At 42.5% G+C, this 249,912-nt stretch overlaps 5 protein-coding genes and 1 long non-coding RNA gene across 16 annotated transcripts in view; 2 read left to right on the top strand and 4 right to left on the bottom strand.

Moving 5' to 3' along the window:
* Positions 1-6,529: 6,529 nt before the first annotated feature.
* CFAP61 (cilia and flagella associated protein 61) lies at positions 6,530-134,506 on the bottom strand. Of its 6 annotated transcripts, none has more exons than XM_081872598.1 (27): positions 134,383-134,506; positions 131,927-132,092; positions 131,690-131,840; positions 121,388-121,464; positions 120,178-120,245; positions 118,320-118,446; positions 114,851-114,983; positions 105,682-105,832; positions 102,122-102,177; positions 99,307-99,399; positions 94,693-94,892; positions 89,220-89,259; positions 84,559-84,698; positions 82,090-82,216; positions 81,703-81,780; positions 80,471-80,677; positions 77,741-77,875; positions 63,075-63,202; positions 53,446-53,544; positions 47,981-48,149; positions 41,192-41,366; positions 30,648-30,940; positions 26,783-27,110; positions 25,992-26,083; positions 25,252-25,457; positions 14,229-14,319; positions 6,530-7,100 (listed from the first exon to the last, which is right to left on the bottom strand). In XM_081872598.1, the coding sequence occupies exons 2-27, from the start codon at positions 132,082-132,084 to the stop codon at positions 6,900-6,902; spliced, it is 3,723 nt and encodes a 1,240-aa protein (XP_081728724.1). In that variant the 5' UTR covers positions 132,085-132,092; positions 134,383-134,506; the 3' UTR covers positions 6,530-6,899. The 6 variants fall into 6 exon arrangements, with proteins under 6 accessions (XP_081728724.1, XP_081728725.1, XP_081728726.1 ...); XM_081872599.1 differs by lacking the exon at positions 134,383-134,506 and adding an exon at positions 133,594-133,695; XM_081872600.1 differs by lacking the exon at positions 134,383-134,506 and adding an exon at positions 132,622-132,642.
* Positions 134,507-134,525: 19 nt separating this feature from the next.
* CRNKL1 (crooked neck pre-mRNA splicing factor 1) lies at positions 134,526-149,370 on the top strand. Its single transcript, XM_081872725.1, has 14 exons — positions 134,526-134,630; positions 137,356-137,508; positions 138,362-138,453; positions 138,567-138,725; positions 139,140-139,306; positions 140,206-140,384; positions 141,648-141,818; positions 141,941-142,132; positions 143,016-143,075; positions 143,814-143,894; positions 145,096-145,335; positions 145,549-145,650; positions 148,218-148,466; positions 149,131-149,370. The coding sequence occupies exons 1-14, from the start codon at positions 134,583-134,585 to the stop codon at positions 149,293-149,295; spliced, it is 2,058 nt and encodes a 685-aa protein (XP_081728851.1). The 5' UTR covers positions 134,526-134,582; the 3' UTR covers positions 149,296-149,370.
* A 3,140-nt stretch (positions 149,371-152,510) lies between these two features.
* On the bottom strand, positions 152,511-160,913 carry NAA20 (N-alpha-acetyltransferase 20, NatB catalytic subunit). The gene is made up of 6 exons (XM_081873775.1): positions 160,778-160,913; positions 159,960-159,984; positions 158,075-158,165; positions 156,008-156,143; positions 153,446-153,591; positions 152,511-152,991 (listed from the first exon to the last, which is right to left on the bottom strand). The coding sequence occupies exons 1-6, from the start codon at positions 160,828-160,830 to the stop codon at positions 152,906-152,908; spliced, it is 537 nt and encodes a 178-aa protein (XP_081729901.1). The 5' UTR covers positions 160,831-160,913; the 3' UTR covers positions 152,511-152,905.
* Positions 160,914-167,773: 6,860 nt separating this feature from the next.
* On the bottom strand, positions 167,774-225,415 carry RIN2 (Ras and Rab interactor 2). 6 transcript variants are annotated; one of them, XM_081872663.1, is made up of 11 exons: positions 225,329-225,415; positions 215,435-215,529; positions 203,483-203,675; positions 202,374-202,485; positions 201,075-201,147; positions 200,004-200,095; positions 193,672-194,802; positions 176,843-177,148; positions 174,723-174,854; positions 171,325-171,488; positions 167,774-168,512 (listed from the first exon to the last, which is right to left on the bottom strand). In XM_081872663.1, exons 1-11 carry the CDS (start codon positions 225,383-225,385, stop codon positions 168,192-168,194), a joined length of 2,676 nt encoding a protein of 891 aa, XP_081728789.1. In that variant the 5' UTR covers positions 225,386-225,415; the 3' UTR covers positions 167,774-168,191. The 6 variants fall into 6 exon arrangements, with proteins under 6 accessions (XP_081728789.1, XP_081728791.1, XP_081728790.1 ...); XM_081872665.1 differs by lacking the exons at positions 215,435-215,529; positions 225,329-225,415 and adding an exon at positions 209,836-209,870; XM_081872664.1 differs by lacking the exons at positions 215,435-215,529; positions 225,329-225,415 and adding an exon at positions 209,480-209,565.
* On the top strand, positions 218,459-219,746 carry LOC309347914 (putative CENPB DNA-binding domain-containing protein 1). Its single transcript, XM_081872902.1, has 2 exons — positions 218,459-219,301; positions 219,377-219,746. Exons 1-2 carry the CDS (start codon positions 218,819-218,821, stop codon positions 219,668-219,670), a joined length of 777 nt encoding a protein of 258 aa, XP_081729028.1. The 5' UTR covers positions 218,459-218,818; the 3' UTR covers positions 219,671-219,746.
* Positions 225,416-245,625: 20,210 nt separating the features above from the next.
* The window catches only part of LOC309347947, a 13,461-nt gene continuing 9,174 nt past the window's right edge, over positions 245,626-249,912 (bottom strand). The window contains exons 1-2 of the long non-coding RNA XR_014159064.1: positions 248,936-249,912; positions 245,626-248,674 (exon numbers count right to left, since the gene is read on the bottom strand). The exon at positions 248,936-249,912 is cut by the window's right edge and continues 9,174 nt beyond it. This is a non-coding gene — a long non-coding RNA (uncharacterized lncRNA). The remainder of the gene's footprint in view (positions 248,675-248,935) is intronic.

Raw genomic sequence — 249,912 nt, 5'->3', positions numbered from 1 at the left:
CAATTTTGCCTTTCAACTTCCCTTTAATTTTTTTATTTTTGGTCAATTCCCCTTTTGTTTCCTCTTTTAAAGTTAAAACGTAACTATACTGGACCTTATTCATGATTGTCTACCTGCATATCAGTTTAATTGGATAACCTTGTGGCCACTGTTTGCAGTTGGTTCAACAGCACTTAGCAACTCACACCAGAACCCAGGTGGCATTTAGGATTAAGACCAGGGTTGGCCAATTGTTCTGTGGCAGTTGTTTAGCTTCTTGAGAAATGCTCACCCTAAGTACTTAGTAATAATTTCCTGCCACCTACAGCAATTTTGTGGCAGGGTCTGCATTTTTTTAAATGCCCTATGTCTGACCTTATGTCAGGGGTCAGCAACCTTTTTCAGCCGTGGGCCGGTCCACTGTCCCTCAGACCTTGTGGTGGGCTGGACTATATTTTGGAAAAAAAAATATGAACGGATTCCTATGCCCCACAAATAACCCAGAGATGCATTTTAAATAAAAGGACACCTTCTACTCATGTAAAAACATGCTGAATTCCGGACCATCCGTGGGCCGGATTGAGAAGGCGATTGGGCTGCATCCGGCCCATGGGCCTTAGGTTGCCTACCCCTGCTTTATACCCTGTTTCCCCCTCAGCTCCTCTCTGCCCTTCCTATAGTTTATATCTGTTGGTTAGCTCCATTCTGCTGGGTCTTCCTTATGCCCAGCACTATATTCTCCTTTAAAATAAAGCACTCCTATTTCACCCTAATGGCTGTGAGGTTTCTAGCATTATACCATTCATTTCCAAAACCGGGTATGCCATAGGGAAGCTCCCTGTCTGCAGCACCATGTACAATGTCAAGGGGAGAGGATGAAAGTGCACCAGGCTGGTGTTCCATCCAGAAGGATGGCCGCCTTCCGTCCCCACTCGGGGTTTCTCCAGCTTGGCGCTCCAGCTGTTGGACTACAATTCCCATCATCCCTGACCACTGGTCCTGCTAGATAGGGATGATGGGAGTTGAAGTCCAACAATAGCTGGACGTTTGAGAACATGGGTTGCTGCAGGAGAGTTTCCTGTTGGATTGGGCCACCTGCTTTTGGCTGTCATCCCGACCCCCAAACTCTTCCCGCGCAAGAGATCTTGGAAGAAACCTCAGGAAATCGTGGCCTGGATGACCTTCCGAGGAAGCCTGCTTAGGGTGGGGCTGTTCCGGGGCGACGGCAGGGGGAAGCCCCGTCTCCCCGCGCGGCTCCTGCCCTGCTCCGGGGCCCTTTGTCCCTTCCCTGCCCTTGCGCCGCGCGGGGGGCGCCTCCTCGCCTGCCGCCCCGTTGAATGAGCGAGGCCGTTGCTCCGCGGCTATTAGCATACAGCTGCCGGCCGCTTTCGCCCAGCGCGATCAGCGCCGCGCTCAGCCCCAACAACAAGCCGGCGCTTCTCGCACACGACTGAGCCGCCCTCTCCTCGCCGGGGCCTCCGCTTCGGAGCCCGCCTGGTCCCGGGAAGATTTTTTGTATTTGTTATTTTAAAACAGCAGCAGGAAGGAAAGCGAAAAGGGTGTCAAAAGCCTGCAGCCTGGGCCAAAAAAACAAAAAACAGAAAACCCCAGCAGCGCCCCCCCCCCCGCCGCCCATCTCGGTCGCGTTGCCGGAGCCGGCAAGCTGGAGCGGAGCCCCGCGCGGGGGGCAAGGAGAGCTTCGCTTCCGCCTCGCAGAGGCAGCTGCCCGGCGGGGAGAGAGGTTGCTGCAAGCCAAGCTAGAGATTGCAGGGAGTTTGCTGCACGCTGGCGCGGGCGCTCCTTGGGATTCCTTGCGCTGCTGGTAGGGGAAAGAAGGCCGCCCGGAGGCAGCAGGGAAGCAAGGAGAGACAGATGTTTGCGGAGGCGCTGATTATCACAACCTGATCCTCCACTGGGTGTAGGCACCACACTGGTGCGGTAGGAGAAGGTGGCAAGAAGATGGAGAAGACTTGTTCACAACTTGTATTTTGGGAATGATTCATGTTCTTATGTAGCTGCATTGTTTTATACTTTCTGGATGTCCCACGATCATATTATAAAGTAGAACTGTTCTGTGTTATAAATCAAGCACTTTCTTTTTGTTTCCAATATATTTCTTACCAATAAACAATTTGGTGTGGCAAGAGCAAGAGTTTATTCTGAAAGTGTGGCCCAGAGAAAAGTTTTAGAATCACTGCCCTAACGTAACCCACAAGTCCCAGCCCTACTCCCACCAAATATAGCCAAATCTGCCCTCCCTGGTTACATTGGCAAAAGCTGTCACTTAAGGGGCAGTTGCAAGAGATTCTCTCTGCCCCTGTAATTCCAGTTCATGGGGCAGGATCACAGCAGAGCACAAGCTTTGTATGCAGAGTTTCTGTATTGCCCAGGCATCTCTTCTACCTTAGCCTGAGACTCTAGACTCTGCTAAGCAGATGGCTGCTTGTGTGATGTGATGTGATACATAAGTAGCAGTCAAATACAACATTCCTTGTTTTGCTAGAGTGGACATGCAAGGGGATGTTTGGTCTGGCCAGTTGGAACTTCCTGTTTCCTCCTGGACTGGGACATACTTCCTCTTGCATGTGACTAGAGGTGGGCATGACCTTACCTGTGCAGGTAACAAAAGCACAAAGCACACAGCCCTCCTCCCTTCTTCTTTTCGTCATGTGAGCTGCAGTGATTGCTAGTCTGCAGTTACTGGGATTATCCCCCCATGTGGGGTAGATCCATATGTACATATTTGTAACTAAGTCTGCCTTCTGGGATCCAGCTGTGAACAGAATGTGAGTAAACTACTTTTATACTCTTTAAACAAGATTGTGGCGTGCTTATTCTTTTAAGAGGGATATAAGGGAACTTACCAGGGTGGCGTTGTGGTCTAAACCACAGAGCCTTGGGCTTGTCAATCAGAAGGTCAGTGGTTCAAATCCCCGCGATAGGGTGAGCTCCTGTTGCTTGGTCCCTGCTCCTGCCCACCTAGCAGTTTGAAAGCACGTCAAAGTGCAAGTAGATAAATAGGTACCACTCCAGCGGGAAGGTAAATGGTGTTTCCGTGCACTGCGCTGGTTTCGCCAGAAGCAGCTCAGTCATGCTGGCCACATGTACGCTGGCTCCCTTGGCCAATAAAGCGAGATGAGCGCCACAACCCCAGAGTTGTCTGCAACTGGACCTAATGGTCAGGGGTCCCTTTACCTTTACTATATAGAGGCTTAAACAAGCCTGCAACCAGCTACCCGTTGTGCGTTTAAAAGGGGAATGTAAAACTCTGCTAAGTTATAGAACTTGCTAGCACAAGTTAGGAAGGATATTAATAAACAACATATCCTCTCCTGCCTCCCTGAACATTCCCACACTGCTGTGGCCAGAACTGTTTTGGCCTCGCTGGTATAGGAAGCTGAGCTTCCTAGAAAAAGTAGATCTGGCCACTGTGCACACCTTGGTCATTTCCCAGCTAGATTTTTGTAGCACACTCTATACGGAGCTTCCCTTCTGAAGAGTATTTGGAAACTTCAGCTGGTGCAAAATGTGACAGCCAGGTTGCTTCATTATCAGAATTTGTATCCTGCTAAATGGTAAAATCCTTTAAGCAGTTTACGTAAAATGTCTGTTAAAATTGTGGGATGTATTATTACTAGAACATTCAAGTACAACATTTTCCTGTTGCCTAGAATGGACACACAGGGGAATGTGGCTCTCTGGAGCTTCTTCCCCCTGTGTGTGACCCCAGCTGACCAGATAAAAGGGCTGGCCACACAACCATCTCTTGGACTCTTACTCTTTTACTCTTTTACTCTTACTCTTACTCTTGGATTCTCGCTCTCCTGGCTCTTAGCCAGTGCATGGCTCAACATAGCTTCACACAGGATGGAGCCCACAAGCAGAATGTCTGAGGTGTAGCTCAGGCTTCTTTTCACTGTAACCACAAGATAAAGCCTGCCTTCAGATTACTACTGCTGTGAACTGAATGTGAGTAAAACTTTGTTCTTACTTTTAAAGAAAACTGTGTTGTGTTGTTATTATTTTAAGAGGGAAATAAAGGGGAAACTTAACAGGAAGAAGCCAGACTGGATTGCTTACTTAAAGGATTCTAATGAATCATCAACTTGCTTCCAATAAGTTGCAAAGGGAATGTGCTCTGCTCAGTAGTGTGAGGAAGGATAATATCAAAACAATATATCCTCTCCTACCTTCCTTAACATTCCCACAAAAATTAACAGTAAAAACTGGAAGTTAAAAAAAAGTTTAACTAAAGATTCGGAAAGGGACGCGGGTGGCGCTGTGGGTAAAACCTCAGTGCCTAGGACTTGCCGATCGTATGGTTCGCGGTTTGAATCCCCGCGGTGGGGTGAGCTCCCGTCATTCGGTCACAGCTCCTGCCCACCTAGCAGTTCGAAAGCACTCTTAAGTGCAAGTAGATAAATAGGTACCACTTTATAGCAGGAAGGTAAACGGCGTTTCCGTGTGCTGCGCTGGTGCTGGCTCGCCAGCTGCAGCTTCGTCACGCTGGCCATGTGACCCGGAAGTGTCTTCGGACGGCGCCGGCTCACGGCCTCTAGAGCGAGATGAGCACGCAACCCTAGAGTCGGACACGTACGGGCAGGGGTACCTTTACCTTTACCTAAAGATTCGAAAGTCTAAATAAAACCAGCAGCTAAGAATATCCATTAAAAAATGAAGATACATATCAACATACATATAAGTTTGACATATCTGGGTAGGCTTGCTTAAACAAAGACATTTTTAAGCAGGCATTTGAAACAGTATGACAAAGGCAAATGCCTAATGTCAATGGGCAGGGAGTTCCAGAGTGTAGATGCTGCCACAGTGAAAGATCCGTTCCTTACAGTTGCACAATGAACATTATATAGCATTTGTAAATGTGCTAGTTCTGCAGATTGGTTTATGTTTTCCTATTTGTTTACAATCTGAGTTGCTGGTGCTTACCTATACAGCTCCAAACTGCTTAGGGTCAGGACTTTAAGATGGCAGTGAAAAGCATTTTAATTCTGCTTGGATTTTAATGTGTGTGGTTTTTTAAAATGAGATTGAATTGGCTGTTCTTGGTTTCTTAATGCTGTGTTTTAATTTTGTTATGCTTAAACTGGTTTTGCAGTATTTACTTTTCTTGTAAACTACATTGGGCCAAAAATCAGTATTTATAACTTTGCATTGTCATTAATCCAGGCCATGAAGGTACCTTTGTGGAAAACACAGAACAGCCTAGAGTAATGTGGCTTGAGCCCAACTTGAATGCATTTGGAGCCATGCTAACAGCACTAGGCCACCATTCGTTATGTAACCTACATACATTCAACAACCATCCATATAGGTTTGTAGTGTTAGTGATCCCGTGCAGACAGAATCATGGACACAATTTTATTGAATACAGATTTAGATGCAAATTCAGAAGAATTAATTTATGTAAGTTTTTTAAAAAGCTTGATTTTAAGTGCATGACACATTTGAGTGGTGCAACTGGGTGTTCACCCAAGGAAGGCTGGACCGCTGTCCTAGCCTGTTCTTAGGGAGAACCAGGCAACTTGACTAATGAGGTCCAAATGTAACCTCCTTTATTGGTAATTTTTGCTCTGAATATTGCCTTCAAAAAAGCTTTTTGTGTAACTCAAAGCCATACTGCTGGTGGTATTCTCTCCTTCACTTTGGTTAGTCTTCTGGCACAGTAAAAAGTACCATGCATGAGAACCAAGAGGAATGAGGTGGCAAAAGCCTAGAAAAGACTACAGTCCTATAGCCTTTTACTTAGGAATAAGCCCACCTGAACCCAATGCAGCCTCTGTCTGGGTAGACATGCATAGGATTGCACTGTTGGTATCCTGATTTTGTAGGCCCTCCTTGGCAGAACAGAGCTCAGTGAAAATAGCTGAAAGATCTTTGCAAGTGGTACTGACACACTTTGCCTTAAAGCCCCAACCTGTTCTCCTCCTTTGACAATTCCTATTAAGCATAATCCTTCCTATCTTTGGCCACACCTCTTTAATGAAACAGATACAAAATAATAATATATTACAAAAGATACCTTTTAAAAAGCCTTTACTCCATCATGATGTCCCTTTATCACATCATATGCCAGTGCTGACCTGACTACCTGCTCCTTCTCACCACTAGGCACAGATGGAAATTCTCCAGATTTCATTCAACAACTTGCTTTATTTACTTTACTTTCCCACCTTGGGTGATTTTTCTTTCTTATTGGCTGGACAAGTAACAAACAATTCTAGCAGGCCAAGCTGCAATTGGTCAACGGGTTGCTGAGATGCCTTTGGAAAGGAAGTTAACCCCGCAGCTGCTGGGTCACTAGCCAGCACATTAGAGAATTGACCTCCCTCCCACTACAATGTACCTTCTGTCCAGGAAAACAGAAAGATACAAAGTTCGCATTTGGAATGAACAATTAAAAAGCTAAAATGCAATATGCAAATCTTACCAGCCATCTGTCAGGTTCTGCTTGGGAAGGAGACTCCAGCATAGAGGAGCCCAAACGACTACAGGGTTTAAAGGCAGCAAAACTCTCGAGCTGAGTCAGTGCTATGAAATGGAGTTACTTTAATAATAATGAAGAGAAACTGTTGTTGGTGTTCAAGGTTTTCACATCAGATAAAGAGGACTTTTACAAATATCTATTTAATGGTTACTTGACTTGTAATATGTAAGAATTGCGCTCTATAATCATGTAACTGCATGACTTTTTATTTGATTTTTAATTCAGTCTTGCAAAACAACAAAATCAGGATTATGCTCCACCTGGTGGGCTTTTTAAATAAGACAGATTTCATTTTGCGCATAGGACAGTCATGAAGAGTTTGAACAAAATGACATGCAACCCACCCATCCCCCAAATTTTTGTTAAGGCCCTCATATAATTTAAAGTAACAAAGGCCATACTTATCTAGCCACACCTAAACTATCCCTGGCCAGGCAAACATTGGCAGGTGATAATTGTTATAGTCTAGATAATTGAGAATGCTTTTCTCCAGCAGTTCCTTGTGGACACTTTGCTTATAGAACCGTTTGAGATATGTCTTTGGTCTCTCCATTAATGCAAGTTCACCGTCCACAACTTGGCGAACAAGTTCTTGAAGTGAAGGAACACCTTCTTCCTGTAAGCAATAAATGACAAAAGAAAAAGTGTGAAGCTAATCATGAACTTGATTAAAGTGCCTGCAGTGGTATCACCTTCTTCTGCCATATTAGTAAAACTAATGCACAAAGGATTTCAGAAGAAGCCCCAAATAAATAAATTGTGCACATGCAATGGGCAGAAAGCTGCACCAGAAAGAGGATTCAAATCTAAGGCAAAGTCAAACTGGGATTTATTGCTTTGTGTCTTTAGCCAGAGGCTATCTGTTAAGCCTCCCTTTCACCTTCTCTTATCCCCAAGGCCCTGAGAGCTAATACAGAGAGGCAGCTGCTCACAGCATTCCCTGGAAAGCTAGCAGACAGGCTGGCTGGCTGATTCCCAAAGTGCTCTACTAGTACATGCCCTATCCACTTCCATGACAGAGAGTGTAGGCAGAAGGAAGTGGACTGTTTAAGGAGGTCTGGAAGACCATAACCAACATTCTGAAAGAACAATTTTATTCTAAAGGTGTTGTGATATGCAAAACTTAAATCAGTCCATAAAGTGAATGGGAAACCAATATCCACAAACACCTTTCTCCTTTCTCCCTGCCACTCTAACAAAATACAGATTTTGAATTCTTTTGGGACTGGGAACTATTGATGTTACTTCGTAAAGCACCAAAAAAACCAAAACCAAAATCCTACTACCGAACCACCCTCACCCCATCTGCACATTAGTTTCCTCTTCCAACCTGTATCCCACATTAACAGCATCCACACATGGCAGGGATAGTGCACAAATGGCTTAAGATATGCTTGGAATTCTTTCTTCAAAATGGGTCCCTTGAACACTGTTCACCTAATCACAGCTCAGGAAAAAAAATGTCTATCTGTGTGGTCAGGTACATTTGATTCACATCATCAGCACACTGACTCCCATGTGAGTGATAAACCACTTTGTGGGGTAGTTTGATTCAAAGGGGCTTCAGCAACTTCACAGACACAAAGTGTCATCTTATGTTCGGCGGCTGGCTGGTTCTGCTTCATTTGCCATTCAAATCTCTTAACATCCCATTGCCTGTCCTAAAATTGGGGCACAAAACTGCAAACAGCCCATCTGGGATCATTCTGGTCAGCCTTAGGATCATGCTAAAGATGTAAACCTTCTGAATAGAGAGGTTAAAAGCAACAAAAAAGGCTTTTATGGGTATGTTCGTAGCAAAAGGAAGAACAAGGAAACAGTGGGGTCACTCAGAGGAGAAGATGGTGAAATGCAAACAGGGGACACAGAAAGGGCTGAACTCCTCAATGCCTTCTTTGCCTCAGTCTTTTCCGATAAAGAAAACAATGCCCGACCTGAAGAATTTGGAGCAAATGATTCAGCAGCGGAAACACAGCCCAGAATAACTAAGGAGATAGTACAAGAATACTTGGCTAGTTTAGATGTATTCAAGTCTCCAGGGCCAGATGAACTGCATCCAAGAGTATTAAAAGAACTGGCAGATGTGATCTCAGAACCACTGGCAGTAATCTTTGAGAATTCCTGGAGAACAGGCGAAGTCCCGGCAGACTGGAGGAGGGCAAATGTTGTCCCTATTTTCAAAAAGGGGAAAAGAGAGGACCCAAATAATTACCGCCCAGTCAGTCTGACATCAATACCAGAGAAGATTCTGGAGCAGATCATTAAGCAAACAGTCTGTGAGCACCTAGAAAGGAATGCTGTGATCACCAATAGTCAGCATGGATTTCTGAAAAATAAGTCATGTCAGACTAACCTGATCTCGTTTTTTGACAGAATTACAAGCCTGGTAGATGAAGGGAACGCAGTGGATGTAGCCTACCTTGATTTCAGCAAGGCATTTGACAAGGTGGCCCATGATATTCTTGTAAAGAAGCTGGTAAAATGCGGTCTTGACTATGCTACCACTCAGTGGATTTGTAACTGGCTGACTGACCGAACCCAAAGGGTGCTCATCAATGGTTCCTCTTCATCCTGGAGAAGAGTGACTAGTGGGGTGCCACAGGGTTCTGTCTTGGGCCCGGTCTTATTCAACATCTTTATCAACGACTTGGATGATGGACTCAAGGGCATCCTGATCAAATTTGCAGATGACACCAAACTGGGAGGGGTGGCTAACACCCCAGAGGACCGGATCACACTTCAAAACGACCTTGACAGATTAGAGAACTGGGCCAAAACAAACAAGATGAATTTTAACAGGGAGAAATGTAAAGTATTGCACTTGGGCAAAAAGAATGAGAGGCACAAATACAAGATGGGTGACACCTGGCTTGAGAGCAGTACATGTGAAAAGGATCTAGGAGTCTTGGTTGACCACAAACTTGACATGAGCCAACAGTGTGACGCGGCAGCTAAAAATGCCAATGCAATTCTGGGCTGCATCAATAGGAGTATAGCATCTAGATCAAGGGAAGTAATAGTGCCACTGTATTCTGCTCTGGTCAGACCTCACCTGGAGTACTGTGTCCAGTGTGGTGTAGTGGTTAAGAGCGGTAGTCTTGTAATCTGGGGAACCAGGTTTGTGTCTCCGCTCCTCCACATGCAGCTGCTGGGTGACCTTGGGCCAGTCACACTTCCTTGAAGTCTCTCAGCCCCACTCACCTCACAGAGTGTTTGTTGTGGGGGAGGAAGGGAAAGGAGAATGTTAGCCGCTTTGAGACTCCTTAAAGGGAGTGAAAGGCGGGATATCAAATCCAAACTCTTCTCTTCTTCTTCTTCAGTTCTGGGCACCACAGTTCAAGAAGTCCACTGACAAACTGGAACGTGTCCAGAGGAGGGCAACCAAAATGGTCAAAGGCCTGGAAACGATGCCTTATGAGGAACGGCTAAGGGAGCTGGGCATGTTTAGCCTGGAGAAGAGGAGGTTAAGGGGTGATATGATAGCCATGTTCAAATATATAGAAGGATGTCACATAGAGGAGGGAGAAAGGTTGTTTTCTGCTGCTCCAGAGAAGCGGACACGGAGCAATGGTTCCAAACTACAAGAAAGAAGATTCCACCTAAACATTAGGAAGAACTTCCTGACAGTAAGAGCTGTTCGACAGTGGAATTTGCTGCCAAGGCGTGTGGTGGAGTCTCCTTCTTTGGAGGTCTTTAAGCAGAGGCTTGACAACCATATGTCAGGAGTGCTCTGATGGTGTTTCCTGCTTGGCAGGGGGTTGGACTCGATGGCCCTTGTGGTCTCTTCCAACTCTATGATTCTATGATTCTATTCTATGAATAGTGGAGGGATGGATGGGGGGGGGCAGAGGAAGCTTGTCTGCAATGGCTCACACAGCAGATTCTGTGCATGACTGAGCCAATGCTGGGTCTGGGTCCCAAGCTCCAGTATTATGGGAGAACCAGCACCATCGTTCAGTTTGGATACGGTCCTTTACACCTGATTTTGTGAGGTGCTGAATTGTTTCTCACAGCAAGTTACTGAATCTAACCATAAAGCTCTTATCACAGATGCTCATTACTTAACATGGGGAAGCATGCAAACTAGCAAAGTCAGGAATGCTAAATGTTAGGTGGCATTAAATCTTGCACAGAACATAAAGACAAATGGCAAAGGGATTTTAAGAAGATGACAAGGAGAGCAAGTGAGACCACTGAATACCAAGAACAGAAAGGAAATAAAAGACTATTGATATATGGAACAAATACTTAATGACTCCCTTAGTAAAGCAGATGTTGAGCAGGACTGTGTTGAAAGGAGTCTAGAAAGAAATTAGGGTGAGGAAAGTAAAAAAATTACATCTGAGTTCGATGAGCAAAAGTTTAAAGCTACGCACTTCACTCTTACATTTGCAGAACAAATGTTACAAGAAGAAAACGCAAGGCTGTAAAATGGAATATGGCAGGGGTGGACTTGGGTCATATGGTGTCCTGAGTGAGAGCAAACAGCTTTTTTTAGGGAAAAAGAAAGTCCTGTTTTTGGGGAGTTCAAGGCTAAACTGTTGGCCATTTTTAGGGAGAAAGGGGGGCAGCCACTCACCAACAGATCGCTGGGGAAAACAAACAGCCTCACTGAATAAACTCCGTCTTCCGTTCTGCAGTTCGTGCAAGAATGGAGGGTGGGACTGGATTCTATTTTACCAACGCTAAGGAAAGGGACACAGCAATTGATCGTGATCTACCAAAACCTCCAGGGGATCTACAAGTAGATCACGACTGACCTGTTGGACATCCTTGAACTAGGCTATTACCTATGAAATGATATCCTAATTAAATTGGATAAAATGTACTGTCGCTAAGCAGGTGAACTGGCTAAAGGATCGGCTACAAACATAAAAGGTTTTGCAAAAAAGCAAACTTCCAAACTGGACAAAAGAAGCTCAGGATTAGCCATGAATAGACACATGCATAGCAGCCAACTCTTAGGGGCCAAGGTCCCTTTGCTCCCCCAATAAAATATTTGAGGGGGGTGCCCCTCCCAAGTTGGTGAGCATTTCCATTCGAATGGTATGAGCGTGCCATGTCATGTGATCTGATTATGCAGGGCGGGGCTTCCCCCCAATATTCATTTCAATTGGTAGCCCTGAATACATGTATCCCTGCAAGGTGGATGGGGCAGTTTTGATCATGCTGAGCAATGGGGAGGGGTTGCCTGAATGCCTTGGGTTTTCTATCACTGCTTGGGCCCCATGTGATTCAGTGAAAAGCTGGGTATTTCTAGTTAAAATAGGCATATTGCAAATGCTGCACCTCTGCAAGGTTTTTTTTTTGGGGGGGGGATATAATTCAGATGCAATGAGGAGGGAAATGTTTATTTATTTAACAAAATTCATATACTACTCGATTCCTATTCTGCTTGCTTGCAGTAAAACCTGTAAGCGGTTTCCAAGAAATATTGACATTATCAATAAAAAAAGTTAGAACATTTAAATATCATTAAATTAACAGCAAATAAGGTCTAAACATGTCAGCATCTACATATATTTATGTGAGTATGAATGTGGACATTTGTGCAGAATAAACTCATGGCTCTATAAGGATTTGAAGGATAAGGTATAGAGAAATAAATAGAAGAACCATACCATCATTGGTTTAAACAGAATGGACTTCAAGTAGCATTATTTGGAGGATCAAACAAAATTAATATAAAATGAGTATGGTCACTGAAATTCATGTTGTCCTCCAGATAATGTAGCTTCTACTTATTGGGCCTTATGTACTATTTATGCTTAATAAGGGAGTTGCAAGATCACAGATGGTTAGAGTGAATTCAGAATGGTGTTTTTCAAACCAGGACTGAGAATCAATCAAACATGCAGAAGAAGCACATTGTACAAGCCCTTCCTAGATTACAGCACTTCAGACTGCAGGTGAGGAATCAAATAGTTTAGTATTCATCTACCTAAAAATCTTCCTGCACATTCACAGCTAGCATTTCAGGGAGGTTTTGACCTGGGTAACTCTCCAACATGCTAGCTTTGCAGTTAAGGGTATCACAAGTAAAAGCAAATAAAGTCGTGTTAAATATAGAGGGCACACTTGCTACGCATACAAACTTTAATAAGGCCGTTGACTTCTCACATGATAGCCTCATAAGAAGCCTTGAAAAATGTTGAAACAAGCTGCATAAAAATGTGTTCACAAAAGTCCTATCTATATCCAGCAACTTCTCATGATGTGCACACATGAATTCTGTTATGAGCAAATTCTGTCTGATTCAGCTCAATGATGAGGGCAGGCCATCATACATATCAAAACTGAGATGACTGGAAACATTTCCTATTCCCCCATCATGCACTCTGCTATGCTCCTCTTCATACCTGGAAAAGCCTCATCTTCCCATCTATCACGTGTAACCAAGCCATTCATTGCTCCCTTAAAACCCAGATCCGCTTCAGCTTTCCTGTACTACTGCAGTCTCACCACTTCTGCAGAATTTGTTAACTCTCTCACGCCTCCTTTATATTCTGCTTTCCTTAGGTATGCTGACTACTTGGTGTTTTCAGCCACAACGGAGGATTGCATATGTGAATTAGCTACTATAGATCAAACACCACAAAAATAGCTTCATATAATCTTGCATCACCTGGGACAAAGGTTTTTCAATGGAACCAGTTCACACATCTAACTTGTGTACAGTTATGGTTGCCCCAAAGGATACTGAAATGGACCAGGACACGGGGCAGAAAAGGACCACCAAAAAGGTTATGGGGTTGGCGCACAATTGCATTCTGGGCTTTCTAATTTAGAAGAAATGCAGTGAAGGAGAGACATGACAGAAGCCTATAAAACCATGCATGGTATGAATAAAGTAGATTGAAAGAAGTGAACTTAGGGTCCAACAATGAAGCTGATTGACAGTGGATTCAGAAAAAAACAACAATTCTTCACAGAATGCACAATTTCACTGTCCCAAGATATCATGGCCACCATGCACACTCCCTTGTTCCTGCAATTGAGGGGGCACACCGCCAGAGAACTTTGTGGGGGCCCAGCCCCTTCACTGAATTTTTTTGGAGATCCTGGCCTCCCACCCCCCTACTTGGCACCCCTTGATGGCCAAATTTATTTCAGATAGCAGCCATGTGCATGATCTGGATTGAAAATGCAGTGTGGAGAAAGTTTGTGCAAATGCCATTTCTCCAATGAAAACAGTCACTCTGAAACAGTTATCTTTTAGTAGCAAAAACATGAAGGCACATTCTGGGCCTATGTGGTAAAGTAATGAGGGAAATAGGCATTTGGGTCTGGTAGTGGTACTTTCATTGGGAAAATGATATGCGGGAAAGAGTTTAAAACTTAATTCCTCTGCTCTCCATTCCCCTCCTGTTGCTTTCATGCCCTCAATGCTGGGTTCCTAGAAGAAGTATGTGGGTGGCCACTCTGGAAAGAGATATCTGACTGGATGGATCTTGGATCTGATCCAGCAGGGCTCTTCTTCTGCTTTTATGTTGTTAATCCTAGATAAATTCAGGCAGATATTAAATAGCAGAGAATGTAATAGAGTCATGGGTCCAAGCAGAAATACCAGCAATAACAGTTGTTCTAAAAGCAGGTGCAGTATTCTTCTCAGAGTCCAAAATTAATGTGGTGGGTCATTAGATTTTCACAAGTAATAAAGAGGAAAATAAAGCAAATGGGAAGATGAAAGCCAAATCTTAAAATGATCACATGATAAAATGCATTTGGTAGCCATTTTCTTTACCTGGACAGATACTAGAATCTGGCGCAGTTCCTTCTTCAGATCGATAAAGCGATCATGATAGATGGTCAAAGCCCAAGGTTCCTTCAAGTAGCTAGTTAAAAAAGAAGAAATTTATGTTAGCGAGTAAGCCTTTCATTAGCCTCTAATAAAGTATTTACCTGCTTTTTTGCTTTTATAAATTACAGTTCTGGACCCATCAGGATAGTTTGTTCATAAAATGCCTCCCATAACAACATGGTCAATCAATTCTTTTAATGGATGTTCCTGATGTACAGCCAGCTTCAGTAATTACATTTAAAGTGGCTTAATTCAGAGCTGTGGCAAGAGCCAGTGAAGAATCCTGATTTTATCAGAATTTAAAAGCTTGAAGACCTGTGAGGAACTGTGTCTCTATTATCTGTCCTCATTTGAGAAAAGCAGATGGCAGGATTAACTGAACTCCTGCATAAACAAATTACATTTGTGTAGACAATGACACAAAGTGTTGTTCATCATTAAGGTTTCTGGATTAATAAAGGCCAGAAAAACAGGACACAACAGTGTTGCAATATGTTCCTTGCACTAGTGCACTGAAGCTAAATTGAATTTATCATACAAGGAAATCCTCAGTGTTTATATTCCCTGCAATAAACAACATAAGAGCTATGAAAACCTATTTTCTGGGCAAATAAATATTTATGTAAGCCACCCAGGTCTTAAGGGGCAGGGGATAAATATGATTTTTTTTTTTTAGTATAAGCATATAAAATATAAGCATATCTATTTTAGTAACTACTAGGTGCTGTAATATAAAGTAATGACAACTAAGTTAGTAACAAGTAAATGTTATTTCCAAAGGTCAATTTACACAGCCTCTACACTTGCATACAAGGGACACGGGTGGCGCTGTGGGTTAAACCACAGAGCCTAGGACTTGCTGATCGGAAGGTTGGCGGTTCGAATCCCCGCGACGGGGTGAGCTCCCGTTGCTCGGTCCCTGCTCCTGCCCACCTAGCAGTTCAAAAGCACATCAAGTGCAAGTAGATAAATAGGTACCGCTCTGGCGAGAAGGTAAACGGCATTTCTGTGCGCTGCTCTGGTTCGCCAGAAGCGGCTTAGTCCTGCTGGCCACATGACCCAGAAGCTATACGCCGGCTCCCTCAGCCAATCAAGCGAGATGAGCACTGCAACCCCAGAGTCGGCCACGATAATGCCACACATTATCAGGATTTCAAAGTTGCCGCTTCGTCAATGACTTTCAGGGTGTCCTGGTTTTCAGTTTTTGAAAGTAACCCTAATTTATAGAACTTGGACAAACAATTCAGATAATTTGTTAGCAAGAAGCATAGCTGGAGTGGCCAGGAAAAAGAGCAGAGCTGTTGTGTGGATCAGATCACATAGTTCAAGAAGGTGTAGCTTAAGGGCACATATTACATATGCTGGGATGTGGGAGTGAGGCTTTGTCTTGCAGGCTTCTGCCCCATCTTTCTGTGTAGACAATTCTGTATACAGTTGTGGATTAGCTTCAGCTGGAGACCAGGCCGAGGGTTTGATCCATTATTTCCTACTCAGAGCTGACCAGCCGCAACCCCAGAGTCATCCGCGACTGGACCTAATGGTCAGGGTCCCTCTACCCTTTTAATTTAGGTTCATTAATCTCAATGAGTTTACCCAAAGTAAATGCAACCCCTGGTTTCCAGTTTGTAGGCTAGGAGAGACTCGATATGTTGGTGTAGTGTAATGCTGGAGCCAGTGTGGCACAGTGATTAGACTGTGGGACCAGGGGACCAGGGTTCAATTCCGTCCTGGGCCATGGAACTCACTAGGTGACCTGGGGCCACTCACTGCCTCTCAGCCTAGTCTACCTCACAGGGTTGTTGTATAAATTAAATGAGGAAAGAGAGGAAACGTTTATGCCACCTTGAGCTCATTGCAGGAAAATATAAATGCAATAAAGAAATAGTAACAGAAATAAATTGTGATAGAGTTTCAAACTGGTGAAAAATAGAAACCTATGAGGCCTCTCTGAATTCAACAGTGGTTCCAGGAGAATATGGGATTTTAATCATGGATAAAAGACATACAATTTTCAGACTATTTTGTTGAGCTAGTATTCCTCTTCCTATTATATTCAGAAGCCATGAAACAGATTTACTCCTGGACCCATCCACATTTACTAGATGCCAAAGGACAGTAACTACCTGAAGATCTCTGATTTGATTTGAGGTTTTGTAACAAAAGTATTATTAATAGTGATAACTTATTTGACTTTGTTTTTTATAACAATTGCCTTGGCTTTAATGCTCCTTTTCATTTGCTTTCTACATTGCCAAAATATTTCATTTCCCCCTAACGCAGTGCTTTTTTTCAGGGGTACTCAGTACCAGTGTGTTATGTACTGACATTCTCACCCTGGGCCAGCAGGGGGATACTGTAGATAGTTATGCAAATAAGGGATCGAAAGTGCCGTTCAGTGATTGGATAGTTTTAGAAAATTGTTACAGTTATATTGTACTGGAGCTCTATATAAGCAGGCTGACTGAACCCTTCAGTTCAGTTCTGTCCTGGCCTGTGAATAAACAAGAGCTGTTTGAAGAATCCGTGTGTCGTCTGATATGTTCACCCACAACTTAACACAGTGCCTCTTTTTTGTTGTTAAACAGTGTGGCACTTACTGTAACAACTTCATGGTGAGTACCTATTTTTCTAGAAAAAAAGTACTGCCCCTACACAACTTTGCAAAAATGACCAGATTGTATTTGGCCAAAATTTTGCTTTATACTCTGGTCATCTCTCAGCTCGACTACTGCAACCTTCTTCTCCCTGTGAATTCCCTGTCAGTCCTCTCATTCTATCCAAAATGCTTCCTTGTTTTTTCTGCACACCAAAGGAAGTATTTACTAAAACATAATTTAGTAACTGGGATCATGCTTGCTAGTTTGTGTACAGCACTCCCTTTTCCTTATGCTTCAGACTTGTGCACTCCCTTTCCCCCTCCCTTCCATAGTTTGAGATAACTGTAGGGTGGTATGATATAATAAATGGGCAAACTATGGTTATTACAAATTATACCTTGCCTTCAAACCAGCAAGTAAAATTGAGCTTTGACGTAGTTTTTAGCTTTTGGTTTGTAGGCAAAGTAGGGCAGCTGACCAACACAGCTTGTCTGATTCAGATGCCACAGCAAGAAACACTAATCCCAAATTATGGAACAGAAAGGGAAGAAGGCGTGTGAGCACATGTAGAAAGAGGGAGAGGGCGGAGGGTGTCAGCCTTCAGGAATTCTCCCAATTACTGAACGATGGTTTAGCAAGCGCATGCTTTGAGGATAGAAAAATTGTTATGAATAAAAAAGATCGATTAATTCTGGTACAATGAGCGTTTCTCATTTTCCATGTCGTTAGTACTAATTACAGAGTTAACAGCTATTAATATTCATGAGTTAATGTTCATGAATATTCAAGAAGGGGGAGATTGCTTCTTTTAAAGCCGGTTCACATATGACCAGTGCCAATGAAAAAAAGGCCAGGGATCACATTCTCCCTGGCACCCAACATTTACTCTGAACCAAGGTGTAAATCTGTAAGCCTTCAAGAGTTCACAAGTCTAAGAATGCTGCTGCCTGAGGAAAAGGGAAGGGACCAAATATTTTATTTCTTGTTTAGAATGTGTGTAAACTGTTTCCTACTGAAGGAAGAGGTCAGGGGTCAGCAAACTTTTTCAGCAGGGGGCCAGTCCACTGTCCCTCAGACCTTGTGGGGGGGCCGGACTATATGGGGGGGGGGAATGAACGAATTCCTATGCCCCACAAATAACCCAGAGATACATTTTAAATAAAAGCACACATTCTACTCATTCTACTCATGTAAAAACACGCTGATTCCCGGACTGTTCGCAGGCCAGATTTAGAAGGCTATTGGGCCGGATCCAGCCCCCGGGCCTTAGTTTATCTACCCATGGGCTAGCCTATCTAGTGCCCTTTGGGGTGGGACAGTTAACTGGAGAAGGCAGCTAAATCCCTTTTCTAAGGCTGTTGAGATTATGACAACCTTTTTGCACAAAGTGAAGTGCTGCTGGCTGAGGAGCTGCCATCCAACTGCTGCAAAAGAAAGTAAATGCTGAAGAAGAAGACGTAGAAGAAGAAGAAGAGGAGGAGGAGGAGGAGGAGGAGGAGGAGAGTTGATTTTGGGACATTTGAAGGACCTAAATTAGATTTTTAAAGCCTGGTCATTTTGTTTGACCAGCTCAATATTAATTACGGCCTAAAAAAACCCCCAACAACCTCTTGCATATTTGCTTGAGACTGTGTGGGTCTGCATGTCTGATATGCAGAAGCAATTAAGTAAAAACAAATGATAAGAATCAGGAAAATCGCAGCAAAATCAGGCAACAGAAAGATCTAAAATAAATTTCTACAGCCTGCTAAAATAAAAATGTCTTCAGTTTCTAACAAAAATGGCTTAAGGAGGGGGCCTGACATATATTCCAAATCTGAAGCACACTACAGAAGGAGTCCTGTCATTCATGCTTGGGATGGCACTGAGAGAGGAACTATCTGAATCCTGAATCCAGTAAACCCTCTAGCTAAATATAACCTGTGTTTCTCACCCTCAGTCTCCTATCTACAATACAGGGATAATAACTCTGATCTCAATGCATGTAAAAGCATTTTATGCAGATTAAAGGGCTAAATAAACACTAAATATTATTTAACAGTTTGCAATTGACATTCAAAAAGGACAGGAATATGGAATATACATTAACAACTGCTCAAAGGTTTACCTAATCAAGTTTAATTATAAATTTTTAGTACAAGGAAGCTTTTCAAATTCTAATCCCTGGATTTCTTGGTAGTCTAGCTGCTCATTAGGAGCACAGTTATTCATTAAAAACCTAGTGATGTAATACAGAAAATAAATATCGAATGCTTCCAAATATTCATTGGCCATTTATATTTATCTTTTATACACGTATGAATAGTATGATTCAAGGTTAGGATTTAATTCTAGCAGAATAGGAAAGCTGTTAGGGCTTTCATGTATTACTTTGCCTTTATTCTGTCTTTTCAAAAAATGCACACCTATTTACCTCTAATTAGGGTGCAAAGTGTACTGAGTGGCATTAGGCATATTCAGCCATGCTCACAGCCTCTCTTTTTGACAGAAAGGAAAATTGATGGCAACCTTAAGGAAGCCTTCAGGGTGAACTGAAGCGTTAAGGTGGAATCCTTTTCAATACAAACATGTCCCGATAATGCTTTGGAACTACCAGATTCCACAGAACTGCACATCATGTTCTGGCTTTGAGTAAACAACAAGCCTGATGTTTTGAACGTCTGTTTTACATCTAATCTTCATATTCAGCATCCATCCCAGGTTTAATATAATCCCTTAATTGCAATGAGGATTCTCTCTGTAGACTTTTTTAATGCATATATTTTATCAGTACTGTAAAAATAAAAGGAAAGCCACACACTGTGTGTCCCCCAGCCTGCTTGCTTTAGGGATATCTTTGTAATATTTTTTCCCTATAACACTATAATTGTATAATTTAAGAGTCTATTACTCACAACTAACTAAGAGGCATTGTAAAAAGTTACTATTGTGTTTGGGTTGAAATTTATTATTAACAACTAGAATATAATTGGAAAAATATTGGAAGATTTATTCAACTAGGTTTCAGCAAATGGCTGAGGAAAATGTGGCAGACTGCCTTGATTAATAAGTGAACATGTTTTAGGCATCTGTGAGACTGGAAAATACGCTCAACAGATGGTTTTTCTGTCACTTGATCTCCTTTTTTGTTGGAACAGGGTTAAATCTGAAGAATATTTACAGCCAGAAGTGTTAGTGATGATTTAATAACGTCTTGGATATATTTTGATTGGAAATATATTACAGGTATATTATGGGAGAGGTAGATTACATTTTCTATTAACGTTTGTGTTAAATTTTACTTGACTCAATTTGTTAATCTCTTCTTGTTTTTATCCTTTCTGTATGTATTTTCACTTGGTAAAATTCATTAAAAATGGAGGTAGGGGAAGAAAATTCTATCACGAAATTTCTTAACAACATTAGTAACATCCTCTTCATAGTCCAATGCAAGTATTATTATATGTACTTTGATTCTACCCATAACGATCAAATACCATACAAGTGTATGAGTAGATAGCATTTGGAAATATGAGAGTATTGCCAAACTCCTCTAGGTCTCACTTATATAGGATATGGGCCACAGGAAAAGCTGTTACACATGTAATATTTCCATGTATGACTCATTCATGTGTTAATCTTAACATGTCAGTAATCAATAGTCCAGGTGGGTGCAACACTAGCAAGCTCATGTTACATGCAATGGGCAATGGGAAAAGTGCATTAAAATACAACCAATTAGCCACGCAGAGCAAGCTTCCATTGGCTGAGAGATTACCAAGTGGTCTGCATCTGATTCAAATCATGCCTTTGGTACCTGCAACTAGACAAAGGGGATTGTGTTTGTGTGTGTCCCGAGAGACAACTGGGAAGTGGGTACTGGAACTTGTACCTGTGCTGCATTGATAACAAATAGGACAGGGATTCATTTGTGAGTATGATTTCATTCTAAATCTCACTATACTTCAAGGAACGATAATCATCTGCATTGATATTCAAAAGTGCATTACCATGCCTACTTTCCAAATTGCTGAAGCAATTTTACAAAACTGAAATCAATTTACATTTCCAGTGCAGTGGTAACTATCAAATGTAAAGGAAAAGCTCCATAAAAGTGTAGCTAACATCATGAACTCAACTGAGGTACAACAGTCTAACTTGTATATGCAATACAGGATAAGTCACACTGTTAAAAATCATAGGATGCATGTCTGTTGGGCCTAGTTGTCACTGTTAATTCAGAAATTTAATTAATTTTGAAACAATATTGCTATCATGAAATCTAGCTCTACAGGGTTGAATCCTTCAACCTGATGAGTGCAAGGCAGTGAGAAAATTCATGGTTAGATATGGCCTCTAATTTAAAAGATAATTTGCATGTCATAGACTGGCAAATTAACTCCCAGGTGACAGCTGTTTTACTGAGTGCATAGGGCAATGGATTTTGGGTAAAGGAAAAATATAATCCTGCTTCAAAAGGATAAAAATAAGCACTCTTCTGCCTTACAAAAAAAGAGACAAATTTACGGTATGCATTTGAAACTGAACAGTACTACTGACAAATTTTATTTCTTTATTAAAACAATTTATATACTACTTAACTACAATAGTCTCTAAGCAGCTTCTAAAGACACAATATAAAAAGAAAAATCAGCTAAAACTATAAAATAAAATTTCAATTAAAATGCTTCCTGGAATTTAAAAAAAAACCCTTTTCAGAAGGAGCCGCAAGTTCAGAAGGGGTGGTATACAGAAGGGGTATACAGAAGTTCAGAAGGGGTGGTATACAGTACTAACTTTATTGTGTGTTCTTTTTAAATAATTTTTATTCATTTTTCAAACACATAATAAAAACAAACAAAACACAAGACAAAAACATACAAAACATTTAAACATGTATAATTTCATAATCTTATTTTCATACACCTTCTTTCCTCCGACTTCCCCATACCTCCCTTTCGCTGCATCCTTATTTTGAAATTCTTTAGCAACCCTTTAGTCAGTTTGTCTATTAGTTCCCTTTCATTACGTTTCCATAAGCTTGTTAGTTACAGCTGTAATTCTCTACTTCTTACCCCTTGACATCTTAACATTCCTCAATTTTACAACAATTTTTAAGATATATTTTGAATTTCTTCCAGTCCTCTTCCACTGTCTCTTTCCCCTGGTCGCGGATTCTGCCGGTCATCTCTGCCAGTCCCATAAAGTCCATGACCTTTGTCTGCCATTCTTCCAGAGTAGGTAGTTCTTGCATCTTCCAATACTTTGCCAGAAGAATTCTTGCTGCTGTAGTAGCGTACATAAAAAAGATCCTATCCTTCTTTGGCACCAATTGGCCAACCATGCCCAGGAGAAAAGCCTCAGGTTTCTTAGAAAAGGTCCACTTAAGGACTTTCTTAATTTCATTATAGATCATTTCCCAAAAGGCTTTAACCCTCGGGCAGGTCCACCAAAGGTGATAAAAAGTACCTTCAGTCTCCTTGCATTTCCAACATTTGTTATTGGGCAAATGATAAATTTTTGCAAGCTTGACTGGGGTCATGTACCACCTATAGATCATTTTCATTATGTTTTCTTTTAAGGCATTACACGCCGTAAATTTAACACCGGTGGTCCATAACTGTTCCCAGTCAGCGAACATAATGTCATGACCGATGTCTTGTGCCCATTTAATCATAGCTGATTTCACCATTTCATCCTGTGTATTCCATTTCAACAGCAAGTTATACATTCTTGACAATTTTTTTGTATTGGGTTCTAACAATTCTGTTTCTAATTTTGACCTCTCCTTCTGAAATCCTATTTTCCTGTCCTGCTTAAATGTCTCATTTATCTGATGGTAATGCAACCAATCTCGAACTTTGGACTTTAATTTCTCATAACTCTGAAGTTTAACCTTTTCACCATCTTGTTCTAGAATTTCACAATATTTTGGCCATTTAGAGTCCATATTAAGTTTTTTCACCGCCTTAGCTTCCATTGGTGACAACCACCTGGGAGTTTTACTTTCCAACAAATCTTTGTATCGAGTCCAAACATTGTATAATGCTTTCCTGACAATATGGTTTTTAAAACTTTTATACACCTTTGCCTTGTCATACCATAAATATGCATGCCAACCAAAATTATTGTCATACCCTTCCAAATCCAAAATGTCTGTGTCTTCAAGAAGTAACCAGTGTTTCAACCAGCAAAAAGCTGCTGATTCATAATAAAGTCTTAAGTCCGGCAGGGCAAAACCCCCTCTATCTTTTGCGTCAGTTAAAATCTTAAATTTTATTCTGGGCTTTTTGCCCTGCCAGACAAATTTAGATATGTCTTTCTGCCACTTCTTGAAACAGTCCATCTTGTCCAAAATCTGTAACGTCTGAAATAAGAATAACATTCTAGGCAATACATTCATCTTAATAACAGCAATTCGGCCTAACAAGGAAAGTCTCAATCTAGACCATATTTCCAGATCTTTCTTTACTTCTGTCCAACACTTTTCATAATTGTCCTTAAATAAATTAACATTCTTAGATGTTAAGTTCACCCCCAGATATTTCACTTTTTTCGTTACAGTACTAACTTTATTGTATCTTTTCCCTAAACTTGTTATCTCCTCCAACCATGGGGAAAGCTACAATAAAAATTAAACAAAACAAGCCAAAACTAAATAAATAAGCCAATATAATATTTTTGTATTTCCTGCCCAAGAAAACTATACAATTAGATAATCCACAACCCTATTTCCAAAAAAGCAAGAAAGATGCCGTGACCTCCCTGTTGAATAGATACCTATGTAAATTGGATATTTTGATAAATTTTCTTGCGCTATTGTGGCATTAATGATACTACCAGGATTATGTAAAAATTTCAAGAGGCTTATGTTCCTTGCTACAACCATCTCTGCTGTCTTGCAGGTAACAGGCAAGCCAGCAAAGAATACTTGCATAAACAGGTACCACTGTGGCAGGAAGGTAAACAGTGTTTCTGGGTGCTCCAGCACTCGTCACGGTCCTCCATGCACCAATAGCTGTTTAGTCCTGCTGGCCACATGACCCAGAAAGCTGTCTGTGGACAAACGCCGGCTCCCTTGGCCTGAGGCAAGATGAACACCACACCCCATAGACCCCTTGGACTGGACATAACTGTCCAGGGGTCCTTTACCTTTACTTGCATGAGTATTAGTTGCAGGGCATTTTTTTTCATCTGCAACTTGCGAGAACTCAGTTCCAGCACCTCTCAGGTGGGCACCATTGCCATTATAAGAGCATGAGGTTCTGGCACCTCTTTTTCTAGAAAAAGTAGCATGAGGTAGTAGTCAACTAGGTTTTACTCAGAGTAGGCTTCCTGATATTAATGGATGTAAATTAGATGTATTCATTGATTTTAAGAAGTGTACTCTGAGTAAAACTTAATTTTTACTCAGAGTAACACCACCCATGGTCTCAAAGCATACTGATCTTGGGAATTTCCATCACCAGCACTGAATGCAGATCGGTTAAGATATTAATAGTGTTTGCTCTATACTACAAATCATCAAAGAAATGGACTAGATTCTTACTATGGGGAGGCCTGGGTTCAGTTCCTCACTCAGCCATGAAGCTCACTGAGTGGCTTTGGGACAGCCTCCAATTCTCAGCGTAACATACTTCACAGGCTTGTTGTGAGGATTAGTGGAAAGCAGGGGCAGGGAAGAGGACAATGCCTTTATCACCAGCAGCTTCATCATTTTATGTGTATGCCACATTTCCATGGTAAACTGTTAAGTTGTGAGTGAACATATCAGACGACACAGCGATTCTTCAAACAGCTCTTCTTTATTCACAGGCCAGAACAGAACTGAACTGAAGGGTTCAGCCAGCCTGTTTATATAGAGCTCCACTAGAACGCAACAGTAACCACTTTCTGTAACTATCCAATCACTGAACGTCACTTTCAATTCCTTATTTGCATATGTGGACCTGAGTGAAAACTATCTACAGTATCCCCCTGCTGGCCCAGGGTGAGAACTTCAGTACATAACATAAACCATGCTGAAGTCAGCTCAAGTTTCATTGGAATAGCACTGTAAATATTTTTTAAAAACCCCACACACCCCAATGCAAACCAGATTGCTAAAACTGCTGCGACACTTGCATCCATTGGCTCACATTGAAACATTAAATTCCTAGAAGGAAAAGTGAGGTGTAACTGTTAAATAAATGAATGATAAGTCAATTAGTCCGGCAGTACCAGGGGAGCTGGGATTTATCTGTGCAGTGCTCTCCATGGACCTTGTGTTCATCTAACCAGACAGGGGTTCTTATTTCTGCTCCTGCCTACAACCAGGAGGAGGAGCTTTGCCAAAAGTGCCCCAATAATAACTGAATTAAGACAGACTTTATGTACTAAAATTAACTCACCTGTAGAGATCTGTGATCAGTCCTTCCCTCCAGCGAGAACAAAGATTATTAAGAAGACGCTCGTGCTGTGCAAATAAACAGATGTAGTTGGAGACAGGAACAGGATCCTTTGAAAAGCAGGTAATTGTTTCTATCATACTGTACTGGTTGACATGTATTCTGAAGTAGTTTCCCTTTATTGCATCTCCTGTTGTGATTGCCATCCCCTGTGATAAATTAAGAAAACAGTTGTGACAGCAGACAGAGGAAAACAAAGTTGGACAGCATATTGCTAAAGAGGGATTAGCAAACTCTGAGGTGTTTTATCATCAATACTCTTGGATATCTAGGAAGTCATTATTCTCTGTTGTGGGTTATACACAATAACACCGTCTGTCTTGCTATTCGATGCAAAATTAGCTGTAGTTAAATGTTAAGGGTGGTATTCAGCTAAGTTATACTCAGAGCAGACCCATATCTGGCAATCTCAGTGAATCTACTCTGAGTAGGACTGTCACTGAATATCACCCTTAGTGTCCTGTGTTTTTACACCAGGACACCCACAACACTGGAGGGCACTGAGGAAGGTTGTCACCTTATCCTAAACACACAGAGAACTTCAGGTGGTAAAGTTTTCACTATCATTGCATCGCTATGTTCGGCTTACAATACAGCCACAGATTTCCTAGAAAACTGAAAGCTGCAGCAGTACCAGATCACATAGGCCTGCTTTACATGACTCACATATTTTTAGAACTTACGTAATTAGGTTGTGATTCTTGTACATCCAAGCGAGAAGGAATTCCAGGTTTAAAAATATGCACATAATTATATTTTCCAGGTAGAACACCACCTGTCAGAAGCAATGAAAGGTGTTGTGAGGATCTCTATAATGGCTGCCAGCATATGTGACAGCTAATTTGTTAATCATAAAATATGATAATTCCACGTTTAAAACTCTTTGTTACAATTTTTTTTTTTTTGTTATTTCTAAAACAATGCCATGGTGATTGGAGCAAGAACAGGTAGTACCTTGCTGTTGTTTCATAGGTTCATCTGAACCATGTGTAAGCACCTAGAACCCCTGGAGTCTTACACAGCTCAGTGATAGTGGCGGCATGCAACTATATCTATATATGAATTTGCACTTGACATCTATGCCAGATGTTCATGAGAAAAATTTCTGCCTGGGGAAAAAAATCCTCCTAATATTAAAATATAGGAACAATAGTTTTCTAAAATTGATACTTTATACACCTTATACCAGGGGTTGTCCGCCTGGTTCCTACCGCCCACTAGTGGGTGTTTCAGGATTCTAGCTGGGCAGTCGGGGGTTCTACGGCACAAGCTGAATCCTCCTTCCATCGAGCACTGGGGGGGCGGCAAGGAAATTTTACCACCAAGAAAGATGCATTAGTGGGTGGTAGGTATAAAAAGTTTGACTACCCCTGCCTTATACAAATGTTAATTTCCTTCACTTCACATTTCATGCTGCACAAGATGAAAATATTGTAGAAATGCTAGACAATGAAAAGGAATGTTCTTGGCCCACCTTGAACTTTGCACCCCTTGTATATAGGGATGAGTCTATCCAAATCTTCTGGGGGTTCAAAAACTGGCTCCAGAGTTGGATCAAAAAGATTTAGCATGGTTGCAGCAAGCTGGAAGCCAACCTCTTTTGAGCTGAAATTGCTGTGTGTCCATTCATTGGCATAGTATATATTGGAGAACTTGGTTAAAGAACCTGCAGCTCTGATGGCGATATCATTAGTATGGAAGTTGGTATCAATCACAAGCCTCCCGTCGTAAACTAGACAGGCATCATTAATTGCCTTGAAGGTCTCATAATCCACTCTTTTTTCAGTAAAGTTAAAGAATGCCTAAAAATAAGGCAGTAATTAGTCATCCTATAAAACAGGCAGAGCCAACATGGTGCCCTTCAGATGCAGCTACACTAATCATCATGCTTGAAGGTGCCCACTTTCAGCTAAGGGGCAGTGCCTTTGAGTCTGCAATCTGCAGGGATCAGCTGTGCAATTCCCATGGGGAACTCTGTCACACAGCTGATGCAGTTGCATCTCTACCTGCCTCACACCTGATGTCGCATATGATGTCAGGTGTAGGACAGGTAGTTATGGTTTGGAGAAAATGGCTTGTGGGCCAAATTGGGACTCATGCCGGACCAAATGTGACCCTTGGGCTGGAGGTTCCCCATCCCTGCCATAAAGGCAATCCACTGGGGTTATTGTGCCCCATTGAGGGACATCAAGTTATCAAGTCCACACATATGTTAGAGAAGGTGCAACAACTTAGGCACATATTTTCATATGCATTGGGAGTGACTACTGCTTCATGCATTTTAGTTATGTGTCTTTGAGGAGATCTCAGAAATTATGGGGTGAGAAATATTGATGGATCCAGTTAGTGCTTATTAGCTTAAATAAAGCTCTGTTGTCCAAGGATCTGATTATTTGCTTGATAATAGCTGGTAGGCTTGAGGCTGCTAAAAAATGGAAGTCTCCTTGGACATTGTCATGGTATGAAAGGGTATGGAGCATAGCCCAGCAGAAAAAACAGACTTGTTCTGTTTAGGGCAATTGGAAATAACAAACACTGAAACTTTTGATACAACTTGGAATAGATTTATTCATTTATTTATCAGTAGAGGTTGATCTGGCCAAAATGCTCCATATTCTAAAGACATACATGGTCTGACATATGTCCGCCATGTTGATTCTCTTGATTAGAGATATCAAATTTCCAGTGATATTCTCCTTAATCTAATTCAATAAGATCAGTACAAGGGGCAGTCTCAAAGTAAATTGTGTCACTGCTATTATTATATGTATAATTTCCCTCCAAAAATCATAGGTGACTCAACATTCCCACCACATATGTAATAATTGCACAGTTCTGGTTAAGCACTTCCAGCATTTAAAATGATTTATGAGTAGATTTTATTGAACCTAGCTCAAATTAAGTACCAGCATAAAAGCTGTTTATATTGAGCTTTTCTCACTGATAAGCTGAGTTAGGACTCTCTCACAGAGCTCCAAATCTTGACCAATTTCTGCTCGGAAACACTAAACCCCAGATCTCTTTTCCACCTTCTTCTGACTACGGAGTCCCTTTCCCTAAATCCATTAACTATTTATAATTTTTGGTTGAAATACTTTTTGCCGTATTATCTGATGTAATTTTCCCCCAAGGAACCATACCTTACCACACAGGTTGAACCTACAAATTTAGACAGCAGATATTGGAACCATGGGAAAATCTGTTCTCTTGGTTTTTTGACTAATTACATGTCTTATTAACATCAGTCCATTATTTACTAGATACCCAAATTTATATATCACATGTTTTTCCTAGTTAACAAAATCCAACAGCTGATTGACTCAGATATGATGACTTAATATAGATAAAAGTACAAAATTTCCCATTTGTACTTGACCCATTTTTTCAATAATGAATGTGGAATTTAACTTTGTTTTAATAAATTTCCCCTCTCATTTTTAGACGTTCACCTTAATGTTTCAAATGGGGCATTAAGTTGTCCAACTGATATGAATCTTTACCCTATCTTGTGCAAGCCATATTTTTAATCAAATTCAGCTAGTATTATTGGTTACTCTTGTGAGACATTTATCCTGCTATATACATTTATCTAGAATTTTCTGCCAAACTTTTGGTTCCTATGTATTCATTGTATGATCACAGTCTTGCTAGCATTTATCTGAGGCATTCATGACAAATTCAGTTTTTCCTATTTACAAAAATCCACTTTTATTTTTTTGAACAATAGTTCCCTCTCTTTTTGATACTGTTACCTAATTTTATACATACATGTATAACCAGTTGGTTACTAATTTCCAACGTATAATGTTGAGCAAAGGGACCCCAACTGAAACAATTTCCACTTTCTGATTGTGTATTTTATATGCTGATACAGCTCCATACTTGTCAATTATTTGGAACCCATGATTTAAAGATTCCCTAGGGCTTTCTAAAGACAATGTGGCATCAGTTGTATATAGGAAGATCCTAATCTGACCCATTTTAAGCTTGATCCCTTGTATTTGTGAATCTTCCATTGTTGCAATGGTGAATGGTTCAATTGCCATAGCAAATTGGAATAGGGAAGGCAGATAGCCTTGTGCTGTAATTTTCTTAAATTAAATTGCTCTGTTTATTGTCTGAAATGCTTTGTAAATTAGGAAACCCATACTGTTCTTCCTGGGACTCTTTCCCCTTTGGGTATCTTTTTGGTGACATCTTAACTGAGAAAGATGTAATCTTACTGCTCCATAAATTTCTGACTTATGTACAAAACACAGTAATCCATTAATTTATCTATTTCTTCCTTTCATTATTAGCATAAACAAACATAAGCAAAACCAAAAACATAGCATATAGTTACAATTTCCTAAGCACTCCCCAAGTATTAATTTAATTCATCAGTTGACTCTAATCAACATTTAAACTAAATAATTAATCAAAACACCAATTATATTATTTTAATGGGGGGAAGAATACATTAATTTAACTCCTCAGTTAAGTCATTTCTCACCTGTCAAATGCACTTGACCATAATGTGTGCATTTTGATAATCATCTGAATGTATGTCCACTGAAAATAATGAAATGCAGATGGAGAACATCTGTATCCAGATGGGCACCCAAGTGATGATATCATTCACCTACCCAGAATTAATATTCAACAGGGTGTTGATTTTGAATGTGCATCTAGATCCACATTCTTTTTCTCAGCTGGTCAAACATAAATGCACAGGGCTAGGCTTGGAGGGCGTTGAAACCACAAACAGAATGCGAAAGTATTTTCTCCTTCCATGCACACCTTCACCTTCAGAGTGAGGGCGATGAAAAAGGCTTCATCTAGCATGACATAATCATATAGCTTCACGTGGTATCAGTATTTACTACATGATTCCTGATTAGCTTATGACTCTTTAAAGGGCAGGGGCTGCTGAAGGAACAGCAATTTGGAGAAACATTGACTGCTTTAGATGTGAAAAAATAGGCACAGGGAACAGTGGGGGGTTGGTTTTTTGGTGGATCTTCCCACCTCTCTACCAGCAACTTTTGCATCAAAACCTGAACTTCATGACAATTTGGCAAAGCAATACCTTTAATTATCATTCTGACATGGGCTCAGTTCTCAGAAAATAGCAACATTTTTAAATGAACATTAAAATAAAAACAAGTTATGAAAATTTATTTTAAAAGTTGATTTGTGTTTTAAAAATTCAGCCACCACAAGGAAATGCCCCTGCACAGCTCTTTTTCATTTCATTGTACGAGAGGATGTCCCTGTGGATTGTTGCATCCTTTTAATTCAATAGTTCAGTGTCTCTGCTTAATGGAAGGATGTTGCATAACAAAGACATATATACTTACAGAACACTGCAATCTGAATGGCTTTGTATTAGTAGTGAAAGATGCAAACTCAATTGGGTCCGGGTGGGTGCCATCATTCCACTGAGCCAGCAGACTGTCATGATACACAGTCACACCAGCTCTGGACAGGGCTCTCTGGACAGCATTTTCTATTGCGTTGTTATTAAGAGAAGTAACATTTGAGCATAATGGAGGATGCACAAGATGTATGAGGCTGCCATTAATTCCTAATGATAAGAGAGCTGCTATAGTAGTGTAAATGTCAATTGTATTCCCATAGACAATAACATTCCCTGGGAGGGCAGAAAAGAGAAAAAAATAATTTAAGACATATAATAAAAACCTTATTAGTGTAACTCAGATGATAATAATACTGAACTGATCTGTGAACCTCTTGTTGCTCTGATGCTATGAAGTAAACAATGTTACCTAGCAACAGTTGCTAGGATAATTTAGTGAAGACTCTACAGAATACATCCGACAAAGTAGCAAGCACTTAACACAGAATTGGACATTAATTATGCCCCCAGATTTTGAAACCCTTTAGTCTGAGAACCTTTTTTTTTGGGGGGGGGGACCTTTAGCAAGCTCCTTTACCCAGCCATTTCTCATCTTTTGTTTGGTTACAGTACTTTCAAATAAAAATTAAAAGTCCTGCAAAAAGGATATGGGGAATTGGGGGAGGGGAGAGAAGAAGAAGTAACATAGCTATTAGAACTCAGAGGATTCTCTCTCATCATTCTCTCTCATCAACCAGGAAAAAAAATGTGTGTTTCTTACATATCTACCATTTCCTCGTGTTTCTTTTCCTTGGTCAAATATAATGAAATCCACAATGGGCAGGGAACATTCACTTAAGGAGTTGGGGACTTGCTGTAGGAAAACACAAAGAAACTGAAGGCCTGTCTAATAAATATGTATAGGGCTCATTCCAAGCAAAGTTAAGCTTTCTAGCATTATACTGTATTTTGGGGTGTAGGTCCTAAATAAAGTGTGAATGGGTTAGATGCACAGGAGAAATGAACAGGGAACTTATTCAGGAGCCCTGGTTAGCTGCAGTTGTTAGTGGTAAACTTGGGTTTGCTGCCTCACAATTTGTAAAGTGGTCCTTAATCCCACTTAATTTAAAACAAAAAGTTAGGCATGTAATTCTCTTTTGCCCATTGAAAGAAAGGGATTGCCATGTTCATAAGTTTCCATTATGCGCACATGGTGTACAAACCAGGGCTAACTCCTGATTAAAGGAAGCTTAGTCAATGGCCTGGTTTACTTCTGTGGAGGCTGGTCCATAAGAGCAAATGGGGTACTGCCCCATCAACTTAAGTTTGTCTTCAACCAACCCACACCTGCCTGCCTCTTTACTTATAACTGACTCAGGGGGGTGGCCCTGGCTATCATCTTCCTCTTCCTTAGTATCTGTGTTGCCCTTGCAGAACTCGGCAGGGAGATCGGGACAAAACCAGAATTAGTTGGCTCAGGCTCTCATTGTCTTTGGCTCCATCTGCTCTTGGCCTCCTTGCGTTCGGTACAATATGAACTCCCTATGGTTGGTTTTCTTCTTTACAGAAAACTGATTCCTGATACATTTACAAATATTCAAAATTAGAGAATGGTCAAAACAGACATTCCTTTCAGTAGTATTAAGTTTTCTAATTATTTTGTTGTGACTGTCCTGACATGCATGAGAATTGTCTGGGACTATTTTATTCATTGTTGGCAGTATTTAGAGATGTTACAAAGCAATATTCATTTCAAATCCTACTATAAAATCAAAAGTAGTATTGAAGATATTCCGCTATGTTAACACTGCTGAATTAGGGTAAGTAACAAAGAAATAGTTTTGGAATTTGACCACAATCTAGTCCTTCATAAAAAGGCATGAGTGGTGTAGCTTTGGAGTTGCATTTTAAAAAATATTTACTTCATACATATAACTCTCCAAAACAGTGTAAATTTTAATGAACATTTTATATTCTTTGTAAACAGCTTAGAAATTCTATTTACATTAAGCTGTGTACAAATAAGATAAATAAATAAGACTGCAGTTTTCTCATTTTCAGAAGAATAAGAGCCAGCAAAGATTGTACTGGATTTCTCACCGTTCAGAACAAGGTGAAGAAAACAATTGTATATGTCTATGTTGTTTTATTCCAAAGAAGCTATAAGGTGCTAAGAAAGGAGGGTGAATTTCAACAGCTGATTTTCAGCAATGAAAATGGATGGCAAATTTCCAGGTAGAATGATCTGGGTCGGTATTTGCTTCTGCAGGCCCTAGGAGAGCTCATTGCCAGCGAAGACAGATGTTGTTCTGATAAGGTTCAAAACTTATTTGAACACTTACACCCCCAAAGGATTGGGGATTGCCAAAGCCCAACACAAGTGAAGTTTCAGGAATTTAAAGCGGCAGGGTTCTAGTTGTGAGCCACAGAGGCACTCAAGAGTTTGGTCTCTGCTTTCTCTGAGGGAGACTTCCACCTCCAAGAGGTATTTGGGGAGTCTCTCTTCAGACTCAGGGCCCAGTAAATTCTTAGACCTCAGCACAGAGATGCAAGACATCCTCCTAGCAGCTTACTTCTTTTATTGTGGTAGCCCAACGGTCACAGTGCTGCATCTGTGTGTGAGGTGGCCTTGAAGAGCACCTTCACCACTATTGCTTTGTAATGATGATGGAAAATTATTTTAAAATATAAAATAACTTCAAACTTAATTCCCAGCTGGCAGCAGGTGCTGCAGGTGTTTGCTAGGGCCACGACACCCAGAATGCCTTGCTCTGGGGAAGAGCACAGGATAGGGCAAGAGGTCAACAGAGTTCAGCAGAAGCCTTGCTGACTGGTTGATAGCCAGCAACATAGCAGCATGCAGAGGCAGACAGCAGGTTGGGTTGGCTGGCATCCAAGCAGCCATAGGAGGAGCAACAGCAGTTGGGTGGCCAGCCAGCCAACAAGACATTGCCATGGAAGCAATGGTGGCAAGTGACCCCATGGACAGCAGATTGGGTACATGATGCTCCATCCATCTCTATATGCCACCTGAGCCATGTGGCTCAGTGTGGCTCATGGTAGGGCTGCCCTTGCTTCACCTGTCAGCTGCAGTATGTGTACAGGTTCATGTAAGACGAGAGAGTTCCAAGTTGTTCAGTGCTCTGAAGACAAGAACCAGCACATTGAATTGAGCCGGAACCAAACTCAAACACCCAAGCCCCCATAAATCAGTCACACTGCTGCACTGTACACCAAGTGAAGCTTACATACCCTTTTGAAGGGAAAGCCCCACATAGTGCAGTTGCAGATGTCAAATCTGGATGTAACCAGGGCATGTGTAACTATGACAAGATCAACATTAACAATTTAATGTTCTGCAGTAGTGAATAACGTATTATGAGCATAAAGAGTCAGCATTGCACCATAACACAGAGAACTATATTGCCAACCTGCTACAAATCTAAGTAACTTGACATGTCAGAAAAAGGCGAGCTACTGTATCTTAAATAGATTCATGCATAAAGCATCATAGGGCAGGATTGAGCTAAACAGCCTTGTCAGCAGAAGTCCTGAACAAGGACTTCTGCTTGCACCACAGTGCTTCCCCCCTTCTTCTTCCTATGTGTGCCTCACATTGGCTCTGGGGGGGGGGGTCAGGAAAAACCCCAGAACTGTGCATGGGGAAAGTGGGGTGTGTGTCATTCCTTCTGGCACGCAGGAATGCTTGTGCAGATGGAATGACAGGAAAAGCACAACACTGAATTCCACCCACAGAGCTGGGACTCAAAGGTCATCAAATCCAATTAACAGAACCAAAGCAGGCACATCACCATGTCTGTCTCCAACAAAAGGACCACATAGTCCTGTGTGCAAAATAGCATAAGCAAAGTGTCTCTCAGTTATGAACAAATGTGCAAGCAAGTCAAACAGAGAAAATATTGGAATGTTGGGGGGGGGGAGCATAGAGGGAAGGAAGGGATTCTTCTCTGATTGCTCTTCCCCAAAGGAATTAACACCCACACCACCAAGTATCTTTCTCTATGTGTGGCTGTTCCTGATGCTCAAGAAAAAAGGAAATAAGAAACCAAAGTTCTGGAAAGGAGAAAATTCCTCGTTTTAATCCTCATGGACCAGAATTGAGATACTAGAGGGAGAAAAGCAAAAAGAAAGCCCCCTTCATCCAGTGAGGAAATTTTAGTGCTCCAATTGTTCTAGATAGAGTATTCTAGGGCTTTACACCTTGAACAGGTGGGAATTTGGTTAACATCCTTTTTGTCACTATCCTTTATTGGACCCAGAGTCTTCTTTAACTACAACAACACTCCTATTAGCACAAATCCTTTATTTTTGAAGGCAATTTAAATTTACGTTTACTTGCCACAAGACAAATAATGTTCTCTATGTGGCCTCAAGAAATCATGTTTTCAATATATTATAAACATCCTATGTATGCCTTTTAGATAGTAATTGCAGAATAAACTACAGTGGTACCTCGGGTTACATACGCTTCAGGTTACAGACGCTTCAGGTTACAGACTCCACTAACCCAGAAATATTACCTCGGGTTAAGAACTTTGCTTCAGGATGAGAACAGAAATTGTGCTGCGGTGGCGCGGTGGCAGCAGGAGGCCCCATTAGCTAAAGTGGTGCTTCATGTTAAGAACTGTTTCAGGTTAAGAATGGACGTCCGGAATGAATTAAGTACATAACCAGAGGTACCACTGTATATCAATCCAATAGAATCATAATATTTTCCAAATATGCTTTCACTACATGAAAACATATTTGAGAGAAAAACTTTATTATTCAGAGAAGTTACAGCAATCATAAATAAAGCCCATTACAATGGATTTATGGCTTACTATTAGATGCTCATGTCCCACTACTGAGAATCTCATTCATTTCCTATAACTGGGAATACAAAACTTTCATGATCTTAGTATGACCTGAATTCTTAGGCTTGCAAAAATCACATTAAAAAGAAAGCACATTAGCTGGAGCTACAGCTTCATGATGTATGTACAACAATTTGAAAGCTATAACATTCCTTCAAGCATGTTTGTAGAAGAGCTACAACCTGCATTTGGGTAAATAGAAAAATAAGTGATCCATTAAAGCAGTTTTGCTTCTTGCATCCGCCCACTTAGCATTATTGAAAATGAATGGAAACTTAAGAATGACCATTAGGATCAGAATTATAATAGCTATATCCTGCTTAATTCTAAGAGGGAAATCTAGTACAATAGGTAAAGGGAGGGTTCCTCCCAACCCTGGAAGTCACTGGTACAATGCAGAAAGACTTCCTGGATCACTAGCATAATGATTTGCATCCACACTGCCACAGACAATGAAGAGGCATGTGACAAGAATGGGGTCTCTTCTTAATGATATTCTCTCCCTGGCTGTAGTCCCTCCCGTCATGTCACACATCATCCTGGAAGTTCTTGGCCCTCTTAGGAGCAGCTTCTCATGGGGCCCAGCGGAACAGGGAAAGCTCCAGCACAGATGTGGTTCTCTGCAGTGGTGGCTCATGCCCATGGGGACTGGTGGGGCGCAAAGCAGGGAGGCCAATGGTAGGGGAAGCCAGAGTCATTTCTGTCAGTGTTTGTAAAAAGCAAAAAAAAGAAGGAAAGGGTTCTGACCTCCCTTTGTCTCCTCAGCCTGGTCCTCGGACCCTTGTCGGCACAAAAGAGTCCACGAGAATATCCTTGCAGAGTTTTATTCCTAAAAGTCTTTGTGCAAAACACGACTGAATAACTATACACACCAGCACTAACCAACCAACCAACCCAAACACCAGCCTCAGCAAGCTACTAACATTTCTCACTCTATATATACAACCTGCTGCAGGCCGCTGAGTCATGCTGACCCAGCTTTATTCGCATGAAAGAAACAGCGGCCATTTTAGCCATGACAATTTCTTGCTCTCCTCCTCTCTGTTCTACAAAAGGCAACACTGAGTCTGAGGAGGAGGAGGCTGACAGGCAGCACTTGTCATTAAGGTGGCAAGGAGGGCAGGGTGGGGGGGGGCTGAGGGCAAACTGATGTTGCTGCAGCAGTGCCCCATTTGCCCTGGACCAGCCTCCATATGTTCTTGGGATCAGAAACTTCCTGCTGCCCATTTTTGGATCTAAGTAAAAGGTAAACTATCCCCACCCCTAATGATTCAAAGCAGGTATTGACAGTAACAATCTATTCAATGCAGAAAGCATTATTTCCCCCTCCTTCTGACAGTGTTATATGGTCCTGACAGCCACCTCCAGTCACCAGTCCAGCTGCCGCATCCTGGATTAGTTGTAGATTCCGAGTCACCTTCAAAGGTAGCCTGACATAGAGCACATTGCAGTTATCAAAGCGGGAGATAACCAGAGCATGTACCACTCTGGTGAGACAGGGTGCAGGCAAGTAGGGTCTCAGCTGGCATACCAGATAGACAGCTACCCTGGACACAGAATTGACTTGCACCTCCATGTACAGCTGTGAGTCCAGGCTGCGCACCTGGCCTTTCAGGGCACAGATACCCCATTCAGGACAAGGGAGGCCCCCACACTCGCCCACCCTCTGTCCCCCAAGAACAGTACTTCTGTCTTGTCAGGATTCCACCTCTATCTGTTAGCCGCCATCCATCCTCCAGCCACTTCTAGCCACTCACACAGGACATTCGTTGCCTTCACTGGTTCTGATTTAAATGAAAAGTAGAGCTGGGTAGCATTTGCATACTGGTAAACACACAGCCCAAATCCCCTGATGTTCTCTCCTAGCGGCTTCAAATAGATGTTGAAGAGCATGGGGGAGAGGACAGAGCCCCGAGGCACCCCACAAGTGAGAGCCCAGGGGTCTGAACACTCATCCCCCAACACCACTTTCTGGACATGTCCCAGGAGGAATGAGCGGAACCACTGTATAACAGGGCCCCTGGATCCCAGCTCCTCTAGACGGTCCAGAAGGATACCATGGTCAATGGTATCAAAAGCTGTTGAAAGGAGGAGGAGGAGGAGGAGGAGGAGGAGGAGGAGTAGTTTGGATTTGATATCGCGCTTTGTCACTACCCTAAGGAGTCTCAAAGCGGCTAACATTCTCCTTTCCCTTCCTCCCCCACAACAAACACTCTGTGAGGTGAGTGGGGCTGAGAGACTTCAAAGAAGTGTGGCTAGCCCAAGGTCACCTAGCAGCTGCATGTGGAGGAGCGGAGACGTGAACCTGGTTCACCAGATTACAAGTCTACCACTCTTTCACCCGTGTTCCTAGCCTGCCAGAGATCACTGACCAGCATGGCCAAGGCAGTTTCAGTTTCATGATGGAGCCTGAATCCCGATTGGAAGGGATCCAAATGGTCCGCATCCTCTAGGCATGTCTGGAGTTGTTCAGGGACCACTTGCTCCATCACCTTGCCCAACAATGGAAAATTTGAGACTGGGCGATAGCTGGCCATAGTGGCCAGGTCCAAAGATGTTTTTTTAAAAAGCAGTTTGATAAGCGGGTCTGGGAAGACTCCCTTACAGATGGAAGCATTCAGCACCCCACAGAGCCCATCACCCAGCCCTGCCCAGCTCACTTTTATGAGACAGGTGGTTGTTTCCACTCATCCAAGCAGCCTGTTACATCCTCAGTAGTAACAGATTGGAATTGAGCCCATGCAACCTATCTAGACAGGACTCTAGCACTCTCCCACCCTGGCCCTGCTCCCACTGTGCAGTCCACCTCTTTCTGAATCTGAGCGACTATCTGCAAAAAAAATGCAAAATCATTGCAGGAGATCTTGGGGTCTTCACCAGACCCTTGGGGTCTTCACCAGACCCTGTTAGATTACAAACCACCTAAAAGAGTCTCCTGCTGCTGTTTTCTGCAGATGCAATAGAGGCGGTGAATAAAGTCCTCTCTGCTGTCACTATCACCACTTGTTAGGCTTGACGTTGAGCTCTAACCTGTGTTCAGTCCTATTCAGAATGATTTTTCTGCCAATGATACTCCAGCCATTTCAGCAATTGTTTCATCGCCCTCAGCTCTGGGGGAAATCATGGTGCCATCCGGGTTCTATGCAATCAGAGAGGGTGCTTAAGAGCCACAGTCAATAGCCCTGGTTAACGCTGCACCAGGGAATCAGCGGAAAGGCCATCAACATGGAATAAAACATCCCCCACCACTCTCTGGAAACCATTTGGATCCATTAAGTGTTGGGGATGGAACATCAGAATCAGTCCCACCTACGTGCAGAGGGGAAGGGTCATGGATCTAGAAAGTGATCCAGTAGAAAGTGATCCAACTATGGCACTTATTTTGTTTCATTTTTACTTAGTGCCAGATCATCCATATCCATAGAGGTGAACACCAGGTCTAAGGCATATCCACGACTATGAGTTGGGCCAAACTTATTCAGGGACAGCCCCATGGAGGCCATGCTTTCCACAAAGTTCTGAGCGGCCCCTTGTAAGGTCGTGTCAGCATGGATGTTAAAATCCCTCCAGACAACCAGGCCAGTTGTCTCCAGGAGAACATCTGCCGCAATCTGAAAAAGCTCAAGCAGGGTGTCCTTGGTTAAGCGGGATGGTCGGTACACCAATAGGAATTCTGTACTGCTCTTATTGCCCAGACTCCAGAACACGCACTCAGAAAACTGGGTCTCGTCAATAGGACGCCTGATGCAAGCTAATGACTTCCTAAAAATCCTAGAATGGTCATCTATAGTAGCCAGAGCCCCTATCTCTTGTAACTATACCCCTGCACACACACACACACACACACACACACACACACACACACACACACACACTGTGTGTGTGTTGGCTGAGAGCTCTTTGCTGCATAGTGTATTCAATAAATTTGTACATAGAAGTTTCTGATGAGACTATCACAAGCATCCCAATGGAAAGTGTTCTTATACTGGAGGAAGTCAGATATGCAGTGAAAACTATAGCATCTCCAGTCTCTTGGAGTATTCTCAGCAGAGTTTAATTTCTGCCAGTGGTCACCAGGCTTCAGCCCTGGCATATTTTCAATGTTTGGGCTCAGTCTTGAAACATAGTAAGTAGAAACAAAATTAAATGCTCCTAAGCAGAAAAGATATTAGCAGAAGGTGAGAGGGGAGCCTGGTCACCTGACCTCCAGTTCCTGAGTTACGGCTGCATACTGTGACAGGGGGGAGTCTGTGTGTTTCCAACTGCAGCCTCAACATTATCTTTCCTCTTCCTGTCCCAAGATGCAGCAGCAATGCAGGTGACCAAAGGTGGAGAGTATATTTTCTATCCACTCCTGAGGTACAGATAATATTTTCTTCACCACTGGGGCAGAGAGTCCCCATAGATCAAGTCTGAAGAGCCTTTCTATATTATATAGAAAGTTATTTCTGCTACGCCTCTGCAAGGAACAAGGACATCATTATTACAATGATGTGCTCTATGTGAAGATACCCTTGAAGATGACTCGGAAACTTCAACAGGTCAGATTACTGGCTGGGGTTATCTTTAGAACTTATATAACCCAAAACACCTGCATTGTTTGCCAGTTCAGTTCCAGGTCCAATTCAAGGTGCTCATGCTAGTGTTTATTTAAAGCCCTAAATGATTTAGACTCCAAATAATCTGAGAGATCACCCTCCTTCCCTACAGACCCTATTGGGTGTTAAGATCAGCAGGGGTTAAGATCAGCCTCTTGATAGTTCCACCACTCTCAGAGGTTTGGTGGAAAATGCACTATCTACAGCAGCCCCTGAGTTGTGAAATTCCCTCCCCACAGAGGAACACACGACAACTTAACTGTCGAGTTTTCAGTGAATGCTGAAGATGTACTTTTTTACCCTGGCCTTTGATACCCGAGATATGTGTTTTCAGGACCCACCCTATTCATGTGACTGTAATTAGCTGTAACTGTTTTTAATAATGAATTTAAAATGGTTGTAACCCACCCTGGGACCTGCTGGCGAAGGGCAGGTAATTTAATACCCCATTCTATTACAACAACTGAGAAGATCTGTTTGCTCACAATGTAGAAAACTGCATGACACCCCCCTGCATATGTATAATGATGGAATTCTATGTGGATTGGCATAGGAGTTGGCAGAAACAGGTTTAAATGTGAAAACAGTCTCCTAAAGCACATCTATGCATCTTAATGAAGGGGCAAATGTGTGCCTATATTAACATAATGTGCATGGTACCAGTGGCACACAGCGTTGGCATACTTGTACAGAACATGCAGAAAAATCAAAGTCCAATGAATCTGCTGTGCTTCAGATCTCATACTCTTTCCAGCATATTTTAATTTAAAAATGTTGTAAATAACTGCAAAACACATTTACCAATGAAATTATCTAATTTGTTAATTAATGATTAAGGCCAGACTCTGCTTATTTCATGAAATAATTATAGATATTTCCAAACAAATTATGGATTGTTTCAAGCAAAAAAGTATGATGGCCTCCCAAACTGACATGAAGTTGCAAATTAATGCCTAAAACAAATAATGGCAGATGAAGCATTTTGCAAGGATTAATAAGGCTATAATTATATGCTGAAAATGGAGATACACTCAGCCAAAAAATGCATCAACAGCCCCTATCCTCCTTACCTGAGGTATTAACAACTTTGTCTTTTAAATACTTCATTGCTATTAAGGCATCTTCATCGTCAGAAATAGCAAAAAGGTTGGAAGGCACTACTCCTGTATATCTTTGCCTATAGTTTGTTGAGACCTCCCTGTTGGTGAACAATTTTTTGATATCTGCACCAGTAGGACATGGGGCCTGTATTAACAGATGAATAAAAATTGCAGTATTATTATTTGATTACATCAGTTTCCTCATGGATTTATTTTAAAAATTGTAGTGTACTTTTCTATCACAATACATTAGCTAGGAAAAAGTAATGACTCCAGCAGCGGGTGCACACAACAAAGTCACCAAAAGTGTGGGGAAGCTACTTGTATTTCTAATTTGCTCTGAAACATTGAAAATACGGTCTGGATACCACCGCTGTGGGAGTAAGGGCCTCCATCTTCAGATATGTGCAGTACCACAAGGAAGCAGGTAGTCCTTAAGACATTCCATTTCCAGGTAAATTAGGGCTTTAACAGTCAAAAACAACACTTCAAATTGTGTGGGAAAATAAAGAACTGCAATGGCTACCACTTTAAGATATGGTAAGATAAAGCAAAATTTATGGGAACCAGACAGTAATCTAGCAGCAGCTGTATTCTGCACTAACTATGGAATGCCCTCCCATCAGATATCAAAGAAATAAACAACTATCTGACTTTTAGAACACATCTGAAGGCAGCCCTGCTTAGGGAGGTTTTTAATGTTTAATGTTTTATCATGTTTTTAATATTCTGTTGGAAGCCGCCCAGAGTAGCTGGGGAAACCCAGCCAGATGGGCAGGGTATAAATAATAAATTATTATAATAATAACTGAAGTTCCCAAACAGCTTTCATGGACACCCCATATAGTGCATTGCAGTAATATAACCTGGACAAATGGAGGTCAGTCAAGATCAGGTTTATTTTGGAAAAACTGCAGTTAGAGAGCCAGCTGAAGTTTAGTAAAAGGCACCTTGAACCATTTGCACCACTTGGAAACTCACCTGTAGAAGTTTACCTGACAGAGGGATCTAGGAGGAATCTATCTCCCCTGCTCCAAACCTGGTCTTTCAGAGGATGTACAACTTCACTACATCCAAATCTCCATCTTGTCTGGATTAAGCCCTCAGTTTATTAGTCCCATCTTTAGCAATTGTATAGCACAAGTGCTACTCTGTGTGTGGACAAGCTCCCATAATTGGAGATTCATCACCGTGACAACAAACCACTTTGAGGTTTTTTGGGGTTTTTTTTTAACAATTAAATGATATGTGTGTGTATTTGTTGTTGTTGTTTAGTCATTTAGTCGTGTACAACTCTTCGTGACCCCATGGACCAGAGCACGCCAGACACTCCTGTCTTCCACTGCCTCCTGCAGTTTGGTCAGACTCATGTTTGTAGCTTTGAGGACACTGTCCAACCATCTCGTCCTCTGTCGTCCCCTTCTCCTTGTGGCCTCAATCTTTCCCAACATCAGGGTCTTTTCCAGGGAGTCTTCTCTTCTCATGAGGTGGCCAAAGTATTGGAGCCTCAGCTTCATGATCTGTCCTTCCAGTGAGCACTCAGGGCTGATTTCCTTCAGAATGGATGCGTTTGATCTTCTTGCAGTCCATGGGACTCTCAAGAGTCTCCTCCAGCACCATAATTCAAAAGCATCCATTCTTCGGCGATCAGCCTTCTTTATGGTCCAGCTCTCACTTCCATACATCACTACTCGGAAAACCATGGCTTTAACTACACGAACCTTTGTTGGTAAGGTGATGTCTCTGCTTTTTAAGATGCTGTCTAGGTTTGCCATCGCCTTTCTCCCAAGGAGCAGGCGTCTTTTAATTTCGTGACTGCTGTCACCATCTGCAGTGATCATGGAGCCCAAGAAAGTAAAATCTCTCACTGCCTCCATTTCTTCCCCTTCTATTTGCCAGGAGGTGATGGGCCCAGTGGCCATGATCTTCGTTTGTTTGATGTTGAGCTTCAGACCATATTTTGCGCTCTCCTCTTCCACCCTCATTAAAAGGTTTTTTAATTCCTCCTCACTTTCTGCCATCAAGGTTGTGTCATCTGCATATCTGAGGTTGTTGATATTTCTTCCGGCGATCTTAATTCCGGCTTGGGATTCATCCAGTCCAGCCTTTTGCATGATGAATTCTGCATATAAGTTAAATAAGCAGGGAGACAATATACAGCCTTGCCGTACTCCTTTCCCAATTTTGAACCAATCAGTTGTTCCATATCCAGTTCTAACTGTAGCTTCTTGTCCCACATAGAGATTTCTCAGGAGACAGATGAGGTGATCAGGCACTCCCATTTATTTAAGAACTTGCCATAGTTTGCTGTGGTCGACACAGTCAAAGGCTTTTGCATAGTCAATGAAGCAGAAGTAGATGTCTTTCTGGAACTCTCTAGCTTTCTCAATAATCCAGCGCATGTTTGCAATTTGGTCTCTGGTTCCTCTGCCCCTTCGAAATCCAGCTTGCACTTCTGGGAGTTCTCGGTCCACATATTGCTTAAGCCTGCCTTGTAGAATTTTAAGCATAACCTTGCTAGTGTGTGAAATGAGTGCAATTGTGCGGTAGTTGGAGCATTCATTAGCACTGCCCTTCTTTGGAATTGGGATGCAGACTGATCTTCTCCAATCCTCTGGCCACTGCTGAGTTTACCAAACTTGCTGGCATATTGAGTATAGCACCTTAACAGCATCATCGTTTAAAATTTTAAATAGTTCAGCTGGAATACCATCACTTCCACTGGCCTTGTTATTAGCAGTGCTTTCTAAGGCCCATTTGACTTCACTCTCCAGGATGTCTGGCTCAAAGTCAGCAACCGCACTACCTGGGGTGTACGAGACATCCATATCTTTCTGGTATAATTCCTCTGTGTATTCTTGCCACCTCTTCTTGATGTCTTCTGCTTCTGTTAGGTCCTTACCACTTTTGTCCTTTATTATGGTAATCTATATACGAAATGTTCCTTTCATATCTCCAATTTTCTTGAACAGATCTCTGGATTTTTCCATTCTATTGTTTTTCTCTATTTCTTTGCATTGCTCGTTTAAGAAGACCTTCTTGTCTCTCCTTACTATTTTCTGGAAATCTGCATTCAATTTCCTGTATCTTTCACTATCTCCCTCGCATTTTGCTTGCCTTCTCCCCCCCCGGTATTTGTAAGGCCTTGTTGGACAGCCACTTTGCTTTCTTGCATTTCCTTTTTATTGGGATGGTTTTTGTTGCTGCCTCCTGTATAATGTTACGAGCCTCCTTCCATAGTTCTTCAGGCACTCTGTCCACCAAATCTAAATCGTTAAATCTGTTCCTCACTTCCACTGTGTATTCATAAGGGATTTGATTTAGATTGTATCTTAGCGGCCCAGTGGTTTTTCCTACTTTCTTCAGTTTAAGCTTGAATTTGCTATAAGAAGCTGATGATCTGAGCCACAGTCAGCTCCAGGTCTTGTTTTTGCTGACTGTATAGAGCTTCTCCATCTTTGGCTGCAGAGAATATAATCAATCTGATTTCGATGCTGCCCATCTGGTGATGTCCATGTGTAGAGTCATCTCTTGTGTTGTTGGAAAAGAGTGTTTGTGATGACCAACTTGTTCTATTGGCAGAACTATATTAGCCTTTGCCCTGCTTCGTTTTGAACTCCAAGGCCAAACTTGCCAGCTGTTCCTTTTATCTCTTGATTCCCTACTTTAGCATTCCAATCCCCTATAATGAGAAGAACATCCTTCTTTGGCGTCATTTGTAAGTCTTCATAGAATTGATCAATTTCAGTTTCTTCAGCACCAGTGGTTGTTGCATAAACTTGGATTACTGTGATGTTAAAAGGTCTGCCTTGGATTCATATCGAGATCATTCTATCATTTTTGAGATTGCATCCCAGTACAGCTTTCGCCACTCTTTTGTTGACTATGAGGGCCACTCCATTCCTTTTACGGGATTCTTGCCCACAGTAGTAGATATGATGGTCATCCGAACTGAATTCGCCCATTCCCGTCCATTTTAGTTCACTGATGCCCAGGATGTCAATATTTATTCTTGCCATCTCATTTTTGACCACATCCAACTTACCAACGTTAATGGTTCTTACATTCCAGGTTCCTGTGCAATATTTTTCTTTACAGCTTTGGACTTTCCTTTCGCTTCCAGGCATATCCGCAACTGAGCAACCTTTCGACATCAGCTCTGAATCTACTTGTGCTTGTCCTCCGCTCTTCCTCAGTAGAATGTTGGACGCCTTCCGACCTGAGGGGCTCATCTCCCAGCGTCATAACTTTTATATGCCTGTTGTCTTTGTCCATGGAGTTTTCTTGGCAGGGATACTGGAATGGCTTGCCGGTTCCTGCTCCAGGTGGATCACGTTTGGTCAAAACTCTCCACTATGACCTGTCCATCTTTGGTGGCCCTGCACGGCATAGCTCATAGCATCTCTGAGTTATTCAAGCCCCTTCACCACAGCAAAGCAGTGATCCATGAAGGGTGTGTATACACACACACACACACACACACACACACAATTTGTTTAATCATGTTATGTTGATCTTTCATTTGTATGACTACTGAAAGAAACTTTGCCACGGCCACTGTGATATCATTGGACTTGTCGTCCAGAAGATATTTGATATAGTAGGCTTCAGATTGACCCGGCCAATTTGCCAATAGTGGTTTAATCAGTAGTTCCCAAGCTTGATCATATTGTCCGCAATGCAATAAAATATGCCTCATGCAGTCAACGTCCTGAGAGCATACATAGATCCTATTTTGATAAGGGATACTTCTCAGTTTGCCGTTTAACACTTCTGATGGGAATATATTTAATCTGGCTTTGGTGAAAAGACACTGATATGTTGGTACAGACAAATTTCTAAGATATGCAGGTATCTGAAACTCGAACCCGTAGTGAATTCCTACTGCTAATGGGCCACAGATAACATGAGATTGAGATCGGAGATCACTATGTGATATGTCCCAGAGCCTTTGCCTCAGAGATTCAAGGCCAGTATCATTGCCCAGATGGTACAGGAGAGAAGGTGGCATACCAATCGAAGTGGCTTTTCTAACCATAATTTTCATCCATAAAGCTGGTAAACTCCTTGTTGTTTAGGTATGGAAGTAACCCCTTCCCTAGGCCAAAGACTGAGATCTTGAGCCAGTATCTCAGGGCAGCCCACCATGCTTTAGTTGATAGAGGACATTCACCTGTTTTTAAAAATAGTATTGCATTTGGAACACAATTTGGAACTTGTAGGAGGGACCGGAAAAACTTTGCCTGGAAGCCATCAAACCTGGAGAATGAGCCATTGAACCAGATGTTTGAGGCGTAGAGGAGTTGAGAGACAGATTTTGCATTAAATACCTTAATGGCTGATGAAACATAATGGCCTCCCCTTGTATAAAAGAATCGAAGTATAGCCAGTTTGCTTACCTCCGCCTTTTGATAGGCGGTCTGCCAATGATGTTTCCAGGACTTGAATGATGGGATAGAAGACCTAGGTACCGGAAGAATTTGGTCTGCTCTAGTTTGTGACCATCCAGTACTCATTTACTTGGGGAGAATCTCTTCTCCACCAGGACTTTTGATTTTTCATAATTGATGGATAACCCATTACCAGAACAGTAGTCTGAGAATTTCCTTAGTTGGTAGTGCAGGCCAGGTCTGGTTTGGGAGAGGATGGCCGTGTCATCTGCATACAACGAGAGGGGTCTTTCTCGTCCCTATTTTTGGAAGATGGCCATCAGGGTCCATTAAGCTTCCCGCTAAGTCATTCAGAAACAAACTGAACAAAGTAGGGGCCAAAATGCATCCCTGTCTCACTCCCCTATCCTAAATGGTATGTAAATTTTGTTAAGTAAAATAGTTCAGATCCCTGAGCCTCAACTAACTTTCACAGGGATTCTGAGGAACTGAGGCAAATATTGATGGCAACAGATGGAAGTTCTAAGTCTTATTGACAAATTAAAAACTGGCATTGCACTGAGTCTAGATGGCATCCACTCAAGAATTCTTAAAGAACTCAAAGATTGATAGACTTACCAAGCATACAGAAGAGCAAGTCTTGCTGAAGTAGAACCAGCATGACTTCTGCAGGGGCAATTTTGGTTTCCCTAATATTTTTTAATTCTTTGAGAATGTTAACAAACATTATAGAGGTGATCTAGTTGACACTATGTACAGTACTTAGATTTTCAAGAAGCTTTTGACAAAGTACTACACCAAAGACTTCTGAGAAGCATAGCAGTCATTGAATAAGAGGAGAGGTCCTGCTATGGATCAAAAATTGGTTAAGGAACAGGAACCAGAGAATAGGAATAAGTGGGTAATTCTCTCCATGGAGTAATGTAGAAAGTGGAGTCTCCCACTACTTTGTAGTGAATGGAGCATGTGAGGGTAATTAAAGTCACCCATTACTTAGAGCAAATATCCTTACTGATATCAAGAAGAGCTGTTTTATAGTTCTGATTCATTTCAGCAGGGCCTGTGAAAGAGAACAGGATTGTGCCCTTCGTGATCTCCACTAGCGGACTTATGTAGTCCGATCCAATGCATATTTGTTGAGATTTAAGTCTCACTGAGTTTAGTGAGGCTTACACTTAAGTGGAAGTGCATGGGATTGCATCCCCAACTTCTGAAATTTATTTTTTACTTGTTTTTAAGCAAAATTCTGTATTAAGTTTGGTGTATTAAAGAAGTGCAAATTTTCCATTGTTGCAAGGAAGTCACTTTCTCTGTTCTCTTTGATTTCTCTACATTTGTGGGTTTTCATTCATTCAGTTTCCATCTTCACCTGATACTGTTGGCCAGCACAGAGAATGAGATGGTCATAAGGCACTTTTCTCCCATTGGAAACCAGTACATGTTTTGCAGCTCTGTCTATGCCAGTCATTTTTCCAACCACAACATTAATCCATGAACTAAGTGACATCAGTGCGTAGTCATTCTCATTAAAACAATGGCTGTGAAAAAAGAACATGTGATTTTTTATTAGTTGACTGCAAGCATGAATTGTATACTTGGTGAGCTGGTTAAAGTCTCAGAGTGCATCAAGTGCTCTATCTTACAGAAGTTTACTGAAGTACACAATTAGAAATTATTCAGTATAAAGAACTTGAAACAAACAAGTAAAACAATAACCCATTCTATTACATTACGTTATAAAATACTGTAAATGTAACAATAGGATATTAAAATACATATGAAGTTTTAATCATACTTTGCTTCAACTATGATCAGTAGTAGGACAATTCAACAATAAAGTGTGGAGATGCTAATTTACATTGCAACTATGTTAAACTGTAAATTCCTTGAGGTAGGGACATTATGGGCTGGATTCAACTAGTCAGGCAGCGGAAACAAGTGCAATGAATTTCACTAGCACAATGGGGCTCCCTCCCCAACCCCTGTATCAGCTTGGGGAGTGATAGGAGAGCCCAGGCCAATATGCAGGGGTAGGAAAGAGGAGAAATGCTCACACTGATGAAACGACGAGTTTAATGGCTAGTTATTAAACTGGAGGGACAATCAGACAGTGAAAGAAGGGTAACCCCCCCCCACCTAGGAGGCCTATAGGAGAACCAGGAAGGGGCCGACACGGCTCAATTAATGACTGGATATTCACCCTGAATTTAATAATAATAATAATAATAATAATAATAATAATTTTTATTTATACCCTGCCCTCCCCAGCCAAGGCCGGGCTCAGAGCGGCTTACAAGCAATAATAAAAACAAGTTGAATGATTACAACTTAAAAACAAAATTAAAATACAACATTAAAATATTGAAACATTAAAATATTAAAATATTAAAATTTAAACATATCAGGGGCAAAGTGTGGGGGAGGGTGTGATGGAAAAGTTTGTTTACTGAGCATGTTGAGTCCCCGAGTGTTTCTCCCCCTGCCAGCAAACAGTTAACTGGCGCGAGTTCCAAGGGAGGCGGAGTGGAGGGAGAGATTCCTGGGTCTGTGAGGGGGATTCTGTCAGGAGGTGAGGAGAGCGAGAACTCCCAGGAGATGCTCTCAGAACCTGGTTAAAATAGACAAGACACAGTCCCACACGGTGTTTTGCGGGAAAATGGGTCCTCAGAGGGAATACTCTGACAGGAAAGGGCAATAGTGCTTCTGAGGCCAAGGAGGATTTGGGGGTCTGTAGGGAAACAGTCCAGTTAAAATCCTACGTTCCTGTGAGTGGAGAAGTCTGATCTATGGAAGATGTGTAAAAGAAAGTAAGCTTAAGCCTGAACAGCATACAGCCTATAACTTGAAACAGTGCTGTATATGTTTTAATAAAAAGCAACAGCACTGTTTGTTACATGTCTGTGGAAGAAGAAGAACCAAAACTCATTGTTTACAGGGGCCACTAGGGGGCGCATCGGAAGATGGCTGACAATAACATCTCTCCGACCCACATGAGGTAATTTGGAGGCTATGATGGGAGTAATTAGCCTCCCTACCCCCCCCCCCCAGGATGGTGGTGGGGGACTGCCTTGCCTGCTGTGCCCTATACCACCCCCAAATTTGTGGGGATGGGGGCACTAGGCACAAAGCCCTCCTGTGGGATTCTGGTGTTCCTGGACGCCATCCCTGATCCACACCACTAGCTGCAAGAACTTCAAAAGAAACAATTTGGATGAAGCGAATGCACATATTTCGAGGAAGGAGGGGGAGTAAAGACTGCTAACAGAAGAGATCTCTGATAAAATAAGACGAGTCGGAGGAACAAGAGAAATCACGAGAAGATACGCCAAGACTCGGAATGGCAAATGACTGGTGGGGGAGGGGAAAAAAACTTTCCTTTCTTTCCTCATGTGATTAAACAAGAATCCCCTCCCCTCACGAGTCAGAATTGTCGTTTTAAGGACTTAAGCTGTGGATTTAAGGCTGTGTGGAGATAAACTTTCGAACCAAAGCATGTTTTAAGAAGAGCGTGGAATGTATAAGGGCTTTGGAATGACGCAGTTAAAAATGCCGCCGCCATATTGGGAAGTTCTGTCGGAGGACTTAAGTCTGAGAGGAGAAATAGAGAAATAGAGCTGTTTTTATATTGTGGGTGAAACTCCTCAGTGGGACTTAAGAGCGACAGTTTTGCGAGATTAATGATGGAAAGAGCGATGTTATTTATGAAGGCGATGATATATGGAAACCATCTCGATTTGAGGATTGGAAGAACGGAAAAATTCACACAGGATTATTATTGGTGTTTATCGGCTTAAGGAGACTATCAGAAGAGATCATAAAGAAAAAAGAGAAAATATATGAACAAGATGTAATGTGGAAACAGCAAGATAAGACTGGATAGAATTATGAACTCTGTTTGGATTGATTTGGACTGATTTGGACATTAACGCAGTAGCAAGAAGATGATCAGAATCCCCCTTCGGATCTTGAAATATGGGTCCCCCCAACAAAATTTAAAATTCGGCTTTGTAATTCGGAATTTATGTGATGTGATTTAATTTGATTTGATTGGCCGGTTAATAAAAATTATTTAAAAAACCACTCATTGTTTACATCTGTTATAATAAAGTTTGTTTGCAACCTGTTTTCCAAAAAGAAAAATCCACTGTCGCTCGTGATTCATTCTCCATTGGGGATTTCACCTGAGGGAAAGGGAAACAGGCCTGGTGCAGCAGCTCCAGGGAGAGAGAGGGCCGTTGTGCCATTGCAGAGGGTGGGGGGTGCTGGTTGTGCCCACGCAACAGGCACCCTTCTCTAGAAGAGAGCCCAGAGAGGGAAGCTGTGCCAGGCAGGGCCTCTGGGGCGGCTACGCCTCCTTTGCCTCATGGCCGGCAAGGAGCTTTGCCGCTGGGCTGGCCGAGAAACAGAGAGGGCTGTGGTGTGCCCAGAAGTTCCTTGCATGGCAGCCCCACACCAGCACCACGCCACTGCCACCAATGGCATGGAAAGATCCCATTGGGTTCCAAGAGGCAGAAGCAGAACTGATGAAGTTCCAAGAGATGTGGTAATTCTCTTTGAACACTATGGGCTCAAAGATTCAATTTGCAGAGTGCTATGGAATGTTAGAAACCTAAAATACAACAAAGCCACCATTGTAACAGGTGTAATAAGAAACCTAAAATACAACAAAGCCACCATTGTAACAGGTGTAATAAGAAACCAAGAAGAAGAAGAAAATATTAAAGATTGGGGGGAAATTGTGGAATAATTGGAAAATTCATATATGCAAATAAGTTCATTAGCAGGGTAAATGTAAAACAAGCAGCTAAACATATTTTTAAGAGAAACTAAAGAATAACTTAGAGATGGAGTAATGTAGATAATGCAGTGTAAAAATTAAAGCTAAAAAGAAACCACAAAAGGGGAGGAGGAGGGAAGACAAATATATGTGTATTAGAAATATATGTGATTTGTGTTTTTGTAATTTGTATGTCTGTAAATCTTTGAAAAACCAAAAACTAATATATATATATATATATATATATATATAATCTCAATGAAATATTCTAGGATATCAGCCCAACCACACTGGGGCAGAAGAATGGGAACTTTGACCCTGGACCTCTTATCAATGCAGTGACTAAAGCATGTTTAACTAAATCTTTGGACCTTTAAAAAGAATGTACAATTTAGTCAGTCAATGGGGCAAGCTCACTGTGAAATGCTTTTTTAAAAAGCTTCTTCCCACCAATGTAGTGTCCCCTTTGAATGGCCATTATTGTGTCTATGTCCGACAAGTCAATTCAATCCTAGAGGTGGTGGAAGCACCACAAACATGGTGTTTTTCAAAACTGATACTACTTCTGAAACCAGGGAGATCCTATGAAAGCCAAATCATATAGGCTGATAGCTCTCGTGAATGGAGATGCAAAGTTATTCATAGAAATAATGGTCATGTGTCAGGGCAGGTGGCGGGAGCAACTGCTTCACTGGGGCAAGACCTACTGGGAAGGGTTGCTGTGCTCACTAGGCCTGAGCTGTTTTGTTTCTTTGGATAAAGAGTTAACTTCACTGACACCTTGTGAGTCATTGCTGACCTGTGAGAGATGCCAGAGGCCTCCACATGGTGTGGGAATCAGAAATAGGCCACCCAACTGAAAATCACAAATGGGAGGGTAACTGGACCACTCCCCCCCTAAAAAAATCTCTGCTCTCTTACAGGAGGTCTCACTCAAGGTCATTCTCTGCTGGTACTGGATGCAGTTAGACAGGCAAAAATTAACCCCTCTCTTTCCTCTTTATGTTTGAAGGTTGTGGAAAACCTGGTTAATTTATTCATGTTTGGTTGGAATGCCCCCATGTTAAAAACTTTTGAAACAGAGTATTTCCCATTATATCCTCAACCAAGGTCATGTAGCACCAGATGTTTTGGTAACTGTGGAGCATCTTTCACCCAGACAGCTAGGCTTAAATCTGGAGATGGGATTTCCATCATCTCCACCCCCCTTCACCAGGCTCTTCTGCCACTGGGAGTCACAAGCTGCAGTCTGCCCAGTTGCCTGGGTGAGGAGATCCTGCCCCAAGTTTGAAAGCTGATTCTAAGAACAGTAATTATTTCTTCTTCCACATTTATTTTTAAAGCTTATAGAGATGTTACTGAAATATTACAATCTACCATCAGTATCATGAATGTACACAAAGAAGGCAATACTTGAATTGCTGGTTTTTGTAGAACTCCCTCTAGAACAGGGGTCAGAAATCTGGATCACCAGCTGTCCCCTTACTCATTGCTGAAGACTACTTTATGGAGTCATTTACTCAGCAAGACTTGTCCTGAATTGATGTAAAAGCAGAAGGTATTATTCCTTTTGGTTATAAATTTCCAATCTTCCCACAAGTTCTGATATAATAGGCTATCAACAGTTCAAAATTAAGGTTACCAGCTGCAGCAGGTGAAATGGTGAGCTACACTTGATGTCTTAATGATCAAGTGTAAACAGTTACATGCATGTGTTCCTAAGCTAGAAAGATGCATCCATCTCCCCTCCAGTCTGTGAGTTTTAAATTTTAGGAACATTGGGGTTATAGGCTGAAACCTGAAGAATAGAAGTTCATTCAGACTTTTACACTAACAACATTGTAAAAGGCATCCCCAACATTTTAAAAAGGCAAATTGGGGAGTGATCAGGTAGGGATAGATGACAGGGATCACAGGAAAGTAGGAAAGCCAAACATGGCAACTGTCCCTGTCATTCATTACACAAACCAGCCACATAACAGATATATATTTCACAATTTGAAAAGAATGCTTACATTTCAGTCTGTCCAACATTACTGAAAATGATTTAAACAAACCTGTTAGATAAAAACCGGTTATGTAGACAATTTGACTCTTCTTTCCCAGGAAGTCCATGAGTTGAAATCAAGGTTAGGTTGTTAAATTTCAGATGTGGACTAAATGAGGGGGGAAAGGGGGGAACACCAAATCAGATTTGTGGAGGCACCACTGCTGAGACTTAGCTTATGTTTGTGTTTAGTACTTGTAAGCAATTGACTTCTCCACCAACTTACGAGTTCTTCTTGGTTGTTCAGCATTTCATATGCAATCATGCAAAAGCTAAAGGTATATGCTTTGCCAGTGTGGTCATTAGTAATCTAGTTGGCTTTCACAAACTATTTTGATGCTTAAAAACAACCACACATTGTTACCATAATTTCCATATATTTGCAGAACCAACTGCTCAGTGTATTCTTGGTCCTAATGTTGAAATGCAGTTTATGGATAGGGTGAGACCTTCACTGAAGAGTATTAAGACAACCCAATCTCTACCAGCTACTCTCTTCCCATATTTCGCAGGGCTGATTTGGATACAGTGCTAAACTATGGTTAAGTTATAGTTTATCATTAGGTGAAAAGGACTTGGAATATGTATTTTCCACTTCCCTCTACTTCTCTGGCATAACCATGGAGAAGATATTTGGAGCACCCCCTTTATCTAACTAGCCAGAGTTCCTTGTTACACTGATCCTAAAAGAAGTGCACTGGCTCCCAGTATGTTTCTGAGCACAATTCAAAGTGTTGGTGCTGAGCTTTAAAGTCCTAAATGGTTTCGGGTCTGTATACCTGAAGGAGTGTCTCCACCCCCATCGTTCAGCCCGGAGACTGAGATCCAGCTCCAAGGGCCTTCTGACAGTTCCCTCATTGCAAGAGGTGAGGTTACAGGGAACCAGGCAGAGGGCCTTTTCAGTAGTTGCACCCACTCTGTGAATGCTTTTACTATTTTCTGCTGGGAGCTGCCCAGAGTGGCTGGGGCAACCCAGTCAGACGGTCCACTTCCAAAATATTGGAAACACAAGGATTGAAATCAGGGGTGCCAACATGAATAAAATATTGTGGAGGTCCAGGTAAGCCCCACCCTGCATAATCAATCACATGATGAAGTGCACACACATGCTTTGAATGGGAATGCCCATCCACTTTGTGGGGGCCCAGCCCCCTCAAATATTTTATTGTGGGAGCTGAAGCCCCCACAGCCCCTATAAGTTGGCTCCTATGATTGAAATCATTCAATCACACACAATCTAAAAATGGGCAGAATTAACTGCCTCAAGAAGAGGCTGATTGGAAGAAGCAAGGTCAGGGTAGTGAAACATGTAGATCTAGGGGACAGCCTCCTCTTTTGGTGAACATTTTGAATCACAAAAACTCTTACAATACAAGATTGTGCATATTTGCTCAGAAATATGTGCATGCCAATAATTGGGGGGTTTTTTGCTTGTTGCACAGTAACAGTTCTTCACAGCACATAATTGGGAATTACTGCAATCTATTACATCTATGCAATAATTTTGATTAAGGACTCAATTCATTACAGACACAATAGTGATTCATATATCCTAGGTTTATATTCCTTGCTATCCATCTGAAAGCAAATAAAACAAAAACAAATTTCTGGTCACTGGAAAAAATAAGGGAAATTATGAAATATCTCTAAGAAGAATTGCTTCTACTTTTAAGGTAGGTTAAGAATGCTGAATGCTGAATGCCATGTGTTGTACAAGCACTGGGCACCCTTTGGTTAAAAAACAAAGCTTCAAGTTAAGAGCTCAACCCAATGAAGCATTAAACAAGTGCACCTGCATCATTGAAGCAAATAATTCCAGCAGAGATTCATGTTGCTGTGACTACAAAATGGGAAGAACAGCTCAAAGATACTTGTAAAGCAGTAGGGATTAGAGTATCTAGGGAAATAAGTAAAAGGTATTGGGTTTCATTGCCTGGTTTTAGAGGGCAGCTAGAAAAGAAGGACTCAACATCCTTGGCTTTAAAATAAAAAGGATCATGTTGCCAATTTATTGGAAATACAAGAAACTGTAAAAGATTGCTGTTTTCTATGTTTTTCATTAATGGCAAATCAGTCAGATCATCAGTACTTTTAATGATTCCAATGGATGGGGTAGTTACTTTTTTTTTAAATGAACCAAAACACACCTTTTCCCAGCAATATTCAAAAAATGTTTTTCAGTAAATATCAGACACACTGTGAGCATTACACTAACTTGTAAATCTTAACCATTAGAAGGCAAATATTCTAGCACATGGTTTGAAGGCAGATAATGCAATCATCTTGCTCAAACTGAGTAAATCTGGTCCTGGTCAGTGGCTGCAGAGCCATCCTATGTATGTTGATGTGAGGTCCGCAGAAGAAAAGCAGGATAGAAAAATAAATTAGTGGGGAATGTCAGATAATAATATGTAAATCTCAATGCTGTTTTTGTCCCCCGTTGCCATACCACAGTCTGGTGCAAAGTGGCCTATTTGGCATGGTATATGGAGCATTTTTACACATGTACAATTATTTGGGCCTGAATACAGGTATCATGTGCACTTTGAATCTGTGAACATCTAGGTCTTGTCTCATGTATGGAAGCCTCTGCACACTGCCATTCACACAAACACACAGAGCTGAATATTGTCTCCAACTCAAATGTCTGTGTGTGCTTTGATTCACATTTGATTCACATGCTGAGCAAATTGTCTCCTCATCTACTTCAGTGGTGGGGCTGCTCTATACCTGTTGAGGGATGGATATGAGGAACTGTTCCCTCTACTGAAATGAAGGGAAAGACATGGTGGAGATCTGTGCATAGAGAAAATAAAACCCAGGTTAGAAGTATTCAATTTATGCTAGCAAAAGAATATATTTAAAGATAATTCCCAAAAAATATGTTTGGATGTACTGTATAACTACATATGTTAAATTGATTGTTGCAAATTTAAGGCACTTTCTCTACTGGGTTTGTGGCACATTTGTCATGGACAACATCCACTGTAAATGTGATTTCACAACAAGGCAAGATAGAACATGCCCTATTTATCTCTGTCCCATGCAAAGAGACAATATCTGAATGAAGCTACTCCAGTAATACTGAGCACATGACAAACCATTGTATTGTTTTGCTTTGGAATAATTTACCCTCAGTACGAAGGGGAAAACAGTGGGGAAAGGGGGCACATATTCCAGCCAATTCATGTGGCAAAAGGCAGATAGCATAAAACAATAACAATTACTAAAACATTCATTACATGTTAGCCCGGTGATCAGCAAGTAAGCACTAACTATTTAATTAGTCAACTAATTAGCAGCAGGCGACATGAAAGACTCCTGACATTCTCAGACAAATGTAAGATAAAAAGCCTAATTAAACAGCAAGCATTATGCTACCTATTGCCAAACAAGACAGCTGTGCAGGATATTGTGTAATATTGGGCTACAAGATAACAGGACTTGTAGCTATTCTGTCACAAGTTAGGTTTTAGAAGCATGCAATTTCTAAGCTATTTTTAGACAGCTAAACAGCCCCAAAGGAAGGAAAAGGAAATAAGAATTTATTCTAAACAGAAAATCAGTGCTTTCACGAAATGTATCTATATATTAGCAAGGGAAGTGCTATCCACTGTGAATGGTACGTGCACATTTAAGTGACCATCTTTCCCTGCAATATAGATATTTATTTTGAGATATACAACTTTTCCCCTATCACCAGTTCCATGGTTATTGGGAAAGCTGGCAATTAAAATATTAATGTGGCATTCACAACTGACATTACAGTGCACCCTTGAAATTGTGATCCCTGGTTCTTCAGAAATGCAGAAGCTGTATCAGTAATGGAACATGGCTTGTGATGTATAAGGCCCCTCGTAGCCCCACTTCCATAACTGGAGAAGCATGAAAGGGCAATGAAAACAATGTCTATGAGATCCATTAAGGCAACACCTTGCTACTAAAACCTCTTTATGCCACTCTACTGAAAATAAAGAAGCACCAGTGAAAAATGCAGGAGGTATTTTCTATCTCAGTGGGACATACACATTTTAAAGGAATGCTCCTTAGCCTATTTCCATGCTCAGGTAATAAGCTGAGATGCTACTCTAGTTTGCAGTTTTCTGCTACAAAAACAGCAGTGACTAATGTTAGCACCTTAACAAAAGTAAAAAAAAAAGGGGGGGTTATATCTTTCCAGCATTTTTAAAAACATTTATGTTTTAAATCTTTTCAAAGCCCCAATCACAGTAACTAGTATGCCTGAAAATGAATTATATTTGTCTGCTCCTGTGCTAACTGCTTATGCGAAATAATTAGGCAGTAAGAATAATGAAGAGGAAATGGCTTCCTTTTTAAAGATTAGGTTTAAAATTGATTCTATTTTTAGCATGTGTCTCTCCTGCAAGAAAATCAAGAAAGGCTGAGTGGACTTAATATCCAGGTCCTAGGAGTGTACATAAATTCAGTTATGAATTATAAAACTGCAGCATTGTGTGGATTTATAAAAGTGACTGCTCAGGATAAAGATGTGGTTATAACAAGGCATATTTTATTAGTGCATCTTAAAATATCCAGAATATATCAGATTCCCACCCTGCAATGTGATTGTATCTGAAAACTTTGTTCCATTTCAGAGGCTCTCTTTCATGTGGCTAGTGGACACCCAAGAGACACCCAAGTGGACACCCTTATTGGTTACGACATCCAGGATGTGGAATTACACCTAGTGAGATACCACCTGCTTGTGGGGTAGGGGTAAAAATGATTTTAGTTAAGCAAACCAATTTAGAATCTTGATTTTAGTGTATATTCTGCTCCTGCTTTAACTGCTTAGTTTTGCTTGTGTTCTGAGGCCCCCAAGCCCTTCCCCTGAAAATAACTTCACACTGACACATAATTTTAGTTTAAGTTATTGGGCAAAATTTAGGCCACAACTTTATTGATTACAGCAAAGTGAGCGGTGTTGGCTTAGGCATTGGCAACAGACTATAACTGACTCCTGCCTCTATGTCTGGAAGTCTAAACACCAAACGAGGGAGCAACATCGATGAAGACCAACAAAGCTCACCCCGGGGTGCCTGTGGTCCTGGCATGGCCCTAGCCCCTCAAGCGGACTTCGGACGAGATCCAGGACCCCCAGATTCCTTTACCGGAATACCCTTATTCATGGAGGGGCAGGTGATGGCTGCACCTCCCCTCCCACACTCTTCAATAAGCCAATGCCTAACCGCCAAACCTTACGAAGTTGTGACGCTTGCTAAGGGGGTAGGCGGAAACCAAGTGGCCACATCCAATCTGCCAAATGGAAAAATTCCTACCCAGCCCCTGCTCCAAAGCAGGCGACCCAATCCAAAGCAAGGCCAAAGCAGCAGCACCTAAAATTAGGGAGGGAGGGCGGGTGTTCGGCAGCGCGATGCAAGTTCCCTCAGTTACGCCGCGCTGCCGCTTTTATAGGCCCAGGAATCGCGCCAACTGCCCCGATTGGCCCAAACAGACTGGCGCGATCCCGGGGCCCAACGGTTAAGGCTTGGGCCACGCCTGGCAACAACTCTCCCAGTGGGGGTGGCTTAGGAGCCCGTGCGCAACCAGAACCCTCATTAAGGAGGATCCCACTTGCTTGCTTTTATGATGTTTTGCTTTATATTATAATGTATTTTTCGTCACATCTTTCTATATTTTCTGTCATATAATTATCTTAACTTATTTTAACCTTATTTTCCATTAATACTATAATACTTATTTATGCTTAACTCCTTATAACATTTCTACTAAAGCCATATAATTTCATTCCAACATTTTTCTGACACTCATTAATTTTACAGTATTTCTATAAATAAACTTTAAACTTTTTCCAATCTTCTTCCACCGTCTCTTCTCCCTGGTCTCGGATTCTGCCAGTCATTTCTGTCAATTCCATATAGTCCATCAACCTGGTGATCTTCTGTCCGAGGCTCTTAACTCTTTTCCAAGTCCCTTCTGCATGTCTTCTTCATATTTATACATGCACTTTACTTTGTCTTCTGCTGACCTTGTTCTTAATTTCCTTCCTTTGATGCTGAAGAGTAGATCTCGGGGAAGCTCCGACCTAGCAATGTTTTTATTCCTTCTCGACAGGTCAGCCAAATCTCCGTAATTAAAACTAAAATCCAAAAGATATTTCAGGACGTGTTTCAAAATCCCTCCAAATCTGAAAGTCCCCACAACTCCAATCTCCTCCTGACCCAGGTCCAGGTCCCAAAGGTCAGTAAATCCCTGCATGAGGTGATCTAGCCAACTTTCCTTCTCCAGTCCAAGCAGGGCTCCAATCCTCAAAATCTGACCTTCTCTGAATTCAATCATAGAAGGCAACAACTTATAGTCATCAAATTGCCTCTGTAAGGCTGGGGCTCTCTCCCTCTCCACTTGTATTACTTTAGGTTTAAGAACAACAACTTTCTCCCTCGCCTTCTCCACAGTTTGCCATGTCAAAGTAGATTCCTGTATCGATTCCTGAACGGTTTCTGTATAGATGTTCACTTTTTGTCCCAAATTAGTCACTTTTTGTCCCAAGTTATCAATTTTGATAGTCCTCAGATCCGTCTTCTTGTGGAGCTGTTCCAAAGAATCACTTATCTTACATAATGCAATCACTAAGGCTTCTTCTGTCGACATTCTTAACCTATCCAAGGTCAATCCCTGGTTCTCACGGTTTTTTATCTTGCAGCTGGAGGTTCCACCAGCTCAACTCTTGTAACAGTTTCAAAGGCTCCCTCTAGAGGGAAACAATTTCTATTTGTATCAATCCTTTTAAGCACAGTTCAAGCAATAAAATTAGTTTCAATTTTCAGTTACTTTTATTCCTTTTTAAACGCAGAAGGAGACAATGGAAACAATGTATTTCTCTTATTTAACTAGCTGTCAAGATATGTTTGATTCACAGTCAATGTACTTTCCCAAAACGTCAGTCTTACTAGCAGCCCGTTTCCAGGTTCAGAGCGGTGGTAATTTAACTTTCTTCACTCTCTCCTGCAGGCTTACACGATCCCAAATCCCCCCCCCTTCTCCTGCTTCCAAGGGGGGTTTAATGATTTTAGCCGATGGAAGTTTAATCCTTTACAGAGGACTTTCCAAGACTTTCACTTGCAAGCTCTTTGCTTCAATCTATTTACAAAAGGGGAAGGCGGACTTCCTGTTTGAAACCTCCCCGTTTCGGTGCCAAATTAAGATGTTTAAAAATCCAATTTTCTGTTCTACTCACGGGTAGTTGTTTAGGATCAAATTGTCCACAGGAAAAAGTCAGCGCTGTCCGGCAAGAGCAGTGCGGCTTCACTCCATGAAAGAAGCAGTCAATTCGAAGCACCGCGCCTCTCACCCCACGTTGCTCCGGATCCCCGAAACCGGGTCTCCCCGCGAGTAGGGGAGGCGCAAAAGGTGCCAGCCGAATCCCACGTTCACAGGCTTCTCCCGCCTGTGATTTTTAGTGGGTCTCCCAGACCCTGATTTCCACGGAGCAAATTCCTCCCGATCAGAGGAATTCCGCCATTGTCGGAGGCGCCAACCCGGAAGTCTTCCTAAAATCCCAGAACATTGTCCTGTCCAGTTTGTTCACCTTCTTGGCTCAGGTCTTGCTCTGGTGTGTGTCACTGTGAGTAGGTCTGCAATTACTGCCTTTGTCACATTTAGTTTGTCCCACAAAAGGACTAAAGAAGGAAAATTGATTTCATTTTTCCAGGCCTGTTTAAATGGCATGATACTTCTTTGTTGCTGTGGTATTTTTTATTTGTTTATTTTTAGAGGTTTGATTTTATTTACAAAATTCGGAGACACCATATTTCAAAAAATAAACAAAATAATAGGTGAAGCCACCATGAAAACTCCACAATTAGCATTATTAAATATTATTAAATGCGTTTGTAGAGGAACATATACGTGTTTGTTGTAGGATATATGCTAGTGGTAGTAGAAATAATGGTGGCTTGGTTCTGGAAGGACTTAAAGAGTGCATATTTGGCATGTTTGCAGGCCAAACTACGGGAAATTGTCTGAATGAAAAGCTCACCTAAAATTATGTATACAAAAAGGAAAAACACAGAGGTACTTTTGCTGAAGGCTCCTACAGTTTTATTTTCAGTAGCTGTAGGCATTCCTTCAAATACCCTAGTTCCCAAACTGTGTAGGTTTCAAAGCTAAGCAACAAAAGTTTGAATTGTGCTTGGAAATGATAGGCAGTAGTTTAATTAAGAACTGGTGAGATGTATTCTGTATGACCCATCTGTATGACCGTTTTTGGACAAAGTCATCAAAGGCAGACTCATTGCAGTACATTGGTACCTCGGGTTACATACGCTTCAGGTTACATATGCTTCAGGTTACAGACTCCGCTAACCCAGAAATATTACCTTGGGTTAAGAACTTTGCTTCAGGATGAGTACAGAAATCGCGCGGATGCAGCAGGAGGCCCCATTAGCTAAAGTGGTGCTTCAGGTTAAGAACAGTTTCAGGTTAAGAACGGACCTCCGGAACGAATTAAGTACTTAACCCGAGGTACCACTGTAATCTCATTTGGAAGTTATGAGAGCATGAACAACAATGGTTTCAAGTATTGTTTTAATTATTTGTTTTGCAATGTTATTTGGGTTTAATCAAAAGTAAATTATACTGAGTTCAAGCAAGCATACATAGGATTCAGCCTTAAGCTCTTATGCTGTAGACCACCTTGAGTGCAAAAACTAGAAATGTTGGCTAAAATACTTTAAAATAAACACATTGTGAGGTACCCTTAGAACAAGAGACTCACTTTACATCTGAACCCCCATGCATAACTGTCCACACTTTATGAGGCAAACTTGCTTGCCATGGGTACACTGCTGTTACACTGCTTTCCCATCACAAACATTTTTTAAAATTATTATTATTATTAATGCCCCACCCATCTGGAGGGGAAGATGTATGTGCTTCTTAAAATAACCACACAGACATGTCTACAATACCCAGCATGGCTGAGCCTCCCCTCTGCACGTAAACAGACATGCACATTTATTTCTAAATCACCTACAGTATTTGCTTTGTGCAAGTCAAAATAAGACCCAGGACCTTTCCTTAAGCAACCAGTTTAAAAGATTATGCATGAAAGGGAAGGGAAGTAGAGGGGAAAGGTAGGAAGGTTAATTTGAGAATGCCAATATGCACTAAGCAGATCTGTTCCATGTTGGTATTCTGGCTGGGAGTGAACTGTTACAGTCATCATACATCCCTCATTCTCTAGCTGGAAACTTACTCTTCTCCTCACCTCTGCATTCCCAGGGCATAAATTCTGCAAAGGAAGAAGGAAGGAAGCCCCCTGCAAGCAATGAGTGGGATTAAGTGAATATTCCCATTTCTAATGTTTTGCTATAAGGGGTATGTTGCCTACCCTGTAAGTGCTTGCTGCAGGAAAAAACCTAGGTACCTACAGCAATCTTATTTGTTGTATACACATTAGAGGCAGCCTGAGACATCCCCAACATGGGAGTGAAGGTGGAAGGGGAAAAGACTCAATGTGCACACAGAGCTTTGGGTCACAGTAGCATAAGTAAGTTAGAAAAGCTGAAGAAACTCAAATGTAGAAAAAAAACAGAGAAATATTAAAGCATACAGGATTTCCCTAATTATAAGAAGCTACACACATTAAATACTTACCAAAAAGTCAATGTTTCTAGGAAGGAGATTCCAACATTTGATGCCCCAACTACTACAATTCTAGCATTCACCGACACTTTAGGCTCCAAGGACAACTTCCGATTAAAGTGGTTCAATGCATACTTTACCTGCAAGAGGAGTTAACAAAAAAGAAGTGATGACAAAATGATGAGAACTCTTTAAATGATTTCTAACAGCATTACTAAGGAAACAGTCTCAACCATACGCAGATATTCCAAAATTGTACATTGTACTTCTATGGAGCTGCCACCACAGATCGTGACTAAACAATTTGTGATATAGTTAATTTCATTCCTATAAGAACAGAAAATTTATTGAAAATGATGAGCCATTGTTGTGAAAGACCATTGTAGCAAGCCAATATAAATACCAAATTAAAGCAGCTTTGGAGAACTGAGCCCAAACTAACAAAATGAATTTCAATAGGGACAAATGTAAGGTTCTACACTTAGGCAGGAAGAACCAGCACACAAATATAAGATGGGGGACACCTGGCTTGCCAGTAGTACACTAATAAAGGATTTAGGGGTCTTAGTAGACCACGAATGTGATGCAGCAGCAAAATAAGCTAAAGCTATTCTAGGCTTCATCAACAAATGTCGAGTGTCCACATCAAGGGAAGTAAAAGCCTTGATCTTTCCAGCAGTTTCAAACCATACCTGGAACACTGTGTCTAGTTCTGGGCACAATTTAAGAAGGATAATGACAAGCTGGAATGTGTGCAGAGGAGGGCGACCCAGATGATCCAGGGTCTGGAAACCAAGCCTTATGAGGAACAGTTGAGCAAACTGGGTATGTTTAGTTATTGCAGTCGTTAAGAGTCGTCAACAGGCGCATCACAGCTATCTGCCAATCACCCATTCCCACCACCCTTCTGAGTATATAGAAGGATCTGGTGACTTCTGTTTCAGTGTATCTGAAGAAGTGTGCATGCACACGAAAGCTCATACCAAGAACTAATTTAGTTGGTCTTTAAGGTGCTACTGGAAGGAATTTTTTTATTTTGTTTTGGGTATGTTTAGCCAAGGAAAAGAGGGGTCTGAGAGGAGATATGATAGCCATCTTCAAATATCTAAAGGGCTGTCACATGGATGAAGGAGCAAGCTTGTTTTCTCCTGCTCTGGAAGCCAGGATCCAAACCAATGGATTCAAGTTACAAGAAATGAGATTCAAACTACCGTATTTTTCGTCCCATAGGACGCTCCGTCCCATAGGACGCACCTAGTTTTTTGGGGGGAAATAAAGGGAATTTCCCACCCCTTTATTTCCCCCCAAAACCAGGTCGGGGAAACCGAACCAGGTCGAGGAACAGCGGGATGGCGGCACTGCGCCTCCTTGCTGTCCCCCGAGCTTGTGGGGCTGGCCGATGTCTGTCTGGCACGCGGGGCGCGCGGGGCAGCAGGCTGCTGTCCACAGCGTGGGGAGCCCTGCGGGGAACTCCTGCAGGGCTCCAACACGCTGCGGATGTCTGCCCGGAGGGCGGGGTGCTCTGCTTCAGGGTGACCCTCGCGCTGGGCGGCAGGCTGCTATCTGCAGCGTGGGGAGCCCTGCGGGAACTCCCGCAGTGCTGCCTGCCCAACGCTCCTGGAAGCAGGCTGCTATCCGCAGCCTAGACAGCCCTGTGGGACCTCCCGCAGGGCTGCCTAGGCTGCGGATGTGTTCCTGAAGCCTGGAGAGCGAGAGGGGTCGGTGCGCACCAACCCCTCTCGCTCTCCAAGCTTCAGCGAAAGCCTGCATTCGCCCCATAGGACGCACACACATTTCCCCTTCATTTTTGGAGGGGAAAAAGTGCGTCCTATAGGGCAAAAATACGGTAAACATTAGGAAGAACTTTGTGACAGGAAGAGCTGTTCGACAGCTACATCTGCAGTGGACTCTCCTTCCTTGGAGATATTTAACCAGAGGTCTGTCTTATGATCTGTCTTGTATGATCTAATTGAGATTCCTGCGTTGCAGGGGGTTAGACTCTTCCAACTCTACAATTCTATCATTTTGTGATCCTAGGTGTGACACTGCTGTTGCTCACAACGATGCTAGTGCTTGGAGCTTCTCTAAAGTTTTAAGCAGAGTTAAAAATTGGATTCTGTGAACAGGTTTAGCTGCTGACTCATTTTGCTGGCCTGAAAAGCAACAAAATTCCAGTACAGAATCCAAATAAAGGAAACATATTCCTGAAGATAAAAGTGTTAACAATTTACATGTGTGTTCTTTTTAAGAATTTTTTTTAAACTCCAGATACATGTTTTTCCTCTGATAATACTTTTGCAGTGCAATCATGACATCCAGTGGCCAATGTCAGCGACTAGTATCAGTCAAGTGGTGTCCCTAAAAATATTCCTTTATATGTTCTACAACATTCTTTGATGATTACATACCTAGTAATTTCAAAAGATGTATTTTAGGTACAGCAGTACTGGAGACATACTAATTTAATTTTTCCTTCTTCCATGGGAACTCTGAATTGTTGTTGAATGGGAAGAGATCTCTAACAAAATTCTTAGCACTCATATGAAATACAATTCTCAGAAATTTGTGTGTGTGTGTTGATAGTTAACATTAGTGATTGGCTATGCAGACATGCACTGAATATCTGCCCCGTTACAAAGGCTGCCCCGTTAAAGAGACACCAATGCACCTTCTACAGGAGCCAGAGCTGCTGCCACTCAGCAGGCCCAGCCTAGAGAATGGCAGGGCCTGGAGCAGCTGTTGCTCTTAAAGAAGAGCTCATGGAGCTCAACAGAGGAAGGAGAGTGGTTTTCTGGGGAGAGAAAGAGGAGGGCAAAGGCTTGAAGGGCTACAGTCTCTTGACTCCAATGCTGCTTTTTTATCAGCCAGCAAGGAGGTAGAGGGGGCCTTAAAAAGAGGCCTCTGCTACCACCCCACCCTTCTAGGTAGATGATATAATGGGACACAGCTGCTGGGAGTAACTGTAGGGTATCCGAAGAAGGGGTCAGTGACAGGCCTACAAATGCTGAAATAAGGAAAAGACTATGAGATCTTAAGTTGAAATGCTACAAAATGTAATAGGGTGGACAAGAGCCATCAAGAACACCATGAAAGGAAAATCAACCTAACCCCATTAGATAAAAACACCTGCTTCTAAATTACAACTTCGTTCTGAACTTGAAAAACTGCTCGCCCTTCTCTGTCTTTTCCTGTTACTTCCCTTCCCTTGCATGTCTTGTCTTTTTAGTTTGTGTGAAGAGGATGGACTTCACCTTATTAGACTGTACTATGTCATAAAAATAGAAACCTGGGGTATAGGTTTGAGGGTTATGGGGTGGCTTGCCACACCGACTTGTCTGGGTTCAAAGTGGGAGCTGGAAAACCCACTGAAGATACATGTGTCATGCACAGTCTGTATGCAGTTGGGAATTAATACCCAAGAACCTGATTGAACCTTGATTGTGGGGCATATGAGTCACAGACTACATCTGCCAGTGTCTTGCTTTGGTACTAAGTTTATGAATGGCAATCCTTACTAAGCTTACTGTGTCTAGATAGAGAAAATGGATGGATTTTGTTCTTTTGCTCAAAGTTAGGGAGATTCCTTTGTGTGCATATAACTTTTCTTGGGTTTAAACCTTCTTCCTAAGAACTAGCTTCTTTTTATATATTTTAAGTAAACTTTTAGCTTCTTAAAACCCTAGTCTAAAAGCTCTTACATGCTACTTTTGAGTTGTTCTTAGGGAAACTCATGAAACATTTTAGGCTAATTGGGAAAAAGCAGCACTGCAGTAAATAACTGCTTACCTGGAGGCAGCAGAATGGTCTAAGGGCAGGCATGGCCAAACCTGGCCCTCCAGCTGTTTTGGGACTACAGTTCCCATCTTCCCCGACCACTGGTCATGTTAGCTAGGGATGACGGGAGTTGTAGTCCCAAAACAGCTGGAGGGCCAGCTTTGTCTAAGGGTAAGGGTTAGCAGAGCTGTGTACTCTCTCAGTTGGCCAGGAACTCCCTTCCCCCATGTGGTGCTGGGAAGCTGGAGGGCCATGACAGTAAGTCTTATGGCAGCACCTACCCCCTTCTCTCTTTTTAATTGATCTGAGTCACTTTGGGATACAAATTGTTTGAAAAGTGGGTTAAAAGTATATTAATAAATGGTTGGTATGGGGGTTTACTTCCTTAATCTGCTTCAGGCCACCTGAAGAAAAATGACTGCAAGTCTGCTTTATTCTTCACAAATGGCATGTACTACTGTAGCTAGTATAGCAATCTAATGCCTGTTCCATTCAATGGGATTTACTCCTACATAAGTATGCACAGGATCAAGAATTTTGCCCTGTTGGATTCTGTTCTTACAGTGGCCAACTAGATGTCCATGTCACATGTCAATAAAGCACTATTGAGTATTTTGTATGCATTTTAAGTAATTTTTATACTATATGGCACAATGGTAGAAGGATTCAAGAGAAGGGGAAAGATAAGCAAGATGTATTTTTTCCATTTTCCTTCCTTTGAAGGCTATCCCAATTCTGTGAGCCCTGAACAAGTAATCATTAACTAATATGCAACAGAGCAAGATTTATTATCTGTGAATACAAGCACTAGGCCTTGTGTTGAGCTTAGCCATTCCTACTGTGGCCGCCTGTCACACTGTTTCCACGTGGGAGGGCAGAGTGCTCTCCTCTCCCTTCTCTGGCAGTTGCTGGCAAGGGGGACATTTCTGGTGTGAAATTCAAGGATCGGTTTTGCATGAGGCAAGTCAACTCCATTGATTTTAAGTAACAATTTACCTCCACTTAAAATGTGTACACAGGACTTTAGGGAAGAGGCACACTATTTCACAAACCCATGGGCATACTGCAAATCTCTTGTCAGTACAGCTAGTGTCTCCAGTATTAACTACTTCCTTTCTCTAGCACAACGAGCAGGATTTAAATCAATATATTATTTGTGTTCCACTTTTCTTATGCCCCAGATACATATTAACTTTTGGGCTATCTCTTCCAAATAAGGTTTTTTTTAGAAAGGTATCAAAAACAAACCATTTGTCCTCTATGCTAAAAGAAGTCCCAATGCAAAAAGAAGAGAGAAAAATGTTAAGAGATCTGCCACCAGATCTAGGAGTCTTTATGCAACACTTATCCCCAAACTAACAGTGCAGAGGCTGGGAATCTTGAGAGATGCTACTTAGTCATCCTAGACATAATGGCAGGGAAGCTGAGTTTTGGGGGGCAACCAACATGGGCACAACATGTAGCCCAGTTCTGATTTTCAACCAGAAAAGAGGTAAAACTGCATCCCAAGTTACAGAAATGTAAGAGGAGAGAGGATGTAAACTGTGGATGAAATGAATTATTGTAAGATTGACTCAAGTTAAATCTTGTGTATTTCATCCCATCCAGCCTCCGTTTAAATATCCACTTACAAATCTCAGAGAATTTCCTCTGCAATTCAAAATGTCTGGTCATACATTTATGAAGCCAAATCCAGGATCAGTGTACATACATTGCTATCAAACTATAAATACTTATTTGTGGCTTAAATACCTTTTTAAAAAAACTTTTTGTAAGGCATTTAATGTAGAACTGCTTGCCATACAAATAACCAACCAATTGCTAATTCTAGTTCTATAACACCCATTCTGAGCTTCTACAACAGTGAATCTGCCTGAAAAATGCTGTTAAGGTATCTTCTATTTCATTCTCTTTTAAAAGAAGAACATATTAGAGGTGCAAGAAAGAATAAATCAACAAAAACTGTTGTATTCCCCTTGTTCAGACTCTGTGATACAATGGACTGTTGACACAATTGCTGGCTGCAGGTTAGTCTGATGTACAAGAATGGATCACTACTAATGTAGTCACTCTGAGTGTGTTGTCTCTGAGTATCCTACTATATGGAACATGGCTTCCCCAAGACAGTACTGATGCATACACACATCCAATAAATGAATAGAAGATGAAGTCTGCTAGGTGATGGAATATAGTAGGAACCCTTTTCAAGTCTGTGTTGTTTCAGGCCAGTTGGCTTCAAGATGGCAGCAGGAGGTCAGTTAGCAAGCTATGCAGTAACCATGGAAACCACGATTGAGTCACTTTACACTCCCTCTGGATTGTCATACTGGGAAGCAGAATTGTATTGCTATACCTCAGACAAAAACAAAAATTGCCTATCCTACATACAACACTTCTTTTCACTTTTTTCAACCCTCCATTGATAACTGCCCATCTACAGTTTCCTTCTTCATCTCCCACTTTCCATTTTGTTGTTCATTCTAATTCCTCTAATCTACCCCACTTCTGTCAGTCTCCTAGCATTTTTATTACTCTTACTCATCTGAGAATTTTGCCCTGCCTTTCTCTACAGGAGGAGACTCATCTCATGTCTGTTTCCTCTGCCATTCCTTTCTTTGGGCCCTTGATCTCCTCAATATCTCCATTCCTGTTCTCTTGGTCTGCTGTATCCTCCATACCTCTTTACTCTTTCTTTTTATTTATACCCTGCCTTCTGAAGCTTCTACTACCTTGAAGAAGCACTTGCCTGCTCAGTCACACTTTGATGTAAGAGCAGCTAAGCCAATGGCAGCAAAAGAGGCAACACCACTTCTTGACGACATCCACCTGTCTTTAAAGACAATTGACTGCACCTCTGGGGGTGAAGCCAAGCTGCTGCATTAACAACACTGAAGTGACCTCCCTGGGGTGCAAGACTGGGCAGTGTATATGAAAGTCCTGGGCTGCCCAGATGACAAGACCCTTCTTTTGGCCTCAGTGATGTGCTCCAAAGGAAAGCAGAGCAATATGTTTCTGCATGTGCAGAAACAGCCTTCTAGACCCACTGTTGGTCTTGTCCGCTCAATCGGCCAGAGCCTGTCTTCACATGCAGGGAGTGTCCCTAACTCACACAGGATTTGAGACCCATTGGCTACCCTCACCTGGTTTAGCCAGCCAGTTGAAGCTGTTTCCCAGGGTGAGGCTGCTTTCACATGCTAACAGCTTCTAGGAACCACAGGTGAGAGCGGAGTGCAGGCTGGGGACCAAAGGTAGACAAACTGTCCCAGAAGGAGTACAAGGTGTCTCCCACTAGAGATACTATCCCTCCCTTAACACCCCATACTGGTAAGCAGTGGGAATACAAGGCCCCCTTCTTTCACTCATCAGAAAGAAAAAGAGACTCATTCATCCCCTTCAGGCTGTGAGGAAGGGACCCTTCCCTTTCTCCAACCCTTCTTGAAAACTTATTGAGGTTATCTGTGCACTACTTTCAGAGCATCTGACAACCAATACAATTTTTTTTTTTTTTTTAAGGTTAGAAATGGGGAAAGATCCTTTCTCTACCGTCTGTCTGCTGGGCATGGGCTGCCTGTCTCTTACCTTCAAATTACAAAGTGGCCAAGGGTGATTTTTTTTATATTTTTGAAAAAGAGATGAGCCTCAACACTCTGTGTTGCTCTTCCAAATTCAAGTCCATGCTGATCCTCAAGAGGCATCCAGACACCTGTGCACCTCCTCACTGAGACAGCAGTGACGCACCCAGGCCCAGAACTACACTTATTACATGCAATGCTTTAAGAACACTGCTGTGTTTTAAAAACATGTTTTAAGAACTTTCCCCCTTTACTTTAAAAACTCTGCATGAAATATTATTTTTGATAGGTGCCTGATACCTTCATGCAGAAAATTGGTAAAATGTGATTTTGCATGCAGGGTTACAAATTTTAATTCAATTCACACACATTCCAATACAATATTCAATGTTTATTGTTATAAAAAAAATTAAAACAAAACACTATTTTGCTCCTCAAAAGGCATGTTCAAATTTACTTCAGTATAGCTAATGTTGTTACATACTTAAATTCAATCTAACACTTTGATGCTCTGAGCCCTTAATATTGTGACTTCAAATGTCAGACATTTCCATTTGATATGCATTTAATTTTGAAAGAGCTTCTGCTCTGAGTCTAACCCAGGAAAGCTCCTGCTGCACCTCTGCGAAACACTCGCAGCTGGGTCCCAGAAAACACTTGCTGAGATTTAATGTGCCAAAACTCAGCAGGCTGCCTGGCTTGTCAAGACCAGCCTCTGGTTCTATCACAATACCTTGCCTACAATACCCCAGGCCTATAATTTCTCTAAAACAGCTACAATTCCATACTTTCAAAGTAAGATTAAATCACAGAACCCCACTGATAGTGGGGTCATGTTTTATGTGGATAGTAAGCTTCCTGTATCTTCATTATTTCTCTGTTGTCCATATTATGTTCTCCAAATCACTGCCCTCTCACACTTTCCCCTCCCTCAACCCAGATTTTCTCATACTGTACTTTCTCCTTTTCAGAGTATTCCTAGTATGAGAAAATCTGGACTGAGGGAGAAGGAAGTGTGGGATGACAGTGATCTGGAGGAGAACATCATGGATAATCAATGGAGGTACAGGAAACTTACTATTCACATTAAACAACAGTGTGGATGAGCGTACTGTCTTTTCTGTGAATGCACATAAGACAAAAGAAATACACAAAAATATGTTTCCCTACTTTCAGAACTGCTATAGAATAAGTTTTGAAATTCTATCTTGGTGTGCCATATAATTAAGCATCCAGATTTTATACTTAAATTAATAATCACAGCACAACTGAATAGCAACAATGGGATATAAACAGAAAGGTGCATCTCACTTTGGGGGCATTGCTGAGTATTAGTATTTGAAGAATAATATTTATCTCGCCTTTCCAAACAGCTCTCATCACATTCAGCAGGATATCAACCCATAAGATTTGTGCTAAAGGTTAATGAAGAAAGAACCAGCTTTGCAGGCCAGAATGAATATTCCAGTTTATGGAAAACAACATTAACACCTGTATACTACTGACATCATGCTTTCAACGTGAAGATAGGTCACCTTACTTTTAATTTCACACATGCACATAAGTGGTAAACATTCAGAGCATTCTTGTTAATGATGCCATCTGCTGCCTCCTCATAATTGCATAATGCTCAGGCTTCCAGACAAGATGTAATGGCAGCAATACACAAACCTGCTGACATTTACAGTGAGAAAATTTATGATCAGCCATCAGCTCAAAACAAATGTGTTTGCATGACTGCTAGTGCTATAAAATCATTAACTACATGGAACAAGTGATGGTAGAATAAATAATGGGTTTTCATCCATGCATGTTTTACACAAATCATTAGCAATTTGTTACTCATGTACAACAGAATCTTGAGCAACAGTTACTTCTTGGAAAATCACTCTCTACCTTGCTAAATTAAAGCTGTACTGTTGAACCATACTTAGTTTTACATGATCTCATCTACAATATCATAGATTGATGCTTTACTAAAAGGCTGGACTCAAAAGCACATGTATCAGGGAGTAAGTCCCATTCAGCTCCTTTGGATTTCTATATTATTTTCAGCTGATCTGAAAACGACCCAATTTCCACTTCATTTTCTTGAAAACTAACTGCCCTTGTTGCCAGTTTTGGCACTACTGACTCTATGGCTCTGATGCATAACAAATGTTGAGTTGCCTTCTGAAAAGACTTTTGGTTTGTGGGATTGCTATGCATTGGCAAACAAGTGAACTCTAGAGAATATCCAGCCAACATTGGGTCCAAAACCCACTTGTCCATCTGCTCTTCCACATGTGGGCAAAGTGCAGTAATCTGCCCCCAACAGACCCATGCACCAGTGCAAGTTTGGTGTCAGGCTGAGGAGTTCCTTTTGTGAACTTAAAGATGAATATGGAGGCTTTTGTGACTGAGGTCCTGCATACCCAGATGAGTGCTCTTTCAGTTCTAACATGCCTTGAAACCTTCACATGGGAGCAAAAAGTGGTTCTGATTAATTCTGAAAGAACTGCAAGGCTTTAGACTTGTGCTCATCTTTCTCACCCATGGGGAGCAAGTTTTTCTTATCTCAGGACTCTACTAATACCACCTCCAAAATGGAGTGCTGACTAGCCTGGCCTGTGAATCTGGGTCTACATCCCACTTCCACAGCCAAATATTCTGGTGCCCCACAGAATTGGCTGACAGACCCCTGGACTCAAACTGTAGCAAATTCCTGGGAAGAGTTAAGCAGTTAAGTTTGAGCTCCAAACAATCTTCATTTGGGGGAACTATACAGACTCCTGAAAAGATCAATCGCACAGCCAACAGGATAAGCAGCAACAGGCAAACAGGTTCATAGCAGGAGCCCCAGGCTTTGCATGGGCAGCAGAGCTGCTAATATGGAGTCCTGTGAGGTATGGATTGCCAAACTGAAAATGCATAAGCTAATGCTTGTGCAACAGCAGCTTTCATCACATAATGGTCACCTGTACGCCATTATCCAGGCTGCATTTGATCAGTGGACTGTGATCAATATTCTACCTGTCTTTGGATTAGGAAATGCAAACCTGTATTTCATAAACCATTACCAAGCTGAGAAATCTTTCAACAATAACAAGAGATTCTGCAGCCTTTTTGCGTTCGCAGCAGCAGGAGAAACAACAATCTTGAAGTACATAATAAAACTTGACAGAGTGCAATAAAGATACAATAAAACATGAACAATGGATGGTCAGAATCAAGAAGTAATTAAATAAACATATTACATTTTTATTCTGCATCATGGAACAGTTATTACTGTTAATTATAGCACCTATTTCAGGGTCATATTCATAATTTAAAAAGACAGATGGACAGCAGACTGCTTCCAGATGGTGAGAAAGTAAGTTGAAAATAAATGTTTAAAATACAATTATTAAAAATTAGCTAACCTCAAGCTAATTATTCACATGGGATAACAATAATACTGTCAAAAGATATTCTGCTTAAGCCACATTTCCCCCTTGATCCAAAAGGGATACTCTCGCTGAAGAATCTGTTCTCCCTGTGAAACACCTCTAACTATTATGGCTTATTGAAGAGCCCATTGGTATCCCTATATCTGTGGAATTTCTTGTGACCCTTTATTCTCTTCTAAACCACATGATCAATTTCCCCTTCCTTGGCAACCTTGGCAGCGTCCTGACAAATGAAGAAACCATTACTAATTGAATAACTAGCTGACTGGAATGCGAAAATACATTGCTCTAAATATTTATTCTTTTCTTTTCTGGAATAAAATTGAAATATTAATAGTTGCAGACTAGCATTCCAATATAACAGATTTTGTACAGTTATTGATAAAACAAAAACACTTGAACAATATATAAATCAAGTTAGCTTTGTCAAGAAGAAAAAATCCAAAGAAAATTGAGCAACACACATACAGAAATATTGGTGGCAATCCTAAACAGTAAGCACAGCAGATAGATGATTTAAAAGCAGACTTGTTACCAAAGGGTTGTATCCAATGTTAGTCCTACTCAGAGTAGAACCACTGAAAATAATGTTCATGAATAATTTAGGTTCATTAATTCTAGCCTCTCTCCATATGAACCTACCCTAGACCCTGAGATCATCTTCTGAGGCCCTTCTCATGAAAGGTCCAGAGGGTGCCAACATGAGGATTGCCCTTTTCTGCAGTGGCTCCCCAGGGAGGTTTGGCTGGCACCTTCACACCTTATACTCACAAAAAGTTCCTCTTCAACCAGGTCTTTGGCTGATTGACATCCAGTGCCCTTTTAAAATGTGTTGTGGAAAGGGGGATTATTGGGTTGACTTTGTTTTTGTTGTTATTATGCATTTTCTTTTTTTTATATAATGTATTCTGCCCTGAGATCTACAGGTATAGGGTGGAATACAAATTTAATAAATGAACACATAATCAAACAAACAAACAAACAAACAAACAAACAAACAAACAAAGCGTCTAGTCTGAGTGTAACTTAGTTGGATACAATCCAAAGAAAGTATTTTTTTCACACAATAATTATCAATCTCAAACAACAGCAACTTAGTGTAGCATGCCCAAGGCTTTCTTCCATCATGGAGCCTAAAGGGACATACATGTATGTTTGAATCCAAAGTAGAACTATGTGAACATTCTGTCAGCACAAGGTTTTCTGCTTGTGCAACTGAGTATTTCCTCCTCTCCTCCCCTTGCACATTTCCTAAATCTGGTCTAGCGGTTCCTCCAAACCCCTGGCGAATATTTTTTGGGAGGGACAGGGGGAATGTCCCATTGTGGAAGTAGAAACCCATGTGCTGATAGGACTGCCCTTGGTTCCCAGGCAGTCTCCCATCAATGCAATGACCAGACCCAGGCATCCTTTGTTTCAGCAAGGTAATGGCCTCATGTGCCCTGGGACGTCTGGGGTCCAATACACCTTAAATGTTAGAGGCTGTGAGAGGCCAGAAAGAGATGAGTTTATTATTTGCCTCTTTATATAGCTTTAGTGCTCCTGCAACTTTCCTATAGTGTCACTTTTCACAGGCAGAGAATTGCACATGCTAGAACAAAGGACTAATTTGGGACATTTCCCCCTCATACAGGCAGCCGCCCCCCATTTACACAGGGGTTACATTCCAAGACGCATTGGTGAAATCACGTAGAAACACTTTTTCCTTATGGCAACTGAGGACAAGCCGGTGACGGGAACAACCAAGGTATAAGACAGTACACAGGAGACAGGCGAACAGAGATAGGAGAGGGCATATGGGATGCAGCTAGGAAAGAAGATCTGGACAGCAATGAGATGGCTGGTAGGGGAATTTGGTGGGGAAATGTCACTGAGAAATTCTATTATGAAAATTCCAGGAATTAAAGGAAAGCATGCTGGCAAGAAGCAGAAAAGGGACATGAGAAGGGAATGTGGAAGGGATCAGAACAGCCGATAGAACAATATATATGTGTGGAGGATGGAATCAAGGCATAAATATGTTAGTATTTAATTAGGTTTTAGTCCAATACCAAGATAAACAAATAACAAATTCCTATTTTGAAGAGCATGAACTAATCAGAAAAGAGGGTCTTGAGAAAATGGAAACCAGGAATTATTTTAACAATAAATATATATAGAGAAAACTATATATTAATATATATTAATATAGATATATAGTTCTATAGACAATGAAAGAGATGTGTATATAAAAGTTGTTTTCAACTAAAGGATTCTTCACAAATGAGACAGCAAGCACAAGAAAAGCAGGGTGAAATTGTGCTAGAAAAATGTAAAATGTAATGGTTCTGAGGATTACGAAAAGACCGGGACAGAAAGGAAGGAATGGAATTAGAAAATAGAAGTACAGAGGAGATTTCATCATAGAATAGTAGCAGAAAGTAAAGAAGTAGAGAAAAAGTTCCTAGAAATATGGGGGGAATTCAAAACGGTTGAGGCACAGTTTGAAACATTTTAGCTACTTGAGATTTGTGAAGCCAGAAATCTATTAAGCAAATATGAAATGGAAAATTTGAACTGTGCTATAAGTTCTTTGTGTCAGAAAAGTAACATTCATCATAAAACCAATACAAAAACCTTTATGTATCTTTTTCTAGGTGATTTGCAAGTAGATGACTTAGCACCAACAAAGAAGAGGTATCTTGGCATATTTCTTCCTTTGTTACTTAAACATGGAAATGATCAGATACACAATCCATTTTCCTTGTTTTAAAAAATTCTGCATGTCCAATTAGCACCAGTACACTATTTCTGTAACCTGCTTTGTGTGTATGTGTGTTTTTTTTACAATCAAGCACTGTACATGATTTTGTGAAATATAAATAAACAGCTAAGAAACTAATAAATACACTGAGAAAAATGTAAAGAATTTTGCTGAATGCAGTTGTAAATGTGGGTCCATTTTATGTCCCCCAATCATTTTATGTCCCCCATTTTATGTCCCCCAATCTATGTGCAGGAATAGGTTTCCACGCTTAGATATGCAAGGGGCAACTGTGGGGGCACAAAATCCCCCATGTCCAACAGCCACATGAAGAGATTCCGATTTAATGATCTACATGCACAGCAACAGATGGCCCACCTACTGAATCCAACACCATCCTCAATGCGCACACCACTTCTCCCTTGTTGGGGCTGGGGACATGATTAAAAAGGGATTAGACAAATTCATGGAGGAGAGGCCAGCTACTTGCCATAATTTTCAACATGAATTTTCTCTTCTTTCAAAATCAGCATTGATATACTTTTATTTAAAGTGCTGACTGCACATACACAGCTAAATAAATAAATCAATAGATGGCTATACAGCAACCTCAGAGGTGGTAAAGCATTGAGTTGCTGGGAGCTGAGAGCCAGAGAGGCTGTGGGCTCCAAGAGGCATCTGTTTTTGGCCACCGAAAGGAAACAAAGCTGGGCTAGATGAAACTTTGCTGCTATGGTTCAGAAGAGCTCTTTTCGTGATCACAGTCAGATACTGCTTTTTTCACTAGTGCAAATGGCCTTTTTCATGAGGGGAAAGCTATAGAAGGAATTACAAGCCCATGACTTTGTTTTTCAGGGAAGGATCAAACTGCAGAATAAAATAGTCTGATAAAATATCCATTCTGTGAATCTGACCATTTTAAATACTCAAATTATTATTATCAACATTCTGAATAATTTAAAGGCTGCTAGTTGCAATTCTCTGTTTGAAATACATGCTAAAAAAAGATAGCAGAGCACGACAAAGTAAGGGCATGAACATCAGGTTCAAGATAATTAAGAAGCAGCACACCAACATTAAGACAGTAATGTCGTCCCATCTGCCAAATCCTACATTTAGTTGGAGCTATGCCTTTTGCTTACTGCTGCTTCTGTTACCCACCTGATCCTTAGAGACCTCTTTTGCTGGAGCATTTATGCCAAGTTTTTCCAGAGGATAGACAATCTGTCGTCTTGGTCGCACGGGAACCATGTAATGAAGGGCAGATGTCAGGGAATGGGCACAGGGATTCTGGAACTGAAGGACAACAAGCTATATTTTAGCGCAGATAATGTCATAAAAGTGCATCACAGATGTCTGTTGCGGTGCTTTGTGAATTTAAGAATCCTTTATCCTCTTGATTAAATCCAGGAGAAATATCACCAAAAAATAAATAAACACTCTCAGAGCAGAGGAATGGATTGCAGCTAATTCCTGACACTAATGAAGATAATTATGAGAGTAATTATATTACTATCTCAGTGGGAACGACAGATAAACAAGTGGTTTGGTTTATGGGATTTTGTAGCACAAGTAGTTTCCCCACAGGAATATATTCCTTCAGTGCAATCATGAATCATCTTCATCCATGCTCATTAAGGACGTTACATGCTTACTCTTCACCTCTGGTTGTTTGGCAAAGGAGAAGTTAAACATGCACATAGAAAATGCACATGAAGTAAAAAGTCGTTTTCATTCAAATACAAACATTAATGAAGTAGCATAAACGTGAAGGGGAAAAATCTCCATCCTTCCATAAATACAGGAAATGATTAAAAATACATTTACCTTACTGCAGCAAGTTTAGTTATAATCTGCATTTAAACAACAGTTGGGGAGCAACAGGAAATGCAAAAACAAAAAAGTTTCCAAAAAGTCTGGAACCTGCTGTTTAAACAGAAATGACATCCCATAAAAAAAACTTAATTTTCTTCAGTGTAGAAGAGAACCAAGTATTTCTAATGCTTCTTTCCTGCATAATTTCCCCCCATTTCAGCTGCATATACGGTAGTTATACTGAGGCATTCATTCAGTCCCATATGCAATTAGAATTATGCAAGGGGAAAGGAGGGCCAACTTCTCGGGCTTCACACACACACACGTCAGACAAGGTTCTGAAGCAAGGAGTCTTCTTTACATGCATAAGCTTCCCCCATGTGACAAGGGTTCCAAACCATGTAAGGAGCCTACACTTGTAGAACAGGCTGCCCAATTCAGTTCTTTTTCTCTGCTATGTGGATGGCGGCAGAGCCAGGCAACAGGGATGCAACAGAGGGGATGGGGCCTGCAAGCATGATCCTACTCACCCCGCCTCATGTATTTCTAATTGTGTGAGGGCTTGAATGCCTGAATAAGGGTAATGGTAATATTTCAGGTCATAAAATGTAACTTGCCCGCCTGAAATTGAGATCTTAAAAAGGGCTACGAACAGCAGGAGCACTGTGATCCCAAGAGCCATGTGCAACATTCCATGTATGCACTGAAACTTGTCCTACTCTCCCTTCCAGGGACTAGGGGAGTCATTTTCCAGAGCTTAAAAGAGGCAATGGAGAATGGGGAGCATGTGCAGAGGTATTTCTTTGGATTGAGGCCCATTCCTTCAGAGTTTACACTGTCTTTTTTGTACAAAGGGCATTTTCTTGAGTCCTTGTTCAAAATCAGTCCATCTGCAAGCATTTGAGGCTGACCTACCAAAGCTTATGGCCTTTTGGTTCCTAATGCTAATGAATATCAAAAGGAGAGAGGGTGAGGGATCATGTATTTGAAGGAAGTCCTTTGAGAGTCCTCTGTCAAGAGCTGAGCATTCAACTGTTCAGGATGAGATGAGGGAGTAAGGCTGCATCCACACTATTCCTTTAAAACACTCCCCCCCCAAAGCATTCTGGGCACTATAGTCTGTTAAGGGTTGTTGGGAATGTAACTCTGTGAAGGGTAAACTACAGTACCCAGAATTCTTTGAGGGAAAGAATGTGTGTTAAAAGGTATAGTGTGTGCAGAACATACTGAAATCTGAGATCCTTATATTTTTATCCCTCAAATTTATGTCCGAGTATGGAAACTTGGATGTAAAGGTTTAAAAAGAAAGCACGATGTGTAGGTGGCAGCTTTGCACCCTTATTTTATAGGGAATTTCTCTAAAATGGCTATCAATGTGACTACAGCTCTGGCTAAAGCAAGCTGAATTCCTCAGGTAACCTCATCGTAACCCAGTCTATACCATTATTTTAAGCAAGTAAATATCAATAATGAAAACGATGTAGAAAAAGCTATTTATTCTTTTTTAGGCTTTACTATTGAGCCATTTTGAAATGAGGTATCCTAAATAAAAAGCTTGTCCTATGCACACTAAAAGGAATGTGACCCAGAAGCTCATTGGGTAAGGTTGGGCCCTAAAATTAACTATTTAAAAAGGAACTGCATGAAGAATCTTCTTTCCTGGAGGTTTTCAAGAAAGTTCACAACGTAGCTCTTGCTGATGGAAATAAGTCAAGACAACCAACTGACTCTCTTCTAGTTCTAGGATTCTACATAGAAAGCACACTTCTGTGGGTTTTAAAAGACAAACAGATGCGACTATACGCAATACATATAATATATAATATTAATAATTAGTAATTAGTAATTAATTATCATAATATATCCTTCTGTGTGAGCCTTGGGAATCTCTATTGGTTATATTTATTTCTAACTATATAAGTTAGAAATGGTTGCCAATTGTTACACATATGTGTACATTTTTGTTGGCAAATTCTACATACACCCAAGGGAAAGAGTAAATAAAATTAAAAACCAATCAGCAACATTTACATATATAAAATCAATCTACTTCTTGACTAAATGATTATAGTTTACCTTGCCATCTTCAGGCTGAGGATAAATAGGGTAATAGAGACAAGATTTGTAGGCTAGTCGAAGCATCTCCTTCATAAAATGTTTTGCATAGTGATGAAAGACTGGATTCAGTGCAAAATGGTAAAGGTGACCATGTTCTTCCTGCTGGTGATGACTGAAATAAATAAAGTCTTCAATGTTGTAGTGTGAGCGAATATATTCTATATCCTGGAAAACATATCAATTCAATATAATGATTAAGGAAAGAGCTGTGCTTCTGTTTTGGAACAGCTATAATGCAAATATTTGTATTTGTTTTTCTTTCAAGAAAGAGGGATCACTACCACCAAGGAAGTAACTATACACCAGGAAACTCTCCTGCACAAGTTCCGTGTCAGTGGGATTTGTGCAGATCATTTCCCAGTTGATTGTACTGTAAAATGAGACCATATAGGTGGCTTTTAAAAATGAAACAGTAGCTTTTAAAAACAGTTTTGCATTTATTTACACACTATATTTAAAATGTCTGGCTGTTTTGTGTCCTAAAACCAAGACCATATGGACAACTATTAAAAATTAAGCATATTGGTAGAGGTGGGGTTTTTTATTTAAAAAACAACATAATATTGCTTTTATTTACAACTATATTTAAAAAGACCAGTTATTGGCTTACTAGAAACTGTGGATTGATCCTCATTACCAAATTACAGGAAACCCCTAACTGTTGGAAGCAATTAATATACCTTTAAAGATATTGCATTCCATATCATCCAGAGTTAAAGTCATATGATTTTCTACCATATAAAACTTCCTTATCTTTGTAAAATAGCAAAGGGGAGCAAATAATAATTCATTTCAAAACTATTTCTTCTGTTTGAAGACAGAATAAATCACCTTGAATCTCTGTTTTTCAAGAAAAAAGGGACAAAAACAAATTGCATTTATGGTAAATATCATTCTGAATTTAGTGCCTCGTTTTGTTTTAAAGAAGAACAAGACTGTGGATGAGAAAAAACTGTATATTGCTGGGATATACAAAATTTTCTCCTCCAGCAATCTTGTTTTTCTTTTCTCCTTTAACTAAGGATTGTTCAAACATTATTCACACATCACACATTAGCTGTGGAAGGAAGCGAATGTTCAAAATGTTTATCTGAATAAAAACAATCCTGACTTTGAGAACATTTAACATTAATTTAGTGTTCTAAATCCTTCCATCAAAAAGGAAAAGATCTGCATATAAGAATATATACCGTTTCATTTCTAATAACTGATATTCCAACAATTTGATGCAAAACTTCTGCTACAAATGCTTGAATTGGTGTTCCATCCTGAAAACAAAGCAAAAGCTTTAGTTGACATTCTTCTACTCTAATACTTTAATTAATGTTCTTTATTTAAACACCCATCTCATCTCAGCTCCCCTCCCACACAATACACTCTGACATGGATTATAATAATATAAAAGTCCAAAGGGCATTTTACTTTTTGCACCAGAAAGGTGTCTTCTGTACACTGGTTTAGTATAGCAGCAATTTTGAAGACTGCCAGTTTAGCATACACAAGTGAGCAGATTCCTATTTGAACACTCTCACAATAAAGTTCAAACAGAAGCAATATAATGCAATGTAACAACTTACTGGATCTCTTCGTGCCAATATGTAGCCATTTAGGTCATCCAATATACTTTTGTTCAATTTCAAAGTTTGGATTAGTAATTCAACACCGGCGACATCACTGGTTCTTGCTGGTCTAACAATAAAGGACCTGTATATGCAGCAAACAATGGCATCTACAAATTGTCTCCGATTCCAGGCTTAAATACCCAAATGTGATTATCACTAGGAAAATTTTGGTTTTGATACTGCATTATCACACTGCAGTGACATCAAGTCACTTAAAACCCTTTAATGCTGGTTTGAGTTGCTCCTCTAGTAGACAAAAAGCTGAAGTTGGATTCAATATTCTTACACCTCACAGTGTACATATAAACAAACATACATCAATTTGAGATCAGTAACTGGCATGGCTTCTCTCAAAGAATTTTGGGAGCTGAATTTTGGTGTATGAATGTATGAGCATCTCTCCACTTGCTCTGAAAAGTACTGGGTATTTGTGAACATGCCAAGCATTATGAACCAGTTCTGGATTAACACTTTCCATTTTAAATGTAATCGTTAAGAGTCTCTCATGAAACATAACCACCACTTGATTCTAAAATGCCCATATTAGATATCAGTGTTCAAAGATGGAGCCTCTAATTCCAAAATCCTTCCAGATCAGCACAATGTCCAATAACTGTTAAATATTCACCCACTCTTACAAGTACCATGTGGCCATCTCACCCAAAGAGAGCATACCGCTGGCTGAGCTGATGGATGCTTGGCTGCTCCATTCAAGAACAGTGAAAAGTAGCTAAATAAAATTGCATATTTTGATCAACTGTACTTATTACAAATCATATTTCCCTAAAATCTAGTGCCCAAAGATTTGTAGTAGGTATACTCCTAGGTACCTGCTTATGTCTGGATAAACCACTAACCTTTCATTGACAAGCAGCAGAGCACATTCTGTAGTCATCTAGACTAAGTTGGCACACATTCATTTTACCACTTGTTGATCCTTGCCCATCAAATGACTGAGCCATCAGAGGTTAACACAGATAGAATGTTTGGCAAAATAATAAGTAAAAAACCAGTAGTACGTGCATCATTACGTCTGCGGTTGTTTATTTGCCTAAAGAGGCAAGAACTCTACTAGTCCACAAAAACATCAAAACAGCACCATAAAAGAACTACTATGGGAAAGTTAATGAGCATATTTTGATGTTGCTATTTTTCAATGCTATTTTCCTTTTGCAAACTTTCCACAGAGTAGAGGTTGTATGTGAGAAATGCTGCTGAGTTGGAAAGAGCAGGACGTTTGAAACATGGGAATTTTTTATAAATCAGAATTGTCGCTTATCTATTATTAATATAGTACAGGATACATTTTATAACATCTTTTGATACTTTCCTCCTATTTCTCTGGATGTCAAACACTGACTACTTCTACCTCCCCAGTATATACTCACAAAATACAGGGAGTTTCTGTACATGCAATTAGTAATAAGCAGCTGAAAATGGGTAGAACAGTACCTGAAAAATTGGTATCTACATAAAAAGCTGACCCATTATGAGAATCAAAGACTAAGAAAAAAGATATATTTAGCCTCTTTATGTTTATTTTGCCCTAAGTAAGGAATCAACTCATTCTAGAAGCCCAATTCATTTAACATAATTATGATGATTTGCTGTCAAAATTGAAGAGAAGTATCCATTAAGCATTTCAGCCTACACCCTGTTATGTATTATTTTTCATCCTTTCTTGTTAAGTAGCAGGCCTAGAGTTGAATTTGCCATCCTCTAAATTCTGTGTGAGGACTTTCCTTGTCAAAAGCTTTGCTAATCAGTATTTCATTTAGAGCCATTCCCTTTACCTCTCTGACTTTGCACTTTTACAAGTCCTCCCTCTGTCTCTCTATGCTTGCTTCAGTGGGCTTTGCTTTTCATCCATTTTGAGCAACTCACTTTTTATTCATATGTCTTTTAAAAACTCACTGTACAAAAACATCACATTGATCTTTGTTTTACTTCCTCATCAGGAAGGAATTATTAAGGGCTTGACACTGGCTTTTATGTTACTCAGAATTTTTCCATTACTGGTTAGTTTTCAGCTCACATTCACATCTTATCCAGAAACTATACTATTTAACATGGGTATCTTTATACAAGAACTAGGTGGTCTAGTTCTTTATATTCAATCCAACTCTTGCCTATAATGCTTTCACTTTTGTCTTTTCATTTGCCAGTAAATGCATATCTTGCTTAAAGTACCCAACTCTTTCGCCACAGGATAACTATTAAGATCCTTTAAGATACCCCTTTAAATTATACAGACCCTAGCAATAGAACTTTTTATAGATAATTTGTTTCCCACAAACAAAGCAACTGATTAGCAAAGACTCTAAAAAGAAATAAACTGATGGAGTAAAACTAAAATGGTGTGACAACAACTCAGATACAAGCAACACCACAAAATCTTCTGGAGTAGTAAAATGTGCCACTAACTTGAGTAATCCTGAACGGTGAAACACATAGAGCTCTTGATCCAGTGTACAGCTGCTAAAGGGTATAACCCGGACAAAATTCTGGATCAGATAAAATTCAGGCACCATATGTGGAACCGAGATAATGCAGAAGTCTTTGTCCTGAAAGAAACACATAGGGAAAGACAATATTATATGCAACCTATAGAACGGGAACAAAAGAAGCATGGCTGCAACTCCTCCTTTTTGCTCAGGCTCTTGAAGGTTAGAGGACCCTCCAGAATGGGATGGGATGTGCTGTAGGAAACTGCAGTGGGGAGGGGCAGCAGGAGGAATCCTGCTGCACACGCAGTTCTCTGGATCCAAGCCATAATGCATGAAAAAAGGACTCAATGTGATTTATATATTCACCTCATTTTCATAAAATCACAAGAAGTGTAATAGGAACTGCGGGAAAGCCGTCACAGTTCTCTAACCACCTTGCGCCTAATATAAAAAGGCAGTATACAAAATAAAAGTGAAATGAAATATCTGCTTCATTCCTTATTCTCTGCAGAGCTCAATTCACTGTGAAATTCTCCCGGGCAAACCCCACTAAAATGCATGATGCTCTTGGCTGTGCTCTGGCACAATTCCTATTCATTTCAATGGGGCTTGCTCGGGAGAACATTATACTACATTATCCTCCACCAAGGCCAGGGCCTTCTCAGTGGTGGCTCCGACCTGGTGGAATGCTCTGTCCCATGAAACCAGGGCCCTGCAGGATTTAACTTCCTTCCACAGGGCCTGTAAGACAGAACTATTCCACCTGGCTTTAAATTTGAACCTGGCCTGATCTTTTATTCCCCTTCCTTCCCTCCCCCTCCCCTTTTTGTGAAGATTGCCCACCCTGGGACCCCACAGCTGGTTCTCCCCTGGTCTCCTCGCTGGCCCAAGTGGGACTAATTTAGCCAGCTAGCTCTGGTGATCATCTAATGTTTATTGGATGGATTTCCCCCCTAAATGGATTTTTGATTCTTGATTTTATTGTTATTTATGCTTTATACTGTATTTTATGCTGGTTTTTTTGTAGCATCAATTAAGAGTTTTAAATGTGTTGCTAGCCACCCTGAGCCTGGTTTTCCTGAACCGGGAAGGGCAGGGTATAAATAAAAATATATTATTATTTATTATTACATTAGTCTGATGAGATCATGTTTTCCACACAGATTAAGTGTATTTATACAAATATAATATTTTGCAATACATATACCGTATTTTTCGTCCCATAGGATGCTCCGTCCCATAGGACGCACCTAGTTTTTTTGGGGGGGGGGAAATAAAGGAATTTTTTCCCCCTTAATTTCCCCCCCAAAAGCAGGTCGGGGAAACCGAACCAGGTCGAGGAACGGTGCTGCGCCTCCCTGCTGTCCCCCGAGCTTGTGGGGCTGGCCGATGTCTGCCTCAGGCGGCAGGCTGCTATCCGCAGCGTGGGGAGCCCTGCGGGGAACTCCTGCAGGGCTCGCCACGCTGCAGATGTCTGTCCGGCACGCGGGGCGCTCTGCTTCAGGGCGCCCCACCCCCCGGGCGGCAGGCTGCTATCCGCAGCGTGGGGAGCCCTGCGGGGAACTCCTGCAGGGCTCGCCACGCTGTGGATGTCTGCCCGGCGCGGGGTGCTCTGCTTCAGGGCGCCTTGCCTGCCGGGCGGCAGGCTGCTATCCGCAGCGTGGGGAGCCCTGCGGAGAACTCCCACAGGGCTGCCTAGGCTGCGGATGTGTTCCCGACATTGCAGAATCAGTTTTTCCGTCGCCTCCTGAAACTCCCCATGTGTGTGAGCAATGCAGCCATACATCTGGAGTTAAGGATTGCATCATTGGAGACTGTCATCTGGAAGCGAGTCTTTGGCTATTGGCTGTCCAGCTGGCATAGGCTTCCCGACCATTACCTCTTTCAGTGCCTCTGGCGGGATGACTTTGTTAATCCGTGGGTAGGAAAAATCCATGCCAAATTTCTGAGCATCGGAATTTCCCCAGCGGACTCCTTAAAGATGAACCTACGCTCAGCCAAAAGCCTTATCGAGCAAAGATTAGCAGACATTGAAAATCAACACAACCTCTCTAGGGGTGGGGGTGTCTGCTCTCCCAGGTATTACGGAATAACCCCACCACTTGGCCTTCCATCATACATGTCATCACTTTCATCTGTACCACACCGACTTGCATTTATTCGTGCAAGGTTCAATGTTTTCCCATCGAACTTGCTGAGCCACAGATTTTCCAAGGGTTTGGTGTCTCCGCTATGCGAGTGTGACGGGAAAACAGTTGAATCTCTTCCACATATAATGTTCAACTGTCCCTTACATAGCATAGCCAGGACTAAATTCCTGGGTCCTGCTTTACTGCGCTTGGTTGGCAGGCCTGTTGAGTCACATGCCGCACTGCTTTTGCAGGATACAGATCCTTCTGTAACTCTGCAGGTGGCGAGATTCCTGAATGCGGTTATCTCACACACAAAAACCACCAAAAAACAACAACAACAACAAAAACTAATCGGACAGTTATGATGAGAGTGCATGACGGATCTCGTCTCCAGTTCTCCTTTTTCTGTGAACCGTCCCTTGGATCTTTCCGGGCCCCAAGCTGTTATTTGTCACTGCTCAATGTTCCACCCTTGCACCGTGGTGTTCCTCTTCTGTCGTTAGATGTATTGGTTTTTATGCTTCTGTGCTTTTTTGTTTGTACATATTTTATGGGCTAATAGCCGTAAATAAAGATGATATTGTGTTCCCGAAGCGCCGGGCGCTCTGCTTTCAGGGCGCCCAACGCTCCGGGAAGCAGGCTGCTATCCGCAGCCTAGACAGCCCTGCCGGACCTCCTACAGGGCTGCCTAGGCTGCGGATGTCTTCCTGAAGCCTGGAGAGCGAGAGGGGTCGGTGCGCACCGACCCCTCTCGCTCTCCAAGCTTCAGCGAAAGCCTGCATTCGCCCCATAGGACGCACCCAGATTTCCCCTTCATTTTTGGAGGGGAAAAAGTGCGTCCTATGGGGTGAAAAATACGGTAGTCCTTAGTAACTACCAGACATTTTATGAAATAGTAAAAAATTGTCCATTTGGAAAAGGCTGAATTTGATCTGGTTTTGTTTTAAAAAATTGACAATATGAGTTCCATTTATTTTATTAGGAAATGAGAAAAGATGCTTTTAAAAAGTGGTGGTGAACCTGTGGCTCTCTAGATGAGTGGGGTGGGAACCTCTGGCCTGTGAGGCTGATTGGCAATGACTTCAAGCCCCACTGGGTTTGCCCAACTGGGAACTCTGGAGTCTGGCCAATCTGTGCTGAAAGCAGAGCTTGGAGACAGTATCAATGAACCCCCTTGCTTGGATTCTCCTTTGCAGCATGGCCTGGGAAAACTGGGACAACTTGGGGGAAGAAAAAAATTGTTACCTGATGTCTTGGTGATGTAGGTGAGCAGCCCCATCTGTGTTTAAGTGGTCTGCCAGCAATGGGGGAAATAAGGATTTGGCCTGCCGGGCTGAAAAGATTCCCCATTCCTGCTCTAAATATTGCTGGACTACAATTCTCATAATCCCTGACCATTGGCCATGCTGGCTGGGGCTGATGAGAGTTGGGAGTCTAAAGGTTTCCAACAGCCCTGTGAGAGCCTGAGGCTTATAGAGGAAATCTGACAGGAATCTAAAGCACCTGCATGACCTTGGAAAGCTCCTCAAGTCCTGCTGTTGTCTCTGTAAGCACCAAAATCCAACTGAACCTCAAGTGTAGTAAGTCTCACCTCCCCAGGGGAACTGACTGCCATTGGCTTATTTCGCAGTGTTTGATTTTGGCAGGACTTTGGAGGCAGGCGTATAAGAGGGCATTGAGGACCTGCTGTCCATCTGAAAGGGACCTGAAGGAGGCTTGGACAGTTCTCCCTCAAGGATGGAGCCAGAGCCACATGCTCCTTGTACTGTGCTTTAAAATATGGAAGGGCAAGTAGCTGAAGGGAGCCAGAAAACCTTGAAACTTTTCACCCTCAATTATTAAGCTGTTACCCTGCTCCACTTGTATATTTTCCATTTTTATTCTACAAGCACGAGAGCTGTGATATTGTAAATAAAAATTGATTGCATTTATGGATTTGTTGTTGGTTGCATTGGGTGGGGGGGGGAGTGTAACATATATTAAAAAATAAATATAGCAGCCCCCCACAGAAGCTTGGAATTCTTGCATGCACAAAAATGCCTCTGTATCAGTCTCTGCACATTCAGGTATGTACAGGCATACTTTAGGTAATAGGAGACATTCTCTGGTCTCCTAGGAGATAGCAGTCACAAAAGAAATTTTAGGAAATGGAAATGGGTGTTAGGGTTTAAGGGCTGGAGACCAGAAAAAATTCCCTTGAAGTTTAGTAGCTGGATGCCTGGAAGCTAAGCTGGGTAGGAAGAGAAGGAGGAAATGTCATTTTAACCCCCTTGGCTCTGTCTGAAACCCATTATCCTAGGATCGATATCGTTTATTCTCTGCTGATTTGCACTGCAATCCCTCTGACTTGTGCACTAGCAAATCCTTGCAATAGTCCTTAAAATCATCCTGCCATTTCTCTGCTCCCCTAAAAGGAAGTTGGCTCAATACACAAAAATACAATGTCTGGTAAACTGCTTTTATTCATTAATTGCAAAGCAAAGGCTTTGAAAATGCACATACTTACTGGAAAAAGGTTGAAAACAAAATTCATGAAATCTAATGACCTGCAAATAAAAACAAATAATTTTACAAAAATCTTGACTTTTCCACTGTGCAGTATTTATTTTATAATACTGCTACCTACTCTAGAAAGCATTCTCCAACCTTAAATAGGTTTTTTGAGTGCAGCTTTGGAGTGAGGTTGTGCTGCTGGCTATGATACCAATTCTGAAACCATAAGAGCACTGCTGCATCAGACCAAAGGCCCACCTAGCCCTGCATTCTGTTCTCACAGTGACCAAACAGACCACCTCTGAGCACTTGCAGGAAGCTTCCGTGGGAAAGAAATTAAGGCTGGAGGGCACACCTTAATAAATGGAGATAAACGGAGATGCTGAGCGAGAGGCATAGGCATTGGGAGGGGACAGAACACTTGAAGAGACAGCTGAAGGAACCGCCTCATAGCTATTAGTGCTTTGAACAGGACCATGGATAGGGGCAGGCAAGGAAGAGAACGGCTCCCTCTGCCTCAGTGACGACCCAAGTGCTGACAGGCTGGTGGCAACCTCAATTCCTAAGGGGCTGTCCTTGAAGATGACCTGGAAACTGTTGGAAAATTGATGTTTCCTTCAAGAACAAGAAGTGCACCATCACAAAGAAAAACGATTATGTATTGCAGGCCTGTGAACGTGGTGACTCGGCAGGCACCATTTGCGCCCCCCCAAACCGCGAGGGAGCCTTTTTAAAGGCTTCGGAACGGGGACGGGGTGCGGCGCGGTGCTGTGAGTAGACTGCTCCTTCTGCGGAGCGAAGCCGCAAGCCATTGTCGGAGAGCGCTGACTTTTTCCTTGGAACAATTGGGTTTTAAAGTAACAACCCGTGAGTAATACGGAATTTGGAATTTAAAGGAAAATTTTTGTTGAATTGGGAACGAGCGGGGAAGAGTTAAAAAGGAAGTCCGCCCCCCCTCTTTGTAAATAATCCAAAGCAAAGAATCTGCTATCTAAGGTCGAGAGAATCCTTTCTTTCTTTTTTAAAAGACTCCAACCTTCACAGTTTGGCACTATAAGAAATTTTACTGGAGGATAAAAGAGTAATTTTGAGAGTTGAAGTTTCACCCCCCCCCCCGGACCCGGGAGCGTCCCGCGAGAGAGCCTGAGAATGAACTATTGAAGAGTTTGACAGCTGTCAAATTGGCTGTCAGCAGGAAAAAGAGAACTTTGTTTTCATCGCTTCTGCTGGATACATTTGTTACAAATTTGTTGAAAATAAGGAAGGGCTGATACAAATTAACTTGACTATTGGACTTTAGCTGAAAGACATTAAGGAACTAAAATCCCCCTAGAGGGGGTTTAGGACATTACAAGAATGGTGGAGGAGGGAAAATCCAGACTGAATTGGATAGAACATTTGTTCTTTTGGGAAAGTTAGAAGGTGAAATTGATGTTTTGGCTACAAGCGTCACAACTTTGGTCTTAGCAGCAAACAACATCATTGAAGCTGATAAGGACTTGAAGCAGGAAGCCCATAAAATTGGGCAAATAGAGAAATTTGAGAGTCATGAGAATATGGAGAAGGAGACATATGCCCCCCTGAAGAAAAGGAAGGAGGAGCTGTAATTTTGCAGATGTTAAAGGAGAGTTGTAATTGGTGGCTTGACATGAAGGCAACAAAGGAGAATAAAAACTTGATGTGGAAGGCCTGGCCTGAATTGGAGAGCCTAAAATTGAGAGATCTCCTCATGTGGAGATCTGAAGACCGAAGGATTACAAATTTGATTAAGGTGGAAGTTGGAGCTTTGGGGACATTTGGACTTGAAAGGAGCATGAAACAAGATTTGGAGTACCCCATAGGCTCTATTTTTAAGTATGGAGGGCTGGCTGGAAAAAATATGGATCCTGTTGGGCCGAAGCCTCTCCGAGATTTGGGGTTTAACATTAAGGACTATCAAAAAAGGCCGGCAGAGAGGAACTGAAAGAGATTTAAGAGCCTCGGACGTGAGATCTCCAGGCTAAACAATATATTGAACTGATGAACACTTGTTGGGGACTGAAACCGGGAAAGGGGTGGGTGGAGTCTGGGAATCCAAAGGGTATATAACTATAACTTGCTTTGTTGTTATTTTGTTTTGCTATCTGTATGGAATTGGGGAAAGCTGTGGAAGGGAAATTTCGGTCGACTTTAGGGAAAATGCTTAAGAATGAGTAACAATGTATAAGTACCGATGTTTAAATTTGGATAAGTTAAAATTGGCTTTTAAAATGGTTTAAATTAAATGAAAATAAGGTAATAAGGATTTGCTGAATTAATGATTCAAATTGGAATACAAGAAGGGGAGGTGAGAGGAGGTCTGAGAATCAAGTTAAATGAAAATAAGTAATTGAAATTTTATGTGTCTTTTTTAATGGTTTTTTTAAGTTTTGGATTTTTGTATTTCTGTTGTTTTTTGTTTAAATTTGTTTTTGTGGGTTTTTTTTGAAAATGCTAATAAATATTCATTTTAAAAAAGGATGAAACTTGTTGCATTGCAGGTTCTAACAAACATTTGCATGCAGGATGTATTCATGATTTTCACAGGAAATTTGGTCATTTGCATTTTGAGGCAGTATCTAAAATGCCTGCCTTGGTTGAAGGTATGACTATTAAACCCTGCAGGTACCACATGAAGTGCAAGGCATGCGCAGCAAACAAGGTGAAAATGGCTGCGAAAGGTAAGGTGTCTAGTAGGAAAGCTAAAGAACCATACCAGGTTGTTCATGCTGATTTGGTTGGTCCACTATCGCCCTCTTTGGGTGGAAACAGGTACTTCATGGTTCTCATTGATGCATTTTCCAGGTATATTTATGTGTACAATCTCGAGCAGAAATCAGAGGCTTTTCCAAGGTTCAAGGAATTCTGTACTTGGTTGGAAAATGTGCATGGTAAAAAGATAAAGATTCTTTTCTCTGATCGCGGGGGGGAATTCACTTCTCAGCAGTTTGAAGCTTTTCTGATTGAGAAAGGAATTCAACACGATTTGTCTAGTCCTCGCTCGCCATGGCAGAATGGACTTTGTGAGAGGGCAAATCAGACATTGCTTCAAGGGTTAAAAACCTTGCTGCATGATGCCAATCTTCCAGAGAGTTATTGGGCTGAATCTCTCGTTTTGTTTACAGTTATAATCGCAGGTTATCTTCAGCGATTGGTTGTACCCCCTATGAGAAGATGTTTGGCAAGAAGCCATACATCAAACACATGAGAATTTTTGGTTCTGACATGTGGGTTCACATACCACAAAGCTCCAAGTTAGGCAAGCATGGATTGCATGGTATCTTTCTAGGTTATCAGAAAGGTTCTTACAGAATAATGATGACTGACTCTAAGACAATTAGGCTCACAAGAAATGTTGAGTACAATGCCAAGTGGGGGGAGAATGTGGGAATTTTCCAATGTTATTCTGATGACAGAAGGGACTCGTAACGGTGTCCTATATGCCAGGTAATGAAATTCCTGCTGATGTATTGTCCAAGATTGTATCAAGGGATCAACACTGTACCTATGTGCAGAAGTTGGGTTTGTACTGATATTGTACAAACAGTGATGTTCACAGAAAGGGGGAGGATGTTGGTTTCTATTTCCCTCACTGAGCAGCAACTGCAGTCACGGGACATTGTTTTGCATTCCACAGTCAGAGTTACTGTTGGGTTCCCACGGGAATGGGAGACTGGATGTGACGTTCACTGGTTTCCTGTTTTTCACTGTTCTCTCGGTGTTCTTTGTTTCCGCGAGGAGTTGCTTCTCTGCTCTCAGAGGCAAGATGCATGTTTGTATTCTCTCAGCATAGAAGTGTAAATAAAAATTAAGAATGTAGCACATACTGCTTATCCTTCTGCTGTGTGACGACGCTCTGCTTGGGCTCAAGATAAGACGAGCCTGTATCAGCTTCAGCTTCAGATGGGCCGAAGCTGGTCAAAATCTCACTGGTTCAACTGGTTCAAAATGCAGCTGCCAGATTACTGGTTGGGATTCCATTTAAAACACCATGGTTTTTGTTGGTTGGTTTGAATGATTGGGAAGTTTAATCTTATATATTTTAAATAAATAAAAGTCAGTAAACATTAAAGAAATCAAAAATATAAAATATACAGTCATACCTCGGGTTGTGAACGCTGCGGGTTGCAGTCTGCGCTGAACCCGGAAGTACTGGAACAGGTTACTTCTGGGTTTTGAAGCTCGCGCATGCGCAGAAGCGCTGGAACCAGGAAGTAACCCGGTGCTGCGGGTTGCGAATGCTGCGGGTTGCGAATGTGCCTCCCGCATGGATCACTTTTGCAACTTGAGGTATGACTGTACTCTCATTTTTTTCCATTTAAAATCAAATATCTAGATTATTTACAGTACTTCATAGAATCATAGAGTTGGAAGAGACCACAAGGGCCATCGAGTCCAACCCCCTGCCAAGCAGGAAACGCCATCAGAGTACTCCTGACATATGGTCGTCAAGCCTCTGCTTAAAGACCTCCAAAGAAGGAGACTCCACCACACTCCTTGGCAGCAAATTCCACTGTCGAATAGCTCTCACTGTGAGGAAGTTCTTCCTAATGTTTAGGTGGAATCTTCTTTCTTGTAGTTTGGATCCATTGCTCCGTGTCCGCTTCTCTGGAGCAGCAGAAAACAACCTTTCTCCTTCCTCTATGTGACATCCTTTTATATATTTGAACATGGCTATCATATCACCCCTTAACCTCCTCTTCTCCAGGCTGAACATGCCCAGCTCCCTTAGCCGTTCCTCATAAGGCATCGTTTCCAGGCCTTTGACCATTTTGGTTGCCCTCCTCTGGACACGTTCCAGTTTGTCAGTGTCCTTCTTGAACTGTGGTGCCCAGAACTGGACACAGTACTCCAGGTGAGGTCTGACCAGAGCAGAATACAGTGGCACTATTACTTCCCTTGATCTAGATGCTATACTCCTATTGATGCAGCCCAGAATTGCATTGGCTTTTTTAGCTGCCACGTCACACTGTTGGCTCATGTCAAGTTTGTGGTCAACCAAGACTCCTAGATCCTTTTCACATGTACTGCTCTCAAGCCAGGTGTCACCCATCTTGTATTTGTGCCTCTCATTTTTTTTGCCCAAGTGCAATACTTTACATTTCTCCCTGTTAAAATTCATCTTGTTTGTTTTGGCCCAGTTCTCTAATCTGTCAAGGTCGTTTTGAAGTGTGATCCTGTCCTCTGGGGTGTTAGCCACCCCTCCCAGTTTGGTGTCATCTGCAAATTTGATCAGGATGCCCTTGAGTCCATCATCCAAGTCGTTGATAAAGATGTTGAATAAGACCGGGCCCAAGACAGAACCCTGTGGCACCCCACTAGTCACTCTTCTCCAGGATGAAGAGGAACCATTGATGAGCACCCTTTGGGTTCAGTCAGTCAGCCAGTTACAATCCACTGAGTGGTAGCATAGTCAAGACCGCATTTTACCAGCTTCTTTACAAGAATATCAAGAATATCATACTTGCCTTGTTTCATGTTTCTCATCAATACAAAAGAGCTGTATACAAAAAGCATTCACTTCTCCTTTATATGTAGGACGGAAAGGCTCTGTCTCCACAGTCAGAATGGATGGTGTCTTGGAGGTTTTCAAATCCTTGCTTCTGCTGATTTCTAAACTGCTGGTTTCTGGCCGTTCTGATGAAACTCTAGCAAGTCCTCCCTCTCTCTACAGTGAGAAGCAAAGAAAAAACAATTAAGATATTTCTAAATTCACTTTTATAATGGTAGCTTTAACATTATAAATAAAATGGCTTATAGCCCCCCCGAGCAACTTTAAAAGTACAGTTTTATACACTAGTACAATACAGTGGTACCTCGGGTTAAGTACTTAATTCGTTCCGGAGGTCTGTTCTTAACCTGAAACTGTTCTCATCCTGAAGCAAAGTTCTTAACCTGAAGCACTATTTCTGGGTTAGCAGAGTCTGTAACCTGAAGCGTATGCAACCTGAGGTACCACTGTACTGGTTTTGTTTAAAGACTTACTGCCATGATAAATGCAGAAAATTTGATGTGGACAACCCATTATTCAGAGTTTCAGTGTAACTTTTCTCTGATTGCTACTTGAGGCGAGGATGAGGATGAGGAATGGTGAGTGTGGAGTAAGTTAGTCCTCTCTATGACAGCCGTTTTACTTTTCAAAATCATCCATTCAATGTGCTTCCCCTCCCTTCCCAAGAGGAAAAAAATTCCTGTGTTTTTTCTCACTGTGAAGAGAAAGGCAGCTTGAAAGAGGAAATTTCAGTGGAAAAACAGCCAGCGGCTGAGCACCTCCTCCCAGTGGCGGAGGTGTTAGGATTCTTGCTCCGTGCTTACAGTCATGGGGTTGTTTTCTATCACATGACATTGTATGTTTTCATTCCACAGTGTGGGAAGTGATGGAGACAGGATGTTTGAAATACTGTGTTCCGTAATGTGGGACTACTGTATTGTCCTTTGTTCTTTCTCTTTGCTGTCTGATGAGAAAGAGGAAGGAGCTGAGTCAGAATGCTCCAAGTGTATTATATGTAAATCAAGTAGTTTAGCCAAAATGCTGCGTTGCTGAGTCTGTTACGCAATCTGCTAACACTCTGCGGATCCTTAAGCGTGCTGAAGCCTCTTGGTATCAGCCACTGTGATGTTCGGGCTGGAGAAAGATTTTGAAGCTCCTGAACGACCGATAAGGAGGGAGAGAACATGCCAGTCAGCATGTGTCTCTACTGAGGTCCTACATGCAAGTAGGATGAATCCTGACAGGAGGAAGGGGATGGGCCGCCCCATGTGTCATCACTGGAGGGGGGGTGACAAAATGACAAAACTATGAGATTTTTTAAAAAACCATAGTGTATTAAAAAATGGGTTCACGAAACTTTTTAGTTCAGTTAACAAACATAAAGAAACGTGGCTGGCACTGGGCACCACACCGCAGGGGCTGGCACTTACCGCTGGGCCTGCAGTGTGCCCGAGCCACGCGTCTCTCCTGAAACGGCAGTGTGGGGTTTGCGTCTGCCCACCTCTCCCTCAACCACCCTACAGCTGAGGGGGAGGCGGCAGAGAGGCTCCACACAGCGCACCCCACCCCCATGGGCAGCTCGCCTCGCCCCCGGCTGCAGGATGTGTGTGCCACACCGGGCACCCGAGCCGCTAGCTACACCGCTACCTCCTCCTCACATGCCACATGATAGGATGGTTCCACTAGTCAATCGCAGGTGTTCCACCAATGTACCTGTCATGATAACAGTGTATCAGGCATCCTGCTGCTTGGCCAGTGCTTCTGTCTAATCCTACAGCCTAGCAGCAAACAGATCTTCAGTATAATAATAATAATAATAATAATAATAATTTATTATTTGTACCCCGCCCATCTGGCTGGGTTTCCCCAGCCACTCTGGGCGGCTTCCATAAAAGTATAAGACTGAACCCTAAATATAACCTACAGGAAGTAATATCATTACAAAATAGCAATCTATTTGTATTCTTGGCAAAATCATCTCACACAAAATCAGTTGAAAAATGGAAGTAGAAAAGGGGAAAATATCTGCTTTGGTCACAAATAAGAGTTATGTTAACCACTCCAGAAGAATGGCATGGTGTTAAAGGAGAGATTTATGCAGTAACTTTGAAGTGTACAATATCTGTTTGAATATTAAATGTGAAACCATTACATCTGGTTAGATCGCTTATATTAATGCTACATAAATTGAAAAGGTAGGCAGGAAATCATCTCTTAAAATTAAATGGCGATAGAAAAGAGAATTAAGTTACGATGAATACAAATCCTAGCACTAAATATGAAAAGATGCCAAACACGGTTTTCAGTGATGAACTGGCACCACATCTGAAACCAAGCCAGTACTTTCCAGAGTTTAATCTGATTATCTCCCCATATGTTCAAGGCAAGTTTCAGAAACAATCAAGTTCAGTCAAAATACTATAAAACATGGGCCCTGAATTCAGCTGAACCCAATGAAACAAATTTCAAATTATGTACAATACCCAAAATAATATCAGCGGATATGAAAAAGACACAATAGTCTAGTCACATATCAAGCCTGCAGGTACGGAGAGAGCACAGTTGAAGCTCACCCAAATAGTGCACTTGGTACTTTTGTGAATGTGCGAGACCAACCTTTTATCTGTGAATGGGAACAACTGAAAAGGTGCACACAGGGGGGAAATGGAGAAACTGAAAAGTAAGACAAGGACAAAAAATTACATAAAGAAGATGTGTAGAAAAGGCTAGTTTCTTGAAAAAGAGGACGTAGCCTTTGAAGGGACATGGAACAACATAAAAGGGGGATTAGGAAAGTAGTCAAACAACTGCTGGACCACAAGGCTGAAATAAAAGAACAAAGACTGAGAAGACCAAGCAAAGACTGAAGTGCCAAGACCAAGCACCAACACTTTGCATGCATGTGTTTACCGTGTGTTTGCAGTCATGCCTCCCCAGTGGTGGGAACAGTCAGCTTTCCCAATAGCAGAAAGATGTAATATACAGAAATTTGAAGATTACTAAGTAGAGTGTGACAGAAATGCAAAAACAAGTGTACATAAGGCAAAGGCCCCATGTGATTTGGCTACTGTGTGGCCAGACAAGACCCTAGACTTCTTCTCCACATTGGACCTAGGAAGGGGTGAGGATTGCTGCACAATCCATGACACTTCTTGCCCACCTTGCAAGAACTGAGAGGAAGGCTGGGGTTTCTCATCACACTTCTTACAACAGGTGAAAATGTGTAAGTACTGTATTCTGCAAACGAATTGAACGGATTCCGTCCTGGTTTTGGGACCGAGACGGCTCTGGTCGCCCTAGCAGATGATCTCCGTAGACAACTGGATCGAGGCGGGTCAGGACTGCTGATTCTCTTAGATTTGTCAGCAGCCTTTGATATGGTCAATCACGATCTTCTGGACCACCGCCTCACCGACGTGGGGATACAGGGCATAGCCCGTAAATGGCTGTGCTCTTTTACCTCTGGTCGGGGACAGAGGGTGGCGCTAGGGAGATGTCGTCGCGCCACTCCTCGGTGTGTGGAGTGCTGTAGTGCGCAATCCTCTCCCTGATGCTTTTTAACATCTTTATGCGCCCCCTTGCCCAGATTGTCCAGAGCTTTGGGCTAGGTTGTCACCAATATGCTGATGACACTCAGCTCTATCTGCTGATGGATGGCCATACTGACTCGGCGACGGACACACTGACCAGATGTTTGGAAGCTGTGGGGGTGATCTGCCCAGGGGGGATCTGGCACAGCGGCGATCGCGCCTGGGGGGATTTTGTCACACCGCCTCAGGGATGACACCTGGGGCGACCCACCCCACAGCCCGCCCTTCCTACTCCCCTGAAGACAACTGGTTGCAAAAAAGGGGGAAAGAGAGACAAGGTGACTCAGAAAAGAGAGGAAAAAAGTAGAGAGGGTGAAGAATAGTGAGACCTGTCTGAAGAGCTTGAGGCCTGGTGCCAGAGCAGAGAAGCCTTAGGGATCATATTGCCTGATACTAACCTGATGCCAAGAGAAGGTCCACTGCCAGAGGCTACGCAATAAGACCCAACCCTTGCAGAACACTCTAAACTGCAATGCCCGAGTGGGACATCAAACTTACCTGTGGTGGGATCCTGGGAGAAGAGACAGAAACTTTTACTGGCTCATTATCAACATTCCCTTTCCTGACTGACCTATTTCACTCAGCCCACAGTTGACTGATTTCTCTTAGTGCTGTAATTTGGGTTATATAAATTTTCCTTCTTTTGCTGAAACACAACAATGAACAAACTAAAGTATTGTATCACCAACTGTTGTGTATCAATTTGTGATCAAAATGGGAGTGATTTAAGTAAGCTGATTTTGTTACTTCTAAGGTAAGCAGAACTGGGAGAAGTTAAGATGCAGAATTTTCAGCCATTTAGCTCTAGATTCCAAGCACCATCACAGCTATTCTGTACCATTCTAGTCTGAGCTACCACCAGTACTGAAGAGTCTCCCATATTCTGAACTAGTGATAATGACTTAAATTTTGACGTCCAGCAGCAGAGAGAACATTTTAAAAATAAAGTATCAAGATATGAATAACTAAGGCTGTAAACTATTAATTTCAATGGGCCTCACCTCTGACGTTGTACGAAGAATGCTTTCTCTTTTACTAGCATTTGCACTAACATGTGAAGCTTGAGAAAGGAAGCTCCCAATTTTGCTACCTCTCTGGAGAAATACAAATAAAAGAATATGAAATGTTTTGTTAAACACTATGTGTACATCTCTATAGTGAAACAATCAGTATCAATGTTTTAAATAATTTCCAGAGGGACAGCCATGTTAGTCTCTTGCAGCAAAAACAATGAAGAGTCTTATGACTAATAAAGTCATTATGAAACTTTGAAGCCCCGCCCCATACAGCTGGTCTTTTAAAACTGATCTCCTTTAAATTTTCCTTATCGGTTTTTATTCATCCATTATCTATTCTTAATCAAGTATTCTATGTATATGTTTTAATCTACGTTTGGCTCTTGTTCCCAATTAATTTAAGAATTATCTGCTTAGAGATACTGTTATGCTATTTATTTAGATGTTTTGCTTATGCTGATCTGTGACCATAATAAAGTAAATTCATTCATTCATTCACTCATTATGACCCAGAAACTCCAGCGGGTGCAGAATGCCACGGTGAGGCTCCTTACGGGGTCCTTGCCATGGGTTCACATTCATCCAGTGCTTTACCAACTGCACTGGCTCTCGGTGGAGTTCAGGGTCAAGTTTAAGGTGCTGGTTTTGATCTTTAAAGCCCTACGTGGCCTAGGACCCACATACCTATGGGACTGCCTCTCCTGGTATATCACAGAGGACCTTAAGGCCCACAAATAACAACACTTTGGAGGTCCCAAGTCACAAGGTGGTTAAATTGGTCTCAACTAGGGCCAGGGCATTTTCAGTACTGGCCCCAACTTGGTGGAACACTCTGTCACAAGAGACTAGGGCCCTGCGGGACTTGACATCTTTCCACAGGGCCTGCAAGACAGAGCTGTTCTGCCTGGCCTTTGGTTTGGACTCAGTCTGAACCCTTATGTTTTCCCTCCCCTTACAGTTTTGATCCATGGGCTACTTTTTAACCTGTATTTTAAATTGTTTTGTTGTTGTTGTTTTCCCCTATTATGTTTTGCTTTATTATAATTTGCTTTATTATAATTGTATAATTATAATTTTACTGGTGTTAGCCGCCCTGAGCCTGGCTCTGGCTGGGGAGGGCAGGGTATAAATAATAATATTTTTTTAAAAATGTTATTCCATAATTATTATGATAATTATTATTATGAAACAAGCTTTCATAATAACAGTCCACTTCATCAGATGCTTGAAGTGTTATCCTATGTGTGTGAACTAGGATATGGGAGACTGGGGTTCTAATTCCCACTTGGCCATGAAGCTCACTGGGCGCCCTTGGGCCAGTCACTGCCTCTCAGCTTAATCTACCTCACAAGGTTGTTATTGGGATTAGCTGAGGAGGGGCAGTCATGTACACTACCTTGAGCTTCTGGGAGAAAAAGGTAAGATATAAATACAATCAATATAATTATTATTATTTATTATATTATTATATTGATTATATTATTATTTATTGTATTGATTGTATTTATATCTTACATTTTCTCCAAGGAGCTCAAGGTAGTGTACAGAGGAGCAGGTTTGTACTCTGAAAGCACTTCTGGAATCATCTCTGTCACAAGAGGTGACCTCAATGGATAGGAGAGGCTTTCACCAACTTTGGCTAGTAGGACAACTGTGGCCATTTTTGGACCAGAATAGCCTAACCACTACCATCTATGTGCTGGTAACCTACAGATTGGATTGCTGCAATGTTCTCTATGTGGGGCTGCCCTTGAGACTGCCCTGGAAGCTGTAACTAGTGCAAAATGCACTGGCTCCCTGCGGAAGAATATCACCATATTACACAAGAGCTAAAAGAATTGCACTGGCTGCAAATTAGCTACTGGGGCTGGTGCATAAAGCCCTATATGGCTTGTGACCAGGACACCTAAAAGACTGTCTCATCCCTTATACACCCAACTGATCACTGTACTTTGCAGGTACCACCCTATCTGTGGGTGCATTCCGCATACTGTAGGAACTTGGACTTTAGTGTAGTGATTCTATGATTCTATGATTCTATGATTCTAGTGGTGCTACTTTTAGAACTCTGTCCTATTACATATATAAGACAGGAACAATTTCTGCTGTCTTTTGGACATCTGTTGAAGACTTTCCAACTTTCAACAAACCCCATCCCTAGCTCCACGCCATTCCTCTTCAAGTCTGCTCCAACCCTGTGTTTGCCTGACAGAGAAACACTTTCCCCTCATATTAGCCACACCCTGCCTGCCCTGGTCTCCCCCAGGTTTCTCAAGCTATCTTCACTGCTTTTTGGTCTACTTCAGTCTTTTTAAGGGGCCAAGGATCTTGGGAGACTCGGGCAGCTCGGTGCCTTACTCTGCACATTATCATGGAAAATATGCTTCTCTTTCTGAATCACAGAGCTAAAAGTGGGCACAAACTAGACTTACATTTATGTCCCACCTATATCAGTGAGGAAGATAAACATGCAACTAGTTCACTCTTCTGAAGTGCAAATGGACTCAAAAGTGACTGTGTTTTGATTGTACTCAGTTAACTGCATGTGAACTGCCCTGAGACCTCCAGGTATAGGGCGGTGTATAAACTGAGTGAATGAATGAATGAATGAATGAATAATAGTTTCTGAGAATTTTATATGTTTGTATATTGTTAACAATACACTTTTTTAAAATGTGCCTTTCCATCATTCATTTCCAAGCACTGTGAGACATCACATATACCATGTCATGTGATTTTTAAAGTCACCATCTGTTCAATCGTTTTGTTTTCAGTCTAATGAATTCTTTGTGATATTTACCTCACTATCCATATCTGGTGTTTCTTCTTTTTGACTTGTTACGCTGGTTTCATCAGCTGGATGGAGGTGAGAAGTGAAGAGAGAATAAAAAGAAGAAAATTAAGAGATTAATAATGGGATCAATAATGAAATGGAAAGCAACATGAAGTAATTTCTCTTGCAAGCTTGTGTTCTGAGTTTTATATTCTGTGCTATACATTTATTCAATTTTGGACAGCCGGAACCCATGGCCCTCCAGATGCTGCTGGACTCCAACTCCCACCAGCCTCAGCCAGCATGGCCCATGGCTAAGGATGATGGGAGTTGCAAGCCCAACAACATATGGAGGAGGACTGCCTCCCTAGTTTGAGGCAAGGTAATAGTACCTTAAAATTTTTGGTATCCCTCATTAGATGCTGAAACTGCTGCTTTAAGAGCAATGTTGCCAATTTTCTAAAGATTTTTGCATTAAAAAGTTCCTGTTGCTTTAAGCACTGAACAAAATACCAATCTATTTGCTATTCTCCTTGTTCCATCTTGCTTTCTTTATTTCTCTGCTGCCCTTGATATATTCAAAATGGTATAATCAATTCTCCTATTATATCCTTCCTTAAAACTACTTACCGCCGAGGTTCTTCTTCTCCTGTTACATGTTTGGCTCTTTTCTGCTTTCCCAAATTTGAATTTCTTTTTTAAAAGGGGATGGGGCCTAACTCACTCCTTTTCATGCATTTGAGTGTACTTTCACATTTAGTTTGGCATAATGTGAAGGATATAGTAAAATAGTGAAGATTTGGTCATTCAAGAGTACAGTAGTACTTCGGGTTAAGAACTTAATTTGTTCCGGAGGTCCGTTCTTAACCTGAAACTGTTCTTAGCCCGAAGCACCACTTTAGCTAATGGGGCCTCCCGCTGCTACCGCGCTGCCGGAGTACGATTTCTGTTCTCATCCTGAAGCAAAGTTCTTAACCTGAAGCACTATTTCTGGGTAAGTGGAGTCTGTAACCTGAAGTGTATGTAACCTGAAGCGTATGTAACCTGAAGCGTATGTAACCTGAGGTACCACTGTATTTGCTATTTTGCATCTCCTTGACTGCCTTGACTGATATTGCAATAAATTTCTTCATTGGTTTCCCAAGCGGACATCTGGTTATTAATACATGTACATTCCAGAAAGACTAATAGGACTTGAGAGTCTGTTATTGGTTGCACAACTAAGATACAGTGGTGCCTCGCAAGACGAAAAGAATCCGTTCCGCGAGTCTCTTCGTCTTGCGGTTTTTTCGTCTTGCGAAGCAAGCTCATTAGCGGCTTAGCGCTATTAGTGGCTTAGCGGATCAGCTGATAAGCGGCTTAGCGGCTTAGCGGATCAGCTGTTAAGCGGCTTAGCGGCTTAGTGGATCAGCTGATAAGCGTCTTAGCGTCTTAGCGGATCAGCTGTTAAGCGGCTTAGCGGCTTAGAAAAAAGGGGGGGAGGGAAAAAACCCGCAGGAACTCGCAAGACATTTTCATCTTGCGAAGCAAGCCCATAGGAAATTCATTTTGCGAAGCACCTCCAAAACGGAAAACCCTTTTCTTCTAGCGGGTTTTCTGTCTTGCGAGGCATTCGTCTTGCGGGGCACCACTGTACTGTTATGATACATTATTCGCATTTATTTATATATTGCTTTTAAACCACAAATGCCTCAAAGCTGTGAACATCTTAAAACAAAATACCTAATACAGATCATTTAAGTGACACAGAGAAATTAGTAAGCAAAGCAATATGACAGCAAATTCACAACATATGAGGGCCAGAGTAAATCCTTCTCAAGGTAGAGAATTAAAGGGTATTTTCATAAACCTCATATCCTACACACTTAGACTTCAAGAATTCAAAAGCAAGTCCTATTGAATTCAACGAGGCTTATTCTCAAGTAAATGTGGTTTCAACTGCAGCCTTAGGGGTTGGAAACATGAACAGATAATGAAAAACACTAACAGTAAAAAAAATTAAGCTTACCCTACATGGAATAATTAAGGATGCTCTCACCACAACATATTCTAACTATTTGGGGTGAACAAGTAATTAGCATACTTAACTGCCAAATAATATTTTTTAATATAATAGGGTTACATTTTATATGCAAATTAATTAGAACTTCAGAACTTCCTTTAAACATGCTTATAATTCACCAGCATCAATTTAATTACTGCATTATTACTGTGATTTAGATATGCCAAGAATAAATATTGGAGGACCATAACCTTTATTTTAACTATAATTTTTAAAAAGTCCTTAAACAATATAATAGGAAGAGATGAATTAATACTGGAGGTGAAAATCAGCAGGTTGGCTGAAAAAGTCAATTCAGTGTGAAAGCTACAACAGAATAATTCACCCTCTGTTAGAAATGCTGTAACTACCAATTTCTAATTCCAGATACAGCAACAACCAAATTACTATAATTATTGTGAAAAATACCACTTACATCAAGATGGCTCAAAAATGGTTTTTTATTACATTTTCAGAGAGAAAAAATATATAATCATTTTCAAGCTAATCAGCTCAAAACCCTTTTTTATTAAAGCTGCATGAAAACATAATTATTTGTAAAAGCAAACTTATGAAACAGCATTTGTCAAACCAAGCGCAAAACATAATGGTAGCATCCCCTGCTGGTGTAAAATTTTGCATGGGTTAATTTAACCACATTTCAAAGCTACACACAATAGCGTAACCACAAAAGCAGGTATTGGAAGCTGTACGTTTACTTGCAAGAGCTCAGTTAAAGCCCCTGATGGTAATGCATTTTCCCCAGGCTCATGCATGTCATTATCTTTCAGTTATAAGTTAACAATGTTCACACTTCAATATGCTAGAATAACTTGAGAAAATAGAAAGTTTACAATGGGTGTATTTGCCTTATTGCATGACACTGCGACTGTGCTCCAACCTGCACAGCTTTAACCATGAAAAATGGATTGCGTTCAAGTAGGGTTGCCATATTTCTAGAAGTAAATTCAGGACAAAAAACTTACTGAGCTCTTTTTGGGAAATGTTTGGGAAATTCCAGATGTATGGTAACCCTATTTTAGGTGAAGATTTCTCCACAGGACAACTGGAACATACATAGAAAAACTAAGGTCTACAGTTAGAGCAAGCTGGAATTAGCTAGAGAAAGGTCCACCTAATGGAAGCACAGGAAGTAGCTGCTTACTCACTGAGTTTGAATATTTCTTGCCTTGCACTTTGGGGCAGATATTAACCCATGTGACTGCCTAATGCCCATGGAAAACATTCATACCAAGTACTTCCCCTTGTTTCTCACTGGAGGCAGCGGGGGGGGGGTAGGATTCTCTCAGTAATAACAAACTCTCACCTGGGGGCTAGGTATAGAAACCACTTTCTCAAACCTTCTGACAGACTGGGCAATTTCACCTATTTCCTTTCTTGTCTGAACAAAAAAAGAGGAAAAAATCTACTATAAAAATGAGTTCCTTATATAAATACCACCTACTTCCCTTGTCTCTCACCTGAGCGTTTAACAATAATCAAACCAATGCAGTTAATTAAACTGTACAAAGCGTTGCATTTTTACCTATGTCACTTGGCTTCCGTGGTGGCTTCAGAATGTCATCTGGGTGTGGTTTACATAGTCCGTGGAAGGGACCCAAGTCAAAACAGTCATGAAGCAACTGTATACTCACTTCAGAGCATACACTCATGAAGCCCACTGCTATGCCATCATCCTGAAACATGATAATTGAACAGATGTCAATCTTTTTAAAAAAAGTATTTCAAAAGCTAAGAAGGGACACCAGTGCTTTTTTATGGGGGGATGCAGGGGTACGCATACCCCCCTAAACATTTTGTGGATCTACGTTTGGCCTCATTGAGGGGCAGTATTTCAATATGAGTAGGAAAATGAGAGTACCCCTAAACATTTTTTTTAAGGAAAAAAGCACTGAGGGAAACCATTGGCCAATCTAATTCAATATGCCCTAAAGAATGCTTTCTCATATAACACAGCTAAAAAATATCTTAAATAGAAATATTTACAAGAAATATCTATTTATTCTGGAGAAATTTTAAGAGCAAACCGAGCAATGTATTATAATGTAGAATTTGATTAGAGAAGTGTATTCGTTAATATGCAATGCCAAATGCAATGTGAAATACAGTGGTACCTCGGGTTAAGTACTTAATTCGTTCTGGAGGTCAGTTCTTAACCTGAAACTGTTCTTAACCTGAAGCACCACTTTAGCTAATGGGGCCTCCTGCTGCTGCTGCTGCGCTGCCAGAGCATGATTTCTGTTCTCATCCTGAAGCAAAGTTCTTAACCCAAGGTACTATTTCTGGGTTAGCGGAGTCTGTAACATGAAGCGTATGTAACATGAAGCGTATGTAACCCGAGGTACCACCGTAATTGAAATTAGAATATTATTTTCATGGGGAATGTTTGCTTAAAGGCAGCTGAGGACAGATATAAATTAACCACGTTTTAATGTGCTTGTAACTGCCACTGTGCTAACCCTGCTATGTGAGAGTAAAGAATCGCTCTTCCAAACCTCTCTCTCCAACGGTCTTGGCAGAAATAAATACTCCTGGATAGGAAATGCCCAAAGACCTCCTGATTGTATTATATGGACCCCTCAAAGCGGTAGAAATTACAATCTATTTAATAATAGCTTACTGAATAGTCATATGTCAAGACTGAAAAAGATCCCATTACAACAAAAACATGCTTAATAAGAACTTGGGAAATTAAAAAATACAAGCAAAACTAGATACTTGGATGAATCCTAAGCAGGTTTATTCAGAAAGTCTCCTTGATAAATACGCTTAGGATTTTCCCAGTCAAAATTTGTATAATTAAACTTTAGAGCAAGTGTGGGGAACCATCCCTCACCTTCCTCTCCCAGGACTAATTTTCAATGGGACAATTTTCGTTGGCACTGCACCTGGGAAGAAAAAGAGTAAACTCCTTCTCTGCATTCTGTGTTTCCAATGAAAAGCAGGGCTGCCTGCCTTTACTGCTGCTGCTGCTGCTGCTGTTTAACTAGAGTGACTTCATGTTTAGTGCTACATCTTGTTTGGCCCTTTGTTACACACAGAAGTCATAGCACCAAGGCCCTGTCTTTTAGCATCATGCAATTGTTTGACCAACAGTATTAGACAAAAATAGCTTTCCAAGTGGTTCAACTTTTCGTCTAGGTCCTAAACCAATATTTTTCTAAAGAACTGAATTGACACAGCTGGCATCAACACTTCAATAAAAATAAAAACACATATAGTTCCCCTTCCCCCTTGATCATTTGTTTGCTTAGCTGAACAAAGCTGGAGCCCTGCAGTTGCTTGGCTCCAATGTAATTTTAGGCCCAAGGCTCAGCTGAAGCTGATTAAACAATCTATCTGCCATATGTGCAGAAAGAACCCGCCAGCTTCATTCTTTGGAGGGCAAACTGACTTCTATCTTGGCCCACACGGCAGTGCTTTCCCAAGCTACAGCAGCACTGATGAACCTCTGAAGGATTTTCTTGGGTTTGTATTGATAATTGCCAGACAAGGGTGCAATATTTATAAGATAAGCTTTGAACAAGTGTTTTACTCTGCTAAATGATTAATTGAAATCAAGCTGTAAGCACGCTACACTGGTGTCATTTAAACTAAGGAGTTCATTAAAAATACTCTGCACCACTGTTTTTCAACCTCTTGAGACTGATGAACCTTCTTTGCACTCAAAATTAAATAAGCCCATGAACTCTTAACACTTGAACACATGGTGATGCATTTACCTTAAAAACAGATAAATAGATAAATACATAATTTATGACTAAGATTGACAGACCACTGGCTAGTATTTTATTTTTGCTAGCATTTTTTAAGCTAAAGTTTCACAGCTATACTCTGCCAATGCCTTCTTTACTTAGTGATAATTGCTGCATTGATTCAAGAGCAGCAGGCAAAGCCCTGAAGATGATTCACCAAGAGGGAAGTCCCACAGCCATCCCTTTCCCCCTGGAAGTACTAGATCCTTAAGATGATGCAAAAGAATAAACACTTTTCCTCTAATGAACTCCATAGCAGAGTTTACAGTTACTACTGCGAAACTAAAACAAGAAACTGGCTGGCAACTGCTTTTCAATCATAAGCAGTCACTTCTGCCTAACCTTAGCAACCTTAGTAAAGAAACCAATGTTTCATTGGACTGAAGTCAGAACATGGCAGAGAGCACTAGCAAACCAATGAAATCCAAGGGCTTATAACAAACCTAGAATAATTACCGTATTTTTCGTCCCATAGGATGCACCTAGTTTTTTGGGGGGTAAATAAAGGAATTTCCCCCCCTTTATTTCCCCCCCAAAAACAGGTCGGGGAATCGAAACCAGGTCAGGGAACAGCGGGATGGCGGCGCTGCGCCTCCCCGCTGTCCCCCGAGCTTGTGGGGCTGCCCGATGTCTGCCCGAAGCGTGGGGCGCTCTGCTTCAGCGCGCTCCGCGCTCCGTGCAGCAGGCTGCTATCCGCAGCCTAGGGAGCCCTGTGGGAACTCCCGCAGGCTCCCCAGGCATGTGGATAGCTTCCTGAAGCCTGGAGAGCGAGAGGGGTCGGTGCACACCGACCCCTCTCGCTCTCCAAGCTTCAGCGAAAGCCTGTATTCGCCCCATAGGACGCACACAGATTTCCCCTTCATTTTGGGAGGGGAAAAAGTGCGTTCTATAGGGCGAAAAATACGGTATTCTATTACAGTACTTATTATTCTGTTGCTTGGAGACAGAACTTCCCAGTTACTTCTGATGCCATGACAAATCCCTATATTCTGATTTAGACCAACAGTGGCATCTAAAGTATCTGGGAATCTGGATTCTTACATGGAAGCCATATTTTTTGTTTTACTTCCATTCAACTATCTTTATACTCTGCCAAAGGAAGGATGGGTTTCTACTGGCCTCAGATCACCACAAAAATGTGAAGCATCACCCTAGTGCTTTAGTCTCCTTTAGAAGCACGTTAAACAACTGACCAGAGATGCTCTGTAAAGGACTAAGTGTTCTCAGACTGGTTTTGCTTAAATTTAAAAGTCTATGAGTGTGATCTGCTGCCTTATCTTCTTCCTCCTCTTCCCCACCAAACAAACACTGACAGTTAACCTCTGGTTTTAAAAAGGCATTTCTCCAGTATTACTCACTGAAATCTTCTTCGTGTGCTAGACTGCACAGTTATAAGCTAGCCCTTGTGCTCCGTTTTACAAGGATTTGTTAAAGCCTGTGTCCTTTGGAGATTGGGAAAACTTTTTATTTTGTCGAGAAGTGGAATAGAGGAAGGGTACTTATCAGTAGGGCTTAGAAAAGGGATGGAGAACCTGTTGCTGGGCAACCACTCCCAGAATCCCTGACCACTGGCCATGCAGGCTGGGGCTGATGGTTTCCTATCCCTGACTTACAAACGCTTCTCCAAACAGACAGCCTCAACCAGACTTACCCAACCTGGTGCCTTCTACATATTTGGACCACAAGTCCCATCAGCCCCAGCCAGCTTGGAAGTTGTAGTCCAAAACATCTGGAGGAGACCAGGTTGGAGAAGGCTGGCCTCGGGTTTGTCAGGCTAGGTTCAGCCTGACAGGTAGCAGCCGGTCAGGATTATTTTGGGGGAACCTCTACAGAAAAAGGGGTCCATCCTCCCTCCATCATCAAAGATGCCACTTATTTTGTAGGAGACCTCAGCTCATAGAAAACAATGAAAAAATCCATGATTTTCCCACCAGGAAAAAAGACAGAAGCAAAGGCAGTTCTGCTCTCTTATTTTCTGTGAATGCTTTTGTTTTGTGTGTGTAGATTTGCCAATGAAAATGCAAATATTGTTCTTTGTTATTATCCTAGTGTAACAAGTTGAAAAGGAGTTTGTGGCTCTGCATGGTTCATGTCAACTCTGCAGTGTAGTCCGCTATTAACATTGCAGGTGAAAGGTTAGGACAAATCAGAGATATACACAAGAAACTTGCAACAGAATTCAGTATTATTATACCTGAAGTGGAGGTACAGACAGCAATCAAGGAAGGAGGACTATAAAACAGATTGCAACAGAAGCACTGGGGAAGGGAGTGATCAACTCTTTATCTAAAGGCAATGTTTGCAATCAAAATGCTCCCACTTTGCGCCCACAGGTATTCATTAGCAAAGCATAAAATGAAAACTCCAAGTCAAACTGGATGCCAGGTGCTGTGTTTTTATTGTTGCATGTATATCCAAGCTTTTTTCCCCTCCAACGAGTACATGGGAATGGGTCTCCTGCTCCTCATTTAATCCCCACAATAACCCTGTGAGGTAGGTTAGGCTGAGAGGCAGTGGCTAGCCCAAGGGCGCCCAGTGAGCTTCATGGCCAAATGGGGATTTGAACCCTAGTTTCCTAGGCCCTAGTTCAACACGCTAACCACTATACTAGACTGTCTAGATATTTATAAAGTGCTGTTGAGTGAGAGATGAGATAATGTTTTTTTCCAGTTGTTAGGCAGACTCAGTAGTAAGTAACTTTTTTAATGGAGTTGTGTTTTATAAAACCTCATGTTTTCTGTACTACTATCCTATAATTTAACTGTAGCAGATGATTTAAAACAGAAACAAAAGCCCACAACCAAATATCCCACAGAATAAAAGAATCAGTTCAGTTCAATATAAAGAAATTAAGAGATGCCAAACAAGCATTAAATGATTTTTACTAAAAAGTGAAAAGCCAGTAGAATCCTGGTTTTGCCAACTCAACCCTTTATACACCAGATTCTGCTAAGCTCTATCTATGATCTACCAAGTGCCAATCAGCTTTTCCCATGCTCTGCCCTTGACATGCCAGTTTGTGCCATTCCTCAGCCTCACATGGGAGGGGCAGGGTTTTTAAAACCAGAAGTTAACAACCCCAAGTAATACCAAAGACTTATGGTCTCTAAAAATATTTCAGCCTCTAACTGCTTCTCTGCTGCTATTATCTGCTGAGCACACGTCCATTTTTCTGGATGCTGTATTTCTTTGACATGTGATGCAAATGTGACTAAATAAGTAAAATTTCAACACAAAATTATGAAAGATAACACTTATGACAAATCCTGGCTGGAGTCATCTATCAAAGGTATGCCAAAGATAGAATACCCTATTTTTCGTCCCATAGGACGCTCCGTCCCATAAGACGCACCTAGTTTTTTGGGGGGGGGGAAATAAAGGGGGAAAAAATTATTTCAGGGCACCCATCTAGGCTGCTATCCATCTAGGGAACTCCCGCAGGGCTGCCTAGGCTGCGGATGTCTTCCTGAAGCCTGGAGGGATGTGTATACCTGTGAAGAGATCCAAGATTTAGAACCTCAAAGCCAAAGTGAGAGCATTTGGGTCAAAATTAAGGGAGAGAAGAATAACAGTGACCTCATTGTGGGAGTTTACTATAGATCCCCAAGCCAAACGGAGGACATAGATGATGCCTTCCTGGAACAGATGGCCAAGCATGCAAAAGGAAGGGAGATAGTAGTAATGGGGGACTTCAATTACCCGGGTATTTGCTGGATGTCAAACTCAGCCAAGAGCATAAGGTCAAACAGATTCCTCACTGGCCTTGCAGACAACTTCGTTGTCCAGAAAGTGGGAGAAGCAACAAGAGGAACAGCCATTTTAGATCTGGTCCTAACCAATGTTGATGACCTGGTTAGTGGGGTAGAAGTGGAAGGATCATTAGGCGCGAGTGATCATGCTCTTCTGAAGTTTACTATACAGCGGAAAGGAGCAGCCAAGCATACTAGGACTCAATTTCTTGACTTTAAGAAAGCCGACTTCATAAAACTTAGGGAAGTGCTGGGTGAGATCCCATGGACAGTAATACTAAAAGGAAAGGGAGTTCATGATGGCTGGGAGTTTGTTAAGAGGGAGATAGTAAAAGCACAACTTCAGGCAATACCAATGAGACGGAAACATGGAAGGTGCCTAAAGAAGCCAGGGTGGCTATCTAAAGAACTTTTAACTGAGTTAAGATTAAAAAAGGATGTGTACAAAAAATGGAAAAGGGGGGAAACCACCAAAGAGGAATTCAAACAAACAGCCAGCACGTGTAGACACAAAGTCAGAAAAGCTAAAGCACAGAATGAACTCAGGCTTGCTAGAGAGGTTAAAAGCAACAAAAAAGGCTTTTATGGGTATGTTCGTAGCAAAAGGAAGAACAAAGAAACCGTGGGGTCACTCAGAGGAGAAGATGGTGAAATGCAAACAGGGGACACAGAAAGGGCTGAACTCCTCAATGCCTTCTTTGCCTCAGTCTTTTCCGATAAAGAAAACAATGCCCGACCTGAAGAATTTGGAGCAAATGATTCAGCAGCGGAAACACAGCCCAGAATAACTAAGGAGATAGTACAAGAATACTTGGCTAGTTTAGATGTATTCAAGTCTCCAGGGCCAGATGAACTGCATCCAAGAGTATTAAAAGAACTGGCAGATGTGATCTCAGAACCACTGGCAGTCATCTTTGAGAATTCCTGGAGAACAGGCGAAGTCCCGGCAGACTGGAGGAGGGCAAATGTTGTCCCTATTTTCAAAAAGGGGAAAAGAGAGGACCCAAATAATTACCGCCCAGTCAGTCTGACATCAATACCAGGGAAGATTCTGGAGCAGATCATTAAGCAAACAGTCTGTGAGCACCTAGAAAGGAATACTGTGATCACCAATAGTCAGCATGGATTTCTGAAAAATAAGTCATGTCAGACTAACCTGATCTCGTTTTTTGACAGAATTACAAGCCTGGTAGATGAAGGGAACGCAGTGGATGTAGCCTACCTTGATTTCAGCAAGGCATTTGACAAGGTGCCCCATGATATTCTTGTAAAGAAGCTGGTAAAATGCGGTCTTGACTATGCTACCACTCAGTGGATTTGTAACTGGCTGACTGACCGAACCCAAAGGGTGCTCATCAATGGTTCCTCTTCATCCTGGAGAAGAGTGACTAGTGGGGTGCCACAGGGTTCTGTCTTGGGCCCGGTCTTATTCAACATCTTTATCAACGACTTGGATGATGGACTCAAGGGCATCCTGATCAAATTTGCAGATGACACCAAACTGGGAGGGGTGGCTAACACCCCAGAGGACAGGATCACACTTCAAAACGACCTTGACAGATTAGAGAACTGGGCCAAAAGAAACAAGATGAATTTTAACAGGGAGAAATGTAAAGTATTGCACTTGGGCAAAAAAAATGAGAGGCACAAATACAAGATGGGTGACACCTGGCTTGAGAGCAGTACATGTGAAAAGGATCTAGGAGTCTTGGTTGACCACAAACTTGACATGAGCCAACAGTGTGACGTGGCAGCTAAAAAAGCCAATGCAATTCTGGGCTGCATCAATAGGAGTATAGCATCTAGATCAAGGGAAGTAATAGTGCCACTGTATTCTGCTCTGGTCAGACCTCACCTGGAGTACTGTGTCCAGTTCTGGGCACCACAGTTCAAGGAGGACACTGACAAACTGGAACGTGTCCAGAGGAGGGCAACCAAAATGGTCAAAGGACTGGGGAGCTGGGCATGTTTAGCCTGGAGAAGAGGAGGTTAAGGGGTGATATGATAGCCATGTTCAAATATATAAAAAGATGTCACATAGAGGAAGGAGAAAGGTTGTTTTCTGCTGCTCCAGAGAAGCGGACACGGAGCAATTGTTCCAAACTACAAGAAAGAAGATTCCACCTAAACATTAGGAAGAACTTCCTGACAGTAAGAGCTGTTCGACAGTGGAATTTGCTGCCAAGGAGTGTGGTGGAGTCTCCTTCTTTGGAGGTCTTTAAGCAGAGGCTTGACAACCATATGTCAGGAGTGCTCTGATGGTGTTTCCTGCTTGGCAGGGGGTTGGACTCGATGGCCCTTGTGGTCTCTTCCAACTCTATGATTCTATGATTCTATGAGAGCGAGAGGGGTCGGTGCGCACCGACCCCTCTCGCTCTCCAAGCTTCAGCGAAAGCCTGCATTCGCCCCATAGGACGCACCCAGATTTCCCCTTCATTTTTGGAGGGGAAAAAGTGCGTCCTATAGGGCGAAAAATACGGTACATGTTTTTAGCAACGTGAGGGCTACCCATTGCCTCTGCTTTATTTTCCTTCTCAGGAAAGGTGAATTTCTGTGTAAATTTAAGATCAAAGACTGCTTGGATTATTTCTTTCACAGAAACAGAGGTGTATTATAAGCAACCCTGATCATCCAAACACTGCAGATTGTGGGAATATGGTCATTTGTCCATAAGAGCATGGGCAAAAGTTCATTATTGCAAGGATGATTTCATAGTAGAAAGCATTGCTTGGAAGCATGAGCAGCGCGTGGACAGCTCATGCCATCCAATGATTGGTCCACGTAGTATAACATGATCAACTGCGTGGTCTGGTGTGAGAACATGAGACTAATGTATTGTATTGTCTTTTATCTGCTGACTGAGGCAAAGCTCTCTCCTTGAATTTGTATCTTTTCTGGGACTCACAATAAAGGTTGGGGCAGCAGCAGCTTCTGGAAGAGCTGCGGCCACAGATTTCTGCAACCCATCTTGGCGTGAGACTGATTATTTACGGATGGCGAGCTGGATCTCGTCAGCAGATCATATGCAAAAAATGAAGTGATGGCAGTGTGTCCCAACCTCCAGATGAAGTATTGTTCTCAGGTATCTGGAAATTAATCCAAGCCACCCTCCTATTGGCACATACAGTAACCATCAAAAAGGCAAAAAGCAGTAGACCAGCAGTTATTTTGTAATAAGATTATGACTCACCTCACAAACTACAGCACGATTCTCTTCATCTTGTGCTTCTATCAGTTCAGCAAGGAAGTAATCTCCATAGGTTTTTCTCAGGGTGTCATTATGGCGTGCAAAGATAGGGGTGAGATCATCGTGGTCTTCCACTCTACAGATGAGATGACTTGTTTAAGAATGTCTGGAAACAATCTACATTTTACTTTGCAGAAGACAAAGTTTGCAAAAAATCATGTGGAAGATGTTCAATGTATAGAGGATCTTCTTAAAATCAGGATGAGCATTTGGAGTAGGTAACCTTGAAATATATTCCAGTTAATTTGATATTTCAGTGCACTTGTGAAATGGCCCTTGCACCCAAATTCAAGTCATTCAAATTAATGACTTCATTTGAGCCAAAGCTTACCACATACCAACAAATTTCACTTTGTGTTTCAGCACAGCAGCATGCAAAACAATAAAACAGACATAGGCAAACTCGGCCCGCCAGTTGTTTTGGGACTACAACTCCCATCATCCCTAAGTAACAGGACCAGTGGTCAGGGATGATGGGAACTGTAGTCTCAAAAAACAGCTGAAGGGCCGAGTTTGCCTATGCCTGCAATAAAACAAAGTTTCTCTGATCACGTTTAGAATGCCTCTCTCTCAAAAGTAATGAAAAAATATGAGTTATTTACCATTCTTTCTCCCTCTCTCTCCCTCTCTCTCTCTCTCACACACACAGTTCCAAGAAGGTGAACATGTTCCATGTTAGAAATTAGATACAGCAATTTCTTATCCTCTTTTTTGTCTTACATAGCAGATTACTACTGGGATTAAATGCTTAAGTAACATTTTTAATATTGAAAAATATCATATATAAAAATGGTTGGACTTCACTTGCTCATTCGTGGAAATAGCAAATATGGTCTGTAAAAGAGTCAGAGTCACTCTGATAACTGGAGATCTGAAAATGAAGAAAGACTGGAGATCTAACTGTCTAAACATGTGATGTGTTAACTTTCGTAATAGCAGACAGGATTTTAGTAAAGAGAATTCAAATGGAAAAGAAAAGGCTGTCTCCCCTTCACACACTTGATCAACCTCAGATTGGTGAAATGCATTTGACTTGGCAGCTAGGAACATCTCTTTACATGGAAAAGCTGTTTACAAGTAAATCTAACTTGGCTTTACAACACACACACACACACACACACACACACACACACAGCTATTGATGAATATATTTTTGATGCAGTAGCACATTCTAGAAGCTCTGTTTACAACCAAATTTATTTTAAAAGCAGCATAAAATTAAATAAGCACCTTGTATACACAAAACTATACAATCAAAATGCTCCTGGAATCATCTGCAAAATGCCTTGGTTACTTGGAACAAACCGCTCATAGGTTGGAACACAACACCACAGAAGTTATTTGATCATAAAAAGCAGGGGGGCTTTAAAAATACCGTATTGGGTGCTCGCTTTGGCAGCACATATACTAAAAATACTGTATTGGCCTCACCTTTTCCCCAAATTCCGACCATGAAAAGCTAAAGTGCGGCTTATGTTCATGACCTTAAGGTATGCAGCCAGGAGCGCGGGGCAAACAGCGCCAGGAGCATGGCAAAGCGGTGCCCACCCTGTGCATAGTCCCCCGTCCTCTCCCCCAAGGCCGGGAAGGGAGAGAGTGAGGAAGGGGAAAGGCCGCCAGCAATGCAGCGCCCCCCCCCCCAAGTATGCAGCCAGGAGCAGTGAAGAATGGAGTGACTTACATTTGGGTATTTTTTAATTTTTTTCTCTCCCCCCCCTCCAATTTTAAAGGTGCAGCTTATATTCAGGCCAGTACAGTACATAACAAAGGAGAAGGCATGGGAATGTTGGTGATTTCTTTTCCAATCAAGATAGCACAATACCATCCTGGTACAGATTACTGTGTAATGCTATAGCACACCACTGCTGGAAAGAGATCCTTGTCAGTTAAGGTTATACTTATTTGCACTGACTGCAGCCCAGAGATGGGAGTTCCCTCCCTTCAGGGTCTCTTTGAGAAATGTGAGAGACACCTGGTTTGCAAGCAGAAGGTCCAAGGTTCAAACCCTGTCATGTACAACTGGGAGAGACCTCTGTGAACTTCTTGAGAGCCATTTCCAGTCAGTATAAATAGACAGCTTTCTATGTCATTGATGACAAACTTTGTGGGGACTGATTAGCATCTCTAGAAAGGAAAGGTGAAATAATAATAAAAGGAGAAGGGGGATAACTGAAAGGAAGGAAAGAGTATAGAAGGGAATGAAGAGTGCCCCCCTACTGCCACAGCCATACACCCACCCCAAATCCACCCATCAAACTGACATGCCATTAAGTAGCACTTAATTAAGCTCAATTTGGTAAACAAACCCAAAGCTAAAGAATGCTTTTAGACACTGTGTTAATGTTCTGATATGAAAAGTACTTCTGGCCATTCATTAATCCCCTCCCTACAAAGGGATTTCTATAGCACAGGTTCTTTGTTACAAGGCTTATGATGACCTCTACTGGTGAACTAACTATTGTGCTTGTTCCATTTTGGTTCTCCTAACTCATTTATTGCTTGCTGGTATTTGAAAATAACATACAGTTCAATAAACTATTTCAGAAATCTACTAGACAATTGAACCCTTGAAAATGCTCCAAATCCTATAATGAATTTAATATAAATCTCTTCATAATTTTTTTTTAAATGATATGGATGGGACGAATGAGAACACTTGTTGAAGTTAAAGAGGTCTAGTTGCCAAAAAGGTGGTAGACACACAGCGGACTGGTTCACAAGACAAATCTTGGCTTAGTTCAGTGCAGTGTGGGAACAAAAAGAACCAGCGAGGAGCAAAGCAACTGTGAGCTCCTCTTTGGGAGCCAGCAGCCTGCTCCCCATAAGCCATAGGTTGGCTTACCATATCAGATGAACCAGGCCAGTATACTTCAAATGGCAGGTGGGAGTTCAATTGACACTGTTCCTCCATACAAAAACAACCAGCCAAAAACACCAGAAACTAGAATGATTCTCCCTCACACTTAGTTTTATACATATAGAAGGGTTTTAAAAAAATAAAATGTGGCAGAACATTCAGTCATGTGCACCCTCATCAGAAGAATAAAGTGCTGGAGTTCAGACACAAAAAGACTGCCTTAGTGAGAACTAGGCCACAGGAAGTTCCAGCATTTAGAAATTGCTGGAGAATGAGAACTCTGAAATATCACTGGTTTCTTTGCTTATGTAATACAGAATTTCTTTGCAATATAAAAAATATTCCACTTTGTATTTAAACATAGGGAAATACTTCATGAATAGAACAGATAATTAGCCAACTCATAACCATATAAATTACTGACCCAACTAAAACTTGGAAAGGAACGAAAAGTATATATGAAAATGACTGACTTAGAATTTGTGAGGCTACAAATGAAGAAGGGAGTAGGAAGTTAACTATCACAAAAATCACATAATAATGCATAACTCTTACCTGGCACAGCGGACATACAGCTGGGGACAATATTGGTGCCTGTGTGACACATACAGATTACAGTCGGAATCCCACGTTGAACCTGCTATGCTCTCCACTGGTGAAAAAGCAGTTGCTAAGTCTATGCCTGAAGACAATAAAATATTCTGAAAATGATTCATGATTTGCACTAAATATCTTCAGCCACTAGTAAACATGCTTCAGTAAACAATGTTTTTGGTTTCTGGTACAAATCTTGCTATTAGTTGAACATTTTTAATAAAGAGCGACGTCACATACTTAAAGTGAAATAAGCGTTATGAACCAAGATAGGCTGGATGATTTGTGTTAGTTTCTCAATTTTTCCTCATTATACTTTTTTTATTAATTCATTATAAAATGAATAACTACCAAGAGCTTTTGAACAAAATATGAGCTCAAACCCAAGCTAATACTTTTATATTAAATGTTGATGTCAGAGAGGACAGAAAAATTCTATAAATTTTGACTCTTGTCTTAATCAGTACACAAATGTTTCCATATCTAGTATATGCTAGACCCGCTGTTGTCATTTAATCATGGTATATTTTCCAAATGCTCTTACTATAAAATATTTTACTAGTTCATTGTTTTTCTCAACTTTTGGCAGGTATTATCCAGTACAGATCATTAAGTATTTTTAGAGTGCATGTTCTGTCTAGATGTATAGAATGGCTTTTTACAATAATACTAAAAATATAATAAAATAGTATAATCCTATACATGTCCACTCAGAAAGAAGTCACAGGACTGAAGACTTAGAACCTGGTTGGTAATTTAGAACTAGGTTTTGCAAAGATGTAGTTAATGACTTGTTAAGTTTTTCAGTATGTTAACACTGCCAAGAACTAACAATATATATACATATAGCCCAATCCTGCATTGGAAGCTGGTGTTGTATAGGGGCGAGAGCATGAGTGCAAGTTGGGAAATGCTTGCTTAATATCTCATTTCAAAAGGGAGCCTTCATCAAGTCATTATATCTCAGCCTTGGTCTCCCTCCTGCTGTTATAAGATTTACTGAGAATATGTGAGATACTTTGGGTGGTATCCAACTGAGTCGCACTGAGAGGAGACCCACTGAAATCAATGGGCTTCAGTAATTATTGACAAGTAGTTTTACATAATTGTTTATATTGGTACCAAGTAAAATATAGGATCTGGAGTTCAAGCTGAAGAACTAGGATAGTAGGACACACTATTTGCTTCCTATTTTACCAATATTGAGAGCCATCTAAGCATAGCTGTCAATGTTTCTCTTTTTAAAAGGGAAATTCTCTTATTCCAAATAGGATTCCTTGCAAGAAAAGGGAAAAGTTGACAACTATGCATCTAAGGCACAGGAACATGGGTTTGCTGGCAAGCTTTCACATTACATCCAGGAGTGTTTTGGAGGAGCCCATATTACAGGACTTTTAGGGAAGTAAAATTGTAAAAATAAAAAACAATGCATAGCTGTGCACACTTATGCAGTTTGAAAGCCAACTGCAAGTTACTTGTTGATATGTATCATTTTATTTCATTTTTAAAGGATCCATTGATCCTCATATTTCTTTCCTCCACTCAGAAAAACCGGGGGGTGGTTTTATTTTTATTTTGACTAAATGAATAAAGTGGTTGGAAAAATATTAAGTAGTCCCCTCCCCACAGCTGACCATCCCTCCCATAGATGCTGTTCCTTGGGGGTGAGAAACATGTTTGGGAAAATAACTACATTATATGCAGTTTAGGCCTTAGATGATCTGGCAAAAAACCCCCACACCTCTGCTTGAAGCACAACTATTCAAGAGAAACCATGCCACCAGCTCCCTAAATGTTTTAGGACCTCAACATGTCTTACCTAAATCCTCCTCACATGGTACAAAGAGAAGTATGAAATGTAGCTCTGGGATAGTTTTAAAAACAGTCCTGAATGAAAAAGAGAATTATATATAGAAATAGTTTCTGTTTTAGCTTTGAAAAACATTCATTTTGCACTCAAATATTGGTTATTGTGTTTGAAATTTCTCTGTTAAATAAGATGGGCAATAAGATATAGTAAAACAGGAAGGCATTTTTACAAAAGGAGAAGCTGTACCACATCAAATGATGAAGAAATTCCAGAGACAAATTATTTTAAGGCCAGATGAGAGCTTGCAGAAAACCAAGCTGATCTCTGGCTGAAGCAAATAAATTAAGCTTAATCATTCAGGCGAAATCTGCAGGTTTCTTATTAAACTGAGGTATGAGCTATAGGAAGCATAAGAGGTATTATGTACCGTAATTCAGCCTTATCCTGATTTCAGGCCAAGGTTATCTAACTGGAGCAATGAGTTCTACCAAACACATTTTTAATATTCTATAGGAAACTGCCCCACAGCCTACTGAAAAAAGTGGTACTACTGTCACGATATCTGCTTCATCCTATTAAAGACTGAGTCAGTATTCTTGATATGGGATTGAAAGAATTAACTGCAAGATGTACTACATGATGAAGCACAGTAAACATTTATTTATTTTCATTCTAATAAATGTTTCCAAAGCTAACCTAACGCACGTTATTTTTCATAAAGAAGTCTGATTTTGTTCTCTATTTGGAGAATTCAGACTGTATTTTTCTTGTAATTTCTGTTCAATCTGCACAAATACTGGCTAGCTGAGCAGAAGACAAAATGAATCAAGTATCACATGATCAAGTACCACATACAAAATTCAACGTTAATTCTGTCTGTCTCTATGACACACGCACACAGCATGTGAATCAATACCTCAAAGTTTGTGCAAATACTTGGAACCAGTGGCTAATTCACACAGATCTTTTTGTCTGTCACTAGGAAGGTTGTTATGCTTGTGAGAACTAAAATAGATAATGTAGAAGTTATCTGTTTACCTAACCAAGACTCTCCTTGTGACAGTAAAACTTAAAAATAGAGACTGAAAACAGCATTGCCTACAATCCAGTGAATATTTGTACATACATGCTACCAGCTAAATGGGATTTAAGCACTTTAATTATTATTTAATTAAAACACCAACCAGGACCTCCACATTCGCTATATAAATCAACTTACGTCATAATTTCATGGCAACAGTCAACTGCATATCCATCTGTTGCCACAAAAAGATGCATAAATAGTGTATTTAAAGGCTGTGAATAAAAGATACAAACAATTCAGCACAACTTCCATTCAATTAAATAAATAAATTGCAAAATGGCAGCTTAGGCACTGATCTTGTAAAATATGTGTACAAAATGCTGCAACAAAATAGTCACATAATTAATAGCTACAGAATTAAGTCATTAAAAACATCTATTTAAAGCGCAATAGTATCAATTATGTTCATTAGCAGGGATAACAGTGCAATCCTATGAGTATCTACACAGAAGTAGGCCCATTGATTCCAAAGAACTTACTCTCAAGCAAGTGAATATAGGTTTGCAGATAAATAGCTTAAATTTACAGATAAATAGCTTAAATACAGATTCAATTTCCACAGGACTGCCAAAATAAACACAGAACTCCTGATAGAGATATCCCATGGCTGAAAAAGGTTGCTGACCCCTGCTGCTATTCAGCACTGAGGACAGCTCATACTCTAAAGAGATACTGGTTAAGCTATGGTTAAGGTGGAGCTAGACCTTTAAGGACTAATATACTATTTCCAGGGCTGTATTATTTTTTATATTCAAAGCAGTGGCAAACATTTTCAAGAGAGCAGCTTCAGGCAAAAGTTTAACCCTTCCCTTAGCCATTGGGTTACATTCTCCAAAGCTGGGATGAACTGATGCCTAAAAATGTCAACATGGGAGGCAAACACCTTCCCCAATGAGAGTTCCAAATGAGGAACTGCAAGTAATAAGGCCCTATCTCATACCACTATGCCATGGGTCATATCAAAAGGCAGGGCTTCCCTCACTGATCTCAAAAACTTGGTTTGGCAGCTATTGGCATAGGTGTCCCCCCTTTAAGTACTTGGGCCCCAAGCTTTTCAGGGCTTGTACATCAGCACCAATACCTTGAATTGGGCCCAAGAGCTCACAGATATTCATCTCCTTGACATCTGATGGGAGGATGTTCCACAGGGTGGGCACCACTACTAAGAAGGCCCTTTGCCTGTTTCCTTGTAACTTCACTTCTCATAGTGAGCTTGATCTCAGTGTCTGGGCTGAACAACTGGGGTGGAGACGCTACTTCAGGTTTACAGTGCCAAGGCCATTTAGGCCTTTAAAGGTCAGTACCAACAGCTTGAATTGGGCTCGGAAATGTACTGGGAGCCACTGTAAATAAACTGCCCAGGTCCAGGAACATATGGTGAACAAGCCAGAGCTGAGTTTAAGGCAGTCTTCACCACTAAACCACCTGGGTCTCTCTCTCGAGAACTTAGAATTCAGGAGTACCCTGAAGATATGCCCCTGAGCTTGCAGGGCAGCAGCTGAAGAAGGAGCAAAAAGGGTTTTCTCGTGTGTGTGTTTCTTTGTGGCTGATTAGCTGCTCTCCCTGTGCAAAGGTCAGAGGGGGCAGGGTTTCTGCTGAGGCAGGTGATTAGCTGTGGGAGGAGCTTATCAGAGCTTGCAGGGCAGCGGCGCGCGCAGTTTGATCCATCTTTTAGATTTAGGGGAGCTAGTCTCAAACGTTTGTTGGGGGAGACCTAGGTTTTTTTGGGGGGGAGTTATTTGTCCTGTCTGCACGCTTCTTATGATGGAGGACCGCTGTAGCCACCTCCAACAACACGTTCTCAAGATGGAGGGTGAGGAAACAGCTGCAGTCGCCTGCGGTTCCTGCGCAATGTTTGCCATCTTGCCAAAGGTTGCAGGCAGCTTTACCTGCAGCAATTGCATGTTGATTGCCCTCTTAGAAGACAAAGTCCAACAACTGGAGGAACGTGTAGCTACGCTCCAAAGAATTAGAGAGCTGGAGCTGTTCTTGGAAGCAACAGAGCACACCGTCTCCACCAAGGAGGAGACAGGGGACTCCCCTGAGAAGGAGGCTAGTTCACCAACACAGGAGCCAGATATATGGAGAAACGTAACTCAAAGAAGTAGGAGGCCCAGGGTTGTTTAGAATTACACAGTCGCTTTGAGGTCCTCTCCCCTAGCATGGAAGACGAAGAGCAGACTCCATTTGAGGATCTCTCCCTCATTACAGTCAATCAGGTATATGAAGATGAGCAGCAAAGTCAGTCCTCAGGGAATGTGCAGGCGACCTTGGAACGGACAGCTCACGGAAGAACCCCGACCAGACCTAAGAGGAGGCGTGTAGTGGTGATAGGGGATTCCCTACTGAGGGGAACAGAAGCAGTGATCTGTGGGCCTGACAAGATGTCTCGGGAAATGTGCTGTCTCCCCGGGGCTAAGATCCAAGATGTAACTGAACGACTGCAAGGAATCATAAAACCCACTGACAAATACCCCTTCCTCTTGGTTCATGTAGGAACCAATGACACTGCAAGCAATAGCCTCCAAATCAAAAGAGACTACGAGGCTCTGGGCAGGAAATTGAAGCAATTAAATGCACAAATTGTCATCTCATCTGTCCTCCCAAAAGGGACCTGTGGAATACCGGGTGAACCTTCAGGGTTGCGGGCAACCGGAGACGGAATGCCACAGGCAAGACCTGGTCCACGATGGGAAACGGGCCGGTGAAACATGCGTCCAGCTTCCACGAAGGTCGAGAGGGGTGGAGGTGGTGAGTGGAGAGCCATACCAGGTCACCAATGTGGAGTTCCGGCCCCACCTGGCGGTGGCAGTCAGCCTGGGCCTTGTACGCCTCTTTGGCCTGGCGCAGTTGCTCCATCAATAGCTGTTGTTGGGACTGGAGCTCTTGAAGCCACTCCGTCACTGCGGGGACCGCGGATGCCGGCAGCACATCCGGGAACAGCCGCAGATGATAACCGTAACTGGCCTGGAACGGGGTCTGCTGGGTGGATGCGTTCACCGCATTGTTGTAGGCGAACTCCGCCAATGCTAGGTGGTCAACCCAGTCATCCTGCTGGTAGCTGCAGTAACACCAGAGATACTGCTCCAGCACCGCATTTGCCCGTTCCGTCTGGCCATCGGTCTGTGGGTGGTAGGCTGATGATAGACAGACCTCTGTCCCAAGGGTCTGGTGCAATGCTCGCCAGAAATGGGATGTGAACTGGACGCCCCGATCGGATACCACACGCTGAGGTAGGCCATGCAGGCAGAAGACATGCTGAAGGTATAGCTGAGCCGTTTCCTTAGCTGAGGGTACGGATGGGCAGGGGGCAGGGGGCACAGTGCACCATCTTAGTGAAATGGTCGGAGAAAACTAGGAGGCAGATACAGCCACGAGATGGGGGTAAGTCCACTACAAAGTCCAGCAAAACCGTGTGCCAAGGATGTGGTGGGACTGGCAATGGCTGAAGTAGGCCGGGGGGTCGCCCGGTAGGGCCCTTGGCCCACCGGCAGACGTCACAACCAGCAACGTAGCGAGCCACATCAGCCTTCAGGCGGGGCCACCAAAACTCGCGGCTTACCAAATGGGTGGTCTGATACCGCCCAAAGTCTCCCGCTGCTGGGGCATCATGGGTCATCCGGAGAACCTCAGCCCACAGTGGTCCTGGCAGGATGTACAGGCGACTGTGGTGCAGCAGAAGACCCTGATGCAAGACCAGCCCCGGATACTGAGAGCATGACCCTTTGGCCAGTTCCCGGAGTCGTTCCTGGGCCCAAGTGTCGACCCGCTGCTGTTCCTGCACCCAAGCCTGCAGTGGCTCAGCCTCCTGAGTGGCCAGGAACGTAGCCGATGGTAGGATTGCTGTATTGCTTGCTGTACCGTGTCTGCGATGTCTTCAGGTTTCCGGGACAGGGCATCCGCCTTCTTGTATTGCTTGCTGTACCGTGTCTGCGATGTCTTCAGGTTTCCGGGACAGGGCATCCGCCTTCTGGTTTTGGGAGCTAGGAATATAGCGGATCCGGAACTGGAACCGGGAAAAGAACAACGCCCACCGGATCTGCCTTTGGTTCAGCTTGCGGGTGGTCTGGAGGTACTCCAGGTTCCGGTGGTCGGTTCTCACCTCCACCGGGTGTCGTGCCCCCTCAAGATGGTGGTGCCAGACCTCAAAGGCCACTTTGATGGCCAGTAGTTCCCGCTCCCACACAGTATAGTTATGCTCTGCCGGAAGGAGCTGGCGGGAATAGAAGGTGCAGGGTTAAGAGTAGCGCATCAGGCCCGTGCTGCTGAGACAAGACGGCACCAAGAGCCGTGCTGGACGCGTCGGTCTCTACCACAAAGGGTCGAGAGGGATCAGGATGTTGCAGGATCGGCGCTCTCTGGAAACAAGCTTTCAACCCCTGAAACGCCTCCTCTGCCTCCTTGTCCCAGGAAAATGGCGTCTTGGGGCACAGTAGCCGGGTTGAACGGGGTGGTACGATGAGCATAATCTGCAATGAAGGTCCGGTAATAGTTGGTGAACCCCAGGAATCGCTGTAGGTCCTTGCGGTTCCGAGGTGCCGCCCACTCCCGAACCTCTGCCACCTTCCCAGGATCCATCTGCACCCCATCTGGAGAGTCGGTGACCAAGGAAGTCCACTGACCGCTGATGGAACTCGCACTTGCTGAGCTTCGCATACAGGCGGTGCTCCTGCAAGTGCTGCAGCACGGTTCGGACATGACCCTCGTGGCGAGCCAGGTCACAGGAGAAAACCAAAATGTCATCCAAGTACACCACCACGTACTTGTCTAGCAAGTCCTGGAACACGTGGTTGATGTACCGTTGGAACACAGCGGGCGCGTTGCACAATCCGAAGGGCATAACCAGGTATTTGAACTGTCTACACACGGTCCCGAATGCTGTCTTCCTCTCATCCCTGGCTCGGATCCGAATTAAATTGTAGGCACCCCGGAGGTCTAGCTTGGTGAACACCTGCGCCCCTTGCACCCGCTCCAGCAACTCCGAGATAAGGGGCAAGGGGTACCGGTCTGGGATGGTCATTTTGTTCAGGGCCCGGTAATCATGGCAAAGGCGAAGCTCCCCACATTTCTTCTTAACAAAGAGCACTGGCGCAGCGGTGGGCAAGGTAGAAGGCCTAATGAACCCACGCTCCAGGTTCTTGCGCAAGACGTCCTGCAGAGCTTCGCGCTCTGGCTCCGTAAGAGAGTATAAGTGACTCACCGGCAGGGGCGCTCCGGGCTGGAGGTCTATTCCGGTCAAAAGACCGATGCGGCGGCAGCTGGTCTGCCCCCCGTTCCTCGAACACGTCTTGGTAGTCCCGGTACTCAGCGGGGAGCGTTACTGCAGCCTCCTCAGTGGGCGCGGCTGCTAGCATCTCGGACTGAGCATGGGGACATGGGTCTGGGAAGTGCACAGTCCAATTGACCCAGTCTATCGGAACATTGTGAGCCTCCAGCCAGTCCATCCCGAGCACCAGGGGGAACCGGGGCATGGAGGCGATGTCCAAAGTTGGCACCTCTCTGTGCTGCTGGAGACACAGGACCAAGGCAGTCATTGGCAGTCATCTTTGAAAATTCCTGGAGAACAGGCGAACTGGCAGTCATCTTTGAAAATTCCTGGAGAACAGGCGAAGTCCCGGCAGACTGGAGGAGGGCAAATGTTGTCCCTATTTTCAAAAAGGGGAAAAGAGAGGACCCAAATAATTACCGCCCAGTCAGTCTGACATCAATACCAGGGAAGATTCTGGAGCAGATCATTAAGCAAACAGTCTGTGAGCACCTAGAAAGGAATGCTGTGATCACCAATAGTCAGCATGGATTTCTGAAAAATAAGTCATGTCAGACTAACCTGATCTCGTTTTTTGACAGAATTACAAGCCTGGTAGATGAAGGGAACGCAGTGGATGTAGCCTACCTTGATTTCAGCAAGGCATTTGACAAGGTGCCCCATGATATTCTTGTAAAGAAGCTGGTAAAATGCGGTCTTAACTATGCTACCACTCAGTGGATTTGTAACTGGCTGACTGACCGAACCCAAAGGGTGCTCATCAATGGTTCCTCTTCATCCTGGAGAAGAGTGACTAGTGGGGTGCCACAGGGTTCTGTCTTGGGCCCCGTCTTATTCAACATCTTTATCAACGACTTGGATGATGGACTCAAGGGCATCCTGATCAAATTTGCAGATGACACCAAACTGGGAGGGGTGGCTAACACCCCAGAGGACAGGATCACACTTCAAAACGACCTTGACAGATTAGAGAACTGGGCCAAAACAAACAAGATGAATTTTAACAGGGAAAAATGTAAAGTATTGCACTTGGGCAAAAAAAATGAGAGGCACAAATACAAGATGGGTGACACCTGGCTTGAGAGCAGTACATGTGAAAAGGATCTAGGAGTCTTGGTTGACCACAAACTTGACATGAGCCAACAGTGTGACGCGGCAGCTAAAAAAGCCAATGCAATTCTGGGCTGCATCAATAGGAGTCTAGCATCTAGATCAAGGGAAGTAATAGTGCCACTGTATTCTGCTCTGGTCAGACCTCACCTGGAGTACTGTGTCCAGTTCTGGGCACCACAGTTCAAGAAGGACACTGACAAACTGGAACGGGTCCAGAGGAGGGCAACCAAAATGGTCAAAGGCCTGGAAACAATGCCTTATGAAGAACGGCTAAGGGAGCTGGGCATGTTTAGCCTGGAGAAGAGGAGGTTAAGGGGTGATATGATAGCCATGTTCAAATATATAAAAGGATGTCACATAGAGGAGGGAGAAAGGTTGTTTTCTGCTGCTCCAGAGAAGCGGACACGGAGCAATGGTTCCAAACTACAAGAAAGAAGATTCCACCTAAACATTAGGAAGAACTTCCTGACAGTAAGAGCTGTTCGACAGTGGAATTTGCTGCCAAGGAGTGTGGTGGAGTCTCCTTCTTTGGAGGTCTTCAAGCAGAGGCTTGACAACCATATGTCAGGAGTGCTCTGATGGTGTTTCCTGCTTGGCAGGGGGTTGGACTCGATGGGTCTTGTGGTCTATTCCAACTCTATGACTCTATGATTCTATGATTCTATGATTCTATGAAGGGCTGGGTCTCCCGAGTGACGGCACCCGAATGCAGGAGCCGTCCATCAATTGCCTCCACCTGTACTGGTTCTAGCTTGTTCTGAAGTGGCACCTGACGATGAGCGGCAAAGGCAGCGTCCATATAGGAGCGGGTTGCCCCCAAATCTACCAGAGCGTGGGTAAGAATCCAGGGCCCACCTGGAGGATAGAGACGCACTGGAACCATGAGATGTCGCAATTCCACTGTTGAGGGCCCCTCTTGCATGGTTTGGGTCCCCAGGTTGCCAGGCCCTTCGGCTACCGAGGTTGACGGTTTTCCTGCGGCTGGCATCTTCTCGGGACAGGATCAAGCGTAATGTCCACTCCCACCACAGTAAAGACACAGGTTCCCCTCCCGACGCCGTGTCTTCTCCAAGGGGGAGAGGTGAGGTCGCGCAGCCCCGAGCTGCGTTAGCTCGTCCGGCGACTCGGCTGTGGCCGTGGACCTGCTGGGAAGGACTGGAGCCAGAAGCCGGGAGTGCTGGCGGTCCCGGGCCTGGCGACGGTCCTCCAACCGATCGTCTATCTGCAGGCTCCACTGAATGAGGGCGTCCAGCGTGGTGGGACGATCCATCGTGGCCAACTGGTCCAGTATCTCGTCCGACAGTCCCTCAAGATACTGGTCCCGAAGTGCAGAGTCATTCCAAGACAAGTCTTGCGCCAACAGCCGAAATTCTGTGGCGTAGGCGGCGGCTGTGGACTTGTCCTGTCTCAACTGACGAATCGCCCGATTGGCTTGGCTCTCCTTCAGAGGGTTGCCAAATGCAGTCTCTAAGTGGTTACAAAACCCCACATAGTCTGTTAGCAAAGGAGAGTCTTGCCGGAGCAGTGGCAAAGCCCACTTGGCCGCCTGGTCCTTTAACAAACTGATCAAAAAGTGCACCTTGGTGCGGTCGTCAGGGAAGTTCCGGGCTCGCCCCTTAATATACAACTTGGCCTGGGCGAGGAACATGGGAAAGCTGGCCAGGGCCCCATCGAATTTCTCTGGCAAGGCCACTGGGTACTTGCCAGGAGCTGGGGCGTCAGCCCCAGAAGCTGGTAAGGCGTCCAACCGCTGAAGTGCCGTAACCACACCGCTTAGCTGCTGAACGGTGTGGGTCAAGGCCTGGTTCTCCTGGGCCAATGCCACCAGCGCAGCTGCCTGGTCAGCCATGGCCTCTGGCTCTTCCCGAACGCACCCCAACGAAGGGGGAGTGCGGGTGTGGTGGGAGCAAACTGTGCTGGTCCCAGGGGGAGGTTACCATGGGGCGAGGTCCAGGACCTGAGTCAAGGGTCGTCAGACAGTCCTCCATGGGCGAAGCAGGGTCCAAAGCGAGGAGCCGGGCAAGGACAGGAACTCTGGAGAAACAGGACTGGGTGCTGGCCGAAACAGCTCTTCAACGACGTTGCTCCCGCAACCTGGGACCGAGCTGACTGGCCTTTATCTTCTCTGAGGCCAGGGGCGGTCCCGGCCCCCAGGAGACCCACCTCTCCTGGCCTTAAGGCGAGCACTCCTCCTGGGAGAAACCAGTTCCCTCCGCCTCTCTGCCCTGAGCCTCTGCAGTTCAGGAGAGACTGGAGGGTTACTGGGCCCAGGGGGAGACTCACCTGCAGGCACTGAGTCCTCAACCACCTCCGGAGCCAGAGTGGATTCACCTGGTGCCTGCTCCTGAGGATCCGGCACAGGTGCAGGCACTTCAGAAACAAGGCCCTGCCCCAGTTCAGCTGGCCCTGGAGGCGGGGACTCCTGTGCAGGCTGGGATTCCTCCGGTTCAGCCTCTGAATCGGATTCCCAGGCCATCACAGGTGTGCTTTTGAACTGCTAGGTTGGCAGAAGCTGGGACAGAGCAAAGGGAGTTCACTCCGTCATGGGGATTCGAACCACCAACTTTCTAATCAGCAAGCCCAAGAGGCTCAGTGGTTTAGACCACAGCGCCACCCGCTTGCCTTATGATGGCTATATATAGAGTCAGTGAGAATATATGTTAGAAGACATGTATAAGCTTCTGACAGCAAAACTTGAGGGTGCACATGCTAGCTAGATAGCAGTTTCATGTGAAGAGTGTAACATCAATGTGTAAATTCAGCTCTGTTCAGAATTGTGGGGGCTTCCCCACAAATAGACAAAGAAAGCTGAGTGGAGATTATACAGGTGCTGCCTATTTTGGCTTTTTGTTGTTTTTCTCTTCTTATCCTATCCTATACACTGAGAGCCAGTGTGGTGTAGTGGTTAAGAGCGGTAGTCTTGTAATCTGGGGAACCGGGTTCGTGTCTCCGCTCCTCCACATGCAGCTGCTGGGTGACCTTGGGCCAGTCACACTTCTTTGAAGTCTCTCAGCCCCACCCACCTCACAGAGTGTTTGTTGTGGGGGAGGAAGGGAAAGGAGAATGTTAGCCGCTTTGAGACTCCTGAAGGGGAGTGAAAGGCGGGATATCAAATCCAAACTCTTCTTCTTCTTCTTCTTCTTCTTCCTCTCTACCAACACTTTGGGAAAATTAGCTGCTAAAGGAGATATAGAAAATGCATGAAGAAAAGTTACATTTGATAGTCTCTACTTTTTCTATTTACTTCAGGGAGTCTTCCAAATTATTTTACCATTTAGAACCCAGCATGCATAGAGGATGGTTTTGACATGATCAGTAGAATAGATAGACAGGATTTGAATTGGAGTGTAAAATAAGCCTCTTCTTAGATTCTATAGATCCCACACCTTTTGGTTTATGACCAAGAAAACGTTTATTTCCACTTATCTTCAAACTGTAGTACATCTTTCCAATGAAGAGTGTGGCTATTCTCAAATATATTCAAGGAGGTATTCCACAGGAAAGAGGCACTGAATCAATGAATTAAAGCAAAATAGCTTGGTTTGCACATAATACTAAGCCAAAATATGGCTTAGCATAAATGAGCAGTACAGGTACAGAGATCAAAAACCAGACTGCCTCACTCATCCCCTGTTCTGCTGCTGTTATGTGACACATATGTGACACATAGCATTATATGTGAATCTGGGCTTGTAGTTTATTTGGTGTTTACTACTTATGGTTTGCTTGGAACAAGACAAACCACAAGCTGAGATTCACACATAATGCTAAGCCAAATCATGGCTTAGCTCCACGTACTGTGGCAATAGCAGGAGCAGGAAAGGAGGGAAATGCCTGCATTTTCACTCTGTGGAGCAGCACACTTGCTCATTAATGCTTAGCAGTGGTTTGGCTTAGTGCCATGTACATTTCCACATTTACCTTCTTGAACAGGACAATTAAAATTACTGTGCTCAAGCGTGCACAGTATAAGCGGGCCTTGTCTATTCTTTGCAATGACCACACACAATATGTAAAACCTTTATCATTAACATTTTGAAGGGGAAAATGTTCCTTACCGTACACTTGTTTTGAACATAATTTTGTTCTAAGTACTGTTCCCAATTGGCTTGATCAACAACATCCCAATTGGGATAGTCCAGAAATACAGCATGAGCAACAGTTACATTCTTCTGATTAACTAAAGTCACTGCAAGATTGGCTTTTTCTCTGTAAAACAAACATTTAACTTTTGTTAATGAAACAACTAACAGGAAATTAGATGCACTATAAATGGTTGCAATGTTGCTACTTACAAAAGATAGATGACATTAATTCTGCCAAATAATCTTTCTGTATTGTATTTCATGTGTTGGACAATATTAGGAATATCATGGGATTCTGTTCTTCTAGCACTGAATATGACAGAAGATGGTGGGGTAGATGATGCTGTTGCAGGAGACAGTGAAGACATTGTGCATTCTGCAGCAAAAAAAAAAAAGAAAATATTTCCTATTCTTCAAATAAATGACTGACAGTAAAACATATCACTGAGAATCACAAAAATGAATTCATACAATTTAAACAAAAAATGATTTCAACAGCCAGATACTAGCCACATTTCCCTAAAAGTAGGTCAGATGTATTTGAATTAAACCTACACTTACAATGAAATAAACTCACTTAGAATTGTAGACTGACATTTATTTGGTTAGGATTGGGAAATTTGTGATTTATGCTTTATCTGAATAAATGTTACAGAATTTCTATAACTGCTCTGCTTTCACAAAACAGGTCTACAACACCACCACCAGAGTCTTTTTGTATTTGTCAGCTGTCGCACTTAAATAATGGGAGTTACCGTTTTGTACAGAGATTGACAGATCAGTCTAATTCTGTTTGGTTTCCCTTTTGCATGGTTTGCCCCTCATTCCCTTCCATCCCATTTCTGCATAAATGTGTGATAATAAAAAATCACACAAACCTCTGGATCCCCCCATCACCCACTTACATTTTCACAACGTAGTCTGCCATTTACATTTTTTATAATCCTGGTAATAGCTGCTTGGAGCAGCTAGGAAGCAAGGTTCTTGAGATAAGAGTGGAAAACAGAGCTACAAATGGTCTTGGGAGCACTCCACTCAGAGCACCTCACAGAACTTCAGGGTGTGTGTGTGTAGATTCCCATGAAGAATTTGTCTGATCTGTCTGTTATCCAGGTGGTGTGGATCAGGTGAATTCACCTGAAATAGAGGACAGGAGAGGAATCCCACCAAATTTCTCCAGAATCCCTAGTTTTGTAAGGTTATGCTACTGTCCTTAACACCACTACAGAACTCTAGGAATGGCAGTTGAAGTAGCTGTCTGCGCAAACTGATGGGAGAGAAGGCCTAAATGTGTTGAATGGAGATTATTTCAAAGTGAAGTGTGCATAGAAATGGCATGCCTTGAGTACATTCAGGTATAGAGAAAGAAGTTGATAATTTTTGGAGTGTTACTGAGTGTTAAAAGGAGTCAAAAACATGAAAGGTTATACTAACAAGTGCAATTCTGTCACTACAATCTGCAAGAGTGAAGTCATATTAAATGCTCTCTCTCACAAAAAGTTCCCTACACATTGTAAGTGGCACATCAAGGACAGGACAATTATAAACCTTAATTAATTATACATATATACATACATACCCTGCCTTTGTCCCAAAACAGGACTCAAGGTAGTTCACAGATTAAAAAAAAAGAACCACTAAAAATGTTGGGAAAAAATCATTAAAAACAATTAAACATTGATAGAATTAAAACTATACATATATAAAATCTATTAAAAACATACAAATAATTGCAATAAAAAGCACATAAACCTTTCCCGGTGATGTGCTAGCTTACTAGGTGGAGATCATTACAAGACATGAGCATCTCCAACCTGCAGGCTGAAGCAATACTGAATTTTACCACCTCATTGCTGTTCTTGGGCTGCTCTACAGACCTTATGTACCAGAGAAAGATGGAAGAGTTATTGTGAGGAGAGTTCTCTGGTCTGCACCCTGGACAGAGTATGAATCGATAAGTTCTCCACACTAAGAAACAGTTCCAAAGTTTTACTGCAAATTGTCTTTAACTCGGTTCAAAAAAGCACACGTCAGAAATACAAACCAACACATTGCTCTTACATACAAACCAACAACTTGCTATGCTGTTCAGTTACCTTTAACTTCGTATTCTTAATATAGTCCAAGAACTATTCTCTCTCGGACCCCAGGTAAGCGAGTTACTTCGGAGAGAGAGCCAGCCTCCCGGTTAACATAAACACGAAACCAGAGACTCCGCCCTCGCCTTGCAGCTTAGCCGCGCCAGCACCTCCGGCGCGGGATGCTAGGCCGGGCCAGCCGCTCCTGGAGCAAAGCGGGGCAGCAGGATCCCGCCCAGGCCCGCCTCGCCCGCGGCGGCCCCTGGGGAGGAAGGGGCGGGGGGGGCTGCCCCCCCCCGGGACGCAGAGAAGAAGCCACCGGGCCCTGGACCCCCTCGTCACCCCGGAGCCCCTTCTTTCCTCCCTTGTTCCCGGGGCCGCTCTGCACCCACCCTCCTTCCCCGGGCGAATCCCGCCCCGCAGCAAGTTCGGGCTTCGCTTCTCTCCCCCGCAAGCGCAGACCTCCGCCTGGATCCCTCGCCGGCTGGGTCGGGATGAAGGAGCCCTGCCCGGGAACCGGCCTTCGAATCGGGGCCGTGGGGAGTTGGCAGGGATCCCTCTGCTGGGGGACAGCCGGGGGGGACTCACCTGCCCAGCCGGGGCTGCCGCCCGTCCGCGCCGCCTTCTTCCGGGACTCGAGCTCCGCTCGCGAAGTGGCTCGGACGCGCTTGGCCGTTGCTATGGCGACGCAGAGGCCGGGCCTCCCGCCGCGCGCGGCATGCTGGGATGCTGACGGGGTCAAAGGGGAGGGGGCGGGGCCGGAGACCCGCTCGAGACAAGAGGGCAAGATGGCGTCTACGGCGGCCGGGAAGCAGCGGATCCCGAAAGTGGCGAAGGTGGGGCGCGGGATGCGGCCTGGGCCTCGGTGGGCCTCGCGAGGCCTTTACTTCCCGAGCAAAGCCGAATGGGGGGCAGGAAGCAGGCGGGAAGGCGGCGGCGGCGGCGGGGGAAAGCCGAGAGCATAGATGGCAGGGAGCGGAAAGGGGGAGGCAGGAGCCTTCCTTCGGGCTCTGGTCGGGCGGAGGAGGAAGGCGGGGTGCAAATAAATGTGTTACTTATTTATTTAGAGCATTTGTACCCCGCTCGTCAGCCCAAAAGGCTTACATGAAATCGAAACAAGACATTCCCAACCCGCAGGCTTACATTCTAACGAACAAACAAACAGGCAGATTAATAAAAATGCAACGCACGAGGAACAAGGAAGGAAGTGGGAAATAAAACTCTAGAAAAGGCACCAATTTCTAGACAGTTAACTGTATTTATAATGGGTCACACTGGTTGGCCTCCCGTGGATGCTTTGCTTGAGATTAGGTGACCCTCCGGGAAGCTTACAGCTCTGTAGTTGCATGATAGTACAGCAGCAGTAGTAGTAATAAAGATGCTTAGGAAGGCAGGTGCAACCTGATGCAGAAGAAGATGGGGCATTTCATGAACCTGGGACCCCCAGGGTCATGTATTCCCCTACAGGAAATACCGGAGTAGACCACCAGCGTTTCCACCATACAGACCTAGTGCATTGAATCAGGAGGAGAGGATGCGGTCAAAGTTCCCCCAAGTATAAGGCAGTGATAATTAAGAAACTAAGCCTGGGAGCTGTAACCCCCACCCCCAGATTCCCTCATGAAACTGATCTGCATCATGACATTAGTCTGAGGAAGGATCATGGGGGAAAACAAAACCCAGATGATGACCACCAGCAGAATGCTGCTGCTGCTGCTGCTGCCAGTGAATTTTGTGCCCCCTAATTTCACTCTTCTGGAGGGCGGTACAAATGCCCAACCCTCATTTCTGGCACTTGCAAAATGGGACAGCAAAATAGGAGGGATACCTCCTATTGGCTCAGCCACACAAACGCAACCTTTTCCCATGGAGTTGCATGCTAATTCAGAAGTAAAGCAACACTACTAGGTTTGACCATACTGAAACCCTAAATGAGGGGTTTTGTTTTGTTTTGTTTATTGAATGTATATGCCACCCTTCATCCAAGCATCACAGGATGGCTTACAGTATAAAAGCACAAAAATACATTTGGACTGGGGCTTGCTTTTGAGGACCAGACTTAAATTCCATGCACATTTGGTTATACATAGTGGGATTTGGTTCTGAGTAGATGCGGGCTGGGACGCGGGTGGCGCTGTGGGTAAAACCTCAGCGCCTAGGACTTGCCCATCGCATGGTCGGCGGTTCGAATCCCCGTGGCGGGGTGCGCTCCCGTCGTTCAGTCCCAGCGCCTGCCAACCTAGCAGTTCAAAAGCACCTCCGGGTGCAAGTAGATAAATAGGGACCGCTTACTAGCGGGAAGGTAAACGATGTTCCGTGTGCTGCGCTGGCTTGCCAGATGCAGCTTGTCATGCTGGCCACGTGACCCGGAAGTGTCTTCGGACAGCGCTGGCTCCCAGCCTCTAGAGTGAGATGAGCGTACAACCCTGGAGTCTGGCAAAGACTGGCCCGTATGGGCAAGGGTACCTTTACCTTTACCTAGATGCAGGCTATAAAGTAGTTTTGTTTACTTTTTTAGAGAAGAAGAAACTTTAGCAGGCACAGTTTGTTGTGCAGAAAGCAAGAAAAACTGCACTTGCTGAAATTTCTTTTCCTTCACAACTGTTAAAACGAATGGGAGTCATTTGTATATTGCCACCCTCCCTGAAAGGGAAGTTGAAATAAAGTATAGCCACCACCCTTTTATTAAGCAAATTTTGGATGACCCAACCATTTGCTGTCTTGAGCAGCACAAAACAAGTGGACCAAAAAGGATTTTATTGTGACCACAGTAAAACTATAGATTGACATTATTTTTTATTGTTGAATTCAGAGGCAACACCTGCCCTATCTGGCAACATTGTGTCAAACTGCATACAGTCAGCCACCATCTTAATGGCAGGGCATTGGTAGAGGGCATGCTGATTAATTCTACCTTTCCTAATGATCATCATGATTCATGCAAAATGTACAGTTATCTATTAGGATACTTTTTTTTAATGAGAAATTGCTCCTGACAGCAAAAACAATGTCTGTAAAAACTCAGTGTGTAATTCCCAAATTACAAATAACTAAAAATGCTATAAATAGATTACATCTTGGAATCAAAAAGTGTTCTGATAAGAATGGAACAACCAAAACTTCAAACAAAATAGAATCATTTAGATTGTGTGAGTGTAAAGAAAGGGTTAATTCCTCTTTGGTGAATGACTTAATTTTTTATTTTTGAAAGGCAAATTGACCTGAAAGATTGCATTTTGTCATGGCCAACATTTCTATCATAGCATCACATACACTGCATGAGCGAACTTTATTGATTTTTTAAAAAATGACTTTGCACATATATTTCTGTTTCACAAGAAACCCTCTAGGTAACTTTTAAGAATAAAATAAAATATTAAGAATATCTGTTGCAGTGTTGTCCTGAATTACAGAAGGTTTCTGGTACTTTTACATAAAATATTTTATATATATATATATATATATATATATATATATAGTGAACACTTGTGGAATTACATTTGTTACCTCCATGCATAGAATGCTAAAATATGTCATCACAAGAAATTGTTTGCCCCTCAGGTGAAAAACAAAGCCCCAGCAGAGGTACAGATCACAGCAGAGCAACTTTTAAGAGAAGCTAAAGAAAGAGAACTTGAGCTTCTTCCCCCACCTCCTCAACAGAAGATCACAGATGAAGAGGAGCTAAATGATTATAAACTTCGAAAAAGAAAGGCAAGTAAACATCATGCTTATTGAATGCTAAATGTTTGGTTTTATTTATTTGAACTTGTATCCCAGAATCTCTTGATGTGTAATAACTTGTTGAAACATACTGTAACCTTTAAAAACCCTTTCCCTCCGTGGCTTAAGTCTGGCTGCCTGATGCTAACCATAGAATACATTGCTTCCTAAAAGGTTTCATTCTAGGGACGCTCAAGAGGAAGGAGTTCTATACATGTGGAAGAGCTACTCCAGACTTTCACTAGCTATTAAGAACACATCTTCATATGCAGTTGTCACTTGCTGGGTTTTTGGGGGAACATGATGATATATAAGAAAAGTAGTGTTCTCTAAGATAGCTGCTTCTGAGAAGTGCTATCAGTGGATCGATTGATAAAATTATCCTTTAATAGTGGCATTTCAGTATTTGTCATTATTCTTTCAACAACATATATCATTCAACACCTTAGTCTCTAAGCAGTGTACAGTAAAGTTAAAAAGATAAAATCAGTAAAGCCATAAAAAATTAAATGCCTGCTGAAATAAAGGTGCCAAAAGTTTGACAGGGAGGGGGCCTGTCTGATCCCAGCTGGGAAGAAATTCTACAGAGTTGGGCCCACAATACTGAATACATAGTTGTGCATCTGAGCCATGGGACCCCACTATCACAAACACTCCTGAAGACCTCAGTGATCAAGGCAGGGTTATAAGGAATCAGGCAGTCCTTAAGGTATGCTGGACCTAAATCACATGACTGAATACTTCTCCATGATTAAAAAACAACAACAGAACTCAGACAGTCAAATTTCTTACCAATCTCCTTTTGGTTACACAGTACAGTTACACACTCTACTTTTCTCCCTAGACCTTTGAAGATAATATAAGAAAAAACCGGACAGTTATCAGTAACTGGATCAAGTACGCACAATGGGAGGAAAGCCTCAAAGAAGTACAAAGGTACTTTGTTAAGAGTTGCATTTCAAGCACCAACTGTATGAATAACTTACAGTGTCCAGCTCTCTATAATATGAATCACACATGTATTAATTTCAACAATGTTTTGCACTCAGGGCTCGTTCCATCTACGAACGTGCTCTAGATGTAGACTACCGAAATGTCACCCTTTGGCTGAAGTATGCCGAGATGGAAATGAAGAACCGCCAAGTTAATCATGCCCGAAACATCTGGGATCGTGCTATTACTACTCTACCAAGAGTCAACCAGTTCTGGTAAGCGAAGTATGGCTTGCTGCTTGGCAGACAAATCAGTAAACCAGAGTATATCTTCCTCTCTAAATGGGTGACAAAGCATCCATTTCTGATCATCTGAAAAGTATTTGATAAAAATAAATAAATACTGTATTGGAAAGTGTCTTTTTTGTATTCTATAGATTGTAGTTTTCTGAAAAAAAGAGACGTCACTGCATCTTGCATAGTTATTGGTGAACTATTTGCTTACCCTGGGCGATGACCAGGATCCAAAATAGGAATCTGTACTTGGGTGTGCTAGATACCAAATGTGCAAGCACCCTGTATTCAAGAACCATATGTGATTTTAAAAAAAGATATTAACTAGAACATAGACTTATGTGTGAAGAGTGATTAGCCTGGGTTAAGCTTCTTACGTTGCTTTTATTTGGAAAGGTACAAATACACTTACATGGAAGAGATGCTGGGAAATGTTGCTGGAGCCCGCCAGGTGTTTGAGCGCTGGATGGAATGGCAGCCAGAAGAACAATCCTGGCATTCTTACATTAACTTTGAGCTGAGGTACAAGGAGGTGGACAGAGCACGCTCTATATATGAGAGATATATCCTTTTGAGGCTGCTTCTATTTCAGCCTAATGTTTTACTTTTCTGTTGTTGCTTTGTTCACATTTTGACTTTAGGCCAAATGAAAGCAGCATCTTTCCAACCTGGTTATCTGCGGAATGTAGAAGTTATAGGAATTTGGATGTTGAAGGAGAAGGGTACTAACTTACCTGTCTTCCTGACAGCTAATTTCCTGTGTTGAGGAATATTGTTTTTACTTTGAAGGAGCCTTCAGTCATGTGATTATTCTCTTGCCATCTGAATCCTTAGAGGCCAGATACAAGTGTTTCACTTCAGAGACAATTAGGCCCTGTGTGTCACCTTTTTATCTGCTACTGAAACTTAGCAGCAAAAGACGCCATTCCAAAAGCATGATCCTATGCAGACATAGGTGCACCTTGGCTCCCTGTTGGATGAGACTACATGTTGTGCATTCAGTTATGCTCAGTGACCGCAATGCTTTCACTAATTCTGCCTGGTATGAATTAGGCTTTGAAGAAACCAGTTTTTATCTTGAATGTTGTTGGGTTGAGAGTAACATAACAGGAGACGTGCTTAAACATGTGAAAAGCATGCAACATTGGAAGGAAGGGATTTGCTTTCACATCAGGACTCACATGCACAAAAGTGTTTTGGAGGTTATATAGGATATAGGTGCCCCTTAATTCTGCCAGCTTGATTGAGATTTAAAAACAACAACAAATTATTTGAGTCTTGCTGCATTTACCAGTTTCCCAAAATTTTAGATCTGTATCCTAAATCATTCTGTTTCCCCATGAAATATAAAACTTCACCATCCTTTTGTTATCCTTGCTTAATATATTTGTGGCATTTTATTCTTAAAAGTTAGAAGTTAAAATGAAATTCTTCATACTTTGAATTCCTTAACATCTTCCACTTGTCATTGTGCATCCTGATGTTAAGAACTGGATCAAGTATGCCCGTTTTGAAGAAAAACATAGTTATTTTGCCCATGCAAGGAAAGTATTTGAGAGAGCAGTGGAATTCTTTGGAGAAGAACATATGAATGAGCATCTGTATGTAGCTTTTGCCAAATTTGAAGAGAACCAGAAAGAGGTAACATTTTGCTTATTAGAAAATATAGCTTGCATTTTGCAATCGAATGTATGTTTTTGACTGATACTGCAAAACTTTCCTTTCCCAGTCAGTGTTTCCCTCCGCCAGATTCCCATCCATCTGTGCTTGTTCTCCAGCTTGCTCTGTATGGGTTTGTTAGTTGCCTGACAGTTGCCTGAAAAGGTGAAGGTGTCTTGCTTTCAGAGTTCCTATTTATCAGGTCTGCATGTGTGTGCTAAAGTCCACCTATCAATTGTGGACATTCTTTAAGAATTTTATACCTTAGTGAGCAAGTGAAGCCCAAACATCTTCATTCATTTTCTTTCTCAGTATCTCAAGGCAGTTTGAGGGTTGGGGGAGGAAGTGGGAATGGGGGAAAAAGTTAAAATTTTACATATTGGGCATGATTTATAGAATCATAGAACTGTAGAGTTGGAGGGTGCCCAAGGGTCATCTAGTCCAAACACCTGCAATGCAGGAATCTCAGCTAAAGCATCCATGACAGATGGCCATCCAAACTCTGCTTAAAAACCTCCAAGGAAGGAGAGTCCACCACCTCCCAAGGGAGTCTGTTCCACTGTCGGAACAGCTCTTACTGTCAGAAAGTTTTCCTGATGTTTAGTCGGAATCTCCTTTCTTGTAACTTGAAGCCATTGGTTCACCTCCTACCCTGTGGAGCAGGAGAAAGCACGCTTGCTCCATTTTCCATGTGACAGCCCTTGAGATAGTTGAAGATGACTTTCATCTCTCCTCTCAGGCTAAACATCACCAGCTCCTTCAACTGTTCTACATAATTTTAATATGGAAATAACATTATTTCAGTAGAACATTACTTCCAAATAAATTGCTTAAGTATTGTGACTTGGGTCTATTTGTTTCTGTTGTTGTCGGTTTCTAGCAACTAGACCACAGTGCAACATAGAACTTATATTGGACTTCTTGGTTTTAAAAAAAAAATGTTAGCTTATATATATTTGAGCAAAATGAGAACCTTGTTATATGCTCAAGCTGATAGTTGTATCTCTTGCCTTGTATAACTTTACTCTGAGAAATGGCTGAGGATTTGAGTTGTGAGTCAGTGCACACGGAGTCAGATTGTTGGTTCATCTAGTCCTGTACTGTTTATTCTTCAAGGTCTCAGCCAGGGTTCTTTCCCAAGATCATCTGCCTATCCTTTAACTGAAAAGCTTGTGCCAGAGAGTGGTACTACGCATTCATGTAGAGCATATTTCTCTATGCTTTCTAAGCTGTTGCTTTTTCCAGTTTGAAAGGGTGAGAGTAATCTATAAATACGCCTTGGACAGAATCCCAAAGCATGAAGCTCAAGAGCTCTTCAAAAATTACACCATTTTTGAGAAGAAGTTTGGGGACCGACGAGGAATCGAGGATATTATAGTTAGCAAGAGAAGATTCCAATATGAAGAAGAAGTGAAAGTGAGTGCAACAACTGCTGGGGGCAAATGGAAGCATAAACTTTTATGACAGTTCCCTGAACTGCCATCTCCAGAATACTACTAGGAACTTGCATTTCTGAAGTTCTCTATTCTCTCTTAAAGGCTAATCCACATAATTATGATGCCTGGTTTGATTACCTGAGGCTTGTGGAAAGTGATGCGGATCCTGATGCTGTACGTGAAGTTTATGAACGAGCCATTGCCAATGTTCCTCCAATTCAAGAAAAGAGACACTGGAAGAGGTATATCTATCTGTGGATCAATTATGCACTGTATGAAGAGCTAGAGGCAAAGGTACAACTCCTGAATTTCTTTGATTTTCTGAGTAACCAAATGTGACTTGAGTTTACCTATGGAATTATTTTAAATAAATCATTAATTTGTGTGTGTATATGTGTATATGTATATGTATAAATGATGACTCATTCAAGTGGGCAAAATCCATTTGCTGCCCTTCAATTTATTCTGCCCCCTCCCTGTCAGTTAAAAAACAGTAACAATCAGAACAACATAAACAGTAGAACAATGATTAAAAGCAGCATTTAAAAACTAAAACAGAGATAAAAATACGCATCATTTATTTAAAAGCCTTGGAAGTAAAAAGGCTTCCACCCAGTGCCCACAGCATGGGCACCATGTGAGCCTCTCTGGGAAAAGAGTTCCACTGCCATGGTGCAATAGGGGAAAGGAGCACCTAGCATTACTTTCACCCTCTGGTTACTTCCAGAGGTCTTGTTAAACAGTCTCAATGCATAGGCAGTTTGGTGTACAAGAAAATGGTCCCTGAGAAAAGGGGGCCCCAGGTTGTATTAGGGCTTTAAAGGAATCTGAATTGTGCTCCGAAATAGAGCAGAAAACACTAAAACACTTCGAGCCACTGGTGTGATATGTGCCGAATATCTAGTTGCAATTAGTAGTATAGCAGCTATATTTTGAACCCCTTAGAGAGTAAAAGGGGGAATGAGGAGAAATGGGGACAGGAAGAGAAGGTGAAGAGGGGGGAAAGCTGATGGTGGAGAGCTGTAAGCAGGTCTAGGTTTCTAGAGTAGGAGTACAGGTTTAAGTAGTATAACTAACACAGGCAACAAGATAGACAATTTTCCTAAGGGGCATTCTGAATATAATTGCTTAGAAGCATTTGTTCTGAATATGTGACAAAGAATGTGTTCTTTCTCAGGATCCAGAGCGGACAAGACAAGTGTATCAAGCTTGTGTTGAACTCATTCCTCATAAAAAGGTACTACATTCTGTTGTATGCCTGGGGTTCGTACATAAGGGTGTACATGTGTGAGTGGAGGTCATTTTTCACCTCAGTTCTAAGTTCAAGAGTCCCCCTGTCTAGAAATATTGGCCCTGTTTTGGCTATGGTTCACTGAAGCAATAAAAGCTGTTTGCAGTTGATTTCTCCCATAGTCTAAACCTGTTCACATCCACTCAGAAACAAGTTACACTTTGCCCCATGGGACTTGCAGGAAGGTAAGTGAACATAGGCTTGTCAGAGACAAAAAAGACAGCTACACAATGATGCGAGTTCTCTGGGAAAACTTGAATTGGAAAATTGCCTATGCAAATTAGAACATTTTCTGATGTCCCTAGAGAGTGATATTATATGGCGATGTATTTACTTCTATTTATTAAACTAATTAAGAATTTTGAAACTGCCAAGCTTTTCTAATATTTATTTGCAACTGGCATCCATTAATTGTTACTCTTGAACTTATGAAACAAAATATTCAAGGGAAAAGAAAGCATTGGACAGTTTTCTGCAGAATTTACCGCCTGCCATCACTGCAGCAACACACACAGATATGGCTCTCCATGTGTTTCAAAAAAACTCTTTAATGGGGGAAATGATTTGTGCTTGTTAAAAACCATTCTTTGGGACAAGTTTTCTGCTTTGGCATATTTAAGAAGACATTATTTTAGTTGATTGGAGGCATTGCTCTCAGAGAATCTATATTATTTCTCTTTTCAGTTTACATTTGCCAAAATATGGCTGTTGTATGCTCAGTTTGAAATAAGGCAGAAGAATCTCCAGTTTGCCAGGCGAGCATTGGTAAGGAAAATAAAGTGATTGTCCAAGTTAATTCCTTTTTGATACAATGAGGGTGATCAGCTGATCTGTCATGATTTGTAATGATTGTTTAAAGAAAATGTTTATTGATTTGTATTTGCATATTGAACAACAGTTACAGATAACAAAACTTGCTATCTTGTTTCATATAAAAGCAACAGTATTTCTCCAGCTCTGTAATTCTATAATTATGGGGCTATACAGTTACTGAAAGTATCTGATTCAAATGGTTATTCGATACTGCTAAAGATCCTTCCATATTTTATCAAGGGGCAGTTTTTGAATTTTGTTGTTAGCTGTTGAAGTGAGGGTTAAGTGTAACACTGCATTTCCCAATGCCATAGATAACCTTCTACCAGTGATCATTTGCATTTGTCCCCAGAGATGGACCGATCTACCCAGTGGGGTTTCTAAGCTGAATTGGAAGGGGAGGGTCAGGCCACTTAGAATCATAGAATCATAGAATCCTAGAGTTGGAAGAGACCACAAGGGCCATCGAGTCCAACCCCCTGCCAAGCAGGAAACACCATCAGAGCACTCCTGACATATGGTTGTCAAGCCTCTGCTTAAAGACCTCCAAAGAAGGAGACTCCACCACACTCCTTGGCAGCAAATTCCACTGTCGAACAGCTCTTACTGTCAGGAAGTTCTTCCTAATGTTTAGGTGGAATCTTTTTTCTTGTAGTTTGGAACCATTGCTCCGTGTCCGCTTCTCTGGAGCAGCAGAAAACAACCTTTCTCCCTCCTTCCTTCCCAACAAATTGATTTAGCCTATAGAAATGCTTCATCCCTAGTTTGCTTCTTTAACCAAGTTCTGGTAAGGAAAAGGAACCCCCTGGACCTGATCAGCACTATGGGCACCACAGGGTAATTGACTTTCATTTAAGGAAGGGTCTTTCTACCACCATTAGCCATTGGACCACTTGCCAGAAGTTTTGTCTCTCTTTTGTCTCCTGCACGTTTACTGGTGGGTCTGACCTTTTGTAATGTATATTGAACAGGCCCAAAATATAACATTCTAACCATGATTGCTGTAGTTGTCAGGGCATGTCAAAACTGGGAGTGAGAATCAGACCTTAGAAGCCCACTCACTGTACTTTTGGGTGTGCCTCAGAAAGCATGTTTGAATCTCGTGCTCTTTCTCTAACAGGCTTTGGGCAATTTCTGACTCTACTCTTTACAGGGAACATCCATAGGTAAATGTCCAAAGAACAAACTGTTTAAAGGCTACATCGAACTGGAGTTGCAGCTACGAGAGTTTGATCGTTGCCGGAAACTGTATGAGAAATTTCTAGAGTTTGCACCTGAAAACTGCACATCATGGATCAAGTTTGCAGAGTTAGAAACCATTCTTGGTGATGTTGATAGGGCCAGAGCTATATATGAGTTGGCTATTGGCCAGCCACGATTAGACATGCCAGAGGTAAGAGGGCTGCTGGAGTTTGCTGTGCTCTGCAGCATATTTTTCTCTGAAGGGAATATATTATAACTCGGCTAATATGGGAGTAATAAGCAGATTTGGATTTTGAATACAAAGTGCAATGGTCTGCTGCAGCTGATTGCCCAGACAACCTATTTATGTGGGAATGTTCACTTTGCTGTACCTTAATAACTGGCCTGTCTGCTTTCCTACTAGGTTCTTTGGAAATCTTACATAGACTTTGAAATTGAACAAGAGGAATATGAGAACACAAGAAATCTTTATCGGCGATTGCTTCAGAGAACGCAGCATGTCAAGGTATGTACTTGGTTAGGCAGAACTAGATTCCACTGTAGTTCATCGGTACAAAAGGCTGTGTGCAGTTTTTTTGCAGCTTAAGTAAGCCCACTGGAGAAGTCATAGAATCATAGAATCCTAGAGTTGGAAGAGACCACAAGGGCCATCGAGTCCAACCCCCTGCCAAGCAGGAAACACCATCAGAGCACTCCTGACATATGGTTGTCAAGCCTCTGCTTAAAGACCTCCAAAGAAGTAGACTCCACCACACTCCTTGGCAGCAAATTCCACTGTCGAACAGCTCTTACTGTCAGGAAGTTCTTCCTAATGTTTAGGTGGAATCTTCTTTCTTGTAGTTTGGAACCATTGCTCCGTGTCCGCTTCTCTGGAGCAGCAGAAAACAACCTTTCTCCTTCCTCTATGTGACATCTTTTTATATATTTGAACATGGCTATCATATCACCCCTTAACCTCCTCTTCTCCAGGCTAAACATGCCCAGCTCCCCAGTCCTTTGACCATTTTGGTTGCCCTCCTCTGGACACGTTCCAGTTTGTCAGTGTCCTTCTTGAACTGTGGTGCCCAGAACTGGACACAGTACTCCAGGTGAGGTCTGACCAGAGCAGAATACAGTGGCACTATTACTTCCCTTGATCTAGATGCTATACTCCTATTGATGCAGCCCAGAATTGCATTGGCTTTTTTAGCTGCCGCGTCACACTGTTGGCTCATGTCAAGTTTGTGGTCAACCAAGACTCCTAGATCCTTTTCACATGTACTGCTCTCAAGCCAGGTGTCACCCATCTTGTATTTGTGCCTCTCATTTTTTTTGCCCAAGTGCAATACTTTACATTTCTCCCTATTAAAATTCATCTTGTTTGTTTTGGCCCAGTTCTCTAATCTGTCAAGGTCATTTTGAAGTGTGATCCTGTCCTCTGGGGTGTTAGCCACCCCTCCCAGTTTGGTGTCATCTGCAAATTTGATCAGGATGCCCTTGAGTCCATCATCCAAGTCGTTGATAAAGATGTTGAATAAGACCGGGCCCAAGACAGAACCCTGTGGCACCCCACTAGTCACTCTTCTCCAGGATGAAGAGGAACCATTGATGAGCACCCTTTGGGTTCGGTCAGTCAGCCAGTTACAAATCCACTGAGTGGTAGCATAGTCAAGACCGCAAGTCAGCAAGGTTGTAATTTAGGCTACCTTGGTAGAACTGTTAATTTAATTCTGGTTTGCTTAGAAAATGAATGAGTTTATTTCGATAGGGTTGCCTTTAAAATTGCTTCAGAATTTTAAGGCCTGGGGCAATATAGGCCAGGAGAACTTACCGAGCTCTTAAACAGCATACAGCATGGCCCACATCACACCCAAACTGATCCATCTTTCAGGGCTTTGGACCAATAGAGCAAAGAAGCCAACTTACTACTACATACAGTGGTACCTCGGGTTAAGAACTTAATTCGTTCTGGAGGTCTGTTCTTAACCTGAAGCACCACTTTAGCTAATGGGGCCTCCCGCTGCCACTGTGCCGCCGTCCAATTTCTGTTCTCATCCTGAAGCAAAGTTCTTAATCTGAGGTACTATTTTTGGGTTAGCGGAGTCTGTAACCTGAAGCGTAGGTAACCCGAGGTACCACTGTGTTGAAAAGCAAATAGTGTGGTGCCTCGGTTTAAGAACAGCCCTGTTTACGAACTATTCAGTATACGAACTTTGCAAAACTGGAAGTGTTCTGGTTAGCAAACTTTACCTTGGTCTAAGAACAGAATCCAAATGGTGGAAGCGCACCAGCGTCAGGAGTCTCATTAGGAAAAGCACGCCTCGGTTTAAGAACGGTTTCAGTTTAAGAATGGACTTCCGGAACGGATTAAGTTCATAAACTGAGGTACCACTGTTAGATGTTGCCAACAGTGTAGGGACAGCTTGCATTTTTTCCAGTTGGAGTGATGGTCCAATAAACAGTCTGCCTTTCCTGTCTTTGGCCGCAAGGTGGAGCTACAACCTGTCATATCCATGACATTTGTCATGCGGAGTTGAGTGAGGGGAAATGTGGATAGGGAATTCAGCCATCCATCATTTTAAGTTTTAATGCCTCTGGTATAGGGAGTGACTAAATTAGAGACCTGCTCCATAATCCACATCACAATCACCCCTGAAGCTACTGGGCAATACAGTCTTTGTTTAGCAGATCCCCTATATGTCTTGTTCCTCCATTCAAAATGTATGACAATTCTTCTGTTCAGATGGTACTTTCTCTCCCTCACCTTTCCTTACCCAGTTTTTAAAAAATTCTTATTTTTGTGTGTGCTTCTGAGAGCAATATGACTTCTAAGTCATACACTTAGAAATAAAATAAAATAATTTAGATTAATGCTCCATTTTAATAAGAACAATAAAAAATCCAAAGCACCTTTTCTCACATCTATAATATATTCATTGCTATGAGCGCTGCATGCAACATATACAGCTCCAGAGCAGAGCACTTGATATGCATTATATAACAATGGATTCGTCTTAAACCCTTTGGCAGCCTGTTTTCCTATGTAAAGATTTGCCATATACCCTAATATGGACTTATTTGGTTTTGCTGTAGGTGTGGATCAGTTTTGCTCAGTTTGAACTCTCAGCAGGGAAAGATGACAGCTTACCACGGTGTCGGCAAGTATATGAAGAGGCTAATAAAACAATGAGAAATTGTGAGGAAAAAGAGGAGAGGCTTATGCTTCTGGAATCCTGGAGAAACTTTGAAGAGGAATTTGGAACCGAATCCAGCAAAGAGAGGGTAGACAAACTCATGCCAGAGAAAGTCAAGAAGAGGAGGAAACTTCAAGCTGAAGATGGGGTAAGAGCACAAGCTGGAAACCTGGCTTTGCATGCTTGGTGGTGGCTTTTCAAGAAACAATTTATACACCAGCAGAATCAAGTGAAGGTTTGTGTGAGCTATACTAGTGTGGGCTGTGTGGAGTGTATAAGTGTTTGTGCGCACACACAATTCATTGATTTACTGTTCAATTTTGTTCATAAATTCTGTTGTTCAGTAGGACTTGCTATCAGGTACACATGTATAGCAGCCATAATTTGTGTACTGCTTCATAGCAGTGCTTTTGAAGTGGTATGCAATAAAAATTAAAAACCACTCAAACCAAAACCTAAGTATTCATAGAATCATAGAATCATAGAGTTGGAAGAGACCACAAGGGCCATCGAGTCCAACCCCCTGCCAAGTAATAATATAAAAGTTTCCTAAAACACATGGCAGGTGGAGCCTAGGCTTCTCCCTGGCACTAGTTTTCTATGGGCAGCTTTTTCTGGAAAGGAGGGCATTCAAAGATTCAGCTTCTTAATCCGCAGCATGAAGTGCTATTATGCTGCTATTTTAAACTGTCTATGAAACATCAACTATTGCATGGAAACACTAGTGAGAGCAGGAAAATTTATGGTTTGATAAAGAAGCAAGCAGGCATAATGTTTTGGGTGTCTAATTATGTTAACTTTTCTCCTTCTAGTCTGATGCTGGCTGGGAAGAATACTATGATTACATCTTCCCAGAAGATGCTGCCAATCAGCCCAACCTCAAACTGCTTGCAATGGCTAAACTCTGGAAGAAGCAGCAACAAGATGATGATCCAGAGAGAGATCCAGACAAGGATGTGGATGAAAGCAGTCCCTAATACCACACTTGCTTTCCCTGTTCGATTTTGTACAGAATTTTTGCCAATGAATACAATAAATATTTCCAAAAAATATCACTGGCAATGTTTGAAATGCAAGAAAGAACCATTAACACTTCACCTAGTAGTAGTAATGTTATGTGTCCATGTGTGGGAAAAAGAGATGGGCAGCACCAGAAAATGAAATTAGAAGTAAAGCCCTGAAGCATTATTCACAGATGGAAATTTATTCTTTTATAAAAGATTTCCATTGCCCCAATTACAAAATCTATAGATCGGAGAGGTTCAGGCCTGAGAAATGAGCTATTACTGCTAGGCCTGTGTGATATGATGATACATCATTCAAAACCTGTTTGAAGACCACATCATGATAACTTTCATTATACAGTGGTACCTTGGATTAAGAACTTAATTTGTTCTGGAGGTCTGTTCTTAACCTGAAACTGATCTTAACCTAAGGTACCAATTTAGCTAATGTGGCCTCCCACTGCTGTTGCATGATTTCTGTTCTCATCCTGAAGCAAAGTTCTTAACCCGAGGTACTATTTCTGGGTTAGTGGAATCTGTAACCTGAAGCGTCTGTAACCCGAGGTACCACTGTATTTGACCCAGCAATACATTGTGAACAGCATTCAAAATTTCAGGGGGTGGTATAATTGTGAGCAATTTGAGAAGTCCGCCTCGGCACCTCCCCTTAACCATGGTGTTGATGCTTTAAGAAAGAGCCCTGCCTGCCTGCCTGCCTGCCCCTTCCTTCTCCTAGTCGTTCCTCCTGCTAGGAAGGACAGCCGAGCGCTGCCAGCCCAGCATTGCCAGCCCAGGTACAGCGATCAAGGATGTGTTGCTGGGAAGCAAAGAGCACTATCAGCCCAAGTGGTGCGATCCTTCCTTCCTTCTCCTGGTCGTTCTTTCCACTCCCCAGCCCAGGTGCCTTGGTTGTGCATGCTGCTGGAAAGGACCACCCAGAGCTTTAAGAAAAAGCATGGAGATCGTGCAACCAAAAGCCTCCCTCCCTCCACTGCCCAGCCACCCCTCCTTATTTCACACATCATGCTATACTGGTATATCATGATGGTTAGCTAATGAGATGGTGTTGTAAACCTGATATTGCCTAGCCTTAATTGCTACTGCAAAGTGAGATGCAACTTATTTTTATTGATTTCATGTTTCTTCAATCTGGTGCATACATGGTCCATTCCATGGGCACTGATATAGACCATTTAAGCACTCCTACAGGCTGTGAAATCTTTATAGCCTATTATCAAATGGCTTACGAAATACAACATTTTGGAAGTTTGTTTTTAAGTATGCATGGCTTCCAAGTGAGAAATGGGCTTCTAGGAGACCCTTGATAGTGCTTGTTTAATTGAGTTCTGGGGATACTGTTCATTTTGATTAGCCACCCACTGTATCTAGTTCTCTTCTATGTAATGGCAGATTTATTCTTACATCTGTGTATTGTGTGTACTGGGTACCAAAATGAGGATCAATATAGAAAACAACAAAACTTATGCCAAAGCTATTTCTTACTCATTACAGAGTTGTTTTTCTTGACTGGGATTGCCTGAGCACAAAATTCTATTAAAACAAGGCTAAGGAGTGCTGATTATAGCCACTTTACTTGCATGTTACTATTACTATGGCTAGAGAAGCAGCTTACCTACAAACCAGAGGCCCTGATAATAAGAACCCTATCTGAGTAAGGTGACATATTAGCACCACTCTACTTACTACTTTGCGAAGCAGCCACTGGCAAGAATAATAGTCTGAATAACCCAAACAGCATTCATACTAGCAAAACTTACCGTATTTTTCGCTCTATAAGACACACTTTTTCCCTCCTAAAAAGTAAGGGGAAATGTGTGTGCGTCTTATGGAGCGAATGCAGGCTGCGCAGCTATTCCAGAAGCCAGAACAGCAAAAGGGATCACTGCGCAGAGCTCCCTCTCGCTGTTCTAGCTTCTGGCTTAGCTGCGCGAAGCCTCTTCACGGCAGTGGCAGCCTTCATCCTGCTGCTCTGAAGAGGCTTTGCGTGGCTATCCCAGAAGCCAGAACAGCAAGAGGGATCATTGTGCAGCACTCCCTCTTGCTGTTCTAGCTTCTGGCTTAGCCCCTCAGTCCCTTCCCCAACCTCCTGGAAAAGCCCCCAAGAGCTACGTGGGGTGTGTGCTCTTGGGGAAAAGCCTGCAAGCGCCGCACACACGCTCCACACAGCTTGTGAAAGGGAGCGCTGAGCAGAGCCTGGCTCTGCTCAGCACTCCCTTTAAAGAATATTTTTTTTCTTGCATTCCCCCTCTAAAAAATAGGTCCGTCTTATGGTCAGGTGCGTCTTATGGAGCGAAAAATACGGTAATTTTTCATGATGCTTTTTAATTCATTAAAGGGAAAGGGCAAACTGCCTATCAATAACAGATTAAATAAACTTTCGTCTTATGTAAGGGTTGGGGGGAGCATCCACGTATAGATGCATAAAGACAGGAATCCCTGGAACTGAACCCCCCTCCCCTGCTCAGCAAGGTGGAAGGCTGCTTCCCAGAGCCATCGTACTGCCTTCCCAAAGTAAGCCCACAATTGCAGCTGTGCATTGGAGGGAGGAATAAATACTGTATTTTTCGCCCTATAGGACGCACTTTTCCCCCTCCAAAAATGAAGGGGAAATCTGGGTGCGTCCTATGGGGCGAATGCAGGCTTTCGCTGAAGCCTGGAGAGCGAGGGGGGGTCGGTGCGGACCGACCCCTCTCGCTCTCCAGGCTTCAGGAAGCTGTCCGCTAGCTGTGGGAGACGCAGGTCTCCCACTGCTAGCGGAGAGCTTGCCGGCACCCAGAAGCTTGGAGCCGCTGAGCTCAGCACGCCCCAAGCTTCGGGCTTCGCGCAGTGCTCCGCTAGCCGTGGGAGAGCTGCGCAACTTCACGCAGCTCTCCCACGGCTTGCGAATAGCAGCCTGTTATGGGGGCTGGGGAAGCTGGGGGGGGGGGAATTTTTTTTCTTTATTTCCCCCCCCCCCAAAAAAAAACTAGGTGCGTCCTATGGGCTGGTGCGCCCTATGGGCCGGTGCGCCCTATGGGGCGAAAAATACGGTAAATTTAGTGTGAATTTTCTTTGTTCTCCACTTATTTATTTTCCCCCACCCCACAAAAAGCTGTGGTTGCATAAGTGAAAGAAGTGTAAAATGTGAGTTGCCTGTATTTACCAAAGTCAATCAAGTACAAGAGGAATTCATTTTAAATCCGTTGATTTTATTTTTTCCCAATATATACTTTAAGGCTCCAATGCTCAAAGCATGAATGAGTGACACCAATGAGCTCCAGGCTCCTAAAATTTTTAATTTACTAGATTTTTAGAAATAGTTTTGTACAGCCAAGGATGTAATGATTTTTGTAAAAAAGATTAAACCCTAAGCCGCCAATAGTGCAGCTGCAAACCTGTGTGGGGTTTGGGGGCATCAGCCCAGTAGCCTAAAAATGAAGCTTTTCCTTCGTGTCTGCACACACTTTCCTTGTTGCTCTCGGGTTTCCAAGTACATTCATAATTAAACACCATTTTCCATAGATGGTCCAAAATGCTTTCAAAGATGTTATTTTCAACATGTCTAAATATGCACAGCTTAAGCTTATTCTATGTCTTCTGGTCTGACAGGATGGGGTAATGGTATAATTGATTTCTTCTCTGTATCTCTGGACAGAGCTTTCCTCATATCTGTGGAAAATGATTAATAACATATTTACAACATAATACACTTCAAGTGGTCGTCTATTTCAGTGGGAGAAGACTGAGTACTTCTTTTTGGTCAGTTGTGCCCTTACACTGGCTTATCATTCTACTCGAGATCAAGAGTGGGGAACCTCTAGCCCTCAGATCTCTCTGTCTAAGCTCCAACTCCTCTGCCTAGGAGCCCCTCGAGAGCTCTGGCTCACAGCTTCCTCAAGTGATTTTGCCTGGCTGGAATAAGTCTGGGAAGGGTGGAGAGCGGGCTTCTGCATGCCTGGAATACACCCTGCCCCACATAGCTCACAGTCACATCTCCTGTTCCACCCACTTTGGGCAAAAAGCTTTGCTCATCCCAAGCAATTTCACATTTTCATTTTAACGGCATGGGAATTTATTACATCACAAGGACTGTCCAAAGTGTCTCTTTCTGCACAACACTTACCGTAAGCATCTTCGTCAGGCTCCCCGTTGCTGGCAGAGTAGTATTCTAGCACTGTTCTGTACACGCTGTAGCCTAGTTGCTTGTACATGTTCACTGCAACCTGATTTGATACTCTTACAAAGAGGTCCACAAAAAACCCGCCCTTTCTTCATTAAGAAGAGAAAATGACACAATAAGACAAAATAACTAACAGAAAACAGCATAGTTTGTAAGAGGCTACACAGGGATCTACATACAAAAAATAAGAATTAAGCAGTGAACAATGGGGGTGGGTGGGAATTCTGCACTAAACAGGCAAGCTGACAAATAGGCCACGCCTCATGACAAACCATGTTTACATTTAGTTTGTCTGAACTGGCAAACCAGAATAAGGGGCACTTCTGATTTAGTATGACGTTTGTCTTGATAATCTGTTCAGGTTGCTGCTCCAGCCTCCAGAGGCCACTGAGCCTTCGGGTTAGAATACTTTGGAGCAAATGGAAAATGAAACCAACAAGCAGCTCCCGCTTTGCCTATTTGTCTGGATGTTAAAACAATGGTTTGGAATTGGCACAAACCAAAGTTTGATTCCATGACTTCGTTTGGATGTAACAAACTATGGTTTGCCTTTAAATAAATGAGCTTCGGAAACTATCATCCTTGTACTTATTTCATTCTTCTGTCCTGATTTATCAGTTTAGAGTTATGTCTGAATTTGCTTTATGAAGCTAGCTTATTTCAATATACCATAATTAAGATGAGCCAAGGAGTTCTGGATTCAGGAATAATGTGGAATTCTACTTATTTAATAATGGAAGAGAAAGGTTCTAACACAGCTACTCTGGAGGAAGAAACAGGAGTCAAGTCTCAACCAGGCTCATTTCTGTAATAACAAACCATAGCTTATAATTGCTTCCAAATGCAGCCAGTGTTGTACCACGATGGGACACTAGTAAATTGCAATTAAAATACGGAAATAAAATGAAGTCTTGAAAACCTAGGAATATATCAAACTAAATCTTTGTACATGTGGAACAACTTCCGTGAACATCCCCATCCTCTCCTTGCATAGTCCCACCCCCTGCAAATCTGATCCAGAGGATTTGGGGGAACCCAGAGCAGATTTGGGATGTGTGTGGTGCTGTGGGTTAAACCACAGAGCCTAGGACTTGCCGATCAGAAGACTGGCGGTTCGAATCCCCGCGACAGTGAGCTCTTGTTGCTCGGTCCCTGCTCCTGCCCACCTAGCAGTTTGAAAGCACGTCAAAGTGCAAGTAGATAAATAGGTACCGCTCCGGTGGGAAGGTAAACAGCGTTTCCATGCACTGCTCTGGTTCGCCAGAAGCGGCTTAGTCCTGCTGGCCACATGACCCGGAATGGCCAATAAAGCGAGATGAGCGCCGCTAGCCCAGAGTCAGCCACGACTGGACCAAATGGTCAGGGGTCCCTTTACCTTTTCCTTTAGAGCAGATTTGGAGGACTTACTGGTGGAGGAGAGAAGCAGGAAATTCAGTATGATGCAACACATAGCTTAAAGTAGGGGAAACAGTGCTGATATAGTGACTGCTATATAACAGATGAATTTGAAGGGCAAACACTGGCATCGGAAGCCCTGCGCCAAGGCTCTCCTCCCCCTGTGCTGCCCCAAGTTGGTTTAGGGAGGGACAGGAAAACCCTCCTAGCACAGCACGTGGGGGGAGCAGAGGGGAGATTGTTCCTCTAGCAAGCTTCTACGCTTGTGCAGATGTAACATTTGTAATTGTGTAATGCTGAATATGGCTCCTCTCCCATTTATCCATTTGCTTTAAAAAGTTTTTTGTTCTTTTACTGGCCCCTTGCTATGATGCCAAAAATTTCCTGCCCCCCCTCCAAGCACCCCCTTCCCAATCAGTTTGTAAAAATTGGCCACAACCACTTTTGCACAAAAGGGTTAATGTGGCCTATAGGTCAACAAGGCCCTTCACTCCCAAAATGCCTATTTAACCCTATTTAAAAGAATTACAATAAATAACTGGCGGCTGGGGGAGGAAATAATTCAATAATATATATTTACCCACGACCACAACTCTATTCACTGGCACATATTTCTCGCTAACGGAAGTACCAGGGAAATATCATGCAGCCAATTATGTGGGAAGAAATCCCAGTGTTCAGTGGGGCTTAGGCCAAGTAAGTGTACACAGGATTGCAGCCTCCACCACTTAGGTAGTCAATGTGGTTTCCTCCAGATGTTGCTGGATGCCCAACTCCCATCAGTCTCAGCCAGCATGACTGATGGTAAGGGCTGAAGGGTGTTGGCTATTCTAACTTAGATAAAAGCGCTATTAGCCTTTTATTTGACACTGGCTAACCTAACCAGTCAGCTGAGCAGCACCCCAACACTCCTAAAAAAAAACTTCCTTATGAAGCACTCCTGACTTTATAAAGCTCTCATTGAGTTGTTTTCTTAAGAGTCCCCAAAATAATTCTCCATATAATTATGATGCCTTCAGCTGTTCTCATCAATAAATCTACAGGAATTCAAACAGATCAATACATCGCTAAGAGAGGAAAATATATGTTTATCATGCAGGCATCCCTCACCTTTCTGATATTTCTTCAAGCAGTTCCATCAACTTAGCAGCCAAACCTAGCCGCCGAAATTCAGGTGCAACGGAGAGTGCAGTAACATGGCCATGCCACTCTTCTCTGGCTACTGAACCTTCAGCTTTCCCCATGACTACAAGGAAAAGTAGGATAAAATGGGTTAGTTTGTTTGGACTAGACCATGGCCATCTCACAGAAACTTAGCTATTGGATTTATGGTGTTTGACATAAAGCCAGAAAAAATGCTTTACTACAGATGCAGGCAATTAAAAAGGACTCAAACTAGAAGTTGAACATCAGGACTATACAGATTCCAGAATGTCTCACACACAGCAAATTAAGCACTGAACAAAATGTTCAGAGAGTCTCCAATTTCAAGAAAGCAACAGAATGTTTCTAACTCTTATGTCTCCTAAAACCAGCTTTAAAGTGAATGAGCTTTAAAACCCTGAGCAGGGTTTCTAGTGGGTAGGGAGCAGTCTTTCAGGCCAGTACCCTAGCAGACTCTTCTTGCCACCTTCCTATCACTATGAGGAAATACTAAAAATGTATGCAACTCTTTGACTACAGACAACATCAAAGTGAAGTCTGTGATTAGGACTCCAGGGAGAAAGACACTAATAGATGCGGAAATGTAGGAGAACAACAAAAGCTATAATTGTAAGTGTATTCACTTCCAAGTAATAATAATAATAATAATAATAATAATAATAATAATTTTATTTGTATGTCACCCATCTGACTGGGTTGCAACAGCCACTCTGGGTGGCTCCAAACAGAATATTAAAAACATGATAAAACATCAAACATTAACAACTTCCCTAAACAGGGATGCCTTCAGATATCTTTTAAAAGTCAGTTGCTTATTCCTTGACATCTGATGGGAGGGCTGAAACCCAATTAAAGAAATTCTAATTGATTACTATGAGTAATACTCGTACTATGTATCAATTAAATTGGGATACATTTGCATATGGTAAAATCTATTACTAAAGCAAGAAGCACATTTTGTGTTTAGAAGATACATATATGGATGTGCTGTAGCCAAATGCAAGTCAGTTGAAGCGTTCATTTTGGATGTGTGAGAGAAGGGGAAATACTTTAAGACAGGAGCTGCCAGCCTTTTTGGACCAGGGGGCACATTTCAAATTTTGAGGAAGTACTAGTCACAAAATAGCTGCTATGGGAGGCATGACATATCAGTTAGAGAGAGAACCATCACGGCTGCTTCCAACACACACACACACACGGACAACTTCAGGCTTCCCAAGGAAAGTCACTACATCCTGCTGGTCCTGACTATCAAGATCACAAAATATTGGCGTTTGCCCCATACACACAATGATGCTGTTGCTAGCTAATAACAGAGAGCATCCCCTTGAGCCAGGGAAAATATCCAAGGTGGCCCCACCACACTCTCACACACACAATCATGCACACACTCACTGATCAGACACACGTGCATTGCTCACACACTCTGCCCAAGTCCATTTCTTTCTCTGACCACACATAAACAGATTTATACATACCTCTCTCTCCCTCACAGATCACATATGCATACAATCTTCTTCTCTCTCACACACACATACATCTTTTCCTCCGCTCCCAAGTGTGTAGCACCATTTCTCTCATATACGGGCTTTTGCACGTTTTGGGGGGGAGAAGGTGCAAGGTGGGAGATGTGTCAGTAAGGGTGGTACAGATAAAAAAAGAATGTGTGTACCTTTTGCCTCATATTGGAGATTATAAAAACTAGAAAGTTACTTTTTTAAAAAAATGAAGACTGTGAATCTAGGGGCTATGGTTCATCCTTACAGGCGTCTGGATGCCTGCAGGTGATGGGCTGCCAACCCCTACCTTAAGATGTTACTTTCCATATGCGGTTTCTATATGCTCATACTAAAACTAATATTAACAAAAGGTTCTGCCCAATTTATCAAGGACATCTTCATGGTTGATAAAAAGCCGTTAAAAACTGAGTAAATGTTGCAGTGCTACTGCCAAATAATTAAAGGGTTAGTCAAAGATTGGTCACACAGAAACAAGGAAAATTAACCTACTTACTGTAGCCCATCAGTTCTCCACCAGGAGCTTCTGCAACAATAAAATACTCAGGCCAGTGAGCCAAGTACTGCAAGTAAAATGGAATTCCATACTATGGAGTATTGCATGTTAAGAAAATATCACCTCAGTAAGCAAGTGGGGGGTGACAATCTGTAGCACGCCGTCTATTGCTGAACTCCAACTCCCATCAGTCCCAGACAGCATGGTCAAGGGTAAAGGACTATAGAAGCTGTAGTTCTGTAATATCTGGGGGAGCTTAAGTTGCTCACCCCCAAAGTAACTATTTTCCAAACAGTTCTGGTTTTGCACAGTAAGATACTAAAATACTTAAGACTACTGTCTGTTTCTGAGTAAAAAATAAATAATAACAATACAATACAGGTAAACCAAGAATGTAAAATCAGAATCAGAAGAATGTTTATTTGCAGCAGCCACTAGCCATAGCAATAAAACAAAATTTAAAAAGTGATTAAAAAAAATAATATGGTTAAAAAATTCCAAAACATTTGTATTTATTATTTAATATTTCTAAGAGCTACCTGCAAAATTTCATATTGGGATCTCAGTGGGATCACATTAAAAAATTTGTACATACATGTCTGCCTTATTGGGTTCTATTTAGGATAAATGGGTCTTCTTGGAGTAAGATATAACAGAATAAACAAGACGTCAAGTTATAATATCAGTTCCTTCAGGCATTTATTTAGAAAGTTATTCAATTAAAAGGTATCTGAAAAGCTGGTCAGGCATTTCTTTTAAAAAATGTCTTCCAAAGCCAAGAGATAGCTTGCTATTGCATGATAGAATTAAAGCTTTGAAAGAATTCTTGTTAGTACATATTGTGAACATTACAACAAAATACATGGCATCACTTGATATGGAATGACCCATTTTAGAAGGAAAAGCAATTAAGAGTAAGAACTGATAATTCTCTGGTTCGTCTCTCTCCTCAGCTTCGACTATATCACTATTTATCAGCCCTGCTGCATCCACAGCAAAGAAGTGGCTAATTATACTGATCTTCCTTGCAGGCTATTGGATGGGTTACTAAGATACATATTATTTGACCACTTGAAATGTACCAGTTCTAAATAAGTATTGATTACTATGACATTTTTTAAATCTTTGAGACATAAGACACTATATAGAAAAAAGGAAATACAGGACCTCTTACATGAAGTGATTTTAGCTTGGACATAATATTGGAGAACACTGGGCTATGAATCAGAAAGTGTCTCGTTCAATTTTGCCATAAGCTCATTTGTATTATATTATTGTATGGATTACAAATAAACATTGTATAAACAATTTGAAGAGTCAAAGTGATACATTCAAAATATTACTTCTGAGGGTAGGAAGCTGATATTATTAACTTTCAGAAGAAACTGAAAAGCATTCCTGTTTAATCAGGCATTTGATGGTCAAAAGATACTTGATCCAGATATTATTTGTTGTGGGGTTATATGACTGTTTTAAGTGTTTTTAACTGTTTTAAATAAGTTTTGTTTATTTTTAAAAAATATGATTGTTTTATTATTTTGGTGTTTGCTGCCCTGGGCCCCTTAGGGAGGGTGAGATGGAAATTTAATAATTAAATAATAAATACAACACACTGCTGTTTGGCATCCATACTAACTTCCATATTACAAGCTTCTCAAGGCTGCCCCATATACTGCATTTTTATGGACTGCCCATAGAAGAATAAAGAATGAACGCAATAACAAACATTTCTGCCATGTAGGTACACTTGCAAGACACCAGGAATAGCTGCAGCTCCCTGATAAAAATATTCAGGGACAAACATATGTTTTCTGTAGTATAATGTATGAAGAGGCTCACAGGTACTGCCATTAGCATTCAGAGGTCTTGAGGCTTAAAAGGATACAGTTTCTGTGAGGGGATCCAAGTTGCTGTGGGAAACAAGAACTGATTAAACACCCAAAATATTACTAGGGAGAAACTTTGAGCCCGTTTCAACTGGGTATGGGGCAAACCTTTCAATCTCTTCCATCCCACACACCAATTTTGAAACCTCAATTTGCCTCTTGAACAATTATTAATTTTGTGATTACCCTGGGTATACAACTCGGTTGGTCAGGGAATAAAGTATAACCAAAGAAGAGCAGGAGGCAAGTTCTCGCATCCCTTTAATTCCAAGAGATCCTGAAATATTCAATAGAGGAGAGCTATTTCCTTGTGCCAACTAAATTGCCCAATTTTTAAATAACCCCTGTAGCTGTGCCTTTCACAACGTTTGGGTTCCAGAAATGAGCAGGTGACAATGCCTATCCTGATCTGCAACCAGCTTCATCTGATTTCTGCTCATCAATGGGATGTTTAAAGGTACAGGCAACGGATAAAAAGACTCGCTGCTGCTGCTGAGCACTTGGCAATCCGAGGCCAAATTCCCTTCTCCCTTTTCTCAGGTGGCAGCCCGAAGAGGCGGCGCGGCAGCCCGTGCTCGGAAGCGGGCCGGCTCAGCTGTTGGCTGGGCGGCAATTCCGACCCCCCCTCGCTAGCGGGACCCGGCGGCGGGGGGGGGGGAGGCGGGTCCGCAGAGCGCCCTCCCTCGAGGTCCCGGACAGGCCACGGAGGCGCCTCCAGGCCGGAGACCGGGCGGAGAAGGCAGAGGCGCGCGCCGGCCCCGCCCCGCCCCCCGCCCCGCCCCCCTCCCCCCCGCGGGGCCCGAGGCCTCCGGCTCACATGTTGTTGAATCGGAAGAGGTCGTTGCAGGTGAAGGCGCGCAGCGAAGTCATCTTCTTCTCCCCGGCCCGGCGGGGAAGGCGGACAGCAGCCCAAGACCCGGAACCACTTCTCGCCGGCGCCGGGCAAGCAAGACGCCACTTCCGTTCCTCCGGTTGCCAGGGCGACCCTTCCGGAAAGAAGCGAAGGTCCAAGGGAGGGGCGGAAGCCACGCCCCCTTGCGTCAGAATGGACCACAGAGATAATAAAAAGGGAAGAAGCGCCGCCCCTCCCCTCCCCGCAGATACGCGGCGCTCAGGCTCTTCAACGTTTCTTTCGTTCCTGTCTTTTCGGATGTTCTTTTTTCTGTGGGCCACCAAGAGTCTCTGTCGGGGGAAAATTGGGGACGGCATTTTGGATTTTTGCTGCCCTGCATATATTAAAACATATTTGTGGCCCTACTCATCAAAGAGGATGAGCAACATTAAAAGACACCCCCACGGCCGGTTGGGTTTCCGGCGGATCCATATATAAAAGGCGGATCCAGCTGATTTTAAACGGATCCTCATGAATTCATATGATTTTTTCATTCAAACTAAATAAAACTGCCATGATACTGTAGACCATGTCTTAGTCTGTAGGCAGCATCAAAAGAAGCACGCATCCACTGTTCCGTGGGGCCGCAATGGCCCCAAAACATGGTTAAAAAACACGGATCCTCATGATTTTTGCACTAGATAAGCCCGAAGTCACCCTCAGATCAACTTCCCCAAATCTCTTGCTAATCTGCAAAACTCTGTATTGCTGGGTCTGCCTGCTGGCAAATATAACATCACAATCACAATGGTACAAAATAACTCGGCAAGCTGACATTTATCAAGAGTTAAACAAAGGTTAGTGTACTAAATATTATTTTCAATTCTAGGTAGTTTGCTATTGGAGAAATACCATATATGATTAATGTTAAGGGCATTTTTGTGATTTTTGTAGTGCAACTCATGATTTTTGTGGTGCAGGGTGTGCCTCTGGCTATGATGTGTGATTTGATGGTGAGTGTGGGGTGGCCCAATGCAAAAAGCGTGAGGCTCCATAAGGATCCGTGCTTCAGAACCACGTTTTTGGGCCATGGAGTTGCCAGGAAGCCGTGGATCCATGATTTTTGTGGTGCAGGCTGTGCCCATGGCCATGATATTTGATCTGATGGTGACTTTGGGCTGATCTAGTGCAAAAATCATGAGGATCCATGAGGATGTGTGTTTTTTAACCATGTTTTTGCACCATTGCGGTACCACAAAACAGTGGGTGCATGATTTTTTTGGTTCTGCCTACAGACAAATACATGGTGTAGAGTATCATGGTGTTTTAATTTTGTTTCAATATAAAAATCATATGAATTCATTATCCATGTTTTTGTGGTGCTGCAGCATGGCTAAGTGTTGAATCCATGTTTTTAATAGTCTAGTCTGTAGGCGTGCCTTCCAGATGTAATTTGACACTGGATTTGTTGGAGTTATTTTTTAAAAAGTGGAGGATCCATGAGGATCCGTGTAGATCCGCCTTTAACCCAGACCCTTAGTCTCCCTCCAAGAGTGCTGCCTCCGGAGCTTCTCTCGGGCTCAGCTCACCTCTCTGGTCCCAGCGGCTGCCCTGCAGTCTGGGGCTAGAGATCAAGATGGGTTGCCATATTTCAAAAAGGAAAAACCAGGACACCCCCCAAATTGTGGATTTTCTTTCCAAAAAAGACGTATGTCAGCCCTCCTATAGAATACAGAATTGTAGAGTTGGAAGGGACCACGAGGGTTTTCTAGACCAACCCCAAGCAATGCAGGAATCTTTGCCCAGTGTGGGGCTTGAACCTACAACCCCGGGATTAAGAGTCTTGTGTTTTACCGACTGAGCCATGTATGGAAGCTTCCTTAGAAGAAGTCCCGCCGTTATCAGTGGAACTAATTCCAAAGTGTGTGCAGTTTTCTTGGCTACAGGTACCTATCAGGGCACTGAATAGCTTCTCTAAGAGCATAACCCTAACCAATAAGGCATTCTTCTTTACCCTGGCCTTTGACGACAAAGATATTTATTTTCAGGACCCACCCTGGTTTGAGTGACTGTATTTTTAATTCTCGTTTTTTAACTGTATTTTAAATTGTTGCAACTTGCCCTCAGACTTTAGCGTGAAGGGCAGGTAAGATATTTAAATAATACGAATACCAAAACACCACCACCAGGCCCAGCAGTTTGGCCCCAGGACTGCGGGTGCCCGAGGCCACGCACGCTGCAGGCGCCTGACATTAGCACACCCCTGCGACGTGAGCAGCCCCGGTGCAACAATTTGTGGGTGCCCAGCCCTTTCATGGGGAGTTGTGGGGACTGGAGCCCCCAGGGCCCCTGGCACCCAGTGCCTATGAACAACACCATTATGTCTTACTAATTCAAAGGAATTGCAAGGCTTATAAGCTTATGTTTAAATAAATATCAGGCCTACACTTAAAAAACACTCAATACAGCTATCCTGACAGATGAGAGCAGTAACAGCACTGCCTCTAGAAACAGTATTAAGGCGCCAGAAATCTGCCGGTGGAAGTCTAGCAGCAGAGCCCTATTGTTCACTGTTACCATAGGGGTCAGCAACCAGAGGCATTGGAAGGTTGGATAACATCATATAACACCTCCTAACTCGGCAAATTGGAAAGGTATTTTGAAATGTTTTCAGAACAGAGCTGCAACATATAATTATGAATTTAAATTAGCCCATTAGTGAACTGTTTGATTCAAAGACAAAATGTAATTCAGTTTAAACTCCTGACCGTTAGGTCCAGTCGTGGCTGACTCTGGGGTTGCGGCGCTCATTTTGCTTTATTGGCCGAGGGAGCCAGCGTACAGCTTCCAGGTCATGTGGCCAGCAGGACTAAGCTGCTTCTGGTGAACCTTCCCGCCGGAGCAGTACGTATTTATCTACTTGCACTTTGACGTGCTTTCGAACTGCTAGGTGGGCAGGAGCAGAGGCCGAGCAACAGGAGCTCACCCCGTCGCAGGGATTCGAACTGCCAGCCTTCCGATCAGCAAGCCCTAGGCTCTGTGGTTTAACCCACAGTGCCACCTGTGTCCCACGAATTCAGTTTACAAATCTGCAAATCTGCTTATTAAAAGGCTGAGGTACTGCTTACTGACACAACTTTAATGTGGGAAGATCAGTGGGTGGGAATCTCAACATTAAGATTCAATATGAGAGTCTGAATCCATTTTCAGTCATAGAAAGATACATTGTGCAGCCCAGTGGCGTAGCATGGGGGGTGCAGGGGGGGCCGGCCGCACTGGGCACAACATCTGGGGGTTAGGGTTAGGGATAGGGTTAGGGGGCGCAAATCCACGGGTTAGGGGGCGCAAATTACTTGCCTTGCCCCGGGTGCTGACAACCCACGCTACGCCACTGGTGCAGCCTTCAGACACTTAGCAGTTCCTAAACTTGGTTGATTTATGTAGGGGATTTTTGAGCACATTTGTAATAAATTGGATTTAACTGTTGCTGGATTATTTTTATTTTTGTGATTCTAAGCCTGCATTCCTGCATACACTTACCAGCAAATTAATCTCATTGAAGTCTGTGGTTTACATGCAAACTATCACACATCTCATAGTTAAGGAAGCATTCCCTGCTTGAGTCATACTTTCTGCTAATATATTCAGGTGACTTGTTTTTAAAGCTGATAAATCTTCTCTGCCACTCCTTTCTACCAGTGAGCATTCTCGAAAAGTTGTCAAGTGTCTTAATATTTTACAACACATTTTTCTTCTGCAAGGATGGAACTTGCTTTAACCATCATGCAGACAGTATCTTTGTCACCCGTTTCCAGCCACGGAAAGAAATAGGTTTTCACCTAAGAGTGGAAATTAATGATTACATTTTTAAAAAATGTGCACCATTAAACAAAGATGCCCATGATCTTGAGCTTTTTGACTGCTTCAGCTCTTTCTCTGCCCATTGCAGTCCACCGATTTTCAGTTTAATTCAGCTATTTCCCCCTTTTCTCCACTGCATCAGTGTTGTCCATTAAGAAGAAAAAAGATAGGAGTTGATTTGGAGGCAATGATATTTTAAGCACAGCAACCACCAGCAGGGTATGCCTAATCTTCTGATTTATTTATTTTTAAGTAAAATGACATGAAGAATAATTAGGTGTTGGTTCTGAATTGTGGCGAAAATTTCAGTTATGTTTAGCACAGAAGAAGCAAATTGTAAGTGTGTATAGGAGCATGGCAAAGAACACAAGATTGTTATAGATACTGGAATAAATGATTCAGTGCCAAAATGTTTCTGGAAGGGAAAACAGAGTACAAAGCACCCACCTTAAAAGAATCCTGAGTGTGTGGTTTCTTCCATCCAACTCCTCAGATACAACTCACCATTTCAGAAACACGAACTTTTCTCACAGATAGTATCCAGTTGTGAGTCGTCTCCTGCACTTGTTTCAGTCTTCCCATGGTGCCAATTTCAGGAAAATTAAGCATTTATTCCAGTGATGTATGGTGATTTTTTTCACAGGGGAACAGTTAGGGCCAGAGGCGCCAGCTTGCAAGGGTACTTGGGAACGGGCACAACATTGTGATGTCCTGATGTCACGTGCGTGCGTGAGCATTGTGCCTTCCTCCTTAAGCCAGCAGAAGCTTCCCAGGCTTTGGGAAGGTGGTGGAAGGGCTTTTGGACCCGTCGGAGCATCGCACCTCCCTCCCTAAGCTGAGCAGAAGCTTCCCAGGCTTTAGGAAAGAGATGCCAGGGGGAAATTTAGGGGACTATCCTAGTCCCCCTAGTCCACTGACCGCACACCACTGATATATGCATAAAATGAAAGAAGATCAAACGACACAAATCATTTTCAATCTAAGGCAGAGCTGTCACTATGTCCTTAGGATGTTCCAGATGTCCTCATCCTCCAGATATCGGAGTGCTTTTGGCCAGTGTGAGCTCTGCTGATCCCTACAGTGACTGTTGCTGGCACAAGGTTACTAGTAGCACTTGGCGCAGGGGAACAAGAGCCAGAGCTCGAAACATGATCGCAATAATATCCACCCAACCTGTTCACATTAAAATAGGTATGCACCCAAGATCTTTTTAAAGTATAATGTGTGAATTGGTCCTCAGGGCTAGTTCACAGATCTATAGCCATTATTGCAGCAGAAGTTATCACAGATCTGTAACAGGAGAAAGTGCCGTATATCACCTCAAAAATACAATGTTTTCCAATGCAGTCAGTTTACACATTCAACTGGCAGTTAGTAAATGATAAAAATGAAGGGATAGATATGAGTGTGTGAACCAGCTCTAAGACTCCAATGTACAGCAAACCACATGAGCTGGACTAAAGAATAGTTTCAGGAGACTAGAAAATGGCTATGTCTCCTGTGCAAGAAATGCAAGAAATGGATGGGTACTTAAATACAGACTATTCACATATACACAAACATGTTCATTATAGTAAAGTATTACAATGTATTATGTGCAAAACTACTGTTTTATCATTTACAAAATGAAATACAACATAGACACATGTCAAGGTGGCAGGTAAGTGGCAAATCAACATGCATACATTTACATACAAAATGCACTTGCAGAGCCAGAAACCAATATTCTTTTGGTAACTCCAGAGCATTAAGGCATTAAGGTACAGCAATTAATAACTCAGCACTGGAGTGCATTCACATGGTTTGGAAGCCATTCTAGATGGACAAGATTCTTGGCTTTAGATAAGATCAGTAAGGGACTTATGATCCAAGATTTTCAACAACATCTTACACAATGACTTGGATTGGTTGGTGCTCAGTGTAGGTCTTAATATTTCTGTTACAACATTAAACTACTACAACATTGTCCAGATTTATTTTTGTATCTATTGGATAATTTAATTGTTCGGTCATGATGTATAGGGGACAGCAAAATCCACCCCATGAAATATCTCTCCTCTCCCGCTTCCTCTGGGGTCGCACAGAAGATTAGGAGGGAGCGATTACTTTTATTCAAAATTACAACCCAGTTTTAGTTATCTAATATGGAAAGAAGCTTACAATTTGTATGCCAATGGAAAACATTTACTTTTTCAGCCACAGTAAAATGCACGTGATGTTGCTCGTTTCAGTCTGCATAAATCTGTTTAACCTGTAAATTCAGTTCCTTGCTGTTTCTAACATAACAGATGACAAATCAATATTTGTATATGTACAATATTTCAAACCTTGAAACTCCCCCCCCCAAACCTCCTTCACTTACGTTCTGCAAGAAGCCTGAACCAGCAGACTAGGGGTAACCTCACAATCTCTCTCTCCCCCCCCCCCCATTTTGAGTGACTGTCCCTCACATCTATCTTCAACAATGTCCAGTCACTCTTCCACGAAGAGGAGTGATGGAGCTCTCAGCTATCTTTCTTTGGCTAACTTTCTGTACAACAATGGAGTAACTAAACTGTTATTTGAAACACATGCCCTAAAACATCTCATTTCTAAAGCAGCCACACTATGTTTTCTCACTTTCCTGGTCTCTATATTCACTTCTTTCAAATACTTCTGTCCACTTTATCTGTCCATTCAAGAATTGCAGTATATAAATAATAATTCAGTAAGTGATACATCAGGTTTGTAAAAGGCTTTGGGTAGCCAATGTCAAAAATACAAATTACTTACAGAATTTTATCAACCTTAAAATGAGTTTGATAGATTTAAAAACACTTAAATCAGGGAAGAAAAGGCAATAAACCATCTAAATCTCACAGGAGTGTTCAATGTAATACTCTAAAACCAGCAAGAGATTTATTTTGTATATTAAATGTTAAAAATCACATGCAGAATTATAGAACATTTTATAGTTTTAAAAAATACTTTAAGGATCAACCATGACAGTTTACCTGCAACTGTTTTAAAATTTCTGTGAGATATATATATATATATATATATATATATATATATATATATATATACAAGCTGCCTTCAGTAAAATAATAATAATTAAATAACTATTTTAGAGAAGGCTGCTACCATCCATATAAGAGAGTTTATTGATGCCCTGCATCGGACAGTTTTGCATATATATGTACACTGGTGAAATGGATAGCCCACCAGCTAGCTTATAGATAATCTGGCCATCAGTAAAGTTAATGCAAACTAGGGCTTGAACTAAGGATGAGAGTAAAATGGAATACAGATGTGCTGATGTGATGTGCAGTATATTTGAGAAGATCAGTGATCCATGAAGTTCAGCCCCCCTTCTGTTCTACAGCTGTACAATGGCCCTGTATATATACGTACTACATTTAGTCAGTGACAGGGATTGTTGTTCATGTTCTTATCAGACATTTGGTTTAGAGCCCTGCAGACAGTGTCTAATGAACTCAAGTCAGCAAGCAAAGGGTGCTTTCAGCAACTTAAAACCCAACCATAAAACACATGAGCTTTATGATGTGTGGTCGCTGTTGTCGTTTTGAAAAATGGCACCATAATTGTCACTGTTGATGCGCTTATAAACAAAATGAAAGACCTGGGGCTGTGGCCGGCTGTGCAGTTCAGCTTTGATTTTTTGGGGATAGGTATCTTCTGTCAGCTGTTGCCAGGTGTCATCAATAAAAAGAAATAGGCTATACTCATCAGGAATGTCCACTTTAAACTTCTCAGCACAAAGCCGACACACATCTTCTGTGGTAATATATGGTCTCACGAGCAAGGTTTTCCCTGTACAGCCACTGTTTACTTCCTGGAATGCAACTCGCAAATAGTTCTGTAAAGTGGGGAAATGCATGAGAAGAATAAATATTCAAATTCAAGACCTAATAAAAAAACCCACACACAATTTTACTTGGTTTGTTGGGCTAATCAATGTGAAATATACGTAGTTGTTCCTCTTGTTATTAATCAGAGGTCCTCTGTGTTCCAGGAAACCTTAAGGGTGGTATACAACTAAATTTTACTCAGAGCAGATCCTCAGAAATTAATGAACCTGACATTAGAGCCATTAATTGCAACAGGTCTACTCAAAGCAAAATGTTCTCAAGCACCCTCAATTCACATATAAGATATTGAGGCCTCATAGGCCTAACCAGTGCTCTGTTCAAATGGAATGCATATTCTGTAACAAGGGTGCCATGGCAGACAAACTGATGCAGTAAATGTTCCCTGAAGGCAGGAACTGAAAACCCCTGCTGTAAGGAAGTAGTGTCAGGGTCCATTCACAGGACCTTGACTGAAATTTTATTCAGCCTGCCCATGTGAGTAAAGGACTTACTTACTAGCCCCAACACTTCCTCTGCTTATTCATTATTAGCATGCCATGAGGATTGTACTTTTGAGCTCACTTTATTGTGTCCTGACAGCAAGCTAAGTGAACTGCAAAGCTGTCATCTGTGGCCAGACTGAGTTCCCTCAGCTGAGACCTGGGCATATGCCAGAGGGTGGCAAAGCGTCACTGAGCTTGCTCTGGGGAACGGTGGTCATGCTAGGAAACTCCTATTGTTGAAGAGGCGAACACAAGATGCAGCAGAGCTCAGGAAAGAAAGTGGGCCGAGCCCTATTCACACAAATCAGACTTCATCAGCCAGCGATGCAGATGAAAAGCATACTTTGCAATTCTACAGAGCACATGTGTCTGGCATTTGCTTTTTAATATTGAAGCAAGGAACTGGTTTCAGGAAGACATGGTTTCATGTCTCTTTTCCTGAGTCCAATTTGATAATAATTCAAGCTTCATTAATTCTAGGCGAGGTCTGTGGGAGCTTTTGGAGAACATGTGAGTTGTTATTAGTTATTCCCACCTTTTTTGCATTTTCATTTAGTGGGAATGACAGTCTTTTTTATTTATTTTGCCCACTGCAGAAGCAGTATATTTGCTTCTTCATAAATTCATTTCTATGCCACTTTTTGGCCCAAGAAAGGCCTCCAATCAACTCAAAATAAAACAATGCAAGAGATAATAAAAGCAATTTAAATGTAACAAAACCCAGAGCAGAATAAAACAAGTAAAGCACAGTCAACAGTGAAGGCGGAGGTGGGGAATAATTGCTTTTCATTGTTAACATTTCTTTCTTCCAGTAAAATAATTAGGAATGCTTTTTAAAAAAAAGACACAAAAAGCATACGCACACATGCTGGCCATAAGCGGAAACAGACATCATCTAGAATCTAAGGGAAGACATGAAAGGGGGAGATTTGAGGAAGGAAAAAAAGGAGGGAGGGGAGAGAGAAGGGGAGAAAATAGAAATGAGGAAGGAAGGGAAGAAAGAAGAGCAGAGTGTGCATGTTGGAACACAGCTTGTTCTGACATGAAATGAAATGAGTCATTGGAGGGAGTCCGTCAAATATAGGGCAAAATGTACATTCAGGATGCACCAACAAATACTTTTGTTTCTAAGGGGAAGAAACATCCTCCACATTTATTCTCCAACATGTTTGCAAGTATGGCAACCCAAATCTTGGAGGTTTTTTGCTAACCATAAAATTCAAACAGTGAAACATGCTTTAGCTTTCCAAAAAGTATCAGTGCTGAACTATCATGATACACAGTGCTTTCTTCTTCTTCAGGGGGTACTCAAGGGTATGCAGTACCGGCACCTAGGACTCAGCGACATTCGTAAAGAAAGAATGTGTTATAACACTGTGACACCAGATGGCCCAGTGGAGCCCCGTCTTTCACCAGTGGAATTCCCCTGTATGAAGTTTACAGTGCATTTAACTGAATCGCTTCTTGGATGTGTCTAGATCCAGCCTTACTTTAACAACTTCATGCTGAGTACCAGCACCTATTTTTCTAGAAAAAAGCACCGATGATACATAAACTGAAGTTAAGCTTGATTTGCAATTCCATTATCACTACCAAGTTAACAAGCCTACATCAAAATTGCAAGTTAGATATGAAAAGTAATTTTCTCAGACCATGCAAGATCAAAGTACACAACAATTTTAACAGTATTTGTACTTCCATCTTGTTTAGGTGCTCAGACCAAACAGGAATCCTGTAAGGAGGTGTTAAGGAAGAAGCAGCTGCCCATAATCACTCCAGGATCTCCCCAAGAAGAATATGAAACTCTGCAGTCACTTCACATTCAGTGTTATTAAAGTCCTTCCAGGCACTGCAACATGGAGAAGACTCCCTTCCCCCAACGTCATGGCAATGAGATGGTGACAGACACCTGTTTCTCTTTATATATCTGCCCCTTGCACATATAAACAAAGACTGAGGATCATGCAGGTGAGGGGCAATGTATATCTTACTGCCCACAGCTGTCTATTTCCTCCTTGGCTCAATTCCAACATTGAAGCTTAAAAAAAGGAGAACAAAAGATGGAGGGGAACAAAGGCATCAGGGTTTGTATATATTTTATTCTAACTTCACCCCATCCCTGGCTTTACCAGTGAATGGAGTGGGGACATGAATGGCAGCCCTGTCAGAACTAGTTTTGCCCTGAGCTTCACAAATGAGGGGGAACCAGAACTAACATCACCAAGGACAATCGACATCTACCACGCTGTCTGTCATATCACACTTGTACTCTGCCCACAGTAGAAAAGTCATCATATGGAAAAGTCATTAACTGTACCTGAAAATCATCCACAGATGGAATCATTCTATTTGTTGTCCTACGCTTATGCCATTGTCGGAGGGTATTCCGGGCTTCCGAGCCCAGCAGCCGAGCCGCTTGTTCTTCTTGAAAGTTCTTTATCAAAGAAAGTGCTCCATATGCACTTGTCAAGTAGTAGCCACCTGTGAAGGAATCAGGAGAAGAGGGTTCCAGAGATAATTACCAACAGCTTGATTACTTATATATATATATATATAATCAGTGTAAAACTCAGTATGTCTGTAATTTTCCAAGACAGACAAGAGTGATCTGCTGTCTTGCATTAAATGAAAGTGCAAGGGGGAGGGGGAACTGTGACCCTCCAGATGTTGGACTCCAATTTCCATCAGCCGCTGCCCGCAGGGCCAATGCTCAAAAATGATGGGAAGTGTGCATCTGGATAGCAACGGGTTAGCTATCAATGTGCTAGTAGTTCGTTCTTGTTCTTGTTTTTATTATGTATTTTGTGCTTTTATTTTGTATTTTTATACTGTGAACCACCCTGAAATCTACAGATCATAGAATAGTAGAGTTGGAACGGACACCACCCCCGCCCCCTGCAATGCAGAGTGCAGGAATCTCAGCTAAAGCATCCCTGACAGATGGACATCCAACCTCTGCTTAAACACCTCCAATGAAGGAGAGTCCACCACCTCTTGTGGGAGTCTGTTCCACTGTTGGAACAGCTCTTACTGTCAGAAAGTTTTTTCTGATGTTTAGTCGGAATCTCCTTTCTTGTAACCTGAAGCCATTGGTTCGGGTCCTACCCTGTGGAGTAAACAAGCTTGCTCCATCTTCCATGTGGCAGCCCTTGAGATATAATAATAATAATAATAATAATAATAATAATAATAATAATAATAATAATAATAATAATAATTTATTATTTATACCCCGCCCATCTGGCTGAGTTTCCCCAGCCACTCTGGGCGGCTCCCAATCAGTATTAAAAACAATACAGCATTACATATTAAAAACATCCCTGAACAGGGCTGCCTTTGAAGATGGCTATCCTATCTCTTCTCAGTCTCCTCTTGAAGAGTGGTATCCAAATTTAATAAATACTGTACTACTGCTACTACTACAAATTGGGGGTCTGCCATCCTTCTGAGGTGTGCCTTTGAAACCACAGCCATGCCAATGGGTTTCAAACTTTGTTCCAAAGCACTAGAGTCTGGATCCAACCCTCTGAGTTGCTTTGTTCTCCTGGTTTCTTGACACCACACACTGTGGCAAGTATAGCACAAACATCAGGAAGATTACTTAAAGCAGACTCTGGTGTTTGTTGCAGTTCTCATTCCAGCTGTACTCAAATGCTCTTCCCCATTAGATGGAATTCTGTTCATGCCCCCGCCCACCATTGAATTTCTGGAAAAGACAAATGCAATTTGTTGCAAATAGTAACACAGAGAAATCTGATGCAGTTTGGAGGCCAAGGAAGTATCAACATCCAGCTGCTTGGCCAGAAGCTTGGCCTGCTTGTTTTTGTTTTGCTCTTGGAAACAGAAGTTCCATGCCAGATTCAACGGCTTCAGCATTCTTTTGCTCTCAGCTGCCCAGGAGGGGAGGGGCCTCTGGAATCCTTCCCTACTCCAGGCTTAGAACGAGCCAAACAACTGCAGAGGCAGGAAAAGTTTCAGAGCCACAAGCAGGAGATGTATTCCAGGCCATATTTTAAGAGCTAAATCATTGTTGGTTTGTTTTTTGCAAATGTCACCTTAATAACAAGCCCCTTGTTCTCAAGCAACCTAAATAAAATTCAAGAGGAATTTCTATTAATAAAACTGATTCACATATTCTTCTTTCTGCGTGGCAGAAAAAGTGTATTTTTGGTTGCCTGAGTATGAACCGGAGAGCTGCTGCTACCTCTGTGTGGCTTCTCCACTCCATGCCTTTTTGACAAAAATGACTAACCTGTGTGTTAAAAAATAATAATGAAGTGTTCCTCAAAGGGTTTCGAGTACAGGCAAAGACCATTTTACATTTGTTCAATGCACACACGATTGTGACGCATGCATTGCTGCAACCCAGAAGTGGCCAGAAAAGGGGTGGAATGGGGGGGGGCGGCGCTTACACGCACTCCACTAACACATGAGTGGGCCAGGAACGCAAGCCCTGCACAAATAACAAATAAAGTGATTTCACTATGAAACAATCCTCAATTAAAATCCTGCCTCTGTTATCAACTCACTCACATCCTCAGTGCTTTCCCCTTTTGGTAGGATGAGTATCTGCTTGCTATACAGGGCTTTGGTGCTGTGGTCTAAACCTCCGGGCCTCTTGGGCTTGCCGATCAGAAGGTTGGTGGTTTGAATCCCCGCAACGGGGTGAGCTCCCGTTGTTCGGTCCCAGCTCCTGCCAACCTAGCAGTTCGAAAGCACACCAGCGCAAGTAGATTCCTGTGGCAGGAAGGTAAATGGCATTTCCATGCGCTCTGGTTTCTGTCATGGTGTCCCGCTGCATCAGAAGCAGTTTAGTCATGCTGGCCACATGACCCAGAAAGCTCTCTGTGGAGAAACGCCGGCTCCCTCGGCCTGAAGCAAGATGAGCGCCACACCCCATAGTCACCTTGGACTGGACTTAACCGTCCAGGGGTCCTTTACCTTTACCTATCTGCTTGCTATACAGGGCTTTGGTAAGGATTGCTGAATCTCATGCTCTATCAACTGAACAAGGAAATGTTTTTCTTTTTCAATGAACTGTCATGCAGGAGGCAGGGTGACCATGATAATGCTACTAAATGCCAATATGAATGTGAAAGAAGACTTGTGGTAATATCCTGGCCTCTGAAGGAAGCCTGCTCTGAAATACAAGTTATTCCTGAGGTTTAGGAAAGCTAATTTATAAGCTAACATAATTCAAAATTCTCAGTAAGTTAAAACAAAGTTTTCCATACTGGAGAAAGAGAGAATTGAAGAGAGAAATGGTCACATATCATTTCAGACTCTGCCACAAGATGTATGGCCTGATCTATCATTCCAAACTGAACTAAGGCTGCAACCCTAGCCTCACTGACCTGGGAGTATGCCCCACTGAATTCAATAGGACTTCTGCAAAGACACGGTTAAGAGTTTACTGTAAATCACTACCGCCCAAGTTGCTAGGCCAAAGGACAGTTTCCTCCTTCCAGAATCACAAAGAAAAGCATCTTACTATTTTTAATTAAAAATACCCTCTCTCTATGCGGGTAGGAACACAAGGCTTTTTATCTTCATTGGTTGGGGTTATCTTTATGTTTTGTTTGTAGGCATTACTCGATAAGCTGTGGCAACAAGTTAGAGGCTTTCAGGATTCTTTTAAAGGCTGTCTATTCAGGCAGGCTACAAATAAACAGATTCCTGGCAAAAGAGTCATCTCAGAGCTTCAAGGACATTTACCTTCTCCATGTAGCAAGGAGGGGTCCAGCAGCTCCATCATGTACTCAATTTCAGCATCTAACTCCAGCATGTCACACTGAGCCACAACGTAGGTCAGCACTGGCAAAAAGTCATCAGCTCCATACATCCTCCCTTGACGAAGGGTAAGGAAGAGTGGGGAAAGAAAATATAGGCATTAATCACACCCCTCTGCCAGTTTTGTCTGCCTCTTTCCATGTTCAAAGGCAGTCTTCTGCACTGCTGCTTCCATTCAGCTGAATCATTTTAGATTCATGACAAGCGAATTTTACTCAAACATATATGCTATTATCACAGGATCCATTGGTAAATGGCGTTTCCGTGTGCTCTGGCATCCATCACGGTGTTCCGTTGCCCTGGAAAGCTATCTGTGGACAAATGCCGGCTACCTTGGCCTGAAAGTGAGATGAGTGCCACAGCCCATAGTCGCCTTTGACTGGACTTAACCGTCCATGGATCCTTTACCTTTACCTTTTACTATTGGTGTAAAATTAAAGAGAATGTGATTCTAGGACAGACGCACATATTTATATGCCATCACTGGACTGGATAAGCAGATTAAAGGATGGCAACTGGCTGCAGCAAAGTTAAATACTGTACTGAAGTAAGGTAAAGGTAAAGGTACCCCTGACCATAAGGTCCAGCTGCGGACGACTCTGGGGTTACGCGCTCATCTTACTCTATAGGCTGAGGGAGCCGGCGTACAGTTTCCGGGTCATGTGGACAGCATGACTAAGCTGCTTCTGGTGAACCAGAGCAGCGCATGGAAACGCCGTTAACCTTCCCGCCGAAGCAGTACTTATTTATCTGCTTGCACTTTGACATGCTTTCAAACTGCTAGGTTTGGGCAGGAGCAGGGACCAAACAACGGGAGCTCACTCCGTCGCGGGGATTCGAACCGCTGACCTTCCGATCGGCAAGCCCTAGGCTCTGTGGTTTAACCCACAGCGCCGCCAGCGTACAACTCAGTTAAAGCTTGGGGTTTGTGCTAAGCAACTGCCTTCTGGTTTAAGCAATGTCTGGATTAAGCAGTGTTTGGTTTAAGCAATGTCTATGTTAGCTCAGCAGTGAGATGTTCTTGTGGGGCTCTTGACCAGCTTCATGGTCTACTGAAAACTTATATGTGAGGAGCTAGCTTGCTCCAGGTGAGTACAATTCTATGCTACCTACCCTTGGGTGGCTGGGACTGTGCTCATACTTGCACCAACACTTCTGTTCCACCTAAAAGGATTAGCCACACCTTGTATACCTTGCAGCACCCTAGAATGGGAAAAGCCTGCACTAGTCTTTGGGCATAGATTTTTTCAAGGCTCAGACCATTTTCAAATTATTCAGACTAAGCTTCTAAAACAAGTGTGATGTAACACCATGTTTTTCACAATGCAAAAATGGGTGGAATTCAATTTCACACTTTTCTAGCCCCTCTATCTGGACCATCACTCCAGCTTGCCAGATCCCACCCACCTCATGTGCTGTTCTCCTGAAACCTCCAGGCCAATTTCAGGAAGCATGTGGAGGGTGCAGGAATTCTAGCAAGCGATATTTGCATGTGTGCGCGCACCATTCATAATTGACAGGACCACACATGTATTTGCCCATTTAAATTGTGCCCTTTTTGTATCAGACTTTAAGAAAAAGGCATGAACTGGCACCAGTGTCACAGGCCATTTCTCACACTACAGCAATGCATACATAGTGTTTGAATACACAATTTAAATGCAGAACAATGCTAAATTGTTTTATTGCTTTCACAAATTACTGTATTCAGAAATACCCATCTATGGTTAGCTAGATTCCCTGCTGTTTTTCCCAGCGTGCTCCAATATCTGGGCCCATCAATCCCCTTTTAGTTTAGTCTCTTCTTAGCAGACACTGCCTTCATTCCAGATACCTGTTACACCAAAGAGTCACTGCAACATGCTAGAAATAGTGCAGGTATGAAAACAAATAGAACCAAACTGCAGACTATCAGATTACAAATTACAAAACCTGTGAGATAAAGAAAAAGGGAGATTTGAAACTGTTGTGAGATAAAACATTTGCTCTTCTTCCAGAAGCTTCCTGAACAGCAAAGAAATCTTTGGTCAAGAGACAGCATTTACCTGAATTGTTTTCCATCACAGTGTAAATTAGTTTGCAGACTCGTAGCAGCAGCATGACTTTCTTTTCAGGAGAATACATCTTCTGCATGGTCATGAACTTGACTTTAATCTTTTCAACATCTACAAAGTCTGGTGTTGGGACAAACACCCCAAGCTCCTGAGGATTCCGTTGTCGGACCAGTTGAAGGTTCTCTTTCAGCTGTTTCCAAGAGCCGTCAGCTGTATGGAACTCTTTTAACATCACCTCCACATGACCCTTGAGGGGCTTCAGGATGCACTTATGCATGGCCTTCTCCAACACCACATCTGCAAAGAGACAGGCAAACTTGGTTCATTAGCTGGCCAAGAACCAGCCATGATTTTTGCTCTCTTGAGGGAGAGAAAGAATGGAAACCATTTACTGAGGCCAGAATAATCATTTCGTTAAATTGCCATGTTCATTTTTAATGTCAAAACTAGTTCTAGATGCATTCTTGACAGGAAGAAAGACAGTCCGCAATTCAGACATCATCTTTATTCATGCTAATTTTTTAAAAAGAAAAACTCTAAAATAAAGAAAGTCAACGGTGCAAAATACAGTCCCTATTTGTATGAATGTACAAAGAGCCCTGCTGGATCAACCCAAAGGTCCATCAAGTCTAGCATCCTTTTCCCATAAAGCTATCCAGTTGCCTCTGGAAACCCCACCAACTAGCCTTCAGAGACACACTGCTTCCAGCAATGGAGACAGGGCTCAGCCATTGCAGCTATTAGCCCCTGATAGCCTTACTCTCCCTGAACTTGTCCAATCCTCTTTTAAAGCCACACACATTTCCAGCTATCCCTAAATCTTGTGGGAGCAAATTCCATAGTGTCACTATGTGCTGCATGATGCAGTTCAGTGCTTAGTTTTGTCAGTCATGAATCCCATGTTCAGCTTCACTGAATGGTCCCAGCTTCGAGTACTGTGAGAGCCGGAGAGTAACTTCTTTCTATCCACCTTCTCCACTTTCTTTTTTTAAAAAATATATTTTTACTAAAGATTTCTTTGTTTACAAAAATACAGACATTGTTTCAAGATCAGTTTCATTTGTTATGAGACATTAGTGTTGCATGCAGTATTAGGTTGGGAAGAAAAGAGGAGAACAGAAGGGGAAGGGTGGGTGGGTGGGTGGGGAGGGTGCGGGTGGCAATGTTTCTATTCTTCTACTGTATGTGTGGTGTTTTGTGTCAGCGTCACTTGTGTGGGTCCTCTTTCTATTCACTTGTTGTATTTCCTTGGTGGGGAGAGAGGTTGGGGGTGGCCTAGGGTGTGGTTGGCTGTATTTGGTTGGCTTTAGTGAGATTTGTTTATGCATGTGAGTGTGTGAGAGGGTGGGTTTTTGGTTAGCCAGATTGATTTGTATGCTGTTGGCAGATTGTTGTTGTTGTATTGTTGGGCTATGTATGTGATAAAGGGGACATACCGTGGTGAAGGCATCTTCTTCTATTTGTCCCCATGTCAGTTTCAGTTTATTGGTTAGTTTTTCTACTAAGGCTGTTTCCCATACTATTTGATACCATGGTCCAAGCTTACTCCTAACAGGTCTCTCCAGTGTCTGGCTTTGAGGCTTCTGGCTGCTGAGAGTAGGTGGGTTATGAGCTCTTTATAATGTGAGTGGGCATTATTATCTTGGAAGATGTTCAGTAGGGCCAGTTCTGGGGTAACTTTTAATACTTGCTTAGTTATATTGAATATTTCTTGTATGACTGATGTCCAGAAGAGTTCATAGAATCATAGAATCATAGAGCTGGAAGAGACCACAAGGGCCATCGAGTCCAACCCCCTGCCAAGCAGGAAACACCATCAGAGCACTCCTGACATATGGTTGTCAAGCCTCTGCTTAAAGACCTCCAAAGAAGGAGACTCCACCACACTCCTTGGCAGCAAATTCCACTGTCAAACAGCTCTTACTGTCAGGAAGTTCTTCCTAATGTTTAGGTGGAATCTTTTTTCTTGTAGTTTGGAACCATTGCTCCGTGTCCGCTTCTCTGGAGCAGCAGAAAACAACCTTTCTCCCTCCTCTATGTGACATCCTTTTATATATTTGAACATGGCTATCATATCACCCCTTAACCTCCTCTTCTCCAGGCTAAACATGCCCAGCTCCCTTAGCCGTTCTTCATAAGGCATCGTTTCCAGGCCTTTGACCATTTTGGTTGCCCTCCTCTGGACCCGTTCCAGTTTGTCAGTGTCCTTCTTGAACTGTGGTGCCCAGAACTGGACACAGTACTCCAGGTGAGGTCTGACCAGAGCAGAATACAGTGGCACTATTACTTCCCTTGATCTAGATGTTATACTCCTATTGATGCAGCCCAGAATTGCATTGGCTTTTTTAGCTGCCGCGTCACACTGTTGGCTCATGTCAAGTTTGTGGTCAACCAAGACTCCTAGATCCTTTTCACATGTACTGCTCTCAAGCCAGGTGTCACCCATCTTGTATTTGTGCCTCTCATTTTTTTTGCCCAAGTGCAATACTTTACATTTCTCCCTATTAAAATTCATCTTGTTTGTTTTGGCCCAGTTCTCTAATCTGTCAAGGTCGTTCTGAAGTGTGATCCTATCCTCTGGGGTGTTAGCCACCCCTCCCAGTTTGGTGTCATCTGCAAATTTGATCAGGATGCCCTTGAGTCCATCATCCAAGTCGTTGATAAAGATGTTGAATAAGACCGGGCCCAAGACAGAACCCTGTGGCACCCCACTAGTCACTCTTCTCCAGGATGAAGAGGAACCATTGATGAGCACCCTTTGGGTTCTGTCAGACAGCCAGTTACAAATCCACTGAGTGGTAGCATAGTCAAGACCGCATTTTACCAGCTTCTTTACAAGAATATCATGGGGCACCTTGTCAAATGCCTTGCTGAAATCAAGGTAGGCTACATCCACTGCGTTCCCTTCATCTACCAGGCTTGTAATTCTGTCAAAAAACGAGATCAGGTAAGTCTGACATGACTTATTTTTCAGAAATCCATGCTGACTATTGGTGATCACAGTATTCCTTTCTAGGTGCTCACAGACTGTTTGTTTAATGATTTTGGGACATTCTCACCACATGTGGAGGTATGTGCCTGTGGAGGTGCATCCTCTCCAGCATTTTAGTGAGGTTCCTGGGCATATGAGCACTAGTTTCTGTGGTGTTCTGTGCATTTCGTTATTACCTTCTAGACTGGAGATGGTGTTAGTGAGGGTTTCCACTCTGGAGGTCAGGTTGCTGATTATTTTCTTCAGGGGAGTCACTGTGTTCTTCAATAGTTCTGCTAGTCTCAGTTCCATTTCCCTCAGGCCTCATTTTGTTGTTGGGTTGTTGTCATCCTGGGGCTATGTTGTGGTCTCAGTGCTGTTCGTCATCTCCCTGGTTGGTGCCATCTCAATCTCCCTGGTGACCTTGTTTTGAGATGTGGTGGTATCTTTTTGGAGTGGTGTGTTGTGCTTAGGAGTTTTGGAGGTGGTGGTTCCTGGGTATTGTTGAGTTGCTGAGTTGAACCAGCATTGTTGACTAGTGGCTTTTATAGAACGTCTGGATTAGGCGGCTATTTTTGTGATGTCAGGGCTGTATTTTAAGGACTTCTCTAGGGTCACCGTACTTGCCTCAGTGATGTTGGTGAAGCCGGAAGCAGACAAGTAGACAGGCAGAAAGACAAGCAGAACAGACAAACAGTTGACATAAAGGGATTAACAAACAGAGATGCAAGAGACCAATGGAGTGGGGCCAGAGAGAGGGTGTGTGTTGAGGGGGTTGTTTGTGGACACACCCCTACACACTCATACACACAAATGAGGGAGTGGGGTCCAGTTAAGGGTGGGAAGTGGGGTTGGGATTTCGTAGTAAAAAGTTAAAAATTAAAGGCTGGCAGGGTAGTATTCAAAAAACAAAAAGAAAAAGGGGAAAAGAAAAAAAAGAAAAGGAACAGTAGAGTAAAATAAAAAGGGAAATAAAGGGAAAAAATAGTAATAGTAATAGTAATGATAAAAAATTGCAGTGGTGGTTCAAGTTATAGTATGAGGTAAGGTAAAGGTACCCCTGACCATTAGGTCTAGTCGTGGATGACTCTGGGGTTGCGGCGCTCATCTCACTTTATTGGCCGAGGGAGCTGGCGTTTGTCTGCAGACAGCTTCCGGGTCATGTGACCAGCATGACTAAGTCACTTCTGGCGAAACCAGAGCAGCACACGGAAAAGCCATTTACCTTCCCGCCGGAGCGGTACCTATTTATCTACTTGCATTTTGAAGTGCTTTTGAACTGCTAGGTGGGCAGGAGCAGGGACCAAGCAACGGGAGCTCACCCCGTCGTGGGGCCTCGAACCGGCCACCTTCTGATCGGCAAGCCCAAGAGGCTCAGTGGTTTAGACCACAGAGCACAAAAGTGGGAGGTGCTATTGAAAGTGGATGGCGAGATATATGTATGAAGGTGTGTGATATTATTATTATTATTAGCTGGGCAGGAAGGAGAGAGAAGAGAAAAGGAAGGGAATGGGGGATGAAAAGAGTAGGGATTTTATGAGAAAGAAAGAAAGAAAGAAAGAAAGAAAGAAAGAAAGAAAGAAAGAAAGAAAGATGTTGAGGTGGTGGTATCTGAAAGTTTTTTTGTGTGTGTGTGTGTAAAAATAAAAAGTATATAAAAAGTGTTTTGAGAGGGGGAAAATGTGACGATAATAATGGGAGGGCAGGGGGGAGAAAAAAAACCCTGTCATTTCCCTTCTATTTAATTAAAAAATGAGAAATAAAAAATATAAAAAGAGGAGGAAGTTAGGGTGGAAGCTGCAGTCCCAGGAAGTGGCCTTTGTTGGTTCAGGGCTCCTTTATGGGTGCTGCCATTTTAATTCTTGAGCGTTTAAAAAATAAAATAAAATAAATGTATTAAAATATTTTTTTAAATTTAGAAAATAACTTTTTTGTATCCTGTGTCCATTTCCAGTCACCAGCGGCACCCCTCTGCCGGCAGGGGGGACCTGCACAGTGCCCATCTTCTCCCGGGCGATACTTTTTGTGTGGCTCCCTGACAGGCCCCGGCCTGCTTCCCTCGCACCAGTCGCCAGACGGGTCGATCTCATTCCTGGTGGAGCCGAAGTCATCGGGGGTTGGGGCTCCACACAGCCGCCTTGACCTTTGCGTCAACTGGGCAGCCCAGGACTCCCAGACACACTTGCCCAGGCTTGCACCCCAGAGAGGTCCTTTGGTGCTACTAATGCAGCAGTTTGACTTCATGGCTGGAGGCACACTCCATTGTCTCTTGAACAGATGGATGCTAACAACAAGTCTCGCAAGTACAGCGGCCCCATTGTCAAGTGTTTCTTCTCAGCACTTTTGTCAGAGTTTGCTGGCCTGTGCTTTCATCTTCTTTTTCTTTTTAAAAAAGTTGTATGGTGTCATGCTTAAACATCCATACGTACCATTTCTTTCCACTGCTACTGTTATCATTTTACTAAATGGCCATGTATACAGTAAAATAGAAACATTATGAGATCATGTTCTTACCGTCATTTGTTGGGCAGCTCAGACACAGAAGCAGAAGGAGACCAATGAATTGGCCGAAGCCAAGCACATTCAGCCTCAATGCTACACTCAACAGCAATCCCTTAACTCTACAGAAAACAGTGAACAGCCCATCTCCTCACCCGTGTTAGAAATTCCGTGGGTGCCAGGTGCATTTTGCTACTGGTGCAAATCCAGTTGTGACTACATGGAGATTTCTGGGCGCCAAGTTGGAGACTGACATCTCCACTGAGCCAGCTGACTCGTGAGCAGTCCTCTATCCTCACATCAAGGAAAGTAAGTGCAGGACTGAGTACAGATATATTTGATGGCAGCTGTCTAGTCCCCTCTCCAAACTCCAGTAATAGGCTGTGTACCCCGAAAAGATGGTCATAAACATTAATTAACTGACAATATAATGGAATGACCATGCAACCCACTGCAGAGGCAGAATAACATCCATTTTTGAAAACCCAAAGTGCAACTTCTAACCATACAAATAAAAACAAAACATGGAGGAATAAACAGGAGGTAAATGTACTTTTGAAGACAAGAGTGCCTGGCGTGCTCTGGTCCATGGGGTCACGAAGAGTCGGACCCAACTAAACAACTAAACAACAACAACAAATGTACTTTTGTAAAATACAGTGGTACCTCGGGTTACATACGCTTCAGGTTACATACGCTTCAGGTTACAGACTCCACTAACCCAGAAATAGTACCTTGGGTTAAGAACTTTGCTTCAGGATGAGAACAGAAATCGTGCTTCACGGCGCAGTGGCAGCAGGAGGCCCCATTAGCTAAAGTGGTGCTTCAGGTTAAGAACAGTTTCAGGTTAAGAACGGACCTCCGGAACGAATTAAGTACTTAACCCGAGTTACCACTGTATACGAATTATGGATCAGTATGAAGATATACATACTTTCCTTGAGAATTCAAACAAACTACCCCATCTAAAAATTGAAGGATGGCACATGAGCAGTGATGCACAACTCTCATAGGCCTAAAGGGATTTGTTATGAATCAGTTCCTTAGTAAGATGACACACACCTCTTTGGGATTAAAGAAGCACATTGGTGTGGATGGAGGAAGTGATTCTGCAGCAGGAAGCACTTACACATGACACATGGGCTTATGAAGTCAATAACAACCACTGTAAAAAGCATTAGGGGTGACAGAGTTGCACTTTAAAAAATTGAAGAAGGAATTGTTGTAGCCAGCTTTTAGCTCTAAAAATTCATCCTCCTTCCACCCCCACATACAAGCTGCTTTGCAGCTAAAATCTGGGAACTAAATGCAACACTGTTTCCCAGCTTATGAGCCTACGATACACAATACAGGGTCAATATTTGTAACCTTGAAGTAATGTTTGCACACCTAAGAGATAACCACAAAGGCAGCCCTTTATCAGTTGTGCATAGCTTGGCTTCTTCTAGGCCACATTCTTTCAAAATTCCTGACACCTTCTCCTAAACCCAGGGCTCAACTTTCCTGTCTCTTTGTTAACAAGGGGAAAAACTGCCTCCTGGTGCAATCAGTGCAATGCAAACAGCAGCAAAATGGATGGGACAACTGCTTATCCCAGGCTGTATACAACACAGCACTAAGCGGGTGATGCTTAGCAGGTTTCATCATTGCACAACTGAATGTCCCCCCCCCCTTTCTTTCCCCCATGAAGTTCCTAAATCTGTTCTGAGAGTCTCCCCCATCCCTCTGGAGCAGATTTGGGGATGACGGGGGCACACACAGGGTGTGATGAGGGAAGTCCCATTGTGCTATCCTTTTTATTTTGCTCAATGCCCATTTGTTACTGGGTAGCATATAAATATTTTTAATTAAGTGCTCATCCACAAGTCCATTTGCCCTGCCACCTTCCCCCGGGGAAAACCTGTGGTTTACTGCTGAACTGGAACAAATGGAGACTTAGAGGTAAAGAGCAAGTTTTCCAGGGGAAAGCTGCAAGGCAAATGCAAAACCACTTGGACCTGTGCCTAGAAAGAGAGGACAAGCAGGAAACTGCTCAGAGCCGTGCTTTCTAAGCATGGGGCACTTCGGGACATCCAGAAGGGTGAACAAGCAATAAGTAAATGTATAGACTGATGGTTCTGGGAACTGGAAAGAGATTTATTTTTTAACAGTCCCATTATAATCTTTGGCAAAGGTGTGGGCTTATTAGACCTTACTCCTTCCTTCTTCTTTTTTTATCATGCTTGATTACTTCTGAGCAGCAAGATGTTAATGTCAGACAAGTAAAAAATAGTAGCTACTTTGCTATAAAATTCAACACATGTATGAGAAAAGTCGCCCAAAAACTAATAGTACACAGAAACATCTGTCAACAGACCTTCCAATGATTTTGTTGGCAAATCTACCGTATTGACCTGAATATAAGCCTCACCTTTCCCCCAAATTCCGACCGTGAAAAGCTAAAGTGCGGCTTATATTCACGACCTTAAGGTATGCAGCCAGGAGTGCGGGGCAAACAGCGCCAGGAGCATGGCAAAGCGGTGCCCACCCTGTGCATAGTCCCCCGTCCTCTCCCACAAGACCGGGAAGGGAGAGAGCTAGGAAGGGGAAAGGCCGCCAGCAACGCAGCGTGAGCCCCCCCCCCCAATATGTGTGGGATGTGAAACACATACTACAACATTCCTAGAGTGGACATGCTAGGGAATGCTTTGTATCACCCAGGAGATACAAAGCACCCACAAACTCATTATGTTTACTGGGAAGTCTCAAGTAGTATGTTTAGGTTTACAATCTCAAAGTATTTTTAATCACCACATACCTCTCTCCAATGTTATGACAGAAACTAACGAGGCAGATGAGAATAGTTGTCATAGATAATTTGTAATTATGTTGACCAACTTAATTAAAGCTGTCTTAGCCATTTGAAAGTGGAAAGAGGAAGTGCTTTGATAGAGTGAGCAGTTTCCTTGTGACTTCAGGAATGTCCATCTGCATCCTGTACTGAAACAGTCTTTTGCAATCTTTTAAAGCAGCACATTATTTTAATAAAACAAAAAATACTTGCATGATCCGCTACCATTTAAGGGGCTCCTGTATTATAGACTCACAGAGCTGGGAGGGATTCTGAGGGTTATCTAATCCAACCTTCTGCAATGCAGGAATATCAGCTAAAACATCCCTGAGAGATGGCCATCCAACCTCTGCTTAAAAACCTCCAAGGAAGGAGAACCCACCGTTTCCTAAGCTCTTACTGTCAGAAAGGTCTTCCTGGTGTTTAGTCAGAATCCATTGATTCAGGTCCACAGCAGCAGAAAACAAGTTTGCTTCATCTTCCATGTGACAGTCCTTTAGATATTTGAAGATGGCTATCACATCTCCTCTCAGTCTGTTCTAACCAGGCTAAACATACCTCAACCATTCCTTCTAAGGCTTGGTTTCCAGACCCTGGTTCATCTTGGCCACCCTCATCTGCACACATTCTAGCTTGTCATTATCCTTCTTAAACTATGTCACCCAGAACTGGACACAGGACTCCAGGTGTGATGTGGCCAATGCACAATAGAGCAGGACAATAGGCCAGATGTTGATGCAGCCTAGAAGAGCATTAGCTTATTTTGCAGCTGCATCACATTCTTGACTCTTATGAAGTTTGTGGTCTACTAGGACCCCCTAGATCATTTACACATGTTCTACTGGCAAGCCAGGTGTTCCCCATCTTATATTTGTGCATCTGGTTCTTCCTGCCTAAGTGAAATTCATGTTGTTTAAGAGGGAAGGTCAAGTTTTCTTCCACAAATATACAATGAGAACAGAGTGCTTTTAGCTCTTCCAGGAATGAATTCTCTTAGACTGCCATGCCAGAAATATATCGCTACATTTATAAAATATATAAATAGACCAGCCTGAGTTTACCTCAGCAATGAAAATAGATGAAAAGTAACTTTGGGCAGTTGATCTTCACAATACCTAAAGCAGACGTATCTAGAAAGATGCAGAAAACAAGTTCTGCCCCCACCTGCCCCGAAAACCTGACTTAGCTACTCCTAGCCTTTTATCTTTTATTTCAACTCCACACTTGGTTATACTGTCAGCTGCCAGCATGGAAACAGCCATAGGACGCCTGTTGGGGTGGGAGAAGAAGATGCCAGCAATGGTGGAGATCACCATTAATTTCCTAACTGGGGAAAGCTGTTACTCACTCTGGTAAGCAGCTATCCCAGAGTCTGCTTGAGGCATACTCTGTAAAGAACAGCCATTGAAGGTTGGTTCCTAAAAGCTATTATGGCCAGACCCACCTGACAATAATACCACATGAGGGACTGTCTGGTGTGCTTTATTGGCCGAGGGAGCTGGTGTTTGTCCACAGACAGCTTCCGGGTCATGTGGCCAGCATGACTAAGCCGCTTCTGGCGAACCAGAGCAGCACATGGAAACACCGTTTGCCTTCCCACTGGAGAGGTACTTATTTATCTACTTGCACTTTGAGGTGCTTTCAAACTGCTAGGTTGGCAGGAGCAGGGACCGAGCAACGGGAGCTCACCCTGTCGCAGGGATGCGAACCACCGACCTTCTGATTGGCAAGTCCTAGGCTCTGTGGTTTAACCCACAGTGCCACCCGCGTCATACAAAGCTGCTATTTGCTAGAAAGCCAATCAGATAGTTTTGTTTTCTTTAAAAGGGGGCATGTTCTTTTATCTGTCATGCAATGTGATGCATGTACTGTGCAGCACTGAGGACCCACTAGCATTGCTGCCAAGTCACCAGGCCCCATAGAGCAGGATGTGCTGTTATCAAAAGGAAGTGAAAGCATTGCATCCCCACGATTGCTTGGGTACATGCATAGTGCACCTATTGGTTCACTGAGCAAGTATGATGGGAAGCAGCAGTGTATGCCTGCCACAGGCAGCATGGAGGCAAGAGTTTGGGCAGAATGGAGGGAGTAGGTGAGCAGGATGAAGATCGCTTGCAAGAAATCCCAGTACACAGTTTCAGGTATCTGAAGTGGTCTGCAGAGTAGCACATGCAAACTCTGAAGTGGGTGAAAAGAGTTGGGAAAGCAACTTATTCTACAAGACATCTCCCTCTCCTCAACTTCAAGCATGCAAGGCTTTAGTTGTGTACATATGTATGTGCGCGCATCAGCTAATTCACACTGAGATGATAAATGTGTACTTGGTTGCATTGCTTCAGACAGTGGATGGAGCTGATATGATCTGACTGCTCCTTCTTGTGAAAAGCAGTAATAATAAAAAAAATTAAAATCCCTGCATATAAAACAAACTATTAAGTCAGGGAAAAGCGTAGCCTTCATTTAAGCTGACTGAGGCTTGTGGTCCACTGAGACGGAAATGAGGTCAGGCTTTTGGCAGCCTTAAAATACCCCAAGGAAATCTTGGAGGCTCTGTGTATTGCGCACTTTGGGAAGACATTGAGATCTGATAACATGTGAATGGTTCAGAAGCTGGAGCATTTTGTGCTTCTGCGCTTTCTAAATATTTCAGCAATAATGTTAGTCTAATTTAGATGAAGGAACTGGGAGAACAGCTGAAAGCTATGTCTGGGTGGTATATTGATATATTGTCCAAAACTGGTTTCAAGACCACATCGTGATAACCCTCTCAAAATAAATGAGCTGGCAATATATTGCGAGTCATGTGTTTGTGTGCGCGCTATGCAAAAATAATGATACTGGAAAACACCAGGAAGTCAGCTGGAGTTTCTGCGTCTTCCTGGGTTGAATGAGCAGGCGCTCTTTCCTCCCTTCTCTCTCTTGTGTGCATGCGTGTGCCTGACAGCAGTCAAAGAAAGCATGGTTTTGTGAAGCTAACTGATGCTGAAGTTTAAGGAAGCACACAACCCACCGCTCTGGCTCACGTGAACCAGCATGGGGGCTTGCTCAGCTGTAGGACTGGGAGTTGTATCTCGGCTGCTTCTTCCTCCTCACCTTACTTCCTCCTTATTTCAGACATTGTGATTTATCAGTACTGTATATCATGATATTCAGCTGGTGATATATCACAATGTTGAAAGCCAGACATCGCCCAGCCCTACTGCAGGGGCTCTACAAGGTTTCAGACAGAGGTCCCTCTCAGCCCTACTTTGGAAAATGAGCCCAGAGCCATTTGTATGCATGATATGTGCTTTCTCTCTGAACTATGGTCCTTCCCAAGTCCCTCATAGTAAATGAAGAAAAACAAATAATGTGCAAACAGCCTGAAAGCAGAGTAAAGAGCTGTTCATAACACAATCTTTTATCAGACCGGCTCCCCATCACTGCACTCTGCTAGCAGCTCTCTATACCAGGCAGTAACATCTTGCCCTGAAGGTCAGTTAACCGCAATCCACTGTTGAGTTACTTATTTTAGAAGCAACTGAGGTGAACATTTCATAAAAGACTATGGTGTGGTGATGGGGAGAAATAGGAAAACTTTTTATGTTTAAGTAAGACCTCTGGGTATAGGGCGGTATATAAACTCAATAAATAATAAGAATAATAAGAATATGCAGATATGTAGTTATGTATATTAATTTCAAAATAGTTCAGTTTAGCTATATTTCATACTTATTTCACATCTCTATTTGCTTTTAAAGTTTGATTTCACTGGTATTTCCTTATGATTATTTTATACTGTTCTATTTAATCAGCTTATAAATTTTCCTGATTAAGCGATATACAACCTTTGTTTAATAAAAAAAGGGGTTGTATCCATAACTGCATGGGCAGCATTCCACTTGCAAAGCAAGGTTTCTCCTTCCTCCCCTCCCCACCCTGCAATCTGCTCCGAGGGTCCCCCAAATCTCTGGAGCAGAATTTGAGGATGCAGGCAGAGCTTGCAGGGGAGATGAAGGAGAAGCTGTGTTGCACACTTAGAAATCTGTAGCGGTGCTGCAGACAACCCAAGGTGTTTATTCATTTCCCTGGTGGATTTGTACCATCAGAAAGAGGCAAAAGCTACATCTCTAGACATGGCGCTGTTGAAAATAATATAAAAGGCTGAAACACATTTTTTTGGTCTTTGTTTGGAAATCAAACCATCTGGCTCATCTCAAAGCCAGCTCTGAGGTAATATTTGTGTCTCCTGGAGTAATTCTTGGTGACTGTATATATGTGAAGAAAGGGCTGGCAACTGACTGAAGTGTTTTTAGACAGTTAAAACATCATTTTAAAAGTAATGGTTATATCTTAAACAGCTGTATTACTAAAACAATTTGCAGTAAAATAATTCAATATGAAACTCCATTTCTGCTTGAAACATTCATTTAATTTAAGCTGACCTACTTTTCTACTCTGCCATTTTAGCTGGTACTCTGCTGGGCACCAAATTTCAAATACACTAGTTTGTTAACATTTGAAGAAGCCAGGAATTATTATCCTGTTTCGTTTAATTTATTTATTTGTTAAAAACAGGAAACTAATGATAATTAAAAGTTGCAGGAATAAAATGGCCTAATTCGGGAAAGCTTTAGAATAAAGAAAAGTTTTCAACCAAACCTTGCTGAAAGACAGTATGACAATACGTCATCATACACTACTTGGCACAGGAGAAGGCAAAGAAACAATTAAGGGCTTACTCTTCACACTATCAACAAAAGCAGCACAGCCAAAATCACCAGCCATATCTGCACAAAGCAGGCCTCCAACACCAGCATTAAATGGCTGCTGGAATGAGGACACATGCTCACATTAGCACCTTGCATTCCCTGAAAAGTTTCATTCCAGGCTGAAAGCAGGCTTCCACTGCAACTCCTGCCATTTGTGTGTGGATTAGGCACAGGAGCAGTGCAAGCTGGAGTAAGGTAAAGGTAAAGGGACCCCTGACCATTAGGTCCAGTCGTGACTGACTCTGGGGTTATCTACTTTCACTTTGACATGCTTTCGAACTGCTAGGTTGGCAGGAGCATGGAGTAGCTAGTGGGATATGTCAGAATGGAGGAGTGAAATTGACATTCGATCCATAACCACACCTGGATGGATGTGCACAGTGGAATTATGCAAAAACTTCTGGCTCTCCAGATATTGTCTGAAAAATAATGACTGGTGCAGTATAGGGGCTTAGAGTAGGGACATCTCAAGTTGGCTATGAACCCTGCAATTCTAGATCTGAAGATATGAGGGTAAGAGCAACATGTTCAAAAAGACCTTTTCAAGCATGGAGGGCCTGACTATTAGCCACACTCACTAGCCTGAGTTGGAATTCAGCAACATCCAAAGGACCATAGGTTTACCACCCCTGTTCATGAGTGCCCTTCTTACAATATAATATAGGAATTTGGGAAGAGGGGTCCCAAAGAAATTTATTGCTCAGTAAAGACTTATTTGCATTCTTCATAAGTAATTTTTCATAAGTAATTTTAAAGGAATTTGCTGCTCCATAATGGCAACTGGTTAATGTGGCTTGACATCAGACAAACTGATGGGCCTATCAAGGGCTATGATGTTGCATGAGGTTCCCAAGTTCCCAAGTATGTGTACAGCAACTGCTTTAGATAGTAAATGGCAAGAGTGGCTGGCTGCTTTCGAGTCCAGTTTGTGGGCTTCACAGGGTCACCTGGTTGGCCATTGCTGGGAATGGATGCGAAACTAAAGTTTATGTGAAGTAGATGGTACACTAAAAAAAAAAAGCTATGTTAAGTATTAAAGTATTATTACTATTAGGCTCTTCATTCTTTGTCCAAACATTAAACAATAGACATCTAGTTAAAACCTTTCGATTTTGTCTCACCCTAAAATCTTTTCCTACGTTACTAGGGAACAGGTATCTGGAGGTTATTTGAAGCAAGCTTAGTACTGAAGGCATCACAACACCAGAAGCAAAGCTGGAACAAATAAGAAAATGAAATACCACAGTTTAACCTGTAAATAAATGAATGCTTTGACTTTTATTTTTGTGCCCAAGGTAAGATTGAAATGGTGAAATAAATTGAGGAGAAAATGGATTAGCCTGGTGTTTGTTCTACTGTCTGTTTGGAATGACTCAATCCATCCGCCACATAAGCTCTGTGCTTAAATCAGCAAGATCTGATGCATCTGCTCTGTTGTGGTTACTTGCAAATCTGAAGACTGGTGAAGGCAGCAAAACTGCTCCAAAACTTGCCGCTCTGCATAATGAGAGATTGCTCACAGGCCCTCAGTTGCTCAACTAAACTCACCCAAGCTAAAGCACAATGATCCTCCACATACATAGTCATTAGCATATGAAAAAGTTGTCATTTTTAACAATCCACCAAAACCAACATAGTTTAAACCACACCCTTGCGGGAAGCAGCAAAAGTCCAAACAAACACAAGAAAAAACTGATATTTCTTTGTGAATTGTAAAAAGAGCATGCTGCTAAAAAGCAAGGTTAAAAGTTTTAGAGCACTGCAAAATCTTTGATATACAGCATAGTATCATATAAAGCCACTAGACTATCTTGAGTTTCGGGAGAAAAAATAATCACAGGATGTTTTTTCATTGGCAACATATCCCCTTTACACTGGATCTACAATGAGTCATACTTATGGAAATAGCTACTCGATTCAGGGCATGCCAAAGTTTCAGTACGAAAACACTTAACTACTTTCTTTGGGAATGGTTATCAGCTAGCACTGAATACAAATTCCTATGCTGGATACCCAACAGCATATGAGAACACCAAGTCAATGGGGAGGAAAGCAGTTCGATGAAATGAGCTCACATGGAAAGTATTTTGCCTGAGGGAGGTACATCAGGAAAATAGCTTTCAGTGTTCTTGTTTTGGTTGTTTAAATACCTATAACACCAAAGGCACATAAAGATGGGCAGAAACAATATCTTAAGGAACTAACCTGCATTTTCATACCACATCCCCTCTATCTTTCTAAAATGCTTATATATGCAACACAGAGCAAACAGGATCTGAGGAAACCCTCTTCTCTCTTCCGTATGAATCTTAGACTTGCATAAGAAATGGTCCCGTTTAAGTTCTGGAACTGAGCTCCAGGTGCCCTTGACAAGAAGAAAGTGAGGGGAGAGGCTTTTGTTCAGTGATGGCACCCAATCTGTAGAATGCCATTCCCCCACAAGTAAAAGAGGCCCAAACCCTTTTACCATTCAGTAGACAAAATTAAAACCATTAAATACTTTGGTGAATAAATAGCTTACGCTTTGAAATTTTATGGTATTGCTTAAATTTCCCTCTGCTTTAAGTCTTTCTAGAAGATCTTAATTATTTATTGTTCTGCTGCTTTTACTGACTGGTTGATTTCTGTGCACTGCTGAAAAAAATTAAATAGAAAAGCAGTTGGATGGGCAGTGTATAAGTAAATGGTGGTGGTGAAGAAATATTTTAAATAAATAAATAATAATAATAATAATGTGTTGCTGTCCTACAGTACAAAAGCAAGAACATAAGATGCTACATGGAAAACGGAAAGATATTAAATATCTGTGTTTAGAAGATGCTTGATTTTAAGTGACTGTTAGTAAGCCATGCAACCTCATCTCACACATGTTTGCACACAGACAGGGTTGCAACTCTGCAGCACAATCCCGTGTTCACTTGGAGATAAATCCTACTGTGTTCAGTGGGGCTTGCTTCCAGGTTAGTGTGCACAGGACTGAGTCTTAATCCTTTAAGATCAAACGTCAGCTTCAAGTATATTGTATTTCTGGAAAAAAGCATGTGCAAATGCAATGCTTTATTTTTCCCTCTGTCCCCCTGCCAAGTCTAGATTGCAAGTCTCTTGGGGCAGGGTCCTGACTTTTACTTAGGCTACCTTGTGAAACTGATGGTGTTGTATGGAATAAATCATGTATTTCATGAAGTGCTTTTCTTCTAGAAGAAAAGGTGCCGGGACTTGCCATGAAGTTGTGACAGTAGGTGTCACATTTTTAACCAGTGCTTTTCTTTGGGGTGGGGGGTGGGGTGGGGATGGTGCCAGTACTGCATAATAATAATAACAATAACAATAATTTTATTATTTATACCCCACCCATCTGACTGGGTTTCCCCAGCCACTCTGGGTGACTTACAGCTTGTATAAAAACATAATAAAACTTCCCGATAAAGGGCTGCCTTCAGATGTCTTCTAAAAGTTGTGTAGTTCTTTATATCCTTGACACCTGAAGGGAAGGCATTCCACAGAGAGGGCACCACTACTGAGAAGGCCCTCTAACTGGTTCACTTGAGTACCCCCAGAAAAAAAGCACTGGTTTCATGCAAACTTTCCTCTTGTAGGCTTTGTTTTGTTTTGATGTATACGGGATTTTAACTAGGAGAAGCAACTGGAACTCTGACCATTAACAGAAGACCTGGACCTTTCCAACAAGTATGGAAACTGCAGCTACAAGGACAGCATGTTTTCACTTTTGACGGGTGAGGAGAGGCAAACAGACCAGACACTTGCTTACCTATTTGGTCTTCTGGAATCAGGGACTCAATTGGAGGATCCAGTTCAGAGCTCTGAGACAAGTAGCTCTTGACTTGGGTCATAAACTGCCGAATAGTCTGAAGCATGTCTGTGCTGGAAACATGGCACTCCTTGTTCTCCTGCAGGAAGCTTACGTAATCCTGAACCAGGCACCCAAAATAGGTGCGCTTATCTCGAGACATCTCTGCTATTTTCTTGATCATCCTCTTCTCTGGGGTCATGAAGGAGCTGAAAACTCCGCTCACTTTCCGCAGCTGGGATTTAACAATTTTGGGAAGCACAAAGGAGCTAGTCCTTTTTTTTTTAGGCTTCAAGGGTGGCGCCATGCTCTCCTGGTCGCTTTCCCCCTCATACTCTTCCAGGCTACTGTTAGTATCCCCATCGTAAGGAAAGAGCGGCATGCTCCGATCAAAGTCAAGCGAGTCAGAGGAGGATGTGGAGAGGCTCATGTCGCTTAGTCTCTGTCTGCCTCCATTCCACTGTACTTGTGACTCAGAGTGTGCAGCTAAGCTCTTTTTGCTCTCTGCAAAGTTCTGCTGAGGCGGGGCTCCACCTGGAATGTGAGCAGCTTCTGAGCCATGCACTGAGTTATGGCTCGGTCTAATTACAGCCGAGCTTTTTGCACTGCTCTCTGCTTCTAAAGAGAGCGCCTTCTTCTTCAGGCGAGGAGGTGGGACAGGAGCAGGCGTCTTCTGCAGCAAATCCAAGTTCCAGTTTTTGTTGTGGTCGGCAGTTTCCGGCAGACTTGCCTGGTTTATATTCCTGGACAGCTGAGGGCTTGCAACCAGGCTATGAATAGACGGTGGGGGTGGCCGAGGTGGAGGGGAGCGAGCCCTCTCTGGGCAGTTCACATCTTGAGTTCTTGGGCACTGTCTTTTCAAATTTCCACTGACATCCTGGCTATGCACTTTCAAGAAGAGAGGATTAATAAAACACAAGGCTCCATTGGTCTGGCTGCATTCCAGCTCCGAAGGCGTTCTGGTTCTTATAGAATGAACTCCATTTATGAGGCAGAGCTGCTGGGAGCCTTTATATATGCTGTCTGAAGGCAGAGGCTTCTGGACGAGGGAAGGATTTTGCAGTCTCTTGTTAGCTGGAGAACTCCAAAAATCTGAAAGTAATTATTTGGTTAGTGTAAGAATGCCAATATTATATAGCAAGTGATCAGAACACTCTGCTCAACAACATTTGTGCTCAAGCAAATAGTTCTTTGACTTTCCGTAAAGGGCAGACCCAAGACATTTTGGGCACTGAGGTGGGAAATCCAAACGGCCCCTCCTCCTTCCCCTCTGCAACAGACATGTGCACACACAGCACAGCTGACCCTGGCAGCTCTCCTGCACCAGCCTCAGTTCACTTGAGCAGAGTTTCTGCAAAATAACTTTCTGCTAGTCCCTTGGTCAGACTTGCCCGTTTACCTCTTTGGCCCAAACCTGCTGCCAAAGTTCACCACCTGACTTTGCCTCATGGCAGACCTGCCTATGTCTCCAAAAACTAAGTTTCTTAAAGTATATGGGGGGAGCGGGGCTTCTGAAGAAACACCCCTAAGTGCTTGGGCTTGAATATAACATGGCAGGTTATCTTCTCTTGTACCAGTGATGGCAGCACTACTAAGAAGCATGTTGTTTTTGTTTCAAACATTGCAAATTGTAGACAAGATGGACTGTTTCAAGAAGTGGCAGAAAGATATTTCTAGATTTGTCTGGCAGGGCAAGAAGCCCAGAATAAAATTTAAGATATTAACTGATGCAAAGGAAATGGGTGGATTTGCCCTGCCAGACCTTAAACTTTATTATGAATCAGCAGCATTCTGCTGGCTGAAAGACTGGCTGCTTCTTGAGAACACAGACATTTTGGATTTAGAAGGTTTCAATAATGCTTTTGGGTGGCATGCATATTTGTGGTACGACAAGGTTAAAGTACATAAAGCATTTAAAAACCATATTGTCAGGAAAGTATTGTTTAATGTCTGGATAAGATATAACGACTTATTGGAAAATAAAACCCCAAGGTGGTTGTCACCAATGGAAGCTAAGGCTTTTAAAAGACTCAATATGGAGGCCAAATGGCCGAAATATTGGGAAATTTTGGAACAAGAGGGAGATAAATTGAAATTGCAGAGCTTTGAGAAACTAAAAAACAAAGTGCGAGACTGGCTTCATTACAATCAGATAATGGAGGCATACAAATTGGACAAGAGAATTGGATTCCAGGTGGAAAAATCAAAATTAGAAACAGAATTGTTAGAACCCAAAACTAAGATTTTGTCAAAGATGTATAACTTGCTGTTGAAATGGAACACTCAGGATGAAACGGTGAAGTCTGCTATGATTAAATGGGCACAAGATGTTGGACATAATATCATGTTTGCTGACTGGGAACAGTTATGGACCACCGGTATGAAATTTACGGCATGTAATGCCTTAAGAGAGAATATTATGAAAATGATGTACAGGTGGTACATGACCCCAGTCAAGCTTGCAAAAATTTATCATTTGCCCGATAATAAATGTTGGAAATGTAAAGAGACTGAAGGTACATTCTTTCACCTTTGGTGGACGTGCCCAAGGATTAAGGCTTTCTGGGAAATGATCTATAATGAAATGAAAAAGGTATTTAAATATACCTTCCTGAAGAAACCAGAGGCCTTTCTCCTGGGCATGGCTGGCCAATTGGTGCCAAAGAAGGACAGAACTTTTTTTTTTGTATGCGACAACAGCAGCAAGAATACTTATCGCAAAATATTGGAAGACACAAGATCTACCCACTCTGGAAGAATGGCAGATGAAGATGATGGACTATATGGGACTGGCAGAAATGACCAGCAGAATCCGAGACCAGGGAAAAGAGTCGGCGGAAGAAGACTGGAAGAAATTTAAAGACTATTTACAGAAATATTGTAAAATTAATGAATGTTAGAACGATGTTGGACAGAAATTAAGTGGTTTCCAGCTGTAATGCTTAAGAGATATGAAAAATAAGGTTTAGAAATAAGTAAAAACTAATGGTGAGGATTTGCTGAACTAACAATTTGAATTGGAATACAAGAAAGGGAGGTATGAGGAGGTCTGGAAAATAAGTTAAAAGAAAATAAGTAATTGAAATTTTATGTGTTTTTTTAATTATTTTTGTATTTTTGTATTTTCATTATTTTTTCTTTTTTTATTTCACATTGTATTATTTCTTGAAAACTTTAATAAATATTCTATAAAAAGAAGCAGCCTTCTACTCAGACTTTCTCCCCTCTTGGTGAATTAATTCAGACATCACTCCAAATGAGCAGGCAGCCCCTGGCTTAGAACTGCATGTCTGCTTTCATTTCTAGATGCAGGGGCCTTAAAAAGCTGTGCCTATGGTTTGTCAGTTTACACCAGTTGATTTGCTTCCTTAATATGAATTGAGATTGTGGCTGTGGGTTAAATTCCCAAACTTTCCTTTGATCTGTCTGTCCATAAAGAGCACATGAGGAGGGATGTTAAAGGATCTGCAATTAGCTCTCTCATAGATTTCCTCCGTCAAAAGTAAAAGCAGCCACAACAGCCCCCCCAATCAGACAAGAGGTCTGGCCTTGGGGAAGGAAGCTCAATGCCATTTTCTAATCTGAATTACTTCTTTCTTTCCAAAGATGTCTGCCTCAGGGGGAAAAACATACAGAAACTTGCTTGGCACCTGTGATATGTTGATATGTCACAGGGCGAACAACATCTTGGGGTGTGCTTAGGTGCACATTCAAATTGCAAAAATAGCACAGCAAGAGAAGGGCTAAACTGCCCCCCCCCCGGCCATGTTGCAGTTCTATTCAGTTCTTGCTACAGGGCTGATTTCACCCATTTTTGTGGGGGGAGGGGAACCCGCAAGAGAGCCAAACCATAAATTCTGCAGTCCCACCTCAGTCTGGCCACTAATCTCAAAAGAAATTTATTGTTACAAGTAGTCAAGTCATACAACTTTTCCATCAAAGTTGCTTTGGAAATCCATCTTGCCCCAGAGGGATTTTGAACCTTTATATGGAAGACTCTTTTGAAAGGGCTCCACACATAACTGGAAAAAAACGGAATGAAGGCTCTTTTCTTATCAATTCCTCAAATTGCATTGTGAAGGTACACATGTGAGTGAGCCAAGATATATGAAAAAGGCATTAAAAGTGTACATATGCTGAATGAAACCACATGTCTTAGTTACATAATCAGAACACCTTCCTAGGTGTTGCAACTAAAATCCTGTACTGGTCCAACTAAAATCCTGGGAGCTATACAGTATTTGCATCAGAGTTATAAATATGAACCTCTTTGGAAAATTATAATCTCTCTTTGGGAAGGGGCAATCGCTCTGTGGCAGAATGGCCAAGTTAAGGCTCCAGCGTCAAGTAGGTGGGAAATATAATAATTCAGGCTGCCAGTCAGAGGGGATGCTGAGCTGGCAGTTTCAAAAGGAATCCCATATTTCAGTTTATGGCATTCAAAAATGGCTCCAATTTTCGGAGGGCTAAACACATTAAGCACAATCCTGTGGAATAGAATAAATATCACATCTAGTTCCGTTTATCCCTTTCCTCATAGTGGTCAACTATATGCCTTTGGGGAAACCCACAAGCAAGGCGTGAAAACAGTAACTTGCTCTACTGCAAATGCCATCCAGAAACACAGAATCATTCCATTTAGGTCCAGTGGCTAATAGGACACTGACAAACTGGAACGTGTCCAGAGGAGGGCAACCAAAATGGTCAAAGGCCTGGAAACGATGCCTTATGAGGAACGGCTAAGGGAGCTGGGCATGTTTAGCCTGGAGAAGAGGAGGTTAAGGGGTGATATGATAGCCATGTTCAAATATATAAAAGGATGTCACATAGAGGAGGGAGAAAGGTTGTTTTCTGCTGCTCCAGAGAAGCGGACACGGAGCAATGGATCCAAACTACAAGAAAGAAGATTCCACCTAAACATTAGGAAGAACTTCCTGACAGTAAGAGCTGTTTGACAGTGGAATTTGCTGCCAAGGAGTGTGGTGGAGTTTCCTTCTTTGGAGGTCTTTAAGCAGCGGCTTGACAACCATATGTCAGGAGTGCTCTGATGGTGTTTCCTGCTTGGCAGGGGGTTGGACTCGATGGCCCTTGTGGTCTCTTCCAACTCTAGGATTCTATGATTCTATGATACTATGGCATATCATGTAATCATCTAGATGGCACCCTGTCTGTACATTTGGAATTGTGTTTACTCCCATTTATGGGTGATCTGCTCTACATGTTTTTATAGCCAAATTCTTGTTAGTGGAAGGCAGGGATTTAATCTCTGCTTTCCAGCAAACAACAAATTCCACTTTTCACCTAAAAACAGAGAGAAGTAATGATCATGACTAAGTCTCCTCTATCAATCATCAATGGAATGTATTTCCTTATGCTTAAATATTTTTCACATCATATAAATTTAAACATAATCACTTTGTTTCTGTAGAATGACCTCCACACTGAGGTGTGTCTCACCCCAACTTTTCATTGTTGGGTAAAAACCCAATGCTTCCCCCAGCCTTTCATTTTTATTATGTTTTTAATTGTGCTACATATTAGAACTATTTTAACATTTTGTTTATTTATTATGTTTTTTTGTATTATCTATTTTTTGTTAACCACTCTGTGACCATTTCTGGTATAGTGCAGAATAGAAACCGCTTAATAAAATTAAATAAATCACTCATAATCATATCCTCCCTAATTTCCCCAATTCCTCTTGACTTACTTTTCTCTCTCTCATATCACCCTCTTTTTAAAAGTCTGCTTTCCAAAGGGGATTTCCTTCCCCATTTGCAGTGTTTGTTTAGTAACTCAACAGGAATGAAACATAAAAATAAGTCTGTGGAGCTGACTCCTGTGCAGACTAGAGCTATTTCTTGAGGGAGCCTTCTATGATAATTTTGAGTCATGGGGAGACGGAAGGTGAGACAGACAGGGACAGCCTCCCTTGGAGGAAGGACAGGCACCACATGAGAAACAAACCAAACCAAATAGTGGCATGCTAGAGCTCAGAATATCAGCCAGGGGAAGACAAATTTATTACTCACTGCATGCTGGCTTGAGGTCCACTTATTGCTAGGAAAGAGCAGCATAGTGGTCAAAGGATATAGGTTAGCATCTGGAGGATCTTGGGCAAAACTCAACCTCTTGAGGAATAGTCACCAGACTTCCAACCAAGAGCACTGCCAATGTCCCTTTAAAGCTGTCCCAGCTTGCTGGCTGTCTTCATGTTGATGGAATCTACTTTTGCTTTTGAACACTCTCTGCTTGGTGGAGCAAAATTCACTTAAATCAACAGACATACTTACTCAGTCCTAGCTGAGCCACCTGTTCAAGATCTGCCTCTGTTGCTGCTGTTGCAATAGCATGAGGCAACTTCAAGGTGAACGGCAAGACATCCCTGATTTGGAGATTAAAAAATGTAGTGTTAGCTAGCTTTATACTTTGGGGTCTCTCTTGTTATACATACAGTGATCCCAGAGAAGTAGATTTACTTTAGTAGACTGCCATCTTCAATGAGATTTTTTGCAGTAGGATTTGTCACTAGTGATAAGGGGAGGCAAGAATGTGAAACCAATTCATTTACACCCCATCACTGTGGAGGGGGACGGTTTAGATGCTCCTTATCTTCATAATTTTCTCAACTTTCTACTCAAGTAGACATTGAAAAAATTAAGTGGGGTTTGGGTGTGTGCACAATTAAGTCCTTGTAAAGTCGATAATTATATATAAAGTGCAAAAGAAGAATAAAATAAATAGGACCTTTCTATTTATTAGATTGTTTAAAATCTAATAGAAATGACATGAAAGTGAGGGGCAGCCCACCGATGAGGCTGGGTGAAGCACCCGCCTCAGGCGGTGGAAGTGCAAGAGCTGGTGTCTTATCAGTCTCACCGCTCCCCCTGCCTTGCAGAACGCTGCCCTCTCTCACTGAGTTCAGCAAGGCGTGTGGGGGGGTGTTCTGGCATGCAGCATTGCCGCTCTTCTTCCTCACCCCTGGGGGAGCAGGCATGCTGAGAGTGGGGAGCATTCTGGCGTGCGACAAAAGTGGGGTGGGTGGGTGGGGCACAGAGGGGGCGAAACGGGACTGGCCACCCCTGCAAAAGGGATAGTGGACGGAAGAAGCACAGAAGTAAATTCAGCATTCAATACATTCACTTCAAAATGATGAGGTGGAATCACCAACGATGGGATCTGTTTTGGGAAGAGAGAAAGCAAAATGGCAGTTGGACACCAGCCAACAAGAGCCAGATGTTTTCCCCTCCCTTTCTCACAGCAGGCTCTCCAAGGATTCTTCAAACTTGTATTTTTTTTGAGAAAAATATTAAAGGGCAACAACAATCTCATTGTAAGGCTAGTCTAAGAAAATTCATCCTTACCTGCTAATACAGTAGAAAGCTATCAGCCTGAACAAATCAGCAAAACTTATTCCAGAGCCCTCCAATGAAAAGGCTGCAAAGCAGAAGAAAAGCTCAATATATGTTCTGGGAAATGTTGTTGAACTTACTTTCTACATAGTACTGAGTATGCAGCACACAGACCACATTTGTAACAAAAGCCACACATGCCGTTGACCATCTGAAATCCCTCAGTCACAATTCTGTAGGAAAAGGACTAGTTGTTGCTGTTTTGTTTTTAAAGTTCTCAGCATTTGTCTAAACAGTTAGTTAAATGAGTCACAAAACCTGCATTGCACAACACGCCAACAGCAGCTGCCACATTTTGCAGCTGCATCATATCTTAGTAAAGACTATTTATTTTGCTTAAACAACTTGCCCTTTAATTCACAAATTCCACAAACCATTCAGCATCACAACCATGCATCAAGATTTCTTTCATATAAATCAGGCCCCTGTGGTTTTAGCAGATACCCACAAAACTTTGCACATCTACAGAAACTTTGCAGTGCCTTGGGAACTCATGCTTTCGCCATCTATAGGTGTGATCTGGGAGCATATCCGAATGTGCGTCCAAAAGCAGGTGCCGCCCATTATTTTCAAAGAGAAATGCACCCAAATGTGCACTTTCCTACTGTCATTACTCTGGCCAGCTTGTGTAAGAGAGGTGTGCATCTAGCTGCTGAAGATCTTGTTCAGCTTACAACAGACAAATGTTCAGACAACTGTTTTACACCCCTGAATAATAAGTCCTTTAGGTTTTGCCATTCATTGTGGCAAGACTGTTCACATACAAACATGACAGGATAGTGGTTTTCAACCTGTTCTAGAGCATCACAGTCCTCCCAAAGGAACAATTTCAAAATTTAGCAGTGCTCCAAGATAACGGTGACACCACCCTTTCTGAACACTTTGATTAATTATTTAAAGTTTGTAAGTGGCAGGCATAAATCCTCATAGAAAGGGAACTATTCTCTCCCGCCAAACACACTTCTAAAATGCTTTAAAAGATTCTAATTATATGAGTGCAAGCGTGTATAGCAAAAGGGTATAGCAAACATGCAGATACTAAAATTTAAACAGGTGAACCCAAGACAGGTATCTGTCAACCTGGACTATAAACAAGCACCTTAATTTAAGGCGATGAAGCCTCATTATCTTTGTCTCTTTGTCACTGACTCAGCTAATGTTCATGGGAAATCACAGTGAATTAACCTCAGGAATTTTTCTACTCATCACAGCACAGCCAAGGGAAGAAGAAACAAGTTTTTAAATACTTACTATATGTGCTCTCTTTTATTGCAAACTCTTTGAGACACAATCCAAAATCATTTGGTACACGTAGAGATAAGACTTTCTTCTGCATTCTTGTGGATTTCCTTACAAGGAAGGTCTATAAAAATAAAACACATTTTGAAGAAATATCATTCTAGACTTTTATTTGGGCTGGCCTCCTTTAGCAGTTCCAGCAGAGGGGCCAATAACTTGGGATACCTAGGCACAGAATAGAGTCTAACATTTCATAAGGTAACCTATTCAGTGTCTGATTGTCCACTCTGTGAATGATGCTCACGACTCATGCAGCCACGGCAAAGCAGAATGGCTATAATAATTACCCTCAGCTGGGGTTGAAAGTTCAAACACAACCTACCCCATGCTGAGAACCAGAAATGACCTCTTTACCTCTTTCAGAGAAGGTCCTCAACTCAATTGAAGAGCATGAACACTCCTGACTGAAGGATCAGAATCGATCCCCAACAAAAATGGTCTTTGGCAAAGGACAAGGAAGAATCCCTGCTTGCAAGAGCTGTTGCCAGTCAGAGTTGCCAGTAGTGGCCTAGATCAGTGTTTGCCAAGGTAGGCGATTCTGCTGCCTGGGGTGCGCTGGAACAATCCAGGGGGGGTGGTAGCAACCTCATGTGCAATTGGGTGGGAGCTGAATAAGAATAAGGGGGTGGTGGAAGCATAAAGAAGAAAAGACAAGAAAGTGTTGAAAAACCATTCATACATGCTTCATCTGTTCTGTAATGAGGCTTACTGCTAGGTGGGGCACCGTTGAGGGACAGTGACGCCTCCCCTGGATCCGGCAGTCATGCTGGAGGCGAGGGGTTTTCCAAGGCTTGGGGGGACCCTTTCCCAGGCTTCACTTGTTCGCTTAAAGAAGGTGGATTTTGGGGTGAGGGGGTCTGAGTTATTGTTTTTTTGAAAAGGGGGTGGTAGGCGAAATAATTTGGGCTAGTTGAACCAACAGTATGTCATGGTATAAGGCAGATTCACAATGTGTCTGAATACCAGAACCACATGAGTTCCCATTCTGGACAACTGTGAAGAAAGGGTGCAGCAAATAAGCATTTATTTTGTATTTAGGTCAAATGAAAGGCATTTCTTACTCCAGGAGGCTGGGACTGCAGAACTTCCACTGCCTCAGCATCGTTCAAGCCAAGCTGTAACCAGATAGGGTGTGTATGAAGAAGTTTATCCAGTATGCTGAGCTTATTGGGGAGGCTGTCATATCCAGAATCTCGTATGATGTTTTTTGAATCTTTCTGATCCGGACACATGTCATCCATGTCTTTCTTTAGACTGTAAACAACATAAGGGATGGGGGAAATTAAAGCCTAAGTTTAGATCCCTCAAGAATACATCAATACCTTCAGCAAATATTATGCTAAAAAGCAAATAATGCTTTTAGGCCCTTCATCCAAGGATCACACAGCAGTTTACAATATAGAAGCACAAAATACATACTATAGTAACAAACCAAAACAGTAACTGCCCCACACACATTTTAAAAGGGCATAGAATGTTTAATTAGCCAAAGGCCTGGGAGAAGAGGAATGTTTCCCCCCGGTGCCTAAAGATATACAGGTGAAACCCAAAAAATTAGAATATCGTGGAAAAGTTCATTTATTTCAGTAATTCAACTTAAAAGCTGAAACAAATATATGAGATAGACTCATGACATGCAAAGTGAGATATGTCAAGCCTTTATTTGTTATAATCAAACAAAAAACAAACAATATTTATTACGGCCATAGGCCCATACAGGTAAAAACAACACATAAATAACAGCTTGTGCACGTGGGGGAAAAAAAAAAAAAAAAAAACAGCCGCTAAAACACCACAATAACAATAAAATACTATAAAATAGAATGGCATACTACGCCTTAGTTAGCTTGTAGTGCTCCTTGGCGTCGCTTTTGGGTAAGGACAGCGACCAGGAACCTTGCCACATTCAGGGTCGTATGAGTATCCTTATCCTGCAAGATTTGGGCAAGGTGGAATTTTGGTGGGGTACCCTCTAGTTTCTGTATGATTGATCCCAACAAATTTGCCCGTGGCACATTGAACAGGGGGCAAGTGAACATGATATGCTGGAGCGACTCCGGCGTCTCCTTATCACATTCGCACGTGGCGGGGGCTTGGCCCTTTGAGAATCTATGTCTCAGGACGTTGGAGGGAAAAACGTTAAACCTCGCTTTGGTGAAGGCCAGTCTATGGGCAACAGTCGAAAGGGAGGAGAGGTATGATGGAACGCAGTAAGTTAAAGTGATACCAATGTTCTGGGGCGAACAAACACCTCCCCCCAGCATATAATTTCGCTGTAGATCGATGTCATCCAGTCTTTGGCGGATCAGTCTTTGAGCAGTAATATGGTCTAGTTTTAGGGAATCTGAAGGAGAGATTCCATAACTCAGGAGTTTGGCATGAATTCTACTAGACCAAAGGCTAGAGAATTCATCTCGCCATAAGCATTGGACAAGGTAGTGGTTTGGTAATCTATGCCACAATGATAACCAATAATTGAAGACTTGCTTCCACAGGCAAGTTTCTAAGGATGCGATCTTCAGTTCTAGTCGCATGGCTGCGTTGCTTACGCACAGGGGGAGCATTAGGAGCCGACGCAGGAATTGATTTTGCAGTGTCTCAAGAGGAGCAAGATCTGTCATCACGGCCCAAAGCGGGGCAGCATAAGCAAGCGCGGCAACCACTTTTGCCTTGAACACCTTTAGGGCCGAGGGAACATGCAAAGCTCCATCCGAAAAAAAGAATCGGAGGAGCGCATAAGACAGAGTTTTGGCCTTGTTAAGTAGGTGTTGAATTTGAGCTTTCCACCCCAAATTGTGTTGAAAAATAACTCCTAGGTATTGAAATTTTAGGACTTGCTCTATTTTTGCTCCACCAAGCTTCCATTCGTATAATCTCCGGCTTCTGGAGAAAATCAGAATCTTGGATTTAGAATGGTTGATGGTTAATTGGTTGAGTTGACAATACGTGGCAAAGATCTTCAAAGCTCTGGTTAGTCCAACACGTGTATAAGATAGAATTACCGCGTCGTCCGCATATAAAAGGAGTGGGCAGCGGTAGTCCGCAAGTCTAGGCGCGTGTGTACTTGGAGATGATTTAACTAGGGATGCTCGCATGTCGCTGATGAATAGGTTGAATAGACAGGGAGCCAATATACATCCTTGGCGCACTCCCTTGTTTATTGGTATCGAATTTGTGAGGTCGCCCGCAGGAGTAAGTCTCACTCTAGCAAGGGTACCTTCATGGAGCTGACTTATAAGCCATAGGAGTCTTCTATCAATGCCCTGTTTCGCAAGTTTCTCCCATAGAATATTTCTAGGAACGCTGTCAAAGGCTGCCTTTAGGTCTAAGAAGGCAGCACAGAGGTAGCCCCGGGGGGGAGAGGAGTACTTTCGTGCCAGATGGTAAAGAACTATCGCATGATCGGTTGTAGAGCGTTTAATTCTGAACCCTGCTTGTTCGTGGCCAATCTGATTAGTCTCATCTACCCATCGCAGTAGTTTAGTCAGCAAAAAGCTGGCATAAATTTTCCCTATGATCGAAAGGAGGCTGATGTTACGGTAGTTTTCCGGCTCCATTGGAGAACCTTTTTTATGAATTGGTACTATAATGGCCTCCTTCCATATTTTGGGGATGAGGCCAGAAGCGTTGATTGCATCGAAGGTTTTGGCCAAGATGCCAGCCCACCATTTTGGGTGTAGTTTAATGGCTTCAGCAGGGATCAGATCGGGCCCTGGGGCTTTACCCGGTTTCAGCTGAGCTATTAGCTTGGCTATTTCGTCAGGATCGGTGGAAGGCCAAATAGGTAGGTGGGTAAACAGATGCGTCAGGTGGTCGGAGGGAGCATCTGCCTGTGAGAAGCATTTCTTCAGGAACAATTCCCATGTCGGTGCAGGGATGACTGCCCTTGGGTATTTCCTCACCCTTCTGTTGATCAAAGACCAGAATTCCCTGGATCTGTGTGATTTTGAAGCAATAATCAAAGCCTGCCAGCGATTGTGTTGCCACTCACGTTTGGCAATTTTCTGCGTGCGTTTGTAAACTAGCTTGGCTTGTGCATAACTAGCTGGCAGAGTAGCTGCATTGGAGGTCTTATATACATTATATATAGCACGGAGGCGCTGTCTTGCTTGTTTACACTGAGAATTATACCAGGGGGCACCGTAAGTATATTCATTTCGATTTAATATTTTGGGTGGTAACCTGAAGAAGGACGTAAGATCAGTCGTATGATGGTGGAAGCATTTCAGCACTATGCTATGCTCGTCTGAGGCAGAGCCTATGTTGGGATGGGGCCCGAGGATTACTTTTTGGGATGGGGCCCGAGGATTACTTTTGTTATAATTGTAATGATGATGGCGTATAGCTGATGAAAACCCCAAATTAACAATCTCAGAAAATTAGAATATTGTGAAAAGGTGCAGTAGCTATTCAATCCATAACACCTGCAATGGGTTCCTGAGCCTTTAAATGGTCTCTCCGTCTGGTCCAGTAGGAAGCACAATCATGGGGAAGGCTGCTGACCTGACAGTTGTGCAGAAAGCCATCACTGAGACCCTCCATAAGGAGGGAAAACCTCAAAAGGTAATTGCAGAAGAAGTTGGATGTTCCCAAAGTGCTGTATCAAAGCACATTAATGGAAAGTTATGTGGAAGGGAAAAGTGACTTTCACAAGGAGTGGACTGAGGCTGGAGTTAGTGCATCAAGAACCACCACACACAGATGGATCCTGAAGATGGGCTTCAAATGTATTCCTCTTGTCAAGCCGCTCCTGAACAAGAAACAACGTCAGAAGCGTCTTACCTGGGCTAAAGAAAAAAAGAACTGGTCTGTTGCTCAGTGGTCCCAAGTCCTCTTTTTTGATGAGATCAACCTCTGCATCTCATTTGGAAACCAAGGACCCAGAGTCTGGAGGAAGAATGGGGAGGCACACAATGCCAGATGCTTGAAGTGCAGTGTGAAGTTCCCACAGTTTGTGTTGATTTGGGGAGCCATGTCATCAGCTGGTGTTGGTCCACTGTGCTTCATTAAGTCAAGGGTCAACGCAGCCGTCTACCAGGAGATTTTGGAGCACTTCATGCTTCCTCCGCAGATGAGCTTTATGGGGATGCTGACCTCATTTTCCAGCAGGACTTGGCACCTGCCCACACTGCCAAAAGTACCAAAACCTGGTTCAACGCCCATGGGATTACTGTGCTTGATTAGCCACCAAACTCGCCTGACCTGAACCCCATAGAGAATCTATGGGGCATTGCCAAGAGAAAGATGAGAGACATGAGACCGAGCAATGCAGAAGAGCTGAAGGCTGCTATTGAAGCATCCTGATCTTCCATAACACCTCCGCAGTGCCACAGGCTGATAGCATCCATGCCACACTGCATTGAGGCAGTAATTGATGCAAAATGGACCCAAACCAAGTACTGAGTACATATGCATGCTTCTACTTCTCAGAGGTCCAATATTGCTCTATTTTGCAATCCTTGTTTTGCTGATTTCATTTAATATTCTAAATTTTCTGAGATTATTAATTTGGGGTTTACATCAACTGTACGTCATAATCATCACAATTATAACAAATAAAGGCTTGACATATCTCACTTTGCATGTCATGAGTCTTTCTCATATATTAGTTTCACCTTTTAAGTTGAATTACTGAAATAAATGAACTTTTCCATTATATTCTAATTTTTCAAGTTTCACCTGTATAATAATGGCACCAGACAAGTCTTCCTGGGTAGAACATTCCAGAAATGGGGAGCCACCCCTTCTAAAGTTGCCATCCTCTGGATCTCTCTTGGAGGAGGCACACGAAGGGCCTCAGATGATAATGGAAGGGTCTGGGTCAGTTCATATGGGAAGAGACAATCCTTATTGCAGTCAGCCGTTTGTGAGCTTTACCCTAGTAAAGTGTTGTTGCCTATTCTTGGACACAGAGTGTAGAGGCAAGGTTAGGAAATACCATAAATTATGTTAATATAGGGCTGCCATACATATGGACATTACCGGGATTTCAAAGGCGGAATTGACGTCCAGGGGGAATTTTGGTGGTTTCCTAAAAAAAACTTTTGGGGTGTCCTGGTTTGAACTATGGCAACCCTAGTTAATACCATAAGACGAGTGGCAACCGAGCAAGTGGTATGTAATGCAATCTGTGAACAGGAGGTCCCTAATTCATATCTCACCTCCGTGTGGCCTTCAGCAGGCTCTTATTCTACCCAAGCCCCCACTTCTGTGGTATGGAGATAATTATACTTGTTTACCTTACAGAGTTGTTGTAAAGATTTCTGAGTTAATATACATGAAGCACTATGAGCACTCTGAAACATTATATAATTATTGTTCTACCATAAAATGATAGACTATTTACCCCATTTTCAAAAAGTTAGCCACACATTTGTATTATAAGCTGTTATTTTGCTGGACATTGATATATAAACAAAACAATGTCCAGCAAATTTATATGCTCTATGCAGCTTCCAGTACAACTTTCAGGATTTTACCTTTTTTTTTTGAGGAACACAAGACCTTATGCATCCATTCCATACTTTAACACCTGCACTCTACAATGAAGGTCCAACTTTCTTCCCTCCGTCACTCGCCTATTTTAGAATGTATGATTGCAGTTGTCTTTTACTGAGTCGGAAAAGCATCCTGCAACTCACATCAGAAGTGACTATTACAGAAGTGATCTAGCGACACAGAAACTAGACTCTGGGACAAGAAGCCTGGGAACTTAAGAGACATGTTGACAAGCTTCCTCAAGATCCCAGGCTAAAGATATTTCTCTCTCTAATGTATCTTCCAGTTCTGCCAGTCACAATGGACTCATTAAATGACTTCACAATGAAGAATTGTATAGCACTGCACCAGCACAAGAACAGAGCACTTGGAACCGTAAGACTCATTGCAGGTGACTTACCATGGAGCAGGTACACAAACACCTCAATTACACAGCTGATCTATGCTTCATTGAAGGAGGGCATTTACATTCCAGCGAAAGTAAGAGTATTTTGTAATAAGAAAAATATTACAGGGGCAGAAGCTGGTGCCCGAGCATCATCAGTTCATCCACCACTCACATAGCGCCACCCTTTTGAGCAGAATGATGATTCATAACTCCTCGTACAGACTTGTCAGTGGGAAGAGGAGGCAGTACCAAGGCTCTTCTCTTCCATTCCTGTTCTTCCTGTTTGGTTTCAAGAGAAGAGGCAGCAAAGCTGTACTTCCTCTCCAAACTGATTTACTCATTACCACTGCAGTGTGAGAGCTGCATCTGTGCAGTTGGGTCCACGGTCACACTAGTACACAGAAGGAACAATGACATGGTATGGTTCCTTCTGCTGCTATGAGAAGCTACCATATTTCCACCTGTGGCCAAATCTCATGCTCAATACATATGTCACCAGCAGGACCTAGACATGTGGAAGCAACTTACACAATGAGGTGGATGAGCATGAAATTACCCTCAGTGAGTACACAATGCCCAACAGTTCTCTCCTCCGCCACTGCTGTTAAACTGGGGAATGCGGACACTTGTATCTGTACTTTGCAAACTAGCTGTCAAATGTGCACCATTTACTCAGCACTTAACAACCTTTGCAAGGCACTTGTCACAATGACATTCTAGTAAAAGATGAGGTCACAATTATAGCAGAACTAGCTGTAGCACAATACCATCAATTAAATCATGTCAATTAACATTCAATCACAGTTTCCTGTTTTGAAAACATCCCTCTCCCTACCTGGAGCAAAGACAAAGTCAAGGGTAGGCCCAGCTCTGTATGTCAGGCCTATGACAAACTGAGACAGTCCCATGGGTGCCATGGAGGCCATGAAATCCCAAGTTGGTCAGCCAGAATTCTTGTCTGGGATTCCTCCAGGACCACTGTGACCAGCTCAGTGAGGGAGGCTGTTGGGCCACTGGGTGGACAGCACACCAACAGCAGCCCTAATCTGTCTCTAAGACCCAACTTCAAATGCAGGTTCTCTAGTCCCACTCTAAAGCACATTTCCCATTGACTAAGAACAAACTACAGTGAACTACGACAGCCCCACCTCCCTGGTCCTCTAGCCTGGATTGGTGCTGCACCAAGCACCCTGTATGACAGACCTGGGTAAGATGTGACCCACCCATCTTTGCCATCCATGTCTCAGTAATGCACACCAGGTCAGCACAGTGGAAGAGCTCCCAACTGTACCAATGGGCTGTAAGGTGAAGGTAAAGGTAAAGGTACAGGTAAAGGACCCCTGGATGGTTAAGTCCAGTCAAAGGCAAATTTAGGCACAGGAATCTGTTGTCCCATCTCTGCTGCACAGAGCCCTTCCCAACCTAACTTCTGACAATGATGATATGAGAAATACAGCCTCCATGAAGTTCTCAACTGGAAAACAAAATTTTATATTGTTGTTGTTTAGTCGTTTAGTCGTTTAGTCTTGTCCGACTCTTCATGACCCCATGGACCAGAGCACGCCAGGCACTCCTATCTTCCACTGCCTCCCGCAGTTTGGTCAAACTCATGTTGGTAGCTTCAAGAACACTGTCCAACTATCTCATCCCCTTCTCCTTGCGTCTTCAATCTTCTCTTCTCATGAGGTGGCCAAAGTATTGGAGCCTCAGCTTCAGGACCTGTCCTTTCATTGAGCACTCAGGGCTGATTTCCTTCATAATGGATAGGTTTGATCTTCTTGCAGCCCATGGGACTCTCAAGAGTCTCCTCCAGCACCATAGTTCAAAAGCATCAATTCTTCGGCAATCAGCCTTCTTTATGGTCCAGCTCTCACTTCCATACATCACGACTGGGAAAACCATAGCTTTAACCATATGGACTTTTGTTGGCAAGGTGATGTCTCTGCTTTTTAAGATGCTGTCTAAGTTTGTCATTGCTTTTCTCCCAAGAAGCAGACGTCTTTTAATTTCGTGACTGCTGTCACCATCTGCAGTGATCATGGAGCCCAAGAAAGTAAAATCTCTCACTGCCTCCATTTCTTCCCCTTCTTCAGTTTTATATAGGGGTAAGTGATGCTTTAGATACCATGGATCAACACTGTTCAGGACGTTAAAGGTCAGAACCAGCAGTCTGAACTGAGCCTGGAAACAAACAAGGAGCTAGTCCACCTCCAAAAGAAAAGGATTTATTTATTCCAAGTAACCGACATTACCCTGGCAGTAGCATTTTTCACCAGCTGTAGTTTCCAAACTGCCTTCCCAGGCAGCCCCAAGTACTGCACATGGCAATAGTCAACCTGGATGTGGTGCAAACATACTATGACCAGATCTGCTTTTTCTAAGATGAGTCATAGTTGGCGCACCAGTCAAAATGCACAAATGTTGGCCATGGACACTACCTTGACATGCAAAGGGCAAGGTACAAAGTACACACCACACCTTTCAGAAGGAGTACCACCCCATCCAGAAGAAACAATGTCCCAGCTCACAACAGCTTTCCAGGTGTTCAACTCTACCTCCTCTATCTTGCCTTGAATTAAGTCTTAGTTCGTTGGCCACCTGCCAGCCCTTCACAGCCTCCATACACTGATCAAAGGTGGAGTAGAATGGAAAATGCTGGGTTTTCTTTGTACATTAATGTACTACAGACAGCATCTCCTAGTGGTTTTATATGGATGCTGAAAGAATGAACAACAGCAAAGTGGAACTCCCCAGCACCACCTGCAGAAACCTGCCCTCCAGGTAAGATTACTTAGGTCCAACGCAGCTGGGTGGTCCAGAAGGAAATCATGGCTGATGGTATTAAAAGTCACTGAGAGGTCCAACAGAACAAAAACGACACAATCCTGCTGTCTATTCCCAATGTATGTCAGAAAACAAGATGACCAAGGCAGTTTCAGCCCCCAAAACTAGGGGATTTAAAAATTCACCCTCAAAGTGAGGAGTGTCTTCTGTGTTGCAGGAAAGGACCATGTGTGCATGTGTTTCCTGTGCTGTGTGTTTCACACTTTCCTTCTCCACAATAGCAAAATATTTCTTCTTCTGTTCTTAACCTTGTTTTGCCCTCTCCATGCCTCTCATCATGTGCACACTAAGTCTGGGAAGGGCAGCCCTGAGGAGCAGCCCTGTGTCAGCTCAGCCCTGGGGCTCAGCCCTGAAGAGCAGGTGCATTGCTTGGGTTCCTGTTGACAAATGTGCTCCCACTTACACATGTGCCAAAAATGGCACCGGAAAGGGGTGGGGCAGAAGCAGAATGGGGAAATCCTCACTTACTGCAACAGAACCCTAGTGTAAGTGGCTTCCACAGGGGAGCTAGAGAAAGAATGTAGTTGGTCAAGGGTTGAAAAACACTGGCCTAGGATAATAAGTTTAACATCACCCTAAGACCACCTCAACAAGTCTGGAAGGAAGATGATGGAGCAGCAAGGTAGATGGCACACCAGCATCTTGGAGTGTCACACTCAAACTCAGCAACTGCCAAAGACGGGGCAGCCCATCCTCTTTTGCTGCCTGAGGTGAAATGGGAAGGTGTCACCCTGTGCTCATGCTGTGTGCCACCCCCGCTGAAGCCCCTCTTACAGGAATTGTGCAGCTGTGACTTCTGGCTTCTCTTCTCTGGCAGTGGCGCATGAGCTCTCGCAGAAGTGCTCCTTGCATTCCTCCACCCATTAGCACCGGCTCCCTGGGGCCCACAACATTTTCCATGAAGGGGCCAGGCAAATTGCGGTGCCGGGCAGCCGGGCACGCTGCGGGGCGTGTGCGTGCGACATCAGCCTGCCTGGCGGCGTGCGCGAGTGACGCCAGGGGCATGCTGATGTCACTCGTGCACGCTGCTGGGAGTGCTGACGCACACGCCTCACGATGTGCTGACGCCGCGCGCACAGCCCCCGCAGCATGCATGGCCCCAGCACCCATGGTCACAGGGCCAAGCTAGTGCGCCTGCCTCCACCTGCCTCATGGAGGGACCAGGCCTGGCCAGTACTTAGTTTTATGAATGGGTGATTGCACTTCTGCTGCTGTTTCCCCAGGGCTAATTGGCTACTCTGTTAGGAAGTCTGCCAGGCAAGGCTGGAAAGCAATTAACTTCCCACACCTCATCTAACCAGGCTTCCATTGCACATGCCAGGCTGGCATTCTCATCCAAAATGAACTTCAGCTTGACCCACGATCTTTCAGTTTACTGGTCAGCAGCAGGACTTCATTCAAAGATATATCAGAGAGCACCAGCAGTTATGCAGAAAAACAGAAAGGGCACTATTCCCATCTGAAATTTTCCAAACTAGTTTGTAAATTATGAGAATCTCAGTTCTTACTGAAATTAACAGTAGTTTAAACACAAATAGTATCTCAGATCTGGTTTAAACGGAAGCATAAATTCTACATACAGAACAATTATTTCCTGTCTAAACCTAATTAGCTGCCCCTCTTCACTGCCCTCAATATATTCATGAAATAAAAAGTGCGTGCTCTTTTGTAATTTTGGCTGAAATCTCTCAGTAACCAAACCTGAAAGCTAAATTCATTTCTACATTCAGTTCTTAACGACTCTACATGCTATTAGTTTTAAGTTGGACAACTATGTCCCAGTAAGCACTAAATTACTACAAGAACATATAAAAAGAATGAACACACAACAGTTTTGATCACCCGTCACTGTCAATGGAAAACTGCTTTAAATCTTAGCCAAAGTACCAAGTAGTATTTCATAGTTGTAGTACTAAAAACTCATTTCACACGCTAGCAAGGTTATGCTTAAAATTCTACAAGGAAGGCTCAAGCAGTATGTGGACCGAGAACTCCCAGAAGTGCAAGCTGGATTTAGAAGAGGCAGAGGAACCAGAGACCAAATTGCAAACATGTGCTGGATTATGGAGAAAGCTAAAGAGTTCCAGAAAGACATCTACTTCTGCTTCATTGACTATGCAAAAGCCTTTGACTGTGTCGACCACAGCAAACTATGGCAAGTTCTTAAAGAAATGGGAGTGCCTGATCACCTCATCTGTCTCCTGAGAAATCTCTATGTGGGACAAGAAGCTACAGTTAGAACTGGATATGGAAAAACTGGTGGGTTCAAAATTGGGAAAGGAGTACGGCAAGGCTGTATATTGTCTCCCTGCTTATTTAACTTATATGCAGAATTCATCATGCGAAAGGCTGGGCTGGATGAATCCCAAACCGGAATTAAGATTGCCGGAAGAAATATCAACAACCTCAGATATGCAGATGACACAACCTTGATGGCAGAAAGTGAGGAGGAATTAAATAACCTTTTAATGAGGGTGAAAGAGGAGAGCGCAAAATATGGTCTGAAGCTCAACATCAAAAAAACGAAGATCATGGCCACTGGGCCCATCACCTCCTGGCAAATAGAAGGGGAAGAAATGGAGGCAGTGAGAGATTTTACTTTCTTGGGCTCCATGATCACTGCAGATGGTGACAGCAGTCACGAAATTAAAAGACGCCTGCTCCTTGGGAGAAAAGCAATGACAAACCTAGACAGCATCTTAAAAAGCAGAGACATCACCTTGCCAACAAAGGTCCGTTTAGTTAAAGCCATGGTTTTCCCAGTCGTGATGTATGGAAGTGAGAGCTGGACCATAAAGAAGGCTGATTGCCGAAGAATTGATGCTTTCGAACTATGGTGCTGGAGGAGACTCTTGAGAGTCCCATGGACTGCAAGAAGATCAAATGCATCCATTCTTAAGGAAATCAGTCCTGAGTGCTCACTGGAAGGACAGATCGTGAAGCTGAGGCTCCAAGACTTTGGCCACCTCATGAGAAGAGAAGACTCCCTGGAAAAGACCCTGATGTTGGGAAAGATGGAGGGCACAAGGAGAAGGGGACGACAGAGGACGAGATGGTGGGACAGTGATCTCGAAGCTACAAACATGAGTCTGACCAAACTGCGGGAGACAGTAGAAGACAGGAGTGCCTGGCGTGCTCTGGTCCAGGGGGTCACGAAGAGTCGGACACGACTAAACGACTAAACAACAACAGTACTAAAAACTAACCAGCATGGTGGAAGACATCACCCTCTTGACCTCTGTAGCCCAACCACACCAAATGCTTGCCATATAATGCTACTAACCTTTGTAAACTGGTGGGTCCATCTTCGAGCACCAGATCTGTTTGCACCATTTCTTGTTTCAGTTCTCCGATTTCTGAAGCAATTGTGTCAATCAGCTAGAGAAAGGGTGAAAACAGTATGATGTCAAACAAGTGGAAGAGGTGTGGCAATAAAATAGTAGGCAAAATGGGTCACTCAAGATTACAACCCGTTTTGCTCCTTTCCATTTTGACTTCCCTTTCCTGAAGGAAACTCATGGAGGCTTATAGAATGATTCAGATAACAACCCAGGAATACAAAACTAAATACATTAACAACAGGTGATAACATTTATTTAAAAGATTTATATGTGGCCTCTCCAGCAAAAATAATCCATTAAGAGACTTACACAAAACAAAATATCATAAAAGCTATGAAAAAGCATTTCCTCAATCATCCTCATAAGAAATGTTAAGCTGGGCACATAGGGAGCAATCCTATAAAAAGATCTGCTGGGATGAGAAGGCAGGATCCAGAGAATCTCCGGCTGAGTTAGAAGGCTTCCAGCATAGCCAGCTTACGCCAGTCTAAGTAACAATCCTCAGCTCGGCTCGAGGGACACCAATGCATCTCCAGTTGGCTGAGCTGAGCCCAAGCTGGTTTAAGTCCTTAAAGGGGGGCATTCTGGGGGCAGGACCAGCAGGAGGGGGGGGGGTAAGCGTGCTTAGGCTGGATCCTAGCCTGTTCAGCTTGAGCATATGAAGTTAAGCTAGCAAAAAGGGTGATGTAAATCAAACACTATTTTAAAGGCTTGTTTTCCCTCTGCCAGGCTTTGTCTGGCTTAGCTACCAGTAGCCCAACTGCTGAATAGAGTTTGGATCTTGCGTAACTTTGCAGTGGCTTCACTTAAAGCCACTTGCTTTGTGCCAGCTTCCTGAGTATAGGATGGCTCCCTTAATTATTCACTTATGTGAGATGGGAAGGGAGTTTGCTACACCCTTCATATGAAGGGAAAAGACAGCTTTTTCAACATTCTACCAAATTAATGTGAAATACTACTGAAGCAAAGTTATTTGTTTTGCCGGAAAAAACAGTATCTGATTTCCTGCCAGAACAGAGGTTGCCTCACACTGGAAAGGCCAAACTGATTCCACCGTTCAGTCCCAGCTAGGAACATCTAGTGAAATGAATTGCATCAATAAATAGATCAGAGTTTCTAAGAACCAAACCAGGCCAGACCCTTCCTTTGCCACTTGTTATCTATTTTTAGAAAATGTATGGAAAGTACAGAAAGAACAGATGCAAAGTATCTGAAGTGCTGCTCCACCCTATAAATATCAAGTAATTGTTACACTGATATCTGTAATTTATCGTCTTCCAAGTTCGATTCCATGAAGCCTGCCTGGAATCTGTAGCTGTTTTACTTCTGGCTAGGTTTTATTGTTAACATTTTTGGAAAACTGTTACCAAAAATCAAAGGGGGGGGGGAACCAGCTAAGCCCCATTTATAAATTGTTTTCATGTAGGCCTCACTGTGTTGAGCTGTGCCACCAACACTGGTGCTCCTTTTCTGTAACAACCACATGCTGTGTGCAACTGTGTGAAGTGAAATTCCAATGCATGAGCTGTTGCTTAAGTGGCAGCTATGAACTATCAGGACACAACTGAAGAATTATGCAGGTGTTCCAGCTGTAGGAGCCTCAACAACACAAGCAGGCGTGCGCACATTGGAATTTCACTGCGGACAACCGTGCCCAACACACAGCTGTTGCAGAAAGATAAAACCATGTCAGGGACAAGGCTAAAAGCAGAGGCCTGCTCCCCTGTCAACGCAGCAAGGCCCTAAGCAAGAGTAAGGAATGAATTAGCCTTTATTTTAAAAGTTTATTTGAGGTCTTGGTTGATGGTACCTGTAATGATTCTAGGGGTTGCTCATGCGTAAGTTGCCGCCACACTTGGCTTGGTTGCCTGGTTGAACCCTTTCTGTCTGGACAGCCCTTCACTGCGTGGCTGTCTCAGTCGCTGGCAGAATCCGTCAGTGGGCGTTTCTTAAATTTATTCCCCCATCTGCCCCCCTTCTCTCCTGGTGTAACGGTGATTTCCTTCCCCAGCAGCTGGGCTGCCTCTCTCCCTTCCGGTACGCTCTCTGGCATCGCTCTGGAGCCTTCCCTCCGCCTCTGGCTCTGATGGAATCATAGAATCATAGAGTTGGAAGAGACCACAAGGGCCATCGAGTCCAACCCCCTGCCAAGCAAGAAACACCATCAGAGCACTCCTGACATATGGTTGTCAAGCCTCTGCTTAAAGACCTCCAAAGAAGGAGACTCCACCACACTCCTTGGCAGCAAATTCCACTGTCGAACAGCTCTTACTGTCAGGAAGTTCTTCCTAATGTTTAGGTGGAATCTTCTTTCTTGTACAGTAGTGCCCCGCAAGACGAATGCCTCGCAAGACAAAAAACTCGCTAGACGAAAGGTTTTTTCGCCCGCGATTTGCCTCGCAAGACGAATTCCCCTATGGGCTTGCTTCGCAAAACGAAAACGTCTCGCGACTTTGTTTCCTTTGTGTAAAAACCGTTAAAACCAAGGGTGCTTAGCTTGAGCAGCTGCAGTTGCGACTTGACTTCGAGGAGCAACTGTTAGCGCGTGGTTTGGTAGCCTTTTCTCAGACTTTGCTCACTTTTGAAGATTTTCCAAAACTTTTCCAGAACTTTTCCAGAACTTCTCTTTCATCCATTTGGTAAGTTAAACTTTTAAAACTTTTTTTGGGGGGTTTGGATTTTGGGTTGGGGTGTTTGGGATTCAAGGACTTGGTGTTGGGAAGGGGTTTGCGATAATCTGGGGGCTTGTGGGCCTTTTTTGGGAATTTTTATGATTTTCTGTGACCACTGGGCCAGGTTGATTTTTTTTGAAAAATTTTCTGAGTTTGAATTTCTGAGTGCTGGCCATGTTGTTATTTTTTGAATATTTTTTTTTGTCTGGGTGGGGAAGCAGTTGGGGAGGGGTTTGCAGCAGTTGGGGAGGGGCTGGGGGAGCAGTTGGGGAGGGGTTTGCAATTTCTGTGTTGTGGGTGGGTTGGTGCGTGTCTGTGGGAGCAGTTGAGGTTTTTGAAGACATTGGTGATTTTTGAAGCTTTTCCTAAACTTATTTTGCAGCCATTTGAGGTTTCTGAGGACTTCGGTGGTTGATTGTTGAAGCTTTTCCAGAACTTCTCTTTCATCCATTTAGTAAGCTAAACTTTTAAAACTTTTTTGGGGGTTTTTGGATTTTGGATTTGGGGTTGGGGTGCTTGGGATTCAAGGCCTTGGTTCTGGGTTTTAATTTCTGTGTGGTGGGTGGCTGGCTGCTTTTGTATTTTTTGGGTTTGAAGCACATCACTGATTTTTTTTTCTGTTTCTGAGTTTACGAAGGTAGGAGCTGTGCTGCCATGGGACCCAAGAAGACTGCTGCTGCGGTGGCCGGCGAGAGGAAGAAGGAGAAGGTGACGCTGGAAATGAAGAAGGAGATAATCTGGAAGCACGACGGCGGAATGCGTGTGACGGACATCGCCAGGGAGTACGGCAGGAACCCATCGACCATCGGGACCATCCTGAAGATGAGGGAGAAGATCCTGGCGACTGATGCAGCCAAGGGAGTCACCAGGATCGTGAAGAACCGCCCAGCTGTCCTGGAGGAGGTCGAGAAGTTGCTGCTCATCTGGATAGAAGAGAAGCAGCGTGCAGGGGACACAGTGTCTGAGGCCGTCATTTGTGAGAAGGCCAAGGCCTTGCACGCTGACCTCATCCGGGAACAGCCAGGAACCTCAGCCGAGCCAGAAGTCTTCAAGGCTAGCAGAGGTTGGTTTGACCGGTTCAAGACAAGATCTGGCATCCACAGTGTGGTCAGGCATGGAGAGGCTGCCAGTTCTGATGTTCCTGCGGCTGAAGACTTTGCAGCGGAGTTCCTGGAGGTTGTGACGACGGAGGGCTACGTTCTGCAGGCAGAGGCTGCGCAGGAGCAGGCCTCACTGGAAGAGGAGAAAGCAACTGAGGAACGGCTGTCCTCCGAAAGACTGAGGGACATTTGCCAGAAGTGGAAGGAGGTGCAGACTTTTGCAGATCTACACCACCATGAGAAGCACGTGGCACATGACGCTGGGAACTTTTATGATACGAGGGTCATGTCGTCTTTCAGGGAGCTGCTGAAAAGGCGGATAAAGCAGCAGACTATGGACAGGTTCTTGACCAAGAAGCAAAGAGTGGAAGAGGAGCCTTCTTCGAGTGGTCCCCCAGAGTCTTAGAAAATGTACTGTACACTTTGTTGATTTTTAAATGTTTTTCTGTCATGTTTATAAAGTTAATTTATTTTCCCTTCAATTTTTGAACTGCTCTTTACAGTATGTGTGACTTTAAAGAGCAGTTAATAAACTGTTGTTGTACCAAATTTGGCTTTGTTTGGACTTTTTTTGACCATAGGAACGCATTAATTGATTTTCAATGCATTCCTATGGGATTTCGTGCTTCGCAAGACGAAAAATTCGCTAGACGACAAAAATTGCGGAACGAATTAATTTCGTCTTGCGGGGCACCACTGTAGTTTGGAACCATTGCTCCGTGTCCGCTTCTCTGGAGCAGCAGAAAACAACCTTTCTCCCTCCTCCTTGTGACATCCTTTTATATATTTGAACATGGCTATCATATCACCCCTTAACCTCCTCTTCTCCAGGCTAAACATGCCCAGCTCCCTTAGCCATTCCTCATAAGGCATCATTTCCAGGCCTTTGACCATTTTGGTTGCCCTCCTCTGGACACGTTCCAGTTTGTCTGTGTCCTTCTTGAACTGTGGTGCCCAGAACTGGACACCTGGAAGTTCCCTGACAGTACCAAAAGTACCAAAGGGTACTTTTCTATCCATGTTTCTCTTTCTCTTTGTTGTTGTTTAGTCATGTCTGACTCTTCGTGACCCCATGGACCAGAGCATGCCAGGAACTCCTATCTTCCACTCTTTCTCTTAGCAGGGTCAAATACTATAGTCCACCAACACCTAGAAGGCCACAGGTTCCCTACCTCTACTGTAAACAAAGGTGTATTCTAGTATTTCTCCCTATATACACAAAAATGTCAGGCTGTCATCACGTAGCCCTCATTGGAGAATTTGTAGGGCTGCATGAGACCGCCCTGAGTTTGCATGGTCAGAGCAGGGGAACAAAAGAGAAGGCAGGTTTTAAAATTGTGGTTTTAAACAATAGCAGAAGTTTGAATAAAACAAAGATGGAAATATATAGACAAGCTGTGAATGGTTGGCAAGTAACACAAGCAGGGGTGGCATCCCCTGGATTTTTATATAAAAAATACAAAGTAATTTGAAACTTGAAATCTGCTGGTCCACCCCTAGGAAAAATTACCGTAATTCCTCACTATGATGTTCCAATGTCTATATTCTCAGTGCTACATTGGTTAAAATACAAGAGATCCATGTATTAAACAAAAACATAATTCTCTTTCACTAAAAATCCTGGCAATTCATTTGATTGTTGATACCTCTTAAGCAGGAATTAAACGGTATTCTGAAGCAGAAGCAGCAGATTTTGCCAAAATATAGTAGTAATTTACATAGAACACTAACATTGTACCAGTAATAAAGCCTGGATTATATGTTATTTTGTTGAGAAAACCCTTAATATCCTCTCCATTAGTACTTTCACAATACAGCAATCCTTCTGATCTATTACACCACTTCTGCTACTCTGGTTCCTTTGAAAGCTGAACAGGTTTGTTCACAATGGGACATTTGGTGAATATGGGATGGTGCTCACTTTCTGGGATCAAGGGCACAATTTCACTTCTGAGGGATTTCTGTCTAAAACTTCAAACCATTATAGAAGGAATGAGGATGGTTGGGGTGTTATGGAAGGTAGGACACAAACCCCGGGTCAATTTCTAGTGTCTTCTGAGACTCTTAGAAAGTGGATTTCAGTCTAACCTAGCAAGGCACAACTTACACAGGCAGGGAACCCTGAAGACAATGCCTGTTCACCACATCTGCGAAGCTGTGGCCTGGGCTAGTGTTGTTTTGCTGGAGCTTCTAGTGCTCATGTGACCCCTGCTGGACACAAAAGCACACTGTGCTGCAATTTAGCATCACCAATTGATAAAGGCAACAATTTAGCTATACAGGCCTCAAAATGTCTGTTGTTATCATAGTCAGAACACAGGTTCATGTGGGAGGTGAAATATATTATGTTACAGAAACCCCTGGTGTGCACAGGGGTTCCCATAGATTCACAGTAAATGGAGCCAGGCAGCCCACCAAACAGAGATAATTTACTCCCACTGTGAAGTTGCCCCCAGTGCAGTAATTTATTTTATTTTTACCACAGCAGTGAATGGTAATCACTCAGCTAAAAGTACTCAGGGAGTATTTATACTGGAGGAATAGAATAACTTGCCCCCTGCAAGTGTCTGGGGGTGATGGACAGTGTTGCTGCCGGTATACTCCACATTGCAGGTTGCTGAGTGTGAGGCAAAGCCTGTATCTTTCAATGGGAGCAACTTGAGAATTGAGCAGCCAGCCGCATACAATCTGGCTTTTGTTTGGGTGTGATGGAATCTTGGGCTCTTTAAAGAGCGTATCTTTCACAGTTCTGTCCACCAGAGGGATCCCACACCACAAGCTCTAAGCATGGATGATACAAGCAGTATTTCATTCTGAGCAGTGCAGAAATGAACGCTATATAAAACATAACTTTAATATTTTAAAACAAAACAAATTCCTTCCAGTAGCACCTTAAAGACCAACTAAGTCAGTTCTTGGTATGAGCTTTCGTGTGCATGCACACTTCTTCAGATACACAGACCAACACGGCTACCTATCTGTAACTTTAATATTTTACTTATATCTCCTCTGCTTGTGCATTTACCACCAACCAGAAGTCCACTATGCAGGCATCTGACACACCTCTTTCCAGTAAAAAGGTAAAGGTAAAGGACCCCTAACAGTTAAGTTCAGTTGCAAACGACTCTGGGGTTGCGGTGCTCATCTCGCTTTAAAGGCTGAGGGAGCCGGCGTTTGTCCACAGACACTTTTTCCGGGTCATGTGGCCAGCATGACTAAGCCACTTCTGGCGAAACCAGAGCAGCACACGGAAACGCCGTTTACCTTCCCACTGCAGCAGTACCTATTTATCTACTTGCACTTCATGCTTTCGAACTGCTAGGTTGGCAGCAGCTGGGACTGAGAAACGGGAGCTCACCCCGTCACAGGGATTCGAACCGCCGACCTTCCGATCGGCAAGTCCTAGCCATGGGTAGGCAAACTAAGGCCCAGGGGCTAGATCTGGCCCTATCTCCTTCTCAATCCGGCCTGTGGACGGTCCAGGAATCAGTGTGTTTTTACATGAGTAGAATGTGTGCTTTTATTTAAAATGCATCTCTGGGTTATTTGTGGGGCATAGGAATTCATTCATTCCCTCCTGCCCCCCCAAAAATATAGTCCGGCCCCTCACAAGGTCTGAGGGACATTGGACCGGCCCCCTGCTGAAAAAGTTTGCTGACAAAAAGTTTGCTGAAAAGGTTTGCTCTGTGGTAGCACATACAAAACATTCCACTGCAAATACAGTCATTAAGAGTGGAACCACATATTGTTCTCCTACGAGGTTACAAAGCATACTGTACAGTGGTACCTCTGGATGCGAACGGGATCCGTTCCGGGGCCCCGTTCGCATCTAGAAGCAAACGTAACTAGCGATGGCACGTCTGCGCACGCGCGCGTTGCTTTTTGCCGCTTCTGCCCATGCGCGCGACGTCATTTTGAGCATCTGCACATGCGGCGAAACCCAGAAGTGTGGCACTCCATTACTTCTGGGTTGCCACGGAGGGCAACTTGAACGCACTCAACCTGAAGCGCATTCAACCCGAGGTATGACTGTATTTCCATTTATCCAAATAATAATGGCTTCCCCCTTTTTCTTTTCACAGTGAGCAGACAAGCTGAACACACCAGAACTGATTCAAGGTGAATCTAAATACGGGTAGCTTCAAATCCTCTGTGGGAAACAGAGTAAATTGATAAGGCAATGACAGGAAAAGGAGTGCCAGACTCCACAACTGGGTGATACCTTTATTGGGACCAACCCAAAAGTCACAGAAGCATGGGGCAAGGTGTTACACAAAGAAGGGGGTGAGAACAAACAAAGTTCAAAAATTAGGCTGATGTTACAGAATGAGATCAGCAAAATCATTCCATATCAAGTGATCCAAATTTTTTACGTTGTGTCATTCAATTTTCTTAATATTTTGCATACTTGTTAAATGATCAAAACTACGGTAAGTTTAAATCTAAATTTTAATTTTTTTATCTCATCCCCATTTGTGAGTTATGAGGGTTTGAATTTTGTTTTAAAAATTGCAAATTTGGCCTTACCAGACTACACAAAAACCTTAAAAGCTCAGCCCAGGATTGAGATACATCAAAACTAAAAACACCAATATTTTCAGAACTTCATGGGCTTTAATATGGTATGTCTTATGGACTTACTTTAAATTTTAAGTTACAAAATTGATTTTTTTAAAAAAAGTGATTAAAAGAATTAATATGATTAAAAATTTCAAAAAAATGGTATTGGTTATTTAATATTTCTAAGAGCTACCTGCAAAATTTCATTTTGGGATTTCAATGGGATCACATTATTTATATTGTACAGACATGTCTTCCTTACTGGGTTCTATTTAGGATAAATGGGTCTTCTTGGAGTAAAATATAACAGAATAAAAAAGACTGCTAACTATAATATCATTTGCTGCAGGCATTTCTTTAGAAAGTTATTCAGTTAAAAGGCATCTGAAAAGCTAGTCAGGCTTTTCTTTAAAAAATGTGTTCCAAAGCAGAATGATAGCATGCTGTTGCATGACAGAAATAACGCTTTGAAAGAATTCTTGTTAGTACTTCATTTCATGAACATTACAACTAAATGCATTTGTTGCAAATGAGCATTTGTTGCAATGTTCATAACTTTTTTCCCCTGGGTGGGTGGGGTGGGGGTGGGGATGCTACCACATACTCTTAAAATTTTTAATGGGCCTGATATTCTGCTCCATGACATCTCTACTGAAACAGAGCACCCCTACAGTACAGCTTGCCCATTTTATGCCCCTGTTGAGAGTGGGACAATGACAGGAAGCAGGCCCAGATATAGCCTGGAAACATCATTGTTTTACAGTCTGCTTCCACCCACACCCTCACTCCCACCCCCGAATGTCTGGACAGCTCAGCGCCACTTGCCAAGCACAGAAACTGACTTCAATTTCTACAGAACGATTCCATAGCTGAAGCGCATTTGAAGGACCGGACCATAAGCAAAAGTTTTCAGTTTCATTATTTTAAGTGGTAAACTGTTGAAGTCATCTTCCTCAGAATAAATCATGCCACTGCTGGCTGCTCATATACAGTCTCAAAGTAAAATGACAAACGCCCAAAATCAAGGAAGTTTTCAGCAGAAACTGAAAGCTTTCCAGCAATCTATTAATCACCCTTGAGCTTTAAACTTCAGCTTTCGTGTCTACATGCCTGCATTCTAAACTAATAGTTGCTGAGACAAGTGTGTATTTGCCTATATAAAAACCACAGAATTATTTAACAGACACTGGAATATCTAGATTCTAGCTAAATTGAAAATAGCAGCATGTTTACAAATGAGCACATAGCTGGATCTCTTATCAAATGGCCACAGCATCAGAGTCAAATACAGCAAATAGCATTGTTTATTCTATTCTGTTAAGATTACAAAAGTCTAGAACTGCAGAAATACAAATTTCAATGGTTCAAAAGCCAGGTTTTCTTATTGTAGTTTTCTCTAAATACTGAGGTTGGAAAGCAATTAGCAGTTAACAGATAAGTACTTTACATGTCAAAGAAAAAAAATGTCTCCCTACTCAAAATAAAGTAACAAATTTTCAGGTACCTTAAAAAAACTTCCTCTCTCGTCAAGACCCTGCGCTTCCATGGCCAAGGTTGACATTTTCTCTGGGAAAGCTTCACCGAACTCCTCCTAGAAGCAGAGACATATTTAATGGTTAGTCCAGTCAGTAGGAAATTCCTTTCTAAGCCACAGGAACAGTCACAACACTTTTGCCAAGATCTTTTCCCGTCAACAACACAGTGCCATTTAGTTCCTACCAGAGCCTTTAATATTATCCTTTTGGTCTATTATTTCCTGTAGATTGCACTTTAAAGACAGTGCTGCTGGCATTTCCCCCTCTTCATACATCCCACAAGTTGCTTATGGTGATTTTAACCAACTTATTATGATTATTATTTTAACTGCAATAAATGGCTTTGTTTGCTTGACCTCAGTCAAAAGTGCACATTGAGCAAATAGTAGGAGGCCCCCTAATCCTCCATAGAAGATTAGGGGCCACAGGTGGCACTGTGGTCTAAACCACCAAGCCTTTTGGACTTGCCAATCAGAAGGTCGGTGGTTCAAATCTGCATGATACAGTGAGCTCCCGTTGTTTTGTCCCAGCTCCTGCCAACCTAGCAGTTTGAAAGCATACCAGCACGAGTAGATAAATAGGTACTGCTGCAGCAGGAAGCTAAACAGCATTTCTCTGTGCTCTGGCTTCTGTCACAGTGTTCCGTTGTGCCAGAAGTGGTTTAGCCATGCTGGCCACATGACAAACGTCAGTTCCCTCAGCCTGAAGCGAGATTAGCGTCATACCCCATAGTCCAATTTGACTGGACTTAACTGTCCAGGGGTCCTTTACCTTTTACCTTTACCATATAAGATTATAAGATTACAGATCTAACATTAAGAGAGACTGCTGCAGGATGGGGACACAAAGTTATTTGAGGAGTTACATTTATATACCACCTTTATCTTCCATGGACCTCAAAGTGGTGTACATCAGTGTTTCCCAACCTTGGGCCTCCAGCTGTTTTTGGACTACAACTCCCATCATCCCTAGCTAGCAAGACCAGTGGTCAGGGATGATGGGAATTGTAGTTCAAAAACAGCTGTAGGCCCAAGGTTGGGAAACACTGGTGTACATGGTTCTCCTCCCCCCCATTTTGTGCTCACAACAACCCTGTGAATTAGGTTAGGCTAAGAGATGGTGACTGGCCCAAGGTCCCCCAGGGAGCTTCATGGCGGAGTGGGGATTATGTTGTAAAACGCCCTGTGATCTTCAGATGAAGGGCAATATATATATATTTAATAAACAATAATAACGATAAATAATGGATCGGGCCAATAGCCCATCTATTCCAGCACCCTAATCTCACAATGGCCAACCAGATGCTTGTGGGAAACCTGCAATCAGGGTTCGAGCACAAGAGCCCTTTCCCCTCCTATGACTTCCAGCACTTGGCATTCAGAAGCCTTACTGCCCCAACTGTGGAGACAGAGCATAGCCATCATGGCTCCATGAATTTGTCTAACTCTCTTTTAAAGCCTACCAACTACGTTGGTGGCCATCACTGCCTCCTGTGGGAAAGTGCCGTAGTTTAATTGTGTGCTGCATGAAAGGGCCAAAGGGCCATTTGTTCAAACAAGGTACAAGGTACAGAACACACATATTATCTCATTTTCTGGGCCAAGACTCAGTACTCAGCCACTAAAGCTTGGGGCTTCAGAACATGTACGGAGTGTTTCCGCTTCAATTACTGCGTCAGTCACAGCCATCATCCACAAATCGAGGTCACAGAGCCAAGACACAGACTATAGTGACACACTCAACCCTCACTTTTTCTGCCAGTTTAAAAAGCGACATGTGGATGGTCATGCCATGATGAATAAGAATAATAGATCTGGAATAAGAATAATAGATCTCAAAATATCATTTAATCCAACCCATCAATGCATGAAAAACCCTACCATTACAACATCCCTGATAGGTGGCCTTGCAAGCAGATGGTCGGTGGTTCGAATCCGCATGACAGGATGAGCTCCCGTTGTTTTGTCCCAGCTCCTGCCAACCCAGCAGTTTGAAAGCATACCAGCATGTCCAGGCAGGGCTAGCAGAGGCTCCTGCCTGAATACTGGAGAGCTGCTGCCGGTCAGTGTAGGCCAGGGGTCAGCAAACTATTTCAGCAGGGGACCGGTCCACTGTCCCTCAGACCTTGTGGGGGGCCGGAATATATTTTGAAAAAAAATAATGAATGAATTCCTATGCCCCACAAATAACCCAGAGATGCATTTTAAATAAAAGTACACATTCTACTCATGTAAAAACATGCTGATTCCCGGACCGTCCGTGGGCTGGATTGAGAAGGCGATTGGGCCAGATGTGGCCCCTGGGCCTTAGTTTGCCTACACATGGTGTAGACAATACTGGGCTTGATGGACCAATGGTCTCACTTGGTTTAAGGCGGCTTCCAATATTCCTATGCGTGGTGTTCTTAATAATGTTCAGTCAAAATCCCCTTTCCCATAATTTGGACTTGGGTCCTATCTACTGCAGCAGTCTTCGAGATATATTTAAGAATCTACCCCAACATCCCTGATCATTGGTCATTGGTCATGGTGGCTGGGGTTGATGGGACATGTAATGGGTTGTAGAACAGCATTCCTGGCAAAGCATGGCAGGTGGCCACGATCTGCACTTTTCGGAAACAATTAACAATTTTGTTCCAACAGGCTTTCACAGAGGTAGAGGGATAAATGGGTCTTTGCCAGACGATGGCACCGGGTCAAGTCTCCACTGAGTCTCTGCTGAGTGAGTAGGAGCTCTATTCATCAAATTACTCCGATAAAAAAGGCTCAACCCTTGAAAATAAGCGCCAGCTCCTGTTAGAAAAGGACTTCGGGAGCTGCTGGGCTGATAATCTAATCTCCCCCTCCTTTTGAAGCTATTTAAAACAACTAGAACTCCTCCCAAGCAAAGCCCTCAAAATCATGGGCCAGAAAAAGCAGCTTCCATTTCTGAGTCCGAGCATGGTACTCACAAGACAGTGCTACAAAGAACTGGGAATTTCCTCCACACAATCCACTATAACTCCCCCAAAGAAAAAGCAGGTCAAAATTTCACCCTACTTTCAGCCTAAGGCAAACAAAGCAAACAATCCAGGAAACCTCCATTCTCATAAATGGTCTATTGACCACACCTGGACTGGGAGGGAGGCAAAAACGAATGACAGAAGGGAAGGGATAGATCTAGCAACCGATTTAAAACAAGCCAGAAAAGCCAAAGAGGGCCCTGAAATATATTTGGAACAGGAACTATTCCTGAAAAACACAGAAACCAGGATAAACGGGACTTCCTTACCCTCACTATCAGGAGAGAATTAAGGTGCTCCCCCTCAGTTGAGTTGGCTGAGACAGACAAACAACTAAACAGTCCAAGGTTACAGCACCCGGACAACTACATTTTTTACCTGTCAGGGATGAGCTGCTCAAAAACTATTCTATATAGTTAAGTAAAGAACTAGAGCCAATTAAAAATTTCCTTTCGGAAAGTTTGTGCCTGCTTACCACCCTAACTGAATTAATTAAGAGACAAGAAGCCTCCTTCCTTCACATAACAACTAATAATATGACCAATGGAAATGAAACCCAACTGGGCCTTGATTACAAAAAAACCAAACAGAATCCAACCAGCTCAAGAGGAGGGAGGGTCCCCTGCTCCCAAGACTTAAAGAGAAAAAACTCAAAGCAAAAAAAGAAAAAGCCTAAAAATATCAAACTGGGAAGCCGAAAGGGAAAGCCGCTCTGTCGGACTGAAAAAATGAATTTCCAAAAGCTCTTTAAGCTGTTGGAGAATCCAACGATAAAGAACTCAGTTTCTGCAACACAAAAGAAAACCACAAACTCATCTCCTTCAAGAAAGCATCCGGAGGACAAGCCCCAAGCCCCAGCAGAACATACGTCGCCCTCCAGCGGGGTTACGGGAAAACGAAAGGAAATCTCCGTTCCCAAGCAACCAACCTTTATCAAGACGTCTCAAGGAAATCTTGTTCATTCTAACCTAACTAAAAAGGCTCCCGACAAAACAGCACAGACTCAATGGAACTTAACCCTCTTAACAATCATCAACGTGTCTTCTCAATCCTTCCCTCTTACAGAGGCCTCCCAACGTATGTACAAAGGAAAGTAAACATTTTTGAGAAAATCGATTTAGTCACCAGGGGCCTTGTGACAGCAGAAAATATTATTAATGTAATACGACATGTTCCAAAATAGGGCTGTAGTGACTTTTAAGGACTGGTCCTCAACTAAATGGACTCTATCAAACAAAGACAACTTCTTGAGGGTTGGTATGATGTGCACCATTTCTTTGAAATCTCAGGTCTTTGCCATCAGTGTCTATTTTGTATGGTTTTATTTTTAACAATTTGTATACTGCCCTTATCCAAAGATCTCAGGGCGATTCACAACATAAAAGTACGAAATAAAACCGTGAAATGAATAATAAAAACAAAAGCAAAATGAAACTATAACAGCAATTGCTGTTTTGTGCTTTTAACTATCTTCAGTATGCATTGACTTGAGACTGTTGTTTTGAAGGTGATTAATAAATCAATGATATTATTGATCTGGATACTTCTGTTGACACAACTGAGAAGTTTGTTTAGCTGCCGCATTACACTGCTGAAACGGGCTGCATAGGTTGTCTACTAAAACCCTTTTCAACATGTACTGCTGTTGTCAAGCAAGGTGTTGCGCATTGTGTATTTGTGCATTTACCTAAATTTACCTAAACAAAACTCTTTACATTTATAACCACTGAGTTGCTCTACTTCTTTGTCTGTATGCCAATGTCTGGCAGTGATCACTACAAGCTATACGTGAGCCACACCTGGATGTAACTTTCATAGTTATAGGTAACATAGTTTGGAAATTCTAGTGAGATTTTTTTTTAAAAAAAGTTATATTCATTTTAAACACAAAATGCACAAAACACAAACAATAAACGCAAACAAATCCATACCCTCCAACATTTCTCCAATAAAAATAGGGATGTCCCATTCCATAATGATAGTTTTACTATTTATACCAAACAAATTGATTACTTGTTTACTTTCGAAATAATATTCCCATGATGCAGCTTCCACAATCACACCCTAATATATTTTTACTGAATTTGCAATTTACAAATTACTATCATTTGATGGACTCTAGATGGTTGGGATATGTACTTCAAAATGCAGCGGTGGGAGTCGTATTTTAAAATGGTCAAAACTGAAATTAAACAAGATGGTAATGCTGTTAAGGAGTGGCTATAGTACCGTTAGGAGCTTTAGAGTACCTCCCAGATCCAGAACTGCTTCTTAAAAGGAAGGTTGGCGTTTATACCAAGAGTGCCTTTTTCCTAATCTTAATAATTAGGTTGTGCCAGTATTTCCCATGCTGATTTATGGTTCTGAACACTTTCCTGGTAGAGCAAAAAACTTTCTTCCAATATAAATGTACTGGTCTATTAAAATTTTAATATTTTATATCTAGCCCACAAATCTGGGGGTTGCTTAAAATAGCACATTTTTATCTAGGCCTTGGCAAACTTCCCTTCTTTTGACATTATTTCCTTTTCCACAGTCGGCTGAGAGCCTAGTTCATGGAGTCCACTGATACAGTGACACACAGGATTACATTGACATTCAGGAGCCAAAATACAGGAACTGTCTATGGTGCCAGTACTTGACAGATCTCTTAATTCAAATGTTGCATTGTTAGTCCAGCTGTAACTGCAAACAAAGTACGGGATTTGAAGAAGGAGGAGGGAGGGAGGGGGGAGTCCCAACTTCCGTAAACCGTCAGAAAGAGATTCTGTTCATTCTTACAGCGTGAAAGAGAACAGGACGTACAGACTCACTAAGGGCAAAGTACAACACAGAGAAACAGAGCACAAATTTGATGTTTTCATGGGTTTATCTGTATGTTTACTCCTTCATTTGATAAATGGAGTACATCAGCTCCTGGTCAAAAACCATGGTACTAAAGGCCTCTTCAATAGGCCTTTCACCATCTTTTCTTACCCACCTGAGGTATGATTCTGCCCTCAAAACTGTGAAACAGAGGTTATGGGATATTGCCTTTAGTGATTTACGATATCGCTCGCATGTGACCTGTGGCCCATCTGCGTCAGGAATCTAATACTTACAGGGTTTTTTGTTATCTGCCTCCCTTAAGAATTTGGCTGTATCTAACTACTGTTGTTTGTTTCCTAAAGCCAGATTAAATGTTTTCCATTCTGAAGTGCTGAGAAGATTCGCTGGTGTCACATACCAAGACAGGCTGTGCCCATTCGCCCAAGATGTTTTGTTGCATTGTAATCTGTATAAACAGGTTAGAAAGCATCTAATCAATCCAATACTAACGAAACAACCTAAAATTAATGACTTATTTTATGTCACGGTTCTCCTTGAGGATAAGTTTAATATTATTACATTGGCTGCAGCAAAATTCCTCTCGGAGGCAGTGAGAATCAGAAATCAATATTTACAGGCTAAAGCTCCTCTGTTGGCTAGTAAGGCTGATCTTACACCTCAATAACTGTTGATATTTACTATTGTTGTACTGTGCTGTAAACCACTGAGCCTTGGGCTTGCCAATCGGAAGGTCGGCGATTCGAATCCCCATGACAGGGTGAGCTCCTGTTGTTTGGTCCCAGCTCCTGCAAACCTAGCAGTTCAAAAGCACGCCAGTGCAAGTAGATAAATAGGTACTCCAGCAGGAAGGTAAACGGCGTTTCCGTGCGCTACTCTGATTTCGCCAGAAACGGCTTAGTCATGCTGGCCACATGACCCAGAAAAACTGTCTGCGGACAAATGTCGGCTCCCTTGGCCAGTAAAGCGAGATGAGGGCCGGAACCCCAGAGTCGTTCGTGACTGGACTTAACTGTCAGGGGTCCTTTACCTTTACTGTGCATTTTGGGTCTACAGACCTCAATAAAGCTGTATGTGGATTATAAAAGGCAAGCGTTTCTAACCTGACAGGTAGGAAGATAGTATTTGTTTAAATCTATAGATTATAACGAAGCATAAAAGTTAAAATTTTCATCAAAACAGATATAAAGTAAAATGCTTTGAAAAGTAGGATGAATAAATGATCAGCAGAAAGATGTATAAGCACCCCATAACACCCTAAAAGCAAATTAGGATAAATGCAAGACAAATATTCATTGTCATATTAACCACCCCATGAACAAATCAGGACAAATGCTCATCAAGACTAGATATAATATAACCTCCAAATAAGATTTGTCTAAGCAATTCAGGATGCTTGTTCAACAAAGAGGAAGCCAAAACTGACTCTGGTCTAACCATCCCACTTTCACTTTTCTCCAGTTTTGGGACCACCCTACTTCCTGTTTTGTCTATTTCAGGCACTGATTAAAGTCAATTAAAAAGGCAAATTGGCTCAAATTTAATGGGGTGGAAGTATGGAGAGTTCCAGTCCCTTCCCCATCCCAGTTTCCAACAACAAAGAGCAACCAAGATGAAAACAAGCTCATAAAACATCAGTTGTCTGATCATCGCAGTTAGAAATTCTATGTGGATTTCCAGATATTGCTTTTATTCTGTTTGACTTCAGTGAGCTGTGTATACAAATAGTTACAGGATCTGCCCTTTAAATAGTTCAGCAATGTGAACAAAGAAATTGAAAGTCTGCTCATTGTACAAACAAAAATAAGTGAGGGGCCCTCAATCATGCGATCACCATGGAGAAAGCCACCTGTGAGCACCTTTTATAGACAAGCCTAACCACCTCCAACTCAGGACAGGATCTTACAATCTATTCAGATTGCTAATACAGTAGTGTAGTCTGCAAACCAGTGTGACTTTACTCCAGTTTTATTGCTTACAGATTCCTAACCCCTTCTTCCAGTTCTAAATATTTCTAAAAATGTAATTTAACAATTGTGATATATATATATAACTACCAAGATGCACATTCAACTACAGTCATTTTAAGATTGTACATTACTCTCAAAAGCAGCCCTAACAAGGCTTGGATTGCATTTTGAGATCTGCCCTAGTGCAATTATTTGGCTCTCTGAAACTTTGCCCCTTATCTAACATGGCAAGTGCCAGGTGTTATTCATTAACAGAGTAGACCTAAGCAGGAAAAAGTAGATGAGAAAACTTCAAGGCAGAGTGCAAAGGTGCTGAACCTGGGGATAGCAGAAGTCATGAAAGATAAAACGTTATCAACAAAAATAGCAGAGGATCAACTTTCACTCTCTAGGAATCTGAGTCTAAAGAAAAAGATGAGGAAGAGGGAACATTAGTACTACTGGTATTTGAGATTTCACTGTTTTGAAAGTACTGTACTGTATTTCACACAGGATTGGTATTTAACATGCCTCAGAACTTGAGAAAGGTGGGGCCTTCTCGTATCATACTGTGCTTTGAAACCACACCACCGAAGCACAATGTAAGAAACCACAGCTTACCTTCCACAACTGGAAGAAGAGGAATGCACATAGCGCACTGGGCTTTGGATGTTGCAGAAAAGTTCTGCAGAGCAACCTAAAAAATTCATTGAGTGGCACTCATTTAACTGAGAGTAGACCTACTAAAACTTAATAAAATGAATAGACCTAACTTAGCCATGCTGATTAACTTCAATGGGTCTACTCTGTAAAACATAGCTGACTACCATTCAGTGTCAGTTTTGGAAGAGTAAAAGAAAAGTGGTTTCACATGTTGCACTGAATACAGGCACTCCAAAATTCAGTCCATTTTTGAAAGGTTATGGGCATCAAGCCAGGCCACATGAAAGACTCTCCTTCCACCACAGGACCCAATGGCAGTCTTGATTATTGGATATTTGTGTTTCCCTGTGAGGGTTCTTCTCCAGAGACACCAGCCATTCCAGCACATGGCCAATGGGAAAAGCTGGACTATGTCACTTAACTGGGAGCAAAGCAGGACAGGGGGGAAAGGGGCCCTTACGATCTGATCACGCAATCATGCAAATATATTTGACATACAGTAAGCCTTCAATTTACATTGGGGTAAAACTGTCAAAGCCTCTCTGCACGCTATTTGAATAACAGTCTGTAAATATCAAATAAGGCAGTGTCAGCAATCAAGCTCACTCGTGGGGCGGGGGGGGGGATACAAACTTGAGGGCCAATGTTGATTGCTATGACTGCAACATCCTTACCAGTGCTTCTAATTACTGCAGAGTAATTCTGTTAAAATTACAACCAATGACTCATTTTTCATTTTCATATATAGTTAACATGTTCTATACCATGTTAAAGGTAATTAAACTTTGGAAATGATACTAGTGTGAAAGAACCTTGGAAACTGACTTTAATGAGTCTGAATTCCAGTTATCACTAACAACATGCTGTGTATAGCTCAGCTCATCAAGACTTCTGACACCACACACAAGTTTGCATGAAGTCAGTGGTGTTCATTTCTATGAGCAAAGCAAACAAATTTACTTTCACATACTATGTAAGAATTCCTGATGGGTTTAGTAATTTTCTGCAATGAAAAGACACTTGCTCAAGACTGGATTGCTTTCTACTCTTTTCCAAAACTTGATGTAGCTTATGAACAAACTGCTACTCAGTGGACCCGCTGCATATTTTCTCTCTCACACATAATCTGTGACAAAGTCCAAACTGGTACACTTGTCCTTTGCTGAAAGCTTAACCAGTTACAGAACAGTGATGCTTGTGCGCTCTCCAAATCTTAAAAGGATCACAAAGTTCTTGGAAGAGAGCCAGCCCATCCAAAATTTTCGGACCATTGTTTGGAATTTGGGTCAGTAACAGGGATATAAAATAAAATCAAAAACCTACAGCTGTCTAGAAAGTTTATGCTGTCTTCTGTGAACTGGGAATATTTTTCTGCCCATTCAAGAAACAGCCTCTCTTTCTGGACAGATCAGACAAAACTGGAGTGTAGCAAGAGACATGAAATTACTAGCAGTGAGCAGACTAAGTGTGGTTTTCCTACTTTTAACCTACTTCTAAAAGTCACAGAATCACAGAATTGTAGAGTTGGTGTTTAACTGAATGCTTTCAGATTTTTAGTTCTGACTGAGTGAATGCAACCAGTAATTCAGTAAGTTCACTAGCAGAACCATATTTTTCTAAGGTAGAAAACAAATTATTTTAAATCTCATATATAATAATGCCACTTGAACCAGTCAATACTCTAAAATAAGCGCCTTTCTAACTCTGCTTTGGCGGGGGGGTATTGAGTTCTTGAAAAGTTTTCCAAGTGTTCCTCAATAACTAACTCTATAATGGATCTGTAAAGGAGAAGCTTCTCAGAAAGACAGATTGCCTGTAACCTCCCTTGCAAAGTGCATCAGCAGAGAAATGCTGAAGATGTTCTATGGCAGTGGTGTCCAAACTTTTTTCAAAGAGGGTCAGATTTGGTGAAGTGAAGGGCAGTGAGGGCCGACCAAAGGGCCAACCAAAGTTGTTGAGCTCTCTTTAGGATTGAAGTTGTTGAGGTTTTTTTAGGACTGAAGTTGTCAAGGTTCTTTTTAGGATTTTACCCCAGGAAATAAACTGCCACAGGGGCTGGATTAAACCAACTGGCAGGCCGCATTAGGCCCCTGAAACGGATCTTGCACATGCCTGTTCTATGGAGTACGTTGATACTTATGAATCATGTGCATGCCCACAATCCCCTGCAATGGCAACTGCACAAAGATTCCTTTGCAGGTAAATTATTGTGGGAAATGTTCCAAAAGATTGGAAAGCTTGATAACATATTCATAAGAGGAGCCTCAGACTCATGAAAATGACTGTGTCATTTTCTGGGGGAGGGGGGGGGGACATGTATTATGGCTGTCTCATGCTTTTGTATGAGTTCTCAATATTTCCCTGTCTACAAAGGGCAGTGCCTGCCACCACTTCATATTATTTTGTTGCAGCAGCCTCTCACATTGTGTCACTATGCCATGGAAAACTGCAGAAAGGTTGTGTCAATAGAATCAAGTTATTCTTAGGTTTCAAAACAGTATTTTAAACTGTTTGACCCTCATACATTTGAGGAGAATCCATGGAGTATTAGGGGAGGGGTAGTACAGTTTGTCCACCTTTAGTCTTCACGCTGCACTCAGCTCTCACCTGTGGCTCCTAGAAGCTATCAGCATTCCAGGAAATGGATTTGACTGACCATCTAAACCAGGTAAGGGCAACCAACGGGTCTCAAACCCTCAGTGAGTTAGGGACTTCCCCTGCATGCGATGACAGGCTCCGGTGGATTGAGTGGACGAGACCAATAGTGGGTTCATCGGTTAAGAAGGTGGCTTCTGCATATGCTATAGAGGGAAATGAGGAGCAGGTGGGGCTTGTCAACATGGGAAGATACGGTAGCCCATCTAGGAGAAGGAAAACTCTGATCCTAAGCCACCACTGCCTTGTGGGATTTCTTCAGGTAAAGAAAAGGCTAAGGAATAAACTCTACACAAATCCAGAGTGGAGTCCCCAAAACAGTTGGATGGCGCCTCTTTCCAACAACTCCTGCAGCCAAACATATTGCTCTGCTTCCCTTTGGACCACACTAGCAAGGCCGAGGGGGATGTCTTGTCGTCTGGGCAGCCCAGGACTTCCATTTACATACTGCCCAGGCTTGTGCCCCAGGGAGGTCACTCCATTGTCTCTCAAGGCAGATGGATAACAACAACAACAATCACCATGTTAATGCGACTGCTCTAAAAAACTAGAGCAGTTCAAATTTTCATTTACCAATTTGACATTGTGGAAATACACAGGTCAAGAATAGATTTACAAGAAAAGCAACAGAAAAAGAAGAGTGAAACAGCCTGGCTTTCTGGTAAACACTGAGAGCCACTGTCAGCCAAAAAAATTCTCTTATGGGACTCTGTGGTGAAAAACCTATTAAAATGCTGCACTGGGAGTTAGCAGAGCTGCATCGATTCAATTTTTCACTAGATGAGCCTTCCTCAAATGTTTTGAAATGTAATGCCTACCAGTCCCATCTAGTACAGCCTAGATAGCTGAGATCTGTTATCTGAAACACCTAGAGAGTACCAGATTCAGGAAGGTTGCACTAGGTATGCCAATAGGATAGTGGTGGTATGTGATTCTAGCCTTCCTCTCTCTCCAGTCCTCTCGATGGGGAAACAACTCTTGCATGTCTCTTCCACATGCCATGGTCTTACCATGTGCTATGTTCACATGCCACTTTCAACTGTCCCAAGGTCTGTATGGCACTTCAAAAGACCACTGGAGAAACATTAAACATTGCTGCTTATCACACAGATGTCCCATATAGAGATGGATTTTGAGTAGCAGCCACACATGGGGCCTTCCAAATAAATACGGTAATAAATAATAAAACCCATTGGTAAGACAGAAACAAAACAAAAACTTTGCTATGTTATGCACATTCTGTACCATGTAATCTGAGTACTTTCAATAATTGTTTTATTGCATTTTGCCCCCATGTTAGATAAACACTAATAAAAGTTATTACTCATACCTTGAAAGTCGAACGGAATCCATTCTGGAAGTCCGTTTGACTTCCAAGACCTTGATCAAAAATCCTGCAGGAAATGTTTGGTCCAAAGTTGAATATAAGCAAATAAGCATTTTTATGTTGAGAGAACAAAAATTCATTTTTAGGCTTCTTTAGCTCTTTCTATGCTGATTTTTCCGAAAAGGACTACCACAACACTCCCCCCTGCTTTTTTTCACCTTCAATACATCCTTAAATCACAATTACAAACAAATGTGAAATTTGCATTTATTATTACAGCTAGTTCAAATATTTAACATTGATTCTAATGCATACATACAAATATTTCTTTACCTGTGCATGCACACCTTTAAAAAAAGATCCAGGAAATGTGCAGGAACAAGTTAGCAGCTGGGAAGAGCAATTCAAATCCTGATCCACTCTGCTGGATGAGATTAGGATGGGATGGAGTTGTCCCTCCACCCAGCCATGCCCAGCTCTGCCGTTGGCAAGGAAGCCACACTAGCAAAGAATGTCCCAACATGCCCACTAAATCTGCTGGAAAATACCACCAGAATTATCCCTGCCTGAAATGGGGTACCGTATTTTGGAGGCAGTACTGTATCAGCACAGGATTTGCTGGATCCCAAGCTGGCAGGGCCTGATTCAAGTCTCTTTGCTGCACCAGCCTGGGAGCAAAGAGGTCATTTCACCACTACCACCCTTCTTCCCTGGTTCACACAAGTGGAGGGGCTGAAGATGGGGTGGTGGTTGTGCCATCCAGCCCTGCCACTGCTGGCCAGCGACTTGGTATTCAGTCTTCATTATCATCATGTTTCACAATGGGAAAAATGAAGTCTTCTGCTTTAGGGAGGGGACAATAACTATTCTGTTTGTTTGCTTGTTTGTTTTTAATTCTTAATACCAAAGTATTGTGCAAGTGTGGTGTTTACCTGACCAAGACTTGCACAAGAGGAATAAAAAGATCTTACATAAGACCTTTGAATTAATTCTTTATTTTATTTAAGGCCCAGTTTCAGTTTCCCAGGTAATTTCTTTCACTTACTCACTCATTTATTTACATACCCCACCTTTTCCTCTAAGGAACAGCTACAGAGGCCCATAGTCACCCAATGAGCTCCATAGTAAGTGGAGATTTGAACCCTGGTCTCCGAGCATCTAGTCCACACACCACACTGGCTCTACTGGAGATCTTGAGGAAACAGCTCCTCTTGATTAGATTGCTTAAGCTCAAGCGTGTTTCTAGCTATTGGTGGAAATAGGCACCTTCATTATCAACTGTGCTGCTCTATAAGCAAAATGGCTCGGAATGGCAGCAAGTGTGGCTTTGGAGGCCACTCACTGAAACGCTCTACAAGTGACAAACTGCCCACCCAGAAAAAGTGTGCTAAGGAGCAGTGGGCAGATGTGGAGCAGCTTACAGTATTCATTACTTTTCAGGTTTCTCCACAGTAATGTTTCCAGATTAAATGTTAAGCATTGCAGGCGTTTTGATGACAAGCTGCGGAAGCTGCAAAAAACTTGCCTGCCCGAAGGAGCAGCTCCGAACTTCTGTCGGGAAGCGCCCCGTGTTCCATAGCATGGGTGCCAAGTCCCTGGGGCGCCAGCACCCACAAAGTTCCCCAGGAAGGGGTCGGATTGCCACCACTGTTGGTGCCAGGGCCAAGGTGGCCCTCCTGCTCCATCCTCTACACCGGAGGGAGGTCGGGCTTGGGAAGTTTCGGCTGTCGGAAGGGAAAGCGGCTGAGGCGCAACTGGGAGGCTGGCAAAGCGCAAGAGACCCCCCTGCCTGGCCCGAGGCCGCGGGGACGCGAAAGGCAGGTGAAGTCCGGAGCGCCCCTCGGAGGAGCACAGCCCCCTCCCCGCCTCGGAAGCCAGCACACTTCAGGATGCGACCCCTTTCTTTCCCCGCGACCAGCGCGACCTCCCCCCCGGAGCAGCAGCCCCCCTCCCCCTCCCCCGCCCCCCCCCCGCCCGAGGCGGCTCCGCTCCTGACCTCTCGAGGCGGGCTTGCTCTGGCGGGTCTCGCCGGGCCCCCGCCCGTCTCTCGGGCGCAGCGGCGCTTCGCGGGACCCCTTCCCCGGGGCGAGCGGCTCCCCAACCAGGCGCGCCAGGCGAGCCGACTCCGGGCGCGGGGGGGGGGGGCGGCGTCGGAGAGGAAGAGGAAGTCGCTCCTGGACGAGGCCGGGAGCAACAGGCGGGAGCGAGCGGGCGAGGGAGGGAGGGAGGGGGCGGGCGGGAGAGAGAGAGAGAGGGGGGGGGCGGCCGGGCTGGCGCTTCAGGACTGGGGGGCGGCGCGAGTCCGCGGGTGCCGCAGGTGCCCGGCTGCGGCCAGGGGGGCCGCGGCTCCCCCAAACCCGGGCTCCGCGCAGCCTCAGAAAAGGGTGCCTCTGAGGACGTCCAGAGCGCTTTCCCCTCCTCGCATCGGGGGCAGAGTTGGGCGAGTGCGGGAGACCCCCGCTTTCCCTTCGTCAAGCGGCGTTGCGGGGTCAGGTTTAGCCGCGCGACCTCGCCAGGCGTGCCTCTGAGCATGCCCAGAGTGCTTTGCCTTCGCCAGATCTAGTTCTCCGCGGACAGCCGGGCTCGCTGCGCGCCCGAAGCCCGGCGCTCCTTCCCTTTGGCTCCCTTCAAAGAACCAGCCTGCCTGCCTGCCTGCCTTCTTTCTTTCTTTGCAATTGACTCCCCGCTCCCTTCCCAGGACGGCGGAAAATATGCAGCGTGAAAGGGGGAGACGCGAGAGGCTTCGTGCTCCGCCAGCCTCGGAGCTGGAGCAGAGAAGGCGGCTCCACCAAGCGAAGGGAGTTTTGCCGTCCAAGTTCTGGAAAGCACTGCAGAAAGAAGAAAAGGCATGAAGGATTGGGATGTTCATTACGCTGTCTCTTAGCTCTCCTTGGCACCTCTGCATATGCCCAGCTTTAAGTTAAATCAGGCTCAGAATATGGATTTGTTTTATGTATGTACTTGTGCTCCCCTATAATATTCACATTTATTAAAAGCTGCTAACCGTAATTATTGACAACACAATAATTGTGAAGCTTTTATCAACTTGTGACACACATTTTTAAAAGCCCATACATTAAGTCCCACTAAATCCAGTGGATACCTTTCTCAGTAAGTACAGTAAGTCCACAACTTGTGTGCAATTATATTTCAGTGCATGGAAAAAAAGAAGAAGAAGAAGAAGAGGCAGAAAGGAGGCAGGGTTCAGGGAGAAATGACTTCGGTAATCCCACCTGCCACTAAACCCAGTGGGTTTTGACTATATGTTTATTTTGGCTTTAGGTGCAGTCCCTGGAACATAAGCCCCAAGTAAGTTGTGGGCCTACTGTATGCCTAAGATGTGGCTAGAAAACTCAACAAGTACCAGGTATGGTACCAGGCAGAGGGCCTTCTTGGTGGTGGTGCCTGCCCTGTGGAACGCCCTCCCATCAGATGTCAAGGAAATAACTAACTGACTTTTAGAAGACATCTAAAGGCAGCCCTGTTTAGTGAGGTTTTTAATGTTTTATTGTATTTTTTTATATTTTGTTGGAGGCCGCCCAGAGTGGCTGGGTATAAATAATTTATTATTATTATTATTATTATTATTATTATTATTATTATTATTATTATACCAACCACATTCAAGTTAGAATGCTGACAGCCCCTGAGCTATCTGAAGATGGCTATTATATCTCCTCTCAGTCTACACTTATCCAGGCTAAACATATTCAACTCTCTCAACCATTCCTCATCAGGCTTGGTTTCCTGACTCTTGATCATCTTGGTTGCCCTCCTCTGCACACATTGCAGCTGGTCAGTATCCTTAAATTGTGGCACCCAGAACCAGACACAGTATTCTAGGTGCAGTCTGACCAAGGCAGAATAGAGTGGGACTATTACTTCCAGATCTCTATACTGCTTTTGATGCAGCCTAGAAGGGCATTAGCTTATTTTGGTGCTGCATCACATTGTTAACTCATATGAAGTTTGTGGTCTACTAAGATCCCTAGATCCTTTACACATGTACTACTGACAAGCCAGGTGTTCCCCATCTTATATTTTTGCAGCTGGTTCTTCCTGCATAAATGTAGAACCTGACATTTGTCTCTATTGAAATTCATTTTGTTAGCCTAGACCCAGTTATCCAATTTGTTAAGGTCATTTTGTATTCTGATTCTGTCTTCTGCGGCATTAGCTACCCCTCCCAGTTTGATGTCATCTGCAGATTGGATGAGTATCCCTTCAATAACTTCATCCAAGTATCTAGATTCAGGTAGGTAGCCATGTTGGTCTGACGCAGTCGAAATAAATAAAAAAAATTAAAAATTGTCCAGTAGCACCTTAGAGACCAACTGTTTGTTCTGGGTATAAGCTTTTCTTCAGGTATCTGAAGAAGTGTCCATGCACACGACAGCTTATACCCAGAACAAACTTAGCTGGTCTCTAAGGTGCAACTGGACATTTTTTAAATTTTTAAATTTATTTCATCCAAGTAATTTATAAAGATGTTGAACAGGCACAGAACCCTGTGGCACAGAACTGACAGGGCAAAAAAGTACAAGAACAAGAGAATTTGTTGTTGATTAGATGTTCAGTGGTGTCCGACTCTTCGTGCCCCCCTGGACCAGAGCACGCCAGGCCCTCCTGTCTTCTACTGCCTCCCGCAGTTTAGTCAAACTCATGCTGGTACCTTCGAGATCACTGTCCCACCATCTCATCCTCTGTCGTCCCCTTCTCCTTGTGCCCTCAATCTTTCCCAACATCAGGGTCTTTTCCAGGGAGTCTTCTCTTCTCATTAGGTGGCCAAAGTATTGGAGCCTCAGCTTCACGATCTGTCCTTCCAGTGAGCACTCAGGGCTAATTTCCTTAAGAATGGATGCGTTTGATCTTCTTGCAGTCCATGGGACTCTCAAGAGTCTCCTCCAGCACCATAATTCAAAAGCATCAATTCTTTGGCGATCAACCTTCTTTATGGTCAGAGAATAGCTTTTTAAAAAGGTGAGATCATTCTGAAGCCAGATTCTCTGTCTAATAAAATCCTTCTGCGAAATGTCTGTTAGTGGTGTCAGTAGTTTTCTTTGAGGTTGTGTATTCCTAAGCACATTTATTATTAGCGGGTTTCAATTAATGCTCTAAGATGCTGCTTTCCCTTCAATATCACAAGAAATCACCTTTTAGGAAAGCAGTATGTCGCTGATGGGCTAACTTCATTTGCTTTGTTAAGGACTGTTGCGTTGATATAGATACATACATATGCATACTTTGCTCTCCTTTATAGATTTGGCTTGCATATCAGAAGGATGTTCTTCCTTTTTCCTCTGAATGCTAACTTTGTCTCTCTTTTAGCAGCTGGAAGGGAAGTGGGACTGAAGGCTTAACCTTCTGAAAGGAATGACTGCCAGTTGCTTTAGCAGTAGCCAAAAGGAAATGTATTCATAGTTTCCCCCGTGGTTTGTTAGGAACATTTCCTTCATGCCATATTTATAGGATACATTTGGGGCCTGGCTCCTGCCAATACAAATTTCTCTTCAGCCGCATAGCTTATTGGGTAACCCTGGGCTAGTAATTCTCTCCCAGCCTAACCTCCTTAATAGTTGTTTTTTAATCCTGTGTATTTGTTTATTTATTACAGAAGTTTATTCTCTCCCATCTTTCTATAATGGGCACTCAAGGTGGCTTAAAACAGGCTGAAAGCAATAAATATAACAATGAAATAATAAATGGCAGCAGTTGAAAATATTTATATGGAAGACCAAATCAATTAAATGAATTGCCCCTGAAAGAGCTGAGTTCCAAGAACAATGAAGAAGAAGGTGCCCTCTTTCCTGACCACCCCATCAGGGGCCCTGGAATGGAATGGCGTGTGGGAAGGGGAAACTCTGTGTGCTTCCTTAATTTACTTGGTGGGAGGGGGGAATAAAAACCTAATAAAGAAACCTCTCCAATAAGAAGTGATAATTACAAGGTTTGTGGTGCATACTTATTTTTAAAAATGATATCACATTTTCTTAAATATAATCCATTGTAACAAAACAAAACTAAGAAGAAGAATGGAGGGTACATAAAGGCTGTGGAGATACTGTACATCTTCCCCTTCGTTCTAAATAACTAGTTCCTTGGACCACAGAGGTGTTGTGTCTTGTGCAGACTCCATCTTGAAAGTGTCCAAATATTTCCCTAGGATGAGGTAAAGGATTTGGAGCATGAAAGATGCTAGTGAGCTCTCTCTGGAGTATCTTCTGCTTGTGCAAAGTATTAACGCTCAAAAGTGTTCCCGGCCAGTAACACAGCCCCTCCAAGAGTCCCTATTTTCCAGGGACAGTCCTGGTTTCTGATCTGATCCCAGAATGCCCCGCTTTTTCTTAGGACAACCCTATTTTCATTGGATAAATGTTGGAGGGTATGGTACCCAACAAGCTCCTGGGAAGAGATTTGGGAGTGAATTAGGCAGTATCAGAATGGGAGGCAGGTCAGACTGATTTTAAGATAGAACAGTAGTTCATTTTGTGCCTCCTAGAATGCCAGAAACTTGATTATTAGAGAGTGTTACCCTTCTTGTATTCTGCAGGAATTTCAGAAGGTTGTTAAGTCTGCAAATATCTAAATTAGGAATAGGCAACTGAGGCCCTTATTTGGCTCCTGTAGCCCTGGTTTTAGGGAATTTATTACGCAACCTAACAGTGTAATCCTATGCATGTTTACTCAGATATAAGTCCCACTTAGCTAGACGGGACTCACCCAGAGTTAAGTGTTTTTAGGAATCCAGTTTAACCCACCCCCAGTGTTGATGTCTGGGATGGGGTTAGGATGGTATGTAGTTTCCTATCTGCTGGCCTCTTGTCAACAGAAAGGAGCAATGCCAGGTAGGTGGGCTCAGCTGCTGCAGAGGTCCTGGGCTTGCCCAGGTGTGCTGAAAGCTACCCTTGCCAGTTCTAGCAGTAGGAAACAAATGGAATCAGAGGCAGAGCACCTTTGGATCCCTGGAACCCCCACGGGCCTCAGCTACACCAGCATGGAGCTGGCCTGGTGAAAAAAGTAAGAGAGCCGCCACCCCCTTTGGCCCTGGACCAGTACAAGTCGCAGGGTGGATTTGCGCCACCATTTTGTTGTCCCCTGGCTCCAGATGGGATCACTCAGTTAGTTTCTCTTGCACAAGCTAAGACGCAGGCAAAGCACCTTCTCCCCAGTGTCAACAGCAGCAGACATTTTAACGTAATTCTATCATGAGATATTGATTCCCCTGCAGGAAATAGGAAAAGCAAATTGTGGATTTGGAATTTTCCAAAGCGGTAAAACATGGTTTATTCAAAGTGGTGGTTGTTGGGCAGGGACAAGGTAAAATAACTAGTGACTGGGATCCAAATAAACAAACAAATACATAACTCAGTTAAAGCACCGAGTGCTTAGTTGAGCTTATGTAGGTGTAAGTCAATGGGCACAGAGTCAATGCTTTTGGGGACTCCAGCCTTTGCTCAGTTCAAAATTTGGGTCCTGTTATTTTCTCAGAAGGAAACTAAAAAAAATTATTCTCCTGCTTTATAATTTTCTGAAATATTACATACAACATTACTTCTTAAGCATCTCATTATGGAATATGAAGCTGATGGTCAAATGTGAACCATTTTGTTTGCCTGCACTGCTAAATTGGAAAGCAGAGAAAAATATTTATATTCACAAATGCTGTATTATTGTATTCAGATACATCACAAAATGCAAATGACAGAACACTGAAAGCAGTTCATATTTCTTTTGTATGTTCAGATACAGTAATGCTGTCATTGTTTAAAGTTATAAGACTTTTTAAAACACAGGTACAAACTTTTGACTTCATGTTGTCAGCAAACAGAAAAATGCATGCTCTCATTTCTTAGGTTTTTTTCTTCTTAATTTCAAAAGCAAGTGGACGAACAGCAACGCAGACTAGAAACGCTCTACAACAAACTTTAAAAAGAAACATACAAAAGAAGCCCCAGAACTCATAAATACTAGTCTAAGTATGACAAAATTATTTCAACTTATTTTTAAAAAATATTAAATATTTATGTGTGCCTATAACAGTGGAACATTTCAAAACTTTTTTTTAAGGAAAGGGTATAATGAATAAAATGTTTATTATTACAAACCTCTGATTTACTTCAGCTAGGAAGTCCCAGCTGTTAATAAGTTAACAGTTAACTAACTATCTTACATTCTAAGTGCACTGTCATGTTTACACTTTATTTCATCTACAATATTCCTGATAGCATGAAACCAACACCGAATCAGCCACTGATCTGTAAAAAGCTAACATAATAAGAGTTGCTTGATTTCAGAGATGCTCCCATCTGTCGTATTTATTGCTGTGCTTCTGGAAGCCTCAAAGCAAAGTCCAAACTATATCAGGGCACAAGTATTCACAATTTAAATAGCTTTTAAATGTAGCATTTTCATTTAACCATTTTTACAATGTAACAAAGAGGTTAAGAAGTGCATTCATAAAACTAGGCCTGTACAACTTGTAATCCATGAAGGCGAACATGTCCCACCAGGGGCTTTATAAAATGTGTTTGTTTTGGCGGGCTGCCTGGGACTGCAAAAACATGTGTTGGGCTTGATGTGCAGGCCTGGTGGGTTTGTCTGGCCACAAAAGCAAGAGTATATATTTCCAAAGTGCTTATCCTCTCCACCCTGTTAGGACTGAATTTTGGGAGGAATTCCACCCTATATTTAGAAACCTGGTGCAACTCCAGAGCCCACTGCTCTGTGAGAGGACTCTCCTTGAGGGGGAGGGGCTCCAGGGACCCCCGTGTGCCCTTGAGGGCTTTTGAGCACTCACCTCAAAGTGCCAAGCTCACGTTGGAAGAATTTCAAATGAGGGGATCTTGGGCAGTCATTCACATTGCAAGAGGAGTGTTATGTCTGAGAATTCTTCTCCATACATGTGCCTTTAAATACCTCTGCCTCAATGGAGCTCCAGCACACAAAATAGATCAGGGAAGAGGAGCGTGGCCCTCCAAGTATTATTGGATGCCAACTACCGTAAGTCCCAACCCGCATTGCTAATGGTCAGAGACAGTGGAAGTTGTTGTCCAACAACAGCTTGAGGTCTTCAGGTTCCCCATCCCTGGAAAATACGAAATAGCTTTCAGGCATCCAGTATTTTTCAGTACTGGTGGAAATAATCCAGCAAAACATGCTTTCTATTTTGAGAACATAAGAACTGATCTGCTGTATAAGATCAAGGTCCATCTAGGCTAAACTTCCGATCTGAGCATTAGCCAGCCAGATGCTCTGTACATGCATTCAGCTCATGGGTCATCTTGATGGACTTATCCTCCACAAATCTGTCTAATCCACTTTTAAAACCATGTATGCTAATGGCCATCACGCACAGTGTGAAAGGGAATTCAATTTTGTGGAATGGAAATGGAAAGTGAAACCATACATAATACAATCCTAAGCATGTCAGATGTAAGACCCACTGAGCTCAGTGGGACTTATCCCCTAGTAAGCGTGCTCAAGATTCACTTGAATAGCTTTGGGAAGCACTAAAAGCAACAATTATTAGCAACATAATTCTAACTTTGTTGTGCACCACCCTGAGATCTTTGAATGAAGGGTGGTATACTGCTACTACTACAACTAATAATAATAATAATAATAATAATAATAATAATAATAATAATAATACTTTGCTCATGAAACTCAACCTTGTTGGGCCATACTCATGTGCCAATATCTCTTTATATTGCTCTGTGACTAGATTTTCAAAATAGATGCAACTGCCATTTAAAAACTATTTATGTTGTCTTCCTAGGACAATTATTGTGTCAGTGCAAGCTAGGGCCAAAGAAGCCCTTCACTTTACTGATATATGTGCACACTCAAAAAGTGAAACAAAAAATTGGCCACAATCCATGGTGAGGTTCTCCTGTCCAAGTCCCACGCAAAAGAATGAGATCTGTGCAAGAACGCACAGTATTGTTCCAGTACAGCTCCCATTAATTTCCATTAAGCTTCTGTGGGAGAACTTACCAATGGAGTTTACATCGTATTTTTAATAATTTGCTCACCCCACCTCCCTCAATTGAATAAAAAACATAATTTACAGCTGATGTGGATTACAAAATACTATAAAGAGCCAATATTACTTCAGAGAAAATCACTACAAAACTACAATTTATAGAACAGACAAATCGCTGGCATCCATCACAAACCATCCTTTAAATAAATATGTTTATACCATTCTTACTTGCTTTCCGCTTGTGTTGTGCAAAACATACATTTTCCTGTCCCTTTGATACATCAAAACTCACGTTGAAAAGCCCATTTGTATTCCAAGGCACAGAGGCACAAAACAGAAAGCTCCCCATCATGCTTGCTTACAGAACATGCCTGGCTCTGCCCCTTCCATTGAAGTGAATGGAAAGTCATTACAAGGGTCAGGAATCTGCATACCAGGGACACAAACGGGGTGGGGAGTAAGTTCTTAATTTTCTCAATAGTTCAGCACTGCAGCACACAAGTATAGATGGTTATGGGATGGCACCAATGGGCAATGCAGGGGGAGGAGCATGGGAAACTTACACGCTTTTCTCTGTTGCTGTCCAGGCTGTTGTATAGAAGAGTTAGAGGGTGGCAAAGAACTCTCCTCAATGCCCTGCTATTCTCTCCACTCCTAAATCGCATAACAGCTGCAGAAGGGGACGGCAGACATTGTGCATTTGTACATTGTAAAGAGCCTTCAACTTTTTTTTTTTTAATAGCATACTAGCACAAATTCGCAAGTGATGATGAAGAACTGCGGAATGGGTTGAAGGATACTTAAAATGGATGGATGTCATCTTCTGACTTCTGATATGTACAACCCTCACCTCCCCTACCCAAAATCCTAGTCTTCCAACACAGTTAAAATTATCCTAAGGAATGTTTCCTCCTACAAGAAGAAGAAGAAGAGTTTGGATTTGATATCCCGCCTTTCACTCCCTTTAAGGAGTCTCAAAGCGGCTAACATTCTCCTTTCCCTTCCTCCCCCACAACAAACACTCTGTGGGGTGAGTGGGGCTGAGAGACTTGAGATAAGCGTGACTGGCCCAAGGTCACCCAGCAGCTGCATGGGGAGGAGCGGAGACTCGAACCCGGTTCCCCAGATTACGAGTCCACTGCTCTTAACCACTACACCACTACACCACACTGGCTACAAATGCTTTACTTTTATTAGAATTAATTTCAGCAAGCATAAGAAAATAATTGGTCTGAAAACACTATTGTTTCTTTTATTTTCCCACTTTTATTGAACCACTAGAGATCATAAGAAATAGTTATGAAGTTGGAACGGGATAACCCTTTGGTGTCTTGTATAAACACACATGCACACACAAATGTACCACAAAACCTGAGCCATTACTACTTATATTTTTTAAAGTGTCTATTCAGTACGCACCTTAGAGAAGTGTGCCAGCTCTAACTGTGCATATATGTTCATTGTTTAGTATATAAGAATGACTGCAGCAACAATATAATAGATGACCAGCTCAGAGGTTGACACAATTAATGCTAAAGGGCACAATCCAGCAGAAATCCTATGCAATGACCACTGAAATAAGCTCTTGCTTATTCCTTCCAGTGGTGCTCGTGCCAGACAACTTCTAGACAGATTGCGCTCAAAATATTTAAATTGTTCCAATTTTAGGCTTTGGTACAGGAAAGCACAAAAGCAGATGGCTCATTTGGAGTACCATGCTTAAAGAACTAAAATATGATCAGATTTTACATAACCTCCCAGTATAAGGATTGCTTCCTTGTTACACAACCTACATTCTCAATGAAAAATAAATAAAATAAATATGTAGATAATTTCCCAGGCCACTGCATGCAAATCAAAAACTTCCCTTATATGCAAAGAAGGAAACCAGTTCAGCAATAACTCTAATGATAAATGCTACAAAAGTTACAAAGATATACCCAGTTACACCTAATGCATTATACACACGACTGAAGTGCTACGTTATTGTTCAGATTTTCATATATTCATAAATATGCAAAACTAGCAATCATAGTTTATGCTTAGAAATATGAGCCTTTTAAACTGCTGACAGTAATCAGCTCAGCAGCAACCAACAACTAATTTCTATTCAAATGGCAGCCAGCTACCACAGACTGGGGGATCTT

Source organism: Podarcis erhardii (assembly GCF_964252035.2).
Source record: "Podarcis erhardii genome assembly, chromosome: 8".
Lineage (NCBI taxonomy): Eukaryota > Metazoa > Chordata > Lepidosauria > Squamata > Lacertidae > Podarcis > Podarcis erhardii.
This window is presented reverse-complemented; position numbering and strand designations above follow the sequence as displayed.

Coding starts and splice junctions, on each gene's coding strand:
- CFAP61 (XM_081872598.1), bottom strand. CDS start 132,084: ATGTCTTCACTGTCTCCTGCAACAGCATCATCTACCCCACCATCTTCT. Junction 99,400..102,121: donor CACCAGATATGGATAGTGAG/GTAAATATCACA, acceptor GTATTTCTCCAG/AGAGGTAGCAAAATTGGGAG. Junction 25,458..25,991: donor AAGAATCACAACCTAATTAC/GTAAGTTCTAAA, acceptor AATTTATCACAG/GGGATGGCAATCACAACAGG.
- CRNKL1 (XM_081872725.1), top strand. CDS start 134,583: ATGGCGTCTACGGCGGCCGGGAAGCAGCGGATCCCGAAAGTGGCGAAG. Junction 138,454..138,566: donor AGCCTCAAAGAAGTACAAAG/GTACTTTGTTAA, acceptor TTTTGCACTCAG/GGCTCGTTCCATCTACGAAC. Junction 142,133..143,015: donor ATGAAGAGCTAGAGGCAAAG/GTACAACTCCTG, acceptor GTTCTTTCTCAG/GATCCAGAGCGGACAAGACA.
- NAA20 (XM_081873775.1), bottom strand. CDS start 160,830: ATGACTTCGCTGCGCGCCTTCACCTGCAACGACCTCTTCCGATTCAAC. Junction 159,985..160,777: donor CTCTTCCGATTCAACAACAT/GTGAGCCGGAGG, acceptor TGTTTCCCACAG/CAACTTGGATCCCCTCACAG. Junction 152,992..153,445: donor GCCTGACGAAGATGCTTACG/GTAAGTGTTGTG, acceptor CATTTTCCACAG/ATATGAGGAAAGCTCTGTCC.
- LOC309347914 (XM_081872902.1), top strand. CDS start 218,819: ATGGGACCCAAGAAGACTGCTGCTGCGGTGGCCGGCGAGAGGAAGAAG. Junction 219,302..219,376: donor GAGAGGCTGCCAGTTCTGAT/GTTCCTGCGGCT, acceptor CTGCAGGCAGAG/GCTGCGCAGGAGCAGGCCTC.
- RIN2 (XM_081872663.1), bottom strand. CDS start 225,385: ATGTCAACCTTGGCCATGGAAGCGCAGGGTCTTGACGAGAGAGGAAGT. Junction 177,149..193,671: donor GATTCCAGAAGACCAAATAG/GTAAGCAAGTGT, acceptor GTCTCTTTGCAG/ATGTGGTGTTGGAGAAGGCC. Junction 171,489..174,722: donor CTCCTTGCTACATGGAGAAG/GTAAATGTCCTT, acceptor ATTCCTTCACAG/GTGGCTACTACTTGACAAGT.